The 287,227-nt window shown below is 44.7% G+C and overlaps 8 protein-coding genes across 10 annotated transcripts in view; 4 read left to right on the top strand and 4 right to left on the bottom strand.

The window, feature by feature from the left end:
- CX3CL1 (C-X3-C motif chemokine ligand 1) overlaps positions 1-9,961 on the top strand; it is a 12,980-nt gene extending 3,019 nt beyond the window's left edge. Inside the window, exons 3-4 of the mRNA XM_063313089.1 lie at positions 6,995-7,115; positions 8,192-9,961. Coding sequence (XP_063169159.1) covers positions 6,995-7,115; positions 8,192-9,395 — 1,325 coding nt within the window. The 3' untranslated portion in view covers positions 9,396-9,961. The remainder of the gene's footprint in view (positions 1-6,994; positions 7,116-8,191) is intronic.
- A 9,447-nt stretch (positions 9,962-19,408) lies between these two features.
- Positions 19,409-21,824, top strand: LOC134503920 (C-C motif chemokine 16-like). Its single transcript, XM_063312876.1, has 3 exons — positions 19,409-19,696; positions 21,120-21,240; positions 21,577-21,824. Exons 1-3 carry the CDS (start codon positions 19,630-19,632, stop codon positions 21,668-21,670), a joined length of 282 nt encoding a protein of 93 aa, XP_063168946.1. The 5' UTR covers positions 19,409-19,629; the 3' UTR covers positions 21,671-21,824.
- A 30,391-nt stretch (positions 21,825-52,215) lies between these two features.
- Positions 52,216-66,504, top strand: LOC134503819 (hemicentin-1-like). Of its 3 annotated transcripts, none has more exons than XM_063312730.1 (5): positions 52,216-52,383; positions 55,042-55,332; positions 59,842-60,021; positions 61,393-61,448; positions 66,093-66,504. In XM_063312730.1, the coding sequence occupies exons 2-5, from the start codon at positions 55,044-55,046 to the stop codon at positions 66,252-66,254; spliced, it is 687 nt and encodes a 228-aa protein (XP_063168800.1). In that variant the 5' UTR covers positions 52,216-52,383; positions 55,042-55,043; the 3' UTR covers positions 66,255-66,504. The 3 variants fall into 3 exon arrangements, with proteins under 3 accessions (XP_063168800.1, XP_063168799.1, XP_063168801.1); XM_063312729.1 differs by having other exon boundaries at positions 59,839-60,021; XM_063312731.1 differs by lacking the exons at positions 59,842-60,021; positions 61,393-61,448; positions 66,093-66,504 and adding an exon at positions 57,783-58,188.
- Positions 66,505-68,924: 2,420 nt separating this feature from the next.
- DRC7 (dynein regulatory complex subunit 7) lies at positions 68,925-109,401 on the bottom strand. Its single transcript, XM_063313088.1, has 17 exons — positions 109,259-109,401; positions 106,239-106,413; positions 103,735-103,860; positions 101,944-102,138; positions 99,036-99,194; positions 96,718-96,936; positions 94,890-95,018; positions 93,889-93,961; positions 93,081-93,209; positions 89,159-89,287; positions 87,433-87,659; positions 79,820-80,035; positions 77,491-77,601; positions 75,082-75,192; positions 73,276-73,470; positions 71,962-72,101; positions 68,925-69,129 (listed from the first exon to the last, which is right to left on the bottom strand). The coding sequence occupies exons 1-17, from the start codon at positions 109,399-109,401 to the stop codon at positions 69,036-69,038; spliced, it is 2,571 nt and encodes an 856-aa protein (XP_063169158.1). The 3' UTR covers positions 68,925-69,035.
- Positions 109,402-110,286: 885 nt separating this feature from the next.
- LOC134504072 (uromodulin-like) lies at positions 110,287-130,546 on the top strand. The gene is made up of 8 exons (XM_063313087.1): positions 110,287-110,302; positions 120,237-120,404; positions 121,661-121,866; positions 124,219-124,376; positions 127,347-127,592; positions 128,692-128,851; positions 129,346-129,481; positions 130,029-130,546. Exons 1-8 carry the CDS (start codon positions 110,287-110,289, stop codon positions 130,118-130,120), a joined length of 1,182 nt encoding a protein of 393 aa, XP_063169157.1. The 3' UTR covers positions 130,121-130,546.
- Positions 130,547-132,009: 1,463 nt separating this feature from the next.
- On the bottom strand, positions 132,010-160,724 carry LOC134504071 (adhesion G-protein coupled receptor G1-like). The gene is made up of 14 exons (XM_063313085.1): positions 160,581-160,724; positions 149,190-149,348; positions 148,927-149,050; positions 147,027-147,171; positions 146,226-146,351; positions 143,657-143,779; positions 142,304-142,349; positions 140,930-141,134; positions 137,548-137,554; positions 137,021-137,133; positions 135,841-136,109; positions 135,512-135,620; positions 134,923-135,191; positions 132,010-132,191 (listed from the first exon to the last, which is right to left on the bottom strand). Exons 2-14 carry the CDS (start codon positions 149,284-149,286, stop codon positions 132,076-132,078), a joined length of 1,749 nt encoding a protein of 582 aa, XP_063169155.1. The 5' UTR covers positions 149,287-149,348; positions 160,581-160,724; the 3' UTR covers positions 132,010-132,075.
- Positions 160,725-165,869: 5,145 nt separating this feature from the next.
- Positions 165,870-212,670, bottom strand: LOC134503824 (adhesion G-protein coupled receptor G1-like). Its single transcript, XM_063312734.1, has 14 exons — positions 212,584-212,670; positions 185,217-185,369; positions 184,167-184,595; positions 181,578-181,719; positions 178,803-178,947; positions 178,367-178,495; positions 176,783-176,905; positions 175,444-175,489; positions 173,883-173,983; positions 173,536-173,654; positions 172,898-173,166; positions 170,360-170,468; positions 169,764-170,032; positions 165,870-166,255 (listed from the first exon to the last, which is right to left on the bottom strand). Exons 2-14 carry the CDS (start codon positions 185,275-185,277, stop codon positions 166,140-166,142), a joined length of 2,058 nt encoding a protein of 685 aa, XP_063168804.1. The 5' UTR covers positions 185,278-185,369; positions 212,584-212,670; the 3' UTR covers positions 165,870-166,139.
- A 25,526-nt stretch (positions 212,671-238,196) lies between these two features.
- On the bottom strand, positions 238,197-281,294 carry ADGRG5 (adhesion G protein-coupled receptor G5). Its single transcript, XM_063313084.1, has 14 exons — positions 281,258-281,294; positions 279,861-279,900; positions 264,356-264,438; positions 261,635-261,749; positions 259,670-259,817; positions 256,934-257,071; positions 255,150-255,266; positions 252,893-252,935; positions 246,850-246,959; positions 245,811-245,932; positions 245,079-245,341; positions 242,069-242,168; positions 238,641-238,918; positions 238,197-238,530 (listed from the first exon to the last, which is right to left on the bottom strand). The coding sequence occupies exons 1-14, from the start codon at positions 281,292-281,294 to the stop codon at positions 238,445-238,447; spliced, it is 1,680 nt and encodes a 559-aa protein (XP_063169154.1). The 3' UTR covers positions 238,197-238,444.
- Between the last annotated feature and the right edge of the window lie 5,933 nt (positions 281,295-287,227).

The following is a 287,227-nucleotide window of genomic DNA, read 5'->3' as shown; positions in this document are numbered from 1 at the left end:
AGATGTTTGTCACCCCAGGGCACTTTAGGAAACTGACTGGCAGCCTGCCCAGCTGCTGGCACTGCCTGGACGTTTCCCCAAAGCAGAATCATCGCCTCTTCGCTGCAAACTCTCCCGCTGCAGCCTTGTGGATCCATCAGGCAGGATTTTGGAGCAGATCTCCCACTCTTCCTGATGAATTTCCTTCTGGTAGCAGTCTGGAAAATATGAAAGTGGTTTGCCCTGTTTTTTTTTCTGCGAAGGTTGATTGGATGCCCCCCTCCCCCCTGGTCTAGCCTGCAGTCCTGGGAAGTCTTAGTGGCTCCCCTCCATCCAAGTGGCAGCCAGGTCTGATCCTGCTAAGCTTTTGTTGGGATCCACTACAAGCGGCTAAGTGGTGGCACTTCTTAGTGGGACGTAATATTGTTAAAATATTAAGCCTCTTTGGAAGTGGACCCTTCTTCCTCCTGCAACGGCCATTGCTTGATGTTAATCTGCAAAGAAAACAGCCGGGCTCCTTCATGATTTGGGTGAAGGACCAGACCAGAAGCCACTCTTCCCCCTCAAATCTTGGCACCAGTCTGCTTGCCTGCTTCCAACTGGCAGACTTCAGAAAACTTAGCGACGAGGCCTCTCTGCATCCTCCAGGGATTTGCATTTGGGCTCCTTCTGCAGCTGCTGGGAATGGCTCGCATTCTTTCCGAGCATCGGCCCTTGAAGTTGCTCTGGGATGCAGAGAAAGCCATGCCTTTGGGGCCAAGCCACACATCTCCCCTTTGCACTGTGGTGCAACGGGTCTTGCAGACCGAGGGAAAAACAGAGAAGTCTTTTCTTCTCTTAGCCCAGTAGGAAGGCCTGGACATGCCCACATGTCTTGGTACCACCAATGGCCTGGCAGGCGAGCATCGCCTTGGACCCGGGGCAGCCTTTCTGAAGCAAGGATCTTTCACACGGGCTGGACTACCATTCTCATGCCGCCCAGGGTTGATAGGGAGCATACTTGGAGACAGCTAGAGGATGCCACCTTGGAAAAGGTTGGTTCCCAGAATGCCCAGGCAGACAGGGATAGGAATGGATTCTGGGATAGCAGCCTGGGGGGCAGGGGCAGGACACTAAAAAGGAAACACTGGATTTTTTTCGGCCTCTTCTTCAGCTACTGGCATCCTTTTTGGAGTAAGTGGAAGGCTTTGGGTGGCAGGGCAGGAATGCTGGGTTGGCTTAGCTTCCCCTCCCTTCTACGTTCAGTCCAGGAAGGACTGATTTGAGGAGGAGGGAGGAAGATGCCCATCACTTCTCTTCCCTTTTGATTGTTTAGCTACTCTCCTCCATAACAAAATATAAACTTAAAGAGATCAGCTTGTTGGCTTCCTTGGGCAGGAAATCCAGAACAGGGAAGGGAAAATGCTGAAGCAAAGCGCAGGAATGTCTATTCGAATCAAGGATGTTTTAGGTAAGGGAATGGATTTTCTCTTTCCCCACCTGCTGCCTCTTTTTGAAGTCTCACATGTCTGGTCCTGGCCTCGTGGCTAACCAAAAATGGCTTCTCTCCCCCACAGCCACTTTGTGGCCATGGAGCCACCCGCTCCCCACAGCAATCCCCATGCTAGACTCCCATGTCACCATTATCATGAGTAAAGCTAGGCCTACTTCCAGAGTGGTTAGGTGGGCTCATAATGTGGTTGGGCAACAATGGAACTGACAGTGGAAGACTAACGTTAATACCATGCAAATGGCATAGAGAAAACGGGTGTAAAATGTTCTTTCGTTGGAGTGTTTCCCCAGTTACGATGATTGAAAGGGATCACAAATACTCCGAAATTTGCTAGAAAGGCGATAAAGAAGTGGGAAATTCTGCTATCCAGTTGTAATACTCTCTGCCTATCCTTGAGTTGACCAAAGACTCTACCAGCATAAAATTTGTTGCCCCGTGGTGGATCCTTGCCTCTGTTCTCAGTCTTGGTAGCCTGTCTTCCTCTCCAGGATATATCTTGAGAGAAGGCCCTTGGGCGGTGTCAGAAGAAGGGGAAAAGAGTATTTTAATATCAGTTCGACTAAAGACAATTTAAGCAAGTGTTCTTCCAACTGGGCAACTTTAAGATGGGTGGACTTCAACTCCCAGAATTCCCCAGCCAGCCTTGGAATTCTGGGAGTTGAAGTCCACCCATCTTAAAGTTGCCAAGTTGGAAAAACACGGACCTTAGTAATAAACAAGATTCTGTATTTACCCCTATTTCTAGCAGAAAAACACCTTACTGAAGTCTGGCTAATTCTTGCTTCCTTGATCTTGCCCAGCTGCATGGAGCTTGGCATTCTGATGGAATAAGCCAACATTTCAGAAGTTGGCATGTTGGATACCTAGAGCCCTTAGCCTAACTATCTCACTAGATCAGTGTTTCTCAACCCTGGCAACTTTAAGATGGGTGGACTTCAACTCCCAGAATTCCAAGGCTGGCTGGGGAATTCTGGGAGTTGAAGTCCACCCATCTTAAAGTTGCCAGGGTTGAGAAACACTACTAAATCAAGGCAGCATAATCTGGGCTGTTTCCCCTCTCATTTGTACAACCCCCAAAAGACAACAGTGGAGATTTCCCCAGGTCTCAGGAGCAGTAAACAAACAAATGAAATAAAATAAAACCCAGAAACACTTTTTCAAGAGGTAAGACACCCAGATTACCTGATAACTGAGAAGTTGAATCTGTACTGAGCCCAGTGGCTAGAGATAGGGAGCATCTGCTCTGCAGATTGCCAGCCGTTCTTCCTTCCACCTCTGCCTTATTTAAAAATCATGTTTCCAGGGTTTCCATCAGTATATTACTTGAATTCAGTCCTGTAGACCATTTGACAGAGAGCTGGCCGGACACCGGTGGCAGTTTTCCCTTCGACAGGGATAAATCTGCAAGTCACACTGATTTTAAAGTCTCCCCAAGGATTGTGTGTATGTGACACCCCATCGGCGTGTGTGTGCGAGAGACAGAAAACGAACTGGTATGAATCACTCCTAGAGACATGCAAAAAACGTTTTTTTTCCAGTTTGTCCTGAAGGAGACAAATATCTTCCATCTGAACGTTGCCAAAGCATGCTCAAATTGCTCCCACAGAAATGAAAATATTACATCTAGGTGATTTTCACCTAGAGATGACTAATCTGGATAGCCCCAGGCATGTGTCTTTAAATAATGCTATTTATTGTAGTTTGGTGGACAAGAGCCACCGAGCAGCTGGCATGAATAGCTCAGAAGTCACTACCCTAATTGCATGGATGTGTGAAGACAAAAAGACTCTTGCTTCATAAGTCACATGACCATTCCTTCAAAATGCATCAGTGCACAAGGGCACTCAGAGCGTTAAAACAAGGCAGGATTGTGCAATTCAAGCCCATCCTGGCAAAATTGGCTGCATTTGTCACCCAGCTTGGCTCTGGATGGGCCACACTTTCAGGGTTGTTTGTCTGAAGGGGCTTTTAGCAGTGTGGGGGGTGTTTGCAACCAAGGACAGTTTTAAAGAAAAGGATCTTTACACAATCGTTCCCAAGGCTCCTTCTGGCTTTAGACGGGGAAAAATGCAACAGCCAGTTTGCATCTGGTGCTTTGTATCTAAGCCAATATCTTTCTCCCAAGTTGAACCGCAATTCCTTCATCTGGCCAGTCCATAATTTATCCCACTGGTGAACAAGGCAAGTCCCTTTTTTAAGGATACATTATCTCCAGTCTCTTGGAGAAAACAAAATGGGGGTGGGGGCAGCTTCTCTCATACCCATTCTGTTCTTGGCACTTGGTCATTTCATTGATCAGTTGCACCATCTGATTTGTATCAGAGAAACTGATCTAGTCAAATTCCTAATTCCTTTCAGTCAGTTTCCAAAACCCTAAAGGAAAACCCCATAGCTTATTTTCCCCTATTTATATAAGTAACATCTGGGGGGTGTCAAAAAAGTCAGTGGCCTCAACCAAGTGATCGAAGTCCCGCCTCACAGCTGAGCCTGGTAGCATCCTTTGGCAGGATCCTATAAAAGAAATGGATTGTACCACGTCCTGGAAGACACCCCTCAGTCCCATAGGAAGTTGCAGGTGCCTGGAAGACTTGCTGAAAACGACCCCAATGCATCATCTGGTCTCAGAGTGAAGCAGTCCTCACACTGATGCCAAACAACAACCACGAAGAAGTGAATTTAGGGGTTTCTTTAAAGCTGCAAAGATGTCTTCCCTTCGTTTGATACCCAACAGTGGACTTCGCCGGTTGGAATGTTTAAGCTGCACATCTATAAGAAAAGTCAAATATCACAAAACACCGTAAGCTTCTGGTGACTACGGAAGAGAGGAAAACAGATGTAGATAAAGAATTGTATTCTTGGAATCTCTTGCAATTTGGAGATTTGGGGAAGGTATAATAAAGCCATGGAACCTTCTCCACACTACCCAGCTGATCAAACCCAGACCCTGTAAACTGACAACTGTTCACAATCAAATTGATGCATCATTGAATGATGGGCTGTTTATTTAGAAGACTTGTTTCAGAGGGTTGGAAGCATGTAAGGTCAAGTTCACTTTCCCAGAATTTTCTCCGTGTCTCCAGCGTTTCAAAGAAATCTACAGATTTGTCTTCTGCAGTCAGGTTTCAAAACTCAAAATAGATTAAAATGTGTGCCCTAATTAACTGGACATTTTTTTAAAAAAATAGAGCTTTAACAGAACTGCCCTCAAACAGATCGGCTGTAGCAGGAGTGTCTGCAGGGTGTGGTCAAAAAAGGCAAGAGGGCCATGATGGTGTCATTGAAGCTTTGCCCATTTTTATGTGCATCTCACAAAAAAAAAGCAGGTGGAGCTTGGATCACACCATCACCAGTGCCATCCTGACTTTTTGACCACACCCTGGGGACATCCTTAGGCTGTAGTGACCAAGCCACACCCACCACTTCTACCTGGCCAGCAGGGATGGGCTACTGATGCCATGAAGGCTCAAGAGGAGGACGTTATTTATTATGTCCTCCACTGAGATCAGGACCAGACTCTTGATGGTAGGTGAACTCAAGGGCTTGGACCTCAAAAAATTGAACCATCTTCTCGCAGACGTGTTCTCAACTGTCAGCAACCAACTTGCTACTTTTCCTCTGCTGTCACTGAAACTTAGAAAGAAGTGTTTAAGTTCTCAGTTGCAGCTTTGGCTTTATCGTGCTGTAACCTTTTTACATCTAATACTCTTTTTATTACTTTATTTTACAATCTTACTATGTTATTATGACCTGTGATTACAACAATAAACTCACCCACTTACCATGAAGGTCTTCTCTGAATGTTGGGGTTCATTAGATATTTGGCGTTTTCTGGCAAAAGCAGGTGGAGAGCCTGTATTCCTAAAATGTTGAATTGCAGCCAATTAGTGTGATTTGGGTGTTACCAGAACCAAATGTAAAAAGCATTGATTGGGTTAGTGAAGGACTGGGATAAATATATTGTGGGTTCATGCCTGTGTGTTGGTCCTGGAGCAGATACTTCCATTGTTCCTGTGTAAAAGAGACCCTGTCTATCTGTAGGGCTGAGAAGATCAGCCCTGATGAAAGGTGCATCAAAAAGATGAAGGAGCTATTGCATTTGCTCAAGAGGTCTTCAGCTCTCTGATCGGGGAGCGAAGCCATTGCAAATCTATTGAGTTTTATGAATGTTTGTGCCAAATTAGAAGAGGAAGATAGTAACATCAGAGGCTTCCTGGTGCAACAGTCTATAAAGATATTGAAACATAACAAATAGTGCATAAATATATTAAGTAGTCTCTGGAGGTATTAAAGAATAACAAAAGTGGTATATCAGTCTCTTAAAAAGAACAAGTGGTGTATAATCATGATGAGCAGTCTCTAAAGATATTAAAAATAATAAAAATGGCCTATCAGTACATTGAAAATAACCAATGGCCCATAAAATCTATCAAGTCGTCTATAAAGACAATTTTTTAAAAAATAAAAAATGAGCTATAAAGATATGAAAATAACAGGAGTCCATAAATATACATAAAGTTCTAGTCTATAAACATGTTGAGAATAATACACACTCTGTAAATATATTTACAAACAAGTGGCCCATAAATATATAAAGTGGTATATACATTTATTTTTAAAATGTTCTATACATTTGCTAAAAATGAATGAAGGAGGAGGAGAAGTGGTGGTAGAGTCCATTTTTTTTCCCTTTGGGGATTCCTACTTCAGAACAGCCACCGAATTGTGGCACTTCTCTGCAGGGCTGTTGTCCCATCTGATTAAAAGCTGAAGGTTGTATCCCTGCTGGAGGAAAACCTTTTCTGGGCTCAGTGTCCTGAGCAAGTTGAAACTCTGCAAGCAGAAAAAGGTGCTCCTGATTTCAGTGGATGCTGTTGCTGATTTGTAGTAGTACCTCAGACTGAGTGGGCTACATTTGTACCATACCTGGATGGGACTGAAAGGGGGCAGTTTGTGGTGTTGTGGGAGATCCAGATTTCTCAGTCTGTTGGGTTAAATAGCAGTTAAAATACTAGGTGGCAATTGGGTTTATATTTCTGGCTAGAGCAGAGTTTCTCAGCCTTAGCAACTTTAAGATGGGTGGACTTCAGCTCCCAGAATTTAACTTTAAGATGGGTGGACTTCAACTCCCAAAATTCAACTTTAAGATGGGTGGACTTCAACTCCCAAAATTCAACTTTAAGATGGGTGGACTTCAACTTCCAGAAGCCAACTTTAGGATGGGTGGACTTCAGCTCCCAAAATTCAACTTTAAGATGGGTGGACTTCAACTTCCAGAAGTCAACTTTAGGATGGGTGGACTTCAACTCCCAGAATTCCCCAGTCAGCATCTTAAAGTTGCCAAGGTTGAGAAACACTGAGTTAGAACATATTATACAACCACTGCAATTGTTTGTATTAATTCAGATTTAAGGCCTGTGTTATTATATGAACCTAACCAATTGTGAGGTTTTAGTTTTGGAAAAAGGAAGGAGTCATTGGTGATTTTAATAAGGACTGCCATCTCGGATTGTTTCCTTGCTCCAGGAGAACCTGATGCAGCAAACACCTGTAGCACTGAATGCCTCCAGTTTATATCAAAGCCAATTCCTCTGAGTAGACTAGATAGCTACAGAAGCATCACCTGCAGAGCCAAGATTTCAGTAATGTAAGTGCCTTTTTATCATGATATGCCAGGTATTGTGTGAGGTTTTATTTTCTCTTTCCAATTCAAAGATGTGAACATGGATCCTGTTGTGATTTGTCAGAGCTTTTCCATAGAGTTCAAGAAGAAGAAATTTATCAAAGAGGTGGATTTAGATCCTTTGAAAGAATGTCTGGGTAACCTATGAACCAAGGCCCATGTATGCTGAGGCAACTGTAGGGGAGGCAGGGTCAAAAAAGTCAAGATGGTAGCCACAGCCATGCAATTGAAGCCCTGCCCCCTTTTATGTGTGTTGTGCATGCAATGCAAACTTGAAAACAGGTATGTGATCATGGTTGCCATCTTGACTTTTTGACCCTCTCCTATGGATGACTGCAGGTAGAAGCTCTCCAATTCCCATTTAGGTGCCCCCCAGACAATGGAAGTTCAGTAGCAAACTGCCAGTTTGGGTCAACACAATTTTCTGTCTTGAATCCTGTCCCATAGAATCTCCAAAGCAGAAAAGGATGTTTTAAAATGTCCAGACTGTCTTTGTTTTTAAGGTTTCACGAGAGATTAAATGAAATCGACCAATCTACTTGTTTAGTTTTGGCTTCCAGGAGCAAAAAGGGTCTCGTTTTTGGTTTGGAAGTGAGCTGAGCAAGACAAAAATGGTGTTAAACTAAATTAAAATCAGATCAATTAAATACAGTGAACACTGTTATTCAGGGATAGGACCTGTTGTGTGTGCTATTCAACCTGGCTGCACTATAATATTGTGTCTGAGTGTAAATCATACACTAATCTAGGTTAAAATGGGGTTGCATAACGTGTGGTTCTGTGTGTCAAACCCAGCCATTGTTTTCATAGGTTGTGTGAACGTGGTTCATCTGTTCATTGGAGGGTTCAATGCTTTGGGAATCCAGAAATTGTATTTTATTAATCCTGGGGCAGGAAATGGGATAGGAATATCTTTCATCAATACTTCAAAATTAAATGTGTTCTACTGAAGGTCAGTGGATTTAAACATGCTCAAATGTCCTGGATCCGGTCCCTTCAGCCTGTTCTTACTTACATTTTTTTTTTCTTCCTTTCTCCAGACTAAAAACCAAGAAGGAGAAATATTTTTGTGCCAGAGGAGATGACATCTGGGTAAAGGAAATTATGCGGCAAATAGATGCAAGGAATGCTCCTTCATCTTCCAGATATGACACCACCGCAGAAAATCTTCCTGGGGTTGGCCGACATTCAGGAGAAGCAAAGGAGGAGCTTGGTGGTCAAGCTCACCCCACCAAAACATTTAGCACAACCCCCTACAAGACAGCAACACTCCCTGTGATAACCACAGGAGGCCCCAACTCTTCTGTGGAAAAGGTCCTGGCTGGGTCGGAGACCTCAACTTACCCTACCTTGTTCACTCCTCAACCAGAAGCAGTTCCTGCAAAATCCACCCTTCAGTCTGACTCAATTGCAAATAGGGAAGTAGTGTCAGAAACCACTGAGGGGCACAAAAGATTTGGGGAACACGTCACACCACCAAGGAAAGGCTTGGAGGATTTCGCCAGAACAACCCATCTTTTGGTGTCACCTCCTACCTCCCTTGCAGGAACTGACGAAACAAGTACCAGCAGTAATGGATTTGAGACTCTCTTGAGATCTTCAGTACCTCATCCCATGAACTCTTCCATCAGCAAGCTTCTTGTGGACTTTGTTACAATAGATAAGACGGCTATTATGATACCTACCAAGCTGTCAAACTCCTCTGATCAACAGAGTTTGTTTTTAAGCAGCTTTGGCACAGACCATAAACCACAGTCAGTTGAGGGTTCTACGGTTCAGTCCTTCCCTGCCAGCTTCAGCCCACGTTCCAGTTCTGATGGAGACAACCTCAGTTCTGTTAAGTTTAGAGGTGTAATCAGTGCCAAAGGTGGAGGAAACACTACAGAAACAACTTTAGCTATTGAAACTGGTACTTTGGGGAGTACTTTTTCCAAAACTTCAGACGCTCTCCCATTTTCAGATTATGACCAGGAAACTTTTAATGAGGAAAGCACTTCAGTAACCATCACAAACACCCCGCAAGTTCCTTTCGACGTCTTTCCCTTTTTCCAATCCAAGTTACAAAATTACGTTATCCCTGTGGTTTCCATTGGGGGTGTTCTCTGTGTCATCTTAGCAATTGGTGGCTTATTATATGTTAAACGTGGCACATGTACCAGACAGTCACCTACGAGACAGGTCCAAGGCCTAATGTACTTTCCATGTGACTCTCAAACTGAGTTACACCCCATGGAAATTCTTTGACCTTTCCCTCTTTTTGTCTGGCCAGAATCCGTCCCAATTTACAGTGGGGGTGGACTGGGGTTAGTTTGATGTAGCGCAACTGGCGGGTGTCCTGTCTGGTCTCCCTCTTCTTCTCTGCCAAGGGCAAGACAGTTTGCAACTGTTGGTCAACAGGATACACTAAAACATAACAACCCAATATGAATCTTACGTTTTTGCCTATAGGGATATAGACCAAGGACAAAGTCTTCGATGTGGGAGGCAGGCCTCCATACCAAAACAAGAACTTCCATTAGAGGAAAAGAGAACTGCTTCTTCCTGGGCTGACTAAGCCAAACATGCCAATAAGTTGTTGGTACGGTTTATTGTGATTAATGCTTGGCAGTGTTGAGGCTGGCCAAAAAGGATGAGCAGAGATACACAGAAGATTGGCCCATAACATCTACCTGTCCGAGATGAAGGATGTGTCCACCTCCCGACTCTTCCCGGTCTACTAGGGAGGCTGACTGAGTGAGCGGGCAGTTGAATTTTCTTTCACTGCTGGTGATAAAAGGCCATGAACCCAGGGGTTGTACTCAGCTGCAGCAACCCCCATGCCCTGATATCTGTCTTCCTAAGTATTTGTCATTCTTGGTAGGTGCTGACTCTGCTGGTCTCTGGTTGAGCAGCAAAACTCTTTGGGACCATGACATCACCAGCTGATAGTACATCCTGCGGGTGCTCAGGGGGCCGGATTAAGTGGCCAAACTTTTCTCCTTACAAAGATCATGACATGGCTGGGAAGGAAGTGAAAGCTGTTACGTCAAAGTTGCCACTAGGAAGAACAGAACAAAACAAAACAAAAAAGGCTATTTCACTTTTCTCAAAATGCACTTTGGTATTTAAAACCCTGTGGGTCTGGGAAATCTGCTTTAAATCAGATCCGTTTCATGTTAACTTTAAAAATAATAAATCAGAACTGTTTTATATTATCTTTAAAAATAATAAAATAAATCAGAACCGTTTTATATTTTCTTTAAAAATGATAAAATAAAGACAATGAAACTTAACACAAGCAGCATATCATCTTTCACCCAGTGCGAGTCAACAGCGACCAAGAGGTTTGGTGAATTAAAAAAACATAACTGAATGGCCAGAAGATTCAGTGCAACCTGTTTATTACAGCCAGTGCCTTTACTTGTGATTCAGGAAGAGCCTTTCAACTTTAAGGTGATTTACAAGTTGGAAACAAATGCTGTATTGAACAGATGCTGTAATGAGTTCAGCTACCTGTGTTTTAGATGGCTGTCCCTCCTGGTGGATTAAGGTCTCCTGGGAGGTGACATGTGCTTGGGTCCATCCACTGGTGATTGCTGCTGTGTGGGAAGGGGTGTTTCTGCCCACCATGAAAGGTGGTTGTCTGCCCCTCCTTAAAAAGCCATCACTGGACCCAACAGAAATGTACAATTCTCTAGTTTCCAACCTTCCCTTTTTCAGCATTGATCATGCTTGTCAATGACAGTTGGCAGGCTTGGAAAGGTGATAGGGCATCTATCCTGGTCTTCCTCAATCACTCAGCAGCATTCAATAGCATTGATCGTGGTATCCTTCTGGACGAGCTTGGGATTGGGAGTGAGAGGCATGGTACTGTGGTGGTTCTCCTTTCTCCAGGGCTGATGATGGGGGGGGGGGATAGTTTGAGCCCATGACCTCTGCTTTGTGGGGTGCCTAAAGGTCTCCCCACTCTCCCCACTTCAATATCTACATGAAGCTGCTGTGTGAAATCATCTATTGATACGGGGTGCAGTATTATTAGTATGCTGATGATACCCAGTTGTACATCTCTGCCCTGGGCCAACCAGCTGATGCCGCCAAGGGTTTTTTTTTTTTGCAGTGCCTGGAGTCTGTGGAGGTTTGGTGGTGGTGGTGGATACCGGTTTCAGTCCCACCCTGTCAGGACAGAGTGGCTGTGGGTTTTCAACCTCCTCCCCCAGCTCTGGAGATTTTAACTCTGCCTGCAGGCGCACTTCCCCAGTCAAAGTTGGTGTGCAGCTTGGGGGTCCTCCTGGACTCACAGGTATGGTTCGAAGAGCAGCTGGCGGCCATGGCTGGGGGTGGGCTTTGCACAGGTTCATAGGATTACTGTAACGTGCAGTTTTTGGTGTTTCTTGTTATGCCCATATGACACCACCATGTAGAGGGCAGAGGGCATGGCCTTGAAGGACAGGAGGAGGAGCCACGACCAAGGCAACGGTCAGATAAAAGAGGGCTGAGCCCGGGCTAAGAAAGTAACTTGAGGAAACATCTCAGACAAGCCCTTCCCTAGTTCACATGAAGATAAGGTTGGGGGGAGAGCATTCAGACTTGCAAGGTTCTGTTACTATAGCTTTACAATAAAGAAAGTAGTAATAATACTAACGTACAGTACTGATGTATATGACATTGGTTTCCTAATATGACATTGGTTTCCTAGTCTGGTCTATCCTGAAGGAATGACATATTGCTCCATGGCTTCTAGTGGTTTTCTGGGTCTAATTCAAGATGCTGGTCATCACCTATAGAGCCCTCCATGCCATAGGGCCAGGCTACTTGTAGGACCACCTGTCTCCCATTGTCTCTGCTTACCCCATCAGATTTCACAGGGAGGGCTTGCTTTGGGTCCCTTCCATCAAACAGTGTCTTCTGGTTGGACCCAGAAGTTGTGTCTTTTCAGGGGCAATATCTGTGCTATGGAACAGCAACCCCCTGGAGATCCAGACGGCCTTGACCTTGTTAGCATCTTGTAAGATGTTTGGGACAGGAGATTAGGTGGCTGGTTAATGTTGTTTTTTATACGTTGAGATTATTGTTTTGACTGCGGATGTTGTGGTTTGGATTGTTAAACTGTTGTTTTAACCTTGTATACCACCCAGAGTCACCATACCAATAAAATCAATCATTGTATGTCAGTGTATCTTAAGTATGCTTCACCAAACTGGCATTCCATAGAAGGGTTGGATTACAGTTCCCAACATTCCCAGACAAGGGTTGGCTGAGCACAATGGGAGTTGTAGTGCATCAAGCCCAGCTAGAGGCAGGTTGGGGAATGCAGTTTTAATTCAAAAAGTGAGCCAGTAGTTGTAGTTTTGAAGAGGTTAAGAGAAGAGGGGCTGGGTAAATTTATTAAAATCACAATCTTATTAAGATGATCATATTTTAGTTCATTAAGCCAAGGTGAATGTTTAACTGGTGCTTACATCCTTTCTGTATCAGCCTTGATTAAACCAGGGATTTGGCACTGAAGGAAACTGATTATATTTCTTCATTTTTTAAAAATTTCAGTTTGGATGCCACTAACTTTTTAAAAATATATCACCTCAAATGGACCCCCAACTTTGTTAATATGAAACTCCCTTAGAGTTTTGTTTGGTTTTTCACTAGAAGGAAACCAATTTTTTGGCTTAAGGATCTGGAACATCTTAGGGGTGGGATGGGGTGTGCTTGTGAAAGAAGTCAAGATGGTGGCCACAGCTGCACAAAGGATTGCCCCCTTTTTTATAACCCCCCTGTTAAGCAATGAGACAGTCCTGAATAGTATTTGAATTTAGATTTAGAAAAATGAAAGCTTAGCCATTGTTTTTCCATTCCATCAGTCTTAATGGCCCTCTAGATACAAACCATTTACAGAAGCAGCTAGAACCCGGTGAGAAGGTTCCCCATCTCTAGCTTGTCTATTTTTCCTTCTGCACCCTCCATTGACCCATTTGCTTTCTCTACCCCAGTGTTTCTCAACCTTGGCAACTTGAAGAGGTGTGGACTTCAACTCCCAGAATTCCCCAGCCAGCTGCTGGCTGGGGAATTCTGGGAGTTGAAGTCCACACCTCTTCAAGTTGCCAAGGTTGAGAAACACTGCTCTAACCTCTTGTTGAAGACATTTGCTCCAACCTCTTGATGAAGACATTTGGAAAGCTTGAAACCTTCCATGCCTTGAGCAATCTTTTTTATTGGCTTGAAAGAGACATTTGGGTTTTTAAAACTCCTTATGGCCAACCCAGCTGCCTGGCTGAAGGAGTCAGGGAAAGGAAAGAGAGAACATAGTATAGCTGGAGAACCCTGGCATTAAAAACAGGACACAGCCATGCCTTGTAGCACCCTTTGCATTTTAGCACCCATTGCAGCCATCCACTGCTCACCCTTTGCTTTTCTTGAATTCTGGTCCATGTCACCTTGCTTTACTCAATATACCCAAGAGTGTCCTGGGCAGCTTCTGTCCCCACTTGTCTATGTGGATTCATTTTTACCTTCCCTCTGCCTTTATTTAATTCCTAAGAAGCTTTGTAGGATTAATGACAAAATTAAGCAGTAGTGTCAGAAGAATGGTTAAGGGCAAGTACAGGCAGTGATGGGCTTCACACCAATGATGGGGTTGGCCAGAGTAGACCATGGCCCCCTCCCCTTGGGAAGAAGAAAGTAGGAGAGGGCATTTCCTAGTTGCTGCAGGGAACTATAAATAGAGCATTGCAATGTTTTATCCATTCTATGTATGCTGTTAGGTAAAGGTAAAGGTTTCCCTTGACATTAAGTCCAGTCGAGTCCAACTCTAGGGGGCGGTGCTCATCTCCGTTTGAAAGCCGAAGAGCCGGCGTTTGTCCGAAGACACTTCCCTGGTCATGTGCCCGGCATGACTACATGGAACGCCGTTACCTGCCCGCCGAAGCGGTACCTATTAATCTACTCACATTTGCATGTTTTAGAACTGCTAGGTTGGCAGGAGATGTATGCTGTTGATTAAGGATAAATCAGCAGCAAACATAGAATGGATGTTCATAAAATATTGCAATGCTCTATGTATACTTCCCTGCAGCACTTAATTAGTTCCCTGCAGAAACTTAATTCCTGAAGAGCTTTTCCTCCTTGGAAGCAGCAAATATTCTTTTTTAAAACATGATTCTTACCAAGTCAAGCGAGAGAAGCATATATGCATTTCAGCTGGATGTGTCTTAATCTAAAATATGATATCCATTGGCGTGATGTGAAGAGGGAGAAGTGGATATACAATATAAAAACATCTATGCTATTTTAATGGCTCATCTAACTCAACAGCTGATTTTGTTTTGCTTTGTTTGCACAACATGCTTGACTTGGTTACTAAGCTGGCCATTTTGGGGTTTGGATGATAACCAGTAAGGCCTCCATGAAATCAAGCTTGGTTCCTCGTGTCTTCATGGCCATGTTCACGGACTTTTCTTGGCAACAGTGCAGAAGTCATTTGTCAGTGCCACCTTCTGAGATGTTTTTGGACTTCCCAGTTTGGCCTACAGCCTTGGAATATCCAAGTAGCCTCCCATCTGGGTGCAGACCTGATCCAATCCTGCCCAGTATCTGAGTTCAGCCAAGGTCAGCTAGATGCTACCACAAGACACAGAACCGTGAACTAGCCAAAGGTGCTGCATTTATACCACACACCAAGCCACCAAAATGAAAGGGACCAACCTTAGCATGGCAAATACAACCACTAGGTCTTACACTAACTTGCTGACAATATTTTGTGAAAAGAGGCTAGAAGTCTCCCATGCCTCTACTAAACACCCCTATCATTCCACCTAGTTATTTCTTCACCAGCTTCCACTCTGAACGTTGCCAGTCTCTCCTCCCAAATTATTTTCTTCTCTTCTTCCTTTTGGTTTTCTACTTATCAGTGGTACTGGAAAGGTTGAAGGAGGGGGCAGTCTCCAGCAAAATGCTGCCTGCACCTCCCATTCTTGTGTGTTGTTTCATAAAGGAATAAATGGATCTCCTTCCTCTTTTCTCCCATGTGTTCTTCCTGGATGAGCAGATAGTATCAGGGCATTAGTCCTTCCTCCCTCCCTCCCTTTGCCTCTGGGCCTGGGAAAGAAATGCAAATATCTCAAAAGTTTAATAACGGCAAGCAGATGAATATTTTAGTATCCGTCTAATCTGGGAAAAGGATGTTAGCCTTTTGGTTTCACAATCTAGGAAAAAGAGGTTAAAACCCATTGTAATAAATTTTGGCTTAGGCAGTTTCTAACCTTCTGTATATTATCGACAATAAATAGAATGAATTTGACTCACAATAGATCTATGCAACAACCTTTCTTGGAAGTCGTGGTGGCTCCAGGTCTGGAAGCTTTTGAAAAGAGGCTGGACAGCCATCTCTCATGAATGTTTTAATTGGTTTTCCTGAAATTGCAGAGGGTTACATGAGTTGATCCTTCTGGGGCCTTCCAACTCCCACTATTCTATAATTTTAGAGCTATTCTACCCCTTTCCTCAACATTATTTTCTCTGTATTTTCAATTCCTTTTCCACATTTCTTTTTTCTTGCCTAACTTCTCTTTGCATTTATTCAAAATATTTACTGCCGTTATTCACAGGAATAGAAACTTTAAAGCCTGTCCATCAAAAGTGTCTGACATAGCAGATGATCGAGCCATTTCATCACTATTAATTTCTAACATCTTCTAGTGTTACCCAACCACTGTGCAGTGATATTATGCTGGTTTTCATCTTATTATATTGACACAGAGAGGATAGGATGATGCTAACAAAGCCTATAAATCATTGGTGAGAAAAGGACCTCAGATCACCTGGAGCATGTTTAGCTGATTGCTGCCTACTCCTGAAGAGACCACAAGGCATTGAATCAGTTAAGGATCAGAGAAAGCTGTGCCAGTAGAAAAACCTCATCCTGATATGATCTTCCACTAATCCAAGCCAGAAGAACATCAGCCAGTGATGTCTCCGGCTCTTCTGATCTTGTTCTCTTCACTTTGCTGAAAGTGGACACATTCTGTTTTACAGAGGACATTGTGGACAGCCAGTTGGGTGTACTTGTAAGATATCGTGAGGATGTTGGGTAGAAGCGGGGAGCCCCAGCTTGAAGCTCCCAAATTGATTGGGTTCATACTACACAATAAATCTTAAATGTGGGTCAACAAGTCATCATTGCTGTGTTCCCATAATAGCATCCAAGCAAACAAACTTGTTGTAATGTACTGGGGTAGGCTTTCATGGCTGGTATCTGTTGGGCGGTATAGAGCTTCAAGGCTTGGTGAACGTAGTCTAGGCAGCAGATTTTCTGATGTTTCTCCAGCAACTGTGGCTGACATTTTCAAGATGGTCTGCTACGTGCCTTGCCTCTGAAGATGCCACCTTCAGAGCCCACCTTGTCTCTGAAGGTGCCAGCCACAGTTGCTGGCGAAATCTACTTTCTAGACCGTGGTCATCCAACCCTGAAGCACTGCCCAAACTTGTTATAGTTTAACGTTATTTCCTGGTTGACACAACCAGCAAGGGCTGGGTTTCTACAATGCAGTGAACCATAAATGCCTCAATCCCTTTTCAGCCTAGTGTTGTGTGAACCTGGCCACTACCATGGAAGGCCACTAGGTCACTGTGGGCCAGTCACTCCCTCTCCATCCAGGATTATTGCTGCTTTCCACCAGAGGCATAGAGGCACAGCAGCTCTCAAACCACTTCATTAGTCACCAGGAAGATTAAGACCACTTCACAAGTTCACCAGGAAGGCCACTCTTAATCATCCACTTGGGGATGAGCGAGGGATTTAGGAGTAAGACATCCCAAAGGCAATCCACACCTCCATGGCACAATTAACAAGCCATTCTGGTGCAAGGACAATGCAGCCACCCTGGAAGACGTATATGGGGTCCCCTCACCAACCTTTGCCCAGACTGAAGAAGCTGCTTGGACAAGCAGTGAAACATCTCAACCAAAAAGAAAGAAATCCAGTTGCCATGACTCAACCTACAGACTGCTCAGACCGATGCTTCTAGCAAAAGAAGAGATTTGTTTGTTAGGCTGAAATCCGGCCTTTCCTTCTGGAGCAAAAAGCAGGGAGCATAATGCTCCAGCCTCCCTTTTTTGAATGCTACCAGAATCCCATTGTTTATTCCTGGCAGCTGTTCATTTATTTATTAGAGTTACATCTTGACTCTCCTCAAAATATTTTATTTATTTATTTATTGTTCAATTTATATAGCTGCCCATATCACATCTGTGACCCACAAAGCTAAAACACAGAAACCGATACAAAAGGTAACCAAAATCATACAACAAAAACCGTTAAAAACAATACAGGTTGTCCCTGCTTAATGACCACAAATGGGACCAGAATTTCAGTTGCTAAGCAAAGCAGTCATTAAGTGAATTCGGCCCAATTTTATGAGCGTTTTGCAGTGGTCACATGGTTCCCCATTGATTTTGCTTGCCAGAAGCTGGCTGAAAATGGCGATCATCTGACCATGGGACGCTGCAGCACTCATAAATGCAAACCAGTTGCCAAGCACCCAAATCACAATTACATGACTGCAGGGATGCTGCGATGGTTGTAAGTGTGAGGACCGGTCGCAAGTTGGTTTTTCCAGCACCGTCATAAGTCTGAACTGTCACTAAACGAATGGTTGTTTTAAAAGGATTATCTGTAAAAACTATTAAAACCATAAAAAGCAATCTGTGAGAGTGTAATCCAACTTACTAACAATATAGCCTTTTAGCAGGTGCCCCACCATCATTAGCAGATCCCCAGGCGAGATGGCAAAGCCAAGTCTTCAGCCCCTTCCTGAAAACTGGAAGGGTTAGTCCCAGTCTAAGTTCTGGGGGAATGATGCTCAAAGAAGCACACTTCATCCTCTCATTTTTCCCCATGACAATAACCCCTTGAAGCAGACTGGGCTAAGAAAGAGTGACAGTCCCATAGGGAGTTTCTGTGGTTGAGGTGAGACTCGGATGTTCCCCAGGGAGCTTCTGTGGCTGTGGACTGGAATTGGACCTCTTTGCTCCTCATGACTACCCCACCCTGTCTCTTGGGCTGAGAAGGAAGGACTGGCCCCAGGTGCTCCAGGGAGCTTGTGTGGCTGAAGGAGGACTAGAAACTGGACCTCCCTGTTCCTAGTCCTGCACCTTCACCACTACATCACTCTGGCTCCGACCTGAACGGGGAGGACTGGCCCAAAGTCACTCTGAGAGCTTCCATGGGTGAGGATGGACGAGAACGTGGACCTCCCCCTCCCAAGACTAGCACCTTCAACCACTATACCACCCTGGCTCTCATTCCGTGAATTCTTCTCACCTGCCACCCATCCTCTTCCTTGCTTAAGTGTAAAACATGGACAACGTAGCACCTTAAACACTGACCCGGTTGTTATGACAGCATTTTATCTGAGTCACAGCCCGGCTGCACCAGAGCTAAACTTCAAGACCGATGACCTTAAATCAGTGGCTGAGTGTTTTGGAAGGTTATTCCATCCAGGAGCGGTGCTCCCAAGCTGGCCCTTAAGGTGGCCATTCTTGCACGGAAGAACTACGAAGGCAGGTTCAACCAGAAACCCCAGAACTACACTTCATCAAAAGATCCAGTACCATGGCTCTGTCTTCCACAAAGATAGGGCTGTATTACAGCATCTCAACACAGGAATATCTGTTAAACTGCTTTGTGAATGGACATGGTCATTAAGGTACATATCAACTGCTGCATCTCCTCAACTTTCTTCTTCTCTCCTCCTGCCCCATCCAACACATTTAGGAACGTATGCAAACCCACACACATCACTCCTAGTCCAACACCTTCACCCCTAAACCACCTGTCTCTGGGTCTGGGAGGAGGGACTGGACCAAAGTCCTCAGGGAGCTTCCATGACTGAGAGAGAACCTGAAGCTGCATCTCCCTGGTGTCAGTCTAGCATTGTAACCACTGCGCAAGGACGGCTCTGGGACATTAGCAACGTGGTCCCATTTTCCCCTGGGAAATGCTAAATGGCCTGGAGGACTGTCTGTCCCACTCACTCAGTGCAATCCCAGCCTCTCATCCCCAATGGCTGATCTCATGAGGGTTCAACCAATCCTCCACATGCTTTCACCAGCCTCCTCTTCTGCTGCTCTTCAAGGCATGCACCCTAACCCAAATCTTCTTCCCAAAGCTCCAGCAGATACAAAATTCTGAATTCCTGGTCTTTCCTCTGAAAGGTTATCTGGGAGATCCCAGTTTGGTTTCACTTCTTCAAACTGGTGAAATGCTACCCAGAGGCAAGGTGAATTTTCAGTCCCTTTCTTTCCTTGGAAAGAGGAAGTATGCCTTTTGCGAGTTTTCTCTGAAATGGTGGGAGGAAATATATTGGAGTATTCTTGGGATCTGGGGAGAAGTGAGGCTGTCTTAAGAAGTATATATTAACCCTACAACTTTGTGTCACGGTCACACTATCCTAGGAGGGAGAACAAGCAACAGGAGACCTTCTCCAGACGTATCTGCTAGTCACCCATCATGGCCAGCCTGAAGTTTGCTGTTCTGATCATCCTGATTTTGGCTTTCTATTATCAACCCATAGCAAGTGAGTAACCTTCATTTTCCTTTTAATAAGTTTGTTCCAAAATGTTTGTTTTCTCCTACAACATTTCTGCTTGCCTGTTGAACTGCAGAGATGGGACCATGTAGTCACAAGCAACCAAAGCTGATCTTTGAGATCTATGAAGTATTAAAGGATCCCTGTCTGGGAAAACAGGGTGTTTACAATGATGCAGAAGGGCAATTAGCAGCAGAAAAAAACAGGCCCTAGCTGATTTGCTATTTTCATTTATGTCAATAATGTGGCACCTGACTGGGGCACTTTTCAGCAGTTGAATGGGCATATCAAACTGCTTTAAAGCAGCAATTCCAGGGTTTGGTTGCCAAATTAGCAGGTGCAAATGGAGCTGAAATATAGAATTGTTTTGTCTAAGTTAGCTAAATCACAGAAAAGCACAACATGCCTGACTGTGGAAACAGAAAAGCTTGCCATTATTTTGTATTCTTTTTTTCGGGGGTGGGTGGGGAGGAATATATTTTTCTTTCTATGGACTTTGATTTCTTGTCCCTCCTTGAAAGCCTTTAGGACAGGGTTTCTCCACCAGGGTCCCGTGGCACCCGAGGGTTCTGCGAGAGGTCCCTAGGGGTTCCCTGGAGATCATTATTTATTTAAAAAATAATTTCAAATTCGGGCAACTTCACATTAAAGAGGCAACTTTCACTCTTTATTTTTAGTTTCAGAACACCGTTAGTACATATATACAGGCCCACACATGAAACGAATATAATAATTTTTTAACTCCTGGCCTACATTTGAGCCTGAGTGTGCAGGGGTTCCCTGAGGCCTGAAAAATATTTCAAGGGCTCCTCCAGGGTCAAAAAGAAAGGCTGAGGTTATGGAACTCCACAGAGTTCCTGTGAACTGCACCCTGCAATTCACCTATGTAAAATAAGCACTTGTAAACTAGGAGTTCAGGTTACCATTAGTAGAGCAGGCATGTTTTCAGTGAGGATACACAGTCAATACCCTACAATACCAGAGACAGAGATAGAGAGGGAGAGAGAGAAAGAGATGATAGAACAATACAGGTGAAATACCAAATGCTGATATTTCAGGAATATTAACAAACCTGAGTTAAAAATTAACAATCCACAGTTTTGAGACAGGAATATCTCCATTTCAAAAGCCAAAAAACAGCGACAACAAAAACTATAAAAGGAATTTAAGGCTTCTTGAAAGTTCTCTGTGTTTTCTGTTGAAAAAAAAAGGGCTAATTCAAATGAGGACAGATAGCTTGTATTGGCAATTCGCTGCTTCAAAACTGTGGAAATTTAGCTTTCCAAGAGTGTCTGATAATGAATTAGGCTACTTTCCAAATGTGAATTGTCTTTCATTCCCGATGTCTTGATAAATCCAATGGTTCTATGGCAGGAGCTCTCATTCCCTTCCTTCCTGCTTCGATCTTTAGGAGGATGTCCCAGCTGTCCGGAAGAATGTTGCTTCTCTTTAAGAGAAGGAAAACCTCTTGCCGTAAGGACCATACAAGCTTACAGAAGAACTGCTAAGAATTGCAGGTTGAATGCTGTGGTGTAAGTATCTCAACATTTCCCTCCTTTTCTTAAAGTTCAGCTGAGTAGTATCCATGCTGAGGATCCCAGTTCTGACCCTCATTTAACTGAGTCGAATCTTGCGAAACTCCTGATGCGAAGGCTGAGCAGAGCAAAGCATTGATCGGGCCTGTGCTGCGGCGGAGCCTGCTGCTGCCGTCATTCTTGATGGAGGCGTTGGATCTTGTGGGTGCCGTCACCCTCTCCCTCCATTGATGGGGGCCCTTGTGCCTTCCGGGGTCATGCGAGTTCCCACGGAAACCGGTCACCGGAACGCGCAGGGCTGAAATCAGCTTCCTTTCTGTCTTTTCCCTGCAGGCTTTCTATGAAGAGTGGCAGAGAATTGTGTGTTAGAGACCAAGATACTTGGGTGCAGCGGGTGATGAAGATGGTCCCAGAGAAAAGGAAATGATTGAAACGGAGGACCTCTCTCCTGCCAAGGGAAAGGCTGTCACTTACCTGCTTCACTGCATTGTGTCTCTTGGACTGGTGTGCTTGGGCATGTGAACATATAATTTGCAAATTTAAGCTAGGTTGAAAATAGGCTTGCTCTGCGGCCTCCTCCTCAGAGATCCTCAGGAACTCTGGCTTGCTGAACTGCTAAGGAACAGCTTCACTCTTGCTTGCCCCAGCTCTACCTGTGGTTTGTTGTTTGGTATTAAGTATACCCAACATTTGGTATGAGGCATACCAAATCCCTCCTTATCACCCTCACTGGCTTTATTGCAGTATCTGTTCCATTACAGGTAGTCCTCATTTAGCGACTGCCTCATTTAGCGACCATTCACAGTTACAACGGTGATGAAAAAGTAACTTTGCAACCAATCCTCGCTTTTATGACCTTCACCGGTCTGTAAAGCAAAGGAAAGCAAGATCATAAGCACAATGTGGTTTCACTTAGCAACTGTTTCACTTAATGACCAAGTTGCCAGTCCCAACCCTGGTTGCTAAATGAGGACTACCTGTAGTTCCATCACCAGCTATTCTGGTTCTCAAAGGCAGTGCCCAGCACTGGCCATAGGGGGGTGTCTCTTTCTTTGGGGTTACACAGGGGGTCTTCAGCTTCTCTTGAAAGAAGTCCAGGAATGCAGTTTTTCTGGTCAACAGAGTTTTCCTATTGCAGTGTTATTTAAAACTTCCTCATATTTATCGCTTGTGGAATCTTCAACGTAATTTACTTTCAGTTCTTTATTTTAAGGAAGAACAATGGGATATAAGCTATTGAGTGAAAATAAAGTTTTGGCAGCTCTTTACTTTCTCTGTGGTCGTGGTATTCCTTGGAATGAGGGAGTTCGTTTTTCTCCTGCTTCCCCCCACCACACCCTGGGAATCACAAAAAGGAGATCTTGGGTCAAAATCTTACTTCTGTCCTTAAAAAACAAACCTTGAATACATGGTTGCAGTGGTGAATTTCAAAAGAACCGCCCGGAGTTGGGATCTATAATGGGCAGCCATACAAATATTTTAAGTAAATAAATAAGCCACACAAGGGAAGCCAAGTCCTTGAAGCTGTCAAGGGATGTGAAGGCCTTTGAGGAAGAAAGGGAGGGAGGTGTGGGCACCCTTCACCCAGCAGTTAATCAACCAGCTAGCCCAAGGACTCAAAAGATGACCTTGTCCTAGGACACATCCAGGCCAGGACCGACTTCTGAAATCTTCTCCTTGGTCAACAGCTTCCCAAACCAGCAGCCACCAGAAGCACTAGGACACAGCTCTGGGCTCCCCATCCAGCTTGCTCTACACCAGTGTTTTTCAAACTTGGCAATTTAAAGATGGGTGGAGCTCAACTCCCAGAATTCCCCAGCCAGCATGCATGGAATTCTGGGCGTTGAAGTCCACCCATGTTTAAATTGCCAAGTCTGAAAATGCTGCTTTAAACTAAGACATTTTTTCTGCCCTGTTCTTCTTGAAGATGGAAAAAAATCAAACCCAAACATTTTGCCCTGGAGAGAAACTGCTCCACTGTGGCAGTTTTTTTGTTTCGATTGCCCAATTACCAGGGTTCATTTGGCAAATTTTACGACAGGTGCAGAAAAGGCCACCCTGAATGTGGAGTTCCTCCAGCCCTTCTCTCAAACCCTCTAGCCTTTTCCCATTGTTCCATCTGATTTTTTTCCTGGAGAAATTGTGTTAAGGAGGAAACATGGGTTGTTGGAAGGGTACTTTGGGCATACAAAAGCCAAAGAGAGAGAATCCATGAACTAGAAAGAATCCGTGTTTGAACAGAATGTAACCTCTATCCAGGCCGGCTCTGCAAATAATCTTGTTCTAGTGATCCTGATAGATAATGAGCTTAATGAACTCTGTGATGAATGCTCAGTCTAATGAAGCTCATCCAGTGCGTCGGAATGCACAGGTGCCAGGAAATGCAGGAGCAAGTCGGGGTGGACCAAAACAATGATGCGGTATCATCAGCATATGTATATACACAAGCACGTGGCATCTCACAGCACTAAGATTGCAGTATTTCCTCCATTAGATTTCTGTTAGACTACCTGGAGGGTTAAGGAGAACCCTGAGGCTGGATCTGCAGAGATTTCTGTGTCATGCATGGGCAAACAGGCATCCGGGAAATTCACTAACAAGGGCAGGTGGACAATGACTTTTGCCTGTTGAAGCCCCTTTCATTCTCATTGTTTCTTGGATAACTTTGTGGGGAGGATGGAAGCCTTTTTCAGAAGTTCTTGTTCATGGAATGTCAGACCATGTAAAGGAACATAGAGATGATCTTAAAGAAGGAAGAAATGAACTGCTAAGGAGGAAAAATGGCACTTGGGTCCTGAGAAAGTAGAAAGCCTGAGAAAGAAATAACTCCACTTTGTGTTGGGTATAAGAGGGACAGAAAGAGGCTTTCAAGATTCTCTTATTATACCCTACAACAATAAAGGAGCAGTTCTGGAATCCTTGCAGTGTCTGCTTCCTGACTTGGTCTACCTCAAAGGGATGACAGCCCGTCTGCAAAAGCCCTTTGCAGATCAAACTAATCTGAAGTGCTCCCCTGAACTGGCTCCCTTAACCTTTTCCTAGCCACATCTCAGTGCTGCAACCAAGAACCCTCAGACAAAATCACCTGAGAGACTCCTCAAAGGTCATCTAAACCAGAAAGTGTGAATTTAGATCTTGTGGGATCTACCTGGGCTTTACACCCATCCATGCATCCACTCTTACACAGACTTCTATACTATTCCAATCAGCTGACTCAAAAGTAGCAGGAGATTAAAAGATATAAAATAAACTTAAGACCCAAAAAGATGAAAATTGTACTCTCCAATTCCCAGCAAACACAGGACATCACTTATGTGGGAGCAATAAACAGTATTTACTTCCTTTTTCTGACACCATCTGGAAGAACCAGATCTTCCTGGTCCTCTCAACTGCTAATAGGAATTACATTGCCCTTATCTCTGGGGTTAAGCCACACCACTTTAACCCAGATTTCCACCATTTACAGCCTGATACAAAAAGACACCATTCAAGCAATTTGACAAACAGGAAGGACTGAAGATCAGGTTGCCCCGAGCACAAGTTTAGCTCAGGGCTGCGTGTGAAACTCACAAACTTTAGTCCCACATACATCAATGGCTGGTTTCTCTCCAGACATTATTTTCAACAACCCAATTTAAAGTTGGAAAGTTTTTGTGGATGTTGCAACTGGTAGGTTGTAGGTCAATTGGCAGGTAGGGAGTCAACTTATCCAGGTGACTGACACCAGGGTGAGTAAGTCTGTTTGCATCCAGAAATCAGGTTAGTCAGAAAAGGTGCTATAGACTCCTAATTTTTGGCTCTCATAGACTAACACAGCTTTCTTTCTATAATTTTAGCATCCAGGAACTAGACTTTTTTCAGTTGTGTCCAGGGTCAAAGATGTCGCCATAGAAATGTAGCATTTTAATAGAGAAATGGGGCTGGAAATTTCAGTCCCAGTTGGAGTGGATGCTTACTTTTATAGTAAATCTAATCATTAATGTAGGGCAGTGTTTCTCAACCTCAGCAACTTTAAGAGGTGTGGATTTCAAGTCCCAGAATTCCCCAGCCAGCCAGTTGAAGTCCACACCTCTCAGAGTTGCCAAGATTGAGAAACACTGTTGTGGGGTATTTTTATAGGTGCATTGTTCTGATTGGAGGATTAAAACATTAGTTTTTGTTCTTCCCCCTAAGAAAATCAGCTAAAACTTTTCAATGGTGTGAATTTAGGGAGATCAGAAGGCTGCTAAAAAGCGGCTGGGAGCTCGAGATTGCAGCCGATCACCATGATCTACCTGGAATTACATTTTCCAGACAATCTATTATATACAAATTATAGTGACACAGAGAGAAGAAGAGGCCTTGCAGGCTGACATGATGGGAATGGATGTTTTCCACGTCTGGAAGGCACCAGGTTGGGAGTCTACATTATTCTACCTGATTAATAATGTCAGGTAGAACATTAAATGCTATCGTGCATTTAATAGAAATTGGACTCAGTGTGCACACTTGGAAAATAGAAATTGGAGAAAGAAATCCTTCTTTCTCAAAGGCTGCTATCGTCCCCTGTTGTTCAGTTAGAAGAATTCACCTTTGGTTGAAAAAAATTGCTCTCCAGAGTCTTTAAACCACTGATTTTCAAACTTGGCAATTTAAAGATGTGTGGACTTCAACTCCCAGAATTCCCCAACCAGTGTGCATGGAATTCTGGGAGTTGAGGTCCACACATCTTCAAGTTGCCAAGTTTGAAAAGCACTGCTTTAAACTAAGGCATTTTTCTGCTCTGCTTCTTCTTGAAGATGGCAAGAACCAAACCCAAAAGTTTCGCTATGGAGGGAAACTGCTTCACCATGGACAGAGGAAAAAAAGAGTGACATCTTTTGTCTCCCTGGCAAAGGAGAATTCCCAAATTAATGTTTGACGCAGTAAATTGAATGGGAGGTGGTTGGACCTTGGATTTGGGAGAAATTCTAATTAAAAAGGGCAAATGAGAACACACAGATTGAAAAAGACAACCAAAACTAAGCAGTTGGAGACCCAGTAGCTGGTTTTGCGCAATATAATAGGTAAGTTTGCTTTAACCTTGGTTGTTCTTGAAATTACTATGTGTAGAAACCACCTGGCTAGTTTGTGCCAAACCATCTGCACGTGGAGGTCAAAAAAGTTAAGATGGCCACAACTGTGCAATCAAAGCCCCATTCTTTTTTTAATGGTTGCAGCCTCCATCTTGACTTTTTTGATGTCCTCCTCTGTGGACACCCTTGTTTTGGGGCTCAAGGTACTGTATGAGTGAAATATGTTGTGTGAAGGCAGGTAAAGGTGAAAGACCCCTTTTCTGCTCGCAAATTGTTCCCTAGATATTCCAGACCTTTTGCACACATTCGGGTTCCAGGCAAGCACCGAGCTGAGAATCTCTTCTCTGCTCTGGATCAGTTGGTTCCAGCATCCAAACTACATTTTCTTAATGCCAGCTTTCTGATCGAGAGAACTATGCATGCATGCCTCGAAATTAAATCGCTGTCTGTATAAAAGCAAGATAGTCACTGGGTTTAAAAAAGCATCACTTCACTGAGGAATATTAAAAGGGCTATTGTGCACAGGCAGGTCCGCAGGGGTCAAAAAAGTCAAGATGGCGGTCATAACCCTATGGTGAAAGCCCAGCTTTACTGCAAGAATGCCAGCTGAAGACCCACTTCCACCCTACAGTATTTCCTTTCCCTGGTGGGAAGAAAAAGGGGGGTGCCTAGAGGTGGGGCATTAAAATGCCAGCTTCCCTTCCTTCTCTTCCCTCCACCCTGCCCCATGTGCTATGAGAAGAGGGTAAAGAAGTGAGAGGGAAGGGCTCGCCTTGCTGCTCAGCTCCATGGCATTGCAGAACTGCTGGCTGGCAACTTGGAGGTTGCCCACGCCAGCAACCGCCCCCTCTCCTGGCCTGGAGTGAACCCCTCTTCTGCAGAAGAAGGATCAGCATCCTTTCTGCCCTTCCAGCCCAGACAGAGGAATTTCCCGCTGCTCCGCAGAACAGCCCAAAGTTGCAAGCAAATGTGGTGGGCCTTTGACCACGTCTTCCTTCCTGATTCCAGCACCTGGAGGAGGGCCATTCTGATCACCCAGCCTGATAGTATTGTCTGGGGAGGGTGGACATTGCAGTCCAACTCAGGGAGAGAAATAAAGTGAAGGGCAAGGAAGAGGCCTCAGTGAACCCTCACATCCAGTCATGCGTATCATTCCGTTTGACTCTATGGAAGATTTGCAGTTCAATGGCTGCAGAGTTACCCAATATGCTTTTTTTAAAATCCATTCAATTGTGTCCGTTTCTCAGAGACTGCCTGGACAAGTCCCTGCAGTTTTCTTGGCAAGGTTCTTCAGAAGTGGTTTGCCCTTGCCTCCTTCCTAGGGCTGAGAGAAAGTGACTGGCCCAAGGTCATCCAGCCAGCTTTCATGCCTAAGGTGGGACTAGAGCTCACAGCATCCCGGTTTCTAGCCTGGGACCTTAACCACGACACCAGACTGGCTTTCACTTTGGATTAAATCTCCCTAAAATCAGGAGTAGTCCAGGAGCAGCTTTTCAGATTAACATGTTTTATTAAAAGGCAGAAGCTTTTATGAGCTCATGCCCTCAGGTGCCTGGAGTGGCTAAAAGTAAAATAGGATTTAAATTGGGCTGTGGCTGCGGCGGGGAAAGGGAGCAGCAGACGGGGGGGTGGGGGGGGTGGTTCTGCAGAGGCAGGTTACACGGGAGACGTATGCCGAGCACATCATCAAGTTACTGCTTGAATGTATTAAAAACCCACTAACCTCAAACCGTTCGATGTTCAGCAGTCCCCTGCTCAGCTGTGCTGGACCATTTTTTTGCCCCGGAACAGTTAATCTGGGATCTGTCGTGGGCCGTCCCGGGAGGTTAAAATGCTCTGACGTTATTTTGTCCTGATTTGGAGAGGAGGAGGGAGAAGGTAACTGCAGACCCTTCGCGTCCTGGATATAAACTGTTTCAACTTCTACCATCAGGACGGTGCTACAGAGTACCATATGTCAAAACACCTAGACATCGAAACAGTTTTTTCCCTCGTGCCATTGCTCTGTGGAACTCCTAATCAATGTAGCCTGATATAATGATTGACAACGTATGGTAAGACATGACTGCTAAGATGTGACCGGTAATGCTCTGTTAAATGTGAACGTATGTTAGACAACAGATACAGTATACCGTCCCTTAATTCTCCCTTTAAATATGAGTGTGTGTTAGTTAGTAGCCATAGTATTATTTCCTTCAATTCTTTTTCTTTCTTGATTGTATAGTTTCAGTAAATAGCATTATTACTTTACTATTGTTTATTTTTGATGTTATGTAAATATATTTCCACCGAAGTCAAATTTCTTGTATGTCTAATCATACTTGGCCAATCAAGTATTCTATTCTATTCTATTCTATTCTATTCTATTCTATTCTATTCTATTCTATTCTATTCTATTCTATTCTATTCTATTCTATCCTATCCTATCCTATCCTATCCTATATCCTGATTTCAAACCTGAGATGAAGGGAGATGCAGCTCACAAAAGCTTCATAGAATTTGTAATTTGGGAAAGCTTCTACCAGACCCCTCCTGATCTGGGGCTGCCATAGACTAATGCGATTCTCCCCTCCTGCTGGAAATGCAGGGAGACCAGTGTAATCCAGAAGTGAGTTCAACATTGTTTGGAAATCAGAGAAAAACTCACAGCAATCCCCCCGCCCCCGAAAGAGCCCAAGAAGAAACAGGCCAGGGACTGACGCAGATCTCTCACACATGGCTAGGATTTCCTGTTTCTTCTTGGGCTCTTTCAGGGAGGGGCAATGTTAACTTCCACCCCCCCGAAAGACTGCCCCCACAGTCATTCAGTGACTTTTCCATCCACTGCGTGCAAAGCCTTCGAGAGGGCAGCAACATTTTGATTTGCAGAGTGTGAAGAAGAGAATGCCATTTTTTCCCCTTTCTTTTCGAAGTGCGTATTGTGGCTGAGCAGCATCGCTGGGTTTTTTTATAGTAATTTTTAAAAATTATATTGTTACTTACAAAATATATTGTTTCGATGCAGGGTATTTGTACAGTGCTGATTAAAGATTATTAACACTAAGGCAGGACTGGAACTCATGGCCTGCTGGTTTCTAATCTGGCGCCTTAACCATTACACCAAATTGGGTCTCACTACTCAACATGCTAATGTGGGTTAAAATGAGGTTGGAGAGTGGTTGGGAGAAAGCCAAGAATTGCCTTAGGGGTTGTCTGAATAAGCTGTCATGTGGTTTGTTTGTTTGTTTATTTAGTCATGTTGTACAGTCACTCATCTCAACAAGTGACTCTTAGCTGGTGAACAATATTAAATAAAAATAGCAATTGTAACCATAAATACAAAAATGCAAATACACAGCGGCCGAGGAAAAGATCACAATCGACAGTTGCTAGCACAGCCAGGAGATGGATCCCTTCAGCCGCTCGGAACCCCAGGCCTGAGCACAAAACCAGGTCTTCAGTTGTGAAAGGCCAGCAGGACCGGGGCCATCCTAATCTCTGGAGGGAGGATGTTCCATAGGATGGGTGCTACAAGTAGTCCTCACTTAGCAACCATTCGTTCAGCGACTGTTCGAAGTTGCGACAGTCCTGTTCGAAGTTCAGTGACAGTGAGTAGTACTTACGACCAGTCCTCAAAGTTCTAGACATCCCAGCACCCCTGCAGTCACGTGATAGCGATTGGGCACTGGGCAACTGGCTTGCCCTTATGACTATTGCCATGTCCCATGGTCACGTGATTGCCATTTGCGAGCTTCTCTGCCAGCTTCCCACAAGCGTAGTCAGTGGGGAAGCCCGCAGAGGATGCTGTGAGTCATTCCAGTACATCCCCACGGCCTTCCTGTGCTCGTGCCGCGCCATCCAAACTCTGGCCTTCCCAGAAGGTCCAAATGCCCAAAGTCACTCAGTCTTGCTTGGGTTGAGCCAAAGCCTGTTGTGCCCCATCCAGGCCCGCACAGGCTTCAGACTTCCAGGGACAGGAAGTCCACGGCATTGCCCCAGTGGCCTGGGGTGGAGATATAAAGCCAGGTATCATCAGCGTTCTCACGATACCTCACCCCAAAGCATCGGGCGACCTCGCCCAGCAGCCTTGTGTAGATTTCTTTGGATATCGCTCACTATAACAGCACAGCAGGTGTGTTCTTGCTCACCTGGGTTTCTGGGTGAATCCCACCGCCCTCCTGGCTTCTCCTTTCAATGCTGGATCCTCGAAAAGGGGAAAGTACGGTTCCTGCCTGTCCCTGCCATCAAGTAACTGCCTTGGCGAAGCAGCTGGAAAGTATGAGAAGATATCAGCTGTTCTTTCTTCAAACTTTGTGCCAGGTGATCTCTGACTGTAGGACATTTTTGTGATAGCTTTTTCCTAACATGGAAAACGCCACTTTCCTTTTAGTTTGGGGGAGGAGAGACAAAAGAGACCCTCTGGCATTTGAGTCAGGGAATTCAGGCAATGACTCTCATCATAAACAAGGAGCATTACCCACACTTTCGTAGCATTTTCGCCAATGCAATGTTAGAGAAAGCTAGTTTGGTCTAGTGATGGATTAGAAGCTGAGAGACTGTGAGTTCAGCCTGTAGGCCAGTCTCTCAGCCCTAGGAAGAAGGCGAGGGCCAACCACCTCCAAAAATGCTGCCAAGAAAACTGCAGGGACTTGTCCCTGTAGCCACCAAGAGTCAGGACTGACTTGATGGACCGTAACAACGGCAAGACAGCAATGCCTCCAAGGTGTGTGACATCAGCCTTCATCAGACATGACAGTTCCTTGAGGACAGCGCATCCCATCTTCCTTGAGTCTTTGCAAATATCGTTCTTGTATTATACCCAATATAAGTCCTTGCCCAACATCTTTCAGGAGACACCACTTCGGTTTCACTTCCGCTAAGAAGCTCAGGGTTTCACTCATGGGCTGGAATGGTTGGCCCTGTGTTTTTTTAAAAGAGAGAAATGAGATTGCCTTAGCGACCTTTTGTGGGTGGAATAAATGCAGAATTCCTTGGGACTTTCACCCTGAGGTTGGTGTTAGAGGGAAAAACATCACTTCAGGAGACTTTCCCCCAAGCTTTAAAAAAACAGACTGTGCTGAAGTCAGTTCTTCTAAACACCCTAAACGTCTTGATGTATGATGTGGCCTTATTTCCTCCAGAGTCCACAGCCTCCATCTGCTGATGGGCCGTCCCAAGCTTTGCATGACCTCTTGAGAGCTACTTTCCCATCTTTATTTGGGATCTGTTGTTAGTTCCCATCAGAATTTGCTATGCCTGTTGGTGCACATTTCCCCAACATGCAGATTTCAGTTCACAGCTTTGCCTACCCTGCAGCATTTGCAATTTTCCTTAAAATAAGAAAATAGTTTTTGGATGTTACTTTCATGTTGATATGTATTTTTGTGCAGACTTTTCTTCTATAGATGTTTTATTTTTTTAACTTGGTAAATGGCATTAGTAAAGGTAAAAGTTTCCCTTGACGTAAAGTCCAGTCGTGTCCGACTCTAGGGGGCGGTGCTCATCTCCGTTTCTAAGCCTTAGAGCCGGCGTTGTCATAGACACTTCCGGGTCATGTGGCCAGCATGACGACACGGAACGCCGTTACCTTCCCGCCGAAGCAGTACCTATTGATCTACTCACATTTGCATGTTTTCGAACTGCTAGGTTGGCAGGAGCTGGGACTAGCAACGGGAGCTCACCCCGCCACGCGGTTTCGAACCGCCGACCTTCCGATCGACAGCTCAGCGGTTTAACCCGCAGCACCACCGTGTCCCTTGGCAAATGGCATTACAAGTTCAGAAATGGGCTAAATTTGAGGAAATATTGAGTTTCAGTTCTATGCCATTAAAATATTGCAAAATTTGATAAATTTACTTTTGCATTAAAACTAAATGAGTTTTTTCCCTGTCCCTTAAAGCAAATGTCATTGAATTCTATGGATTATTTTTTTTTTTACTGAATATACATAAATTTAGATTTTCTATCTCCATGCCAGTACTCTACAATTATTTGATGGTAAAAGGATCTACTCTAAATTATTGAAACTGCTATGGGATTTGGTGCTTAAATTAATGAACTTTTTAGGATAACTTTTTGCATGGTGATGCAAACAGAGCCATTGACCCATTAAAGCAGCTGCATCTTTTTTCAGACTTCCATCATTGCTCTTGGGGGTCTTTTGCAGCAGCCATGTGACCCTGGAAACAGACATGGCTGCTTTAAAAAGTCCCTGGAAAGTTGATACTCCTGCATTGTTCTAAGGTACTTCTTTGGAATCAAATCTGAAGTATTGCATACCTCTATTTTATATGTAATATCCTTCTGGGAGGCACATCAAACTTGTCTGAAATGCTATTTCATGTTTGTTTATTTGCTTGTTTATTCGATTTAGGCACTGCCCAACTCCAGAATGACTCTGGGCAGTGCCTAAATTCCTCTTTACAGCAATTTCAATTTCTGATTGATGTCAGCCCTTTGAGGTAGGCCAGGTCAAAAAGCAGACATTGCAGGGATTCCAAGAATGCTTTTTATCACAGTAAGGTATAAGTATCTTGAAAGCTTGTCCAAGTTTCTCTCTCTCCTCTCTTATGCTAAACAAAATCAAGGAAGGGCCGTTTTGAGTTTCTTTTTCATGATTCCTTCAATCTCTGGACTATGTAATCTCTTTTTAAAAATATCCTTATTCTGATTGCTAATTATTTTAAAGAAGGAATGTAAACAAAAGAAATAAAACACATATAAAAAGAATAAAAGAGTAGAATGCAAATAGTGAGATAGGAATACATAAACAAGGGACCTAAAATGCCATTAAATTACAATTTTCCAATATATCATTAATATAGCATTATAAAATATGTCACATCACTTTTTGAAGAAAAAACTGAAAAATCTTATTAAGCCTTAAAGATACCTGATTAACCCAGTATAAATCCCTAACTAAAATTATAAACTACAATAATATCAATCCGTTCAGAGTCACTGGGAGTCCAGCAGCATTTAAATTTAATAAATAAATAAATAAAAATCTAATTTCCTATACCGTTGAGATATGGACTCTGTACATGGGGGGTGGGGGCGAGCCAAATTTTGGGCATGGTACAAATCCATGTATTAAATTATAGTCTAGGAATGGTTTCCAATTAGAACTGGATACTACATCAGAGTTACTTTGTAGATTATGAAATTATTCTCTGTAATTTCTTCCCCGCATTGCTCCTTAGCAGCTGGCTGTCAGGCTCTGCCTGCTACCCAGTAAAACACAGACGCTAAGGTAGGCTTTAGGTTCTGGTTTTATTAGAGTATAGAATGCATGCCTCAGGAAAAGCTGAGAGTGAGTGGAGCGCGCCGGAGCGGGATTTAAATAGCCCGCGCCGGTCAGCGCTCCACCCCTCCTTCTCCGAGTGTACCCCGAGCCCCGTTGCCGGTAGGTGAGGGGGCGAGCAGCCCCTCCTGTGCCTCGGGTGTCTCCTTAATTGTTTTTCTCCGGCCGGTGATGGGTCATTGCCGGGCGATCCGGTTCGAAAGCTTTCTGACCGCTCGGGCGTGCCTCGTGGTCGGGTGTTGTCAATTACTTCTCTTGCAACATTGTATCCCTTCCTTCGGTGCCTCCGGCAAGGATCGATACTTTGTTGCCAGCACCTGCTGCTTGCTTTTGTTAGTTGGTTGCCTTATCCCTTACTCCGCCCGGGGCTCATTTCTTTGTATTGTTATGTGAGCCGTTGTGATGTTACAAGCCTCGCAACGGTGATCATGACGCTGGCTCCTTCATTGCCCTTTCATGCCTCTCTCGCACCCATTCCTAGGCGAGCTCTGAATTCTTTCACAGCGTCAGCACAGCACATCTTCTCCAAAATATCTGTTTCTCTGTTGCTTTAGCGTAGCATTTCCAGGAGAGGGCAATTTATCCCAGAAAAACAGTGGTAAGAAATGAGATACGGGAAGAAGAGATCTTTCACTGTAGCATCAGAGGAGGTGATAAGTTACTGAAATTGTACTTGTGATGAAAGGGAACGTCATTTCTTTTTGCATCTTTTTCCTTTACTATATCTTTTTCTCTTTGTTTTTTATTTTTATTTTTCTCTGCACTTTCGATTTTTAATTTTTTTATATTTTTCTTAGTTTTTATCTTTGTAATTGTAAACTTTAATAAAAATTATTATAAAAAATCAAGAGGACAATGAGAGGGAGGTGGCTAACCTATCCCACATCTGCCCAATCCCTCCCCAACTAAAGCTGATTTTATTCTTCAGATATTCCTAATCTGTGCCTCCCCATTGCTCCAAACTTTGGCTCCCTTGTGCACGAAGCCTCTGTTTTTCTGCTCTAATCTCAGGGTGCCTCTTTCAAATTTCTCTTGGCCTGATGTCCACAGGGGTCTGTGCTTCGAACCACATGGAACAGCAGCAAATTGGCCTGTTTCAAGGCTCTCCTATTCCAATCAATCTTAAAATAGGAATGGGGAACTTCTATCTGGCCCCTGAAGCCCCCAAGATCACCTTACCCCAATTCAGCAGTGAAATGTTGATTTTGGACAGTGCAATGTATGGGGTGTGTTTTTCCTCAAGAAGATAAGAACAAAAATAGGCATGTAGCATCTCCAGTGGGATAGTAGACCTATTTGGTGGGGGCCCACCCCAACCTTCAGACCCCACCCCCAGCAGCTGACCAGGGCAGGAGGACTTGGCCACAGTAACCCGTGGCCTGATCTCCACCCAATTAGACTACTGTAATGCACTCTACTTGGGGCTGCCTTTGGAAATTGCAGTTTTTTAAATTGTTTGGTAAATTTATATTGCTGCCCATCTCACTGACTCTGGGTGGCATACAAAAAACACAAAACCAAGATAACCAATGACCAAAAACATAACAGCAAAAATAATTTAAAAACATTAAAAGCAATAAAAACAATTAAAAACTCTTTTAAAAAACCACAAGTCTTGGAACCTTTTTATTTGTCTTACATATAATCCATAATATACCAACCCATGCCTAATTTGAGCTTTATAGCAATAAAAAAGGGACAACACAGAAGCACCTATTGCTGGCCTAGCTGTCCTAACAGCCAGGAACCACACTGAGGCAAGGAGTAGGTCTCTAGTGTTTATTACTGCTACATAAGACAGAAAATCCTAACAAACTGAAGAAGTGTGGGAAAAACCCAGACAGATAAACCCCAAAGGTTAAGGCGGGTCTGTTCTGTGTCTCTTTGAATGGCTGCTCAACTCCTCAGTACTACGCATGCGTTTTCCCCCCTGGATAGGGGCCCCTTCCTGCTCACCATCAGTGCTCATGACACTAGCAAAGACCAAAAGCATTAGTCCAAAGCCGCTGGGAGTTGGGCAGCATATAAATTTAATAAATCATCATCATCAGACAGGTCAAAATTGGTCCAAAATGCAACATCCTGCATATTTTCAAGGTCCTGACACTGGGAGCTCATAACATTAATTTTGTGGACTCTGCATGTGTTTCCAGGTCCAATTTAAGGGGCTGGTTTTGACTTGTAAAGCCCTTTGTGGTTTAGTATTATGATACCACCATAAGGCAGCTGGTCTATATTGCTTATTATGGACCAGCCACCTCAGCCACCTTAAAGATGGGTGAGACGCTATCATTCTTGATGATGTCTGTTTCTGAAACTATACCAGAAATTTAAAACTGTCTTTAAAGTTGAAAGCACTGACGTTTATGACTTATGGAATGAAGAGCTGGAATATCTGATCATGGAGCATCAATGGAGTGCATGGATGGACTGTAGATTTTCTTTGCTGGTGATGTAAGACATTTTAGGGTATATTAACTCAAATGATTTGCCATGTCCAATCTGGTTCCTTTTTTGGAAACATACTGGAACATAGATAAGCAGATATCTGGGTAAATATTTTCATGTTAAATTTTGAATTATATTCCAAAATCATGACATCCGTCTGTTTTTGAGGAGGTTGGTTATACTGGGAATGGGTTACAGCCAAGAGAATGATATTGTCAGCTCCTCCCGATCAAAGGTTTCACAGAAACCCTTATCGGAGCGTCTCCCATCATTTCCTTCTCCCATGTTGCCAGATGGGAGGGGGTGTGAAGTTGGAGTGTGAAGTGGTTTATTATGGCTATGGAGCACATCAAGGACACTGGGTTGAGATACGCCAGGAATACCATCTGGATGGGAGGGGGAGTGACATGGTTTCATGGGAAAGGGGACTAACTAAGGGAATGTAGTTTTAAGTTAGGTTTGAGTGGGAAATCTTTATTCACAGCTTGCCTTCTGTACCGTTCATTATGCTTCATTAAAACAATCAAAGGAATCCCAGCCTCCTGACTGTGATTGTGTGAATGCTGAAATGATCAGGTGCTGACACTAAGCTGTGAATCCATCTTTTTGAAAACTCTTCCTGAGCTAGGAATCAGCTGAGAGTTGACGAACCCTGCCTAAACATGGAAAATCCCGGTCTAAGCAGCCATCGCCTCTACTGTCATTGGAGAGGACCGTGCTGTATGCCAAAGTGGAAGAAGAAAAAATTGAGATGGAGGAGAGCTCAGGGAGTGGAGACAGTGAGTGCGAGATGGAACCCCAACTCAACACTATGGAGCTGGCAAGTGCCCTCCATTCCCTCAATTTCATGAGAGAGCCTTAGATGCTGAGCATTATTATCAAAGAGCCACAGATGGGTCCTTCCCAGATTGGTGCCAGAGAGGAAGAGGGAAGGGCCCCTCCACCCATGGAGGCACAAGTAAGGGTGCAGAGTCCAGGGTTGCATGGGACCATTCCAGACCCCAATGGAACTCCACAAGAAATGCAGTATTTGGAGGCGAGGATGTCTACCATGGAAGTGGTGTTGCAGCAGGTATCAAGAACCCTGGGGACCATGGCATACCCCTTGGCAGAAATCTCAACTCAGCTATCCAGAGTGGCATCACCGGACCCACGAGGAAGACGGCATACCCTAACCCCAACCTGGGATTTTGAATCCCCAGTGGGGCGCCGGTGGAGTGGAGGCCACCCAGAGAACCAAGGTGACTGGGGGAAAGCTCTGCCCAGTGGGGCAATGCAGGGCGCAACCCCAAAGGACATACAAGTTGTTCGATGGAGACCCACGACAGCTGGCATTCTTCTTGACCAACGTGTCCATATACATGAAGGAATATGGGTCTTGCTTTCCCACTGAGTACAAGAAAGTGAGCCAGGTGGGCGCCAGACTCCGGGGCCTGGCTGCTGAGTGGTTTGTGCAATTGCACAATGCCATGGCCCTGGAGCTGGGCAGTCTGCGTGACTTCATGAGGGCACTGAGAGACCAGTTCAAGGACCCACTTGACAAGATGAGGGTGAAGACAGGTATCCAGCAACTTAGGCAAGGGGGAAGAACCATGGCGGAGTATGCTATGGAGTTTAAGGCTCTTGCCAGAAAAGTTATGGACTGGTTGGAAACCACTAAGTTTGACTACTTCAAAGGGGGCTTGCAGCCAGAAATCCTGAGATGGGTGCACTGCCACGGAGAACCCCCACTCTGAAGGATTGGACCTGCCTAGCAGGAGAGGTAGAGAATACCCAATACCAATTCTGTTGGCAACTCTGAGCACAAACGATGGGAAGAAATGCCGTAGCCCCAGGTCAATTTCCCTTCACCCAGCAAAAACTCTTCCGTGACAAGGATGATGGAAAAGAACAGCCAGGGAAGAGAGGTGGCTGTTTTAAATGCGGGAAGGACACCCACAGAGCAGCCAAATGCCCAGAGGCACTGAAAGGAGCAACCAAGTCAACTAAAACCCCACCGACCCGACGCAAGGCAGCAGCTGCTTCAGCACTGGCCCGAAAGGATCCAGACGTGAAGCCTCTGATTGATTCAGGTGAAGACTCTGAACAAGAGGAACTGGAGCTGGTGGGAAACGAATTTCACCTGTTCTAAATTGCACCCGCGAGCAGGTGGAAACTCCAGGGCACAACGTGCCTACTTCAGAGATAGATGACAAAGAAGACCCTTTGGTGAGTGATGATTGCCCCACCTTGCTGGTGAAAGTAGAACTAAACAACTTAAGAACCCAGCACAAAGCCAGTCTGACAGCTATGTTAGACTCGGGGTGCACAAAATTCTTGATACACCCTGTCCTAATTGATACACTGAGCCTTAAAACCAAGAGACTTAAAAATCCCATTATTTTCACTCAAATGGATGGTTCAGTTGCCCACAGGGGTCCCATGGAATTCCAGACTGAGACTTTGGCCATGAGGTTGGGGGGGCATAAAGAAACCTTGCAATTTATTGTAGCCCCTATTGCCAACTATTCTGTTATCCTGGGACTCCCATGGCTAAAGAGTAGAAAGCCACAAATTGACTGGGACTCAGGTGCTTTATTGTTTAAAAATGGGACTGGCAGCCCCTTTACTGTGCCACAACCAGGGCGGAATGTAGCCGGCACCCTCCTTGACCACACCCCTGTGGCAGAACCTGCAGCACAGCCCGACATTCCACCCGAGTATACAGACTCCCTTGATGTGTTCGATGAGAAGGAGTGTGACCAATTGCCTCCCCCCAGAAAAACTGACTGTGCCATTGAAATTGACCCAAAGGGTTCATTGAGCCTGCCAATTCACCTTTGGCAGCCCCAGTGCTCTTCCACGTGAAGAAAGATGGCTCTCTGAGACTCTGCACGGATTACCGTGGAATAAATGCCATCTCAATAAACAACCAGTACCTTCTCCCCTTAATGAAAGACATGCTATCACACCTATCGAAGGGAAAAGTGTTTACCAAACTTGCCCTCAGAGAAGCCTACTTTAGAATTTGAATTCGGGAGGGGGATGAATGGAAAACAGCATTTAACTGCCCTCTTGGTTCCTATCAGTACAAAGTCCTCCCAGTTGGGTTAGCCCTGGAGTGTTTATGCAATATATCAATGAGGTCGTCCATGAGCATTTATACAAAGGGGTCCTGGTTTACTTAGATGACATTTTAATTTATTCTGACAACTTCAAAGACCATGTTCAGCTAGTTAGAAAAGTCTTGCGCAAACTGAGAGATGCTAGACTGTACGCCAAACTCTCTAAATGCGAGTTCCATAAGTCCCAGCTGGACTATTTGGGCTATCATATTTCTTCCAAGGGGGTCAAAATGGATCCTGCTAAAGTACAAGACATCATGGGGTAGGAACCCCCTTGCACCAGGTGCCAACTTCAAAGTTTTCTCGGCTTCGCAAGTTTTTACATAAATGTTATACTCCAATTTGCTAAAATTGCTTTGCCTCTAACTGACTTGTTGAAAACTAGAGGGAGGGGGAAAACCCGGAAAGTATCCTCTGCAGGGGCTAGACTTGCCTGGACTTCTGAATGTCAGGCATCTTTTGACCATTTAAAATTTCTTTTTACTAGAGAACCCATTCTAGCCCACCCAGACCCAACTTGCCCCTTTATTGTGCAAGCAGATGCTTCTGACTCAGCTATTGGGGCAGTTTTGGTTCAAAAAGATGAAACAGGTTTCCTCCACCCCTGCACTTACCTCTCACACAAATTTTCTGACTCTGAGCGCAACTGGCCCATTTGGGAAAAAGAAGCTTTTGCTGTAAAGACTGCTCTCACACACTGGAGGCATTTGCTTGAGCGCACTCTTTATCCCTTTGAGGTTTGGACTGATCACAAAAACCTCCAAGCTTTACAACCCCCCAGGAAATTGAATGGCAAACAAATTTGTTGGGCTTAATTTTTTAGCCATTTTAATTTTAACCTCAATTTCCTTCTGGGAAAGAGGAACTTTCTTGCTGATGCACTTTCTCGCCTCCCACAGTATCACACTGCCCAAACTCAAATTGCAGACACAGTTTTCTGTCAGAAGCAGCTTGGGATGGCTTGCGTAACATGCAAACAAGCAGGAGTCGGGAAAGTGAAAGTGCTTTGTTGTTTATTCGTTCAGTCGCTTCTGACTCTTCGTGACTTCATGAACCAGCCCATGCCAGAGCTTCCTGTCGGTCGTCAACACCCCCAGCTCCCCCAGGGACGAGTCCGTCACCTCTAGAAGATCATCCATCCACCTTGCCCTTGGTCGGCCCCTCTTCCTTTTGCCCTCCACTCTCCCCAGCATCAGCATCTGCTCCAGGGTGTCCTGTCTTCTCATTGTGTGGCCAAAGTATTTCAGTTTTGCCTTTAATATCGTTCCCTCAAGTGAGCAGTCTGGCTTTATTTCCTGGAGGATGGACTGGTTTGATCTTCTTGCAGTCCAAGGCACTCTCAGAATTTTCCTCCAACACCACAGTTCAAAAGCATCGATCTTCCTTCTCTCAGCCTTCCTTATGGTCCAGCTCTCACAGCCATATGTTACTACGGGGAACACCATTGCTTTAACTATGCGGGCCTTTGTTGTCAGTGTGATGTCTCTGCTCTTAGCTATTTTATCGAGATTTGTCATTGCTCTTCTCTCAAGGATTAAGCGTCTTCTGATTTCCTGACTGCAGTCAGCATCTGCAGTGATCTTCGCACCTAGAAATACAAAGTCTTTCACTGCCTCTACGTTTTCTCCCTCTATTTGCCAGTTCTCAATCAAGCTGGTTGCCATAATCTTGGTTTTTTTGAGGTTTAGCTGCAAGCCAGTTTTTGCACTTTCTTCTTTCACCTTCATCATAAGGCTCCTCAGTTCCTCTTCGCTTTCAGCCATCAAAGTGGTATCATCTGCATATCTGAGATTGTTAATGTTTCTTCCAGCGATTTTAATTCCAGCCTTGGATTCCTCAAGGCCAGCATGTTGCATGATGTGTTCTGCATACAAGTTGAATAGGTAGGCTGAGAGGATACAGCCCTGCCGTACTCCTTTCCCAATCTTAAACCAGTCCATTGTTCCGTGGTCTGTTCTTACTGTTGCTACTTGGTCGTTATACAGATTCTTCAGGAGACATACAAGATGACTTGGTATCCCCATACCACTAAGAACTTGCCACAATTTGTTATGGTCCACACAGTCAAAGGCTTTAGAATAGTCAATCAAACAGAAATAGATGTTTTTCTGAAACTCCCTGGCTTTTTCCATTATCCAGCGGATATTGGCAATTTGGTCCCTAGTTCCTCTGCCTTTTCTAAACCCAGTTTGCGCATCTGGCAATTCTCGCTCCATGAATTGCTGAAGTCTACCTTGCAGGATCTTGAGCATTACCTTACTGGCATGTGAAATGAGTGCCACTGTTCGATAGTTTGAACATTCTTTAGTGTTCCCCCTTTTTGGTATGGGGATATAAGTTGATTTTTTCCAATCTGATGGCCATTCCTGTGTTTTCCAAATTTGCTGGCATATAGCATGCATTACCTTGACAGCATCATCTCGCAAGATTTTGAACAGTTCAGCTGGGATGCCATCATCTCCTGCTGCCTTGTTATTAGCAATGCTTCTTAAGGCCCATTCAACCTCACTCTTCAGGATGTCTGGCTCTAGCTCACTGACCACACCGTCAAAGCTATCCCCGATATTGTTATCCTTCCTATACAGGTCTTCCATATATTCTTGCCACCTTTTCTTGATCTCTTCTTCTTCTGTTAGGTCCTTGCCATCTTTGTTTTTGATCTTACCCATTTTTGCCAGGAATTTACCTCCGATGTTTCTAATTTTCTGGAAGAGGTCTCTTGTCCTTCCTATTCTATTGTCTTCTTCCACTTCTGTGCATTGCTTGTTTAAAAATAATTCCTTATCTCTTCTAGCTAACCTCTGGAATTTTGCATTTAATTGGGCATATCTCCCCCTATCACTGTTGCCTTTTGCTTTCCTTCTTTCTTGGGCTACTTTGAGGGTCTCAGCAGACAGCCATTTTGCCTTCTTGGTTTTCTCTTTCTTTCAGATGTATTTTGTTGCCGCCTCCTGAACAATGCTGCGAACTTCTGTCCATAGTTCTTCCGGGACCCTATCTACTAAGTCCAGTCCCTTAAATCTATTCTTCAGCTCCACTGCATATTCCTTAGGGATATTAGTGAGCTCATATCTAGCTGATCTGTGGGTCTTCCCTAATCTCTTTAGTCTAATCCTAAATTGTGCAAGAAGACGTTTGTGATCTGAACTACAGTCAGCTCCAGGTCTTGTTTTTACCAACTGTATAGATGTCCGCCACCTTTGGCTGCAAAGGATGTAGTCAATCTGATTTCGGTGTTGTCCATCTGGGGAAGTCCATGTATAAAGCCGTCTCTTAGGTTGCTGGAAGAGAGTGTTTGTTATGCAGAGTGAGTTGTCTTGGCAAAATTCTATCAGCCTATGTCCTGCTTTGTTTTGTTCTCCCAGGCCATGCTTACCTGTAATTCCAGGTGTCATTTGACTGCCCACCTTAGCATTCCAGTCTCCTGTGATGAAAATAACGTCTCTTTTAGGCGTGTTGTCCAGTAGGTGCTGCAGATCCTCATAGAACTGCTCTACTTCAGCTTCTTCAGCATTTGTGGTTGGGGCGTATATTTGGATCACTGTGATGTTAGATGGCTTGCCCTGAATTCGAATTGAGATCATTCTGTCGTTTTTTGGGTTGTATCCAAGCACTGCTTTAGCCACTTTACTATTAATTATGAAGGCTACTCCATTTCTTCTGTGGTCCTCTTGTCCACAGTAGTAGATCTGGTGGTCATTTGATGTGAAGTGGCCCCTTCCAGTCCATTTCAGTTCACTGACGCCCAGAATGTCTATCTTTAATCTTGACATCTCCCCAATAACCACATCCACTTTGCCCTGGCTCATAGATCTTACATTCCAGGTTCCAATGGTGAGTTGATCCTTAGAACATCGGATTCGCCGTTCACCACCGGCACCGTCGGCCGCTAGCCATCCTTTCGGCTTTGAGCTAGCTGCGTTATCACGTCTGGGGCTAGTTGAGCTCATCCTCTGTTCCTCCCCAGTAGCATTTTGACCATCTTCCGACCTGGGGGTCTCATCTTCCGATGGTATACCGACATATCTCTGGTTGTACTGATCCATTGAGTTTTCACGGCAAGAATACTGGGGTGGGTTGCCATTACCTTCCCCAGGGATCGCATTTAGTCTGACCTCTCTGTCATGACCTTCCCGTCTTGGGTGGCCCTTCACGGTTTAGCTCATGGCATCATTGAGGTGCTCAAGCTCCAGCACCACGACAAGGTAACGATCCTTTGCTGAAGAAGTGAAAGTGCAGGCTGATCTAAGAGAGGAACTGCTTCAGGTGCTCCCTAAGGATCTCTGGCTACAGTGTAACAAAGCCCAATTGACTGAAATTGACAACGTCTGGTATTGTAAGGGCAAAATCTACATGCCCGAGTCTCTTCGCCAGACAATTTTGCACCGTTCCCAGGATAGTAAATCTGCAGGTCATTTTCCACTCACAAAAACTCTTCACTTGGTGAGGCGCCAATTTTGGTGGCCCTCCCTTCGTGCTGATGTACAATCCTATGTCACATCATGCCACGTCTGTGCCCAAGCGAAGAGAAAGGGGGGGAAACCGCAAGGACTTTTACAACCCGTAGCCTCCCGCAAGGCTCCATGGAAGAAAATAGCCATGGATTTCATTGTGGATTTACCCGAGAGTAAAAACAAGACTGTGATTTGGACTGTCGTTGATTTGTTTTCCAGGCAGGCTCATTTTATACCTTGCACTAAAGTCCCAACTGCTCAGCAATTAGCCAAGCTGTTTCTCACACATTTCTCACTTTTCTATGTGCTTCAGAGGAAGCTGGAAAGGAATAATGGGGGACTGTGTTAACCTTGTTCTCCTTAGTTTTCCAACTTACCAACTTTTAGAGAAACAGTCCATAACAATGTGCAAAAAAAAAAATCTGCCAATTGCCATGCATGCTGTTGTTATTGTTATTATAATATTTTTATTCCACCTTTTTCTATATGACTCAAGGCGGCGAACATACCTGATGCTCCTAGGACAGGATTTTTCAAGCTATGTTCTTTGGAACCCTAGGGTTCCACAAGAATTGGTAGGCATGGGACACCAAGGCAGCATTTTTCAACCTTGGCAAGTTTAAGATGTGTGGACTTCAACTCCCAGAATTGCCCAGCCAGCAACAAAACATTTTTCACTTCTATCTATAACATTTTTTTTCAGCCTTCTAAATTGGGAGCAGCAATTTTTGGCAAAAAGGAAATAGATTACAGCAAGAAACAGGAACAGCAAACAGAAAAAGATAAAGTGAAAAGAAGAAGAAAAAAGGAACTAGAGACAGTGATGGGGAGTGGCAAAAGAGAAAGTGGAAGGGAGGGCTTGCTAGGTCACGTGCTTCTGCAAGGCAAGGGCAGACTGTTCCAATCCAGCAGAGGATCAACCCCGTTTGCCAAGTTCTCCCCACAACTGAACCTGACGTCCACAGCAGGCAGAAAATCTCAACCACGTGTGACAACATGAGCCTCCAGCTGGCCAGAATTGTCCTGTACTTGTCTTTCCTTTCCACTGGTAAGTCTTCTTGTACTTACGCGAGACACTGCAAAAGATCCAAGCTGGTGCTAGCAACCAGCTGGCCCATTACACAGAATGAAGATGGCAAATCAGATTTGCAGGGTTCTGGGCTATGCCATTTCAGCTTGGAGATGGGGCAGTGACTTGGCAAATGCTCTCTCCGTTTAAGGGCAGGGACAGCATAGGGGAAATGATTTTAAAAGTAAGGCAGGCCACAGTCTTGAGGATAGAGAGCGGAAGCCAACTTTAAGGGGTTAGGGTTAGGGTTGGGCAATAGGCAAACGTAGACAGGGAGCCACTGTGGTGTTTTGGTGAAGGCACCAGGTTAGAAGCCAGCAGACCATGAGTTCTGGTCCTGCCTTGGGCACGAAGCCAGTTGGGTGACCTTGTGCCAGTCCCTTTCTCTCAGCCCCAGGAAGGAGGCAAGGGCAAGCCACTTCTGAAACCTTGCCAAGAAAACTGCAGGGACAGACCTTTTCTCCAAACTGACCATCCCCAGGTTCTTCAGCCTGCCCTCATTGGACATGCCCCCAAGTCCCTATAACTGCTTTGCTGACTGCCACTGAACCTCCAACTTTCTGGAAACGTGGTACCCAGAGTGGTCCAGATCCCCTGTCATTCTTCTCCCTGGCCCAGGACATGATCTGGTAAACCAGTTGTTGGTTTTAACATAATTGAAGCAGGCTTTGCTGCTCCTAGATGGCACAAGCGAGGAATTGCCAGGGATCACCATTTTGGCGAGGCTGGCAGGAGGGAGGAGCAGTTGCTGAGGATTGCTTTTAACTCTTTTATGGCCACCACCTTTCCTTTCCAAAAATGCATCGACCCAAACTGAAATGGGTTGTCAAAGGGTTGTGTAACTGAAGATCACATTCTAGAAGTAGCAGGAATGGGCAGAACGGGTGGTAGGAGAGGGAGAGGGGGCCACAGTCATCCAGTACAATCTGCCATGATGTTCCATGCATCTTGACATCATCTTGCAAACGGCATGAATTTTGTCATGTCCAACTTAATGCCCATGAGCTACAGACCTGCAAATGCCACATGAAACACTTGAGATGGGAAACCAGAGCAGAATCGAGATGTCCTGAATGATATGGGGAAGTAGCACCGGCCACAAAGGAAGAGGAAGTTTTAAAAGAGCACAGTGAAGCATAAAATAAATAATAAAATAAAATAAAATAAAATAAAATAAAATAAAATAAAATAAAATAAAATAAAATAAAATAAAATCCTAAGACAGAGACTGAAAATGTGATGCTGCACCCCACTGTACCTAGCCAGCCTTGGCTAAGTCAGAAACCTTAGCAGGGTTGGACTCAGCTAATAATGGCAAGGAGAGCCAGTGTGGTGTAGTGGTTAAAGACACCAGGCTAGAAACTGGGAGACCATGAGTTCTAGTCCTGCCTTAGGCACAAAGCCAGCTGGGTGACCCTTGGCCAGTCCCTCTCTCTCAGCCCTGCGAAGTAGAAGGCCAGGGCCAACCACTTCCAAAATGGTTGCAAGAAAACTGCATGGACTTGTCCAGGCAGTCACCAGGAGTCAAGACTGACTTGGAGGGACCAAAAAACAACCCAAAACTGCTATCAGATTTTCTATATATTTATATCTATATCTAGAGCCAATTGTTGTGGGGAAAATAAGAGGAGGAAGGAGTATTAGGTATGTTCACTGCCTTGACTTATTTATAAAAATAATAAAGGATGGAAAAAAATAATAAAATAAAATAAATAGATCAAGTTTGGTCTAGTGGTTAAGGCTCCAGGCTAGAAACCAGGAGGCTGTGAGTTCTAGTCCTGCCTTGGGCACAAAGCCAGCTGGGTGACCTTGGGGCAGTCAATTCCTCTCAGCCCTGGGAAGGAGTCAATGGCAAACCACTTCTGAAAAACTTTGTCAAGAAAACTTCAGGGACTTGTCCAGGTGGTCCCCAGGAGTCAACACTCCCAACTTTCAGGTGTGAGTCATGGCTGACTACAGAGGTCTCTGCAAACGAGGAGATAACAACTGCTGTGAAGAACAAAGGACTGGTGAGTAGACCAGTCCTTTGAATCTTTCTGGTGAAGGAAAGAACAGGAGATCACCCACAAGTGCCCTGAGTGGCAGCTTCTTGCAAGGAGACCATAAAACAGTGGTCTTCCACAGGTCTGAGTGCCAGGAGCCAAAGGAGATGACATCTTTGCTCTCAGCAGCAGCCGAGCCTTTAATAAGGACACAAAGCAAATCAAACTCACCTTCTAATCCCTTTTGGAAATGTTCAAATTAACTACTTTATGGTTATTAGAGTCCTTCGGTGAGCATAATTTGACACCTGGTGAGTTTTACCTTCTTCAGATTTTGGAAATTTTAAACAGAGACTTAAGAATTTAAAATAATAGACAATTGGCAAAAAGCAAAAAAAAAAAGGATTTTGATTTAAGGAAGTTTTAAATGGATCAGGAGACCAGAGAGATTTGGATTATTGGTTATTTTTGCTGTAAGCTTTGAAAGACAAATATGTACTTAAATAATATATTTGTGGGAAATGACTGAAATGGAACTAAACCTATAATAGGAACTGAGGCTTGATGAAGGTTGCCAATGGACACTAGAGGAAACTAAAGGACCAAGCAGAAAAGAGTTAAATGGCTAAGCCAGCTATAACTATTTATTTAATTTTAATCCCACCTTTATTATTTTTATAAACAACTCAAGGCAGGGAACATACTTAAATACTCCTTCCTCCTCCTCTTTTCCCCACAACAACAACCCTGTGAGGTGGGTTGGGCTGAGAGAGAGGGACTGGCCCAAGGTCACCCAGCCGGCTTTCATGCCTAAGGTGGGACTCTCCATCTCCTGGTTTCGAGCCCTCTAGCCCTCTAGCCCTTATCTTAAAGAGTTTTTTGAAAACTGGACTGAGATATTAATAACTAATTTCTCAGAAAGGATACAAATTTGAATGGATAAATTAAAGAAAAACTTTAAGAAACTTTTACCTGACATAGACATTATAGAGTTTGAAGGCATGGAAGATAACAAAATTGAGATTACCAACATGGGAATACAAAAGACAAAACAAAAAAAGGATCTGAACCTGGAACAGCTGTGACAAGAAATCCTGGATGATGTCTCTTTATGTGATTTACAAATAAGCTGGTGAAAGCTTTGAATGCCAAAGATTAATGAAAGATCAAATCCTGCAATGCCATTGGAAAGATTTAAAGGTCAAGATTGTGCAGAGCAAAAAGAAGGAATATAAAGTTGGACTATTTGAACAGGAATAAACTATTTGTTTGATATTTCTGGAAACTCCTAATGGGCTTTTTGCTGAACCAGGACTGAAAAGATGATGATTTCTGGATTGCATATAGATAAACGCTAGGTTATGAGAAGTTTTTTTTTTATTTTTAACTTTTAAAAAGGGTGAAACTTCAATAAAATTATGTTTAAAAAAGGAGTCAACACATCCTTGAAGGAACCATAATAATTATAATTATTATAATAATAATGACAAACTGTCATCCACATGGTTAATGTTCTGATGTCAGCGAAATATGTTCCTTTTTTCCCAGATATTTCTGTAGTTTTGTATGCATTTTTTAATATGCATGCTCTTCACCGGAAGAGTGGATTTGTAACTCACCCATGCTATTTTTTTAATTTGTATTTTTCTGTATCGCCTTCATGTTTTAAGTAAAGCTGCTACCTCCCCAAAGCATTTTAGCCTTGGTTGGGTTAGAAATATAATAGATATATCCTGCAGACCACCCAGCAGCTGGACAGGAGATTCTATTATTATGCTGTTTATTCTTGAGCAAGAGGGGAAATGGAGCCCAGGATCTGAAACAAGATCTTTCTGGGACTGTCCCTGGAAAATTAGTCCCACTGCCATCTTGTTCAGTGTACAACAGGCCACTATCTACAGGGAACAGATGAAATGTGGTTTCAAAAACTCCATGTTTTGAGTGTTTTGAGCAATGACAACCCTTTTATAATTGTCCAGAAATAACCAGGAACAGGAAAAACCTTGAGGACCAGGAGGAAGAGCCACAACCAAGCAACAGATAAGCAATCTGGTAAACAAAATCTGATTCCAGGGCAGAAATGTAATTTGAGTAAGCATCCCAGATAGGACCCTCCCTCGTTCTCAGGAAGATAAAGGGAGCGAGCACATTCAGACTTGCAAGATTCTGTTACTGTAATAGTATTAGCATCCATAATTCTGGCGACCTGACCTGATTTACCTTGAAGGGCTGACATCAGACTTTTTAGGAGAAGTGGATTGGCTGTAGTAGAAGGCCCTTTACTCTTCAACTCCTCCATTCCCAACTATGGAGCACACTCCTTCTCTTTATCTTCTCCCTCCATCTCCAAATATTTTACTTCTGACTCCGTGTCTCAAGGTTTTCTCCTTCTGGAATTCCAAGTCCATTCTTTTAAACTCTTTATTGGCTCGGATTTCCAATTTCTTTAGCTCGAGGAAGTTGATGGGTCCCATCACAGTGCTTGGCTTGTTGGGCTACCTTTAGATGGTTGAGATACCTGTCCTGTCTTCTGGCACAATCATCTTGGATCTCACATGCTGTCCTTTGCAATAGCTTCTACTAGCTGGGTAGAAAAGATGTCCATCCCATTCCTCAATAGCACATAGGAGAGCTCTCTCCCTGTAGGGAGCCATGGAGATGACCTTGGAGAAACTATTCAGAAACTGTTACAGCCACAGCAGGTGCCAAAACATGCTTTGATCCCAGGAAACAGAGAAATTATTAGGAAGAGACTCAGACCACTCCCTTGACTCACTGGGGCATAAGAGAGAGGGAGGAAAAACAGAGACTTGCAAGATTCTGTTAATGTAACCTGTCTTAATAAAGCTTAGTTCTAATCTTCTTGTGGACTTCCTGATCTGGACAACCATGAAGGACTGACAGCCTCCTAACACTAATATAGCTATCTTGTCAAACCTGGAAGCTAAAAATTAAAAAAAAACTTGGGTGTTGTCAAGGTAGACCAGACAGGAAACATGACCAGATGAGCTAATTCTACTTTATTGTAAGGCTACATTAACAGAATCTTGCAAGTCTGTAAGTACTTCTCTCCTCCCATCCCTTTTAGCCTCAAAACTAGGGAGGGTCTCTTCTGAGCCTCTTGCCCACCCACATTCCTGCTGTGAGCTAAGCTGCCTTTTATCTGACTGTTCCCTTGGTTGTGGCTCATTGCCCTGTCTCCCAAGGTTGTTTTTTTTAATCATATGGCATAGCAGTTTTGGTATTCATGCTGCTTTTTCTTGCTGGGAAATCCTTGTGAGGTCCAGCAGCCAGATGTGTAGACTATTTAGCCATGACAAGTCACATTGCCCAGAGTGCACCACGAGGAGGCTGGTCTACATCGCACCGAGTTGGGCTGAGAGAGAGGGACTGGCCCAAGGTCACCCAGCCGGCTTTCGTGTCTCAGGCGGGACTAGAACTCACAGACTCCTGGTTTCTAGCCCAGCACCTTAACCACTAGACCAAACTGGCTCTCTATAGATGAGTGCAAGTCACTTTATTTCTCTCTTAAAAAGAATTTAGAAAAACAAGAAAAAACAGGGAAATATTTTTGGGACAGTCTAACTGTCTCACATTAGACTCCTGTCTGTATGTCATAGATACAGTATAACACGGCAGTGTCCTTTTTAAAAAACTTAGAATGAAATAAAAAATTACTCTGGGCTGTTCCCTAATGTTCACTTATTTTGCTGCTGCCACAGTGAAGTAGCAAGAGTGGGTCCATAGAATGAAAAGCTAGAGGCCTCAAACCCTCCAAGAAACCCTCTGAATCCCTCTTCATCTCCTGGGTAGTGGCTGGGGAGTTATCGCTGACACCACCTACCTTCTAAGGAGAAGCCAGCATCTGGCATCTCCCTTACTATTGCTGGAATGTGAAGGGGATTGGACCCACACAACCTTTGTGACTTAATTACAAGTAAAAGGAAAAGAAAAAAGAATTCTACAAAGCCACCTCCTGGCTGAGGCACGTGACTAGGGAAACCAGCTCTCCATGGAGAGATAAATCAATCCCACACGGGATAAATAAAATCAAACTTTATTTTTTTTTTAAAAAGGAAAAGAGAAAAGGTAAACCTTCATCCTGAAGTATTCACATGCAAAGCAGTCAGTGGTGGAGGAGAAGACATACAGAGCTGTAGAAAGTACAGAGAGTATTTTAAGTGGCTGTGTTAACATGATGTAGAGTTAATTCTGCTGCTAATCATGATTTTATATTTTTAAATTGACACATGATAGTTTTTATATCTTTGTATATCGGTTTTTAGCTTTTTTAAAATTGTTTTTGCCTGTTGTGAGCCACCCAGAGTAACTGAGATAGGACGGATGGCCATACAAATCAAAATCAAAATCAAAATCAAAATCAAAATCAAAATCAAAATCAAAATCAAAATCAAAATCAAAATCAAAATCAAAATCAAAATCAAAATCAAAATCAAAATCAAAATCAAAATCAAAGCAGCCTCCAATAAGAAAATAGTGAGGAAAATATACATTCCTGATAGACCAGGGGATGATGCTGGATGGGTCCTAGTTTAGAGGCAGATCTAATGTAAAGAGGTCTAGTTGCACAAAAGGTCTAGTTGCACAATAGTCCTCCTGAGGACTATTCTTATATAAACACAGCAATCACCAGAGTCAATAAATTAGATTCCAATATTCTCAGTCAAATTAAAAGTGATCTTATACAAACTTTCTAGAAAACATTTTTTTACTGAATGGTACCCTTTTCTTTTTCTTAGCTTTGGTTCCCAACTTCTGCCTTTGTTTTAAAAAGACAAATCATTTTTTTCTCTAGCAGAAAGGAAGAAGGTTGGGTTATACAGTACTGTGCAAAAGTTTTAGGCCAGTGTGAAAAAATGAAAGTAAGAATACTTTCAAAAATATATATTGTAGTTGTTTATGTTTATCAGTTTACCAAATGCAAAGTGAGCAAATAGAAGAGAAATCTAAATCAAATCAATATTTGGTGTGACTTTCCCTCACGCGGGTGTGTTAGCCCTGCGAGGTAGTCCAGACAAGAAGCACAACCAAGAACACTAGCTCTTCCTTTATTGTAGGTTACATTAACAGAACCTTGCAAGACTTTCTTTCTCCCCGCCTCTCCTTTTACTCTCCGGAAAACCAGGGAGGGTCCCTTCTGAAATGCTTCCCACACCCTCCCACCTTCTGTGGGCTGAGATAGCTTTTACCCACTGGTTGTCCAGCCTGCGGCTCTCCCTCCTGTCTCCCAAGGCCATTCCCACAGACCAGCAGTGAAGGTGGGTTGAGATTCAGACATATCTGGCTGCCGATGAATGTGAGGTAGGGACTTCTCTGTCATTTTTACAATAGTTCCATTTTAATCTTTCAACTTGTTAGAAATATAATAACTTATATTTCTGTTTGCTATTCAGTTTTCACAAGCTATAACCTGAGGACAAGAAAGCTACCCTTTTCCGTGATTCAGACGCCTGCTTTTCTGAATGTGATGGAGGGATCAGAGGTGACGATGAATTGCCGGGTGGAAGGCAATATTAGTGACAGGTTGTGGTATGTAGAATGGAAGAAGATGGGAGAAGAAGAAAATATTAAAAATTCAACCCGAATTGTTGTAATTGTGAATAAAAAGAAGAAATCTAGTATCTTAATTCTGAAGGCAGCCGATGTTGCTGATTCTGGAATCTATCAATGTTGTGCTGGTGACTCAAGAGACAGTAAAAATGAGAGTACAGAAGTGAAAATTTGGGGTAAATATGCCTATTTATTTATAGTGGGGAATCTTGAATTCTGTTGCTGTTGTCCATTCTGTAGAGATGTAGGAGTTTAGCCAGGTTTGGGAGTGTCTAATTCAGGGTTTCTCAACCTTGGCAACTTGAAGATGTGTGGACTTCAACTCCCAGAATTGCTGGCTGGGGAATTCTGGGAGTTGGCTGGTTGGGGAATTGCTGGCTGGGGAATTCTGGGAGTTGAAGTCTGCACATCTTCAAGTAGCCAAGGTTGAGAAACCCTGGTCTAATTAGTCTTGCAAAAGTAGCATGACCAATCTGGGCCTTGCCTGGACTCAGAAGCTGTATAGAGGAATGATCTGCAGGACATTTCAGGGCTGTAGACTGACAGTCCAGAAAAAGGCACTCACAAACCATTTATGTCCAGTTGCGAATAGGATGCTGAAGATGGTGGCCGTGACAGTGTGACACACATAAGAAGTATGCAGAGCTGTGATTGGACTGCCAGGGCCGCCATCTTGGTTTTTTTAACCATACGCTGTGGACCAAGAAAACTAGCTATGTGTATCCATGTGTATCATTGGAAGTTGCATTAGCCTCCAAGGGGTCTTGACATTTTTGTAGTTTGTTTTTTATATATATAATTTTTACTAAAGATTTTTTCAAGCAAAAGAAGACAAATCTAAAAGATAAAAAATAGAAGAAAGAATAAGAAATAAAGGGAAGGGGGGAAAGTGCATAAAACAAACAAAAAAAGGAAAGATAGAATAAAGAAGAATAACAACTAAGAGAACAAAAGTCAGGAAAATAAGTGACTTCCAACCTTTTTTGCAAGAGAAATTAACAAACCTATCATCCAACTTCCCTCCTTAATATTACAAAAATCCCATCAGCCCCTTGTTTAGTCATTTTTCAGTCGTCAAATCCATAATTCATCCTTTCACTTTTCTCTATTTTCAGCAAAAAAGTCCATAAAAGGTTTCCAGTCTTTTAAAAAGGTACTGATTGTTTTACCCCTGACCAGACATTTCTACTAGCTTTTGCATGTTTTAAATTTTTTCCATTCATTTCCCAATTTTTGGTGGATGTTCTACCAAGACATATACATTCATCTACTTGCTCTAGTTTTTCATCATTTGTCTAAGATTTGCAATTATTCACTCCAATTTCCTGGTGTGACACAACTTCCTTGATCTCTGATACATTATTTTTCAGTTCCATAGTGCATGTTGCATCATACAGTGTGTCCAGCATTTGCTGTAAAATTTTCACTTCTCATGCAACAACACAGCACTATTTGCATACAAATATCCATACACATTCCTAACCAACACGGCTCTAATGTCACCATATTTACCCATAAATACATTAAAGAATCCAAGGGGCATCACACACCCTTGCTTACTCCCTGCTCAATACTGGGGGATCAAAAAAGTCAAGATGGGAGCCACAGCCATGAAATCTAAGCCCCACCCCTTTTTCAGGCAAGGGTGGAGCCAATCACTGGGGCCATATTTTGGCCCACAAGCACAACCAAAGCTCAATTTGACCCCAGATATATTCATCCTATACTAGGCAAGCTAGGATCTCTGATCTTCAGGCTAGAGTCAACATACTGTCCTCTGCATTGCACCAGTTAGGAAGTACGCACAGCATTCTGATGTACGTCCTGCATTCACAAATAAGTAGAAATGGAGCTTATTCTCTTTTAAACTGAATGTGATGGAAGACAATAAAGGCAGAGGTGGACTCATATCATGAAAAATGTGGAATTTCTTAAGGTGGTTTGACCCCCTTTTTCCTTTCCTACAAGACCCCCAACACCCCCTGATCCCAAAAGGCCATGCATTCATGTGGTAGGTGATCTGAAATCCAACACCTCTGAAGGACACCGGGTGTTCTGGGAAAATTGTTCTGGTTCCTAGAAGCAAGTGAGCCTTTTGAATTCCACACTGTGTTCCTGCTTTGTGTGGAATGGTTGAAATGGGATGTTCAAAGGAAGTGGAAAGATTGGTTATTGTAACCTGTGCTTTTTATATTTTATTTATTTATTGTGCTTTCAAGTCAGTTTTTGACTCCTGGACAAGTCCCTGTAATTTTCTAGGCAAGATTTTGGAAGTGGTTTGCCATTGCCTCCTTCCTAGGGCTGAGAGAGAGTGACTGGCCCACGGTCACCTTACTGGCTTCGTGCCTAAGGTGGGGCTAGAACTCACAGTCTCCTGGTTTCTAGCCTGGGACCTTTAACCACTATACCAAACCGTCTCTCTAATATACTTTTTATATTAGAGAGTACTTTTTGTACTTTTTAGAAGTAGAACTTTTTTCTAAGTACTTGCATAAAAATACTGTGCTACCAGATTTAGCAGAAGACCAACTTTTCTAGTTGGTAAAAATGTTCTTAATTAATTCATCAATTATCTGTTACAGCATTTTGTGTGTGTGTATGGTGGGAGGGGTGGTGGTGGTTATAGCCGTAGAGTCCATACCTCTCCCGGTATTTCTACAATCCTGTTTCCTTTGCTCCAGCTACAAAGCAGGCCTTAAATACAAATTAAATTAAATTAAATTAAATTAAATTAAATTAAATTAAATTAAATTAAATTAAATTAAATTAAATTAAATTAAATTAAATTAAATTAAATTAAATTAAATGCAAATTATGACACATTTTTTCTGCAGAAATGCCCAACATGATGGTGAATCAGACCCCAGGACATGTCAACGAAACAGAAGGGGCAAATGTCACCATTAAGTGCCAGTTCAGGAGACCTGCCAACCTCAGCTTGATGGAGGTGAAATGGCATAAAGACGGCCAGGAAATCAGCAGCTTAAACCACTCTGTGCAATTAAGTCAGGAAGGGACTCTCATGCTGATGAATGCAAATGTGGAGGATTCAGGAAACTATGTATGCGCAGTCAGGATCAGAAATCGGACAGGATCGGGAAATGGAACACACGTTCACATCCGTGGTAAGTGGCAGGAATTTTCTGTGTGGGGGTGACATGCTGACCCATGGTTTAATGAATTAACCCAGTTGCCTGCAGTCCCACAACATTCTCATTCACAAACTGGGCTTGTAGGCTGGGTCGAAGCAATACCCTGAGCCACAAATGTGCTAGTCACATTTGAGCCTAGTGTGTTGTAGTGACCTAACTAACATCTACTTAACGGCAGAAATGCGAGTCAATATGCTGTAGGACAGATCCCAGCTTGGGGGCAGGACCTTTATGACCAAAAAGATCACCATCTGGGTTAATCCCTAGGTGGGAAACCACAAGGAAATTCTGAGCCGTTGGGGTAGATTGGAAAGTCCAAAAAAGTCATGGAGTGGCACGTACGCTTCTATCTTGCTGCCAAGAAAACAGAATGGATGTTCTTGTGAAGTCATCAGGAACAGTAATGAAGACATTTCCTTCGTCCCATCGACATTGTAGGAGGAGAGCTGTGTAAGTCTATGTGTAAGTCTGCGATAGCCAAAAATCAGGAGTCTGGCAGCACTCTTTCCAACTAGCAAATTTTATTAAAAGGTACCAGCTTTCGTGAGCTATAGCTGTGAGTCAGAAGAAGTGCTACCAGATTCCTTCTGACTATATTCCATAGGACAGCAAACTTGCATTCATGAACAAGGCCCATTTTTGAGTCTGCTCTCTGGGATCAGGCTGCTAAAAATTTGGGACCAAAAACAAGATCTTAATCTTAATCTTAATCTTAATCTTAATCTTAATCTTAATCTTAATCTTAATCTTAATCTTAATCTTAATCTTAATCTTAATCTTAATCTTAATCTTAATCTTAATCTTAATCCTCCTGGTTGCCTAAGACTTCCCAGGAGGTGAGGTGGCATTGATGAACACATCCCTGGGAGAGGGGATGTTTCTGCCAGTGCTTAAGTAGGTGGTGGTCTGCCCCTTCCTCAGAAAGCCATTACTAGACCCCACCATTCTGGACAATTTTCATCCTTGCCTTTTTAGGGAAGGTTGTTGAGAAAGTGGCTGTGCAGGTTCAGAGAAGCCTGGAGGAAGCAGATTATCTAGACCCCCTTCCAGTTGGGTTTCAGGACCAGGCTCAAAACAGCATTAATCATATTGTGGATGACCTCTGGTGGCAGCAGGATGGAGTTAGTGCATCCATCCTTGCTCTTCTTGATTTCTCAGCAGCTTTCAGTACCGTTTCTGGACTGGCTCTGGGGGTTGAGAGTGGGAGACACAGTCTTGCCCTGGTTCCCCTCCTTTCTCTGGACTGGCTCCAGCTGCTATTGATGGACAGGAGAGACTCATCCCACAACTCCTGTTTTTGGGGTGCCACAGGGCTTATCTCCCTGCTCCTATTTAACATCTGCACAAAGACACGGGGAGAGATCATTCAAAGGAATAGGATGAAGTATCAGCAATAGTCCAGCAGCTCAGTGTTCTGGATTGCTTATGTAGGGTGCTTCTTGGATGAGTCCATGTGGAAACAGTACTTTAAAGAAATAAAACTTGGAAATTGCTGCGTAGGAGACCCAAGGAATCACATCTCCTATGGCTTACCTTCCTTCCTTCCTTCCTTCCTTCCTTCCTTCCTTCCTTCCTTCCTTCCTTCCTTCCTTCCTTCCTTCCATCCATCCATCCATCCATCCATCCATCCACGTATACGGCTGCCCACCTGCCAGAGTGACCCTGAGTGGCTAACAAGACATTAAAAACAATTGTCTAAATCAGGTCAAAAATGTCAAACTAGAAACTAGAAACAGGAAACACAGAGAGAGCAATTTACTGAACATGATGGGAAGTGTTTTTGCTGAGTGGTAATTTCCCCTCAGGTAGCTTTCAAACAGCACAGGTACCAAGCATGTCCAAGCTTCAGGAGAACCAGGAAATGTCAACAATTACATAGGAAACTATGAGCTTCGCAAGAAATTGTTGCAATGTAACTTCACCTCTCAGCAGGAAATCTGTTTTCATGTTTCAGTTAGCCTGCTGTGGCTGTTCCAGGAGAAGCTGATAGGGTTAGTCTCTCAAAGACTTAGGGATGGGAAAAACTGGACACGTTGAGCTAGAAATAGTGCATCAAAGAGTGAATTTTGGTGAACCATCTGGAGCAATCCAGAAATGTAGGGACCATAACTCACAGAATCAGTCACATCTGGGGTGTAGTCCCAACTCACAGCAGAGCCCAAATGGTATAATGGCCAAGGTACTGGATGGTGACCAAGGTTGGCCATGGAATTCAATGGGTACCTTTGAGCTAATCACTCCATGTAGGCCATCTCGTGTCCCAGCGTGTTCAACTCAAATCTGCTGATGGAGGTATCTCACGAATGCAGCCTGTATCAACCCAACCTCCTACTCTGGGCTTTCTTGCCTCTTCTGGCCCTTGGCCGAGTTACACAACCAAGGTTGTTGAAACTATTGTCTCCCACACACCCACACACCCCCAGCTGCAAATCTATTGGTGATCCAGTCACCAGCTTTCATCCAGACAACAGAAGGGGAAAACCTCACAATAGACTGTAGAGTCCAGGGGAAGGAAGCCAACCGCCTCTCCAGTGTCACATGGTATAAGACTGCGTCTGATGGACAGAAGAGGTTGATGACACAGGCAACTCCTGTTCTGGAAGGCTGGGCTTCTCTGATTTTGAGGGACATCAAAAAGGAGGACTCTGGAAACTACACCTGTGAAGTTGATAGATATGGTCAGGGGAATGGCACTAGGGTGACAGTCCTTGGTAAGTAGAACCATTTCATCCCCCCCTCCCCTTCCTGTGGGAATGAGAAACAGAGCTAAAGACAGACTGGAGTTAGGAAGGAATGGTATAGAGTGATCCAAGGAAATTCTGGCTGGAGAGGGACTTTAAAGTCCAAGTGAAATATCTAGACCAGAGTTCCTCAGCCCCTTTAAGATGTGTGGACTTCCACTCCCAGGCTGAGGAATTCTGGGAATTGAGGTTCCCGCATCTCAAAGTGGCTGAAGTTGAGGAATACTGATCTAGAGCATCTTCTTCAAGTGATGTTCTTCGGGGACATTGGGGTACAATTTCTAGAATTCTGCAAACCCTGGAGGGGACTGAATTATCTGGAGGGGACTGGCTGGAGCAGGCTGATCAAGAGACACAAGATAGGTATTAAACCTTAACTCAGTTAATAGAGCACATACTGTATTCACATATTAAGCTATGCCTCAAAAGGTTCTTATGATGGATATAAAGTAGGTTAACACATTTCTGCATTGCTGCCTTTTAAACCCTAGCATCTCATTGGATGGAAGAAGCATTTTCTTCTGTTGCTTTTTTCAGCTTAGGAGAAAGCTGAAAGAGAGGGAAATCAAATGAATTAAAGAGAACTAGGAGAAGGAAGAATCCCTTTATAAAAAGAATTTATGGTACAATGTCTAGATCCATTCCCCATGCTGGCTGGGGAATCTGGGAGTTGAAGTCCATGCATCTTAAAATTGCCAAGACTGAGAAGCACTGCTTTACAAACCTGCAAAGGTCATAAATGCGAGGATTGGTCACAAAGTTACTTTTTCATCACTGTTGTAATTGTGAATAGTCGGTAATGAGGCAGTCACTAAATGAGGACTACCTGGAGTCTGAGCACAGCCCATTTCATCAGTTGACATTTCCAGATGTTGTACAAACTTACAAAATGAGTTATAGATTGTGAGACGGCAAGTAAAAACCAGTGTAAAACCCAATAATGATGTGGTCAAGGTGTGATGTATTTTGCAAATGATAAAACAAAACTTAGCCATGTTCAGAAAAATAAAATTACATTGATTAGATGGTGACAACTGTAAATAAGATAAATCCAGATGGCTTGGGAACCTGACCAGAAGGGGTCAAAATGGGTTAAACCAGTAATCAGGTCCAGCATGTTGTGTGAATGCTGCCATTACCGAACCTCAGAGTTTCTGCATTCCCCATCCCCTCAGCTTGCTGATGATGACAATGACCGGCTTCGCATACTGTCTAGTTTCTGCCTAGGATGTAATGGAAATCCACAGCTTGTGGCTTAGCATGTTTGGTGAACCCAAGTCATCGTAGATTATTCTATAAATTATTGATTATACCATAACTTCAACCAGGACTCTTTTAGATATACTAAACCAATTGACTGGAACTTATTGGACCAGATTTCATTGATTTCGCTCCAAAGTTCAATGAGAAATACTTCTGATATAGGGCTACGTCACAAATTTGCCCCTCATGGAGAACGTTGGCATGGAAACCAGAGCATGTAGTACAGTAAAAATCACAATGACCTCATGTGTGTCATGAGGTTATGGTGCAAACGATGCATGTAATTAGCATAAGATGTGGGATGGCGTGTGGGACATCATCAGTCATCACTGAAGGCTTCATGCTTTTGCTAATCAAGTCCCCTTCCAGGATGTTGAGCTTGCATTTCCAGGAGTGTCTCTGGACCAATGAATAAACAGAGCTCCTCTTCTGAGGCTGCCCATTATGACCAGCCCATTCCATTTTGCTTGTTTAGCAGGACGTGAGAAGCCATCACAGAATGCCAACATCAATGCTGACAACAGGCAACCAAGCCAGCCCCATGAAAATATCAGGAGTGGAATCGGAATCCCCGTGGGTGTTGGCGTAGCGGTGGGCACCCTCGTCTTCTTGCTGCTGCTGGGTGTCGTGGTGTGGAGGTCCAAGAGGAAAGGCAAAGGTGGGACCTTCTTCCACAGCTGTACTTTTAGGCTTTTTTGTTTTCAGAAGAAGGGGAACTAACCACAGGTCTTGTCCCATGACCCTGCATCAAGTAGGAGGAGAATCTTGTTAGTTGGTGGTGGCAAAAAAGCAGGAGGAGTCTGGTGGCCCCTTTTCCAACTAACCCATTCAGTCTTCTGCCTTTGAATAACATTTCTTAGTTGGAAAAGGGACTACCAGATGCCTTCTGCAATCCAGCAGGAAGGCTGGTCCTAGCAGAAAATCAGATGGGACAGGGGTGGATCCCATGACGTGGCTTTGCAGAACTTGTTATGGGCAGACCCCAAAACTGCTATCATCTCAAGAACGTCAGAGGGACTCAGGGCATTGGAGTGTGTGTGTGTGTGTATTTGTGTATGTGTGTGTGTGTGTGAAAACAGCATGTCAGACAGGGACTCCTTTTGGGCAGAAAGCTACACCTTTGATTGCCCACCCAAGTCAATATTTTCAGTCCTTTTCAGGATGAGTTCACCTAACGTGTGAAACCATTAATCCAAATCAGTTAAAGGTCCAACAGCTGCATTTGCACAACACATTAAGCTTTAGTGTTAGTATTTGGGGCTCATTATGTGCTCTAGCACTTTGGGGCATGCCACATGGGCATGATATCAGAATGCATGGAGAAAAGGTCTGGGGCTTGTGCTGCGATGCTGCTGACCACAGGCTGACTCCCTTTCCCCAGCTGGGCAGGAAAGCTGAGCTTCTCTGACCCATTCCGCCTTTGATTTTGTAAACTGAGAAAACAAAAGATAAAACCACGCAGGACATTAAGTGGGGCTGGTGTCATATGTAGCCAGCAACCCCCTTCTTGCAATACATAATGGCAGTCAGTTGCCAAAAAAGGGACATTTTCACAGGGCCAGGAGCAGGGCCATCTACCAGGGGAGGGGGGTCAAAAAAGTCAATATGGTGGCCACAACTGCACAACTGCAGCCACCCCCTTTTTCTACATACATCATAAAAAGAGGGCAGGGTTTCATGGTGCAGTCATGACCACCATCTTAACTTTTTTTTAATGCCCCCATGGATGCCCTTCCTTACCGAGAGGCATCCAATTTGTCTTGCTGAAAACATGCATAAGTGCATAAAGTTAGAGCATTTCCCATGTACTCTATGGGAGGGGTGTGGTTGCTTTGCCCATTAAAAAAAACAATTAAAAACTTTTCTGAAGCTCAGTGAGACATGATCTTCTTAAAAGGAAGATGTTCAGCCCCAGATTTCACAAAGGATGGCCTGTGAGGAATCCAAACAGCAGGTGTTGACTCATGGACTCCTTTAATGCCCATTTGGGAATAACTGTCTTGCGTTCCTGTTCATTTCACGCCTGTAGGAACTTCAGGAAACCCCTCAGAGGTGGATCCAGCTTTAACCAAAGAAGCCAGAAAGGTAAATCAAACGACTGCTGCATCAGGAAGACAGCCCTGGGTCTGTCCCTCCCTGCACTTGGCATTTACTTGGTGTAAACATATTTTTTAAAAATAATTTTTATTAAAAGTTTTAATAGCAATAATAAGAACTAATACAAACTAAAATAGAACAGAGAAAATGAAAAGAAAAGAGAAATAAAAGAAAAAGCTAAAAGTGCAATAAGAAAAAAAGTAGAAAAAAAGAGAAAGATGAAAGAAAGAAAGAAAGAAAGGAAGAAAGAAAGAAAGAAAGAAAGAAAGAAAGAAAGAAAGAAAAAAAGAAAGAAAGAAAGAAATGAAGTAGCTTCCGATATTGTTCACAGCAGTTATAAGTACAATTATAAGTTAACCTCTCTCTCCAAAGTTACAATCTTGATTCTCTTCTTTCTATAATCTATCCTGTCTAATCATCAAAGCCATAAATCTCATGTTCACTTTTAGGCAAAAAGTCCATAAGGGGTTTCCAGTCACCAATAAATGTAGATATTGTCCTTTCTCTAAGTCAGTTTGTCCACCTCAGCAAGTTCTGTCAATTTCACCCGCCATTCCTCCAGGGTGGATAATGCCGAATCTTTCCATCTTTGTGCATAGTAATCTCGCCCCAATAATCATATACTGCAATAATCTTCCATGGCTTTTTTCTAACTGTTTGTCCATCAATCCTAAAAGGAAAAGTTCTGGCTTCGATTGAATATTAATCTTTAAAACCCTCTGTATCAATGTGTGAATCTGAATCCAATTTTTTAAAGCTTTTTTACATGTCCATCAAGCATGATAAAATGTCTCTTCATGTTGTCCACGTTTCCATCATACATTTGAAATGCCTTTATACGTTCTAGATAACTTCTCTGGCATGATGTACCAACAATACATCATTTTATAAAAATTCTCTTTAAGATCATAACAATGTAAATTTCAGCCCTTTTAGCTGTGTATTTTCCCATTGATCCATCTGTATATTATAACCAACATTCTTAGCCCACTTTATCATACATTCTTTAACCTGCTCTTCCTTTGTTTCAAATTTTAACAAAAGTTTATACATTTTAGCAATTCCATGTTCATCATCAGTACACAATTGTATTTCAAATTCTGTCTTACTTTGCTTCATACCATAAGTCTTTTTACCCATTTTGAATCTTTTGGATAACTGTAAATGGGGAAACCAATAACAACTATATCTTTCTGCCATTCGTAGCTCTCTTGATTTACTTTTATGTTCCCCTTGATGATTTTCCAATAATTCCTGGTACGTTAACCGTCTGTCTTTGCCTGCTGTTTCTCTTCTATGGAATGCTTCTTGTGCTGAGATCCACAGAGGTGTTTTTGGGCACAGCCTGGGTTTATATCTATCCCATATTCTCAATGTGGCATGTCTAATAAAATGGTTTTTTAAATCCACATTAATTTTAACTTTATCATAGGTAAAGGTAAAGGTTTCCCTTGACGTAAAGTCCAGTCGTGTCCGACTCTAGGGGGCGGTGCTCATCTCCGTTTCAAAGCCTTGGAGCCGGCGTTGTCATAGACACTTCCGGGTCATGTGGCCAGCATGACGACTCGGAACGCCGTTACCTTCCCGCCGAAGCGGTACCAATTGATCTACTCACATTTGCATGTTTTCAAACTGCTTGGTGTGCAGAAGCTGGGACGAGCAACGGGAGCTCACCCCGCCGCGCGGTTTCGAACCGCCGACCTTCCGATCGACAGCTCAGCGGTTTAACCCGCAGCGCCACCGCGTCCCTTTATCATACCATAAGATAAAGTGGGGGACTCTTAGCACCAGGTCATCTGCAAATGCCCTTCACTTATAAGTTTCTTTTTTTAATCTTAACTTCCGCGATTCTCTCATCTTGTCTTATGTCTCTGTTCAGTATCACAGATACTAAAATGAACAAGAGTGGAGAAAACGGGCATCCTTGTCTTGTGCCTTTTTGAACCTTGCAAGATTCTGTTAGTTCTCCATTAATAATTATCTGTGCTTTCTGTGAAGTATAAATCGATCTTACCCATCTAATAAAATTATCTCCAAGATTCTTAGGTTCCAGAACTCTAAAGGAGAACATCCAATTCAAATTGTCAAAGGCCTTCTCTGCATCTAAGAAGATCGATGCAGTTTGTTTTTCACTGTGTTCCTCCAAATACTTCAGAATTTCCAAAACATTTCGAATATCTCATAATAGCCTTTTAGCTAAAAACCCACATTGATCTTCATGAATAAAGTCCTGTAAAATTACTTTCAACCTTTCAGCCAAAGTCATGGTAAACAATTTTTAGTCATTATTCCATAAAGATATTGGTCGATAATTTCTTGTTGAAGTCAGGTCTTGGACCTCTTTAGATATTATTGCTATATTAGCTCTTTCCAGCTATCGGGAACCTTTCCATTCTGTAAAATAATATTCATCATTTGTTGTAAAGGTTATAAAAGTTTATCCTCAAAACATTTGTAGTAAGAAGCCATCTGGACCAGATGCCTTTCCTGTTTTAGTCTTTTCAATAACTTCACACACTTCCCTTATTGTTATAGGTTCATTCAAAATTTGTCTCTGATTCTCTGTGATCTTCAGTAAATCCTGTTCATGCAAATATTCACTTTTTCCAAGGAAATTTCTTGACCTTTATATAAAGTAGACTAATACTGATGAAACACTTTTTGGGTACAGTATATGCATTATCTGTTACTACAGTATTTCCTTCTTGTAACTTTAGTATCACTGTCTTTTCTTTTCTTTTTCATTTCACACTTACATGCCAACTATTTCCCCAGTTTATTTGCAAATTCAAAATCTCTTTGTTTTGCATAATTCATCTTTGCATATCTTCATCATAATTCATTTCCTTCTTTCTCAGCGTTAACGCAGATAGTTGTCCCTGTAGAAGCTTAATTTGGTGGGTAATACTTGTCTTCCCTGGGCATTTTTAAAATTCTTCTTCCTTTTTTTTAATCTCACCCAAATTCACTTGTATTTTCTCTTGCCTTTTCTTTTTAAATTCACTATTACATTGTATAAAATATCCTCTTGCAAAAGCTTTCCTTGCATCCCAAACCATTCTTACTTCCGAGCATTTATTAAGATTATTCTCAAAAAATTCTTTTGACTTCTTTTTGCAATCCTCCACTGCCATTTTCTTTTGTAACAACATCTCATTCGATCTCCAGCTAAAAGAGCCATTTTTCCTTTTAAAAGTTAACGTCACTGGATTGTGGTCTAAGAAACCTTTGGTAATGTCTCTACTTTATGAACATTAATAGCCCAAGTCTTAGAAATCCAAATCATATCTATTCTTGAAAAAGAAGTATATTCTTTGAGTCACAATTTTTATATCTCCATACATCACCAGGCTCCAAATTATCCATTAAATAAAAAGTATTTGGTAGTTTGCCTTGTGTATTTTTAATAATTTTCTCAGAAGTTCTATCTTTTGTGGAAAACCTCCCCATTCCAATCTCCCAGGAAGCACCAATTTTCATATGGTGTTTACATTCTTTATAACCCTCAAAGACATTGACCTCTTGCAACATTGTGTATTAAAGGGGCAGCCTTAATATTATGCGACCACCGAACATTGGTCAGCCTTGCAAGGTAGGCCAGACAAGAAGCACACCCAGCAGTACTTGCTCTACCTTTATTGCAAGGTCACAGTAACAGAATCTTGAAAGTCTGAAAGTACATCTCCCCCCCCCCCCGACTTTACAGTCCAAGAAACTAGGGAGGGTCCCTTCTGCGACTTTTGCCACACCCCCATTCCTTCTGTGGGCTCAGCTGCCTCTTATCTGCCCATTGCCTAGTTTGAGGGTCCTCTTCCTCCTGTCTCCCAGGGTCATTCCCACATACCATTATAATATTATTGGGTTTGTTGTCCTGTTTTAGGGATAGAGGAAAGATGCCCTTTAGAATTTGTTTTGCTTCACGATGTGCAGGCAGAGCTTCAAGCACTCCGCTGTGTCCGCTATCTTGACTTTTTTTTTACCAGCTTGAGGACACCCCTGATTTGGTCAGTCCCTCACTTGCTTGATGGATTGACTTGTCTTTTGCTTCTCTTGATCTTTGCTTTGAAGGACATCCTCTTGTTTCTCAGCAGCCCAATTTTAGCATCAGCCCTATCATCTCCAAGGTCAGCCTGCACCAACCCACTGTCCTCTAGGATTGCTGGGACTACAACTCCCATAATTTCCCAGCTGTAGCCCTAGCACAACTGGAGGGAGAGACGTGTTTGCAGATAATAAAGGCTGATCCCTGGATTGGGGAAAACATTCCCTACTTAGCTCCAAGATGGTGAACATGTGTTTATGTCCCTCTGTATATTCATGCTACTGGCTGCATTCACACAATATGCAAAGCTTAACTTGTTTTAACTTTGTGTAGGATTTGGGGGGCGGTGGGAGGATGGTGAGTTACCGTAACAGGTTGACAGACCCTGTGTATCTGGGTGGTTTATGGTTCAATGCCTAATCCCAGGAAATGAGTCAATTTAGCACCCAGATTAAGCAAGGGATGTGAACCATCGCTTCTGGTTACATTTGCTGAGTCTCAGAACTCATGACGTTTTTGTTCCTGTTTAGAAGGGCTGCTGCTTTTAAGATCACAGATAAAACTCCCCTCTGCCTTTATTTTGCTAACAGCACACTTCTCTGACCAACCAAGTGAGCAATGTAACATATGCTGACCTGAGATTCCACAAAAGGGAAGTGCAACCAGATGCTGAAGTTGTGTATGCAGAAGTGAGGGGTGCAAAACGGCCTGGGCACCAAGACAGAGCAACCCAGCCTGCAGGCCTTCATTGAGAGAAGAAGGCAGAAGGGGGTATTGAGAGACAAGCTGCCTCCAGAAGTTCCTGAGATATGCCCTACCATGAAACTTTCCTCTTAAAAGGCTGTTGCCTTGACAAGTCTCCACCTGTTATCCACGAATGGAAGAATTGCAGCCTGCCTCCCCTTTCCTGCTTTGGTAAGGATGAACAATGCTGTCTTCTAAACTGAAGTCCCGATGACGCACCAGCTTGTCTTCCAAAGGCCAGCCTTCTCTTGACAGGGTGGCTGTGTGGAAGGGTTGTCCTGACTTAAGCAAAAAACCATGCTGAGACAAGAAATTAGTCTCTAGTGTTTATTAACTGCTCTAGTAGACAGAAAATCCTACCAAACTGAAGGAGCGTGAGAAACCCAGACAGATAAACCACAAAACTCAAGGAGGTTCTCTTCTGAGTTTCTTTGAAGGACAGTTCAATGCCTCTGAACTACGCACGTGTTTTCCCCCCTGGATAGGGGCCCCCTCCTGCTCACCATCCGTACTCATGACAAGGGTCTTCTCTTGAGCACCTGGAAGGTAGACTGAGTGGGCCACCAGGACACAATCTTCTCCATTAGGGGGATATGAGTTCTCTTTTCATTTCCACAAGATTCAAATTGCCCCTGATGTTGACCATTGAAAACCCTTGCAAGCCTCTGAACTTTAATAGGGCTTCCAGATGTGGGCTGCAAAAGTCCAGGAGAACAGAAGGTGGCAGAAAAGACAGCCAGAAACTCTCCTTGTCTCCATCTACAGGTCACCTGAATTTCTGCAGCCAACATCCGAGAGCCCTAATTATAACAATATGGCAAACGGACATTTCCCAGACCCAATCCGTTTCTACTAGAAATTCTCTCAAGGGATGCACCTCCTCAGAAGTCACCTGTTTGCAGATCACATGCTGGGTGTGGTTTAAGAGAGCAGGAGGTGGGGCTAGAGCAAAAGTGGGCAGGGAACCCGACCTTGCTTTTTTTTTGACACGCATTCCTCTCTGTGCCTTTTGGACACCCTCTTCTCTTCCCCCCCACCCCCCCGTGCCTTAGAACCGAGCACAGGAGATGTTGAAAAGAGAGTTGTATTTTCCAGTGGGGTTGTTTGTTTTTGCATTAAAAACAGTTTTGGAGTTGGGGGCAGCAAGGGGACGACTGGCGATATGCAACTGGATTGTTCACCGGTTGCCCTTCTCACCACTGGGTGCCCCCCACATACTGTTCCGATCATTTACATCCCAGCCCCAAATCTGCACTGCTAAAGTGGAAAAGCTGCAGATATAAGACGTTTCCCCCCCGCTTTCAAGTCAGTGGGATCATGGCAAGAACGTGGCTTCCCAGGTCAAGGAAACTCCGTGGGAAGAGCTAATTTAGAGTTACGACCATGAGGCCATTTGCCCTGTACCAGATGGCAGCAGCAGATATGCCCTGCACTGGGGGCTCCCTGGGGCTGCTTTTAACTAACATTTGCTCAGCCTCAACTCACCCCTCTGCAGTTTGGGGATAATGGTAGGGAGGAAACTTACAAGGAAAGATCGGAGCGATAAAGACTACAAAGCCCTTTGAAATGCCCTTCAAAAAACCAATATTATTCCTGTATAAACGTGAACCAGTTGCCAGGAAAAAAAAACTGGGTTAATAAAGCAATATTAATAGCGTGTGTGTGTGTTGTGTAAGCTATTAATCTGCAAATTTCACTATTAACATACGGTAGCTGAGCAATACTGAAAGCCACCCATTGGAAACACACCCCTACCTATTCCTCCATTTGAACTGGAACCGGGCAAAAGCTTATCCGAGGCTGACCCTTGTTAAAGCCAACCCTTGGGACTGGCGACACCCAGCGCGTAACATTCTCACTTATGCTCCGTTTTCAGCAAATGGCACGGGAGGTGATGGGCATGGTCCCAGAAATTGTGTTGTTTTCCTCTTCAGAATCCCCCTACAGGGCTATCTGCTGTCTGCGCATCACTGAAGTTGGCCAGGTTATTTGTGGATTTATAGTTGGGTAGTTTACTAGCAACCACACTTCCCTAATCATTCTGGCAGTTTCCTGCAATCCTTCACCTTCCTCCAGGCCGAGCTTCCCACACTAACTACAGCTTTCCCGTTAACTTGCACTCCTAGCAGGCTTTTGTTTGCTCTGGCATTCATGAATGGGTCCCATCCTGCATGTCTTCATTGACATCAGAGAAGTTCACCCAGTGGCAAGAGGAAGGGTCTCAGCCTTCAGCCAGCAAATCCAAACTTTGAAGGAAGGGAAGGGGAATACTTTGGAGGTGAACTTGACGCTCAATTTATCGATCCAAAGTCACGTGAAATCATTTAACACGGCGCCCACACAAGAAATTTTGAAAGCTTTAATGTTGGGACTTGAGAAGGGAAGAGTCAAGACGCCTTGTAGGCCAAAGCATCTTCCGATCCTGTTGAGGGCTGACAGCATGGCTTCCCACCATTGTGCGTCAGGAAACACAAAAATTGTAGCGTGGACTGTGAAAGAGATGGTTGTTGCATGTAGGGGGAGGGAGGGAGGAGGGGGAGGAGGAGACGGGGTCTCACTACGTTCCACACGTACACCTGGCTATCAAAATCCAGAGGTTTTTAAAGTGTCACTCCATCCAGAGATTCAAGAAATTAACGTTTCTTCTTTGGGGCATTCCAAAAGTTCATGGTGAGAAGCAAACAATGGCTGAAGAGAAATAAAATGCCCTTCAAGGATCTTTGGAATTGTTTCCTTAAACTCATATGGCTTTTGAGGAGCACTTCCCAGAAATGACTCAAAGAAATAAATCAAATGTAAAATTTGAGGTGTTCAGCAAGACGAGGGTCCTTGGAAAGTTTCTCTTCCAACACCATGTACCTCAGCGGGGCTTTCTCTTTGTGCCTGGGGAAGGAAGAAGAGCCATTACTGTGCCAGCGCCGCTCACTGGGTCTCACCGCCAAGGCTTTTTCATGGGTCAAGCCCTATCCAAAGGCTCGGAAGTCCTACAGGCAGCATCTAAGTAGGCAGGAGGTGCCCACTGTTGTCCCTGTCCTTGTTGAAAAGACCCCCCTTCCAAAACAAAATCCTACCAGGAAGATTCAGAGGACTGACCATGTTTATTCTGGATAGGAAGAGATTAAAGGTTAGGCATAGATGTGGTTGCCACCTTCAAAGAGGTGGGCGGCTGCCCCACAGGAGACAGAAAACAGAATGCTTTGCTGCTGCAACCAGATCCGTTTCTTGGAAACGGCAGACTTGGGGAGAAGATTAGGGTGACAGGGTTAGGATTCGAGGGCCTTGATTTGAAGAGTTGGGGCCATAGAAGGGTTTCCAGTTCCCCCCCCCCCCCATTTTTTATTCAGGTAAAGCAAGCAGCAGTTTCAGCCAAGCCTGATCAGAACAGTCAAGCGGGTTACTTGCCAGCTCCAGGCCTCAGTAACCGTTTTGAATTCTTTGGCTTGCTGGGAATTCTGGGAGTCGAGATCCACACACCTCCAAGCTGCCGAGGTTGAGGAATCCTGGCCCAAGCATAACCAACAATGGGGACCCTCTCGTGCCATGAGAAGGAAACAAATGTGATATCTGACAACACCTTAAACTTTAATCGCTCACCATGCCAAGGAAAACATTTTTTTAGCAACGCAGAGTAAAATTGAACATGGCAGATCAGGACAATTACAACAACTTCAGCTAAAGTCAAGCATGGCAGACTTGAGGGCATGACAGCTAGGGGGAAAAAACTCTGTGGGCCCCCTTCCCTTGGTGCCCTACACACAACCTTATTTTTCTTCATGGTTAATCCAGGGCTGACTTCAGATTTACTAACACATATTGGATTTTATTCAAACCAACAATCCAACTGCAACAATCCGTTTCAGCCATTTCTGCTGCCGGCTCCCCAGCCTTCCCCTTCCCAGAGATGCTGGGATGCGGATGCTGTTTAAAACTCCCCCTTCAATGCTACTTGGCATCTGATGCTGAGACCAGCCCACTTGTAACTAAATCTAAAATAGCTTCCGCTGACAGCTGCTATCAGCAAAGGGAGCACAAGCCATTTGGATTGGGGGTCTGCACGGACATGTGAAGAGCCAGAAATTACTATGATGGAGAGCAGGTTGATCACAGTTAGGAAAACCCTCTCAAGGATAGCAGTTATGCAAGTGGTGATGACCTCTGGTGTATGCGGTGGAGATTGGAGAGCAAACTGTCAGGGATGGGCAAGTTCACAAGTGGGAACTCAGCCGCCATTTTTCCCCACTACCCAAACGGTGCCAAGATCAGCCTTGTAGTTGTGCAGAAGGTTTCCTGCCCTGGGAAAGAGGCTTCTGTTTTTCTACTTTATTCTCAGAATGCTTGAGAATTTCTTTCAAATTTCTTGGTGGTGCTTTGTAGCTGGAGGGGGTAAAGGTAGAGGAGTCTGGGATTGCTGTTTTCTGATCCACATCTTTCCGTTGGCCTGGAGCATCCTTACCCTTTCCAGTCTGAAATAGCTCCTTGGAAAACACGTCTCCTAAATTTTTCCCTTGCAATCTAATGGAAGCAAGGGATGCCAGGAAATCTGCGCATCACTGGGAATTGGGTGGTGTGGTGAAGGACAGGATATTCCCAAGCAGCCCTCAGCCATCTCAGCCCTAAACCAATGCAAGAACATTATCTTCCAGTATAGAGAATTGCACCAATTCTATTTCCCTTTGGGGGGGGAAACCCCCCCCAAAGCAAATTCTTTTCCAGCAAAGTGGGTGCAAAGTGGTAGGGAAGAAAAGGAAGGAGAACTTGCATGGCACCATTAATTAGTCATCAGCTGGATGACAGAAGGAAAAAGAGGCATCTCTTGGAGGAATATTAGCAGCAGGGGACACCAATCTCCATTTAGATTACAGGAGAATGGGGAGGTGTTAACCACCACCCCTCGAGTTACCTTGCTGCTGCTAAGATCTACTAGCACAGGGGCTGCATTCATACAACGTGCTAAATACGAAGTTAACAAAACACAGTGGTTCTAGTCATATAACATATTAAACTCAAACCAAATTTAGGGTTTACATTTTATGGTTTTAATAGTTCTGGGGGGGTTTGCTGCTGTTGTTGTGAGCTGCCCAGAGTTGTGTTTCAAGATGAGCAACCATACAAATCTAAGATAAAAAATAAATAAAATAAAATAAAATAAACCATATTATGACTTAATGAGGTTTCCTGATTCACACAGCCTGAACCCACAGCCTGCTGAACCACCAGCTACCCAATGCCTTTTTAGTCTAGCAGGTTGTGTGAACACAGCCTGGGTTTTAAGTGGACGGCCAAGGGGAAAAGTTATGTACATCCCAGCTGTCCCCAACCCACTTCTGGGTGTGACCCCAGAAGCAAAGAAAGGTTGCCCAACCTCTGCTGTAGTCTGATCTAATATCTTAGATCCTTCTTTGAATAGGACCAGACTAATGGACCTTCAACAATCCTTCTCCCTGTGTAATTCAGTGAAACTAGATGAATGTCCATACTGCAGACTTCTTCTGGTGAGAACGTGGTGCTACGTTTTGCACTAACAGTGCTAGAGTTTGCAGAGGATTAGTCTAGCCTAGCCTAGCCTAGCCTAGCCTAGCCTAGCCTAGCCTAGCCTAGCCTTTCTAAAGAAGCAACAGGGTGGATCAACGCAGCCGAGAGGGACTGCGTGTTTCGGTGGCCTGGAATCCTACCCCCATCCCCACATGGCCTGGGCTTAAGTCCCATCCACAATACCTGCTGAGTCGGAGCTCCAAGATGCGAATGCGGAACATGGCATCCGAGCAGTAGTTCAAGTAGGCGTCTTCATCCTCCAAAGTCATGTTGAGTTGGTTCTGCTGGTACCACTGCTGCTTCCTCTGGAGCTCCTGAGTTTCCTAGGCAGGGAGGGAGACAACGGCAGGGTTCATACTGCAGCCGAAACCCTCAAGTCGGATGAACAAAAGACCATGGTTGTGAGCACGTGATTGGCAAAGGTTCCCAAGTAAGTCCTATTCCGGTTTAATGGAACAGTCTGGTTCAAATGGCATGCAGGCAGTGGCTGGGTCCCACAGTGGGCCCAACAGAAAACCGGCCAACCCCACTGCAGCCTGGACTAATATATGAGAGAAGATTGTGATTTGTGTCAGAGCTCACCCAGGGGAAGAAGAGTTTGGGTCTCAATTTGATGGAAACTGGATGGCTCAAATTGGACAGAGCTTGAGTTCGAGAATGCCAACAGAGGAGGAGAGGCCAGGAGACAGAGGGTCAGGGGTTAGGACAATCTAGAGTGGCCATCAAGTAGGAGGAACCAGATGCATAGGCTTGGGTCCAACTCATGCTGGTCACAATTATTCAATCTAAGGAGAAAGCTTAATAGTGTCTCACAGAATGACAATCTGAATCGTCTGATCTCCGAGTCCAGCTGATGAGGACCCGGAACAGCCTGTGCTGAGGGGATCTTCAAGCATGGCCTTGGAATCAAGGTGTCTGCAGGGCATGGTCAAAAAAATAGAGATGCAATTCACCTAAAAATAGATAGAACTTTGATCTCAGGGTCACTGCCACCATCTTGACTTTTCTGACCATAGCCTGCAGACATCCCTGCTTGGAATTGCTGTGCTAGCAGTTGAGGAGACAAGGAAATGGAACCTGACTGATGGAACCTGTGGCAGCATGAAGCTTTGGGGGAGCCCCTTGTCCTGGCCATAATCCCACAGCCCATCCAGCCCCTTCCACTGGGGAAAGCCAGTGAAGACTACCCACTCTGGTCTTAACGGTTCCAGTGGGTCCACTTTAGGAGATACACACGTGTCAGCAAAAGCCCTTGAGGAGCAGTGGGGCCCATAGAAGTAGCAAGACCCATCTAGGCAGGCCAGCTCTTGGTTTAGGCCATAGAGCAGTGTTCCTCAACCTTGGGAACTTTAAGATGTGTGGACACCAACTCCCAGAATTCCCCAGCCAGCATGGCTGGCTGGAGAATCCTGGGAGTTGAAGTCCACACATCTTAAAGTTCCCAAGGTTGAGGAACACTGCCATAGAGAGCAAGAGGTTCAAGGACTGCCTAGGTACCTTCTCAAATCGTGCTTGGATGAGGTTGGCCTTGTCAACGAGACGATGCTTGAAATCATTCAGGCAGTCTTCCTTCAGGCGCAAAGCGAGCCACTTGGTCATCTTCTCAACACCGCCCATCTGAATCAGGAAAGGCGCCAGATAGTCCAGTTCCTGCTCCACCTGCCGCTGGCGTTCCTCTTGCTGCAGGCGCTCCTGGAGAGAAAGGGGACCAACCAGTAGGCTTGCTGGGGAGCTGACAGCCCCACCAGGCAGACCAGACCAAGAAATCAATTCCACAGAAAGGCTAGAACTTATTTTGTTGAGATGGGCTATAACAACAGAACCTTGCAAGCCTGACCGTGGTGGTGGTGGTGGTGGTGGTCCTCCTCCTCCTCCTCCTCCTCCTCATAGTTCAGTGTATTAGGAAAGTGTCTGTCTAGACTGCTTCTGGAGGTTATCTTGTTGTTTTGGACTTCAAAAACTACTTCAGCTCCTTTTGCCTCGGTAACGGTTCCTGCATATCTCCATCAAGGTCATTTTCTCTACTCTCTACAGGAGCCAAGAAATTCAAGCCCCACCACAGCTTCCCCTGCTTCTGTCCTTGCATTCCAGGTGCCCAAAATTGTTAAGGAGTTGAGAGTGGGCAGGACACAGGAAATACTGTACATTTAAGCTTCGGCAGGAGAAGCATTCCTGAAAAATGGGGAAGCATGTGAAGAATTTGCCTATGTGGCTATGGAAATCATTGCTATCTAGCCCAACTGAAAGCAGCTTTCTGGCCCATGGTTAGGCGCCTTGGCGAGGGAGTGTGTGCTTGTTTATGGCTGGACGGCACAGCTGGAATCTTGAGCTGATGTTGTAGCTACTATGGTAGACTTTCCACATGTACCCAAAGACAAACCAGCAATTGTACTCATCATCCCCATAACAAGCCCCATAACAAGGAGAACTGCCAACTTCCCTTCCTTCTCTTGTTTTCCTGGGCAAATGGGTATATTCCTAAAGGAACACTCGGCTTGCAGTCCTCAATCGTGGTTTGTTTTTTTAAAAGAGTATCAGTGGGAGCCAAAATGGAGCTCAGAGATCCCATGCAAGATTTTTCTGTATTTTTAAAAACCTCAAAATAAGGTAAAGTAAATCAGTAAGGTTGAATTAAGTAAGTGGACACTGAGCAGGCAAGTGCTGGCCATGTGCCAGGGAAGGTCTTCATGGAGATATGGGGTCCCACCAGTATCAAGCTGCCAACCCATTTCAAACAATACCCTGATATTTGTGGCAATACAGCAACATTTTGGCAGCCCATTTCTTCTTTGTAATGTTAAAAAAAAAACCCTTTAACTAATTTTTAATGAATTTGTCTGTTTTTAACTTGCACGATTAAGGGTACACTGAAAACGCTCAAAACTTATGCTGCCAGAATTTGGCAACCATGCCACTGAAAAGCTATGCATCACTGGGGGTGGGGGTGAGGGTTAAAAAAGTGGTTCTGGTGGGTTTATAAGGGGAAAAGGTTTGCCTTACAAAGGCCTCTCCCTCCCATTTTCCTCTTAAAACCACCAGAAAACATGGTGAATTCAAGTTTTCGCCCCAACTTCCTGTTTCACCCAAAACTGTGGGAGGTAATTGTTGTTCTTGGACACTCAAATGTCCCTGCATCCCAGTTCTCCTGGCCTTCTCAAGAATCTTGGGGTGACTATTAAGATGCTAAGAATTCCCCTATTTAGATCCCCAATTCCTTGCTCTGTATAGTTTTGATAATTTCCAGGGACGAGGAAACGGCTCATAAATGCTGTGCATGTGGGACCAAAAGAACCCCCCGCCTACCATCACTTCACGATGTTCTTTACTTCTCTCATTCCTTTCTGTATCATAAATGCACACGCTCAACTTGCTAGCGGCTTCTTCCTCTTCTCGAACCCTCAGAATGTCCAGGACCTTTGACGGGATAGAGATGTCAGAGGTAGAATCATAGAAGGCGCCCCAAGGACCATCTCACTCAACCCTCTGCAGATGCAGGAAAACCAGTTAGAGCAGTTCTAGCCTCCTTTGCAAAACCTTGAGATATGGGGAACCCACATTCCCAAAAATGTATGTATGTATGTATGTATGTATGTATATATCTAGGTATAAAAATCCCATCTCTCCCCTAGGGGTGGCATGTGTCTTCCTCAACCTCGGGTCCTCCCCCAGAGGCCTGGGAGTTTGAGGGTTCTGCGCAGGATCTCAGCTGTTCCTAGCCCGGCACTCTTCCGGACAGAGAGCTCTGATGTGGCTCCTGGGATCGGTTGGAGCCCCTCTCCCAGCTTGGGGGTCACAGCCCCGAGTGCTCCCACCACCACTGGGACCACCTTGGCCTTCCCGTTCCACATCCTCTCCAGTTCCTCCTTCAGGCCCTGGTCCTTCTCCAGCTTCTCATACTCCTTCTTCCTGACGTTACTGTCACAGGACACCACTACATCTATCAGCACCTCTTGTCTACTACCACGATGTCTGGCTGATTGGCCAGTACCCACCTGTCCATCTGGATCTGGAAGTCCCACAGGATCTTAGTCCTGTCATTCTCCACGACCTTCTGTGGAATCTTCTGTCTGGACTTGGGGGGGGGGGTCTGGCCCATACCCTGTGCAGATGTTCCAGTACACAGTGCCAGCTACTTGGTTGTGCCATTCAATGTATACTGTTCCTGCCTGCCTCTTACACTTTGCCATTATGAGTGGCAGGATAGCATAGTGGTTAGAGTGCGGCCCTTTGATGCAGGAGACAGGTTTGAATCCTGGCTACCTTACCAGTAGGAATCCTTGGGCAAAGACCCTCTAACACTCCACCTGCCTACCTCGAATATGAGAGTGACATGAACTAAGAGTCATACCAGTTTGGATGTTGCCCAGATTAACAAGGTCCACGACAGATGTTGGGGAACCAGGACAATCTGACAATCCACCACTCTTCTGGTCCTTGTCTACTACCACAAGGTCTGGTTGACTGGCCAGGACCTGCTTGTCCGTCTGGATCTGGAAGTCCCACAGGATCTCAGTCCTGTCATTCTCCACAACCTTCTGTGGAATCTTCTGTCTGGACTTGGGGGGGGGGGGGTCTGGCCCATACCCTGTGCAGATGTTCCAGTACACAGTGCCAGCTACTTGGTTGTGCCGTTCAGATATCATGTATCAGTACATGGACGAGAGACTATATTTTATGTATGCATGTATGCATGTATGTATGTATGTATATATATGTATGTATGTATGTATGTATATACACACACACACACACACACATATATATATATACATACACACATACATGTACACACACACACACAGTATATCCCCATTCGAAGGTGTCTGATTCTCAGAGACTGCCTGGACAAGTCCCTGCAGTTTTCTTGGCAAGGTTTTTCAGAAGTGGCTTGCCCTTGCCTCCTTCCTGGGGCTGAGAGAAAATGACTGGCCCAAGGTCACCCAGCTGGCTTCGTGCCTAAGGCGGGACTAGAACTCACGGCCTCCCGGTTTCCAGCCTGGGGCCTTAACCACGACAAACCGGCTGTCTGCACACATATTATGTTTATACTGTGTTAAGATTTGCATGCTTAAAGTGCTTTTGAGAAAAAAATGCAAGTCCAGAGCAAAAAAAGTGAGTAAAGTGCCATGCTGTGCTATGTTTGCCTAGAGAAAGGGGAGAGCAGGCTGCTAAAGAATGTAAAATAAATACCTGGAAGAAGTCTCACTCACAAACAGTGCAAAGCAAGTAGCTGGAAAAACAAAGTCCTGTTCTGATCTGATAAGGCTTGGCTTACATCCAAACCACGTTTTTCTATTTTTGCTTCTGAACCAAATGAAACAATGACAACAAACACCCCCACCCCTGAAACTTATGCATTCTTGCCTGTCTCAAGTCGTATTCTGGAACATGTCCCTAGTGACATATAGCCTTAAGGAGGTTATGATGTGCCACACTTACAAGTTATTCATTCTGTTATGAATTCACAGTACATTCATTCTTCAGCAGCTCTCTCATTTTCAGTCATGTTTGGACGCTTACCCAAAGCATTTGTGAAGTCAGTGAAGAGCATGGATCCAGCAAGCTCATGTAGGCCGAGCACATGCTTAGCCGGAAGACTCTTTGCTTGGTTTCCACCCAGCATTATATGCGAACCAGACCACGGTGGCTTATCACAACGCATGACTCCCGATACCATCTCTTTAGCAACAAAGTACCTCCCCCAACAGATACCTCGATCTCGGATTCCCACACTTGGTGCCGGGACTGTTTCTCATCTTCGATTAACCGCATCATCATTTCATAGAGATGGAACAATTTCTTCTCTCTCTCCACAGGCCCTGCCTGAGAACAGATGAACCATAAAGTAGGTTTGAACCTTCAGAAACAAGTCAGCCATTTACTGATGGGCAGAGCAATTTACTCAGTCCTCCTGAGATCACTGGTTCCACTGTTTTCTCCTTCTGCATCCCTCTGTGTGTCTTTTTTTCAAAAAAAATGTTTCCATAAACAATCCCCACAGTTATATCCATTTGATCATAAAATGGGTAGTCTACATAGTAAAGGTAAAGGTTTCCCTTGACATTAAGTCCAGTCGCGTCCGACTCTAGGGGGCGGTGCTCATCTCCGTTTCAAAGCCGAAGAGCCGGCGTTTGTCCGTAGACACTTCCTCCATGGTCATGTGGCCGGCATGACTAAACGGAACGCTGTTACCTGCCCGCCGAAGCGGTACCTATTAATCTACTCACATTGGCATGTTTTCGAACTGCTAGGCTGGCAGGAGCTGGGACTAGCAAGGGGAGCTCACCCCGTCACACAGATTCAAACCGCCGACCTTCCGATCAGCAGCTCAGCAGCTCAGCGGTTTAACCCGCAGCGCCACCGCATCCCTACAGTAGTCTACATACACAGTAGTTGTTTTTATTTTATTTTATTTTTACAGGACTTATACACTGCTGCAAATGCAACCAACTCTGAGTGGCTGTGGCACCTGTTACCTTTGCAAAGCCAACAAAGCCTTGTGGTATTGGAAGCTGAGTTGTCTTCTCATCTGGAAGATAGTTTAGGAGGAAGGAAATAGCATTTTTCCTTCAGATGCAGACTGGATCAAGGACATTTCTGAGCATTTTTCAAAGTTGAAAGAGCCTCGAACATTGGCATGGGCATTAATGAAGTTTTCTGCAAGACTTCACAGACTTGGTTATGTGTTGGTCTTGCTGCCACTGCTTTACCTTAGCATGTTGTACAAACCCAGAGATTTGGTTAGCTTGGTCTGTGAACCCAGAAAATAAGTTATTACAGTAACTAGGTTATTTTGTCTGGACGTGGCCAACGTGTCCCCTTTTGCCAGTCTTCCTTTCTTTCAGCAAAAGTTATTTTCCTTAGGGATAATCTTCCAACTAATAAACCTTTCTGAGTCAAATGCCAAGGGTGGTATTTCAAAAAGTAGTACAGGGGAAAACCCAGATTTGGCTTCCTTTCCTTTCTATTTAAATTGAGTCAAATCTACAAATTGAAAGTAGCTGGTAGTTAGTAATTCTAATTACTCCACAATTATCGATTTAATTAATTTCCCCTCCTATCCCAGCACTGCCCAGAGTCCTGTGAGATTAGGACGGTTAATAAGATATAAATGGTATACATAATGTTTGCCACAACTTTGGGAAATCTTTGGTGGCTGCACTCAAGGCCGTTGGGGTCCGCAGGAAGGCTGGTGGGGCCTCTCTAAATCTGAGACATTTAGCTCAAAAACTCCCCAGTCGAAGCAGGAAATGACACTTTATTTGGTATCTGCACCGAAGGGGCTGTTTTATGATCTCTTCTATCAGGATGTGAGTTTCCCTGGCCAATTCTTGCATAGCTTGATTTATCTCAGCCTGACTCATACCCAACATCTGGGTCACGTTGGGTCAATATTGATGCAGAGGAAGAAGGCGTGTTTTAACCTACTTCTGAAGATTTTTGCAGAAAATGCAAACAGGCACAACACCCTCTCTAGGTACCTGTAAAGAAGGCAAATGGAAGGAACAATATATGGGGTTATCTGGTCATGTCTGATGGCTATGGAAGAGGTGAGTGGTTAACCACTAGATATGTAGAACCCAACACTTGCTTTACTGTTGTTTTCCTAAACAGGAAACATCAAACTCAGTGATGGCAAAGGGAAGAAACATTGATGAATTGTACATTATGGTCTATCTATACTTATCTGGCCCAGAGCCTCAAAAAGGCAATTGCATTAAATTCTGTCAACTTACTTGAATTCATTCCATTGTTTTACAATCCTGTGGTCTCCAGGGCAGGAGGTAATCACTGATGATTACTATAGTCTATCAGTCTCCAACAGTGGAACGAGGGAGCTCTAACTGAGCCACCAAGAATCCCACCGACCCACATTATCTGCTGAAGAGAATTCTGCTCCCTGGTTCTAAGTGCCTGATCATCAGCCAGAACGAAGCCTTCACTGCTTCTCTTTTTATATCCCGCAAGCGTTTATTTAAATCCCACCCCCAATGACAGTTTGGATCCACCATGACCTGCAGATGCCACCTTCTACATTCACCTGATAACTGACACACGTGTCCCGGCTCATGGCAATCTTATTTCCCTTGCTGTCCACGTTTGTATGCTTGTTAAACTCCCTCTTGGAAGGGGTGACATAATTCTGCCTGTAATGATAAGTCAAGAGGATCTTATCTTCCGCCATCAGAAAAATGCGTTCGGCCACATCTTCATCCGCTGGTTTGCTTGGGTTCCTGTGGAACCTCTCAGTGATTTTCTAGAAAGTACACAAGAGGAAGGGGAGATAAAACTAGGGTAGAATCAAACTCCTGACCATCATATTTACGGTGAGTTGGTTGGAATTGTCAAACAGTGGGTCACAGAGAGCTAGATAGTTATGCTGGTATTTTGGTACATCAGTAATTAGGTTTTATTGTCTGTATATGAGTCTTCTTGAAAATACAAGATCACTGTTTCATCAGCGATTAGTTTCAGTGGAAGGAAAGGAGCACTGGGCAGGGGTCAGAAACATCTTCTGCATGTCAAGGGAAGGAAGATGGACCAGACAGAGACTGTAAGTAGTAGACAAGTAAGAAGCTACCATGCACACAGGAGTATGCATGGAAAGCTGCTAAACAGGAATAGTGGGATGTGGAAGACAGCTGAACTCAAGCAAAGGCTGGACAGCAGGTGAAGAGCCCCAGGGGGTCTGGAGGTAAAAAAGAACGTACGGCCAGTGTGTCCATGCAAGAGGGTGAATAGGAGATGCAAGAGGGAAAATCTGCATGAAGGTGGGGAAGACGAAGGGGCCACACATATCCAGAGATGGCAAGCGAGCTTGGTGAGATGGATGGGAAAGGGTTACTCAGTCAGAGTTTTGTGTGGACCTTCAACAGGAGCAGGGAAGATGCCACTCTTCAAGGTAACCATCTCTATTGTGGGTTGAATCTGCTTAGAAGAAACTTGCATATTCACAGCAGTCCACTTAGGAACCAGAAATCTATGGCAACAACAACAACAACAACAACAACAACAGAATCCTACTGGGGGCTCCTGTCATGAGTGCCGTTGAGCTAAAGTCATCAGCGCAATGGCACACATGACAATGACAAGGAAATAGGTGAAGGGGTACAAGATAAGTAGCCATCAACCCACAACGACTAACGGCTAACAAACAATAGCTAAACGGATCACGGAGCCACCCAAGCCATCAGCGGCAATACAACGGGGATCGCCCAGCTGAAAGCAATCAGCAGAGGAATGGGAAACCTGATGATGGGCAATCCCGGAAACCCTCACCCACCGGCAGGGCAACGTATTGGACAAAGGGGGGTGACGTGACCGTGAGCGAGGGGGCGCTGACCGGCGCGGGGTATTTAAACCCCGCACCGGCGCGCTCCTGTCACTCTCAGCTTTTTTCTACCAACGCTGTACCTGCCCTGCAAATAAACCAGAGCCTGATCCGCGAACCAGTGTCTGAGTATTATTCAGAGGTAGGCAGCGCATGACATAAAGCTGAGAGTCATAAACTCAGCCTCGCCGAGCCCCACCGGACGACAACGAGCCGCGGGAGGAGTAGACGGCGAGAAGACCAGCAAGATGAGGCCGGAGCGGCGCGGGCAAGGAGGGCGAGCCGCGCGGCAAGAGACAGAGGAGGACCGACCAAGGCCAGAGGCACCGCGGACTCCCGGAGCCATGGACGCCCACCCCACCCGACCCGAGCCTCAGCTCCAACCCCAAGGGGAGATGGCGACGGAGGCAACCCGACCGCGGGAGGGAGCAGCACGACTTCCGAAACCAGCGGAGGACCCCGCGCCCCACATCGCACCCCAGCAACGGGCGTGGAGCGACAGCCCCACGGCGGTCAACACGGAGGAGGACGACGGAGACACCCATCAGACGGCGGAGGAAGCGGACCCGCGGCAGAGGGACGATGAACCCCGCCGGCAACCCACCCCCGAGGACGCGCCAACGGAACCGGCCCCAGCAGCGGCGCGGGCTGTGGACGAGGAGGCACGAGCTGAACTCGCGGCCATGCGGGCTCAACTGACGGAACTCCGGACCATGCTCCAGGCGCTTATGCCCCCCGCGCCACCCAACGACATCCCCGCACAAGCCCACACCCCGAGCGAAGCACCGAACCCACACGGGCCAGCGGAGGGTCAGCAGATGGCACAGGCGGCCGACACCATACCCCGGGAAGCGAGAGGCGGGGCCGCACAAAACGCCCGGGCCCCAAAGGACTTCCCCATCTTCTTCGATGGGACCCCCACAAAACTCTCGTTTTTCGTGACCAACGCTAGGGAGTTCATGGGGAGGCACGGACACTCCTATGACTCCGAGGCCGACAAGATCGCCGCCGTGGCGATCAAACTCCAAGACAGGGCGGCGGACTGGTACGTCCAACTGTACGAGTCCAGCTCCCCCGCCCTCGCCACCTTCCCTGCTTTCATCAATGAGATGAAAAACTACTTCGAAGACCCCCTAGCCAAAGTAAGGGCGAAAAGCGCACTCCAAAGACTTAAACAGGGCACACGGACGGTCCCTGACTACGCCCTGGAGTTCAAAGCCCTCGCGGGGAAGGTCAGCGACTGGTCCGAGACCACCCTGCTGGAAATGTTCAAAAGGGGGCTCAACCGCGACGTCCTCCAATGGGCCCTCTACCGCGACGACCCAGAAACGTTACACGGGTGGATCCACCTCGCGGGGAAAGCCGAACATGCGCACCGCACCTTCCTCATGACAACCACGGAAGACACAAACTATGCCGGGAAAAAGGTACCCGCACCACACGGGGGGATGGCCGGCCCCATATACCCAAAAAAGAAGTTCAACCGGGAGCCCTGCGGGAGGTGTGGCAAATTAGGGCACAAGACGGCGGATTGCTTCGCCAACCGACCGCCGACCAGCACGCCCAAACCCACTCCGAAAATTAGCCCCAAACCACCCAACCCGGGGCCGCCCCCTCACCGCCGAATGACCGTGGCCACAGCGACACCAGAAGAGGGCTGGGACGCTTACTGGGGGGAAGAGGACAATACAGACCCCGACCAGCCGGCGGGAAATGCTCCCCGCTTGCCCTGAGACGCGTGGCGAGGCAGGCGGTGGGACAGCAACGCGGACCACCTCAACGAAACGACGAAAGCCCCGTAATATTGGCAGCAATTCAACTCTCTGCCGGCAACGGAGCCACCACGGCCGCGGCACTAGTGGACTCGGGGTGCTCAAAAAACCTCATCCACCCCGACCTAGTCGCCAAACTCGACCTCCGCTGCTTCCCCCTCCCCACGCCGCTGGCATTCCACCAGCTGGACGGCTCTACAGCGGGAGGGAAACCAGCCACGCTACAAACCGAGCCGGTCACCCTGCAAATGGGCACTCACACCGAGCGCACATCGTTCGTAGTCACGCACATCGGACGGCCCATTGCAGTCCTGGGGATGCCATGGCTCGCGACAAACAACCCGCGGATCAACTGGGAGACCTGCACCTTCACATTCGGCGACGGCGAGTATCGAGCACCAGTTCCAGCGGGCAGAAGCAACCCCACGGTAGGACGAGCGGAGGCGACCACACAAGACAACGCCGCTACCACAGCAGACCTACCAGAACAATACGCCGACTTCTCCGAGGTCTTCGGAGAGGCAGAAGCTGACCAACTACCCCCCCACCGCAAGACGGATTGCCGGATCGACCTACTGCCCGACGTCCCCTTACCTAGACCAAAGATCTATTCGATGACCCCGAAGGAGATGGCAACCCTCCGGGAGTTCATCGATAAAAACCTAGACAGGGGATTCATAGAGCCAGCATGCTCACCGGTCGGAGCCCCCGTCTTATTCCGGGAGAAGAAAGACGGGACCCTACGGCTCTGCACCGACTACCGGGGCCTAAACGCGGCTTCCCTGTCCAACAAATACCCCTTACCCCTGGTGAAGGACATGCTCGCCCACCTGTCCACGGGCAAAGTCTTTTCCAAATTAGACCTTCGCGAGGCGTACTATCGCATCCGAATCAGGGAGGGGGACGAATGGAAGACGGCGTTTAACTGCCCCCTAGGCGCTTTCCAGTACAAGGTACTGCCCTTCGGACTCGCGGGGGCCCCTGGGGTGTTCATGCAGCTCATCAATGAGGTACTGCATGAACATCTGTTCAAAGGGGTCCTGGTCTACATCGACGACGTCCTTATTTACACAAAAACGCACGAGGAACATGTAACCCTAGTCAGGCAAGTCCTCGACAAGCTCAGAAGGGCGCAGCTCTATGCAAAGCCTACAAAGTGCGAGTTTCACAAAGAGCGCCTAGACTATCTGGGGTACCGAATCTCCGGGGACGGCATCGAAATGGACCCCGCAAAAGTTGAGGCGGTGCTAAACTGGGAGCGGCCCCGCAACAGACGGCAACTACAGAGCTTCCTCGGATTCGCAAATTTCTACAGGTCATTCGCCCGGGGGTTCGCTGAGATAGCCCTCCCCTTAACGGACCTCCTCAAAACCAAAGGGGTGGGGGACACCCGACGCGCCAAGAACCCAGGCACAGTGCTGAATTGGACTCCCGCGTGCCAGACCGCATTCAACAAGCTGAAAGCGCTGTTCACTACGGAGCCAATCCTCGCGCACCCGGACCCAGAACGGCCGTTCGTGGTCCAAGCCGACGCCTCAGACTTCTCCCTGGGAGCCATCCTGCTACAGAAAGACCCCACGGGACTCCTGAAACCATGCGCCTACCTGTCAAGGAAGTTCTCCGAGACAGAGAGGCGATGGCACGTCTGGGAGAAAGAAGCCTTCGCGGTGAAATCGGCACTAGAGACTTGGCGACACCTACTCGAGGGAGCCACCCAACCATTCGAGGTCTGGACTGACCACCGGAACCACGAGGCCCTACGAACGCCTAGACGCCTTAGCCCAAAACAGGTCCGATGGGCCCAATTCTTCAGCCGCTTTGATTTCCAGCTGAAGTTCATGCCGGGCAAGAAGAACTTCCTGGCCGACGCCCTCTCCCGACTGCCCCAAGACGAAGAGCCCGCCCCAGACACCATTGGGACGGTCCTATCCGCCTCGCAACTGGGGATGGCCGTGACCACCCGAAGCGGCGCACGGAGGCAGCTCGACTCTACGGCGCAGCCGACGGCGGGACAACCGGCGACGGAAAGAAGCCAACCGCAACTACCAGGGGGAATGCGCACGGACCTCGCCGCCGCCCTCAAAACCGACCCCTGGTTCCTGGCAAACCCCGACAAGGTAACGATGGCACAAGACCTGGCATGGGGGGAAGGCAGAATCTACGTCCCGGACTCGCAACGCCAGGCGATCTTGCATAGGTCACACGACGCCAAGCAAGCGGGACACTTTGGGTTCCTCAAGACCCTACACCTAACACGGCGTCAATTCTGGTGGCCCGCGCTCAGGCGAGACGTAAAAACCTACGTGGCGTCCTGCCCAACGTGCGCTAGGGCCAAACGGGCACCAGGCAAACCCGCGGGACTATTGCAACGGGTGGCAGAACCCTCCCGCCCATGGGAGGAAATCTCTATGGATTTTATAGTGGACCTCCCACCCAGCCAGAAGAAAACGGCCATTTGGGTGGTGAAGGACTACTTCTCAAAGCAGGCCCACTTCATCCCCTGCACGTCGGTCCCATCCTCACAACAGCTAGCCAAACTCTTCCTCATCCACGTGTACAGGCTACACAGATGTCCCGCACGTGTGGTGACCGACAGGGGCACACAGTTCACCTCCAAATTCTGGCGGGCCTTCCTGAAGCTGACGGGGACCCAACAGGCCCTATCTACGGCTTGGCACCCTCAGACGGACGGAGCCACTGAGGTTCTTAATGCCACCTTAGAGCAATTTATACGATCATATACTAACTACCACCAAGACGACTGGGCTGAACTGCTCCCGTTCGCCGAAGTCGCATACAACAACGCCGTCCACACGAGCACGGGGAAAACTCCGTTCGAAGTAGTCTCGGGGCGCGACTTCGTCCCCATACCGGAGCTACCTCAACCCCCGGAACCCCAGGTGGACGCTAGCGACTGGGGACGGAAGATCGCGGAAGCATGGCCAGTAATCACGGCGGCGCTGAAGGATGCACAGGCTGCCTACAAAGAGCAGGCCGACAAGCACCGGCGCCAACAACCGACGTTCCAGGCGGGGGATATGGCCTATCTATCCACCAAGTTCCTAAAGTCAACCCAACCCTCGAAAAAACTGGGGCCTAAGTACATCGGGCCGTTCCGAGTCACGCAAATAGTGAACCCGGTAGCAATACGCTTGGACCTGCCACACACCCTCCGGAGACTCCACCCGGTGTTCCACACCAGCCTCCTGAAACCGGCAACCACCTCCCGATGGCACCCAAGCACGCCACAGCCCGCACCGGTGATGATCGACGGGCAACACCACTTCGAGATAAGGGACATTCTCGACTCCCGCAAGCAACGAGGAACTCTACACTATCTGGTCAGGTGGAAACACTTCCCCCACCCGGAATGGGTGGCGGCGCACAACGTTAACGCGCCTGACCTGACCAGAGTATTTCACCGGGCATACCCCGACAAACCGCAACCAAGGTCAGCAAAACCAAACCCCCCCCCCCGCAGGCCCCCCCCCCGCCTCCCGTGCCCCAAGGGAAAGGGCCCCCCCCAAGCCCGCGACTTGGGTGGACCTTCCCCCCCCCGGGACTCACTCCCCCCGCCCCGGGCCCACGGGGTGGTGACAAACGTTCGCCAGCACCCTCCCCCCGCCCCCCGGCCACGGGGGAGTGGCAAGCAAGCCAACAGGGCAACCTGGGGGCAACGCCCAGGAGACACAACAAAGGCGACGCACTTTAAATAAGAAAAAGAAGGGCCCTACCTGGAGCTGAGAAGCACCCGACCAGCCACGCCTCTCCCCTCGCCGAACTGAGCCAAACAAACAGGGTGTGGCTGGAGCATGCGCACGCCAGGTCAGGACCCGAGCATGCGTACCATGGACACACCCTGGGAAGGCATGTGGTAGAGGGAGGAGCAAAGGGAGGGGCGACAACTACTCCGGCGGGAACTTTGAAAAAAAAAAAAAAAAAAATGTGGCGTTTTGACAGCTCCACGGGGAAAACCCAGAAAACCGGGGGAGAACACTATTCGAAAAGGGGGCAGTATGTCATGAGTGCCGTTGAGCTAAAGTCATCAGCGCAATGGCACACATGACAATGACAAGGAAATAGGTGAAGGGGTACAAGATAAGTAGCCATCAACCCACAACGACTAACGGCTAACAAACAATAGCTAAACGGATCACGGAGCCACCCAAGCCATCAGCGGCAATACAACGGGGATCGCCCAGCTGAAAGCAATCAGCAGAGGAATGGGAAACCTGATGATGGGCGATCCCGGAAACCCTCACCCACCGGCAGGGCAACGTATTGGACAAAGGGGGGTGACGTGACCGTGAGCGAGGGGGCGCTGACCGGCGCGGGGTATTTAAACCCCGCACCGGCGCGCTCCTGTCACTCTCAGCTTTTTTCTACCAACGCTGTACCTGCCCTGCAAATAAACCAGAGCCTGATCCGCGAACCAGTGTCTGAGTATTATTCAGAGGTAGGCAGCACATGACAGCTCCCCACCTTCTAATAGGCCCTGTCTCTGAAGGACTATGGAGCACCAACCAAATATTGCCAATGGGCTATTCTTACCAGAATTGGCCGGGCATTGGTTTCGGTGTTGGCTAGAACCTTGGCAGGTTTCTTGATTCTTTTGCCGAACTCAGCGCACCGGTAGTTCAGGAAATCTGAGCGACCTTCAAAATATTCTGCCATCTCTTGGGATGTTTCTGTGCGTTTCTGAAGACCATCCACCCGTGTCTCACTGTAGAACTCCATGGTGCGTTCTGTCTCCGGGTCCATTGTCTTGTAAATGTGTGCTGGGAAGTCAAAGAGAAGTCCTGGATGGAGTGGCCAGTTAGCGGGTGCACAGGGGATGTCAGGCAGAAAACTGAGGAGCTAGATCTCTGTCCCCTTCACTTTCTTGGGCTGCCCTAAACCAGCAACTCCAAGATAATACAGCAGGACTTCTTGAGTTAGAGCAATTCATGCCAGCATAATTCCTGGTGGCTCCAGGACTGGCACCCTGTACTTTAATGTGGCCACATGGAAGAGCCCTGGGGGTGTTATCTGTATGGTCACAGTATTTCTTGTCCTTTACAGACTGCAAAGTAGTCCACATATCATTCAATTACTGTTGGGAGTATTTTTTGTCTTAATCCGGCTTTTTACAAAACACCCCAAGGGAGCAGGCAGCCAAAGAAACAGAAATGCAGTAAAATATAGGACTGCCCTAACAACAAAAGAAGACTGTAAATACAGGTAGTCCTCATTTAGCAACCACAACTGGGACTGGCAACTAGGTCATTAAACGAAGCGGTCACTAAGTGAAAGCGCAACTATGCTTATGATCTTCCTTCTGTTTTCCTTTGCTTGACAGCAGCGTTTCTCAATCTCAGCAACTTTAAGATGTATGGACTTCAACTCCCAGAATTCCCCAGCCAGCCATGCTGGGAGTTGAAGTCCATACATCTTAAAGTTGCTGAGATTGAGAAATGCTGCTTTAGAGACCTGCGAAGGTCGTAAGTGCGAGGATTGGTCACAAAGTTACTTTTTCATCACCGTCGTAACTGCGATCGGTCGCTGTAGGAGGCAGTCACTAAACAAGGTCTACCTGTACAACAATAAAGTCAACAATTTTTTTAAAAGGCAGACAAAAGGCCTCTCTGTTAGGATCAAAACCCTTATAGTGAAGACTGAAAAAAAAAACAAAGACCACAATTTTGTTGGAGATTCCTGAATTTTGAGCAAACTGGCCTCCCTGAAGATAGCTGTTGGAAATAAAAGCTCAGCACCTCTATGGACCATTCCCAGCCCATGATGAGAAGGTAAGACATGGACTCTATGCATAGCCCCGATTCCGAAATGCTCAGGAAGAGAGGATTTCCTAATTCAACACACAACAGCTGACAGACAAGGTGGAACTCTCCACACATCACAGATGGCGATGCCTCCAATCTTTCAGCTCTGTTTACGAAGCAAAGGGAGGAAACCAGGAGAGGGAATTACGTGGCGGTCACAAGAAGGTTGCTCTGGGAGCTTTGGAGAAGCTGTGGAAACCTCTGAGACCGAAACAGGCCTTTGGCTGGCATCCAGGCGCCAGGGAAAGAGATGCGCCATGCTGCCAGCACCCAACTTTTTGGAAAGAGTAAACTAAGCATTTCGAAGATTTGGAAAGGGCACGTGTTGTCCTACCTTGCTTTTCCTAATAGCAGGGAATCAGGTTCCCACCTGGGCCCTTGGCACGTCTTGCCCAGGCTAGAGAAAGCACGCCTGTCCCCCCTTGCCAAGAGTAAAGGCCCCTCTTTGGACCGGATACCTTTCAGACCCTGGGCATGTCCAGGCAGGAACTGCTCCGCTGTGACCTTCGTCTGCTTATTCAGTTCTCTAGTGTCCAACATGTCTTCACGGTTCTTGAACCACTCCTTCACTTCAAGCACCTTGGTACCTTCGGAAGAGAGGAGAGGAGAGGGACTGCTCATGGTGGGCCCAAGAGGGATGGGCCCATCCAGAAATGAAAGACCTTGAGCAGGAATATGCTCTGGCTGGCCTTGTTCGTTCTGGCTTGGATCCTTTGCTTCTTATGCCTCTATAACCATATGTAAGCCTGGGTGGTCATATCAACAAACAGAAAAACAATTAAGTAAGAGCCAGACTGGGCTCCCAGTGTGCGTACTGGGGACCTCATGTCTTTGACAGAGGAAAAACTATCAGTGGCTGGTGCAGGGTTTATCCTCTGCCATTAACACATTAAGTATCACTTGTCTCGTTCACAGATGGGCCACGTTGACACAAACACATAACTGCTACATGTCTGTTGTTGTTTATTCGTTTGGTCGCTTCCGACTCTTCGTGACTTCATGGACCAGCCCACGCCAGAGCTTCCTGTCGGTCGTCAACACCCCCAGCTCCCCCAGGGACGAGTCCGTCACCTCTAGAATGTCATCCATCCACCTTGCCCTTGGTCGGCCCCTCTTCCTTTTGCCTTCCACTCTCCCTAGCATCAGCATCTTCTCCAGGGTGTCCTGTCTTCTCATTGTGTGGCCAAAGTATTTCAGTTTGGCCTTTAATATCGTTCCCTCAAGTGAGCAGTCTGGCTTAATTTCTTGGAGGATGGACTGGTTTGATCTTCTACATGTCTAGTGGCTGATAAACTTCATTGGTTTTAACTTACAGGGTTTTATATGACTTTGCTTTGCTCTGCCCTGAGAGTTTAAGAGAAGGTGGACTATAAATACCATTCTGATAGATTCTATATGCAGGCAGTCCTCACTTAACGACCACAATTGAGACCAGAATTTTGGTTGCTAAGCAAAGCAGTCATTAAGCAAATCCAACCCAATTTTATGTCCTCTTTTGCAGCTGTCATTAAGTGAATCATTGCAGTTGTTTAAGTGAACCAAGTGGTCATTAAGTGAATCACATGGTTCCCCATTGATTTTGCTTACCAGAAGCCAGCCAGGAAGGTCGAAAATGGTGATCACATGACCACGGGATGCTGCAATGGTCATAAATGTGAACCACTTGCAAGAACCCCAATTGTGATCATGTGACTGGGGGGACACTGCGATGGTCATAAGTGTGAGCACTGGTTGTAAGTCAGTTTTTTCAGCACCACTGTAAGTCTGAACTGTCACTACACAAGTAGTCATTAAGTGAGGACTACCTGTATGACTTCTTGCAACACCGCTGAGTGCCAGGACTTGGACAGCTACTAAAGCTACAACACTGGTATAGAGTCATCTCGAGTGCAAAGGTCCAAGAACTCAATCCTCAGTAGAGGTTTGAACCACATCAAACAATTTCTGGTTATGGATGTTTTGTGAATCTGAAATAGGATGAAAGTGGTCACATAATCCCTTGCTGGCCAATGTAAGTGATTAGGTTTAGTGTGAACTACACCCTCAAATCTTCCTCAATACTGTACAGACACAGTTCACACCCTCTCTTACTAGGTAATTCAGTGACTCAGCTGAGTGTTGTAAACCAACAGCCTGCAATGGTAAAAAGTCCATGGTGCACCTTTAGGAGAGATTCAGAACTTGCTCACAGGAGGGGCAAGTTTTGTGTGCGGGATCCTTGGTGGAGGCTTGGTGAAGCGATGTTCAGAAGGAAGGAAGGAAGGAAGGAAGGAAGGAAGGAAGGAAGGAAGGAAGGAAGGAAGGAAGGAAGGAAGGAAGGAAGGAAGGAAGGAAGGAAGGAAGGAAGGTCCTTGATCTTGATGAAAAGCAATACCGAATTTTCCACACACTGAACTGAGGTTTTGCAAACTAATTCCATGCTTATTGATTAGGCAAGGATAGTCTATGTACCTCCCTCAAGGGAGTACATTTCACTGTCAAGTTATCCCATTTGCCAGCAGAGGATTCCTTGTCTTTTCTACTGTTCCTGGGACAATATTGTTCTTCCCATCATCTTCCCAGCCCTCCACACTTGATCATGCTTCCACTGCAGCAGTGGGCATCAGTTGCTGGTAGAAAGGTGAGGTATAGGTTAAATAAGCATATACGAAAATTTGCTACCAATGGAACAGAGACGATAACATGGGCACCCATCGGTCAGTACTGTGAAATTACTGAAGTGGAGTGAAATATCATTCTGTTCTTATTCTGCTCTTTTGTAAATGCTTATGTTCTGACTTTTTTAAACCTCCTACACTTTGGGGATCAAAACAGAATTACCCCCGGTGGCTTATGCATGAGCAGAGACTACGACTGCATCCACAACTGAAGGATCGGCGACTTGGCCGGTCCACAGAACCTCTCCAGAGAAGGAGAGGATGAGGGATCACCCACTTGTGCTCCGGATGGCCGCTCCTCGTGAGGAGGCTGCAGGATAGTGGTTTCCCACGGGATTGAGAGCTGGGAGTCAAAGAGAAGACATCAAGCTCTCAACCGTGGTGAAGCCTTTAAGGACACTCACTTTCTAATCACTGCAGAATATAGCTGTTTTAAAGCTGAAAGAGATCTGCAAAGCCACAGGTTGAAAAAAATCACCTGGTGAGTTACCTTTACTCCAGAATAAAAGAAAACTAATTAATAGCTTAAAAAAATTAAAAAGTTTGAAATGAAAGACAAAAAGCTAAATAAGGATTTAATTTGAGAAAGATAAAAATGGACTGAGGGGCCCAAAAAATTTGGAACCTTTGGACTTTGCTAAAACAGTTAAATTAATAAATAGTGCCTTTGTGGGCATACCATTTTGTTTAGGCTATCAAACTAACAACAGAGATTTGAGACTTTATGACTTCAGAAATTAGACACTAGAGGGGACTAAAGATTTCTAGGCAGAAAAAGAAGAAAGTCTGCCTCTTGTTTTTGAATGGGAGAGGAAGTGTTGGATTGTACAAAATGATGGATTAATGCTGTGAAATTTGGATCATTTCAAGAGACTTTTGAAGAATGGGGACAGAGCCGTGCACTTACAATGGCAGAAATGATGTTTACCTCTATGAATGCATTATTTGCAAAAGAATAAAGGACAGTTGTCAAAGAAAATGCTTTGGAAGACCTACAGAATGAAGAGGTGAAACAGGCTTATGTAGGTTTACTGGAAAACAAAGCAATTGTGGATTACAAGATAGAGGTGGCAGTTAAAGTGGAAATACAAATGCCAAGCCAAGACAATGGCCTGGATAACAACTTCTTGATGGATTTACAAAAGAGGGTTGCTAAAGTCTGGAAGAAACTTCAGAGGTGGGAGAAGGAAATGAGGGAAGATCGAAACCTACAACTGCATTTGAATGGATCAAAGATTAAGATGGTTAGAAGCAAAAGGATGAAAATTAAAGCCAATTTGTTTGACCAGGGTTAAAACACAGTATAACTTCATAAAGCTCTGGAACCCCTTTCTGGACTTTTTGCTGACAACTGAACTGAAACGTTAATGATTTATGGATTTGCGAATGGATAAGGGATGGGGTATGGGAAGAAGAGATATATACATGTAACCTTATAAGGGGAAAAGAAATATTAAGTTTGTCTTTACTTGTGATGATGATCAGAAGTCACTTCTTTAACTATTTCTTTTTTCTCTTTCTCTCCTTTCTTTCTTTGCACTTTCTATTCTTTTTCTTTTCATTTTCTCTCTCTCTTCTGAATTTGATTTGTATTATCTTTTATTATTTTTAAAACTCTTAATAAAAATTATTAAAAACAGAGAATTATGCCCAAATACTATATCAGACTGAATGTGATCCTTGATGCCTTCTCCCAAGGATCTCTTGTTTTAAATCTACTTACAGTCTGGATCTTCATACAGTGTTAGCCGGGTGACTAGGCCATTGGCATTAAGGTATGGTGCCCATTTCTCCAACTTGGCATTCTTATATTGAATCTCTTTCTTGCCTTGAGGGCAGCGAGTCTCAAATTCTAGAGATAAGAACAGAGAGGACACTGATAACATCCAAACACAGTGAGGGTGGGAAACTGAGGTCCTCCAAATATTGATGGAATACAATTTCTTTCCTGACTATCAACCATGCTGGTCTGATGGCAATTAGAATTGGTTAACTGCAGACTGAGCTGCATTTTGGGTGCCTGATTGACTCCTGATAACTGACTGACTGGTTGGGCTGAATATCTACTTGCCAGGTTGACTACATGCATGGACTTCATATTTCATCGGCCTGAGAGGCCACGTTGAACTTACTACCTTACTATAACTGCACTTAGATCTTCCATAATCCAATCCCCCCTTTGCATCCCAAATCTTAAACCTACCTAACCTTAACCCTGATCCTTCCCTTCCCAAAACCACGAGTGTTAAAGAGCACCTTGCCTGAGAATCTAATAACTGAGCTCAGCACAATGACCTTCTTCTTCTTCTAAGCTTCTTTTCTAAGTTCTCCTTCTTAAGTTGTGGAGAAGCTGCACCTCAAAGCCTATCAGTGGTACAAGAAGCTCCTGATCCCTAGTTATGTGCTCACTGCAGTTATGGGCAGCCTGTTACAAACTGATGCCTTCTGAAACGGTTGGATCATAGTGACGGCCATTTCTTCACCAAGCTTGTCTACTGGAGACTGGTCAAGGTGGGGAAAAACAAGAATACCTTTGGGAGATACATGGATCTGTTCCACCCAAGATGCAGGCATGTCAAAACTCTTTGATTCCTCTTCTTTTATCTACCAGGATTCAAGAAATGAAGCTGTGAGAATGCTCATCACCCGAAGTCCACGTTGTCTAACTCCTGCTCTGCATTTAACAGTCTAAATTATCTTTCTGAACAGAAATCCTTGCATTATTTTTAGAAACTTTCTATCGGTCACTGGTTGGCTACCATTACAGGCATGACAGAACAAAGAGGGAAGGTGCATGTGTTTTGCCCTTGACTGAGCCACTGATGAAGCTATCAGCGCATGACTCAGTTTTACTCTACTTATATATCGCTTATATTTATTACTGTATTATTCTTATATTATATATTTTGTGAAACCACCTAGAGTCTATTTGGACGGAGGTATTGTGCAGATTTCATCAGCAAATAAATAACATTGTGGAAGAGTTGCTTTTCACATGCTCCTTAACCAAGTTAAGTGTATTATGTGAAGACAGCATTGTGATCTGATTGCATCGGCCCTCCACCCTTTAACTACTTTAACGCTTTGCATTAAGAAACCCTGACAAGTCTTGCTTCCACCCCTGTTTGAATGACATCCACGTCACCCTGCCAAAGGTCTGCAGCACTGCTGGAGCCAGCCAATGAGGCCGACCTGCTTTTCAGCCCTGTCAATATCTGGAATCCAGAAGAGAAAGCCTTCCCAGGCATTGCTCATATTTTCTGCAACAGCTGATGGGTATGGGGTGGAGTGCACACAACCCACTTCACTTCTGGATTTGCACAATACAGAGCGAGCCATGGTTTGTTCCAGGAGCTGAATTCACAAAACAGACTAAGCCACAAGAAACTAATCAAGGTTAAGGCTGAGCAAACTTAGCATGATGTGTGCAGGCTGCAATTAGTTTTGTAAGTGATCTGGATAACTAGATTGCATGAACACAGCAGCAAAACAGTTAGGATTGGGGGTCGAGATTGGTAGTCTGATCTCTTACCAAATCTTCCACATCGTCCTCACCCAGTTCCTCTTCCTCCTCCATTTCTGGCAGGGACAAGAGAGGTTTGTCGATGCTGGGAAGCATGAATTCCCAACGCACAGGATCCCCAAGATCAAACACGAGATCCTAAAGAAGTGACAGGTCCCAGTGAATTCTCTGCAAGAAATGCTTCAGCTCAAACCAACATCAGCTTGACGGCTTGGCCCAGAAGGCCGGGCTAACCCAAGTAAATCTGAGGCTGGCCACAGTTAAAAGGCAGGATTTCTGCCCTCCTCCAAAGGGTCACACAGCACATGTCCATCACACGCTGCCCAGGTTCATACAGCAACTCTGGAAAATAATGGCTGGGCTCAATGGACAAACTGACTTCTTTGATTAGAGAAAAGACAATATCTACATTTATTGGTGACTGGAAACCCCTTATGGGCTTTCTGCATAAAAATGAAAAAAAAGAGCTTGTGAGTTATGGTTTTTAATGATTAGACAGGATGGATTATAAAAAGAAGAGAATTGTGATGAAACTTTAGAGACAGAGGTTAACATATAATTGTACTTATAACTCCTGTGAAGAATATCGGAAGCTACTTCTTTGTATCTTTTTTTTTTCTATTCTTTTCTTACTTTTAGCTTTCTCTTGGATTTCTTTCTTCTTCTTTCTTCTTCCATACTAAATAGTAGTTTGTATTAGTCTTTATCTTCCTTTTAAAACCATGATTCTCTTCTTTTTGTAATCTATCCTGTCTAATCATCAAAACCATAACTCACAAGCTCTTTTTTTCATTTTTACACAAAAAGTCTTTTGTCTTGAATTTTTTTTAAAAATGTAATAAGATAAGACTTTAAAAATTGGACACTAGAGGGAACTAAAGATTATAATTAAAGGCAAAGAATACTCAAACTCAACTTACAATTAAAGAATGAAGCAAAATATTTTAACATTGGACATATTGAAAGATATTTTTGAACAATGGATCCAGAAGTTAATTTTAAGAGGGTCTGCCTCTACAGATAGACTGTTTAAAAGATGTTATGGGAGAGGAACAAGTTTTACCTGACAAGATTGAGACTGATCAGAAAATGGATTTACAAATGATAGGTTACAAGAATGATATGGAAAAAGATGCTACACTGGACATACAGAAGAAACTCGCTGATGTCTTAATAATTAAAAGGAATATACAAATAATGAACCAAGAGAGTGACCTGGATAACTTTCCTTTATTGGATTCACAAAAGAGGCTTGTTAAAATTTTGAAAAATTTTGTGAGGAGGGACAAAGAAAAAATGGAAAGAAATCAAGTTCTAGGACATTATTTGAAGGGACTAAAGATCAAGATTGTTAGAAGTAAAAGGAAAGAATATAAAGTTGGTTTATTTGATCACGGTTAAAATAGATATGTTGTTATCTCTGGTAACCCTTAATGGACTTTTGCTGACATCAGGACTGAAACAACAAGGCTTTATGGATTTTTTTATAGACGAGAGATGGGATACGAGAAGAAGAGATCATTTGTTGTAATTTAAGAGGAGGTAAAAAGTTACTACAATTGTTTATACCTGTGATGAAGGAGGAACTCACTTATTTATATATTTCTTTTCTTTTTCTTCACTATATCCTTATTTTTTTTCTTTTCCATTTCTCTTTCTCTTTTTTCCTTTTTTTCCCTGCACCTTCTACTTTTTCTTCTTACTCTTTTAGGGTTTTTTTTTAGTTTGCATTAGCTTTTACTCTTGCAATTGTAATCCTTAATAAACTTACTATTAAAGAAAAAAGAGGCTCGAGATTCCTCCGAGCAGGAAGGCGAGAGGCCAGCCAGAGTCTCACCTTGCAGGCATTCCAGCAGTCCTGCATGTTGATCCAGTAATTCCGATGGTTCCAGAGACTCTCAATGCCCAGGAAGTGGTCGTCAACGGTACTGTAGCTGTTTCCGGTAAAGGGATTAATAAAGAAACTCTCGGGCACTTCCCGCTTGCCCGAGAGGACGAGCACCCAGGCATGGACACGGAGACCGTACAGCGGGTCTGGCTGGGGCTTCTCCACTATCTGAAGCAGAGAAAAAGAGAGACGTGGATCTTCCTGCATAAGCTTCAGGCACTGGATGCTTTTAACCTAATGAAGGTCTCGCTGCTGTCTGCAAAAAGTGACAAATGAAACTTCGCACGTTGTGGCTTCTGGTATCTATGAGCAATTAACCCAGGAGAAGAGAGATGGGTGGCCTTCTCAGGTGGGACACATTGTTGCATGACCATCTCTAGTGACCTGGGCCAGTATATTAAAATTAAAATTAAATGGACAGAATCTCACGGATTCCAGCAAAATCCCATGAAACGCTGACATTTCTAATGATCTCGCGAAGTTATACAGGTAGTCCTCACTTAACAACCACAGTCGGGACCAGAATTTCAGTTGCTAAGCAAAGTGGTCATTAAGCAAATCCGACCTGATTTTACAACCTGTTTTGCAGTGGTCGCTAAGGGAATCACCGCAGGCATTAATCAAACCATGTTGTCATTAAGCAAATCACGTGGTTCCCCATTGATTTTGCTTGCCAGAAGCCAGCCAGGAAGGTTGAAAATGGCAATCGCATGGACCATGGGATGCTGTGACAGTCATAAATGCAAACCAGTTGCAAAGTGCCCAAATCATGATCACGTGGCTGGGGGATGCTGTGATGGTCATAAGTATGAGGACCAGTCATAAGTCATTTTTCCCCAACCATCACTAAATGAATGGTTGTTAAGCAAGTAATGTTCTCAACTGGACTCCTCTGAGAAGTTGCACAAAAACACCCCTTTTGATTATATAGATCAGTGTTTCTCAATCTCAGCGACATGAAGACCTGTGGACTTCAACTCCAAGAATTCAGAAAAACGTATTTAAATGCATAAAGTAAAATATATAGATTGTATTAAAAAGAAAATCAGTTATGCTCAGATACAATTTTTAAAACTTATAAGCATAACGAATATGTTATATCATAATATATTAATTATATTTTGGTAATTTATTAAGTCAGTAAGAAGACAAACTACGTTTCAGTTGGTGAAATAAAGTTCTAACTATTTTCCCATCCAAGTTTATGGGCCCCCTGAAATCTATCTGCAGATCCCCAAAGGGTCCATGGACTTCAGGTTGAGATCCCTTTTATTGGAACATGAAAACTGACCACCATAAAAGGTCACAAGGTTGACCTTTACAATTAGTTCATATCAGCTGGGGATAGATGTTACAGTCTCCAGTTACAGGGGTTAACAATAGCAATCTTTACAAAATGCTCCGTTCAACCATTATTTTTGTGATTAAACTGGAACAGTCTCCATCTCCATGCCAACAACTCTGAAGGATTACTCAGTAAATCGGTAGACTTGGTTATAAACAATTTTGCATTCTGGAAACTAAAAGGAGAATATTTTTTGGGGGGGGGAGACACCATTTCTCCTATGACAGCCTAAAATAGTTCTCTGCATGACTCTAAGGTTAATTTTGAACCTTGCGGGACAGAAAGCTGATCTCTAATGAAATCATCAGATTTAGCCATAACTTGGGTAATAATGACAAGGTCTGGCAAGATTTTGGAGTGAGATAGCAATGTCTTGCAAGATTTGGCAACCTTTTGAGAGTTCAACCTTAAAAATAAACTTAATTAAAAAAAAATTGGAGAAGCACCACACTTCTTTGATCAATGGTGTCCAGCAGCCAACCCCATGAAGCTGGGCAAGATCAAGGAAGATCAAGGCAGTTGGTGAAAACCCCGTGAATCAAGGAAGAACCCCATGAATCAAGGAACCCCATGAATCAAGGAAGATGGTGAAAACTCCATGAAGCTGGGCAAGATCAAGGAACTACACAGATTTCAGGAAGGCCTTGTTAGTGCTAATCTGGGGAAAATACAGGATCAAGGAAACTGAAAGAGGAACTTCCCACACTCATTTATAGTGATGCCATTAAGGCGGTGACTCTGAATGATGTGAAATGCTTCTAACCAGATTTCTCCTGGGCTGAGCTGCCAACAGACTCGCCTTCTATCTCTTGATCGCTTAGGACTCTCCTCCCTTCGATGCCTTTCCCAGACTTCCCACAACTCTCACATCAGCCACCCCAGCCCACCGGTCTCTTCCCACACTCCAAGCGACACAGCTTACAGCCTTCTTCTCTTCCTCCTCCTTCTGCCTCTTCTCTTCTGCAGCCTGTTCTTGAGCCTGTTGCTTGGCTTCCTGGCGCAACTCAAACTTGCTCCGCAGGTCACGTGGGGGCTTGATGGCATATTTCTTGGGCTTCTCCTGCACGGCTTCTACTGGGGCCTGTGGCCAAAAACAATCCCTCTTTCTATGCCAACCTTTGGAAGTTATCCAACCACAAATGTCTGCTTATGGTCAGGGGACAGCAGGTGAAGCCCAAATGCTATTTGATTGCACAAAAGGAAGGATGCTCCACATTCTGCTCCAGACCACCAGTTCACAGACAGTGCAGGCATTCCCAAAACAGTGGAGTCCTGGGTGGTCTCTGAGCCTTGTTGTTTTCTTGCAGACGTTTCTGAAGATGTTGCCTAGCCTGGCCATGAAATGTCTGCAAGAAAACAACAAGGCTCAGAGAGCACCCAGGACTCCACGGATCAACCCTGAGCTACAAATATTCTCTCCGACTGATTCCCAAAACACCCTGGACTTGGTTACTGAGTTGACTCAGTTTCAACATTTGCATAATATGCCAAACTATAAGGGCTGGTTTGCACACTGCAAAAAATTAACCAAGGTTAACACTAATCAAGCTTAGCACATTGTGCAAACGTATCTGCTATGCCTTGACCTGATCTGGTTAAGCATGTTGTATGCACACAGCTACAGAGATGTATAGTAGGTGAAGACATTGTTGCTGAATTGGTTTGGAGGATCAAACCTAATTCAAGTTTCCTACTGGATAAATCCATTCCGTTCCGAGATTTAGCTGAATTGGCATCAACGTGCTGAACCAAAGCTTCACCCTAAAAATTACTCAAGACATTTGGGAGTGGTCATATTAAGTGAAATATATTAACTTGGGGTTACTTATATTTAAATTTAAATTTAAATCAAATCCAGTTTTGCCCTTGCTCTGACTCCCAGGTTAATACTCCCTGTGCTTTTTTGCATATTGCTGATCAGACCAAGCATAGCTTCAGCCCCCCGAAATGATGAACTCTGCTCTCTGAGAAATCTCTCCTGCTCAGCAAAGGGACCATTTCTGTCTGTCTGTCTTTTCCAGTACTTCAACTGTCAAATTTGCTTTGTTTATTTACTTTTTTCTTTTTTCAACATGCACAAACAACATTAAGTAACATCACGATGGAGACCTTAATAATAATAATAAAAGATGTGTGGACTTCAGCTTAAGACTGAAACCCTTATTGTACAGCAAATACTTTGACGCAATCTGCATTGGGGGTTTTTTAATGTTATTTTCAATTCTGGATGAAAAAGCCAAATAATCTTATGCTTATTAACAATGACATTTTAAATCATAATTAATATTGATATACATAACATTTCTTTCTGTTTTTAATCCTCAGCGGTCTAAGTCAGTGTTTCTCAACCTTGGCAACTTTAAGCTGTGTGGACTTCAACTCCCAGAATTCCCCAGCCAGCATGCTGGGAGTTGAAGTCCACACATCTTCAAGCTGAGAAACACTGGCCTAAGTTATCTAAACATTAGAGTGTTAATAATCTTTAATCAGCTCTGTACAAATACCACGGTGTCAAAACAATATAATATATTGTAAGTTTTACAACAATATAATTTTTAAAAATTACTATAAAAAAACCCAGCGATGCTGCTCAGCCACAATACGCACTTCGAAAAGAAAGGGGAAAAAATGGCATTCTCTTCTTCACACTCTGCAAATCAAAACGTTGCTGCCCTCTTGAAGGCTTTGCACGCAGTGGATGGAAAAGTCACTGAATGACTGTGGGGGCAGTCTTTCGGGGGGGTGGAAGTTAACATTGCCCCTCCCTGAAAGAGCCCAAGAAGAAACAGGAAATCCTAGCCATGTGTGAGAGATCTGCGTCAGTCCCTGGCCTGTTTCTTCTTGGGCTCTTTCGGGGGCGGGGGGATTGCTGTGAGTTTTTCTCTGATTTCCAAACAATGTTGAACTCACTTCTGGATTACACTGGTCTCCCTGCATTTCCAGCAGGAGGGGAGAATCGCATTAGTCTATGGCAGCCCCAGATCAGGAGGGGTCTGGTAGAAGCTTTCCCAAATTACAAATTCTATGAAGCTTTTGTGAGCTGCATCTCCCTTCATCACAGGTTTGAAATCAGGATTCAGAATCAGGACAAAATAACGTCAGAGCATTTTAACCTCCCGGGACGGCCCACGACAGATCCCAGATTAACTGTTCCGGGGCAAAAAAACGGTCCAGCACAGCTGAGCAGGGGACTGCTGAACATTGAATGGTTTGACACTAGTGGGTTTTTAATACATTCAAGCAGTAACTTGATGATGTGCTCGGCATACGTCTCCCGTGTAACCTGCCTCTGCAGAACCACCCCCCCCACCCCCCCGTCTGCTGCTCCCTTTCCCCGCCGCAGCCACAGCCCAATTTAAATCCTATTTTACTTTTAGCCACTCCAGGCACCTGAGGGCATGAGCTCATAAAAGCTTCTGCCTTTTAATAAAACATGTTAATCTGAAAAGCTGCTCCTGGACTACTCCTGATTTTAGGGAGATTTAATCCAAAGTGAAAGCCAGTCTGGTGTCGTGGTTAAGGTCCCAGGCTAGAAACCGGGAGGCTGTGAGCTCTAGTCCCGCATTGGGCATGAAGCCAGCCCGGTGACCCTGGGCCAGTCATCCTCTCTCAGCCCCAGGAAGGAGGCAATGGCCAACCACTTCTGAAGAACCTTGCCAAGAAAACTGCAGGGACTTGTCCAGGCAGTCTCCGAGAATCAGGCATGATTGAACAGATTAAAAAAAAATCCAAAGTGCAAAGTCAGACTGAACTGTCCACTCATTATTCTCTCTCTCACTCACTCACTTTTGGCAGACCTGAATTAAATCCCCCTCCCGCCAGGTTCTCACCTCTTCTGGCTTCTCTAAGAGTGGGCACAACTTCTTGGATTCATCCATCAAGCAGATGTCCTTGGTGGCATAGCCATTCACGCAGTAGGCATCGTAGCCTGCCCCAATTAGCAGAGAGCACAAGAGGATGCTGAAGTCAAAACAGTTTCCCCGCTGGTACCGCAGGATGGTAGTCGGTGAATAGAGGTAGCTGGGCTAGGGAGAGAAGACGCACGCCCTTTCACCTGCTGTGATTTTTAAACTTTTTCCTGAGGTTTTAGTTCTCTGCTTCATCAGTTTTTTGCTCCTTTCACTGTGAATGTTTTGCACATCTATGCTTTAACAGATATTTCGATACACTGTTTTTACCTATGGTTTTAATTTTATTGTAAACGGAATGTTTCTAATGGAAAGGAATATGTATGGATTATGTAACCTCAGAGAAAAAGGATAAAATATACTGTAAATGTACTTATAACTGCTGTTAAGAGGGTCGGAAGCCACTTCTTTATTACTTTTTTTTCTTTTTCTTTCTTTTCTGTTTCTTTTGCTTAATTTCTTTTTCACTCTCCTGCCACTTTTCTCTATTCTTTTTCTCTTCAATTCAAAATTAGTATTGTTTTTATTCTGTTGAAAACTTATATATATATATATATATATATATATATATATATAAGTTTTCAACAGAATATACACACACACACACTATATATATATATATATATACACACACACACACACAATATACAAATACACACACACACACACTGAGTGATTGGTTGGTTGGTTATGTGCCACCAATTTGGCGTTGACCTGTAGTGGCCACATAGACTTTCTCCAAGACAATCTGTCCCCAACCTGGTCCTTTAGGTCTTCCGACGATGCCCCAACCCCACCATAACGGAGTCCGTCCACCTTGCTGTTGGTTGCCCACTTCTGTTTTCTTCCACCTTTCCTAGCATTATGGACTTCTCAAGAGAGCTTTTGGGAGTGACATTTTCCTCCCACCGCACAGTATTTCATTCATTGACAGAGAGAAGCTATATGAGGATCACAGAAAACGTGGAGAGCTACTGTTGCTTAGCAGTACCCAAGACAGTGGTCTTTAAACCAGGAAGACACCAATTCAGACCTTGTTTCTAGCAAGATCTCATTGAGGGATGTTAGGCAAGGGATAATTGTTTCAGCACCCGCCCTTCTCCTGTCCGCATTATGGGATGCTAATCTGACAATATTCAAATAATATTTTTACTAGTGCTTAGGACAGCTTTCCTCAATCTGTTACATTCCCCTTCCAAAAATATTTTTATTAGAGTTTTGCAATGCAATAAAAGTATAAAAATGAAAAGAAAAAAAAAGAATTAGAGAAAAGAAGTGAAAAAAAGGAAAGAAAACATAGAACTTGGACGTCGGCCCTTTTCTTTGTATTGAGTAATTGCCATCTTAATCTTTTCCCTCCCTCTTTAACCCTTTCTAATCCCCAAATCCATAAATCATCAGTTCTGTCATTTCTTCTTTCAGCAAAAAGTCCATAGAAGGCTTCCAGTCTTTTCAGAAAGTGTTTATCGTCTTGTCCCTGACCAAACTGGAATCCGGTACATTCCCAATGTACGTTGAACTGAGAATCCTAGAATTCCATGCTGGCCCAGAAGGGAATTCTGAGAATTGCAGCTCAACCAGCTTCATGGGTTTCAGGTGGAGGTAGGCTGCCTTAGACCATCTTTAGCAGCATATCTACATGACCTTGAGTTCTTCTTTGCATCGGCTCCCTCACAGAACACTCAGATCACCCCTAAAGGTCCTATTTCTTACCGGTGCAATTGGAGATATAAGAGGCTCCATAGTGAGATAATCAGAAACAAAACGGGCAGAGTTATCCCAGTTGTATAATTCTGAGTAGGGCAGCAGAGTTGGCCGGACAGTGGTGCTTACAAATTTCTGCAACAAAAAGCCATCGGTTTGTTTTTACAAACAAAATTAAAATATAAATAAACCAACCAGGACTCATCAGAAATATAGTCCCATATCAATAGAAGATTCCAACTTCAAAAAGTTATAGCATTTCCATATTAGGTACTAAAACATATAAATAAAGCATTCTCAGAAGACATGGTACAAAAGCCTGTGTCTCTTCATGGCTGAAAAAAAAAAAATTCCAAAATCCCAACCGAATCCTGAATTTAGACTTTGGTAAAGTTAGTGAGTTTTTTATTTAATCTTTTGCTTTTGAAAATTGATGGCATTAATCATTATTGTCTCGCAATATGGTGACATGCTTTGTTGTAATTAATTTTTTTAAAAGGATTTTTAAAAGTCTGTTTCAACTTTCTAATTTCCTATGAGTTTCTAGATCATGAGTTTCAAGTTAAAACACTCCTGTTTTTATATGTCAGTATAACATTCTAGATACTCTGCAAAATAATTAAGCTCATTTAAAAAAAACCTCATCGTATCTAAAAATTATATTTTTAAAATACATTTGCCAGCTGCTGTTTGCTACGTGCTCTCTCCAGACAAATGGATGAGCAGACTTTGCAAATGACTTGCAGAAATTCATCCCAGGAAGGCATTTGCAAACTTTCTGTTTACCATGATCAGATAATGCTAGACAGGATCTTTGCAAGCAATTTTTACACAATTATATTTTTGCAGCTGGGAAGCCACCCGCTTTGCCTACAGATAAACAGATATAACAGTTGTCCTTTCAAAGATACAACAATGCTCTGCTTAAAAAAACAAACGAAGTGAACTGTACAAATCAGGAAGTGGAGGACAAACAGTGAAGGATCGTGGTATTCATTATAACCATGCTATTTTTTTCTCTGTGGTTTTCTGAGAAAACAACCTTAGAGAGTCCCTGGAAATTTAGTTCTCTGATTGCTTCATAAAAATCCTCAGCATTTCCTCCATTTCCCTTTCTTTAAAGCCATACCTACATGGCTCCCTAGAGAAGCCTTCCTAAGGGGTAGACTTTGGCGTGCGTCAAGATGCACACGGACAATACACATACACAAAGCTGGAGTAAAAAAGGGCTGCCTTTGCAAAGACTCCTGGGAGGAGGGAGAGAGAAGGGGATTTCTCTTCCCTCCTTCCACAACCCTGATGAAATCTGGACTCCTAGCAAAGTGAGTCAGAGAGACAACATGGTCTTTGCCCACTCACTTCTTCAGCACAGTGGAATCAGGGGGTGGAATTCAGGGACCCAAAGTGGCTATCTGGGCATCCAGACCAACCCAAGAGAGGGGCCATTCATAGGTTGGATACAACTTTGAAGACCATCAGTATAACTAAGTGCCGTGCATGTGTCCACCACAGCTTCATTTGCAGTTCCCATTGAAGAGCTCTATCCTGGCTTGAATGCTTGTTTGGAATCACGGCTAAATGGTGTTGTGAGTCACTCCTTGTAGACAAGGTGATTGGTTCTCCCCCTCCCCAGCCTTGTGGTCACCTCCTTCCAACATGCCACCAACTAGAGGGGGAAACCTCCATCAATCAGGCCCCTGCGGTGGGGATGGGAAAGACCTGGTTTTGGGACTCTGCCTGGGCCTCGCTAGGTTGCTTTGCCTGTTCCTCCTTCTCAACCCATTTGGGCACCTCCCAAGTTTAAAACCATGTGGAAGAAAGAAACATGTGGGAAGAGACAAGGGCAGAAATAGCCCCAGAGAGCAGGGAGGAAGATCCCGCCAGGACTGTGCAGGTAGACACAAGTTGTAGAACAGGAGAAATGGAATACATTATCTGCTGGAGGACAACTGTTTCTCTTACAACATTGGAGGTGGTGCTGGGGGGGTGGCAACTGAAACCTTTGAAGACAAATAAGCGCAAACACGACCCTTTCTTCTTCTCCAAAGGAAATACAGTCATGGAAGTTTGTTCTCCTCTACCTTGTTAAAAGCTGGTAAACTAGCTTGTTAAAAATTGGCGTCACCGAGAGATGCGGAGGCAACCATTTTGAAAATAGTTGACTTGTGGGCAGTGGATAGTGGCCCCCTCAAAATGGGTATGCCTCCCACACACCCCAAATACCCTTCTGGTCACACCCCTGATTGGTCTCTAAGTTGATGGGTGATAAGGGCAAATGATGGGACAGAGTGGGAAGATGCTGCTTGTGCTGTGGTTAAAGTGGAAAATTGGCCATCCTAAACAGATTTAACAGTCATTTCTTCTCCTTGGAAATTATTCTGGGATTCCACACAGGTGTAACCGTCTCTAGCAGACAATTCTCAGCCTGTTCACCAAACGGCAGTTTCCAGATCCTTGGGGGACTCGCCCTCTTCCAACAGATGTTCATTTCTAGAGCCCTTGGCCCTACTTACTTCTATACCACATTCATTGACAGGGTGAAGGAAGAGGGGCTCACGGTCCGGGCAAAGGTGTGCGTACTGCCGATGAAAATTATCCGCCACTTGCAGAAGCATCTGCTCCTTGGACGTATTGATCTTGTAGGACTCTGGCAAGTTGGCTGTGTTAACCTTGCTCCAGTCAAATTCACTATGTGCAGGAAGGACAAAGAAGGAAGAGGAGAGGTGGGCTGAAAATCAATGTACCAATTCCATTTGGAGAGCAAAAACCTTCCTCCCTGCATTCATCCAACATACTACAGGGTCTAGGCCGCCTTATTCCAAAATTAGCTTGATCTTATCCCTTCTTATTGAGAGCTTTACACAGAAGTACAACCTAGCAATTTGCTGAGATTTCAGGGAATGACTTCCCAATAGGAGACTAAAAGCGAGGCTTGTTTTGTTTTGCGATAAGCTACAAGCAGAACTCTGCTTGACCACCTGCAGTTCAAGGAGCCTAATGTGCTATCCCACCACTGTGCAGTTCCACTGAAGTGTAAAACACTTTAACAAGAAGTTCCTGCGGTGTAAGATCAGAAGACTCTAGCTAAGGGTTTTTCCCTGCTATCACATTAAAACAACCTTCACTCATCCTTGAGTCAGCAGAAAACTACCAGCACGAGATTGGTCGCCCACTCAACCAACCGCTTTCCTGCCTCAGTGGCTTCTGTCCCCAGGCACCCCTGACTTCCAAGATAAACAGTGACCACGTTTCAGAGATTTCACACACCTTGAGCTGCCAGGGGTGATGTCAGAAGAAAGGGAAAGCTATTTAGCATCACTCCTGCTAAGGATGCCTTAAGGCTGTCTCACTTGTGGGAGAAAAAAGATGCTGCCACACTATAATTTGTGCCATGGTTAAGAGCACGTGGGCGACAGCAAGGCAGCTTGATCCATGCGCAAGTTTAAATTCCTGTTTCTAGTAGAGCGGCATCATTTAGCACGTCAAGAAATTTTGGAGAGAGATCATTTGTCCGTGGGCCGCATCACTGCTCCAAAGTAAACATTTTTGCAAACTTCTTGTAGCTGTGCATATAGGAAATTCCAGGCCATTTGGTAAAACTGACATTTACATATACTTTGATGCTGTCCTTAGATGTGTTGGAATAAGGCAGAAAGTGTTATTTTAACACCGATAGAGTTAAGGCTGCCTCGTTCATGGGCTGGAGATGAAAGAAATCTCATGAGGGTCTGGCAGGAAAAAAGTGTTTCAGACCATGTGTTTGTGCCATGGGTAGGTGCAGGTGACAAACAGACTTGTAAATCACATTTACAAGTAATCTTAGTTAGCTGCTAGGTCCTAAGTAAAAACAGAACATAAGTCGGCCAATAAATTTAAATAAATAAATAACATTGCAAGTTGCATGCACACGTGCCCACACACAGGAAGATTTCCTGAAATATGCATAGTGTTCTTCTTTGCAGCTGAAGCAGGAAACGGAGAGCTATTGTTTATGGGCTATGGATCTGGAACTCCCCCCTGAAATTCCACAGATGAATCAGAGGAAATTACAATTCAGAAGTCTTAACTGGAAACATTCTGGGCCTTTTTGCACGACAAGCACTCATTCTGCCCCACAGCCATTACTTTGCAGGTAATGTTCTGATGTGTCTCCCCTTTATATCCTCAAGTGTTGGTGCTGTTTTGCATGCATTTACAAAAGAAGGAAATCAAAGCATGATGAAAACAAGCCATAGCTTTGGGTGATGCACAAAGTCTGTGTCCACATTTACTCAGGTCAGGATTAAAAATCATTACTGTTTTGAACAGACTTCCCAAACGTGGTGCTCTTCAGATGCGTTGGGTTTCCAAACTCCCCCAGTCAGCCCAGAATTAGATCAGGGGAAGGTCAGCTTAGAACTTGCAACTGCCCCAGACTTTACTGGCTTCCAACTAAGGAAGGACTGCAGGAACATAGGGAAATGGAGAATAATTGAGCTTCTCCTATAAAACCACAGACTATAAGGAATGAAGCTGGTTCAGTAGAAATAGTGGTTCTCAGGTCACACAGAACAGTCAGGTCAATGCTGAGAAGGTGTCTCCCAACCTCAAGGACATTAAGAGAGCAGCCAAATTTCCATAAATTCTAAAAGGTGGAAGAAAAGGCCTAGACTTTAAATCTAAGTTTATAACGGCTTTGACTTCTGTGTACTGTATTAGGTAGAGATTTGCATGGAGATGGCCCATTCTTATCTGCAATAGAGCAACTTGTCCTGCCATGTCGTACCTGTGAGCAAGATCTGGATTCAGAGTTAAATGCCTGGAGAGTTGATATCTATTGCTATGTCTGATGTGAAGCCTGACAGGTACATAGGATTTGTTCCTAGAGAGAGTATTTCAGCATGGGCTAATTTTCAGCCAAGGCATAGTACACTTCCTGATGGATAACTGAACTGAAATTCCCGGGTTCACAGGACACACTGCACCATAAACTAACTATGGTAGACTCTCAGTTAACTGGAACTCAAGCAACTGGCACAAAAATCAAACTGGGAAAAAACCAGCACTCTCAAGCAACCAGAAAAAAAAAATCTGTCTCTCTGCTGCCATCTAGTGGGTATTGGGGTTTAATAGTAACTCTCAGGCAACCAGAAAGTACATTTATCCGGCATCTACCAATCCCCATGGGTGCCGGTTAACTGAGAGTCTACTGCATCTGGTTGGTTTTGGCCAATAAACAAGGCTAAAATGTGGCTAACCGGTTAACTAGTGCAGACAGTTTTAAGAAGGTTGGTGAGACAGGAGGTAACCACAGACACCTCCAATTTGCACAGACAGACTGTGTTTGTACAAGAGGCTCAACCAAGGCCAAGTGACCACCTTTTCACAACATGCTAATAAATTTCAACATGGATTTTCACAACGTGCTAATCAATTTCGCACTGTGAAATTTCAGCCCCTTTACGAGGCTTATGGTACAACCTACTGCGCGAACCCAGAAAAATGGGTCAGTACAGTAACTGACTTTCACGCCACAAAGTTAGAGAGTACTTACTATAGGACTTCAGGAACACGGACTTGGATCTGCGACAGCTGCTTCTCCAGGTCGTGGAGTTCGTCGGTAAGGTTTGAGGGGCTTGGCAATGCTTCCTTACCTCCCGTACTGAGAGATTCAACTCCTCCCTCACTGCCCTCCATCGTGTGGCTTCCAGCAGCACAAGTTGTCCAAAAAAGCCTGGGGGACAAGTCAGAGGAAGCAAAATGACGCATTCAGGACAAAAGGTGTCCCTGACCCTCTATAGCAGTGTTTCTCAACCTTGGCAACTTGAAGATGTGTGGACTTCAACTCCCAGAACTCCCTTGCTGGCTGGCTGGGGAATTCTGGGAGTTGCTGGCTGGGGAATTCTGGGAGTTGAAGTCCACACATCTTCAGGTTGCCAAGGTTGAGAAACACTGCTCTGTAGCAAATGCCCTGGAAAGAAAGGGTCATGGGATGGTAGAATGTGACTTCTAAGCCTTTTAGGCTCAAATGGAATGAAAAGCAGAAGATATGTGGGAAAAACGATATATATGAAAGGCAGTTGCTAACAGAGGGGTTCCAGTGGGTTCCAGGGCTGGGGAGGAACGTTCACCCTCCACTCCATGTTATTCCTAGAACTGGGCTCTGATGACTTCTTGGAAGTTCCAGCCAATCTTGCAGGATCACGAAAATCAGGGGGCTATTTCTAATGCTTTCTTGGTGCTGAGTCTCATTGGTTTTAATTTGTCTGAAATCCTCTAAGCTTTTTAGCTGCTGGATGCTCTCTTGTACTGGTCTGGACACTGAAGTTTTTAAAATTATGTGTTTTGCATAAAGACTTCTTCATGACTGTGTACTGTATTTTCATGTTTTATTTTGGAAGCTGCCTAGAGACCTTGATCCAGGAAAGGAAAGGAAAGGGTAAAGACCCCCTGCCCGTTAGACTCGATGACCAAATAGACATGCATACTGTATGTAGTTTTCTGGGCAAACTAGTATAAAACAGGCTTCCCATTTCCAGTGCTATACAGATATATTTATTTCATTCCCATCCCCACACCATCATGGTTTTTGTCCATGGTGAGTGGGGATAACAGAAAGTGCTATCCAGCATCTCACAATGGCATCAGATTGGAAAACCTGGTTTATCGCAAACATTCATTCTGCATAACCTGGGCTTGTGATTTGCAAAGTCCCTGGCATCTGCTTGCTGAATTAACCCAATTTCTGAGTTCACACACACATTGAAGCCGTGAACTAACCAAAAGGATTGAGTTCAGACAATACACCAAGCCACAGAATAACTAAATCTGGTTCAAAGTAACCCACGTTAGCATGTGGTGCAAATGGAGCACTAGATCGTTCAGGGGCTTAGCTCAATGGGATACACCAGGATCACCAAGGAATTGACTGAATATCAAAAAGGTTCTAAGATGTACTCATGGAGGGGAATGCCCCACAGTCTCTCAGTAACAGCTGTGGATGGGTCTTGAAGCTAAAATATTTTCCCAACCCAGTACAAATCAGGGTGAATAAGAATGTATGTGTGTGCCTTATCTCTGTCTCCATGCATTAACATTCTTCAGCAATGTCCTTCTCAAGCAAGAAATTCCAAGGATGTTAATAAACAGCAAAAATATAAGAAAGGGCTGGCAACTTTATATCAGGTCAATGTGCTCCCTCCAGCCCCCCAATTTTGTTCTCTTCTTCTGAGAAGATAAAGAGACACAGGCTTCAAGTACAGCCTTGATTTTGCATTATTTGTGTAAAAAATATGACAGTTATTCCGGAAGATTATGTTAAGATTAAGTTCCGTAATCTCCCCTGTGGGCATTTGTTTATCGATTAAGCCCTGCCAAGGAAAAATACCGGGGACTAAAGGACAGCAAATATTTTTTTCTGGATTTCCCCTTTCAGAGATTTAAAACTTACTAGACTGCAGGCATTCTTGGCATTATAATTATAATTTCCACTTCCTATTTTTCGGTTTGGGTTTTTTTGTTTGTTTTTTAAAAATGAAGGTCCCAGGCTTCTAGAAACTGAAATATAAGGATTCTTTCAGCTTTCTGGTGTTTTTAGTTGACAGATTAACAGTCTAAGCCATTGTTTTTCAACCTTAGCAACTTTAAGATGTGTGGACATCTTCAACTCCCAGAATTTTAGGAGTGGAAGTCCACACATTTATATTTGCCCAGGTTGAGAAACATTGGTCTAAGCTAAATGACAGGGATATGCCAGCAGGGGAAAAAAAAAACCCTTGCTTAATCTTCCCTGATGGAAAACGAGGGCAATATCATTTTCAAACCAGAACAGAACCCTCAGCTTTTGACACAGCAGGGAGTGGGAGGCATCACCTTAAAAATAAAAGTTAGGTGCAAAGAAGAGACTTCGCAGTATTTCTAGCTGGCGTTTTTTCCAAGCTTCTAAACTTTAGAAAAGTGGAAATGCACGTAAAACGTTTTAATAAAAATTATATTGAAAAAAGAAAAGATGAAATGCACACAAGGAGGTTTCCCCATACCTGTGTCTACAAAGCAATGGTTACTAAAAAAAAAAAAAAGGGTGAATTGCACCAGGACTCCCCCCCCCCAACCCTCCCTATTTATTTGACCTTAAATGTGTTTGTCCCTTTTCTAAATTCATGCCATGGATGGGTCACCCTTCCCTCCTACTGACCTCCAAGGCTGGGCAGCCTCTGCTCCTGCCTGCAAGATCTGTTGATCTCCATCTCCATGACAACCAGCTTCTGGAAGCAGAGGCTTCTGGGAGTCGTAGTCTGCTCCTTTTCCTCTGCAAACTTAAGATGCTCCAGCTGCTGAAACAGGGACATTCAGAAGCAAGAATGGGAAAAAAGGAATGACATTTCTGGATGATTTCTAAGAGAATGGCCCAGGTCTTCCTCTGCAATAGTTACCAATAAAACATACCTTGTTGTTTTGATTTTTATTGTGTTACTAGACATCTTGATATATTCTGTCATTTCAATACAATGGTATTTATATAGTATAATTAAATTCTGGATATTCTGTTATTCAGAGGCCTTGGAAGTAACAAAGAAGAAAAAAGTACACATTCTATCAATATTCTTTACAATTTAGGATCTCAGTGTTACAAGAGTTATGGGCGTTTGTTTTTTCCAATCAAAGTTAAACATAACATTAGAAAGGAGGAGGTGGAAAAAAGAACACACTGTGACATACATCAAGGTATTTGTTATATATGAAAGGTTTTGGTCTTAAGCTGAATTATTTGATGTTGAAATCCCCATTGTATTGTTACTTGGTATACTGTGTGTGTGTGTGTGTGTGTGTAAAAGAAAAAAAATAAATGGGCAAAGAAAACACACCTTTCTGAGCACTTGCTCAGCTATTTGGGAGTACAATTCTTCCTAATCAGATGTTACAGATCAAGGGGAAAAATAGCGATCTGTTTCTTACAAAGGCTGTGATGCAGTTTGCTTAAATTTGGCTCAGTGTGCTGTGGTATCTGAGCCAACCGGGGCTTATTCAATCAAACATGGTTATACAAATTAGAATTTAATATGATAGGGAAACTGTATCCCATTATTGCTGCAAAGAAAAAAACAGCATGCAGGGTACAAATATTGACAGCAATAAAAGGGTGCTCTGAATTGAACTTGACTCCTGGGGGCCCTGGGAACAGATCCATATATTTTGTTGGCAATAAAATGCCATTTGCCACTATCTTGTTCCAGGATATTTTCTTTCCAACTTCTCAGTCTAGACTACAACTCTGCATTTCCTGGTGGCCTCCCATCCAAGAAGTAACCTAATCCAACTATGATGAGCTTTTCCAGATCAGCCAAGTTTGGACAAGAAGCTGCCACCTGATCTGGGACTTTGCTGTCCTAAATAAGCAGGAAATCCTTATTTGGCATGCAAAATCTGGAAAAGCCTTCAAAGTCTGTGCTTTAGATCCTTGCAACAGCAGTACCCATTCAAATGGAAACTAATCAAATCCACTTCCATGATTTTTAATAATAATTTATTATTTATTATTCAAATTTCTATCACCGCCCATCTCCCCCCAAAAAGGAGGACTCTGGGCAGCGATTGCCTATATTTTTATAATGATTGTTTTTATAATGACTATTTTTATACATTGTTTCTTTGTTTTTGCTGTACACCACCCAGAGTCACTTCCTGTGAAATGGGCGGCTATATAAATCTGATAATTAAAATGATTGGGGCTTTAATTCTAACCCAGTTACCTGAGTATAAATCCCACTGCTTTCAAAGGATCCTCTTTCAAAGAAGACCCATCCAGGGCTGCTGGGCTTACATTTAAAGCCCAGGGCTCTTAGAGAAAATCCTTTTTCGCTAACTCTTATTTTATGTGTAACTCCCAAGCTGTATTTCTCCACTACAACAGTGAATTTCCAATATTGGCAGCTGTTTGGAGAAGAAACAGATGGGGAAAAGGACAGGAAAGGGGAATTCCAGAAGGCGTGATTTATATGGTAAATTACGGAGATGCAGTCCCATCTTCTTCACCAAAAGTGCCTGAATGCTATCCCATTTGTCTATAACTTTGAGGGCCTTTCTTTACCCATTCTTTGTTGCAGTGTGTCTCAACTTCAGCAGCTTTAAGATGCGTGGACTTCAACTCCCAGAATTCCCCAGCCAACATGCTGGCTGGGGACTTCTGGGAGTTGAAGTCCACGCATCTTAAAGTTGAAGTTGAGACACACTGCTTTACTGAATGTAGCACAGTTGTCAATAACCCATAAAAGTTGATTTGCATCACTCACTAATGGCCTTTTCTCACTGCTGGGTTGATATTCTCTCTATTCATCCTTGAGTTAGCAAAAAACTACTGGTGTGAGATTGGCTGCCCTCTTGGCTGACCACTCAAGCTGCCTCAATGGCTTCTCTTCCCAGGCACACCTGATTTCCAAGACAACGTTTCAGAGATTTCACACACCTTGAGCTGCCAGGGATAATGTCAGAAGAAACGGAAAAGAGATTTAGCACCACTCCTGCCAAGGATACCTTAAGGCCATGGGAGAAGAAAAATGTTGCCAGGCCATAGCTGTGCACATCTGCAAAGCCAGGACAGCTCAATGCAATGTGCAAATCTAAGTGTCTGTTTCTCAGAGAGTAGCACATTTTGCATGTTAAAAAAAAACATCGGAGAGAGACCATTGCTGTGTGGGCCACACCACTGCTCCAAAATAAAACATTTTTGTGAAGTTCTTGTACAGCCATGCATGTAGGGAACACCAGTGTTGACTCAAATGGATCTCTAGATGTATTAATGTATAAGGTATCACTTTTGGTTCCATTTGCACCTACTCTCCGGATTGTCATCAGTGCTAAATGCCAGTAATGGGAGTTGCCATTGTTTCATAATCCCCCAGACCTTGCAGCAATCACCGATTTTTTAAAATCGGTCTGTTTCTTTTCTCATTCATGCTCCAGCAGAGAAAGAAATGTTTGAAACTTGAAACTTAGCTGAAGATTGGGATTTTCACTTACCCTAAGAAGGTTACTCAGCTGCTGTGGCTCTTATAATTTCTTGAGGCATCCTTCTTGTCTTCTCTTTTTCCCCCCAGCTCATCATAGGCATCAGTTTTATTTACCTGTTTTCAGCAACAACAAAAAAAAGGAACAATTTCATCTAGGATTATTTCTGTCCATTAGATAGCACAGAGGGCCTGTATTAAAAACTAACTCGTGGTGATTATCTTCAAGGGTCTAGGAGGAACATCTGGAAGAATATCCCTCAAAGCAGTTTTAAAAAGACGGCAGGAGATCAAAAGTTGGGAAGAACCAAGGTTTTTCTACACCCCCAAAAGCCAGGCACCATCGAATACTACCCTGTGTCTAAACAGTTACTTATTGCCTTGGATTGCTGTTCTTAGACAGTATTTTCAGAGGCGTTAGAAGATCTTGAGCTGGCAAAAGAATAATCATTCAGGGAGCCTTGGTGGGATGGGATCAGCTGGTGTGGAGATAATATAAGGGCTGAGTAGGGGAAAGTGGAGAGTCTGTGTGATACCCCCATCACAGCTCGTGAGTTGCCAGCTGTTATGGTGAAGAGAGTAGACAGGCAGCCTGGTTGTCCTTCCTCTGAAGTTCAGAAGGGCTTACTTCCAAGTAAGTGTAACAACACATTGCATCTCTTCAAAGGCTTGGCAGGAAATGGTGTGTGTGTGTTGGGAATGGCTATTTATTGTGCTAATACCAAGTTCATCTTTTCATCTTCCTGTTTAGAGTTGTGCTTTAGTTTTGGCATTGGATTAACTTGACACCTGTTCCCCTTCAGAGAAGAGAAACAGACCTGATTCCTTTATTTGCTTGTGAGAATTACACACTTCTTTCCTGGGGTTTTGAATTCTGCGATAGCTACCTTTGCAGGATTATTCTCTGAATTTCTTCCGAATCCCAGAATCACTTGGTCTGGGTATACATCTGAGGGATTTTAATTTTTAAAAGCATCTTTTAAAACTTTAATGTTTGTGTTGTTCACTGGAGTTCAAGGAACAGGATAGCTAAAAAATCTCAGTATGTGGCGCTGAGTTAGAACAATTCCCAAAATTAGACGCCCGTCTCCTTTGAGCTAGAGAATACTTTGAAGATGGAGGCTACACTAGGAAACCATTGGTTGAAAATGCTTTTATCTCCTGCTAGATAGAATATTTTTTAAAAAAATCAGGGTTAGGGAAAGATTTTGTTCAGTTTGAACTAATTGTAGAACAAATCTGTTGAAAATGCTGTTGTCTCTTTCAGTTTTACAATGTCTTAAGGGCTATAATTAGAGCAATATGTTTCATTACATTTTTAAGGGGGTTACTTGTCGCTTTTAATTGCGTATGCCACCCTGAATCACATGTTGAGTGGATAGGTAAATAAATTGAATTAACACCAAATAATTAATAAATGTAACTCCCGGCTTGAGAATGTCTATTGCAGGGAAGGTACTTGGAGGTGAAATACACTGCAATAATCAGCTTATCCTCTGTGCTATTTGTTAATATTGATTGCCCTCGCGCAGTACACGGAACCACAAGTTGGCCTAGCAAAACTAAGCAATGAGGTTACTTTATCATTTAGTATGTTGTGTGAACCTGGAACACTGGGTTAATTGAATAACCCATACAATGTCGGAACTCAAGACATGGGGGTAGTTGTGTAACCCACAGCTCAGTCAACCTGAATAAACATTGTGCAAATACAACTGGCGATGTCTGTGTGACGCCACAAAACACAACCTACCCAAAGAGTTTGATGCACACACAAAAATGTATTTCGCTAAATGCAGTTTTCCCCTATTTCTCTTGATGATGGCTGTGTTTGCGTGACACTCTGAAATACAAACTAGCTAACTATTGTAGCTTAGCCTGTGCTGTGAATGCCAGCCATGTAGGTTGGTTATGGTTCAGTGTGTCTTGAGTATGCAGGAAACTGGGTTAACTGAATAAGCCAAGGTTCTGTTAACCATGGATGGGTTTTTGGAATACAGCTGATGAATATCAGGGCTGGCCAGATTTGAAAGAAGAGGGTGTGTCTGCATTTCTAGTAGGTGTGAATGAGCTGAGAATGTCACTAGGTCATCCTTAGCAAGGAAAGTTCTTGGCTGCACAACTATTCAAGATGAAGCAGCTGTAACCTCTACTATGCAGAATCCTGTGCTCAGAGGTGTCTGCATGGGGAGGTCAGAAAAGTCAAGATGCTGGCCAATCAAAGCCTACCCATTTTAAATGTGTTGTGTGCATGCAGCACATTAAAAAAAAAAGGGGGGGGCTTCAATCACATGGCCATGGCCACTATCTCAATTTTTTTAACCCTTATCCCATCCCTGGCTCCCTACCTGCAATTCAAGGTGGGGGCACCCTGGGCATAGGTTGATCCATCTGTTGGGAAGCAAATTTAGCCTGTGGGAAGAAATTATGAAGCTTTAAGGTAGGGCATGATGAAACTGCATCAAGATGTAGGGATGGGTGTAGAGATGAGCCAACAACTCTTTTGTCTCTGTATTCATTCCTAATCCCATCACATTTCAACCTTAATCTGCAATTTAAAAAAAAAAATCTGTTCAAACACTAATTTAATTTAATTTATTTCTTTAAAAAACATCCTGTCTCTTAAAGTGTGCCTTTTCCCCTAACATGGGCAAAATTGGAGACATAATGGTATTCAGTTATGAATCAGATTGCTTTGCTGTGAGATGCATCTAGTCAAGATCATATGTGATATCATCCCGGGATTATGAGAGATTCTTCGCCGAAAGGTTCAGATTGTGAGACTTTGTCTGAAATTGGAAGCTCAGCAGGGTTGGGCCTGTCTGGATAGAAGACCACCAAGAGAAGACTAGGGAAGCTGAAAAAAGCATGCTAGAAGAATGTAATGACAAATATTTCTATACTGTTGCCAAGAAAACACCACCAAAGTGCCCAGATCATCACCAGGAGTCCAGTTCAATTTGAGGGAGCCTTTACCTGGATCGTAAATACCTTCTTCTTCTTTCAGGAAGTGGTGATGATGTTCTGGCTCATAGTTCCAACTCTCTTCTTGCCTGTGATTGAGAACTCTGACTGTAAGTTTCTGATGCCCTTCTTGGAAAAGGCTGGTGAGAAGGAGGGTGGGTGGATCTCCAGCTGCCTTTAACTCTACCACCTTGGGTGTTAGCCCTGCAAGGTACTCCAGACAAGAGGCACAACAGGACTACCAGCTCTGTCTTTATTTTGAGGTTACATTAACAGCATCTTGCAAGACTGAAAGTCTTTCTCCCCTCCTTTCCTTTTACTCTCTGGAAAACTAGGGAGGGTCCCCTCTGAAACATTTCCCACACCCTCCCTCCTTCTGTGGGCTGAGACATCTTTTACACACCAGTTGTCCCTGTCTCTGTCTCCCAAGGTCATTCCCACGGGGGTTCTCAACCTCACCATGGGGTAGACAATTGGGAAAGCTGAAATGGATCAAAATGCTGGCAGGGGGAATCCTGGGGTGGGGGGTGGATCTCCAGCTGATCTTGTTTTATTTTGTACACTGCCGAGGAATTCGTTCAAGAGGAGGGCATTTGGAATCATTTGAAAATCAATAAAAGAAAGCTGGGATTGAGAATCAAATTGGATAGACGGAGAGTTCTGACTCTCTAGGAACCCAGACTCTCTGCTCAGGGTGGGGACCCCAAAACAAGAGCCGCCCCCAGCCATTGGTTGTCCAGCAAGCATTTGCCCACCCAGCTTAAGGTCCTTGCTAGGATCATTCCAGTGTTCCACCCCCAAATCATTTTTCATATTTTTCTCTCCTTCCCCCATTTGGGCACCCCCCCTCAAGTAGAGGTCATCTTGGTTTTGGGAACGGCAGGGAATTAGCTGCTGCCTTCTTCAATGTGACATTTATCCTCACATGTGCATGCACCTACATGCTCACAAACACACAGGCTCCATGACCCAAGTGCTTCTGGCTGTGTTCACATCACATGAAGGGATTTTGCAGAGGACAAAGAAAAAAAATTGAGAGGTAGATAAATTGATCCTGCTTTTCCTTTGCTAGCTTCTGCTGGTTTAAAGGGATTGGCTTTAGACCAGTCTTTCTCAGCCTTGGCGACTTTGAGATGGGTGGACTCCAATGCTCAGAATTCCCCAGCCAGTTGAAGTCACCAAGGTTGAGAAACACAGCCTTAGACATTTCTTTCAAACGAGAGCTTTTTCGAGAAATTCTCACAACTGGAGTGTGTTAGTTTTGCACTTTTTTAGTGAGGTCTCCAAGGGTTGTGTCTTTCCTTGCACGCTCCTTTCTGCAGCAGCATGCAGTGTCCTCAGCTGCCATCCCACCACTGCATTCCCAGGAGATCAAGGGGAAGGCATTGGAGGGGGTTTACAAAGGCTGCTTGTGATTCAGTTGCAGCTGCAAAGGAAACACTTCCCTCAAGGGCCAGTTGTCAAGATCTGATTATAAAAGGCCACAGATTTGGACTGGCTTTCCCCAAGGTTCTGCCTACATCCTGAGTAACCAGAATGGGTGCTGCAAATAGCACTGACTGTAGAGATGTGTGTCATTCTCAGGGAGAAGTGAGAAACCACAGGAGACCCACTATAGCTTGGCATGCGTCTTGGGGGCAGTGGGGGGGATAGCTCAGTGCCTGCCTGGCTGCCCTGGCAGCACCTGTGGCTTCCTCTTTTAGCTAGAGTAATTAGCCTACCTTTGAATATTCGTACTGAGCTCATTTTACTGATGAGCCTTGTTAGTACAAAGATGCATAACCTGGGCCTCCAGAAGGTCATGTAGTCTCCAACACCCTGGAGGGCAGCCTCAAAGAAATTGTCCCTCAGTTATACACCAATATTGTAAGTCTGTAAATGGCGTAAATGTTTGTCCAACAAATATATTAAATGCATGCCATCATAGGAGATTCCACAAATCCTGCCAGCTAAGAATTAGCTGTCTGTTCTCTGTGGCAGATCTAACATGACTTTGCCAACCAGGGTGGGCAGTCCATCACGGAGGCATCTATCTGGGTACCCTCCAGATCCAGTTCCAGAATTCACCAGCCAGGAAGGGCATTGCTGGGAATCTGGGGGTATAATATTTGGAGAGCTCCTCTTGTAAGCTGTACTGAGCCTTTGGGGAAAAGATGGAATGTAAATGAAATAACCAATCAAATCATCGGTGTTGTTTATAAAATCCAAACACCTTGTTGCAATTTTGCAATGGGGATAGTGTGGGGCTTCCAGGCATGGGCTGCAAAAAGCAGAGTGACCACCAGATGGCAGCAAAGCAATATAGAAAACAGTAACTCTGCTTCCATCTAGTGTTCAGATTGCGCAGCTGCGCCTGGTGCCCCAAAATTCAACGGAATGATGCATACCTAGTACAGATTTGGGGTGCACATCAAGGAGGATGCTTTTGAAAGGCTTCCAAGAATTGTTCTACCTGCTCTAAAGTGAGACCAAGGCAGTGATGAGTAACCGGTGTGGAGAACTGAGATGTTGGGGAGCAAAGAGGGAAGTATGGTTTTCTCTGCTGATGGATCCCCTCCGTTCTAGATCACCTGAAAGAGCTTCATGAACCCAGTGGAGAGGCAGCAGTGAGACTTCGGAGGACTGTGGGACCTTGCCTTCCAAACCCATGTTTCCACCAGGGAGAATGTAAGGCTGTGGGCAACAGTCCAAATTGCACTTGTAAGACTGGCTTCATGGGCCCATTCTGCAAAGGTAAGACTCATCTGCTCTGGGATGCAAAGGCCTACCACAGTGTTTCTCAACCTTGGCAAGTTTAAGACGGGTGGACCAACTCCCAGACTTCCCCAGCCAGCATGGGAGTTGAAGTCCACATATCTTAAAGTCGTTGAGGTTGAGAAACACGGCTCTAGGTGCAGATTCCTCAGTGTTCTCAGGCAAATGATGCAGGTTAGATTTCCCTTGCCACTCCAGTTTGGACTTCAGGAAGTTGGGCAAGTGACTTCTCCACATTTCTTCGGGTCTAAGCAAAATCCTCAACCATTTCTCCAGGACCGCTCTCTCAGGGACAGCGCTGCATTTTCCCCCACCCATTCTCATTTAGAAGGAAGATACTTTTCTCTTGAAATTTATTGCAAAGGAGAAGTGACCTTTGGTGAAATTCTCATAGGATCAGATAGCCAAGAGGTATATATGAAAATTAGGTCTTTCATTGCACAATGGCTTCCCCTACTTACATTCAGTCCCACGGGAAGACGGTTCTTCCTGGGCGCTGTTCAGTAGGGGTCTGTTACCAAAATGGGAGGTCCTGCCTTTGTGAAGTGACTGGAGAATTTCTCCTTCCCTTAGAGAAACTCACTCTCTCCTTTCTGACCACAAATCAGGTGGGCAACTTCAAAAGGCCCTTTTGACCTGGCAAAATAGCAACAGCATTAGAGTTCCCTGTCTGCCCTGATGCTTAACCTCCATCTGGGTTTGAGCATCATAGAAATATCCACCAATCTGCAAGGATCACATTGCAAGGACACCAAAGCTGGCTAAAATGCCCCTCCCTGGAAATCTAAATGTTTTGAAAATACAGGTAGTCTTTGTTTAATGACCACAATTGGGACTAGAATTTTGGTTGCTAAGCAAAGTGGGCACTAAGTGAATCTGCCCCTATTTTACCACCTTTTTTGCAGCATTTGTTAAGCGAACCATGTGGTTGTTAAGGGAATCATGCGGTTCCCCATTGATTTTGCTTTCCAGAAGCCATCTGGGAAGGTCAAAAATGGCAATCCCGTGACCACGGGATATTGCAATGGTCATAAATGTGTACCGGTTGCCAAGCGTCCAAATCATGATCATGTGACCAGGGGGGACACTGCAATGGTTGTAAGTGTGAGGACCAGTCACAACTTGGTTTTTTCAGCACTGTCGCAAGTCTGAACCATCCCTAAATGAATGGTTGTTAAGTGAGGACTACCTGTAGGAGTTTAGACATCACCCTGTTACTGTCTCCTCAACTCCAGATATGGAGGTGAAACTCCAGTGTGAGGAGGAGTATATGAAGATGATGGTGAGAAAGGAAGTGTTTGAGGCCCTGAAAGTCCCCTTGAGATCTGTCCATCTGATGAACAGTTCTTGCGCTGTTTCTGAGCAAGAAGAGGATGGAGAAAGCTTCTTCGGAGCCAAGTTGACAAGCGAAAACCACACGGCCTGCGGGTCAGAGATCAAGGTAAGGGAGGATTTGCAGATACGTGCAGTCTGTCCTGAGCTTCACTGCCACCAGTGAATCAGCTTCACAACTGCAGGGAGAGCAGGAAGCAGAGAGGAATTGGCAAAGTTCTTGGTCAGGAGGTTTTGAGACCTGGGTCAAACCACCTCATTCTGTCTCTCTGACAATCTGGGTTCCACCAAATGCACATAATCTTCAACCTCTGCAAATTTCCCCAAGAGCAGGCATAATAATAGTAGCATATAGTGGAAAAGGATCTTAGAGGTCATCTAGTCCAACTATCTATTCAGTGCAAGATCTGCTAGGGCGATCCTGCCAGATGATCAGCCATCCTCTGTTTGAAGACCTCCACCGAAGGGGAACTCACTACATCGTGTGGCAATCAGTTCCCCTGGCTGGCAGCTCATACCATTAATCTCCATCTGTGGTATATGCAGAGCAATAGGGTTATTGCGGGGAAAAAGTGGATTTATGGCTCATCAAAAATACCTTATGGGAATGTGTAAGTCAAAGATGAAAGTTGACCTGACTCATAAATCCAGAATTACATTAAAGAAGGAAGCAATTCTGCAAAATCTGGATTCAGAATTGGTAAGAGGGAAGAAGGATCCTGGCTTGCTTTGTACGTGTGGTTTCCATTTTGTGTGTCAGACCAGCACCATGAAGAGAGCAACAGAGGGCATACTTGACTGTGCAAAGTGGGGTTTTGAACATGTTTCTTCTATAGAGAAGCTCCACGCTGTTCTTTTGAATCTGGTAAAGCTTGGGAAAGATCAGGCTGTGGATGGTCCTTACCGGCTAAAATCCCCCTCAGGGATTTGTCTTTCTTATCTCCAGTCTCCTGAGCAAATCTTGTCAAAACAGTAGGGCTTTCCAACGCTTGAGATGGTGGCGCTGCGGGTTAAACCGCTGAGCTGCCGATCGGAAGGTCGGCAGTTCGAAACCGCGCGGCGGGGTGAGCTCCCGTTGCTCGTCCCAGCTCCTGCTCACCTAGCAGTTCGAAAACATGCAAATGTGAGTAGATCAATAGGTACCGCTTCGGCGGGAAGGTAACGGCGTTCCGAGTCGTCATGCTGGCCACATGACCCGGAAGTGTCTATGACAACGCCGGCTCCATGGCTTAGAAACGGAGATGAGCACCACCCCCTAGAGTCGGATTCGACTGGACTTTACGTCAAGGGAAACCTTTACCTCTTTAAGGCACTTCAGTGCTCACAGGAGCACAAATGTAGCACCTGTCTCTAATTCTTTAAAGCAGCTATGTATTTTTTCCACAATCCCAGGAAAAGAAGTAGCTGCTTTCAAGAGGTGCAAAGCATTGCTATGTTCAAATGCGCTCCAAACCATCTTTTCTGGATTATTTCCAAAATGCTGCCTAGCCCTACTAAGCATACAGATCCCTTCCAAAAGATAAACATGGTTGATCCTCCTAGGATGTAAAAGTTGTGAGGCTCACCTGGTCTAACCCCTTACCCGACACAGAAATCCAATACTATAGTACCCCCGACAGAAGGACACCCACCCTCTGTTTGCATCGTTCCAATGAAGCAGGGTCTACCACCTCTTGAAGCAGTTTGCAATTGCTGCTGTCCTTGTCAGGATATTTTTCCTGGTGTCCACCCAAAATCTACTTCCTCATCGTTGTGAGAGAGCCGTGATAGCTTATGGTAGCCAAAACTCAGAAGGCTATTTCAGAAGGTCCCAATTTTTAACATGTGGCAGTTCTGATAAGTTGGTTGCAATCTGTCTCACGTGTAACCTGCATCTGCACAGCCACCCCATCTCCCACTCCTTTCCCCCATCTCACCCCAATCTACATCAGTCTAGCCACTCCATGCATCTAACGAAGTTCACAAAAGCTTCTGCCTTTTGATACAATTTGTTGGAAAAGGTGCTACCAGACTCCACCAGATTCCTTGTCATTTAAACCCGTTACTTCTTCTCCTGTCTTCTGGAATAACTCTGAATAATTCTGCTCTGTCTTCTTCAGATACTTGAAGAGGCTTATCGTGTTCCCTTGCAATCTTCTCCAAGCTAAACCTTTCAGCAGTTTCAACTTCTCCTTTTAAGTCTTCCTCCAGGCCCCTTCATATCTTGGTTGCCCTCCTCTGGACCCCATCCAGTTTCTCGACATCATTCCTAAACTCTGGTGCTCAGAACTGGATGCAATACTGTAGGTGTGGTCAGTCTGACTAAGAATCCATGATAAAGAGGAACAATGAAGTATATCTACCCAGCAGTGCTCATGTGAGCTTATCCAATTTAGAAATGGCCACTGCTGGTGTTGCATTACTGCAGTCTTCACCCATATCTAATCCTGGCCCCTAATCTAGTTTCTGGTCCATTTTGCAGGTCAACGGTTCTCACCTGTCTTATGCCAACGTGATAGAATCAGACCGGGAGGATAATGGTGTGATCACCAGGAGCGCACTCATCCGCATACACTTCTCCTGCATCTATGCCTACAAGCGTGTGGTCAGCTTGCTCTACTCACTCAAGGCTATGGACACGTATGTTGTGGCTTGGGTTACTGTAAGCATTCTCTTTAGCTACCTATCTGTTGTATGGTGTTGGGATGGCTACAATAGCTGCGTCCCATTCTCTTAGCTGGCAAGCTGCATTTCAACGGATGAAGCAGTGGGCTTTGGCATCCATCTTATGTTGTACTGAGGTTAGCCAGTTGCAAAGAGCTCATGAAATAAGTGAACTCCTTGTTTTGAGATAACAGTTGCCAAAAATGCTGGGCATGGGCATGGTCTGCAGCTTGATAGTAGATCCCATGTTTTGCAGCTGAAAGTTGGTGATTCAATCTCCAACAGGTTCAGCTAGGAAAGACTCCTATCTGGAATGCTGAACAGCATGGCTTGGAATAAGATAATTTCCAATATGTTTATTATTATTATTATTATTTCAAATGTGGTGCATTCCTCATCTCCAAGGGCTGGGAAGCTGCAAAGCAGCAGAGGGTGAGCAGCCTTCCAGGGGCTGAAGGCCACATTTTGCATGTTGCTTTTCCTAGTCAAGGGACACAACCAACAAGGTTTGTGAGGCAAAATGAGCAAGGCTTTGGAATAACTTGTTTTAAAAATCTAGGGAAGCATTTACTAGTTTGGTGCCCAACATCGGGAAAAGACAGGAATTATGCTGGGCTGTAGCTCCTCTCATTCCCAGCTAGCCTGGATATTGGTTAAGTGGGCTATTGATGTTGGATACGGTTGTCACCCTGGCTGTAGTTCTGAGCCAATGTTCCTTTGAGTGCTCTAGATAGGGACGCTGCAAATGATGACTGTACTGTATGCAGAATCAAATTGTTCTGTATTAGCTTTCTCTGCTTGTGATCACCCCCTAGTGGACAGAGGCCACCTGAACTCTGCCAGAAGGGGGAACAACTGATGGAGGTTCCTGTTTATAGCTGCTCTTTTGGGCTACAGATCTCACATCGTCCCCATCTGGTGGGCTTACCATTAGATAAATTTCAATGGTAAAATGAAAACAGGCAGGGCATCCAGTGACAGAGCAAGGAGGAAGCACTGGAGGGAGATGTCCCTTTCTTCTTTTTTGCCAAAATTGGGACAAGCTGAGATGTTTCAGTGTTTTTGATCCATAGCTGAATGTAGGGTCTGAAAACAGGGTCTGAAATATGAGATAACATCTTTGAGATAATGTCTTTGGAAACCTTCGGGAGGTGCCCTGAAATGCATATCTTGGATTTTGCAGGAAGCAAAATTATTTCTCACATATTCAGGCTCAGGGAATTAACCAACACTATTGCCTTCAGACAGCTTTCACTTTTCTCTTCCTTCTTTAAGACAACAAGTCTTCAAGTTGCCTTTAAGTTTTCTCAGGGAACCTATTAATGCATCTGTTCTATTATCAGGAGGTTAGATTCAATAATGAGGTCCAAAGAGTGATGTAGGTATCATCTAGGACCTGATCAGGTGTAGACTGTGAGGTGAGTAGTGGGTGGAGTGGTAGGATAAAGGATGAAAATCATGCAACATGATTGCATGATTGTTATTCAACGTTGATTAGATTGGTTGATTGATTGATTATGTGCTATCAAGGCAGCATTGACTCTTGGTGGGGGCATAGCTGGATCTTCTCTAGGATGATCTGCCCCTTCAGGTCTTCCAGTGGCACACCTTGCTGCTGGTCATCCTTTTCTTCTCTTTGCTTCCATCATCCATCATTGATATGGGGAAGCAATTTAAGAGGAAGTTAATACAGACTGCAACAAAAGCAGACTGAAATCAGAGCATTTTTCATCAGCATTATCAGGTCACCCACATCTTCCCTCAGGATATCCCCACTTTCACTCGTCATCTCTTTTTTTTCAGTTGTAGTCTGTTCCAGAGAGAACAACCAGTGCTTCAGCTGATAATGTTCTCTTAGCCTTCTGCATGTCAGGATGGTGGCAGCCACATTCTGGTCATCACTAAATAAGTGAGGTGGTTCGATTCAGTTCAATGGGGAAGTTCAATGCTCAAGAGAGATTCATGTCCTAGCCAGGCCCACCTGCACATCTGTCACCAGGCCAAGGATTAGCCCCCTTGCCTCTTCCCAAAGGCCCTTAGCAAAAAATGGGAGAAGTCCCCACCTTAACAAGCTGGAGATAAATACAGTTCTAAAGGGAAAGCAGTCCAGTTGCAGAGATTCCTCTAACTTTATTGTATTTTTTTTTCCAATAAACTGTATGAAAGGAGGGCCTGGGAAAATCCTGGTTTCCATTATAGTTGGCTGCCAAAAGTTTGAAATGTAGCTAAAAAAGAACAGGTCCTTCTTCACTATAGCCCCCACTTCTACATTGTGCCCCCCAGGGCATGAGTGTCCACAGATTGTGGTCAAAAAAGTCAAGATGCTGGCCGTAACCGTGCTTGGATTTTATGTGCCGTGCACATATACCCTGTGAACATCCTGCCCCAGAAAGGCAAGCCTGACATGCCACTGATGTCTTTCTGGTACCAAAGAAAGATGGTCCTCTTTTGCCAGGCATCTCTATATAGTACTTTGATGTTAAGTACTTGCTCAGTACTTTGTTTTATGTAGTGTAATTTATGTTTTCTCTCTTCCTGGTGTGCTGTTATTCAGTTGTGTGCATATTCAGTTGTTTTACTTTTTTAAAACGGGATTTCAGTAACACTTAAAGTTTAAAGCCACTAAGAAGGCCTTCCAGGGAACTTGTGTTAGGAGGTGGAACAGAAAAATAATGGATAATAGTGAGAATTTAAATAATAAAATCTTCCTCTTGGGTCTCAGCAGCATACACCTGCTGGCATGCTCTGCTAGAATCTGTGGCTGCAAGAGATGTCAGAAACAGTTGGGCTTCAGCCTGAAAAGAGACAGTTGACTTAGCATGGGTAATTTAGGCGAAGAATAGCTGAGCAACTCATTCCCTCTTCACACAGATGCAACCCCATTTACGGATGGATGGATGGATGGGGGGATGGATGGATTGATGGGGGGATACCTCTGTGCCCTAGGTTTGTGCAATTTTCGGTCAAAGAAGGAGACTTCACTGTAACGATGGCCCTCTACGAGAATGCCAGCTTCGAGAAGCCTTATAGCCAGCAGCCACTGGTGCTTCTCATGACAGACACCCTCTACGTCCTCCTGCGGATCGAAGGGCAAGCCCAGGTGAAGTTCTTCTTCCTAAGTGTGGACGACTGCTGGGGCACCCCAACGAATGACCCCGAAGACAGCACAAAGCACTACCTGATCATGAAAGGGTAAGAGGCGAGGGTTGGTGGTTCTCTATGGGATGCTGGATGAAGAATCAGGGTGGTGGGTAGAGTGGCCAACCGTTTGGAGTCATGAGCACATTTTGAACCCTGAGATCTCTTTGGGGGGAGAAATATAATATATCATACACACACACGCACACTGTATATCTCCATATGTCTATATATGGGGAATAAGTGCTAGCAAAGGATGCTGATTTCCCCAAAAGCAAGTTGTCCAGGATCCTACAACTAAGCAGGGAGTGAGTCAGATGCCCAAATGCCAAATGTGTGCCTTTTCCCTTGGGGCATTTGGCCTCTGGAACAGTCTCCCCCCAATATATTATTGGCCCCAGTCCTGTTCTCTGGGGCCAGGACAATTAGAGTCCTCTCTGGAAGAGAGTAACAATTGTGGGTGCCAAGGGTTTGTTTTTATTTTAATTGAATTCTCACTTAGTTTTCACTTATTTTTGATTTAGTGTAAGCCTCCCAGAATTGCTGTGTTCAGTTGGAGTGGCCACATAAGTTTCTGAAATATACCCATATAAATCACAAAGGACAGAAAATTGGCTGCTTCCCAGAAGGCAAGTTATGAGGCTCAAAGAGATAACATTCCCAAACCACCAAAAAAGTAGCTAAAAGGGACCTGTTTTTTGATGGCCCATTCTCTGCCCAAAACTAGAGTGATCTCATAGCCGTAAAAAATCTTAGGACATTGGGCTTTTAGAACTGGGATTTTAAATTACAGCCCAACTAATTGAAAAATTTTGCTTTAAAAACTGTTGAGGTTGTGTTTTGAACCAAATGCCCGAGCAACTGCAAAGCATAGGGGAAGTGGCGTCACACACATCATGCAAATGCCATGAACGATGTGATTTGTGTCCTTTTTGCAATGATGTCATGGTGGGGGGGGGGGTATCCTCATGGGTTCTACTAGATCCCTGTGTGGGAAGACTGGCTTTGTGGGAGGGTGGTGAAGAAAGGTGTTTCAAGGAGAAGATGATGGTGTTGAACATTCCAGGGCTGAATGTTTGCATTAAAATACAAGGTCAGCCTATGTGGATGTGACTGTTCAGGAACAACTTAAGGAGGTCGTGGTCTCTTCCAGGTGCCCACATGACAAGACACTGGAGTTCCTCAATGCCATTGGAACCAGCACAGTGGCAAAGTTCAGCTTTCAGATGTTTCAGTTCAAAAACCTGTCGGAAGTGTACCTGCACTGCCAAGTCCGTCTGTGCATTCCAGCCAACCAGGAGCCATGCGCCAAGGTGAACCCGTGTGTGTTGCACATGGCTGTGGGACACGGGGCGCTTTCTCATATCTTCTTGGGGGCTTAGGATATTTATTTGCATTCCCTGACTTTGGGGACAATGTTTGAGCCCCTGTAAAGAAGGCAGAGCTTTCTGTGCCATTTTTGCATGAACAAAGAGAATGGCACAAGGAAATGAAGCAACATCATTAGGACCTGGCATTAAAAAAGTAGTTTCTGGGGAAAGTTTGTATTACAGTGGGGGCAAAAGCCAGTTTTGTTTGGAGCAAATGGTTTGTAACTCTTCCCGTCTAATAAACAAGGATAGCCCCTTGGTTTGGTCCAATCTAGCAATTTTTAGTTCATGGATTACAGTTCCTATCTCCTTGCTGGCTGGGGAGAATGGGATTTGTTGGTTTCGCAAAGAAGCTTCATTATTTATCATTAGCTCAATCGTCAGTGGGAGCTTCTGTTTTGCAGCAGACTTATGTTCCTCTTTTCGTTGGGCTACAGCAATGTCCCATCAAGCAGAGGAACAAGAGGGAGCTGGCTGACGACTACATGAAGATTGTCTCCTATGGACCCATTGTGTTTGCAACCCACTCGCACCTGGAAATCCGGAACACCCATGATCAGCCATCCTTCTGGGGTATGGAGCCATCTTCAGTTGACACCCCAGGGGAGGGGAGGGGGGCCAGTTGTGACTTCCACCTTGACTTTTTTGACCCCCACCCCCTCCAATGCCCCTGTGATGGCCGTTCTTTTGCAGCCCCTTAAGGGTTGGAAAGGATTAATCTTAAGGAGCAGCATCTCTGTCTTCCTCTCTAAAGGTTTGGGATCCAGTTTTATTTTTAAAATCCCCTGAATTATCCTGCCCAAAATATAAAATATAAGAAAAATATAGCAACATCCCCACCCATATCTCCAGTGGAACTAAAAAACCAATTTTTTAAAAGAGCAGAGGGATGCTTTCTGTTGCATAAAAGTTATAATAAATTATCTGGACCGTTCTTGGAAGCAACATTTTCATTCCCAAGCAGACTGGTATAATGTGTCCTCCCTTCCTCTGGTCTTCTTCCTTCTCCCTCCCTTCCTATTTGTCCATCTATCCCCTTCCCCTTTCTTTTCCCCCTTCTTCCCTCCCATCCATCCATCCTTTCTTTATCTTCCCTTCCCCATCCTTCTTTCCTTCCCAGGATCGCAGCTGTGGATCCCTGGTGTGATGATTGTGGTAGCCCTCATTGCAACCTTCATCTTCATTGCTGTTGCCAAAGTCATGAAGAAATGAGCAACTTCTCAACAGCAGACTTCCAAATAAATCTATAATTGCAGATCACACCAGGGCCAGTTTGCAATTGTCTCCCTTGAAAGAGGTTCCAAACGCCTGCCGTGCTGAAAGTTCTCTGCGGTTTCCTGCTAGTCCTCCTTCAGCTGAATGAAATTGGTTTCCCAGGTTCCTTTAAGTGAGAGGAGAAATTTGGAGAAATTCTCACAGGTCCAATGTGGAGTTCTTGTGCCCATTGATTGACCAAGTGGCTCAGGAATGGGTGCAAATGTCTTGTCATCTCACAAGTGATCTGCAGACTCTCTGGCTTCCAGTAGATCCCCCAGGAAAGCCCTCTTCCTAGGGGCTTTTCCAGACTGGGAAATATGAGCAGCCGGCGAGGCTCCAGGCCAATGGAAAGATGGGGATCAGAAAACAGCCACCCCAGCCATCTCCCCCCTTTCCCCTTCAGGTAAAAGCAAGTTCAAGGGCACCACTGAGAAACTGAAAGCCATTCTCAAGTATCCTGAGAATGAAGTAGAAAAACAGAGGGAAGAAAACTTGGAAGAAACTCGAAAACAAATTTCAGCACAGCATTATTTCTGATGCACAAGCTTGCTTTTTAGGACCGCTCAGTTATGTTGACCTGTGCTCCATTCACACATACGAGGGGGAATGACTACAAATATGGTGTGTTCCGGCTTCTGATCTTGCCTGCATTATTATTATTATTATTAGTAGTAGTAGTAGTAGTAGTAGTATTTCCCCCCATCCTTTGGGGTAATGAAAAGGATGTTTGCATGAAGCACAAAGCTTCTAGCATGATCTTAATTTATAAGAATGCCTCTTGGCCCCCCATTAGACCTCAAAACTGTTGAAATTGCTTGGTAGTTCAGGAGAAATAGAAGTAGTAGACAATAGCCAGGGAAGCTGGAAAAAAACAGGGATAAGCCAGAGCCACTTATTTTTTGGAAGAGTGTTTTAACCCTGGCTCCCCTTTCTATGGCCACCCTTTGGTCCAAGGCCCACAATCACACGCTCAAAGGGTGCCTGCCACCCCCAAAAGATTGCTTGCCTGCCCTACCTGAAGCCTTAAGCCCTGTGGGTTTGCAAAAGGAATCAGCTGGGGCTTCATTCAGCAGATGGGAACCTGACCTTCCAGCCTAAGTTCTATCTAAGATCTGCAGAATTTGAAAGACTTGTGACGTAGGACATGTTTAATACGTTGATTCTATAACGCTGATAAATAACTGAGGGAGCTTTAAGGTGGGATGGTCCTTCACTCTGACACCTGTTGCCTGTAAAAATTAGACAGTCTGCTCAAGCATTTAACTTTGTTAGTCTGATGAGATTTACACAGCAGGAATTCTAAGTTAGCCTTATGAAAACAGGCCGTCTCTTCCTCTAGAACGATGTTTCTCAACCTTGGCAACTTTAAGAATGGGTGGACTTCAACTCCCAGAATTCTCCAGCCAGCCATCTTAAAGTTGAATTCTGGGAGTTGAAGTCCATCCATCCGAAAGTTGCCAAGGTTGAGAAACACTGTTGTAGCATAGCTTTTTGCTAGGATTCCTATTTATGGTGTTGCATTTATTCTGTTAGCTGCCGTGGGCTGGCTTGTACCAGCAGTGTGCGGATATAAATGTGTTAAATAAAATTTGGGTCAACCCACCAGTTCTCATGAAGTTCTGCAATTCAGTTGCTTAACCACATCCTATCTTCACTTCCTTGGCTACCCTCTCTTCCTGCATTTTAATGTACTCTCATGAACTCTTTGCACCACTGGAATTATAAAAAAAATATTTACACTAGAAAAAAGAGCCCCACAAATATTCAAGGAAGAAAAGGTCTCTGCCCTCTCGTCTCTGAGCTACTCAGAGTTATGAAGTCCCACATGTCCACTCAAGTGTTTGACTGAGTTCCCATGGAGATGCTCCTACAGGTGCTCCATGCCCAAAGCCGCCTGGGCCGGGACCAGGTCAGATGCTGGTGCTGTTTGACTGTAGCCTCATGCTGTTGGAAGATGCGCACTGCATGCAAGACGACCTGCGGGACTGCAGCACTTTGGCCACGTACCAAAGGAAGATGAGGAAGCCTGCAGAAACAGGAGGAGGTCGCAGATGTTAGGCGGTCCCTGGAAGGGACTCAGGAATTGGGATGCAGGGACAGAAGTGCAGCAGGTTGAGGCCTGTTGACCAACACCCGTCTCTGCTGCTGATGGTTAATGCTGTGGAAGGACTGAAATTCAGAGGTCAAGCACATTCTTTGCATTGCTGGCAATTTCTCCATATAGAACCAAGAAGAACCTGGGTCTGAAACCTGGTCGAGAAGGTGCTCATTCACCCAGGAGTGGTTAACATTTCTATCAAGGACCACATTGCCTCTCAGTCATTGTTGCAGGATCGTATAATAGCCAGGGCTAAAGCAAGCAATGGGTGGAAACAACACAAAGTCGGTGGAGAGATACCCAAGCAATGCACGCAGCAACACACCCAATGCAGTACAAGCAATATCCAGGCCTGATGGGACCTGGAAGTAATCCAGGTGGGACACAGGATAAACCACTGAAACTGTAATTAGGGTGACCAGCTTGTCAAGAGTAAAAACTGAAAAATATAAACTTGTTTAAATACACATTTCTGAAATATTAATTCAGAACCTCAGGTACTTTCACAGACACAGTTAGGCCTACCATATCTTGTCTGCAACAATCCAGGCGACGGCTAGATGGCATCAAAGAGATTCCAAAACTTTAACTCTCTGCTGCCATCTAGTGGTCACTCAAGGTGCAAGGGGCACCAATGTGGACATTCCAATAATAGAGAATACTGGACAGTGCATATAGCTCAAGGTTGAACTGTTTTTGTCCTGTCCCCTGCAGGACAACAGCCAAGCTCAGAGAACAACAACAACCCAACATGGACATTCTTTCCCACATTGTTACTCATGGGAATCTTCTAATTTGAACCTCCTGCTGCTCACTCTACTGGAATGGGCTCCTGAAAGCCAGGACATTTTCTTGATTTGGGGAGGTGACCGTGGGCTATTGAAGGACTGTGCTATCAAACCCAGGATATCATAGAATCATAGGGTTGGAGGGGACCTTTGAGGTCTTCTAGTCCACCCCCTGCCAAGGCAGGAATCCACATACCATCTCAGACTATGGTTGTCCAATCTTTTCTTGATATCTAGTCACCCTATTTAAAACTTCCCAAAAATGATATATGGAACAAAGGAAATATTGTAAACTTAGAAATGCCCTTTTCAGAAGAAAGTGGATTCTATCATGATGAGAATCAGGTTCTTGGTTAGAGAGATATGTGGGAATTAGAAGATCAAAAAGTTGAAATCCACTTCCTTTGGTTATTTCCACAGTAGCAACATCATAGCCTTTTCCAGCCATCACTGAAATGATAGCCTTCCACCTTATTTTTATTTTGGCACAACAATATTCAGGTGACTAGAAAATGCTGTACATCAGTGATGCAGAAATTACTTACAATGCCCAGGCACGATGTTAAGTCCATAAAGCAGCTGATGATCAAAACTTAGAATCCAAAGTTGAACAACATGCAGAAACTGAGTAAGTCTTGGCCTTAAAAACTCACATCTCAGAGGGAGAAAATAACCTAAATCTTGGTTAAAAAATACAGGAGCTATGTTTGCTTAAGTGACAGCCAGCTTGGTGTAGTGGCTAAAGGCACCAGGCTAGAAACCAGGAGACTGGGTGTTCTAGTCCCGCCTTAGGCACAAAGGCCAGCTGGGTGACCCTGGGCCAGTCGCCCTCTCTCAGCCCCAGGAAGGAGGCAATGGCCAACCCCTTCTGAAGAACCTTGCCAAGAAAACAGCAGGGAGCAGTTATGTTGTAACCATAGAGGAAGAGGCAAATTTTTAATTGTACTTAAAACTGCTGTCAAGAAGATCGGAATCTACTTCTTTGTACCTGTTTTCTTTCTTTTCTATTTTTTTATTTTTTTCCTTTCTCGCACATATAAAATGCAGTACAGACAGCCAAATATAAATGGAAATAAAACAAGTATAAAATCCAAATAGCGATGAAATCTGGTTCAGTGGGGAGGGCTCTCTGGTGCCAGCCACCCCCAGGAGGAACTATTGCCGGGACCTATCCAGGCAGTCACCAGGAGTCAAGACTGATTCAAAGGCACCGAAACAAACAAAAAATGTTCGCCTAACATGCGTGGGCCATACAAATAAACTATTATTTAACAGGAATCACCCCATATCCCAAGACAATAGCTGGATTTCCACACTGAACCTCAAACCAGCCCACTTCATATGATTTAGTCTAGCATGTTGTGCAAACCCAGCCTGTGGGATAAGATAGCGACTGCTCCAAAATCACCCAATGGGAATTTGAATCTGGGCTTCGAGTCCCAGTCCAACCCCTTTGCCACTGCAGTGGTTGCATGTGGTAGGTTGGTTGGGTCCATGGCATTGGCTCTCCTTGGTCCTTTTCTACCTGGAGATGCTGGAAGTCAGCCTAAGACCTCTGCAAGCAAATCATGGGCTCTACCACCCATCATTCTAGGATCTGCTTCACCTTCACAAGCAGAAGCTCAGATCCAATTGAAAAGATGATGGCACAGGCAAACTGCAGTCCCCATATTGGGTTATGTGAAAATCCAGGGGACAAAAAAGGATAAAGGGGTATCTCAAGAGTGAGGGGAGCAGCACTAATCACTGACCTTGAAGAGAGTTGATGATGCTGAAAAGATGCATCTTAAGTTAGCAGTGACCTCCATGTCAGCTAACACGCAAGTACAGGGGGCCCCAAAGGCAGAAGAAGGGAAGCTTGACCCACTGACCTTGAAGAGAGTTGATGATGGTGAAAAGATAGACTGCCACCAACTTGAACGTCCCAGAAGTGAGCGCAAAGAAGGCCAGTCCCCACGGGATGCCCAGGACACAGCTCAGCCCCAGAAGCATCACGGCATATTCCCAGTGACGCTCTCGATGTCTCAGTTTGAGGATCTCGTACACCATCGTGGCCAGCATGATGCCGTTGAAGAAGAGCACCAGGCTTAAATAGCCCAAATTCAGGAAATTGCTGATCTCTTTTTTCGTAATCCAACAGCTGGAAAAGAAGGGGAGAAACAGAAATGTGAGTCTGTGCACTATTTAACTAGGTGGAAGCTGCACAAAAACTGGAATATGACCCTCAAATAGGCTGAGAGGTTTTCTTTAAATTGACGCCTCCCCGCAAAACAGGGATTTCCAGGACACCCTGGTGCCTTTCACGTATGTGATGCATCACACCCTCTTTGTGGCCCATGCTCATCCCCATAGGCTGGATCTCAGCCTCTGCCGCCCAGCGGTGGACAGCTGTTAATCCTCAACGCAACTTTCTGAATGGGCAGTGGGGGGCGCTCTTGTCCTATCCCCCCAAGAACTTACATGGTTGCATTGGTATAATTATCAGCAGACTCATAGACCTTAACAGAGAAAGGGCCGTAGTACGACTGATTGATCACAAAAATTAGACACACAGTGAACATGGGAAGACCTGCAAGAGGAGAACAGCCTGAGTTAATGCCACAGCTCTTCACCATCCAGCCCCTGTTCACTCAACTCCACAGCAATTGTTAAAAGATAAGTTTAAAAAAAATACAAGCTAGTAAAAAAGAAGAAAAAACATTAGATAAAGTATAATAGTTCCAGAGTAAGAGGTAGTGGAAGAGACAGATCCAAAACAAGGATGCAGAAAAAAAATTTCTATCACTCACCCCAGCCCACCAGGGAGAGCTTGAGACGAAAGTATTTGAGGTAGGAATTGAAGACTTCGATCACCAGCCGGTAGAGACTGTAGCCCTCAATGGCCATCCAGGTCAAGCACGCTAGCACGCCAAAGTGCAGAAACATGCCACCAACTTTGCAAGCCATGTCATCTCCGGTAGGAACCAAGTAAGCCGCGATGAGGAAGCTCACGTCAAGGAGCAAGATGGCCCAGAGGAGATTCATGTGGATGTAGACAATGTGTTCTCCCTCCTTTTGCCTGCAAGGAAGAAGAGCACCATACTTCTCTTTCTTGTTTGCATGAGGCCTCCAGGTGTTTTGATACTCAACATCTTATTCCTTAAAGGGCGGTTGCATCACCTGCTGCTCTTCAGATATTCCGTGCTGCAGTTCTCACAGTCAACTGCTATTCACTGTCCTAGCCGGGGCTCATGGAAAGAGAAGTCCAAAACAGCTCCAGCTCTACCCTTCTAGAAAATATGTATCAAATGCACACAGACTCCCACCCTCTACTGACTGCATCCTATGGTGTCCCCTTCCACAGGGATGGCAGACAAATGTCCCACTCATATGGCAGACTCCCATGAGCTCTACGTTCCAAGAAAGGTCCGTCTGGGAAATCCTGCAATCGTCTTCCACAGTCTTGCTTTGGTAGTTCATCTCCAAGCTCAGTTTGTGAAACTCCATGGGGGAGGGGTCATCACTTAGAGAAATAACAAGGTTCATAAAATCCTACCTCAGTTCCCACATTTAAAGTTTGGTGTTTACTGGGAACAGCCCGTAAATGGTAAGTTTCACTTGTGGGTAGATCATTACACGATTCAGAGGCACGTATGTGACTCAGAACTGGAAAAATTATTTTTCCTGATGCATGCTGAGATGTACATCCATCCTAACAGGTATGCCTTACCATAAGATGGCAATGGGTATTATTCTCAGGTCTTCTGGCTGTTTTTCTTATGGCCAACACGCCTGAAAGTGCCATCCCACTGCTAATTTTTCCTACTTCTTTCCCTCCCTGCACATGATCTCTCAGGGTTCTTCTTCACTGAGATCCACTGCATGTCTTCCCTTGCTCCTCCTTCAGAACTACTCTCTGAATTCCTTCCGAAACTTCTGAACCCTCCTCCCTCCAGAATCCCCTTAGAGCAAAATATTAACATATCCTACCTCAAGCAAAGGAAGAAGATGGTGACAAGTGAAGCCAGAGCGGAAATGGTGCAACCAACATGAGTGACAGTGTTCAGGGTTTTATAGTGGATCTTGTCTATATTTGAGGGCACCTGTGGAAGGGAAGGAGGGAAGGAAAGGATCTAAGACGTGTAAAAAGGTACAAGAGACCTTTCAGCGGCTCTACTTCAGGGCTGAAGGAATCATGTTCTTCTGCGTGTTGTTGGACCACAGGTAGAAGAATTGGCAGAGGGCAATGAGGCCCTCAAGTCCAACTTCCTGTTCAGGGGACAAATCCCTGATGGATGACTGTCTATCTTCCTCCTTTACACATCCAGTGAAGGGGAACTTGCCATCTCCCTGGTTAATTGGTTCTACAACCAAACTGTTCTTACCATTGCCACGCTTTTTCTATGATCCAGCTATAATCAGCAACTGAGGTCCATGATTCTGTGGGCTGTGCTGTTGGTGACAGAGATCAGATCTTCACCTTCCCTCTGTCCTTCAAGGCCATCCTTTATACTCACTACATCACTTGAAGGACATAGAATGCTAATCAACAGTGCCATGTTAAAGTAGAGGTACCAATGGGATGTCCCATTTTCATTCATGATTTGGACAAAGGAGTAGAAGGAAGGCTCTTGCCAATGACATAAGGTTGGATGGGATAACTAATAAAAGACAAGAATTAAAATTAAAAATGATCTTGCATGACATGCTGTCAGGTGTATGAAGGGTGGAATGATATGGTTCCTCAGTTATCTTTGTGTGTGCACATTCAAGTCAGTTTTGGATTCCTGGTGACTGTCTGGACTAGTCCCTTGCAGTTTTCTTGGCAAATTATCTTTACTCAAGGCTAAACAGGTCCCTTCTCTTAATCTCTCTTTTAGGATTGGTTTTCCGGTCCCCAAATTGTGCCTGACTTAGAACCTGTTTCAGTTTGTCTGAATCCCTTTTAAAGTGTGGTTCTCAGAATTGGGCCTAATATTTGAGGTGGACCAATGAAGAATGTAGTGAAATTATTCCTTCCCACATTTTTAAAATTATGTATCTACCGATGTAACCTAAAATTGCATATTTAGCAGTCATGTCAGACTGCTGAGTCTTATTTAGAATGTGATTTGCCACAAGTCCAAGATCTTTTTCATATGCATTATTACCACGCCAGGTATCCTTCCTCCTATGCCGGTATATTAAATTTCTTCTTCCCCAATGATAAACTTTGCATTTTTCTTCATTAAATTTCATTTTGTTATTTTCTGCCCATTTCACTAACCCAGGAAGATCATTTTTGATTTTAATTCTTGTCTTTTATTAGTTATCCCATCCAACCTTATGTCATTGGCAAGTCAGATGAGCCTTCCTTCTACTCCTTTGTCCAAATCATGAATGAAAATGGGACACCCCACTGGTACCTCTACTTTAACATGGCACTGTTGATTAGCATTCTAGCATTCTTGAAAGTGATGTAGTGAGTATAAAGGATGGCCTTGAAGGACAGAGGGAAGATCCGTTACCAAGACAACTAGCAAATAAACATGGCTTGAGCCCGGACCAAGAAAGTGGTTTATGAAAACACCTCAGTGCCCCCCCACCAATTCACATGAAGATAAAAAAAGAAGGAAGGAAAGTACATTCAGACTTGCAAAATCCTATTACTAGAGTTTTTCTAATAAAAGTAGCTTTAGGCCTGCACATCAGTTTCTTAGTCGGGTGTACCTTTTAGGGCTGACCTGAAAGACATGGCATCCAAGCCAGACTTCACTAGCTAATTAGAATGTCATGGAGCATTTCATAAGAGTTTTGCTGAAGTCAAGTTATATTATGTAAACAGCAATCCCACAATCTATTAAGGAAGTTACCTGATCAAAACAATGAGATAAGGTTAGTCTGGAAAGACTTGCTTTTAAAAATCTAAGCTGACTCCTGAAAATAACCGCATTTTTTCCAGGGTGCTTACAGATCAATGGAGGAGGGTGCTGCAGAATATGGTTTCCAGCAAGGACTAGATTCCCCCTTGATATATGATCCCATCTCCTAGGTAGCTGCATCTCACTACAGGACATTTGATTCTACTGTAGGAAAACAGTCCACTGGACTTTTGTCTACTTTCTATAGCAGAGACAGGACTTCAGTCCACACATATAATATAAGAGAGGGAAGGAAAACTTTTTCAGCAAAATGGTGTAGAGCTCGCTTATCTCTCCCTTACTTTGACGTTTATCAAATGTCCTTCTGGCTTGTCATTCTGAAACCGGGGATCGACTTACTTCCTCTCATGGACCTTCACAGTTCATCCAACGTACCATTTCCTTTTTAACTTTTCCCTAAATTTTCTGTGCAACCACATAATTCTGTGCGGGAGTGGGATGGAGGGAGTGCATCCACCCTGGCTCTCTTGGATCTCTCAGCGGCTTTCGATACCATTGACCGTGGTATCCTTTTGGGGCAGCTCAGGGAGTTGGGGGTGGGCGGCGTAGTTCTGCGCTGGTTCACCTCCTTCCTCCAGGGCCGGTCCCAGTCAGTGGTGATAGGAGAGGAGAGATCCAACCCTCGACCCCTCCATTGTGGGGTGTCGCAGGGTTCGGTTCTCTCTCCTCTCCTATTTAACATCTACATGAAACCGCTGGGTGAGATCATCCATCACCATGGGATGAGGTATGCCGATGATACTCAGCTATACATCTCCATCCCGGGTGAGGTAAGTGATGCAGTGACTGCCCTTTCCAGGTGCCTGGGGGCTGTTGGGGTCTTGATGGGGAACAACAGGCTTCAGCTGAACCCTGGCAAGACGGAGTGGCTCCTAGGAATTTGCCATCTTTAGTTCTGGATGGGGTGGCACTGCCCCATTCGGAACCAATGCGGAACCTGGGGGTCCTCTTGGACTCGCGACTCCTGCTTGAAGAGCAGGTGGAAGTTGCAGCCAGGAGGGCCTTTGCGCAACTTTGTGTTGTGCGCCAGTTACGACCCTTCCTGGACCGAGATGCCCTCCGAACAGTCACTCATGCTCTTGTCATCTCCCACATAGACTACTGCAATGCGCTCTACATGGGGCTACCCTTGAAGAGTATCCGGAACCTTCAGCTGGTCCAGAATGCAGCTACATGAACAGTCATCGGTGCTGCAAAATCAGCCCATGTGACACCACTGTTACGTGAGCTGCATTGGGTACCAGTTTGCTTCTGGGTCCAATTCAAAGTGTTGGTTATGACCTTTAAAGCCCTACATGGCATGGGCCCAGAGTACCTGAGGGACCATCTCATCCCCATAATGACCCACCCCACTCGGTCAGGCAGAGAGGGCATGCTACGGACCCCATCAGCAAAGGAATTTCATCTAGTGGGGTCCAGGAGGTGGGCCTTCTCGGCAGTGGTACCCGCCCTTTGGAATATCTTGCCCCCGGAGTTGAGATGGGTCTCCTCGCTCCCGGACTTCAGGAAGAAATTGAAAGCCTGGTTCTGCCGCCTTGCTTGGGATGGGGAGGGTAACAGCTCCACCTGGAGGTGGTTGGCGCCATGGCACCCCTTATTGATTATGGTTCCACCTCCACTTGGATTTTATATTTATTTTCTTATTTATATTTTTAACTATAACTTAGGTGGATGTTTTTACCTCTATTTTATTGTAAACCACCCAGAGTCCCCCGTTGGGGGAGATGGGCGGTGATATAAATAAAATTAAATAAATAAATAAATAAATAAATAATCTTGATCTTCTTTTCCCATTAGCTTCCCCTTCCATGGAATTTATCATTGCTCTGGGTTCATTAAAGTCCACTTCCTTGAAATCCAAGTATGCATTTGTTTACTTTCAGCTTAAGTAAATATCAAGAATTCCACTGTTACGTAGTCAATTTTTTTCGGTTAGGATCAAGGTCACTGATCTCCTTGTGCCTTCTTACACCTTCACCACTGGCCAGTCTGTCTGAGCTTCTGGGAGTTGGTGGTCCCAGAAATCATCTTTTGTCCCCATGTGCTCTGCAGGATGCTGATGCGGGGACTGGGACTCACCATGAGCACCGCAAAGAAGGTGAGATGGTCACAAAGGCAGGTCGTCTCATTTTCTCCACGTACCACTTCACAGCCTGATGTGTCCCACTTGCCAGGGTAGCCAGCTAAGATCAAAAGGAGAGACTACTTTAGAGATGATTATCTTGAAGGAGAGGGAATGAAAGAGCCCACAAACCACTGAGGGGGGGATTCTTTTGGTGTTACTAATAGAAGCACAGTGAGGAGTGGTAGTTTTAGGTATATTGTCCCTCTGCCCCACGCTGACAGGGCAAGAAGGCAAGAAGGACCAAGAAGGTAAGCCATACTCCTTTCTAGATCAGTGTCATTCCACTTCTACTGTAAAGGTGAAGTGGGGCAGCAGTCAAGAAACAGCTCCAGTCCACAGGCACCCCACCCCATTTCCTTCAGAAACTGTGCCCAGACAAGGATTTTGGATAGTTTCAAGAAGACAAAAAAGAAATCAGGACTAATGGGGCACATCAGCATAGCTCTCCTTAGATGACTGGAGAGGGTAAGGACTCTTTGAGTTCATGTTTCCTTCCCACCAGCCCAGCTTCTGATGTCCTAGGATGCAGCTTCCAGAATTCCCAACCAGCAAAGACACGCTGTGTCACCCACAGAGTAGCCCTGTGGGTGAAGTTCAAATTTCCCGTGGTGACTTTGAGCCCAATCTCTCAGCCCAACCAACTTCACAGGGTTCTTGTCCTGGAGGTAACATGTGGATAGATTCCTAGCTTTGCTCCTTAAACTTCCAGAAGAAAGAGATGATAGAAACAGAAGGAAGATAAGAAGAATGTATTAATAAAAGAGGGAGGATGACTCTGGACCTTGACTCATCCTTCTTCCCAGACTTCTTTCCCCTTCAGACATATCTCTGGTTTGGATACAGCTGGAACATTGGTTCTTCCTAATGCAGCCTCTATGGAAGAGGCTCCCTGTTGGATATCTGCCTGAGTCACTGTCCTCGACTTGCTGCTTTCATGGCCAGAACCATGACTCACACCGAAACTCTCAGGGCTAGACAGCCCTGGAGTTATTCTGGACATTGAAAAACTACACTTTCCAGACATAAAGATGGGCTCCCATGTTACCAGAAAGAAAAGTCAACTTAGTCAATTAGCATTTTGGAAAGCAGAGATTGGCCTCTTTAGTTCCTAATCTTTGTAAAGTTGCATTTTGCCCAAATGAACAACTGCAAGAAAGTCTGAAGCAGAAGCGCAGAGCTTCCTTCCAAATCTTCCCCATCATGCCCCCAACTTCCTTGGACACTTACGCTTGGCGCCCATAACCCAGAACACACACATGGGAGTCAAATTCCTCTGAAATAAAATCAAAATTCAAATAGTGAATATGATGCATGGCGTTTTTGAAACACATAAAGTACAGGGCAATATCATAACTGATATATAGTTTTTGCCTCTTTTGCTGTACATGTGGTTTGTGTGAGTCACTGAGAAGATTCCAATCTTCTGTCAAAGCTGTGGATTGGATGGACCCAGGACCTGCCCTCCACCCATCATTCAGGTGACAGAACATTATACCAGCATGAGATCTGTTGTCCCATTGCCAATCCTTCTCTTGTCTCAACTGCTTCTTTTCCAGTCCCTGCCTGTTCCCTGCCTCCCTCCAAGATTCTGGGCAGCAAAGCCCAAACAGATTTGATGCTGCTGTTGGATGGAGAGATTTTATTTATTTAGAGAGCTCGTTTATATCCCACATGCTCCCAGCCAGCAGGCCAACCTACAGCAGTATGTTTAAAGTAGAACATAACAACAATCCAAACCAAAATAAAATGATATCCCAAACATCACGACACTACCTAAAACTGTAAACAAAGCTCGCTACATCAGGCCAATCAAAGCAACAAATATACCAAAGAACAAGCATAATGTTAAGGCATCATCATCCCCCATCCCGGACTATTAGATTGGTCCCAACCCTACTGGCTTTCCACAAGGTCTTAAAGATGCAATTCTACCAATGGGCCTGGGGACCCAGATGTGTGGTAGAGCCCATGCAGTGGCTGTGTTAATTGTTGTTGGGTTTTGTATCTTGGCTGCCGATTGTGGTTATATGGTTTTTATATGGTTTCCAGTTTTTTTTATATAGTTTTTAACAGTTGTTAGCTGTCCAGAGTCATAAATTTGAGATGGGTGGCCAGATAAATTGAAATAATCCATCAAGTATCACTCCATGACCCTGGAATCTCTTTCTCCAATCCTTCTTATTAGAGGATTGGTCAGCCAGCAATAAAATACCTCCACACACAACCAGAAACATTTCAGTTAATTGTCCATGATTTGGGGCTGAGCAACCTTCACCAAACCCCATCAGGAGGCACAAGAGGAGGGTTAATATATTAATATGCATATTAATATTATTATGCATATTAACTCTGTTACCGTTTTCCAGACTGAAGGTGCTGAATAATAATTCTCATATCCCAGATTGAAGAAGGCTGCTGTGCCAGCTCACACATAATTTAAGTAAGAAAACCACAATGTATGACTTGGCATATCCCGTATCACAAGGATGAAGAAACCTATGAAGAATCTTGATACAGGCCTTCATTGCACTGCAAGCAAGCCAGGATCAGGGTGATGGGAAGAAGAGATTTCAGACCTACCTGAAGGTTGTGATGCCAAAGGGTTATTGATACCCGTTCGTTTGGAGTCAACCCACGGACTGACGTGTTCCTTACTGAGATGCCAATCACTTTTCCACCAAGGATTGGGTTAGAATCATTATCCTGCCAGAAACAATGCTTAGATGAGATAGATAGACGATAGAGATACAGTAAATAGAGAAGATAGATGATAATTAGATAGATGATAGATAGATTGATAGGTGATAGATAGGTGATAAATAGATGATAGATGATAGATAAATATAAAAGAGATAGACAATAGATGGTAGATAATACAAAAGATCAATGCTAGATACAGATAGATGATAGATATACCCATGAAGATGCCTTGGACTGAGTCAAATGGACATGGATATGCTGACAAGCGGACCCTGCCATAGCGCGGGAATAACTCTAGGAAGGAGGAGGAGGAGGAGGAGGAGGAGATATAGAGATAGATGATAGATGATAGATAAATATAAAAGAGAGAAGACATAGGTGATAGACAGATAGATAGACAGAGCCACAACTGGGGGGGGGCAAGTGGGGCATGTGCCCCAGGCGCCGCACTGGGGGGGGGCGCCAAAATGAGAACTGGGGGGGTGCCCAAATGGGCGTGGAATCCATGTTTGCCCCGGGTGACACAGACCCTAGTTGCGGGCCTGCAGACAGACAGACAGACAGACAGACAGATAGATAGATGTAGGTAGGTAGGTAGGTAGGTAGGTATAGAGACCATCTCTCTCTCTTTCCCTTCCTGTGATGTATCTGTTCTTTGACGCAGGTAATCTAAATCCACAAACGTTTGTTTTCTTAACGGTATGAGCTTCCCCGTTCTTTTGCTGCTTTGCCACAACACGCACAAAATGTTACTGTAGTGGAATGCAGGGATAACCCTGGCAGAGATATGCAGGAGTTGTTAAGAGAAAATAAGAGACAGCTTAGGGGAAAACTTGAGGGGAAAAACTCAAAATAGCCCCACCTTGGTTCTGTTGAGTAGAAGAAGGGCAGAGGGAAACTCTGGCAGGCTTACAAGGTTCTGTTTTTCTAACCCACAACAGTAAACGAACGTTCCTGGAATCCTTGCAGTGTCCGTTTCCTGACTTGGCCTGCCTCTAAGGCAGTGTTTCTGAACCTTGGCAACTTGAAGATGGGTGCTGGCTGGGGAATTCTGGGAGTTGAAGTCCACCCATCTTCAAGTTGCCAAGGTTCAGAAACACTGCTCTAAGGGCTGACAGTTATTAGCCTAGAAATCATGCACAGATCATTCCCTGCTTGGTTTTAAGAGCCTGGGTCTGTACTGATATATGCATATTTGGTCCAGATACGGCAGTAGCATTTGTCATGGTGGTGGCATTCGGTATGGGGGGAGAGCAGAGGAAGGAGGGAAGGAAGGAAGGAAGGAAGGAAGGAAGGAAGGAAGGAAGGCAGGCAGGCAGGCAGGCAGGCAGGCAGGCAGGCAGGCAGGCAGGCAGGCAGGCAGGCACTGGAAAGGTGGTCCACACAGAGGAGAGAGAGGGCCCCAACTCTGAGGTGAATTATATTACTCCACATTAGAGATTTGGGAATTAATTTATTCATTTTAAGAAGAGGCTGGACAGCCCTAACTCTCATGGAAGGTTTAATTGGTCATCCTGCATATTATGGAGAGTTGGACTTGATCAGCATTTCCCTATCTGGGTCACTTCAAGATCTGTAGACTTCAACTCCCAGAATTCTTAGCAATAGCCACATTGGCTGGGAATTCCAGGAGCTGAAATCCACTCACCTTGAAAGTTGCCTAGGTTGGGAGACACTGAATTAGATGATCTTTGTGGCCTCTTAAAACTCTTCAATTCTATCATTCTATGGTATTATCTAATTTTGTATTTTTGAATGAACGCAAAAAAATAAATGAATAAGCGTTTTCATCCCAAGTTCATCATTATCAGAATTTTGCAATGCCATTTGCCAATGATATTTTTAAAAAGTGCGTTAGGAAATAAAAGTCTGTACAAAAATGAATGCATTAATGAAAATAATGCACAAAATGGAGAATAATCTGTTTGCAGAAACTGTGTACTGTACACTTGGTAAAACTGCAGCCAAAAATGCATGATTGGGGAAATCTACGGTGCAACTTTTTTTTTTAAAGTAATTTCTACTTTGAAAAGTGAAAAGGGAGTTCCTAAAAGAAAAAAACCCTGAACTTCTTATCTAGAAAAATTAGAAACGGAGATTGAGATTCAAATTGACTAAAATTGACAGATTTACTATTCCCACTATCCTCACTCTGCATTCTTTTGGGGTGGGGGAAAGAAAATGGACAAAACACCAAAAAGCAAACAGAAAGTAGTGTTGGTGTTTACTATTTATATGACAAGATCATTGTTTTCCTGGAAGCCTATAATGCATGCAGGTTGGTGGTAGATTTTTATTAAAACCACATTGATGCATCTGATACACTTCCTTTTAAAACCTCCGACTAACTATGGTAGGCTCCAGAGTTTGGATGTGACGGTCTTTAACTTTGCTGAGAGATCAGGACTGGGCGGTGGGGTGGGGGGTAAGCATTTCTGCATGCCGTTACCTTGAAGAGCACCGGACTTGTAGCTGCCAACATCACAACTCGTCCCTCCTGGTCAACCCGATGCTGTTTGGATTTTGCTAAGACTGTTTTTGACAGAGTCACTTGGAACTTACGGACTTCTTCATCCTGTAAAATAGAAAAAGAGGGTCCATAACAGGCTATGATTGGAAAGGAAGAAAAACAGCTGCTTTTTAAAGGGAAGGCTGGGACCCTTCCTTTCCCATTGGGGTCTCCTTAATACCAGTGGGGTGGAAATTTGGTTTGCATCTACTGGTTCTGGCAACCAGACCTAAGCTGCTATCTGTAATTTTCCAAATCTCATGACATTCTTCTCAGCTCAAAGTTATATACACATAAGTGTACTTATTGGGGAAATGAATGCATAAAATAGGTTAGGTAAAATGTATTTATTTATAATATTTATAAACCACCTCACTCCAAAGGGTACAAAATAGGTATGCTAAGAGGAATAATCCAGGATATGGGTGTGGGTTTTCTTGCAGATTTACGTTGTAAAAAATCACAATGGCATTGGAACCGGGAAAGTGGCAATGGAGTGAATTGGAACTTGATAGATTTACCATCTCAACTTTCCAGGAGGAGAACCACATTAGTGAGTAGTAGCAAAAAATCAGGAGTCCAGTAGCATCTTCTGCAAGTAACAAATTGTACTAAAAGACATCAGTTTCCATGAGCTGCAGTTCATGAAAACTTCTGCCTTTGACTGTAATAAAATGTGTTAGTCAGAAAAGGGGGTACCAGACTCCACCTGATGTTTTTGCATCTCAGCTCTTTACTCACCTCCACTTCTACTTCAATGGGCAGACTTTCAGGTGTCTGGGATGAAATTTTGTGCACATTTGCTTGTATCTTTTTTCTCTTAAAGCTCTTGTAATGTTCTTCAAACTGCATGTTTACCAAAGTTGACTCCAAATGTTGGAGGTATCTATTGAAAAAAGGGGAACTGGATGGGTCTAGGCAACAGTTCTACAGGTGCTGACTTCTATCAAAGAGGCAGGCTGCCATTTCACTGGCTTTTCTTAGTCCAACAGGCAGCATCATTTGCAGCAAATCACAATGATGTTAGAAGGACAACACATGCACAGTACAGGCAGTCCTTGTTTAGCAACTGCCTCATTTAGTGACTGCTGAGTTAACGATGGTGATGAAAAAGTAACTTTGCGACCAATCCTCACATTTATGACCTTTGCAGGTCTGTAAAACAAAGGAAAGCTGAAATATATCTATCTATCTATCCATCTATCATCTATCTATCTGATATACCTAAATATCAATTGCATTTGACTGTACCACAAGAAAATGGTGGCAACTGCATCTCACTTGATGCTAAATGGACCTTTCAAGAACTAAATGCCTATGAATCAAGCCGGCAACTATTCAGGAAATATCCTGCAACTGTTATAATAGGCCACACTCTTGACTTCCAAATGTAGTTGGGTTGATGTACTGTGTTAATGTACTGGGTTTGTTTCACATATTGGTGATTGAAGAGGGAACAGTGGCCAGTTGCTTCCAGTAGGCAAAACCATAATTTAAAAACCACAGTGGCTGGTTCACACATCTCACTAACCCTAAACCACATTCCCAAGGAGGGAATTGGATGCATGAGCATCCAAAGGGGGAAGGAACAACAGAATGTGCAGGATGATAGCATTATACAAATGCTCTGACTTAGCATTTGCACCAGGTTTCAGGGCAGAGCTGTGCAATGGCAGCATTTGCATGTTGGCCCAGGTAATCCTTGTTTAGTGACCACAATTGGGACTAGCAACTTGGCTGTTAAGTGAAGTGATCGCTAAGTGAAACCACCTATCTCTATCTCTATCTATCCATCCATCTCTCTCTCTCTCTCTCTCTCTCTCTCTCATCTATCTATCTCCAGGTCCTGGCTGGGCCCAGACAAAACTGCTCATGTTCTGGAAAGGGGCTCAATCAGGCAATTCGGGGTAAAAAACTAAGGATTAGGGAAACTAAGAATAAAAAAAGCAACAGAGGAGGTAGAGGAAAGTGCATTAAGGCTCTTGGTGAAAGCCAAAGGAAAATTAGCATTTTGTATTATTTTGGTGTATTGCACATCATCCTGGGAACACCTGGCTGGGAAGAGCAGCAGGCAAATTTTAAAAGCAAACACATAATAAAGGGAAACAGAGACCAAGGGAGAAAGGATGAGTCAGCCTGTTGGCAAAGTTCAGAGGAGGGGGAAAATCGGAGCCCAGATGCCAGGCAGGCCACAGAGGAGGTGAGCACCCAGGCAGAGGTGGTTCGAAGCATCAGTGCTGTGCTCAAACCCAACAGAGGTGGAACTGCCTAAGCCTGAAAGGAAGTGGAGCAAGCTTTGCGCTGGTCCTTTCCAGGCTGGAGAAGATGGAGACGGAGTAGATGCTCTGGTCCATAAAGCAGTGTTTCTCAACATTGGCAACTTTAAGGTATGTGGACTTCAACTCCCATGGCTGGCTGGGGAATTCTGGGAGTTGAAGTCCACATATCTTCAAGTTGCCAAGGTTCAGAAACACTGTCTTAGAGACTCAGCTAGGTTCTAATCCAGCAAATGCTGAAGGCCATGAAGAAATAAATGTCAAGCAGCGTTCTGTTTTGTAGCTGCAAAGCAGCGGGGAGGAATCAAAGGCCCAGCTCTCTTTTCCTCCCCAATACAGACACACATTCGCCCACATATACTCACAAAAATGGATCCTCACGTGTGAAACTTCTACCCTGCCGAGTTTCTAACTGCATCAGTTTTGATTCTATCTTCCTAATTTCTTCTTCCATGTCACTTGTTCCATTTGGGTTTCCTTTTCCCCAAGCTATTGTGTAAAGCAAGAAAGAAAATAAAACAGAACGGCCTTGATGGCCAGGAATCCCTCTTGAGAAGCATCTAGCAATTTATCTTAGAAGGGAAGGTGAGATATTGCGCTCCATGTGAACACAGAGGTTTAACCTTACCTGGAAGCTGGAAAAGGAGAAGGAGGAGGTAAAAGGGCATCCTGGGAGCCCTGGTTTTAATTCGTGGGATCCAGCAGAGGCTTGATGTTGTAATCATGGTCTGATACAAGCCAAGTTTCTTTGCACAGCCTCTAACAGCTTGGGTCTCCTTCGGTGCACCTGGAAGAGTGCACAATTCTGGAAGTTGAAACCTCATCACTGTTTTTCTATACTGTACTGTATTTCCTAAGCTACCAAGAGTGAGTTGATCCTGGAATTGGTTCCCCATTTTTAAAGTGGGCCCCTGATCAATATAGGGTACAAACCAAACTTAAGCCCCTCGTTCCTCCCCACTGATTTCTGTGGAAGAGACATCAGCAGCAGCTCCAGGTTGGAAATAGTATAATGGTGGTGGGTCCTTAATATATAGAAAGAAAGTTGGTCCCCGTATCTGGATTAGCATCTTTCTATAGCAGGGTTTCTCAACCAGGGTTCTGTGGCACCCTAGGGTTCCACTAGAAGTCACTAGGGGTTCCCTGGGAGATCATGAATTATTTAAAACTCGGGCAATTTAAAATTATTTCAAATTTGGGCAACTTCACATTCAAGGGGCAAGATTCCTTTTTTATTTTTAGTTTAAGAACACTGTGAATGCATCTCTACAGGCCTATACATGAAACAAATATAATAATTTTGGAACTTCTGGCTATATTCGAGCCTGAATGGGCAGGGGTTCTCCGAGGCCTGGAGAATATTTCAAGGGTTCCTCCAGAGTCAAAAGCTTGAGAAAGGCTGTTCTATAGTGATTTTCAGTCCCCCGCCCCCCAGGATTATTTTAAAAATAATCAATAAGGAGAGTTGGAGCCAACAAAGTCATCACAATAAGGTTAGGAAGAACAAGGCAATACAATGCATGGAGGGCAGTTATTGTTAATCTGCATGGCTATGACCCCTAGTCAATGTGCGCATATGGATTTTAGTGGCCTGGCTGGGAGTCAAAGCCCACACATTTTAAAGTTGCTGAAGTTGGGAAACACTGATCTATGGAAAGCTAAGCAAAGCTTGTTTTATGTAGCGTCCCCCCAAAATGACATTTTCCATTCATCTTCCAGGGCAGTCCAATCACCGGCCACAATTCAAAGGGTGGAACTGTTTTCTGGCCAGTAAGGCGGTTTGTAAGATTCCCCCTCCTTTGCCAGCCCAGCACAGTGAAACTGGCGCTAGCAATCCCAACGCACCCTTGTTCTTTTCCACTGGAAGGCACTGGCAAAAAAGGGGTGGACATTCATCCCATTCTTTATCTCTGATGGAGAAGCAAAGGCTCTGTGGCTTAATTGTTCAAATATATCTTGATCTCTGCTGCCGTACTGTATGTAGGTTAACCTGACTTGCTTGTTAACAAAATAAGCTTGAGGTCAAGAAAGAAAGAAAAAACCCACTTTTTTTTTAAGAAAGCAAGTAAGCAAAATAAAATATTGAGGCATTCAGACTGTGGTAAAACATTGACGCAAACTATGTGTTACTTTTTAAAACCTCAAATGTGAAAGAGTGATTTCCCCATTTTCGGTCTGAATCAATTATGCAAAGCGTGCGTAGAATTACCATCCAGATGGTCCAGATGAAGATCTGCGCTGTCTGAGCAAGGCTAGCAGAGTGGAAAGAGCTGCCCTCATCATTTTTACCCCTCTTTCTCTCATCCCACACTTGCGCAAGGCTCACCACAACAAAATCATTCTAAAGGCATTCAAGGAAATTAAGATCAAAACCAAACAGGGGCAGCAAAATAGAGCAGTGGAAAATTCAGAAGTAAAGACGATTTGACAAGTAAACAGGTGAAAAGAGATGGAATGCATGATAACCGTGCAAGATTTGTTTCACTGACAGGCATATAAGCAAAGCAGGAAGGGACGGGGACTGCTGTCCTTACAACACAAGTCTTAGAATGTCTTAGAGAACTGCCAAGATGGGACATTTTCATCTTGTTTCCTTTGGGACATTTGATGTTTATATATGTAGAAGTACTTTGATTTTTGTTTTAACCTAATTTAAGGATATGAACGTCACTTAGAGTGGTCAGGGACCGAAGCAACCTATAACCGCGGTAAGCCTACAGCCCTGAGATTTTCTAATCAAATCCAACCCTGATTAACTTTTTCAAGCCCAGCCAAGGTCGGCTATACGCAGCAACCTCTTGTGCCAGAAGAACAAAACCAACTCTTTGCATTCAGTCTATATCTTTTCTTGGCTGCAGAAAGAAATGAATATTGTGCTCCACCACTTTTTTTAAGAACGACTAATTCACACATAACATTAATTAGATCGCAAAGATCTGAATAGACCCAGCCCAAAAAGAGGGAGGATATAAAGAGATTTAAACCACTTGCATTTCTCTTTCATTTGTGATATATATAGTACACACACACACCCACAAAGATGAATGAAATAAATAATTGTAGGAAATTAAAAAAAAAAATCAACCCAGATTCTTTGACGATTAAAACAGAAGAAGGGAGCCATGATGTAACCTCAGAGAGAGAGGATAAAATATAAATGTATCTATAACTGCGGTAAAGATTGGAAACATCTTCCTTCCTCCCTTCTTTTTCCTTCCTTCCTTCCTTCCTTCTTTCTTTCTTTCTTTCTTTCTTCCTTCCTTCCTTCCTTCCTTCCTTCCTTCCTTTCTTTCTTTCTTTCTTTCTTTCTTTCTTTCTTTCTTTCTTTCTTTCTTTCTTCTCTGTTCTCTGTCCTTTTATTTCTTTCTTATTTACTCATCATTTTTCTTCGCTTCCCCTTTTTTCCCTAAATTTGTACTTCTTTTATTCTGTAAAACAATTCTTTAATAAAAATTAACTGAAAAAAAATCAACCCAGATTCAAATTGTCTAAAAATGAAATTCCCTTGAAAATAAAGCCCAACGCCTCTAACAATGAGCACCACGTATCAATTTATCACATCCTGGAACTGCTTTTCCTGGCCGAGAACCCTCCAAATTCCCAAAAATTGGCCAAGGACACTCCTGGGGGAAAGGGATTAAAAACCCAAGAGAGCAGCTGTCACCATGATGTATGACAGAAGCCCTGCCCCTTTGTTACATGTGTCACAGGGCTCAATCACATGGGTGTGGCTGCCATCTTGACTTTTTTGGCTCCCTTCCCAGGATGCCCCTGCCTTTGGCCACATTGGCAAAGAAATCTGGAATTTAGGGTCCCAATAGTTGAAAAAGAAGACTATTCTGGAGTTTGAAGTCTCCAGGTAAATTTCAAGGCAGAATCCTAGAACAGCTTAAGTTTGACCCTGCCTTTCTGATCTTCCACAAAACTCCCAGAATAAAGATCCCTGAAGGCTGTGAAACAGAATTCACCAATGCTGCTTGATGGAAGTTTCCCACTGGTTGTACTGGTTTTATTTCAGAAAATGAACCCTCCATTTTAGCGATCAATACTGAGCTAATTTGGGGAAGCAGGGTGCCTTCAAGTTAGTTTTGACTCCTGATGTCTGCCTGGACAAGTCCCTGCAGTTTTCTTGGCAAGATTTCAGAAGTGGCTTGCCATTGCCTGCTTCCTAGGGCTGAGAGAGAGGGACTGGCCCAAGGTCACCCAGCTGGCTTTGTGTCTAAGGCAGGACCAGAACTCACGGTCTCCCGGTTTCTAGCCTGGTGCCTTTAACCACTGCACCAAACTGGATCTCTGTGGGGTAATATACCAGCGGTAAACCATCTTACATCAGTCTTCTCCAACATAATATCCAGTGCAAATTTAATGTTTTTCTTCCATAGAAAGAGAAACTGAACAATGTCCCACCACCATGATACCACTTATTTGGGCAAATGTTCTACCCTCCCACCCAACACAAAAGACCATCCAGAAGATCAAAGTCGTAACAGCTTTTTGGAACAAAACAGGGATGAGGCCAGTCTTACAGGTGGAGGCAAGCTACTCCAGAGGGAGGGGGCCCCTGTCCAGAAGGCTCAGTCTCAGGGTCCCTGAAGATGACCCTCCCCATTCTTGATCTCACTGGCCTGAGAGACTCTACTTGGAGCAGGTGATCTTACAAATGCCCAGCATCTTGAATTGTACCTGGAAGCTGACCAGCAACCAGTGCAGCTCCTGGAGCAGAGGGGTAACCATACCAAGCCCACTACTATCAGGCCACTGCACAGCTGCCCATTCCAAACAGTCTTCAAGGTCAGCCCCACGATGAGGGAATTGCAGTAGTCCAAATGCAAAATGACAAGAGCATGAGTGACTGTCAGCAAAGACTCCCAGTTTAGGAATGGCCACAACTGGCACATAAGTTGAAGCTATGCAAGGGCCGCCTTGGCCACGGTTTCCACCCACTCTTCCATTCCCCATCCCCGCCCAATAGCACACCGCCAAAGGAATCCATGCCTCCTTCACGTATTCTCAGCTTCCTCAGAAGATCAGCTGTCATAATACATGGGCAGAACCAGCAAGTGAAGGCACTACAAGTTTTTTTATGGCATTTTTTGCAAAGAGCTAATCAAAACGAAAGTTATCTATTCAGTCACAAGGACAACATGAACTCGATGTGTGAAGTATGGCATGCTCCCTCCTGAAACAAAAATAGTATATTCAAAAGAGGACGTGGCTGGCATCTCTTCCTCCAACTATAAATGGCCTGAATGAGGTCATAGCAGAAGACATGGGAAACAGCAACCTCATCATGAAATTGCCTAATCTAGTTTTTTTTTTAAACTGTTCTAGGGATCCCTGCAGTTCCATGAGAACTTGATGGGGGTTGGTCAGAGAGGTGGGCTAAAAAAAAACCACTCTGAGTCCCACAATGCAAATTGACTCTCGGATGTGAATGAGTACCTTGGTTGATGGGACAAGGGTCTTCTCCCATGTTTAATGAGTGTTGGCATTAATTTAATCCCCCATTACATCAACCCGTCCCACCCAATCATGCAGGGAGGGCATGCTACGGACCCCGTCTGCAAGAGAATTCCATCTGGCGGGGTCCAGGAGGCAGGCCTTCTCTGCAATAGCACCTGCCCTTTGGAATATCCTTCCCCCGGAAGTGAGGTTAGCCCCCTCCCTCCTGGACTTTAGCTGAAGACCTGGTTTTGCCACCATGCTTGGAGTGGGGAAAGGAATAGCCATTCTTGGGGGCGGCTGGTTCCCTAGTCCTGTCAGGGAACGGCCTTACTGGCTTATGAGCTGAATTAGATCTGCCGTTACTTGGATTTCATTGCATTTTACATTGATTGATTATTGATATTATTTATGATTTTATTGAATTTTAAATAGTTTTTATTGTGAACCGCCCAGGGTTCCTCGTGTGGGGGAGATGGGCCGTGATAAAAATCTGATAGATAGATAGATAAATAAATAAATTTTGAAAATGGGAAACCCCAATCTAGATGTGAAGGGGAACAAAGAGGAGAGAAAGGGGAAGAGATGTATTGGATGACAAGTTTGAGAAGGAAAGCACCCTGTGAACTTAGGAGGAACATTTATGTCCTTTGGGCCAGCAAGTTCTCCCACAGAAGCCGGGGTGTCCATACCAAATTTTCTAGGGCACTCTCAGCCCTACGTGGCAGACCAGGTCAGGAAACAGACTCTACAAGAAGACTAGAACTATGATTGATGGAGATAGGCAATGTTGACAGGACCTTGCAAGTCTGGTGGTGCTTCCCCTCCCCTCCCTCTTACACCCCAGGGAGTCAGGGGGTGGGGGGAGCCAGCTCAAGTCTTTTTCTAATACTTCCCCCACCCCCACCTGGGCTTAACTCATGCACCTTCTGTTGTCCTAACAGCTTCTGGGTATCTTCTCCAAGGGCATCTCCCTGGCTGCCTACAGGCACAGTGGAAAAATTTGTCAGCTGATATTTAAAAGCCCCACCCTCACCCTCACCCCTCCAGGGTGCTCCTGATAACCCATCACTCATGCCTTGATGGGAATGCTTTTTAAACTAACCGGTTCCATGTGCTGAAACCGCTTGAAAACACTTGGCTTAACCCAAGCCTGTACAGCCACAGATAAAAACACATTCTTCTTTCAGCTTCCATTCTCACAAAGGACTTAATCTGTTTTGCTTACTCCACACAATAAAATAAGCCACAAGATAACCAAATTAGGTGGATTGGCACAACACACTAAGCTATTCGAAACCTTTGTTGTTTATTCGTTCAGTCGCTTCCGACTCTTCGTGACTTCATGGACCAGCCCACGGCAGAGCTTCCTGTCAGTCGTCAACACCCCCAGCTCCCCCAGGGATGAGTCCGTCACCTCTAGAATATCATCCATCCACCTTGCCCTTGGTCGGCCCCTCTTCCTTTTGCCCTCCACTCTCCCTAGCATCAGCATCTTCTCCAGGCTGTCCTGTCTTCTCATTATGTGGCCAAAGTATTTCAGTTTTGCCTTTAATATCATTCCCTCAAGTGAGCAACCTAGCCAAGGTTAATGCTGAACAAGAGCAGGACGTTGTGGAAATGCCACTGCCTCTCTCCAAGATTCCAGCAGGATAAAGCAGTAGAGAGCAGAGCTTTGCTATTTCATGCATGGAAGGAGACAAGGCAGGATTATGCTTCTCTGCCACCTTCTTCATACTTGTTAGTTTCAACCACTTCCCCACCACCATCAAAGTAAGAGGTGGTTGCCCAGCAGATAATGTATTCCATTTCTCCTGTTCTACAGCTTGTGTCTACCTGCACAATCCTGGCAGGATCTTCCTCCCTGCTCTCTGGGGCTATTTCTGCCCTCATCTCTTCCCACGTGTTTCTTTTTCCATGTGGTTTCAAACTTGGGAGGTGCCCAAATGGGTTGAGAAGGAGGAACAGGCAAAGCAACCTAGTGAGGCCCAGGCAGAGTCCCGAAATCCAACCCTCCCCATTCCCATGGCAGGGGCCTGGTGGATGGAGGTTCCCCCCCCATATCTGTTGATGTGCTGAAGGGGGGCAGCCCAAAGCCAGAAGAAAACCTGATCACCTTGTTATCAACAGCACATACACCAGGCGAGACAACTCCATTTATCAGTGACTCAGAACAGGTGCAATAGAAGCGGGTTAAGGATTGGGAATGTGGACAGCACCTGTTATACTGGAATAGTTTTGTATCAGCTCAGGAGGGTAGATGGCTCCTGAGCTCAGTAATGGGGAAAGGCCCAAAGCCTCCCTGCTGGTTTCATCATCGCCTCCATCTGTGGAGAAGGCTGAGCAGGGTGGATACAGGGTTTGATCCTCTGGTTTTAACGTGGGAAGTAGGTGGATAAGCTTTATCAGCTCTGCCCTCCTGCTCGGGTCCCACTCTTCCTCCAGAATCTTCTTACAAGGGCAGATGGTAAGAGTAACTTGGATTTTCCCTGCTGCTCTTTCTCAGTCTGCTTTGCTTTTTTCCCCCTTGATCCTCTATTTTCTCCCACCCCCTTCTCTTTTATGTTTTTCGTTCTTGAACTCTGTCTTTCTCCCTTTCTGAACTTTGCTAGAGTTTGTTAGTTTCTGTATTCAACCGAACTCCTCCAGCTTTTTCAGTTCCTCTTTCGTTCCCTGTTTGCTCTTTCTCACAAACACAGACCATTTTCTTTTAAATACTCCAGTTTCTTTTCTCCCTGGTGCCTTATTTGCCTCTACCTTGTTCCCTTCTGATGAGTGTCTCACAAAACCTTCATGCTGAGCAGGGTCCTTGAGGCTATCAAATCCAACCCCCTGCTCAGTGCAACCAGAATCTACCTTCCTGTAACTTAAATCCATGATTCCATCTTCTGCATCGTGGGAGAAGAGAGAACAGGCCAGGTAGGTCCACAGGGGGTAGTCAAAAAGCTCCACCTGTTTTTATGTGCAGTGATGCTTCAATCGCAGCATTCTGGCTGCCATTTTGACTTTTTTGACTGTACCCTGTGGACACACCTGGAACAGACCTTGACCTGCTGTATCACCTCCTTTCAGGTCTTAGAACAGGACTACCCAATCCCCTGGCTAGACCACCTTGTGTGGACCTTTTGAGCAGGTAGAAGAGACCACTTGCTGTCTTACCAACACCAGTTCAGGCTGTTTTTGTTTGTTTATTCGTTTAGTCGCTTCCAACTCTTCGTGACTTCATGGACCAGCCCACGCCAGAGCTTCCTGTCGGTGGTTCAGGCTGAGCCAAGGCAAAGACGTAATGCATTGGGGCATGGCCACAATGTTTTCTATTTGAAGAGGTCCCATTGGGGCCCTTCCCACCAAATCTTCCCTTCTTGGCCTCCCCACAACTCTTGGGCACGCTAGATAGTGGTGCTGAGGATTTATGGAAGATCAAGGGTGGAAGATGCCCAAGGCAAAGGAGACAACCTAGAGGACAGGGCAGAGGCTGGCATTCAGTGGCCATTGCTTCAGTCTGGGGGAGCCTGAAAGGCCTGATCATTCCATTGAGAGAGCAGTTCCAGAGGACTCCACGCTCTCAGCCCCACCCTCTCCAGCCATGGGTTTTCCCCTGTGGAGCCTCTCCAGCTGTGGATGTGAGCATCTTTCTGTCCAGCCTTCCAGGGCTGGGAAGCTGAGGAGCATCTCAGAAGGCATCTGGGGACATGGGGCAAGGAGAGGGCCTGAGTGTTGGCTGGCTGGCCCAACCTTGCCTGAAGAGCACCAAGGATGACAACAAGACCTCCCTACTGCAGTGAAAACATGAGTTGATCAGGACCGTCCTGAAAGGTCAGGTTTCAAGAGGAAGACCACTTTCGCTGGGCAAAAGCAAGGTCTTCTACCAGCCGCTGACCAACTGCTCCCCCCTCCCCAGTCCTCAGCAGGCAGAAGAGGTGGGTTCCATGCCTGGGGTTTGAGACACCCAACCAAGGAAGGTGGGCAAAGCAGAACCTTTTCTTTCTGAGAATATGGAGGGGGGGCTGCCTGGCACACTCCTGGGCCACTGAGCCTCTGGAAGCCCTAAAAATGTCTGTCAGGTCTGGCAACCACCATCCCACCCCCTTTTCCTCTGAGTTGGAGCAGAGTCAGTCTCTCCCTTCAAGAATAGGTCATCTAAGCACCCTCTCCCCTGCTACACCCAGCTTTCTTTTTTTCTTTTTAATTTTTCAATTTTAGTTGGATTCCGTAAAGGCTCATGCCAATTCTGACTGCTCAGCTAGAAGCTGCCCTGAACCAAACACTCACCCTTTTTGGAAAAAAACAGCCACGAAGTTAACTTTGCAGCCTTCTGCCACAATTTCATTTTCAGTCCCCTGCTAACAGCACAATCATTCAAACAGGGCTTCTTAGCATCTTAAATAACATCCTTAAAAAAAAACAGCTCTCCTACAAATCAGTTGCCAGGCCCTTTGGCAGCTGCCTAAACCAGAAGAAATTTCTCTTCCAAGCATGATTCTCACAGACTTCTCAGGATTAGTTGAGAAGAAAGAGATGGAGCCACAAGAATTCCAGTAACTGAACTATTTTAAATTTACAGCCAATTAATTGATGTGTACATTAGGATAGAGACTGGTTTACTTTCTTTCTAACATCCTTTCTGTGATCTGGTGAGGAGGCAGAACTTACATAACAGTCCATCTGGAAACCAAGTATTCCATCAGTTAAGAAATTAAAACCTTGGAAAATGAAGGGCAGAAGAGAATGGGTTTAAATCTCCTGTCTCAGATGAACTGCATCCTAAGGTACTTAAGGAAATGGATGAAGGTCTGGCCAAACCCTCATGTCTTATCTCTGAGAAACCCTGGAGAACCAGGGAAATGTTGGATGGCTAGAGAACAAACATCCCTATCTCCATCCAGAGGGAAAGGAAGATTCAGCAAACAACAGGCCAGTCAGTCTGACTTCAATATTCAGGAAGATTTCAGAGCAGGCGTAAAGAGCTCAGTGTATAAGAATTTTGAAAATGCAATGATTACTAGAAATCAGCATAGATTTGTCCAGAACAAATAAGCCAAACTAACTCTGTCTCAGTTTTTTCAACCATCAGCTTCCTTAATAGATAGAGGGAAAGCTAGCGATATAATATACCTTGACTTCAGCAAAATATTGGATAAACCACCCCCAGGACATGTTGATTAGCAACCTGGTGTGGGCTGCATGGAATGACAATTAAGGGGATACACAGCTGGCTCAAAAATCATACTCAAAGGGTGTGCATGAATGGTACCTCATCAAAGTGGAGACATGCACTGTGGAGATGCCACAAGGATCAGTCCTGAGACCTCTTCTGTTCAAGAGTTTTATTAAGTATTTGGGTGAAGTGACAGAAAGAATGCTTATCAAATGTTCAGGTGACACAAATGTTCAGAGGCGGGGGCGGGGGGTGAGAATAGCTAATATCCTAAAAGACAGAAATCGCATTCAGGACCATCTGGATATATTAATGCAGGGGTATCCTTGGGGTGGGTGGCAAAAAGTCAAGGTGGCAGCCACAAGCATGTGATTGAAGCTCACCCCCTTTAGTGCGATGCATGCAGTGTGGGGATTCAGTCACATAGTTGAGGCCACCATCCTGACTTTTTTACACACACACCCCTCCACAGACACCCCAGGGCTAGTGACATGGGTTAAAAGGAACCAAATGAAATTTAGCACTCGGCTGCAGAGCTGTTTGCTTAGATATCAGCTCTCCAATGCACAACTACAGAATGAGAAATACACAGCAAGTATGCCTCAGAAACCTTGCCGGTTGCACACAGGATGTGAGCCAACCAGCCAAGTGGTGAGGCTCGGAAGGAAGCAGGGGCCCTTTTCGGCGGCATCCCTGGCAATGCCATTTCCCAATCACGGTTCCCTTCTGCTCTGATTTGGTCAGGCCCCCTCCATCTCAAAACGGAGCTCCAGATCTCCACTCCCCGCCTTCAGGAGAGAAATGAGGGCCACGAAGAGGATCGGGAGGGAGGCCAGCAAACGTAGCCCTGGGAGGGGAGGCTGAAGGGAACTGGCCCGGCTCAGCCTTGAGAAAAGACGGTCCAGGAGGTCAAGACCTGTCCCCTCGCAGCTCGGGACTGGAGTCCTGGATTTACCTTCCAGGAAGCAACTTCCAAGTAGGTTTTAGGGAAGCCCTTCCTAAGAGCTTTGGCAGCGGGACCAACGGCCCAAAGAAGCGATGGGCGACCCAAGCGGAGGCTGGCCAGGCATCTGTCAAGGATGCTTCAGCCGGATTCCTGCACGGAGCGGGGCGGGGGGGGGGGACCAACTCCAGGATGCCAAGGCCTGGCATGACCTCTTCCATCACCTGACTGGGGGCGAGGGGACCTGAACCCAGTGGGTCCGGACAGCCCCGAATTGGAGGGCGCCCCGAATCCCGCGAGGCAACCCGGCCGCTTGCAAGAGAGGAGGGCAGGGAAGCGGCTCCGGGCGCCTTGGATTCGCCCAGGCCACCGCCTGGGGCTCAACTCAGACCCCCTCAGGTCACCCTCCAAGGCAGCCGCGTCTTCGGAGCGTCCAGGTGGACGCGGAGATCGCCGCTGTTCCCGCAACCTCTCACCTGCCGCCTCGGAGACTCCTCGCCCGGTCCGCGGCGCCTTCCTCTGCTGCGGCTTCCTCTCCTCCGGCGCCGCGAAGAACACAAGCCAGGATCCGAGCAGGGTTTGGCCACCGCCGGCCGAAGCGGGGCTTTTCTTTTGTCGCCCACGTGAGGACGGTCAGCAGGAGGCGCTCTCGGAGGCGTGGGAAGGGCGGCCCCTCGCATCCCCCCTCCCGCCCCCGGAGACGAATCCGGCTCTCAGTGGCAGGAGCTACGCTGGGTGAGAGCCTAGCAGAAGCTGATCGGGCGGGCGCGGAAAAGAGCACCCAAGATGCCCGCCTTGGAATCGGAGACTCCGAAAGTTTGCGGGTACCAACTGCGCCCACAGTCGCAATCAGCAGACGCTAAACCAGTGTTTCTCAGCCTTGGCAACTGGAAGATGGGTGGACTTCCTCAGACAGTTTTGCTGAGTTGCCGAGGTTGAGAAACACTGCACTAGACGTTGTTCTTTCAACCTGCGCTTTGTTTTGCAGCTAATCTTCTGTCTGCAACCTGCCTGCCTCCCTTCCCACTTGTGGCTTGTGCAAGTATAAAAATTAAACAACGTTTTCTTTCCCCTGGGAAGAGACAGCTTGGCATCTCTCCCACCCTGCCACGCTCACCCTGGCAGCTTTTAAAATTGACGTGCAACCTGACTCAGACAGAACCTACCGCTAACCCTTTCCAGCAGTTGCAGCCCCTTCTAGGGAGTTTCAGAAGTTAAGTGAAAGGGTCAGTTGGATTCCCCAGCTCGCATCAGCTGGCAGGCCGTGCCTGGGCTCCAAAGCTAAGCAGGGGCTGGCCTGTTTAGGTTTGGGATGGGAGACCACCATGGAATCCCAGGGCTGGAGGCTAGGGGGAAAAGTCATAAAATATCCCAGAATGTGGCAGTGCCAAACTCTTTCTCTAGCGTTGGCAGGATTATTACATGCCCAGAAAATTAGACAGACGCAGAATCGAGGTCTGCCTGAAGAAGGTGTTTCCTTTGGGTCAACAATGGACAAGTTTCCCCAGCAGATGCCACGAAACCAAAAGCTGAAAATGCTCCAGTGTGGACACCGCTTAAAACAGGAGTCCTGCCTGACCACATTAATGCTTCATTTAGCCCAGCATAATATATAGGGTTGGATTTTCTATAATCAAAGCAGGAGGGAAACCTGTGAGTTTTTCAGAGCAAACGGTGTCAGGAGCGGGAGGGAGATGGGAGGATCATTTCCATCAACCCACTCATGAGACCTTCCCACTGCCTTCTTGTGACTTCAGTGGGTGACCTTCAGGCCATCCTACATTTTGAACTATGGGCTTGGTGGCCACCACCCGGGCTATTGCAGCCCCGAGATGTCCAACTGCTCCTGATCCTTTCTGAGGACCAAGTGGAGGAACAAAAGTGGACTTTCCTTTTCTGCTCCCTCGGTTTTTTTGATGATGGGGCTGTCTTCTCAAATCCAAGTCTGCAAAATAGAATAAACCGGCTTATCTAGGCCAGTGTTTCTCAACCTTGGCAGCTTGAAGATGGGCGGACTTCAACTCTCAGAGCTGGCTGGGGAATTCTGGGAGTTGAAGTCCACCCATCTTCAGGCTGCCAAGGTTAAGAAACACTCATCTAGGCAAACAACAGCTCCCCCTTACCATTAACTAGTTAACTACTATCAGCTTAAAAGCTAAATTTAAATAGGTCATGTGTGTGTGTGTGTGTGTGTGTGTTTGTGTGTATTCTTGCTCTTACACACCCAGAGTTTAGTTTCTACTGTGGTTCTGATATTGATGTTCCTTCCTCCAGTTTTAAAACCACAGTCCTCTTCTTCTAATCCAGCTTCCCTTAATATATATTCAGGATGTAAATTGAATAAATAAGTGGGGAGGCTATACCCTGGTCGCACTCCTTTGCCAACCTGGAGCGCGTCTGTTTTGCCACGTTCTGTTGGTACTGTGGCTTCCTGACCTGTTATAAGTTTCTCATGAGGACAAGGAGATGTTGAAACAAGTGAAAATGGGGATGTGTAAGAGTGGGCTTCTGCCCATTTGTTAGATGGAAATGAGAGTTGGGCACGGCTGGAAAACAGAGCAAGTTCAGTGCCGTGGGAATGAGAGAGTTAAGAATGTATGTATGTATGTATTTATTATTTATTAAATTTATATCACCGCCCATCTCTGCCAATGGGGGACTCAGGTGTAAATTGCAGGTGTAAAGCAAGAACAGGTAAGGGCAAGAGTGAGTAAAGGGGCTGAATAAATGTGGAGTGAATACGCAAATGCCTGACTGGTTGTGTTGGGGTGGTTTGATGATATCGAAAAAGATTGCAAAACAAATACATTCAAGGGCTGAACGAATGGGCTGGAAGGAGAAGGAAGGGGAAGATTGAGAACGCTGCAGTTGGGTGGACTTCATGAGATCCTCAAAACGAAAGAGGTGTGAGAAGTTTATAGAACAAAGGCCAGGTAGGAAAATGTGGATGGATGTGGTGGTTGGCAAGGACCGGAAAGGTGGAGGGCGTGAAGAATGGTGAAAAGTAGATTTAGCTGTATTTTCTTATCTGATGCCTTTAATTTCTTTGGCTTCCTATGGCTTACTTCACATCTGTGTTTTACCTAACTTTGCACACCCTAAAAGGAAAAAGTGTGATGGATATGTATAGATGCAGATGTTGTGTGTACAGGAGTTCCAAGAACATTTGCAAAGTCTCTTATTTTATATCTATTCCACATCCTGTGGAAGTGGTTAGAATGATCAGCGTGAGAGTCACACTGGTTGAGTTGGGCGTCCTTTTAAATCTCCTAACTAACTAACTAACTAACTAACTAAATTACATTGATGATCACCTGCAAGCATCGTCAGATTATGCAAAGCAGCCAGCCTCCAAAATATCAGAAATGGAAGGATCAAAAAGTGGGTTCCCAGACTAATTTAGGTAAAAGGGAGCATTATGGAACAAGTCTGTTGCAAGTTGGGCAGGTGGGGGTGTCCTCATCTTCAAATACTAGAAGTTTCAGGAGCAGTTCATTCACAGCAGGGACAGCAACTTCTCCATTGCCAAATACCACATCTTTTTTGTTGTTTTTGTTTTTTTCCCACTTGAGAAATACAGTCAGCAGCTTTGGGAAACTGGTTTAAACTTTGGAGCAAATTTATTCCAGTTTAGCACCTTACAGTTTAAGCCAGCTTGGAAGTTCTCTCATTCCTGCTCCCAATAATGGGACAGGCATGACTGTAGTCTAAATTAGAATTGGTTTATCTTGGGATGCTCCTGATAACAACAGGTCTAACTATCTTGTCCAATGGCAGCTAATTTATACTGGGATAGTCTTTTAGCGCCCTCTAGAGGATGGATCACATCTGCCAGCTGTCCAAACTGCCCTTATTTATAGCTGCTCTTTGCTTGATCCGGTTTCCAATTGGGGAGTTTCCCATCTGATCGAACCCATCTGCTGGGACTGCCAGAGAAGCAAACGGGTTGCAATGCAGCTGCATGAGAAGCAACCTGGTAAAGCTTTCAAGGTGGCTGTGCCACCTTGTCCAGAGCAGGGTTTCTCAACCTTGGCAACTTTAAAATGTGTGGACTTCGACTCCCAGGATTCCGCAGCCAGGCTGGGAAATGCTGGCTGGGGAATTCTGGGAGTTGAAGTCCACACATCTGAAAGTGGCCAAGGTTGAGAAACCCTGGTCCAGAGGATGCAAATGCATCGACTGAGCGGGTGGTTTGTTCAACATACACAGCAAAATCCTCTTTTGAATTCAGTATTCACCTCTGCTGTATATCAGCCTTTCTGGTTGACCTTGGAAGCTAAGTAGGGTCAGCTTGGGTTAGTATCTGCATGGGAGTCTTAGCAGAGCTGTAGGCTAGACTAGGGACTTGGGAAAGCATCTCAGAAGAAAACAGCAACAACCCATTTTTCTAACTCTGCTTTAAAAAGCATGTGTGTGTGTGTATACAATCACCATCAGGAGTCAAGCACAATCTGGGACTTCCAGGGAATCCATGGTGGACTGAAGACAGGTCCTTGTGGAGCTGACAACCACGGTGGAAAGAGGAGCCAGTGAATGGATCGGTCACCGGCTCCTCAGCAGGATCCAGGAGCAGAATTGACCACAAGTGCTCCAGACAGCTGCTCCTCACAATGAGATTGTAAAACAGTGGTCTCTGGAAGGTTTTAGAGCTCTGGGAGCTGAGGAGAAGTCATCTCACCTAAGCTGCAGCTCAGCACCTTCAAAAGGACACTGGGTTCACATACCTCCTTTCTTAACCACTTTTATACAGGGTTCATACAGCCACGATTCTGAGTCAGCCTCACTAAAACTAGTTTTCTCACACTCTAAGACAGCTATAAACAAAGAATCTTGTTGATCTGTAGGTCTGTAGTATGTTCTACCCCTAAAAGACACTCTTACACATTGGTGGTTTAGGAGAAAGCCATGCAGGGAACCAAGGGCATCCAACAGATGGAAGCTGCTCATTTCACCTCTTGCACATTGCCACAGAAGAACAAGAGGTAGTTCTGTGTCCCAAGTACACATCTGACGAAACATCCAGATAGGGAGGCTGACTGGTTGGGGCAAAGCACAACTTGCCCACGGGAAGAAGATGGGGGCTGAGGAATTCCAGCTATTGCAGGTTGTAAGCCAAGACTTGTGGCTTAGTAACCTGATCAGCCGTGGTTTATTCAATCAACTGCTAAATGAATTGTGGCTTAGCATAATGTATTTGCATGCCATGAGCCTTCTGCAGGCCTTCCGGAGCATGTATGAAACCCAAAGGCAGACACTGCCGTTGTTTTGCATTGTTGCCCAAGACACAACTCTTGAATGTTTAAAGCAGGAAGGGCATCTGTGGGCTTCTCTTGTATCAACATTCCTTAGGCAAACCTCAACAGGGTGAAGCACCGGCGATGCCAAGGTTCAGGGGAATGGCAAACTACATTACCTCACTTTCTACTGTACTTTCTCATACTTAAGAGTCCCTTGTAGGTTGGTGGCATAATTATTTTTCTCCTTAAGTCAGCTTTCAAAGGGAACTGAACAACTATTGTTCTTGGGAACTCTCTGCTCCAAAAGAAAATTGCTTCGTTGTTTTTAGAACTGGCCCCAGAAGGAAAGGGGAAGGGCAGAGGGTGGGAACTTTGCTTTAACATGCTGGACATGGGGGTTGCCAACAACAGGGTAGGCCAAGGTTAGTCCTGTGCCACCTACAGCCCTGAACTGCCAGCCTGGCACAGAAGACACAGGCAGCTGTTTGCTTGAGCTATACTTTGTCCAGATGTAACCAAGAAAGCATCTGCGCTAATAAAATGTTTCTTTAATAAACATATCTTAAATTTCAATGTACTCTCATAAACTCTTTACACCATAGGAATTTAAAAAATATTTACACTAGAAAAAGGAGTCATACAAATGTGGAAGGAAGAAAAGGTCTCTGCCCTGTCATCGCTGTGCTACTCAGTTATGAAGTCACACATGGCCACCCAAAAAATGTTTGATTGAGTTCCCACGGAGATGCTCCTGCAAATGGCTTGTCCACGCCCAAAGCCGCCTGGGCCGGGACCAGATCAGATGCTGGTGCTGTTTGACTGTAGCCTCATGCTGTTGGAAGATGCGCACTGCATGGAAGACGACCTGCGGGACTGCAGCACTTTGGCCACGTACCAAAGGAAGATGAGGAAGCCTGCAGAAACAGGAGGAGGTCGCAGATGTTAGGCGGTCCCTGGAAGGGACTCAGGAATTGGGATGCAGGGACAGAAGTGCAGCATAATGGGAAGTAGGAATAACCTTGAGGAACAGGAGGAAGAGCCGCAGCCAAGACAATGGTCAGATAAAAGAAATCTGAGTCTGGGGCAGAAATGTAAATTGAAAAAGCGTCCCAGACAGGACCCTCCCTAGTTCTCATGAAGATATAGGGAGGGAGGGGGGGAAGTGTAATCACACTTGCAAGATTCTTTTACTGTAACTTTATCATAGAAGTTGCATTAGCATTCATAACTTTGGTCTGTCTTAAAGGGCTGACATGTAGAGGAGTTTTGTCAGCCTTCCCAGGTAGACCAGACGGGAAACACAACCAGATGAGCTAATTCTACTTTACTGTAAAGCTACATTAACAGAATCTTGCAAGTCTGAAAGTACAATTCTCCCACCGCCCCCTTACAGCCCAAGAACTTAGGGAGGGTCCCTCCTGAGCCTCTTGCTCCACCCACTCTGCAACGGTGGGCTCAGCTCCCTCTTATCTGACCATTCCCGAGGCAGTGTCTCTTTGCTCCGTCTCCCAAGGTCATTCCCACATATCCTTACAGGTTGAGGCCTTTTCACCATCAGATCTCTCTGCTGCTGATGGTCAGTGGTGTGGAAGGACTGAAATTCAGAGGTCAAGCACATTCTTTGTATTGCTGGCAGCTTCACCATATAGAGCCAAGAAGAACCTGGCTTTGAAACCTGGTTGAGAAAGTGCTCATCCAGGAGAGGTGAACCTTTCTACCAAGGACCACGTTTCCTCTGGCTAATCTCTTTAGGGTTTCAGCATGGGCAGGGCTGAAGCATGCCATGGGTAGACCTTAAGTGAAAAGCAAGTGGAGACTCCTGTCCTATTTCTGACACCCCCTTCGCCCATCTTCTATCTTCATTATCTTTTCAGCTCTCCTGCAGCAAGGAAGGAAGGGGCACAGTGCTTCTCTCAACAGCTGAGGGTCTCTTGCCAAGAGCTGGGGGCTGCACGTGGACCACCTCAGCAATAGAAGACCTTGAGACTCAGTAGACTTGTTCTAAGATCACTTAGGGTACAGAAAAAAAATGAAGTTATGACATATGGGTTTGATGATCAGAAAAAATAGTAAATGATAGAAAAAATGAAAGTTACGTTGTAATGCTAGGAGAGGAATTCAACTTAATTTTGTACCTATAACTGTTGTAAAAGAAAATCGGAAATCACTTCTTTATATTTCTTTTTTCTTTCTTTTTTTCTGCACTTTTGGCTTTCTCTCTGTCTCTCTCTCTCTCTCTCTCTCTTTCTTTCCTCTTTTCCTTTTCTTCATCTTAAATATTAGTTTCTGTTAGTTTTTCTTTTTTGCTTAAAAATGGTAGTCCTCGACTTATGACCACAATTGGGACTGGAACTTCCATTGCTAAGCAAGGCAGTTAAACGAGTCACACCCAATTTTACAACCTTTTCTGGCAAATCACCACAGTCATTAAGCGAATCACCCCAGTCGTTAAGCGAATCCAACTTCATCCATTGACTTTGCTTGTTGGAAGGTTGCAAATGTGATCCCGGAATACTGCAACCATCATAAATGCGAGCTGGGTGCAAAGTGCGGTAAGTGCGAGGACCTCTTATAAGTCACTTTTTTCAGAGCCATCATAACTTCGAACAGTCACTAACGAAATGGTTGTAAGTCGAGGACTACCTCTAAAGTTATTACAAAAAAAAAAAGTAAAGGTATGTTTCTAAAGAGTTCATGTTCTTCCTTGTGCAGCTTCCTGTTCAGGGAAACCGACAAGGAAACCTCAGTCTAATTTCAGACTTCTACTCAAGGAAGCAACAGGGCACTTCCAGATGACCCTTTCATACCTCCTGAACCTGATCCATTTTCTTCTGCAGATCCATCTCTTCACTTTCTTGCAACTCTTTTCACTTGCCCATGCAAGGCAAGGTGGGGACGCTGGCCAGAGTTTATTAACAACAGAGCGGCCGTTAGCAAAGAGGGCAGCTGCCTCGAAAGGCAAGTTCCCCATTCACAGAAACAAGGGCGATGTAGCAAGGGTCTTCCGCAGCTCCAAGGCTCTGGTCGTGATGGCATTTGATTGCCAGGAGTATCATCTCACACCACAAGAATTGCACGTTTGCCTAGGAACCTCCTAAGATCAACTGCTGGTGATTGGACAGTTGTAGAACTAAACAGGTATGAATCCTTTGCTTCAGTGGCTTAGTCCAACCTGACTGCTACAGGTTTCACTTCATCATCCATTCCAGTATGAGCAAAAGGATTTCTCATTTGGTTTCAGATATCCAGACAGGACATGTTGGGGTCCCACTTTTTATGCATTTTCTTGCCTGCCATGAACATGCCTTTTAAAAGCATTTGCCTCTTCTGTCCCCTGTCCGTTTTGCAGCTAAGTGCAGGGCAGGTTCAAGAATGTAACCCTTTCTTCATTAGTATCCTTTTATTTATTTTATTTTATTAATAAATTTGTATAGCTGCCCCTCTCAACGAGTGACTCTGGGTGGCAAACAATGTCAAATAAAAACAAAAACAATTACAGCGTAAATACAAAAACTGCAATGCGGAGCAGCCGAGGAAAACATCCCAGTCATTTGGAGGAACTGTTCCAAATGGACATAACTTGATTTAATGACCAGCCTGGTATTTATTTCAAGGATTTTATATATCACTCTGCAATTACATTCCCAGGGCAGTTTCAAAAAGAGCCAAGGAAATGAAAAGTAAGGAGAACAATAATAATAAACAATATAAGAGCAACATTAAAAACAGTGATTGTGTTAATTTTGTACATAAAATTCTCTTAAGATAACAAAACGGGGATTTCTCTGGTGCTCAAAAGACAGCATTGTAAGGATCAGGTGAGCCTCTTTAGGGAGAAGTTTCCCTAACTACAAAGGGGCTATTAAATGGTCCTATCTCTTGCTACCAGACATCCAATCTCATAAAGCAGGGCCTACTTCTAGCATCAGTCTATACTGGCCCACCTTGAATAATATCTTAAAAAATCTTCCCTGAAAACATTCAACCCAGCTTTAGTCCTTTTAAAACAAAGTCTGCAGAACTTTGTTGCTAATAGTTGGAATGCACTGCTCCTTCTGAAGGCAAAAGTTTAAAAAGTTTGCATCCTCAAGGATGTAATTGCATAAATATTGAGGATGCCATGGATATCAACTCTTACTCTGTCAATGGAGCCTCCTTCATGGAAGAAAGCATCTAATGTGACATGCCTAAGCTGGCCATTAAAAAATAAGAAAAAGAAACAGGGCAGAGATTGGATGTGCCACTTTAGATGTGCAAGTGCAAACCTACATGTCCATCTATCCACCAGCTGCAAGATCAACTCGCCTACAAATTAGATGATGCTGAAAAGATGCATCTTAAGTTAGGAGTGACCTCCATGTCAGCTAACACGCAAGTACAGGGGGCCCCAAAGGCAGAAGAAGGGAAGCTTGACCCACTGACCTTGAAGAGAGTTGATGATGGTGAAAAGATAGACTGCCACCAACTTGAACGTCCCAGAAGTGAACGCAAAGAAGGCCAGTCCCCATGGGATGCCCAGGACACAGCTCAGCCCCAGAAGCATCACGGCATATTCCCAGTGACGCTCTCGATATCTCAGTTTGAGAATCTCGTACACCATCGTGGCCAGCATGATGCCGTTGAAGAAGAGCACCAGGCTTAAATAGCCCAAATTCAGGAAATTGCTGATCTCTTTTTTCGTAATCCAACAGCTGGAAAAGAAGGGGAGAAACAGAAATGTGAGTCTGTGCACTATTTAACTAGGTGGAAGGTGCACAAAAACTGAAATATGACCCTCAAATAGGCTGAGAGGTTTTCTTTAAATTGACGCCTCCCCGCAAAACAGGGATTTCCAGGACACCCTGGTGCCTTTCACGTATGTGATGCATCACACCCTCTTTGTGGCCCATGCTCATCCCCATAGGTTGGATCTCAGCCTCTGCCGCCCAGCGGTGGACAGCCGTTAATCCTCAAGGAGAAATGCAACTTTCTGAGTGGGCAGTGGGGGGCGCTCTTGTCCTATTCCCCCAAGAACTTACATGGTTGCATTGGTATAATTATCAGCAGACTCATAGACCTTAACAGAGAAAGGGCCGTAGTACGACTGATTGATCACAAAAATTAGACACACAGTGAACATGGGAAGACCTGCAAGAGGAGAACAGCCTGAGTTAATGCTTCTGCCATACTTCTGCATATTGCTCACCTAAAAAGTTTTACATTTTTCATTTATTTAAAATATTCCTATACTGTCCAGTATATATTTTCCTCTTAGGCTGTTCAGACATGAGACATCTGAATGAGGAAATACCAAATTTAAAAGGGAAACAAGGAATCTAAAACTAAATTAAAACAGCAAAGAGAAATTTGTAGGAGAATCTGAGAATAATGGAGGACAGCATAGGAGGAGAACCATTACTCTAGCAAAGGATCTAGTCTGATAGCAGCTTTTCTGATGAACAAGTTTGATTAAAAAGGCTTTTCATTAAAAAAAAGATTAATAAAATGATGCCTTGTAATAAAATTTGTTCATCAGAAAAGCACTATTCCTTCTAACAGTAATGGAAGAGACCGAAGAGGCATGGCTTTTTTTTTTTAAGAATATTAAATCCAAGTAAAAAAAATGCCTAACAGATTACAGGGCAGGGAGGGCAACTTCTTGAGGTCTTTTCAGAAGCAGAAGGACAACGAAATACCACTCTAGTCCTTGGCTCAGTTTCTGAGAGCATTGCTTGCAAACATTTCCAGAGATGCCTAGGAATGGCTCACAAATGAAATGGGAACAGTTCCAAATGGAAAGAAATTGACTTCCTTCTTAACAGAATGTAGACAAACTGTCTTCAGACCAATACCTGAACCAAAATGTGGTTATCATTCCAAATTTGTAGTTCTCCAAATTTTGCAATTCCAGTAGCCAATTAAAGGTCGATATATGGGGAAAGTTTGCATTAAAAAACCTTTATATCAGAAATAAAGGTTTTGAAAAGGAAAGTATAGACAATAAACAACGTTGTAAATAAAGCAGGTGTACATTGCCAAGTAAAGCTTTAGGGAGAATATTACATCGGTAGCATGTGGTCAAACTTGGCTGATCTTGCAAAAAGCTAAACTGAGTCAGCTGAGTTAACACTTGATTAGGAGATGATCAGGGAATCCCAGAGCTATAAACTAGACTGGGAAGTTGGAAAAGCATTTTTAATGTATATCTCTAATTTTTTTAACTAAACAATATTTAATCTGAAAGAAAAAGATTTTAAAAAATTAAAAGAAAATGCAAACTAAGAAGGAAAAAAAATAAAAATATGTATCTTATATTTTATGCTTATCAAGAATTCGTTTACTAATGAATTCACTACTATAAGATGAACAATGTAAGATATTATTGCAAGATCTCATTGAATCTCTGCTGTAGTAATACATATTGCTGCATCCTCTGATTAGTAGAAAATACTGCCTTTTCCAAAACAGAGAGATCTCACATTTCCGACAACCATTCCTTGACACCTGGAATAACATCACTTTTCCAATTTCTTAATATAATTCTTTTAGCCACCCCCATGATCGATACAACCATACTTCCTGATGACCAGTCAGATTCCAAAGCTTTGGTATATAATTCAACATTACGTTAACATCTTTAACATTTAAAGATTTTTCTACAAATCTGCTAATACACATTAATGCGCTGTCCTAAAAAGATACTAAATGATCACATGACCATATCATAGGGATCAGTGAGTCCTCAATTTTTTTACACCTCCAGCACTTAAAAAGAAAAAAACTTTTAAATTAAAAAAAAATCTTAGAAGAAACCACTGGCAATCAGTTTCTGTATTGTTGCCAAGAAAATGGGATGAATCGATTAATATCCATTCATCATCAGGAGTCCATTCCACCAGAGACCATCTTTACCTTTAAGAAAAACTTTCCAGTTAATGAACTGAATGTGACAGATTGACAAAAATTAGAAACAGAGAAACCCAAACTTGCCCAGGGATATCTCCAATGTCTTCATGCCCAGAAATTAATGTTGTGTTAGAGAAAAGAAGCAAAAAAACCCTTTCTGCATATTAAAAATTAAAGTATCATAAAACAACCTTTTTCTACCTGTGGTTTCCACCTGCTTTGTTAGTGTGGTTTTCTATTTTCAGGGAGTTTTTCCTTATTTTCTTATCTTTAATCTGAAATGATATGGGCCTTTCTATCCCAGGATTTTGCCTCCCTCTTCTGTCCCTATTGCTTTTCTTTTTATTTTCAGGCAGGGATTTTTATGTTTTTATTTTTCCTAAGCAAGGGGAAGCAATTAAATATAATACCCTCCTTTTGCAGCCTGACATGGTATGGTCCTTTCTTCCACCTTGTTCTTCTGTGTGTTGGCTATGAGAAACCAGCTCATCTAAAGCCACTTCCTGTGTTTGGCAGCAGAAGCAAGTCTGAACCAAGGCTTTGCATCAATCTTTCACAGCAATGCCCACCTTCTTCCTCTCACTGTCTCCTTTTTTTTTCTCAAGAACTGGTCATGAGCTCTGAGGTTCTAGCTTACTAGAGATTTGTTCTCCAGAACTTCTGCCACTCACCCCAGCCCACCAGGCAGAGCCTGAACAGGAAATGTTTGACACAGGAATTGAAGACTTCAATCACCAGCCGGTAGAGACTGTAGCCCTCAATGGCCATCCAGGTCAAGCACGCCAGCACGCCAAAGTGCAGAAACATGCCACCAGCTTTGCAAGCCGTGTCACCTCCGGCAGGAGCCAGGGGAACCGCGATGAGGAAGCTCATGTCAAGGAGAAAGATGGCCCAGAGGAGATTCATGTGCACATAGACAATGTGGTTTCTCTGCTTTTTCCTGTGAAGAAGAAAGAGCATCATACTTCTCTTGTCTCTTTGCTTGAGGCTCCAAGCTGCAGTCATGAAAAGTCCCAGAACCCTGTTGCAGGAAAGGCTTTGATCCCTTATTCCTTAGTTACGTAACCTGCAACCTTCCAGATGTTCTGCGTGCAGTTCTCACAGTCCATTGCTGTTGGCTGTGCTTGTTGGGGCACGTGGAAACTGAAGTCCAAAAGTCGGGACAGCAATAGGTCACTGACCTCTACCCTCATCTCAGAAAACATATATCCTTCAAATGCACACAAACTCCCACCCTCCACAGACTGCTGTCCATGGTGTCCCCTTCCCACTCCTATGCCAGATGAATATCCCATTCAACCCAACCTACTTTGAACAAAGGAAAAAGAAGATGGTGAAGAATGAAGCTAGAGCTGAAATGATGCAACCAACATAAGTGACAATAGTCAGGTATTCATAGTGAGTGTGGTCTATATCTGGAGAGGACACCTGTAGAATAAAGGAAGGAAATTGTTTAGAAAGGGTTAGGGGTAAGAAAAGAACAGGGAGATCTTTCAGTGACTTTACAGATGAGCTCAGGACTCAGGTCCTCCAGACTGACAAATTACAACTCAATCAGTGACCAAGTTCCTTGGGATCACCAGGAGTTGTAGTTCTGCAACATCTGGAAGGGGCACCTTTTTTTTCCAAAAAGCTCTGCAGGATGCTGATACTCACCATGAGCACCGCAAAGAAGGTGAGATGGTCACAAAGACAGGTCGTTTGATGTTCCTCTTGTACCACTTCACAGCCTGATGTGTTCCACTTGCGGTGGCTGGCTAAGACCAAAAGGAGTGTTCATTTTACAAATGATTCTCTTGAAGGACAGGGAATAGAGAAACCCACAAATCTCAGAGTAATAGCAAGGGGGGAGACCAAAATTTTAAGGCCAATATCTTAAAATTTCTATCTCAGGCTGATATAAGAAGGTATAATTTGGAGATGTTGCATTAAACTGAAGCCAGAGAAACCCAATTTCTCCAGAAGAAGAAATTCTTCAGCTGTTTCTCAAGGGCAGGATTTCTCTTTAGTGGTGAAGTAGGACCAATCCTAGAAAACACACGCAGGAAGGAGCTCCCTTCTGGTCCTGCCTTCAGCCTTCAGTGGTTCTAGGCTGCCAGCAGGAGGATCATCCAATGAATGAAAGGCCAGTTGTCCACACTCTTTCCATATTCCACCTCCACCAAGTAAAATAACACCTAAAAGAAGTTCTCTGGAATACCTAAAATGGATTTCCATTCATCAGAACAAAAGAGAAGGGGTAGGAGATGCTGCCCATCTGTGATGGTGAACCACTCAATCCTTGATTCCCTATGGAACTGTTATCCTACTTCCAGACAGGGTTCTCACAACATGCTTAACCAGGTATCAACCCAAGATCTAGCAGTCGCATTTGCACAAAGTTTGGTTCATTTTAGCTTGTGTTAAGTTTTGGGGTGGTTTAGTGTGTTGGATGAAGCTATAATACTGTGTTAGTTTAGGGTTCCATGGGTTGTTTTACGTGCTTGTTAACTTTAGTGCTGTAAACATAAGTAGCTGTAAATTTTGTCTCCATCTTAAATATGTCTCAAAATCCTCTAGACAGCTGACCCAAGATTACAGCTTAGCCAAAGAAAGAAAAATCCCTCTCAAAACAGCAAAATTTGTATAGTAGAGGCTCCCTGTTGGATATCTGCCTGAGTCACTGTCCTCGACTTGCTGCTTTCATGGCCGGAACCATGACTCACCAAAACTCTCAGGGCTGGACTGCCATGGAGAATTCTGACTCACTGAAAAGCTACGCTTTCCGGGAATAAAGATGGGCCTCCTACAATATGGTATCAGAAAGAAAAGTCTATTTAATCACTTAGCAATACGGAAAGCAGAAATCGGCGCCTTTTTTGTGTGTGCCTTTGAGTCAGTGTTGATTCACAGTGACTGCCTGCAGTTTTATTGGCAAGATTTCAGAAGTGGCTTGCCATTGCCTCCTTCATAGGGCTGAGAGAGAATGACTGGCCCAGGGCCACCCAGTGGCTTCATGCCTCGGGCAGGACTAGGACTCATGGTCTCCCGGTTTCTGATCTGGTGCCTCTACCGCTTCACCAACTTGGCTCTCCAGAGATTGGCCTATTTAGTTCCTGATCTTTGTAACCAGAGCTGCATTTTTCAGAAACAAACGAATGCAGAAATCACTGAAGGAGACGCACAGAGCTTCCTTCCAAATCTTAACCTTCACGCCTCAACTTTCTTGGACACTTACTGTTGGAGCCCATATCCCAGAACACACACGTGGGAGTCAGATTCCTCTGAAATAAAACCAAAATTCAAACTGTGAATACAGCAAATGGCATTCTTTAAAAAAATCCCCAGGGAAATGTGATTATTTACCTCTTTCTTGCTAGGGAGCCCTATCTGTCTAAAATAACCGCTCCGTTCCCTTCCACAGCTATCTCACAGTGGTGACCCTGGGTGGTTTATAACATTTAAAAACAATACAGTAACACGATATAAAACATACACAGCAGCCAAGGAGCCAAACCAATCTAAACAAATAATAACTGTATCAACATCTCTAATTAACACGCCAAACCACCATGCCCAGGACCCACCCACATCTTAAGAACTTTCCAAAAAGCCATTCAAGTTATTTTTGCCTGCAGATGAAAAATCCCATAACGCTTTGTTCTTTCCTTGTCCAAGAAAGTATAATACTGAATTAAAAATTAAGATGGATATCCTTTATGATTCTCAAAGCCATAATTTACACTCTGCTACTTCATTCTGCCTAGTCATAAACATCTGTCCAAATTATTCACTACCCCAAAGGTATGTGCATGCTTGGGAGTTCAGGCACCCTTTTCAATCTGTGCTTTGAAAACAAAAATAACTTTTTCAATCTTCAGAAATTACAGCGGTGGAACAAAAGATTGAAAGAAATCAAAGCATATGGAGAAAAGGAGAGATAGAAATTGGTTATTTGTGATTACAAAGCAAAATTTTACATTCCTCTGTCCTAGTGGCCAGTTGATTGCTGCTTAGAAAAATCTTCTGCTTGTAACCACACATTTGCGTGCTATTTCTTGAGGAGTGATGCATTTTTTAAAAATTTTGAGCTGTATTACTTATAAATGTACAAGGGAAGCAGTTTTTCAAGGGTTCACTGAATTTAATGAACAGTCTTTCAATTTGCATTGTGTTGTGAACAAAGTTCTAGAATATACTTGGGGGGGGGGGAATATGCTAAATATCAGGTGCAATTCCCCAGCACACCACTGCGTAGGAAATGCTTGTTGAATGTGTTGGGCAACCAGTCCCATATATCAGATTAAGAAGAGAAGAATCCCTGCTTGATAGAAATAAATCGCTCACAGCATAGTCCTGGCCTATTTATATTTCAAAGTTCATCACCGCCCATCTCACTCAGGAGCGACTCTGGCCTAATCCATCTCACCACTGAATTCACAGGAGCTTGCTGGTTCCATCTTCATACGAGATTCATTCACAGCCTTTCAAGGCAGCCCGTGAAAAATCTTGATGCAGATCTGTTTCGCCCCACCAGTGAGCATCAGGGAGGTGGGAAGAAGAGATTTCAGACGTACCTGAAGGAGGTGGTGCCAAAAGGTGACAGATATCCGCTGTTCCTTGGGCAGCCCGTGGACTGGCGTGTTCCCCACTGAGATGCCAATCACATTTCCACCCAGGAGTGAGTGGGAACCATTATCCTGCCAGAAATAAAGTTTGATACCTATACATACAATTGTAATAATTACACATCTTGGCATTAGTTCAGGGCACATCAAACGTTTGATGTGTTCTGCAAAGACTTTTTCTCATAGGCACTTTGTCAGAATCCACGGGCAGCGTGATCTGCACTTTCTTCCCAAGCACTAAGCAACCACACGGTCTGTTGTTCAGGAGACAGCTGCTTGACACCGCAAGGGTGTAATTTTGCCTCTTGTAATCTGCAGTGTGGTTGGCCTACTTGATCCTCACATGTCTGTCTTTCCAACAGCAATAACTGTCATTACTGCTTTTTGTTTTGATCTTTGTTTTGTTTTATTCTTTGTTCTTTCTTTGTCCTACAGTATATGATGGGGAAAAAATAAAGGCAAACTTTTTTTAAAAAAATAATTAATCGGTCAGTTCTTTTATGGCTGAGGATGCTGAACCCAATTATTATTCAGTTTATTTTGCAAAATCAGAAAATACAGTAGGTCACTTTAATAGCCAGAGCTGTCCTGTTGCCAAGAAAACTACAACAAATTCACCAGGAGTTGAGCTCAACTTGAAGAAGACTTTACCTTTTGAGCAAACAAATCTCAAACTTGGGTTCTTGCACAGCTGTCAACTTCACCAAAAAAAAAAAAATCTTTCTTTGCTGATGCAAGTGAAAAAGCTGCTCAGTTTTATAGAATATGTGAGGTTTCTATCTGACATGAAAAAAAAGAACATCATACAACCCAAAGCAAACAAATTCCAGCAAGCACTGATAATGTTTCAATTTCGGCGCAGATTCTGAAACCTAGTGAGGAAATGTGTATTTTCTCTGGTTTTAGACTGAGACCTGTATGCAGATTTTTTAACGCAGCTGTTCACTTCTATTTGATGCACGAAAAGATGAGCTTGACTTGAAGGAACCTTAAACTTTAAAGCAGGCAGGGGGGAGATTTAAATATCTGCTCTGAACTTCCTTTGAATATCTGGTACTCTTGGCGCAACCACTCAGACAAAATACAGGTAGTCCTTACTTAATGACCACAATTGGGATTTGAATTTTGGTTGCTAAGCGAAGAGGTCATTAAGCAAATCCAACCCAATTTTACGACCTTTTTTGCAGTGGTCTTTAAGCGAGTCACCTGGGTCCCCACTGATTTTGCTCGCCAGAAGCTGTCCAGGAAGGTTGAAAATGGTGATCACATGACCACAGGACGTCGCAATGGTCATAAATGCGAACCAGTTGCCAAGCACCCAAATCATGATCACATGACCGGGGGGGATGCTGCAACAGTCGTAAGAGTAAAGACAGGTCATAATTCAGTTTTAGCACTGTCGTAAGTCTGAACCATGACTTAATGAATGGTCATTAAGTGAGGACTACCTATAAGTTAGTTTCCAAAGTTTCACAGAATTCTTTGTTTTTTAAATATGCAGACTGATCAGTATCAAGGGGACCAAACCATTACCTGGAAGAGGATCTCACTTGTGGCAGACAATACCACAACCTTCATCTTCCCACTCTTGGACCCATCTCTGGATTTCTCAAAGACTTTTTTTGGCAGAGTAACTCGAAATTTGCGGACTACTTTGTCCTCCTGCAGAAAGAGAATGGGCACCAAAAGGGAAGTTGGAATCTTTATTTATAGAGCAGAGAATTTATACCAGTCCCCAACCCACATAGACTTCTTGATTAGAGATGCAGGAGAGGCATTTAAAAAACATTTAAAAGGCACAGATGGCAGATAATAAATAACCCCAGAAACGCATACAGGTTTTCTTGCAGACTTCTTTTTTTAATTCCCAAGCTGATGACCAAATGGGACAGAACAAAATTGCAAGTGGAAAAGGGAAAATGGAGTGAACTGGAACTTGACAGACGAACCATTTCAACTCTCGACTCACCTTCAGGGTAATCCCAATGGGCAGATTTTCAGGAAATTGGAGTGGAACTTTGTGGACATTTGCATGCACTGTTGTCCCCTCAAAAGTCTTCTGGTCTCCCTGGAACTCCACTTCTCCCAGCTTTGATTCCAAATGCTGCAGGTACCTGTTGAGGATGGGAGGGCTGGATGAAGCTGGAAATACTTTGCTCCAAGCCCTTATTCCACAGATCCCCAGTTGCCACTTCTCTGGCCTTTACTAGCCCACCAGTGGCCAAATTCAACCACTACACTAGACCATAATTTGTCTGGGCTAACTGAAAAGTATGGACGCAGCCGTTGTGATCCATCAACCATTAGCTTCATGCGTGAATCTGGCCAACATTGCTTCAACCATCCATGACTAAGACGAACCATAACTAAACATGATGTGTAAATCACAGCATGTTTGGTCCTCAAGATTGTGCAAGAACTTTCTCTCAAGAGTCTCTGAATGTTGCCATCCAACAGCCAGAAGATACTCTCCAAATATCTGTGTATTTGATTCATATTTAGCTTCAGTCCCCACAGCTGAGCAAATCTGCCCATGCGGTGAAGAGGAAGCAGGAACCATTTTATATGTACTGCTACACCGTAAATTTTATAGGGATATCAGGTCAATTTACATTTTGCCCCTAACAGAAAAACTCCCTGGGTATCCAGATAATTTCTGCGTGAACTATCTACTTCAGGATTTAAAACCTTACATAACTTGTACAGTTGCCAAATTCTGTGTTGCTGCAGTGAAAATAAGACAAATCCAGACAAAGAAATAACTCCCTATTTTAAAAAGTACGTTTAAATTTGAAATATTTTAATAGATAAATTGTCAGGGGATATATATCCTTACTTTCATTTTATAATTTCTTACCCTATAATTTGTAATGTTTTAGGCTCACCCCATAAGGTAACGAATGTATTAATACAGTAATGGCAGAGTGAATGCTGTATCATTATGTGATATATTTTGTTAGTTCGTAGTTTATTATTGTATTTCTTGATTGTACTTTTTTCTTTTGAATTTTGCTGGTCGTTGACCAAATAAATATATATCTGTATTTAGCTCCTATTTCAAACCTACTTTTGGTACCAAGTAGGATGAGATTTCTGTATTTGCTTTGCAATATAGACAAATAAAATTTACATGCAAGATTATAGGAAGCTGCTTTAATAGCAGACCAGACTTCCTGACCACCTCATATACGGTAATACTGTCTCCTCTGATGAACAGTGACACACCAGAGTTTCAGATACTGGTCTTTCCCATCACCTGCAACTAGACATCTACAGGGTATATTAAGGACCAGTTCTTCTGCACATGACCTTCTACCACTCAGAGATGGTCTCTTCTGCTCAATTTTCTAAGCAGCAGGCAAAGATCAGCCTCACTGCAGTTTGCTGATGTTTTATAGCAGAGTTTCTCAAACTTGGCAACTTTAAGATGTATGGGCTTCAACTCCCAGAATTCCCCAGCCAGCCATGCTGGCTGGGGAATTCTGGGAGTTGAAGTCCACATGTCCTAAAGTTGCCAAGTTTGAGAAACACTTCTCTATAGTGATAAAGATCAAAGGACTGCTTCTTCCCAAGATTTATTCACTTATTTTCTTTTTACAGTGTTTCAGCATAAGAAGCTTACAAGCAATATAAATAATGGCAAATAAACATGCAATAAATTTACATTAAAAACAAACACACCTTCACGCCATTGCACAATACAAATAATTTTTCAACAATATAGCAAGGCCAGAGTTTCCTTTCAAAATAAACATGTAAAAAAAAAAAGGAAGGAGTACCAGCAGGCATTAGTGATTTGCTATCCTGTGGTCTCCATCCAGCATTGGAGGTGGAGGTGAGGACAGACATGAAGACAGCACTGCAAAGGAGGTTTTTATTCCAGGGTGTATTGCAGCTATGGAGCACCAATGATGACGATTACGTGCCATCAAGTTGAGGTCAACTCTTAGCAACCACGTAGATAGATTTTCTCCATGACGATCTGTCCCTAACCTGGTCTTTCAAGTCTTCCAAGGGTGCCCCCATCACCACTGTAACCGAGTCCCTCCACCTTGCTGCTGGTCAACCTCTTCTGCTCTTTCCTTCCACCTTTCCCAGGTTGGAATTTTAGTGGGGTTCTAGAAGTAGGACCTCCAAGCCTCCCACTTCACCATGAATTTGACTTGACTGGAATCAGCACCTCCCCTTTCTTGCCACCTTCAGTGACCAATGATCAAGAGGAAAGCTGATGTGTGGAGGGTATCTATTTATGGAAGGGGGGAATCCAGATCCATGTTACCCAATTTCAAGAACTAGGTTAGATGGCGTAAATTAAGTTTACTGGAATCCTTTGAAGAGGTGATGGACGGCATCAGTGGAGTTGGGTTTTGTGAGGCAGGGTTCCTTTGAACAAATTTAAGGAACTGCACTGGTTTTGGTAAGGACTGCACTTCGCCATTCCTCCAACACAGTCATCCTGTGTCCAACATTTTGTGTCCAACACAGTCATTTTGTGTCTCGCTACACACCCACACACACACACACCATTTCCAGATGGTATTGAGAATGCCTTCTAAATGCTAAGTAGGTCCTAATCCCAAATGATGGAGGATTCCAGGTCTCAGGACATGTACAAGACGCGTGGCTTATGCATAGTGCACCTCCGACTACCCTACTCCATCCCACTCCATTTTGCAGCCAATAAACAGTGCCCACTTTATTAATACAAATGAATGAGGATGCCGATTGGCTGACAAATACTCACTGAAATGGATCTTCCGAAACCACATTCTTGCCGCTGCTAGGACGTGTTTCCAAGCTCTTTAGTTTCTCCTCCGTTTCTCTCATCTCTTTTTCCACATCACTGATTTGGACCAGCTTTCTCATCCGGTCCCTTTTTCCAGAATCTATGGGGCAAAGCAAGCCAGCAAAGTAAAATAAAAGGGCCCCGCTGATTGGCCGTTCCCTCTCAGTGGGATTTGAACTGCAGCTTTCTGATGCCACGCTCATCCCGTGAAAGGGTAGAAAATGGCGTTGGCTGGGGAAAAAATCAACATCCTGAAGACTGTAGCTTTTGTTTTAAAAAACAGCTGTTTCAAGCTCTCATGGTTGCAAAGACACCTGGGGACTTCTGGGAAGGCACTGAAGGGGAGAGGGTTTCGGTGTCTGATAAAATATTTGACTATTATTGGGGCAGAATGAATTGTGTGAATGTATGAGATTTTGTACCATTTTTTTTATATTTTTTTTATCCCGCCTTTATTATTTTTATAAATAACTCAAGGCGGGGAGCATACCCAATACTCCCTCCTCCTCCTGTTTTCCCCACAACAGCAACCCTGTGAGGTGGGTTGGGCTGAGAGAGAGGGGCTGGCCCAAAGTCACCCAGCTGTCCTTCATGCCTAAGGCGGGACTAGAACTCTCATACCACGCCTGATTGGCTCTTGGGCTGAGAGAGAGGGACTGGCCCAAGGGCACCCAGCTGTCCTTCATGCCTAAGGCGGGACTAGAACTCTCATACCACGCCTGATTGGCTCTTGGGCTGAGAGAGAGGGACTGGCCCAAGGGCACCCAGCTGTCCTTCATGCCTAAGGCGGGACTAGAACTCTCATACCACGCCTGATTGGCTCTTGGGCTGAGAGAGAGGGACTGGCCCAAGGGCACCCAGCCAGCTTTTGTGCCTAAGGCAGGACTAGAACTCACAAATTTTGATAATTTGTTCAAATCAGCTCCTCCAGATATACAGAATAGATGGGGGTGGGGGGGCTAGGCAGTTAATTATTATTTTTATTATTTTTAATATCGTGAGCCACCCAGAGTGATTTGTGTGAGATGGGTAGCCATATAAATCCAGCAAGCCAGCAAGCAATCTCCGGGAGCTGCGTTCACACAACATACTGTGCACAACCAATTAAACTGGGTCGTTTTTACCCCTGATTGTTTTTCCACAGCCAAGTCTATTGTGCAGATTGTATCTTCCTTTGGTGCCCCTGCCCCCTGCAGCACCCACCGCCCCATCTGTCTCCCAGGAAATACCTTCCCTTCCTTCTATCAGCTTCTCTGGGATCTTTCACCATTCAAGGATTGACCAAGACGTACGCATTCCCCCTGAGCATGCACCCCGGACTTCCGCCCTCCCACACCGAGCCCAGCGATGGCTCCCCATAGGTAGTCTTGGCCAACGAGGAAGGAGCCACCCCATTGGGTACGTGATCCAGCGGTGCCCCAGGGGGAGGTCAGGGGGTCAAGGAGGGGCAGAATGACAAGACCAGCGTCACGATGCGGCTCTTCCAGGGACAGAGCGTGCGATGTCACCGCACGATGCCACTTGCGCCATTTTGACAAAAGCAGGCTGAGCCTGCAGACCCCTGGGCCTAGGGAGTCCTGGAGGAGGGGAGCCTAAAATGCCAAGATCATGGAAGGACCCATTCTTTTTCTTCTGACTCACACCGAAGCCCTGAAAATACTGCATTCTTTTAATCAATAAGACGCAATGAGGTGCTGTGCTTAGGCAAGACCCCCCCTGCATTTTCAAAGAAGGTGTGGCACTGCCACTTATTTATTACGCCAGCTTTAATCGATCTGAGCAGCCCCTAAGCAGCAACGCACATGTACCTGATAATGCAATACTCAAAATAGTCAACCTAGAAACAATGAAATTCGGTAACACTCATAAAAGCCTTCATAATCGGGAATGTGTCTGATCAAATCCCTGCCCCTTTGTACATGTCGCGCACATGTACAAAGGGGCAGGGATTTGATCAGACACATTCCCGACTGCCATCTTGACTTTTCTGACCCCCACACTATGGATGCTCCAGACTCACTTATTCACTGTACATGTAGTGCTCACTTAACAACCACAAGTGGGACCTGAATTTTGGGGGCCAAGCAAAGCGGTCATTAAGTGAATCTGACCCAATTTCATGACCCTTTTTGTGGCAGTTGTTAAGCAAATCACCGCAGGTGTTAAGCGAACCACGTGGTCATTAAGCAAATCATGTGGTTCCCCATTGATTTTGCTTGCCAGAAGCTAGCCAGGAAGGTCGAAAATGGCAATCACATGACCGTGGGACACTGTGATGGTCATAAATGTGAATTGGCTGCCAAGTGCCCAAATCGTGATCATGTGACTGTGGAGGATGCTGCAATGGTCATAAGTGTGAGGACCAGTCGTACAGTAAGTTGGTTTTTCCAGCACCGTCTTAAGCCGAACCATCACTAAACAAATGGTTGTTAAGTGAGGACTACCTGTATTTATTTAGCATGAAACAGTGAATTGAAATTTTATTTTGCTCTTCCGCTGGCCCTTGGCTTGAAATACATGGTCCACCCCTGCTTGGATGCGACTCACCAAAGAAGAACGTGTATCCAGCCGAGCTTGAAAGGGACGTATTGTGGGTGCCGTTGTTGAAGGCGTAGGACACATTATGAAGTACACTGGCTCCAGTTTTGTTCTCCTTCCCGGTGACATTCGGAGAGGGGAAGGAATACCGAGCTTGATTACTCAGGGTGTAATTCTGAGTAGTTCCATAGGCAAGGCTGAAAAGATGAGCATCCTGAAACCAGTAAACGCAGAAGCGATAATTCCCAAAACGTTTCGGCAACACCCAGGACCGCTGAGGCCCCGGTGGGAATGGGGCACTTATATTAAGTCCATCGGCACCATTGGCAATAGATATGAAGTCCTTCTGGAATTCATAACGGACGTGGCCTTCAACTGTTTGCCTTCGGTCAGCACAGAAGCGGAAGTCTTCCTTGTAGCTGATGACCCCATGCGCACCTAGACCACACAACAATATCACACACACCCCAAAAAAGAAAAGCATAGCATTAGGGTCTGGATGAACACCCTAAGACAGTGTTTCTTAACCTTTGCAACTTTAAGATGGGCGGACTTCAAAGTCCACCCATCTTAAAGTTGCAAAAGTTGAGAAACACTGCCTTAAGATCTAAAAGTCTTTGCACTTAATGCTATGAAAACAGAGGTCCGCTCGTTCCCGAAAAGCAGAAAAAAATACTTAAGGAAATTCTATACAAGGCATTTATTAGGCTATCAATTTGTCACATGAATTTCATTTTGGAGACAGAGAAACAGATGTCCTCTTTCTCTTTTTTAGCCCCCCCTCTCCAAAATCCAACTAAGGAGGGAAAGATAGAGATTGCGCAAGACTGTTGGGAGAGAAACCCTCCTAGGTATTTTCCCACAATTCGTTCTGTTCCTTCACCCACCACCAGCACAGTGCATTCACCATACATGATGGGACTTGTAGTCCAAGGTAACTGGGAGTTACCAGGTTGGGCAAGAGGGCTGTTTATCATGGTAAGTTCACCACAGAAGAGAAGGGGTAAGATTCTGATTCTCCATGAATGGAGAACACTAAGTTAGGAGTTTTTATGTTACCTTGGAGCTGGAAAAAGAAAGGAAGAAGGTAGAAGAGCATCCTGGGAACTCTGATCTTCATTTGTGGGACCTAGCAGAGGCTTGATGTTGCAACTGTGGTCTTCTACAGGACACTTTTCTTGAAGACGTGGCTCTTCTGGAAGCATCTGCACCCTGGAATTAAAATTCCATCATGGTGTTTCAGCAAAAGAATTGCCAAAAGTGGTGGATCTGTAAATTATTTCCATGGTTTTTAACTGGGTCCCTTATGAGTTTATAGTTCAAGCCCATTCCTGCCCACTGATTGTGAGGACTCTTGAGCTGTTCCACTTGGGGTTGGAGTAGAAGACCTTCAAGGTCCCTTCAACCCATGGATTCTATGATTTTCATGCAAGAAACTTCAGAGGCAACAGGGACATGCTATAAAATGAAGATCTGTGTTTCATATACAGAGACTTCACATGCATTTTATTGACTTGAATCTACTTAGCACATGTCTACACTGACGTCTTGTTAAGTAGCTTCCACAATCGGCACAAAACAGCTTAGTAATCACAGCTACAGACAAACCACTGTAACAACAGGAATTAAGAAGCCACATGGTAAGTTCAGATAACTTCAAAGTTATTCTGTATCTGCATCACACAGGCCTACATAGAATGCAAGAGCAGAATTTAATTTCAAAGTCAGTCTGACATTAGAACACACCCACCTTGGGGAGAAGAAGACTTTGATATGGGGAAACTGAAGCATTCAATATCATCTTCACAAAAGGACCGACAATCTTTGGTAGATGGGAGGGGGTGGTCACATTTAGTAGGCAAAAACTACAGTGCTAATGCAAGGCAGGAAACGGTCCTGAATGGGACTGGAAATTTTTTTTTAGGAGGCACATTACGTCTATTTTAGCGTTTTATGTATTTTTCATTTCATTTCCAAATAGCCTGAAACATACCACTGATTTTCAAAACCTGTCTTGATGATGACAACCCTCCCTTTTTGCCCATCACTTATGCTACTATAGCTACCCTAATATTTCATTTTAGCCTAGAACTTGATTAGGTAAGGTTACATTTCCCAAACGTTTGATTCACGACTTTTCTTTTTTTCTGGATTAAAATTTGAAGCGCATTTCAAAACAAAATAATATATTCCAGGCAACTTTCAAGTAAGGCTCCTCAGCTGCTGTTAGTTGCAGCACAGACTAAATCAGTGTTTCACAACCTTAGCAGCTTGAAGGTGTGTGGACTTCAACTCCCAGAATTCCCCAGCCAGTCCACACATCTTCAAGTTGCCAAGGTTGAGAAACACTGGACTAAATTGTAGCCAACAGTCCCAACAAACCAGCATTCCCTTCCTCTCAGTGGTGTCACCACTGTTGACAAAAAGGGGTGAACATCCATGTTTGATTTCCCCACCCCACCCCTAAGAAGCAAGGAGTTTTGTGGCTTAATTGTTCAGGCATATTTTGATCCCTGGTGCTGTGCATGAATCTGCCTCACTTGCATCAAAATGAGCTTGAGGTCCACCCCCGCCCCCCAAAAAACCTCTCCTTGGTTTTTTTTGGCAAGGAAGCAAGCAATATAAAATATTCAGCACCCAGCATCTGACGTGTGGCAAGAGATTGATGCAAACCACCGGCTTCTTTTCAACAGCTCAAAAGCCCGAGAATGTCTTCCCCGTTTGCTGCCTGGATCAGTCACACAAAGCGTGCACAGAATGACCACCCTGGTCCAGAGGAAGATCTGCGCGGTCTGGGCAAAATCAGGGGAGGACATCATTTCCGAGCACTGCTATTCATCTTTCTCTCCTTTCACGGCCACCCAAGGAAGCTTACTGCCAAGCACAATGAAATCTTTCTCAAGCAGCCCAATTTATAGCCAATAAAAAACTAACCAGGACAAAAACAGCAGCCGAACAGAAGTCATGGGCAAACTGGGTTTCATTTCTTATGGAAGAGAGAGAGAAGGAGAAGGAGAAGAAGGGGAAGTGGGAGAGGGGGAGAGGAGGGGAGGAGGGGGGGGGAGGAAGTAGTAGTAGTAGTAGGGATTCCCCAGCCCTGAAATGAGGTGTTCCACTCCACGATTTTTCATATATCTTGATGGGACAAGCTGTGCATTCCTCCCGACCCACAATTCCCTTTGCTATGCAGGGAAGCAGCAGTACCTACGGTGTCTTGGTCCCACTGCCACGCAGGGTCCTATATACCTCTCCACCCATGAAACCCTGTGGATCTGTTTCACTACACCTCCCATCAACCTCCCAGTTCTCCAGGCTTTGGCTTTGTCCCCAGGAGAGCTCATTGCAACTATGCTAAGAGGCAAAAACTGTTTCCTTCTTAAAACATTCCCAGCTTTCAGTGGGAAAGAAACCCCAGGAATGTGTGGGAGAAAGAGAGATAACCGGCAGTTCACACCTCTCAAGGTTTTGATATTTATTTCTGGGCATCTAACTGCCAAACTGTTTCTCCTTCAGCAGAACGGCATGGTCTGTTTGCCTAAATGCAGTTTTTCAGCCTTTAAGAAAAGAAGAAAGCAGGAAGCCATACAAACACCCAAAGGCAATATTTCTGAATCACTGGAAACGATTAGAATCAAGGCATAAACAGAATCCAATGGTGGATTTAGAACAGTTGGGATAAAAGCAATAGGGAATTAATTAGATTTACTGGAAGATACTTCAATCAGAGCAGACTTCCCATTTTGACCCAACCTATCGCAGTTTATAGCTTGAATCGGTGCTTCATGTTGTGTTGACCATGGTTCTTGAGATTTAGCCTTGCTCCGAGCTCTGGTTTTAGCTTCTCAGAGGAATATATTCAATTATTCATATTTAACCAACGGCCTACCGGAAAATTAAAATTTCTTAGACATTTTTAGATCCTTTGTTTACTTATCTGTGTGTTACTTTTTAAATTTCTTCATGCTTTTCTAATCTGTATTGTTCACATGTCTTCTCTAAAAGGTTTAATTAAAGGAAGGCAGAGAAGAAAGCACACCAGAAGCAAGTCAGAGGTGGGATTAGGATGGGGAGATCCTGGCAGGTTCAAGTTTGTCCTCAAGTGATTTGGGGCCCCTCAGAATCTCCTAGTCCCACCTACCTTGCAGGGCTATTTTTGCTGTAGGGATAAAATAAGGGTAGACCCCTATGAATTCTGCCTTAAACTGCCAGAGGTGCTATATAAAGTAATATTGTTGTTCTGATGATGATGATGATGATGATGATGATGATCCCATATCCTTCCCTTAGGAAACATAAGGTGACTAATAGTAATAATAAGAAATGCAATAATGTATTATTTGAAAAAAAATGAAATAAAGCACAGACGCTTGCCCTATGCAGCCTTAGTCTACGGCGGGCAGGAAGGTGTTAAGAAATGTATGTATGTATGTATGTATGTATGTATGTATGTATGTATATCAGTTCCTTCAGCTGTCAGAGCAAAGTTTGTCATGGGAGACTTCAGAGTTGTCTCCTCCTCAAAGTCAAATATTTCCACACACCTAATCAAAACCAAAGCCTTTGCTCAATGTCGTGGGAAATGTGAAGTTTCGGTTTGAGGTGGGAGAGGTATAACATGCCTCCCCAAAGCAAATCAAGTATACCAGCTATCAAATAGTGTGAGAAAATGTTTCGCGGAGAAGCACGTGGGTCCCAGAGTGGGGAGGTGGAGGTGGGGGTGTTTTCTGCCACAAGCCGGACCCTCTTCTAGGTCATGACATGGAGAAAAGGGTTGGAGCCCTTGAAAGACAAAGAGCTTGGCAGAATTTTGGAAAGTGCTTTGTTTCCCTGGAGTAGTTGGGCTGAGAGTACCAAATGAATCCATGCAAGTCAAAAACAGCAGCTCTGCTCCCAAACAAAACTTCACCTGCTGGTGGCTTTTTCCTGTATCTCTCCCTTTCAGGTCCAGAGACAGGACTTGTTAGAAAAGGAAGAAAGGAAAGAAGCACAGCCAGGAACGACCAGCACCAAGGTATCTTCCAAAGAAAAGGACAATCAGAATGGAAATGGCAGCTAAGGAGAAGAGGAGACAAGCAGAAATCAAAGGATGGGTAGTATAAGCAAGCTCTTCTTTTCAGAGGACACACTGCATTTCAGCTACAAAGCTACAAAAAAGTCCTAGAAAGAGCCAATGCAGAGATTCAAGCAGAGTTCCTCCTCACAGTCCAAAGGTCCTTAGAAGGGCATGACTTAGAGCAGGGTTCCTCAGCCGTGGAGGGAGGCTGAAGTCCGCACAGCTTAGAGTTGCCAAGGTTGAGGAACCCTGACTTAGAGATCTGAGCAGTATAAAATCTTGTCTTGGCCTGCCATTTCCCCCATGGCTCCTGGAGGTAGCAGATCTTAATAGGACTTCTCCACCCAACCAAGAAGAGTCCACAGCTGAGGCAGGACAGTCCCAATAATGGAGCAACAGGGCTTTGCAACCTTTCAAAACTTCAGAGGTTTGAGTCCCTGGCCGCCTGGTGTCCCCGTGAAACTACTAAACTGGGAAGTTCTTCCTGCCATGGAACAGGAATATATGTAACTTCAAGCCATTATTCTTGCACAGCAGGTGCATCCACAGGAGGGGTCAAAAAAAGTCACGATGGTGTCTGCGACAATGCAACTGAAGCTCTGCCTCTTTTTAATGGGTGTCACAGTGCACTAAAAACAGGGTGGGGCTTCGATTTCATGGTCACGGCTACCATCTTTACCTTTTTCACCTTCCCTCTGGATGCCCCTGTTGCAGAGAACAGCCTTTGGACTTCTTTTGGAGACCCCTTCAAGAGGGGAGACATGAGAGCAGTCTTCCAATATTCAAAGGGCGGCCACAGGGAAGAGGGCGCCGGTTTATTCTCCACGGCACCCGAGGGCAGGACAAGAAGCAATGGGTGGAAGTTCTTCAGAGGGAGATCCAACCTGGAAACAAGGAGGAATTTCCTGACAGTGAGATCTATTATGCGGTGGAACAGCTGGCCTCCCGGAGTGGTGGGTGCTCCATCACTGGAGGTTTTCAAGAAAAGACTGGACAGTCATTTGTCCAAGATGGTATGAGGATTCTTGCCTTGGGCAGGGGTTGGACTAGGAGACCTCCAAAGTCCCTTCCAACTCTATGATTCTATGATATGATTCTATGATTCCATGATACTTAAAAAATACTATCATACTTTTCCCAACAGCTAACCCTGACTCATTCATTCAGCTTCTTCTCTTAAGACTTACTTTCCAGCTCCCTGATCATCTTCATTGCCCTTCTCTGTATCTGCTCCAGTTTGTTTGAACTTTGCTTAAAATGGGGTGTCTAGAACCAGACTCAAAATTCCAGTTGGAGTCTCAACAACATACAATACGGAGAAGGAGCTGGCCTTCCAGTGATGCAGGCAATTGTGTTGCCCCAACTGCTGCCTTTTTTTGATCACCCACAATCAGCTGCTGATGATAAAACTGGATTACACAAAGCCAGTTTACTATGGCTGTTTCACATACGGGGCATTCGTCTTTTGCACAAGAGCTTATCAGCTTATGGACCAGATGTATTTCAGCCCACTTTGGGCTACCACATGACAAGTTTTGAAACCTGAAGGCTGAAAGGAAATTTGCTTTGGAGTTTTGAATTTTTTTTTAAGTCCACTTCCTTTCCACTAATGTTATTATCTCCAAAGTCAGTTTTGTACAAGAAAAATTATACCACGATGACTAAATGGAAAACTGTGGTTGGGGTAGGAAATACTAAAAGCAGGATGATATACTTGGGCAACCTTCGAGGAGGAGAAACCAAACAGAAAATTATAGGAGGGAAGTAGACAAAATATGGTAGCCCCAATAGCTCCTTTGGGGCCCATACAGATTATCTGTTCCGCCTGACTTCTAAAAAACCTGTTTTATTTTAAAAGCTTAAATAGGAAGCTGGCTGACCACAGAACAAAGCACCAGCCTCTAGCATTGTATTTACTTAGAGCAGTGTTTCTCAACCTTAGCAACTTTAAGATGTGTGGACGTCAACTTCCAGAATCCCCCAGCCAGCAGAGCTGGCTGGGGAATTCTGGGAGTTGACGTCCACACATCTTCAAGCTGCCAAGGATGAGAAACATTGATTTAGCATATTGCCTCTGGCCCCCCAGTAAGACCCCCGTAAGACAGAGAAGCAGCAATCTGGGAGGCTAGTCCATCTTTTGATAAAGAAATTTGGTGACTGGTCACATCCATCCCAGAAGCCATTTTGAGAATGGGCCACTCTCCCACAGCACCCGTCTTGCCAATGTGCCCATCACATACTCTAAAGAATCCGAATGCACCTACGGCCCCACTGTCGGAGAAGTTAAGAGAATTCAGAAAAATGAAGCTTACATTTCCAAGCGTTCACATCCATGACATTACACCTTGGTAATTTAAAGTCATCACTCATACACTTAGCATTTTTGAAAATGTAGCCTTAATTACTGTTACATACAGTACATCCTGTAAAAATAGACCACAAGGAATCTCCTAAATCAAATTTACACTGCGACAAAATCATCAGCACATAGCCACGGCCTTTAGAAAGCTGCTGAGCCAAGATTTTACAGTTCTTGAAAAAGTGCATAAATATCAAAGGAGCAGAGCTGAAAGACATCAAGAGAACCCAGTTAAATTTCACTGTTATCTTAGGCAGGGATTACTAGCCAGGACAACCCATGCCACGGAAGGGTGTGCAAATGTGGTGTTCTCCAGAACTCTGCATGTACCAGGTGGAGGCTGAGGGAAGAAACTGAGAATCCAAAAAGTCTGAACATTTTCAGTTTATACTCTGCTCCAAGAGGAAGACAGCAGGCTGAACTAGCGATTCAACATTAACTGCTCCAGTGGCGTTACTGGGGCCAAACTGAAGCTCAGTGGTAAAGCTTTATATGGAAAAGGTTCAGTCCTGAGCACTTCCAGGTTGGAAAAATCTGGGAAATATCTCACAGTCTAATTCCTAAGACAGTAGGCTACCATCAGGACTGCAGAACTTCGTAGTTCCACTAGATTGCAGCAAAGAGAATTTTTTTTAAAAAAACCTAACTCATTGTTGACATCTAATGGTCACACAGAAATCTGCAGCTCAGATCTGGAAGCCTGTTAGAGAGAATGCCAGCCTGGACCTGGAGGGGGAGACCATGACTTCTAGTTCTGCCTTAAGCATGAACCCAGCTGGGGGACCTTGGGCCAGTGACTCACTCTTAGCCCTGGGAAGGAGGCCATGGCCCACCACTTCCAAAAATCTTGCCACGAAAACTGCAGGGACTCGGTGTACACGTATCAAGTCTGGGAAAATCAGCTCTGATTCAATTTAAATTGGAGGCTTGAGATTCAAAGCAGAAAAGCAATTCAATTCCAGTTCCTTCCAGATTCAAGGTTAAATCTGAGAAACGATTTGTTCCATAGGCTATAAATGGGAAATACAAAAATGCCTGCAGCTGCTTCATTTCTTGGCAGAAAGGAATGAAAATACCAGGGATGGTAGACTGTTTAGACGACATTAATCTCACTATGTTTCAACATGATATCTTCAAGGGTTTCATCCTAATAAATATTTGAAATATTTGCCCACTCCTCCTTTAAGACACAGATAGCAGGGATAAGAAGCTATAAGATATAGCTTAGAAGACATAAGATAGCAGGGATAAGAACGGATAGTTAGCGGCAAAAAGCAGCTTTGGAATTATCCAGCCAAAACCGTAGGTTGTGCTGCACAACTGCTGAAGGGTTCTTTCTCAATCTGAAAATTAAAATGGAAGCTGGCTTTAAAAAGCAAGCTCTTACTTTTCCTCTACTGCCCCTGATCCCTGGGCTTGCTGTGGTACCAGGAAGGCTAGCCTAGATGGGGGAGGGGGCAAGGCTGGCCTCCCCCAGGAAGGGCCTTCGAGGAGTGCCCAGTGTCAGCTGCATGAGACCATCACTGGTGGTTGGGGGCTTAAGACTCTCTCTCTGCCTTTTAGTTTTCCTCTTTTATCTTCTTCTATCTTGTATTGTTTTTTGTATTTTTATAATGTTTTTAATGACCATTTTATCTGTAAGCCACCCAGAGGCACTGATATAGTGAGATGGGTGGTGTATACGTTTAATAAACAAATAAATAAATGAAATAAACCACAGCTTGCTGGCATTACTCCGTATTCCTTAGTTAGCAGAGGCAGCTCAGTTGGATCCCATGCCATAGAGAAACTGGCATTCATAATCTTACCACCCCATTCTTTTTTTCTTTTTTAAGTAAAGTGTTAGTCCGGCACTCACTTGCTCAGCCTGGCATTCACTTCCTCATTGGCAAGAGATTTCAACCTGCTCTGATTAAGGACAATTTAAAAGTTTGCTTCCAGGTGCAATTCAAGGTGCTGGTTTTGACTTTTAAAGCCCTATATGGCCTGGAGCCAGTTATCTGAAGGACCGCCTTCCCCATTTACTTCTACCTGTCCCATCAGGTCCAGCAGGAGAGGCACACTGTAGGTCCCGTCTGCAAAGGAGTTCCATTGACGGGACCCAGGAGAGGAGCCTTCTCTGCTGTGGCCCCCACCCTCTGGAACATCGTTCCCCCTGAGGTGAGGTTAGCCCCAACCCTTATGGCCTTTCGGAAAGCCCTCAAAACATGGGTTTTTTCATCAGGCCTGGGGGTCCCCTGGCAGCATGTTGGTTGCACTATGCATGACATCTTAATTATTCCTCTCACAACCTTGGCCTTAATAATTAATGTAATTGGTTCAGTTGGTTTTATGTGTAAATTGTTGGTTTTATTGTACACCACCCAGAGCCACCTTAATTAATTAAAAGGCTCAGTCTGCAAGTCAAAGCCAGCCTGATGTGGTGGTGAAGGTGCTGGACTAGAAACCAGGAGACCTTGACTTCTAGTCCTGCCTTAAGCACAAAGGCAGCTGGGGGACCTTGGGTCAGTCCCTCTCTCTCAGTCCTAGGAAGGAGGCCATGGCAAAGCACGTCCAAAAACCTTGCCACGAAAACTGCAGGGACTCATCCATGTAGTCACCAGGAGACAAGACTGACTCAGATAAGTGTGGTGGTGTAGTGGTGAAGATGTTTGACTAGAAGCCAGGAGGCTGTAAGTTTTAGTCCTCCCTTACCCAGGGAAGCTCCTGGAAGGGTGGGACTTAGAGCCATCCCTCCCCCTTGACCCAGCCTACCTCACAGGGTTGTTGCTGGATTTGGACTGCATTCTGCCCCTCCCCACAAACCATGGGTGACTTTGGGCAGGGACCACTACAGAGGAGGCCCGCTGCCGAGGTCCCGCCAGGTGACAACCTTTAACGAAAGGGACCTGGAGCGTGCCCACCCTGTCAGACCTAGTGGAGCAGGCAGATACCCCAAGGGAGAGGCGGTCCTGCAAGTATCCTGGCCCTGTGCTATTTCAGGCTTTAAAGGTGATAACCAACACCTTGAATTGCACATGGGAAACACTGGAAGCTAGTCTGGCTCCTGCAGCAGAGGTGTAACATTGGAAAGCCACCAGGCGCTCAAAACTGTGTGTGTTGCTGCATTCTGGGCCAACTGCAGTCTTCAACTGTCCTTCAAGGGCAGCCCCACAGAGAATCCATTGCAGTAATCCAACTGGGAAGCGATCACGGCATGAGTGACTGTGAACACCGCCCAGAGTCACATTTGTGAGATGGGCAGCTGCTAATCTCACAAATGTGACTCTGGGCGGTGTTCACAGTCACTCATGCCCTGATCGCTTCCCAGTTGGATTACTGCAATGGATTCTCTGTGGGGCTGCCCTTGAAGGATATTGCAGGACATGTGAAGGACACGTGAGATGGGCAGCTATATGGATTTGCTGAGAGGCAGTTTGGGCTAGCGGTTAAGATGCTGGGCTAGAAACCAGGAGACTGCGAGTTCTAGTCCTGCCTCAGGCCTGAAAGCTGGCTGGGTGGCCTTGGGTCAGTCCCTCTCTCTCAGCCCAACTCGGTGCAATGCAGACTAGCCTCCTCGTGGTGCACCCCGGGCAACATGACTTGTCACGGCTAAATAGTCTACACATCTGGCTGCTGGACCTCCCAAGGGTTTCCCAGCAAGAAAACAGCAGCATGAACACCGAACTGCTATGCCATACTATGTATGTATGTATGAATGTATATGACAGATGACAGATGATAGAGGGAGGATGGATGGATGGATGGATGGATGAGAGAGAGAGAAAGAGAGAGAAAGCCTCCCAGTTCAGGAATGGGTGCAATTGGCGCACAAGATGAATCTGTGTGGAAGACCCCAGAGCCACGGCTGCCAACTGCTCTTCATCAAACCCTGTGAAGCTCTGCACCACGCAGCCACACAAATTGTGAAAATAACGCCCCCCAATCCATTCCTATTTGGGAAAATCATTTGCAACAAACTGCAAGAAAAATGCCTATGTCTGAACAAAAGGTGCCCCACAGGACATACACATTTTAGGTGAACTTTGAGAGAACAATTGAGGTTGAGGTTCCACAAATTGAACCTGACGGATATTCAAAAATGGGAAATTAAGAGAAACTGAAGTTGATGGAGTCAGCCATTCCTAACAGGTCTGTGCAACCTGTTTCAGGCTGAATGTTAACATTTAATCTTTGAAAAGCATATTGGGGGCAACAGTCCAAAAAAATGGGAAGGGCCAAAAAGCAAAAACAAAAAAAAGCAGGCAGGATCAGGACAATAACTAAAAATGGAATGAATTTAACTTCGATGCTATTAAATGAATCGGATAAGAGTATAATTATTTCCAAGTTATTTAAATGATTTCTTTTCTCATTCTGATGCATTAAAAATTATAGCTTGGTGTCAAACTTCAGAAGATTTGGGGCTGCAGGTATGGTGCTCTTGTTGTATAGACAATGTGCCCCTCAAAAGCCTTAGATGGCAGACATCTGATATGGCAGGTTTTCATTAGTATCCAAGATATGGGTGGAGCACAAGTTCGATCATAGTTTCAAGTGGTGCTGTTGACAATGTACAGGAGGGTGTGGTATCCTCCCGATGTTTTGGACTCCAAGACCTATCTGCCCAAACAAGTGACAAGGGTTTGTGCAGTTCTCTCACAAAACATCTAAGGAGACCCACTTGCTTGTCTCTATGTCAGACCACACTACAATGTTTTTCAGAAGAATACATGGTCCCTCCTACAGTAGAAGAGCCATCTATGGACAATGGCGGTGCATACTAAGATGTTCAAGAGAGATGGGGAAATTTGAGTCCTACAATATCTAGCTGGAATTAACTTTAGTTATGCTTCCAAACTTTCCTTCTGCTTTATCGTTATGATAGAAAACCAAACAAGGAGAGGTAGAGGAGGAGTAAAGGGGAAGACAAGACAGAAGCAGAGGAGGAAAAGATGGAGAAGAGAGAAATGGAGGAGGAAGAAGGAGGAACAGGAGGGAAAGAGGAAGAAGAAAGGAAGGAAAAGAAGAGAAGGAAAAGAAGATGATTCAGATGATTCCACACACTGAAGCAAATTTCCCCTTTCCTACCACATCCTTCACCACCTCCACCTTGGGCTGCTTCCTCCAAACGGTTGTTCATCTTCTCCAAATAGTTCTCTCCTGCTGAGCTCAGCCACACAGACTCACCCTTAATCCCCTGTGCAGGCCTGCTCTTCCAAATAAGGGCCAAACATTTTTGTGCTGAAACGAGAACAGACTGGGTCCTCTTAGCTCTGCAGAGAACAGATAGGAGACCCAATTGCCCAGCAAATGAGAAGACCATCAGAGGAGGAGGACTCTATGTTAGCCCTTGCAAACTGTGTTCTGGCATTGATGAAAGTAAGTTGAGTTAACGATGGGTGGGAAGTTGCTTCCCTGCCCAAACCAAGTTGACCCACTTCCCATGCACCAATTTCCCATACAGACTTCCCACTTCTCCCAAACGGAGCCCCCAAGGATGTATTTCGAAGAGTGGGTGGGGAAGCCAAGCTGGGCCAGGCGACAAAGCCCTGTGGCAGGAGAGACAAAAAAAGGGACAGCATTATCCCTAGGGCAGGAGAGGAAGCCTTCTGCTCAGAGATGAAGCCGATGAGGAGGAGAAATCTGGGTAGGCTGACCATATGTCCCGTTTTGAACGGAACAGTCCCGTTTTTTTAACATTTCCAGTCCGTCCCGTCGTTTTAATATAAATGTCCATTTTGTCCTGTTTTCTTAAAAACCTTACTTAAAAATGTGAAAGTTCCCACGAACCTGTCAGAAGGTAGTCTGACTTTGAGTGGAAGGAGGGGGAGCTCAGCAGAAATGGTGGGGGAAAAGCCGCAGAGCTCAACCTGGCGGGAAACCTAAAAAGGAAAAAACAGGATCAGCTGATAGGTGGTGATCAAAGGGTGAGCAGATTGACTCCTGCCTTGAAAGGGCGGGAAGAAAAGAACGTAAAAGCACGGCCAGAGGAGGAATGGCTTGTCGGGGACAACCGTTCACTAGACTCTCCAGCCCAGCCTTGCCTCTCGCAAACGAAGGAATCCGAAGATTCCCAGCCCGAGAAAACCGGAGAAGTTCCTGCCTGCCGATCCAGCCCGTCGCCCAGCCCTGCCCCGTTCTGCCATCCCAATGTCCCGTTTTTGTCTCAAGGAAATATGCTCAGCCTAAGTCTGGGGGCACAGTCAAGTGAAACAGACAAAAGAACGGGAGGGATCACAACCATGTGTTATAAGCCATGATGACGCGTGTGCATCATTCTGTCACTTGTGGGCTGGCATCACAACATGCATGTGGTCAGTTACCTCCTTTGCACCCCTGGATGTAGGAGGATCTGTAGGAGAGGCAAGTGACATCATCTGGTTCACAACATAATCACAAAAATGTCATGTCATTTGGGCAATGCTGTCATTGGTTTATTTAGATTTTTAAAATTTATTTTATTTAGAACATTTATAGGGCCACCCATCTGAAACACATAATTCTGAGCAGCTAACAACCAATTTACAAAAAACAACATAAAAAGACCCCCATAACTAAAGAAATTTAAAATAATCCAACACAAAGAAAACGGAGGCACCATAGAACAATTCACAGAACAGGCGTATGAAGATTGGGCTCCCTTAACTTCCTGGCCCGAATGCAGCGTTTCTCAATCTCAGCAACTTTAAGATGTGTGGACTTTCATTCCCAGAATTCCCCAGACAGCATTGCAGGAATACTAGGAATGGAAGCCCACACATCCTAAAAGTTGACTAGGGAATTCTGGGAGTCTCCATGCATGCTGTCTGGGGAATTCTGGGAGTTGAAGTCCACGCTGCCCTAACGTCTGGTGAAAAAGCCTGTTCTTAATTGCCTTCTGAAAGGTCAAGCGGGTTGGGGCCCTCCGAATCCCACAGAGGAGGCCGTTCCATAGGGCAGGCACCGCAATAAAGAAGGCATGCCTTCTCAGTCCCACAAGATGCTGGCACGTGTGGTATCTCTGTGGCATCTACAGGGCATCTATGCCACCAAGCTCAAGCTCTTCCCCAAAGTTGGGAACAGGCCATTTCACATAGCTACAATAAAATAAATGCACCATCAAGGAGAGCAGCTAGATTTGCCTAACATCTGAACATGCTGATTTGTGTGCTGAGATAACAAATTTCAACCATGCAACTGTCATTTAAACCGAAATTACAGTGGACTCAGGACTCAGGACTCAATTACAGTGGCCATGAGAGCACCACTGAGACTCCTGAAAGACCAGGTTAGGGATAGATTGTCATGGAGAAAATCTATCTGGGTGGCCACTAGGCGTCAAAAACAACTTGATGGCACATAAGCAAGCAAGCAAGGGATGGGACCGACTGGAACAGCCCAGGGTCTCTGGCTTGGTCTGGATCTCAGATGCTGATGCCCATGGGACGGGGGGTGGGGTGGGGGACACACATAAAATAGGATCCGGGCTTGGTCAGCAGGTGACATCTTGACCTTTTTGACACACACACACACACACACACAAACACCAGCCTGCAGATGCCCCTGATCTGAGTTTGGGTAACTGTGGACTGGCAATTTCCAGCATGTCTTCTGCACTTGCATTGTCTTTATTTGAGATTCTCCTGACACCAGACTTGATCTAAACCCATCCTTCTCACAGCTGACCATCTACCCAGTGGGATCTTCCGATGACCGAGCTGGTAGGTCTCCACAGCAACAGAACTGGGCTCTGGCCCAACGAGAAGAGGAGGGAAGTCCACATCAAATAGATAGGAAACTCTCTTGAATCCATGTCTCGCTTTCCTGGCCACAGTGACGCCCTGGTGTCCCCAAGCCGCTTCTTAGCAGCTTGGACCGGGCCGGGCCCTATTGCTGCCGGTTTCCTTTGCAGTCAAGCCCTGATGCCAGACCCTTCTTATTTCTAGGCGCCTGGCCCATTCTTCAAAACTGAGCAACTCTCTAAGCCAATGAGCCTCCCACCACCCTCAGTGCAGCCGCGGCGCATGGACGCGCAGAGCTTGGCGCGAGGAGCCGCCTTATCTCAGACGGTCAGGCTGGGTGGACCTTCCTCTTCACAGAGGCTGCAGGGCCCAGATCACTGATTTCCGACGGCCCCGTGTCCCAGAATGGAGGTTTCTCCTTCTTTGTGGCGGAACAAAGAGCTTTATCTCCAGCCCAGGCTGTTCCAAGCAGGCCTCCTTGGGGTATAGTTAGAACACTCTTTCCAGCAGCACAAGATCCGTCATTCGGCCTGGCCGCTGCGAGAACAATAGGACGTAAAAAGTCCCCGCTTAGTCAGATGGAGAGGCAGGACACCGGGTGTCCCCAGGAGAGGGGCGGGGAACGTTTGTGCAAATGGAGCTCTTCCTCCCCGCGCACTTCCTGCCTCCTCTGCTCCTGTTCCACTTTTATCAGCCAGACAACTACCTGGGAAAGATGAATGACATCACAGGCGCTGGACAGTAGGCGCTGGACGCCACCAAAAGGTGACGGAAGCAACAATTCAAGGTGAGTCACGAAATCCCGGCAGCCCACATGACAAGCCATCACTCAGCGTTTTCTCTTCCAGCCAAACTGCCTCTCCCTTAAACCCTTTAGTGGACGCCCTTCCCGAAACGTGTGTATTTGACTGCCATGCCGATAATCCCCATCCACCCCCAACAGGACACAGAAGATGTGCCCGCAGAATTAGGATTCAAGTATTCTGTCAGGGTCAGGCCTCCAGCTTTGTTACTCCAACAGAGCAATTACGACCTGCTTCTCAACCTTGGCCACTTTAAGAGGAGTGGACTTCAACTCCCAGAATCCCCCAGCCAGCTCTGGGAGTTGAAGTCCACCCCTCTTAAAGCGGCCAAGGTTGAGAAACATTCATCTAAAGACCAGCTGGGGATTATGAGAGATGTAATCCTGCTCTTTTAGAGGACTCCAGATCGATGAAAGCTGATCATGAGTGGGGATGCCCTAACAATTTGGAGCCAAGCAAAAGCAGGACACTTCAGTAAAATTTAATCAGGTTTGAAGCTCGACATCGTTCACAAAATAAATGAAGCGCCTGCTTGTAATCCATGGATTTATGAATTTCCCCTTTCCTTCACATTAAAAAACACATTTGGCAGCCACCTTTGGGAGCCAGTGACAGCCCCAACTCTCCTGTTCCCTGTCCCAGGTGCTCAGGGAAATGTCTTGAGGAAAGGAAACCACAAGATCCTTCAAAAGACAAGACATTTTGCACCGAGCTAAACCCGCTTCCTTTCCTAGAATGCTTTCATCTGAGTCAGACCATTTGGACCACTCAACCGTCACTCAGAATCAAGCGTCAGCTCAGGGCCGCAACTGGGGGGGGGGGCAACCAGGGCATGTGCCCCAGGCACCGTGCTGGGGGGGCGCCAAAATGAGCGCTGGGGCGGCGCCAAAATGGGGGCGGAATCCATGTTTGACCTGGGTGACACAGACCCTAGTTGCAGCCCTGCATCAGCTATCCAAACTTTTCGCAGAAGTTTCCCTTCCCTGTTAACAAGACCTTTACCTTATTCCTGGGATGCTTGAGATTTCCTTAATTTGTTCTGATGGTGACTGGTGTCTACAGGGGAAGAGCAAGGAGGTGGGCAGGCTGGCAAAAGCAGCACTGCAGCATCACAGCAAAAGCCCCACCCCTTTTCTATGGGCACCACATCCTATGCCTGCCTCAAAGGGGCAGTGCTTGTAGCCCAACGCCCCAGCCTTCTATCACTGTCATTCTGCCATTGCCAGCCTTACCAGGGAGAGCAGACAAGGATCTCTCCAAACAGATCCTCCCAAAGTACAGCTGCGGCAGAAAACTGTTTTTAAAACGGAAGGTTCCCAGCTGCAACTTCAAATGGAGGAAACTTGGTAGGAGCAAAGAGGCTCGGCTGTCCATCATACTTTTAGTTCTCCATCACCTTCTGTTTCAGCTACAGGTTGGCCAAAAACGCTCTTCAGAACTTTGCAGCCAAGCATGAATCCATAGTCTCATGACAAGGATCAACCCCAAAGGAAAGCTACAGTACAAGGCGCAGGGCTGCACACCAGACCTCGTGCTCCATGCCAAGCATTCCACCTCCCAAATTATTTCTGCTGCAGAAGAACCGTGGAGGGGGACCTCCTCCTGCTTCATCCGCTTAAGCTGGCCATCCGTCTTCCCTCCGCAAAGCAGCATCCAAGATTAACCTTGGAAGGCACCTGCCTCCTTTGGGGTCAGGAGCTGTTCGGCCCCTCAGTGGGAAAATGACTTGAGGCCACCCTTCTCTCAGAAGCTCCTGATCTGACTGGGGTTACAGGGGTCAAGAACTCCTGCCACCGGACAGCTGCTCTCTTTCAGACAGCTGGGAAGGGGACAACTGGGTCTTAAACACAGCTTCTGAAGCAGGTGTAATCCAAAGGAGAATCTGTTAGCCAGGAATGACTCAGCCTCTGGTGAACCGTCTGGCTCAGAAGAGAAGCAAAAGATGATCTGAGCATGGACACGGGACACGCTTGGGGTAGGAGAGGCGTGCCTCCTCCCCTGTGCAACCTTTTTTGCAAAATATCTTCTCCTCTGCTTCCCAGTTCCCCGGCGGTTGTTCACAGCAATGCTGCTTTTCAGAGGTTGCCCCTCCCTTCAGATCATTCGGTTACGATCCGGATCGCCACCAGATATGTAACATTTGGAGCCCCAGCCTGCCTGGTGCAAGAGCCCAGCACAGCCCGTCAGTGCAAATGTCGAAGAATGAAAAGTATATATTATGAGTGGCAGGGGACAGAAGGTGCTGGCTGATCAAGTGTCAGTGTGACACGTAATCCATTCTGTCCTGGCTTGGCTGCAAATCCCAGTAAACCCAAAGAGAAGGGGGAAACTGCTTCCGGGGAACGCTTGTGAAGATGTGAAGATGCGCTTGCGTTTTGCAAACATGAAGTCATCTTTTGCACAACCCTCACATGTGGTGTAGCATGTTGTGCAATCCCGGCCCACGCTGTTTTGTTCTGTTGCAACGTATGGGTAAATTGACAGAATGGATTAATTCAGGAACTGCATTAAGTGCGATGTGCAGACCTAGTGACAGAATCAGGCTGAACCTTCACAACTGCGCTTGCAGACTTGTGCATTACTCCAAGCTAGCTCTCTTCTTTCAAGGCCAGGGCCAGCTCAACCACCGCCATCAAACTTGTCCTGCACAGTGGCCAACAGGACTCTTACCTTGTCACAGAGCAGCTACTGGACCTGCTACGATGAAGGGATCCAGATTTCAGGAAAGGAAAACCCAGACTCTGTGTATGGACACACACATTCCCTAGTATTGCCTTCTTCAAGCACTTAAGCATCAAACCTCTGGTGGGCAGAACTCGGCGCGCTTTCCCCATTCTGGTTTAACAAAGCGTGAAATCTGGCTGCTTTTTGAAGACCAGCCCAGCAGGTGGTACTTCTCCTGCCTCAACAGGCCTGCAGAAAATTGTCTCCTTTGCTGAAGTCTGACCCAACTTACCCTTTGGCATCTCTGCCCCGCCCCCGCCCCCTGTGCTTTTGGCCTCAGCTTCTCTCTTGGTCATGAGAGAGACAAAAACTGCGGAAACAGCAGACACAAGGACGCCACTGTGTTTAACTTCCCCGCGGGAGAGTGCGCTCGGTACCTCTGGCAGGCGCAGAAACACCCAGGCATTGCTCTGCTTCCCTGGCCAGCGAAAGAGCTCTGTGCCAAGCACCCTCTCCTCTGCCACAGATATTTGCTATGAGCAACTGGACAAGGGGCATGCTGTTGCAAGTCTAAGCTCACAAGGAGGCTAAAAAGTGAAGGCTCCTGACTCTGAAAGCATCAGATCCTAACGCACATTAACACAAGCCTGGGTTTCCTAAGCGGTAGCTGTATTAATTCTTTGCAGCAAGAGCAACAAGGAACTGGGTAGCCCCATCACAGCTGATGGTTCTCCAGATTCTACGGAAGACCTTTGATATCTATATAAAATCAATCAATATTTTATTACGGTCACAGACCAGAATTACAAATAAAATACAAATTTATACAAATACAGATAAAAATGCATTAAAATAAAAGGAAACAAAACATAATAGTATTAACAGTGGGATTATCCGTGGGCAATCAAAGTCTGCCTAATTTTATAGACAGTATAACAAAATGTAGCCATGTTCAAAGAAACTGAATCATACTGATCAGATAGCAACAACTGTACATAAAAATAGATCAGAATTTCCCGGGTATTTTATCAATAAGGGAGTTATAAAATGGGTCCATGAGTCCTTATAGAAGGTACAGGATAGCAGGACATGAGCTGTAATTTCAACAGCCCCTTGTCCACAGGGGCACAATCACAGCTCATGTGGAACCTTTTTATATCAGCCCTCCGAAACTGCAACGTGCTAGAGTTAATGACCTTTGGAATTTTTTTTAACCTATATTAAAAAATGCATCTTCTCACCCTAATTTCTTCCCTTATCCTCCCCTTGAGGGCTAACATGTTTACTCCTAGATAAGCATTCAGGAATGCATGAATGGCCTCGTGACCCATGAAGCCCTTTGAGAATCCAATTCTTAATTTTTACGATGCCCATCGTGGTCATTGGAGCACAGGTTATTTGCATCCATAAAAGCAGGGATAATATTGACCCCGGAATCTGGCTCTCCACAGAAGTATACTGAAGTTGTAGTGTTTTGCCTCTGTTGGTTACATCACAGTTTGCCCCAGACTAGGTCCCCACCCCCCAAGTCCCCCACCCCCACTGGAGAACCACTGCATCCTTCCCAGTCATCAGCACTGGGTTGGGAAAGGCAGAGATTTCAACCTGAAGCATCTGCTCTCATTCTAGCCTGGCCCAGCCGTACCCAGCGCCGAAACAGCAGAAGCACATGGGTTTCATTCACCTCTAAAACGAAATTGAAGACAGACTTCAGTTCTATTTTGCCAAAGGTTGACTTCCAAAAGTAGAACAACTACCTGCTTAAGAAGCCTCTTCTTCTCCCCCGTTTCTGTGAGTCATAAGTAGCTGGAGAGAAAGGAAGGAAGGAAAGGTCAGAACACAGAGACCCAGCCACATCCTGCAAGTAAATAATTATCCCATCTTGGAACCAAAGGCACGATGCAAGTCATATTAGATGCCAAGCAAAAGCTTTGGGTGGCGGGAGACAGGTAGCAGAGGCAAAGTTGTGGAGAGAAAGGAAGATGATCTTGACGGAGATATGCAAGAACTGTTACCTAGGCAAAAGGGGCTGAAACATTTTTTAAGTCCAGAAAAACGAGGTGACATTCAGAAGTGACTCAGACACCTCCCTAATGCACATAGGTATAAGGAGGAGGAGGAGGTGCAGCACAATCAGACTCGCAAGGTCCTATTATTATGAAAGGCAAAAGGTCCCTGTGCAAGCACCAAGTCATGTCTGACCCTTTGGGGGGATGCCGCTTTCGCGACGTTTTCTTGGCAGACTATAGAGCGGGGTGGTTTGCCACTGCCTTCCCCAGCCGTCACCTTCCCCAGCAAGCTGGGTGCTCCTTTCACCGACCTCGGAAGGACGGAAGGCTGAGTCGGCCTGGGCCAGCTAACCAAGAGAGAATCCAGCTTCCGCCGGGATCAAACTTGGGTCGTGGGGAGTTTCGGTTGCAATACTGCTGCCTACCACTCTGCGCCACACGAGGCTACTATAATTATTATTATAGTCCATTTATTATATATTTATATTTATATATATATATATATATATCCATTTATGATTTGTAATATATTATAATATGTATTTATATTTATATCTATAATATATTATAAATATAGTCCATTTATAATAGATGGGCTATTATTATAGCCCATCTCAATTAAAATAGTTTTAGCTTTCCTGTGGAGTTGATTCCATGGCCTAGTGGGGCTGACATCAATCTTGCAAGTCCAACTATGTTGTACCTCCTCCTCCTCCTCCTCCGAGTTCAGTGAATTAGGGAGGTGTCTGTCTGAGCCGCTTCTGAATATCTGCCTGTTGTGGACTTAAAACATGCTTTACCACTTGGCAACGCAGCTTCCGTACCTCCACCAAGGCCACCTTCCTTACGCTCTGCAAAAGGATCCAGCCGGAAGCCTCTTCAGAAGACGGGTCCCTTGATTCAGCAGGACGTTCTATTCCCAACCCTCCCAGAGTACCTTGTTGATGCTGAGTGGCTGCAGCAACCGCAACTTGCCACCCAGCAGTGGGTGGCTGCGAATTTTCCAAGCCGCAGTCCCAGAGGGGGGCTGGTGAGGGAGGGAAAGAAGGCTGCTCTCCTGTGCTCAGGGTGGCATTTCTTGCCAACACCCCCTCCCCCTTCAGACCCAGACACGCAACTCCTTGGGAATGGCAATGTCTTTTCAGCTTAAGCAACCTTTGTGACTTCCTTCCTGGGCATTCTCATCAGACTGCAGTGAATTAATTCTTTGTTTGGGGCTGACTAATCTCTCCCCTGCCTACCTCCCAGGGAGACAAAGCAGCGCTTTCAGCTGCCAAGGCCAGCAAGCCAATCCCACTCACGGCACAGAAGCTACTGAGGAAATCCTTCCACCTTTCCCTTTTTCTTTTTTCTTTTGCCCTCCGCCCCCCCCCCCTTGGTCTCTTCATTATCAGCCCCCTTCTTCAATGCCATCTCTGGCCTATTTTTTCCCCCTTCCTTCCACTTTGGCTTAAAACTCAAAGGCGGCAAACCACTTGCATTCGGGGGGGGGGGGAACCCCATGTAGTATAATTGTCCACCAACTTGAGCATTGGGCCCTATCCAGCAAGATGAAGTTCAGTGGTGAGAAATGTGAGGTCCTGCACTTAGGCAGGAAAAACCAGATGCACAGGTACAAGATGGGCAGTGCCCATGAGAGGATCTGGGTGTCCTGGCAGACCACCTCCTAAGTATGAGCCTGCAGGGTGCCGCAGCTGCCAAAACAGCCGACGCAGTCTTGGGCTGCATCAACAGAAGGATCCTATCAAGATCACGGGGATGGTACCGCTCTATCCCGCACTGGTGAGGCCACACTTGGAATACTGCATCCAGTTCTGGTCACCACAAAGCAAGAAAGATGCTGAGGCCCTAGAAAGAGTGCAGAGAAGAGCAGCAAAGATGATGGGGGGCCTGGAGGCTACATCCTATGAAGGACGGCTAAAGGAACCGGGAATGTTTAGCTTAACGAAGAGAAGTCGGAGGGGAGACACGAGAGCAGTCTTCCCATACTGGAAGGGCAGCCACAGGGAAGAGGGTGCCGGTTTATTCTCCACGGCACCCGAGGGCAGGACAAGAGCAACGGGTGGAAGCTCGTCAGAGGGAGGTCCGCTCTGGAAACAAGGAGGAATTTCCTGGCAGTGAGAACTATTAAGCGGTGGAACAGCTGGCCTCCCAGAGTGGTGGGTGCTCCATCGCTGGAGGTTTTCAAGAAAAGATTGGACAACCATTTGTCCAGGATGGTATGAGGACTCCCGCCTTGGGCAGGGGTTGGACTAGAAGACCTCCAAAGTCCCTTCCAGCACTAGGATTCTATCATTCTATGAAATGAGAAGAGAGGGATCGGTGGCAATGAGACAATGTGGGCATGTTATTGGAAACATGGCAAAGTCAGAAATCCACAGTTAGGAAAACCAGCCGGGTGACCTTGGGCCAGTCACACTCTCTCAGCCTAGCTCACCTCACAGGGTTGTTGTTGTGTGAAAAATAGGAGGAGGGGTACTTTTTAATTTTTTAATTTTTCCCACCTTTATTATTTTTATAAATAACTCAAGGCAGCAAACAAACTTGAGTTATTTATAAAAATAATAAAGGAGGGAAAAATTTAAAATAATAAAATAAAAATAAAAATAATTCAAGGGAGGAAGAAGTCCTAGTGAGCAACCTGCTTGGTCATATTGCTCTTCAAAAGCATTTCAGAGTTTCTGGACGCCCCGAAGCTTGCAGCAGGCTGACTCACAGGCCACTCCTGCTCACGGATCGGGCGAGCCAGCTTCCAAGACTGGCTAAGGGAGAAGTAAATCACACTTTCCTCCAGAAGAGGGGCAGTAAAACTCCACCAAGGGGCTGAAAGTGCAGAGGAAAAGCACAAAGCAGAACTCGGAGCCCAGCCCAGACGGGCTGGTGCCCTTTGCGTCTGAGAAAGAGCAGGACGATTTCTCTTTAAAATAAAATCGGATCATCTTTATGTCCTTGGCAAGGCGGCAGGAGAGCGAGAGGTAACCGGTCTCTGCTGTCTGTTAAGCATCCTGCGATTCCCTGGAACAAGGAGACCTCGTACAAGGGAAGCCATATTCGTCATCAGGAAGCTGGGAGCACCTTTTCCAACGAACAAAAAAGCTTTTGCTTTTGCCCTGCAATGAAACTGCTCCATCGGAAAAGGTGCTCCCAGATTCTTGATTTTTTGGGAGAAGGAGCCTGTCCCTGAAGCAAAGTTCACTTGCTAAACCAGAAGTTCAGGAGCTTTCTTTGCAGCGCCGCGTGGGAGCAGGGATGATCTCATGTCGTAGTTTCAGCCAGGCGAAGCAGGTGGCACTTCCTTGACCACTTTCAGCTGTTCAAACCAGGCAAGGCTCTCCAGCCGGCAACACACGCTGCAGGCCGAGGATGGCAACGGAAGAGGAAGCCTAGAGATGCTGGCCGGGGGCCAGATTCGTCTATCCCCCTTCCTGCTCACCTTTCAGGTTGCCACGACTGAGAAACACTGACCAAATGAACTAGATCTGGTAGGGGGAAAAGCAGAATTTCTCAGCTCGGCCAGCTTGCTCAACCAGTAGAGATCACACACTCCTGATTCTTCAAAGTCTTTTAAGTGCTCTGTCTGTGTTTTGAATGAAAAACCTGACTGGGCTAAAGCACGCCAGTGGGGGACAGAAGGTGTCCTTCCCTCCCACCCATCTCCTCTTCAGGAAAAGCTGGAGGAGAGCAATCCCTCAAAAGGCAACATCACAGACTCTTCTAGGAACAGCTTCACAGGTCTGCAAACCCCCACATTCCCTCTAAGGCTGCACTTTAGGGCAGATACGGTTTAGACCTCCAACGTGTTAAACACACCCACACTTCTGAATGGTTCATGATCTTGCTTGGCAGGGTTTGGCAACCCAGCGCCTCTTTCTTCTGCAGAACCTGTAGAATTTCTGTAGAAATCCGGCGTCCCACCGTTTCAAGTCAGGAAACACACCAAAACAGTGGCGTAAGCCCTCACGTGAAACTTAGCATGGTTTAAAAGGAGGTAGGTGGGAATGCAAACTTTCAACAGACCATTAAAAAGTTCCCAAATTTCAACATCGCCCCTGTACATTGCATAGGTCCACCCTCCATTGCCCCACTCATCATTACTCTGTCCCCTGCAGCCTCAGTCCTCCCAAACTGTTAAGAGCAGCCTCTGGCCATTGACCATTCCTGCCTGCCCATCACTTGTGAACCTTCCATTGACTTAATTAATACAGATTAATCAGCTTAATATGCAGGTTGGACTTTCTTTTTGGCTGCGGTCCAGCTCCTTTTGTTTTCCCCAAAGCTACCAACTGCAGCTGGATAGGCCAACTCTCTGCTGTTTCTAGGTTCAAAAGGATTCTACTTTCTGGCACCAGTTTCCAGGGTTTTGGTCACACTTGGATGCCACCTTCACTTTTTGACACACACACACACACACACACACAAATACATGTGCGTGCCAGCCATTGGAGAACAACTGCACAAGAAGTGGTCTTCCCAAAGGCACTGGGACTAGACAGGCTTTTAGTCTGCTCTAGCAAGCATCTTCCTACGTTCTGTATTTCAGCATCTTCTGCCGATATCGGTCCCTCTACCACAAATTAAACTGAGTTCAGTTGGACTCCAGTGGTTTGTCAGCGTGCCTAGGGGCCACCTGAAGGAAGAATTTCCAGAGAAATTGTCTGGACAATTTCTTTGACTTTTTCCAAGAGGGCAAACAAGAAATTCTCCTGCAGTTTTGCAAGGACCACAGGACTCCCCCATAACTGTCACATAAGGACTGAAAAAGCCACTCCAGAAGGAAGCCCCCTCTGCCCTCTTTGCTGGGGACTGAACAGAGGGATGGGAAGCCAAGGAGGCTGCAGAGAAGGAAAGACTATCCCTCCTTCACATTATTATTATTATTATTATTATTATTATTATTATTATTATTATTATTATTATTATTATTATTAAGTGCAATACTTCAGCCCTGGGAAGTACTCCAAAAACTCCTTCTCCTTCAAAAGATGTTTCTAAAGCAAACTGTTTTTCATCTAAATCAGTGTTTCTCAACCTTGGCAGCTTTAAGATGGGTGGACTTCAACTCCCAGAATTCTGGGAGTTGAAGTCCACCCATCTTAAAGTTGCCAAGGTTGAGAAACACTGACCAAATGAACTAGATCTATCTGGTAGGGGGGGAAAGCAGAATTTCTCAGCTCTGCCAGCTTGCTCAACCAGTAGAGATCACACACTCCTGATTCTCCGAAGAGTCTTTTAAGCTCTGTGTGTGTGTTTTGAATGAAAAAGTGGCTGAGCTCAAGCCAAGCAGTCACACAGATGGAGGGCTGCTTAACCCCTTCCTCTCCAGCGTGAAAGACGTGCAACAGCTTTGGGCCGTTCACTTTCTCGCCTGCTGTGCAAACCAGCTGTTTGCTCACCTCTGCCCTCTCTTGGTTCCTGCCTGGCAATGAGCACAATCCTTGGCAAGCAGGCCTGATCAGGAGCACCACTGGAATTCTGGGGTCACTCCCTTGAAGGCCACTTCAGAATAACATTGGAGGCAGAATATGAATATTGATAAACGACAAATCCAGGCTGAGGACCTTGGCTGTGAACCCAAAGAGGGGGCACCAAAGGAGGTGGTCACTTATCAAAACAGCCCCAAATCTCTTCAGTTATCCTCATTCGATTTCCACTGCTGACATCCCAGATCAGCTTCCCTCTTGCTGGACTGGCCTCTTCCAACTCAGAGACCTCCAGCTGGGATCATCACAGTCTTGGGCCAAAATTCTCAGAGCTTCAAACCAGCCAAACAGACCTTTTAAAACGTCCTGCCTAAAATTGCAGTTGAGGTTCTAGAGCTGTTTCATCAGCATAAGATTCTGGGTCCTAGCCAGCTGTGCCTGTTATGTCTGTAACCACTGAACACACTCAGTTTTCACTCACCTCAGTGGTCCCACACCCAGTTTATTTTCCCCTGTGCCTGCTTGTGGCTTGATCACATCATTTCGTCAACTTAAAGACTTAATAGTAATTTAATAATAATAATAATTTATTAAACTCGTATGCCGCTGGATTCATGACGACTCTGGGTGGCTCAGAGATTTGCATTCAAGAGGGGAGTTGGCTGGAAGGCCGGTTTGTCATAATTTCACGAATGTTTGACAAAATATGTTGTCATTGGAAGTCTTTTGAAATTTGACAAACGTTTGACAAATATGATAATGTTTGTCATCATTGTGGCCCATATTTCACATGCAACGTAATCTCCACGAACCTTCAGTGGTCTGCTGCCCACACTTCCATAAAACAGCTTTTACACAAACTTCTAAGAGTAGAGGAATTCAATTTGGTTGTGACTGGTCCCAATAAAAAGGACAGGAGAAGCTGCAAAAACACCTTTTTGCCCCAAATGATTTCTCCCAGCAAGCATCATCTGTTATGTTATGATGCTTCACTAGGAAAATAAACAGAAAACTGGGATGGGAGATAAAGTAAATCCTCTCCTTACCCACCTATACTATCATTTAATTACTTCCCCACTCCACTTACAAAATTAGCAGTAACTAATTCTCAGTCAAGGTCAGATATCACCACATCTAATTTGGATTTTAATATTTTCTTCTGTGGTAGCATTCATGTGTGTGTGACCGTGAAAGCTGAAAGTCCCAAATGATATAAATGCCTGAAATCTTCTAGATACTCAAAGGAATGCAGATAGTGACCTGAATGTGACTGTCAATTTAAAACTAATGTATGTCTGCAAAATGGGGAGATAGGTATGAATTTCTGGATCTCAAAAATTCATTTAAGATGGCCAGGTGTCACAAGCCATAAATGCCACTGTTGAGCCAAGCTGGTACATACAACCTGCATTTAATGCTGCAGATGAGACACATTAGAGAACGGGAGAAAATGGTTTTTCTCCAGATGCTCCAAGGACAGCCTTTGCTAAATTCCACGTGTGCTGACAAGGATCTCCCAGAATTCCCAGGCAGTGTGGAATTGTGGGAATTGTAGTTCCAGCACATCTGGAGGAAATCAGGTGAGGAGCATCCCCCATAAGTATCTCAGAACCTTCACCACCTTCTTCCCCGAGCGACATAAAAGGGCAAAAAGCTGGTTAGCCGATTCCAGAAGACAGTAAAATTTTGGCAGACCTCAGCTGCAAAATGAGCCAAGTGGGAATTCTAGTCCTTGCCAGCGCTTATGAACTTTTCAAATCTGGGCAGAGGAAACTGTGGAAGGCGGGGGGGGGGGGCGGGGAGGCGGGAGGGGGATCCTGCTACTGTTGCAAAACCCCAGGAGTAGACTTTCACCCCCACGCAAATCGAGAGCATTTCTGAACGACAACAACAGAAACCCAACGCAAAGATCGTCCCTACAAGCATCCCGATTGGAACAGCGAGTTGTTTCTTTTTTCCTTTTCCGACCAGCCCCCCGCGAAGGTGGGGCTCGGGTCTGCCTAGTATTCGCCCCGCCTTCACCGGTTGAACGGGCAGCCCGGTCCGAGCCGGCGGGCGAGGACGGCGAGGTCAGCGGCACCAGGCAAAGCCCGGGAGGAGCCCCGAGGCGGCGGCGCTCTTGCAGGCACCTGCCGGGAGTCTGAGCTGCCGCCGCCCGCGCCCATCGCCCATCGCCCATCGCCAGGCTGGGGCGACCGGGGGGCTGGCAGTCCGCCGCCGCCGGAGCGGGGCTGGAGGGCGGCGGGGAGCGCATCCGCGGGGCGCGCAATCCGGCCCCTGCGCCAGGGGAGGAAGCGGCTCGGGTCCCGTAGGTCCCCCCCCGCCCGGGGGTCTCCACGACCGTCCCGCCTCGGCTCCGGAGCCCCCTCCCCATTCCGACGCGGGGGCACCCGGAGCGGAGGGAGCGCCCCTTACCTGCGGCCGGAGAAGCTCCCCGTGCGCAGGGAGGGTCCGCTCCGGCCAAACGCGCGTCGCCTCCTCCCCGGCTGGCGCTCGGCTCTGCTCGGGCGGCGGCGCTCCCCGTTTCTCGCCCGCCCGGTTGGGCGAGGCGAGGCGAGGCGAGGCGAAGCGGGGGCGGAGCCGGGGGCGGGGGCGGGCGGTTGCTTCCCCCCCCCTTCTTCATTTTGCTTTTTCCCTGCGCCAGGCGGGGGCTCCTGCCCCGCTGCTTACTGTATTGGGCGCGCTGGTTGCGCCAGACGAAGGGGCGACGCTGCTCCCGAGCGTGTGCAGAGCGCCCGGGTCGGGTAGCGTTAGGGTGCGGCGGCTCCGGACGGCCGCGAGTCCTTCCTCTGCCCGGGAGGAGCCGCGGTGCGAACCCCGCAGCCCGACGAAGAGATTTCAGGACAGAGCGCGGGGTGACCACGTTCTCCCCAAAGCCAGGTGGGGGTGCATGGGCCTCTGGTCATGTGCAGAGTGCCCTTCTCTCGGAGGACAGAAGGCATCCTGTGAGGAAGGGTGGTCTTCCTGAACCCCCGTTTCTTGGCTTGAGCATCGCCAAGGCATTTCGTCCCCAGAACGGATGAGCCCGAATTGGGCTCCACCGGGCCAAATCACCTGCTCTGCGGGAAAGGCAAAGGAAGACGCAAAAAGGTTGTGCCACGGAGTCGAACCACCCCCTCCCCAGCTGTGTCCTCCAGATGTGTTGTGGGCTGCAACCCTCCTCGCCCCCGCCCCCTGGCGGATACATCTAGAAGGCACACCGTTGGGGGAGGTTGAAAGAAGAAATCCCGATCATTTGAGCCAGTTTGGTCTAGTGGTTAAGGTGCTGGGCTAGAAACCAGGGGACTGGGAGTTCTAGTCCCACCTTAGGCACAGCCAACTGGGTGACCTTGGGCCAGTCCCTCTCTCTCAGCCCAAGAGCCAATCAGGTGTGGTAGGAGAGTTCTAGTCCTGCCTTAGGCACAAAAGCCAGCTGGGTGACCTTGGGCCAGCTACTCTCTCTCAGCCCAACTCACCTCACAGGGTTGCTGTTGTGGGGAAAATAGGAGGAGGAAGGAGTATTAGGTATGTTTGCCACCTTGAGTTATTTATAAAAATAATAATGGCGGGATAGAAATAAAATAAATAAATTTAAAATTTAAAATAAAATAAATAAATTTGTGTGCCCATTTTTCCATCATGTATGCCAAGGAAAGCTGTGTGAATCAGGAGAGTGAAAATAGAACACAGGATGGTTAATTATCAAACCACAACCTGCCAATTATTCCACCCAACCTCTGCCAACTTTAGTTAACTCTCGCTGTTTTGTCAGCTCACTCGGTGTTTTGCTGACACACCAACTTATCTGGGTGAGCTGCATCCGAGTTGCCAGTTGTCCTTGCTCCACTCTCTTTTGTGCCGTATGGGTACAGCGACCATATTTTCTTGAGAAAAATAAAGGACAATCCTGAAAAGGGAAAATCTGAAAAATGTTCATCAGGACAAAAAAATTAATTATTTATGTTTATAGCTTTGCTTTACAAAGGAAAATTCAGGAGCAAAACCAAGAAAAACACTACAAAATGCATATTCTAATAAAAAATACCTAAAATCAAACAGTCGATGCAAATGTATTTTAAAAAGACAGTTCAGTTTCCCTATTTTTCACATGCATGTGAAAGGCTGTGCATTAAGTGGAACCTTCTGTAAGGTAAAAGTTAAATGACCAAAACAAAGGGCAAAAGCGGGTTTTTGGGAAATAAGTAAATAAATAAAGACAAAATAAATAAATCTAAAGGACAAAAGGGAGTTTTTGAAAAATAAATAACTCTAAAGGACAGCTTTCTGAAATAAAGGACTGTCCTTTATAATAAAGGATGTATGATCACTGTACCAATGGGTGACAAGGCCCTGGGGTAGCCTATGATACTCTGCCAGTGAGATGACAGCCAAGAGGATGCCCCCTGACCCCCCCACCCCCGTTTTCCCTGTATGGACCAGCATTTAAAAGTGGCAGTGACATCACACCCAGGAAGGATACATGTCTAGTCCAGAACAGGCTCCATGACACAGCACAACACAATCAGCTGTGTCCTCTAAAACAGTGTTTCCCAACCTTGGCAGCTTGAAGATGGGTGGACTTCAACTCCCAGAATTCCCCAGCCAGCAAGGCTGGCTGGGGAATTCTGGGAGTTGAAGTCCACCCATCTTCAAGCTGCCAAGGTTGAGAAACTGCACAGAAGAGTGTTTGTGGGGTTTAATGTCACAGCCCCAGAATCTTTCCCCAAGGCAGACACCGCCTTCTGCCAAATGATTGTGCCAACGCTGCATAGCATTTTCCAGATTTTCGCCGGCCAACTGCTAAACACAGTTTGAAAAATGCACGAGATGGAATGGGAGGAAGAACGAAGAAATAAGCTCGTGACTCAGTTACAGGACAAGACCATTCAGGGCTCTTCCAGATTAAGCCAAATTACAATGGGGGTGGGGGGCTGGGAATCAAGTGACGAAAACCAAGCGAAGGATTAAGAAGGACAAAGAAATCACAGAAGGGGGCAAATTGCACATCAACCCCTGAACCCACTTTCTGGCAGACCTCTTTCAAACCGAACAGTTGGTATCGAGCTGCCATTGCTAAAATTGGCTTCTTGCCGTTTTTACATGAAAAACACATGAAAACTGTAGAGTGAATCCAGAAGAGGCTTATTATTGTAACGTTGGAAGTGCACCCTGGAAACATTCCTCAAGCCCAGAAAAAAAAAATGGAAAATCCCTGTTGGCCTCCGTTCCCCACCCTGCTTGTATGAAAATGTGGTGGCCCTTGGCAAACTGGCTCCACACCTGGTACACAGCTGCTTGCATTGCCACAGTGACATCTGGGCTGGATCTGTTTACAGGCTTCCTCAGCATACCTGCAGATCCCCGTCTTTTCAGGAACCACGCAGCCCCTGCCTCTAACCGTTTTTGGAGGTTTGCAGTGAGATTTCCCTTGCATGGCATCACAGGTGCTGAGACGTCTATTATATGTTTGTTCATCCCCCAAAACAAAATGGCGTAAGTGCATCAAGTGATGTCATCTTCATTTAATAAACCTACCATGTTTCCCCCTGCTTTGTGCATCTTTTTTTTTTTTTAAGTACAGATAACCTGGAGACTCTAAAATAGTTCGGCACGCCCTGCAGCGACTTCAAAAAGTTGCTAGCAAATTTTTATGGGACATAAGGAGCAGGGGAGAGATTAAATACACGACTGAAGAAAACTCATAAGTGTATTAACTCTTAATTCAGTCAAATTAAATGAAAGCCAGTGTGGGGTAGCAGTTAAGATGTTGGCCTGGGACTGAGGATATCCAGGTTCAAGTTCATTCACAGTCCTGGAAACTCAGGGTTGTGGTTGTGGGAATAAAAATGAAGGGAGATTCTCATCTAAACAGCCTTGAATTCCTGGATGGAAAACTTAGAAAGAAAGAAATCGAAGAAATGAAATAAAATTTAATCCTGGACTATCCATCAATTTTTGACCCTCATTCCAGAAAAGTTTTTTAGATATACAGTAAATCCCTTTAATTGTGATAAACCATTAAGCCATAAGGCTTCTGATTTCATTTAAAAAAAAGTTTCTAGTCCCTGTAGTACCTAATGCAGGGTTTCTCAACCGGGGTTCCGCAAGAGGTCACTAAGGGTTCCCTGGGAGATCACCATTTATTTAAAAAAATATTTCATATTTGGGCAACTTCACATTAAAGAGGCAAGTTTCATTCTTTTATTTTTAGTTTAAGGACACTGTTAATGCATATAGACAGGCCTGCACCTGAAACGAATATAATAATTTTGTAACTTCTGGCCTATAGTTGAGCCTGAGTGTGCAGGGGTTTCCCGAGGCCTGAAAAATATATCAAGGGTTCCTCCGGAATCAAAAAGTTGAGAAAGGCTAATCTAATGGAACAACATGTGCTGATTTATTCTGCCCAGTGCCTGTCTTCCTTCCACCTCTTGTAATGAAATCACAATTTGCAACTGAGGCTAAACATAAAGATAATATTTATCTAGCTATGACTGGGAAAATAGCATCACCAAGCCAAAACAAGAGGTTGTAGCAAAGACAGAAGTCAATGCTCTTTCATTTTCCTTCCCCTCGAAAATCCCCGTCTTGATCAATATTCCTTAAAATTCTTTTCCTGCCCTGCAAGTATTTTATTTTATTTTATTTTATTTTATTTTATTTTATTTTATTTTATTTATTTTATTATTTCATTCATTCAGTTTAGGCACACCTGATTCCAAATGGACTCTGGGCGATGTACAATTATATGCATCTTATGTTTGAAAAATACCGAGTAACCGAGTAGTGTTGTTATCTAACCTACGGTGGGATGGATTTTGTTTCTTTAGATCAGTGTTTCTCAACCGTGGCAACTTGAAGACTCCAACTCCCAGAATTCTAGAAACAAGGAACATTTAGACTTGCAAGATTCTGTTACTGTAAACCTATAAGAGTAGTTTTAGTATTCATAACTTTGGTTTCATAGTCTGCCTCAAAGGGCTGACAGATAGATTGATGACAGATAGATATAGAATCCCAAGAGTCAACACCAACACAGTTAACCAATCCATCAACAAAATCACTAGAAGAGAGGAGGGAGGCAGAAAAAATATTTTAGGCTTCAGTTGAATTCATACTTCCCAAGACTATCTCACTGAATGCAGCTTGACTTCTTTCTAAGTAAATATGCCTGCGAGAATGTTGTAAGGCTCTCACTTGCTTTGCAATCATGGTCATGAGGATGGCATTTGGCAAATAAAAGAACAGGCACCATCACTCTCCTTTACAGGTAAGGTAAAGGTAAAGGTTTCCCTCGACGTAAAGTCCAGTCGTGTCCGACTCTAGGGGGCGGTGCTCATCTCCGTTTCTAAGCCTTGGAGCCGGCATTGTCATAGACACTTCCGGGTCATGTGGCCAGCATGACGACTCGGAACGCCGTTACCTTCCCGCCAAAGCAGTACCTATTGATCTACTCACATTTGCATGTTTTCGAACTGCTAGGTTGGCAGGAGCTGGGACTAGCAACGGGAGCTCACCCCGCCACGCAGTTTCGAACCACCGACCTTCCGATCGACAGCTCAGCGGTTTAACCCGCAGCGCCACCGCGTCCCCCCCTTTACAGGTAGTCCTTACTTAATGACCATTCGTTTAGTGATGGTTCAGACTTACAACGGTGCTGAAAAATACAACTTACAACCAGGGCTCACACTTACGATCGTCACAGCGTCCCTGCTGTCATGTGATCACGATTGGAGCACTTGGCAACCAGTTCTCATTTATGACTGTTGCAGCATCCCGTGGTCATGCGATTGCCATTTTCAACCCTCCTGGCCGGCTTCTGGCAAGCAAAATCAATGGGGAACTGCGTGATTTGCTTAACGACCACATGGTTTGCTTAATGGTCATGGTGATTCGCTTAATGACCACTGCAAAAAAGGTCATAAAATTGGGTTGGATTCACTTAAAGACCACTTTGCTTAGCAACTGAAATTCCGGTCTTAATTGTGTTCATTAAACAAGGACTACCTGTATACACTGTCACTGTCCTTAGGCGGCAAAGCTAGTTAATTTCTGGCTAACCAAGGGGCAGGATGAACAGCTGTGAATGCCGTTCTGCAGTTGGGACACTGGAACACTTGAAGCTGGTTGTTTCCAATCAGTGGGAGCCCTTGCCACATCACGGCTCCTGGCACTTAGTTCTCCCACTTCCCTGATGGAGATAAGGAGCTGTGGCACGTGCTTACCAGCCTTTTGAAATGGAAAGGGGCAGGGGGATCCATGGGGAGGTCAAAAAAGTCAAGACATGGCTGCAAATGGGTGATCAAAGCCTTGACATGTGTCAAAAAGGTGTGGGGCTCTGATCATCCAATCACAGCCATCGTCTTGACTTTTTTGACCCTCACCCTGTGGACACCGCTTGAAAGGTGGGGTGATTCTGCGAACACCAACTCCACAAAGTCTTTTTTTTTTTCTTTTTTAAAATCATGGCTAAATTCTCCGCCTTATTTGTAAAAATAATAAAGGCGGGATAGAAAATAAATGAACAAACAAACAAAGTTTGGATTCAGAGAGGAAGGGAGGATGCTGGTTGGCTGCTGATTTTTGCATACCTTGATAGGTCAGCTGGTCAGGACACAATCAGTTCCTTGTGTTGCAAGATCGGCAAATGTACCAATCGCCACAGGGCACAGTGGATCAGTTTTTGAGTGTTGGGATGAGGATGGGGGGGAACACTGGCGGTGTGGACAAACCCTCCAATGGCATTTGAAAACAATTGGCAAGCATCTTTGTTTTGGTGGATTCAGAAAGGCAGAGAACAAGAAGCAAAAATCACTGCCTTGTCCCAAACTGCTCTGGGGCCTTGGGCAAAAAACCGAAATGAAACAAAAAAACCTTTCTGCACCCCCCTTCCATAAAGAAGAGAAAGAAGGAAAGAAAGAAAGCAGCTTGTCACTTTGCACTAGAGAGAGAAATGGGATACTAACAGAATCTTATCAGTTTCCCCCTGCTTGCTATGCCTGGGCTACTGAAAGGGGAGCTGCAAAGCCAGCCAGCTACCATTCCTCTTACAAAAGTCTTTCTTTAGATTGATCTGCAACCAGTATTTTTCAACCTCGGCAACTTTAAGACTTCAGCACCCAGAATTCCAGCATGCTGGCTGGGGAATTCTGGGAGCTGAAGTCCACCCATCTTAAAGTCACTGAGGTTGAAAAACACTGCTATATACAGCCCACCTTCCTTTTCATAAGCTCTTGGTTTGGCCAGCCCTGAGGCTTGATCCACATTTACACCAGTTCCATTAATTAATTAATTAAATGCACCGCCTATCTTCTGACTCTTCTGCGTTCATGGTGGCTTACCGCAATTAAAAATTCCAGTGATAAAGCCCAAGAATAAAATACAGGTGATTAAAATCAAGACAAATTTAAAAGCACTATCACCGAACCCCGAATGCCATTCAACTAACAGATGCTAGATGAAAGACATTTTCTTTCGCCATTTTCCTAAATATTTCTGGGGTGGGGGAGTCAAACATGCCCTTTTAGGAAGATCATGCGGTAGCTTGGGAGTTATGCAGCAGAAGTCCCTTTCCCATATCTTAGATAAGCAATATTCTAGTATCTTAAGCTGGTACCTTAGAGCGCTCCTCCAACGGATGGACTGTATTAGACCCTCCTGCCACTTGGATTTTATTTTTATTTTTATATTCATCTATTAAGGCTAATTATATATTTATATATTGTATTTATATGTTATGCTGGTTGTTTTAATTGACTATTTCATTGTAAACTGCCCAGAGTCCCTCCGGTGGGAGGAGATCGGCGGAGACAAATTTAACAAATAAATAAATCTTCCAAACAGCCTTTCCTGATGATCTGAGTGGCAGAGGGGCACAAAATTCAGGATGGCAGCCATGACCATGTAATCAAACTCCTGCTTCTTCGCATGCATGCTGCCTGTAAAAACAGGGCGGGGCTTCAATTGTACAGTCAGGAGGGTCATCCTGACTTTGTTTTACCTCCCTGGGGAGGCCCTTGAGTCTGCATCAATGGGAGTTGCAGTTGTAATACGTCAGGAGGGGACTGCATTGGAAAAGGCTGGACAATCATGTTTGTTCCCATGGGAAACAAAACCAGCTGTGATTGGATTTCCCCAGGCAAAATTTGAAAAGCCATGCCCATTGACAGAATGGGATAGCTGACAGAAAGCAACTGTACACACTCACTCACATGCATGCAGAAATAAACAGAGTTGAAATGGCGCATGAGCATGGCTAATTCAGCTACCTTTGAACAGATGGCCTTGTGTGAAAACAGAGTGACGAATGCAGCATGACATTGCCTTTCATGTCTGCTATGCACACAATTGGATCTTTGTGCCTCTGATCATGATGTTCAAGACTCACACTCCCACGCCAGTAGATCAAGGGATCCAACCAGGCCAAGAAAGACCATCAGTGGAGAGTTGCATCTTTGCTGTTGCTGGCACAAATTGGGAGATCCCCTTATAACATCGTTTAACTTGAAACAAGTGGGAGATGTCAGCTAAGAATTCTTTTCTGCAGCTCTAAGGCTCTCAGGACTCCATGCAAAGAACAATGCTGGGATGACTGTGGTTGACCCAGGGTTTGTAGAAGACACTTAACCAAATCAGTCACGTTCTCAGCTGCTTGCTTGGGGTGCGTGAAGAGCCCTTAACACATTTGCTAATCTGGTGTCCTCCATATCTGGAAGGCTGAGGAGGTCTATGGCGCATCCTTAAATAGGAATGAACATCTGAATACCCTTGAAATTCTTCATTGTAACACAATCACTTGCAAGCTTCAGCCCATATAGAATTTTCCAACTAAAAGTTCTCGATGCATTTAAAAATAGAGCACATTAAAATCAGATTAAAACTCGTCACAGGAGCATGAGTGCATATCTGCTGGTATTCATGCTCCTGTGACTAGTTTTAATCTGATTTTAATGTGTTCTATTTTCACACGCATCAAGAACTTTTGCATGAGAGCATGCACATGCACAAACTTACTTAAGAAAATGAAGCTATACTAAAAGTTAGATAAAATAAAAACATTTCAACAGCCTTCCAAAGGTCAACCACAGATGAAACTCTTGAAAAGGAATTCTGGCCCATTATTCTCCTATCAGAGATGTTGATCAGGATTTTGTTCACCCATCCTTTGCCATCCTCACTGCTAATCCTTCTCCTGCCTTGATTGACTCTGTTCCCAGATACTGCAGTCTCAGTTAAATGGATGACAAGGCTGAACAAGTCTTAGAGAACTTGTGACTGCTGTTGAAGGTGTTGGAATAAGAGGTGAAATATTATTTTAACATGGGTGACTTAACTTCTCATCTCATTCATGGGCCGGGAGCAAGATGATGAAGGGAGCATCAGGGCATCAGACTCACTTTTATAGTGAGATGGGTGGTATATAAATTTAATAATAATAAAAATAAAAGATCAGGGAAACCCAGAAAAGAGAAAAGGTCAAAAGAACATGTTTATGCCTTACTGGTTGGTGCCAGTAAGGAAAGGCCCTCAGCAAATTCTCCTTGAGGATGAGCTGGAGACTGGAGCTGGTGGCTGAGAAGGGCAGAAGCCATGTTGTGAGCTTGGTTTGAAACATCAGGCAGCAGACCTCACCTGGAAGACTTATGTCAGCCCTACAGGGCACACCAGACCAAGAAATCATGGAAGACTAAAAACTAGTTTTATTGAGATTGGCTCTAGTAACATAACCTTGCAGGTCTGATCTGTACTCCCCCTCATCTCTCTTTTATAACCATGTGAATTAGGGAGGTGTCTGTCTGAAACATCTGCGCACACTTTCTACAAGTCCCAGGCTTAATCTGTGCTTTCCTTCCATCTCGTTGATAATGGTTCGCCCCTCGCTCCCTCAAGGCCATCCTCTTTACACTCTACAAAAGGGTTTCTCAACCTTGGTGACTGACAGATGTGTGGACTTCAACTTCCACTGCTCTACAATGTCTGACCAGAGCAAACTAGAACCAAAAGCCCTTGAACCAAAATAATCCACACCAAGTTAGATGCACCAAGAGACGACAGAGAAAAAGACTCTGTGTATCACTTAGCATTGATGGTGAAAACTGGCTAGGATGGCATTTAAGAGAATCTGGCCAAAGGAAATATGGCAGATGGTCCGTATGGCCTGGGGAATGTTCACTGAGGCTCCTGTTCCCTTCAGGAGCACCTTCTCCAGGTAGAATCTGCCCACCCAGCAAGGTTGCAGGGAGAGGAGGCAATAGAGGCTCCATCCAGAGACATCAGAGTTGGAGAATGGCATTCTCAGGGGAACCACTTGCCCCAGAAGTCAGGCTAGCCCCCCCCCCTTTCATGCTTTAAGGTAAAGGTAAAGGTTTCCCTTGACGTAAAGTCCAGTCGTGTCCGACTCTAGGGGGCGGTGCTCATCTCCGTTTCTAAGCCTTGGAGCCGGCGTTGTCCCTAAGGACCCGTCCGTGGTCATGTGGCCAGCATGACTCACGGAACGCCGTTACCTTCCCGCCGAAGCGGTACCAATTAATCTACTCACATTTGCATGTTTTCGAACTGCTTGGTGTGCAGGAGCTGGGACGAGCAACGGGAGCTCACCCCGCCGCGCGGTTTCGAACCACCGACCTTCCGATCGGCAGCTCAGCGGTTTAACCCGCAGCTTTAAGAAGCTGGTAAAAACAGTCTTCTTCCATAGGATGTTTGGTGAGAAACATTTTGTAGCAGGACAGGAGTGAAAACTGCTTTTGGGCTAATACCAGATTGAGTTTATGGACGTTTTAATGTGTGGATAGCAACCTGCCTCGAGTCATGCCATTGGGTGGCCTACAAAGATTTGTAAAGAAATAATATTACCAGTCTGGTGTAGTGGTTAAGGCATCAGGCTAGAAACCAGGAGACCATGAATTCTAGTCCCGCCTTGGGCACAAAGCCAGATGGGTGACCTTGGGCCAGTCACTCTCTCTCAGCCCTAGGAAGGAGGCAATGGCAAGCCACTTCTGAAAAACCTTGCCAAGAAAGCTGCAGCGACTTGTCCAGGCAGTCTTGGAGAATCAGACACAATTTAATGGATTAAAAAAAATCTAATACTAGGATGCAGTCTCATACCATTATTTGAAAAATCCCACTCAAATTACTTTTAGAAATAATCCCTTAGTATGCATGTTGATGCTATCCTTTCAGGTGGGGATCTTTAGTGGAAAGGTGCATCCTATACCTCTGTCACAGCCTAGTGCCCAAAGGCAGGAAAGATTAAAATGATCATAGCTGAGACAGCATTCCTTGGATTTGAGATCTTTTGCACATCTACAGCAAAGAGTTCTCTAAAACTACACCTATGTCAGTTGGGTAGTGCAACAGAATAATCCCCTGAAAGATTCTAACATTCTCCACTCATTGTTTCTGATTGCAGAGGTGATATACCCACTGTGGTTCACAAAGTTATAGTGATTATTTTGATTCCTTTTCCCAATGCATCCAAAGTTGCTAGAATCAGTAGCTTCACTGATCAACAAATTGTTCCCAAAAGTTTAGCATCTAGCCTTGATGATCAAACCCACACTCAGGGGTATTTTGCAGCAGGGGCTCCAAAAAATCAATATGGCAGCCATGATCATCTCAGGCATGGCCACCATCTTGACTTTTTGACCCCACCCCCCAAAGATATCTCTGCTCACAGTATACGTGAGGCAAAACTGGAACAAAATAAGGAAAGTAATTTATCAAATAGGAATAGGTAACTTGAGCTATTCACTATTTCATTTATGGAATTTTAATTGTCCTTCGTTCATATCCCTCCTTTCTTTTCCTGCTATACTTTCTTCCATCAGTTTTGTTGCAGGGAAAATCTGTTTCAGAAAAAAAGGCAAAAACACCACCAGATGGGTTTTGGTAAGCAACGCTAGGAACTTTCCATCCAGAAGAATCCAGAACTAGCTTATAGGATAAGTTCATAAACCACGGTTTTCCTGCCTTTGAAAAAGGAGATATCAGAATCAAGCAGATACAGTAGAGAGAATGGAAATGGCTTTTCATGTCTAAGTACTATATTTTGGCTGAGAAGATTATGTTTTGAAAAGTTGTAGAAAAGGAAGTAGAATGTTTGAGATGCATCCTTCATTATTTATCCTAAACATCATGTGAGGTGTCATTGAATTTTACATTTGGGCTATATGAATGCCAGAAATATTTCCTTCAACTGGCATTTAATTTCAAAATCAGATATTGTAAACCAGATATTCTGTAATGCAAACTGCAGCTGAATTCTCTTGTTCTCATCTGTTGGTACTATGAACGTAGGATAGAGAGAAAGTTGTTCCTTACGTATACAGATTTATTTATTTGTTCGTTTGTTTATTATTCAGATTTAGCCACCGCCCATCTCCCCCAAAAGAGGGCTCAGATTGAAACAGAAGGCGATTCCTTGGCAGATCTTAAGAGGTGTTAAACAACATTCCTCGAAAATTATGTCTGCCTGCCGTTGTATTATGAGAGCTGTAGCAAGCAAAAACACGTCAACATTTAGGAAAGAAATCATGGGAGATCTGTACACCTATGGTTTAATGGGAGAAAATATTTAGAGCTGAAAAATTCATTGTGAGAATGTTAAAAAATATGACAAATATACTGGTTCTCCTAAAAGATGCTTTCAGTAAAATAAAATGCAAACCAGTCATATTAGCAGATCATACCTCAGGCATTTAAATAAAATTCTGGACAAGAATTGATTTTATGGAAAGTGCTCGCTGGTTGATTACTAAAACTTAGATGCAGCTGAAATGTGCAAATTACACTCACAGTGACTTTTATCTGCACAATGGGTTCCCCAAACCACCATCTCCACTATCTCTCTATCAGGATTATTTTTATTCATTTATTCATTTATTTACCCAATTTGTCCCCGCCTATCTCCTCCCTTCGGGGGACTCGATGGTATTATATTAATACCATCGGTTATCTTCAAGCATCATCTGAGTATGCAAAGCTCTAAATCACAAAAACCAGAAAGATAAAGGGAACTTGGGTCTCAGGAGTATATTTAGATGAAACAATCATGGGCCGGTCCCTCCACGTTCCAGATGGAAGAAGGAACAGCGCCAGAAGCCCTTTCATATTTAATAATAGTTCTTATTGTCTCTATTTTCAATGGAACTCTCAGGCCAAATTAAATAAAGCTTTCACTGGTTCTGCTTTGTTTTGTTTATATACTTAGCAGCATAAAATTAACACTTTTTTTTAGAATTCTCGAAGTGGTTTATGGAGGAAAACAACTGTCTTTTAAAAAAAATCACAGGCACAAGCACACACAGAAAGATTTTATGAGTAGGATTTTGTTTTAGAAATCTTCTCCTCGAAGTTGGTGGTATAAGGCACTTGTACTTGCTTCTAAAGGGCAAAAATTAAACTCTTGTGAATAAGCACTTTGTGATACTGGGGCTATCTCCAAGACAGATATTCCTTGTGGATGACAATCAAATATTTATCAAAGGCAAATTGGACAAATTCAAAATATGGTTTACACCTCATCTAAAATGCCTGCCTGCCTGCCTGCCTGCCTGCCTGCCTGCCTGCCTGCCTGCCTGCCTGCCATCCATCCATCCATCCATCCATCCATCCATCCATCCATCCATCCATCTTCTGGGTCTGATCCAGTCTAGTTTTTGTAGTACTCTGTCAGGAGTTACTTCATCACCAAACCTTCTTCCATAAATGGCATCTCTCTGAACTTAAATTTTCTTCACAGTGAAACATATGGGTTATAACAGTTCTGTGTTACCAACTTAAAAGAACCAAGCCAGGAAAGAAGTCCTCAGCAAGCATAACTCCTTCAGTCTGAAGTGGAAATAAAATTATGTAAGTCTCAAAGAATCCAGAAGAACGTCTTCCAAGCTTCAGGGCAACTGTGGCTGCTCCAGAACCTTTGCACCTCTTGGTGGGACATCTATCTGGGTGTCATGTTCACTGTTTCAATGTGCATTGTACATTGTAACGTTTCACGTGCCATGGTGCTGACGCGCGTTTCTGTTGGGAGGGAGCTGCTGTGAAACCTTGTGCCAAGCTCTGTATGTGAAATGAGTACAATGGAATGTGTTTGGGTTATGTGCTCTGTTCAAGGCCTTTTCCCGCAGACCATCAGAGGCCATTAGGAGCACCTGGGATTGTGAGCCTGGGAAGATTCTATGGGGAGAGGGATCTCATTTGCACCGAGGGGTTTTTAGTTTGCTTTTGGCGTGCTTTTTCCATTCTCAGCTTTCTTTGTGATCCTGCACACTATTCTTTAATAAATCAGATATCTTTGTGAATCTGCTTATGAGTCTGATGGTGTTTTAGAGTAGGCATTCATTACATAAAGCTGAGAATCCAAAAAGTTATACCGTTAGCTCCTACCAAGAAAAGTTATTGTGAGGGAAAATAGTTAACAATGGCTGAGTCCAAGCTCACGACTGGGGGACTTGAGGAAACGACTGGCTTGATGGCCAAGTCAACGGTTAAGAGCAGAGAACTGAGCCTCACCCTCAGGTTTCCAGCAGGATTCAAGTTCCAGCCCTGCGGTGGAGGAATTCGATGATGGGAGAGAACCAGAGCAGCCGTCACCCAACAAATCGCCCGCAGAGTTGATCACCTGGGATGCAGTGGGAGAATTGCATCGGTTCCCGCTGACCCCAGACGTAGAGTTTACCACGGTGTCAATGGAGAGACAGCCTAACACGCGAGGGAGGGAGGAATCTCAAACCCCTGAAAGGCTAAGAGTGGTAGAGGCCAAATTAGAATCGATGGAGTACATGCTAAAAAACCTGTCTCTGTCATTGGGGGGGGGGGGCAGCCGAGGCACGAAGGAGATTCCAGCTCCGCGCAATCATCCCCCATCCCCCCACCCGGACCGCCGGCGGAGCGGGGCCGGAGACGGCGCCGGGATGAATCTCCACCCCGCAGAGTTCAACCACCAGTGCCCCCACCCCGTGGAGGGAGGAATACGGTAACCTGGGGCCCAACCACTCAAGCAGCAGCTGATTCAGCTCCAACAGGAGCGGGGGTGAAAGACTTTTCCATTAAGTTTGATGGGGATCCAACCAAGTTATCTTTCTTCCTCACTAACACTAAAAGTTACATGAGGCAGTTTGGACCCTGCTTCCCTTCTGAAGAGGCTAAAATAACGGCCATTGCCACCAAGTTGAAGGGACGAGCGGCTGACTGGTATGTTCAGTTAAGTGAGGCTGACTCCCCTGAGCTTCAGCACTTTGGAGACTTCATGGGGGCGTTAAAGCTGCATTTTGAGGATCCTCTAGCCAAGGCAAGGGCTAAAAAGGCGCTGAAGGATCTTACCCAGGGCCAACTGTCTGTAGCTGATTACGCCCTGGAATTTAGCGCTTTAGCTGGGAAAATCCCCGACTGGCCGCAGTCAACCTTAATAGAACGGTTTAAAGAGGGGCTCAACCGGGATGTCCTGCGGTGGGCGTTGGGTAGAGACGACCCAGAGACATTGCACGAATGGATCTGGCTGGCTGGCAAGGCTGAGCACGCCCAGCATACCTTCATGCAAACCAAACGACCTGAAAAACAACCAGCCACCACGAGGGGACCCCGGAGTGCTGCGACTGCTGCCCAGCCAGGCTATAGAGCCTGGGAAGAGGAGAGAGATGGCGCTATGCGAGGGGTCAGTGTCTCCGATGCAGAAAGGAAGGGCATTGAGCAGCTGATTGCCCAAAAGCCAAGGCTGGAGACCGAGTGGGCAAGCTGCCGGCCAAATCACCACCCCCCTCGCGGCGGATGACAGCAGCCAAGGGGGCAGCCGACGCTGAAGAAGTACTCTACTTCTTGGGAGAGGCTGAAGACGACTCTAAGGAGCCGGCGGGAAACGCCAGCCACCTGCCATGAAGGGCGCCTGCGGGCAGGTGGAGGGGGATGGGCGCGAGGATGCTATGGTGAGTGCTGACTGTCCCACTTTAGCAGTGAAAGTGAAATTGGGCTCCCGCTCAAAGACTACAGAGGTCTGGGCTTTAGTTGACTCTGGGTGTTCCAGGTGTCTAATTCACCCTGATCTGGTGGCTGCTTTGGACCTGCCTAGCTTCCCCCTCCAGCAGCCTTTGATCTTCACACAGTTGGATGGTTCAACGGTGGGGGTGGGGGGCGGCAACCCATTTCACTGGAACTGTTGCAATGCAAATGGGCAGCCACCGTGAGACTTTGAAATTCGTTGTAACACCTGTTGGCAATCCCTTGGTAATTCTGGGGATCCCCTGGTTGACCTATCGAAGCCCGTATATAAACTGGGAACACAGAACTCTGACTTTTGAAGATGGGTTTTACCAAGCCCCTACAGCGGAGAGAGCTTCACATGCAGGGGTTGGAAGGGCTGCGATTGCCACGCCGCACCCTAGCTTGGCACATTTAGAAGACTTGCCCGATCAATACCAAGACTTTGCAGACGTCTTTGGGGAAATGGAAGCAGATCAGCTACCCCCGCCCCCCTCGTAAAACTGACTGTGCAATAGAGTTGGTTCCCAACGCTCAATTGCCCAAGCCGAAAATTCATTACACTGGGGAGAAGTAGGGAGCCCAACTTCATTTTCTCAATGCTGTGATGTCAGGACAGCTGCTTTGAAGCTGCCACAGAAAGAGTAGCAAGTTAGCACAATATATGCTGTATTCTGCATGTCTCTGAAGTACATTCCAAGATTTTAAAAATATGTAAAGCATTCAGTGCACAGATCCTGTTTTCCAACTTCTTAAACCAATGAAAGGAATAAAAAGCAAGGGATAATTTGCAATGCAGGTTTCTTATGTTGTCCCCAGCCTTTGGCATGTCGACCCAATGGGCATAAGGTGGAATCCAAAGGCGCTGTGGCTTCTGCAGTTGTGGCATGGTCAACCTGTTGTTTAGATGTCTGCAATGAACAGGGGATGTCCCTTCCTGTAGTCATTCTGGCCCTAAAAATCACTTCAGCCCCTTTTGCCTATGCAATGGTTCCTGCATATCTCCCTCAAGGTCATCTTCTTGGCTCTCCACACCATCTTTGCTTCCACCCCCATCTACATACACGACCATTGGTGCTTTAAGCTTTTCACCTCTCTGTCTTTTTGTGGATCTGATTAACTTTTCCCCCTCCCTGCCTTTACTTTCCAGAGAACTAGGGAGAGTGCCTTCTGAGACGCTTTTTCCCCCTCCACCTCTTCTGTGGGCTGAGATACCTCTTATCAGAAAGTTGTCTAGGTCCCAGTCAAAGCGAATATTAGTAGCTCAGGGTTGAACTGTGGAGTCCTTGGGGCCCTCTGAGCCTTGTTGCTTTCTTGCAGGAACTATGAATTCAGTCAATGAACCAAGCAGCGAACAACAGCCCAATCAAGGAACCCCCAGGGAGAGAACAGCACCCCCACCAACACAAGCAGGGCAAGCCACGGTATATAAACAGAGAGCAAGGCCCACTCCCTCTTCGCACTGAAGATGTTGCCTAGTCGGGCCATGAAACGTCTGCAAGAAAACAACAGGGCTCAGAGAGCACCCAGGACTCCACAGTTGTCTAGGTTGCAGCTCTTCCTCCTGTCTCCCACAGTTGCTCTCACAGCCCATGCCCATTACATCACCTAAATAATACCCTCCCCACCCCCCATTTCATTCATTCAGAACGTTGCACATTTTCCCCCAAACTCATCCCTGGTTCTTCCATTATCCCCAGTCACTGGAACATACCATGCAGCTGTCAGGAACATACAGAGTCTTATTTCCATGCACATCCACACATCCTAGACGGCCCCAGTTCAAACAGTCTGATGTACATTTTAGCCCTTTCAGACCTAATGAGCTCTACACCTTCACTACATAGGGATGCAGATAGGGGGTGGGTGGGAACACGTAACAAAATGTGACAGCCCAATGCAAACCACATGACTTATGTAAAAGAGCAGTGCTTGCACTGTGGCATCATGACCATGGGGGGTGGGGGGGCAATGCAGTTAGTAGTAGTTGCCTACCTTTACCTCCATCCATAGATCCATACATTCATCAATTCCACTCCCCAAGACCAGACCATCTTCTTTCCATTGAGTTATCTACTCCCTCTTCCTCCCTTTTCACAAACATACAATGTAACGTTCTTTCTTTCTTTCTTTCTTTCTTTCTTTCTTTCTTTCTTTCATTCATTCATTCATTCATTTCATGTGTTGGTTAATTCATGCTCTTTTCCTTTTAAGGTAAAGGCTTCCCTTGACGTAAAGTCCAGTCGTGTCCGACTCTAGGGGGCGGTGCTCATCTCCGTTTCTAAGCCTTGGAGCCGGCGTCGTCATAGACACATGGTCATGTGGCCAGCATGACGACTCGGAACGCCGTTACCTTCCCGCCGAAGCGGTACCTATTAATCTACTCACATTTGCATGTTTTCGAACTGCTAGGTGAGCAGGAGCTGGGACGAGCAACGGGAGCTCACCCCGCCGCGCGGTTTCGAACCGCCGACCTTCCGATCGACAGCTCAGCGGTTTAACCCGCAGCGCCACCGCATCCTTTTCCTTTTACTTGTCTTCTAATCCCAAATCACAGTCTTCCATACAATATAGTAATCAACAGATAGACCCATAAATGTTGACCTCAGTTGCCCATCATGGCTTTGGTCAATTGAGGCCTTCACATAATGCTTTTTAGGAAGAGCGGAAATTGAATCCAGTACTGGCCAGCTGGGTGCATTTCGGCAGTGTGCCATAAGCACAACCAAGCCTGCTCACAGTATCCTAGGCAAGCTAATGGCCAACCACTTCTGAAAAACTTTGCCAAGAAAACTGCAGGGACTTCTCCAGGCAATCTCCAGGGGTCAAGACTGACTTGAAGACGCCCCCCAAAAAAATCAATAATCTACAGATTGTCTTGCAAACCAGCCTAAGAAGTACAACCATTGTTGCCCTTTTATTGTAATGTTATAAATCTTAATACATTATATTATTTCAATGCAGATTTCAATGCAGTCGCATTCATGTAGTCCTCGCTTAGTGACAGTAATTGGGACTGGCAATTTCATCACTAAGCAACATGGTTGTAAAGCATGACATCACATGACCGAGCTGATTAGCACCGGCAGTTCCGGCACTTCCAGTTGCCATCATTAAGTGAATCCCATGTGGTCATAAAGCGCAACATCACACAGTTTCCATTTGCAATCTCCTGCCGCCTTCCCCATTGACTTTGCTTGTGGGAAACCGGCAGGGAAGGTCGCAAATGGCGCTCACGTGACTGCGGGGACGCTGCAACCGTCCTAATTGCGAGCCAGCCACCAAGCACCCAAAGCGCAATCACGTGACTGTGGGGACGTGGCAACAGCTGCATCTTCGAGGACCGATCACAAGTCTCCTTTTTCAGCACCATCGTAACTCTGAATGGTTGCTGAACCCAGTGAAACAGAAAGGCTGAGGGTAATACAGAATCTGTTCTCAAGTTTCCAATTCTCTCTCTCTTTTTTTTTTTTGCCAGACTAGACCCAAGTCTATGGTCTAGCAAACTGACTTCTTGATTGTGGGACGTAATAAAAATATACCTTCGTTATCCTGTTAACAAGGTTTGGAGACTATGATTGAATTCTCCTTAGAGTTGTCCAGTGGGTTTTCAAGAACTTAAAGAGCACGACCCAGTTCTGCAGCTATTGTGCAACAGAAGATATTTTTGGCCTGTCAGCTGTTTCGTTTGTGTGTATGCAACCACTCCTGAGGTTTCTTTGAGGAACTCTGACCCCTCCCAGTCTGAGGCCCTGCGCTGAGCAAACAGCGTGCCTGAGAATAAAGGAGCCATCAAAGATGTTGTGCGCGGCCTCATTGCTTTGTCTGCGATTCCGTTCTCCTAGCAACCATTTGCAAGGCTGATGTTACGCTGGCCGATGCTCGACCTAAACTTCAGATGAACATGACACAGTGTTATTCATATAACATACTAGGCCCAAACAAATACAGGCAGTCCTCACTTAACAACCATTCATTTAGCAATGGTTTGGACTTATGACAGTGCTGAAAAAACTGACTTGTGGCTAGTCCTCACACTTAAGACCTTGCAGCATCCCCTCAGCCACATGATCATGATTTGGGCACTTGGCAACTGGTATTACAGCGTCCCGTGGTCCTGTGATCACCATTTTTGATCTTCTTAGGCCAGCTTCTGGCAAGCAAAATCAATGGGGAACCATGTGATTCGCTTAACGACCATGTGGTTTGCTTAACACCTGCAATGATTTGCTTAATGACCACTGCAAAAACAGTCATAAAATCGGGTTGGATTCACTTAATGACTGCTTTGCTTAGCAACTGAAACTCCGGTCCCAATTGTGGTTGTTAAGTGAGGACTACCTGTAACCACATTATGGGGTAACGTGAGGGCTCATTCATTCAACCTGGGAAGACAGTGGCTGCGTTCCTACAATGTGTTGAACCCTAAACTCAGGTTAACATGGCAGAATCCCTTTCTTCACAGAAGATGCTGAGGCAAACCAGTCAGATTAAGGTTCATCATGATAGCCTGGCTCATCCAGTGAACTAAGACAAGGGCAGCATTTTCACAGCATGCAGAAACACAAGTGACTAAATCGCTAAGAAATGGATTGCACCTAGTATGAGAGGACGTGAATCACAGAATCACAGTTCTGGGTCTTCTCTCTCTCTCTCTCTCTCTCTCTCTCTTTCTCTCTCTCTCTCTCTCTTTCTCTCTCTCTCTTTCTCTCTCTCTCTCTCTTTCTCTCTCTCTCTTTCTCTCTCTCTCTCTCTTTCTCTCTCTCTCTCTCTTTCTCTTTCTCTCTCTCTCTCTCTCTCTCTTTCTCTTTCTCTCTCTCTTTCTCTCTCTCTCTCTCTTTCTCTCTCTCTCTCTCTTTCTCTCTCTCTCATGATATCCCATTTAAATAATACGATATACCCACATCATACCGTATCCTCTTATAATATGAGAAAGAGAGATCTGAAACGTTATTGATTTAACCCATTGATTTAAATTCATTTGGATTAAATCAGTTACCCTGCAGATAAATGCCTGAACCTCTCCTTTTATACCCCTACTGCATTTATGATATTCTCTTCCTTGAACCACCATCAGTGTGATGGTTCTTTAAAGGCTCATATTTTTATTCCAAGCTTCCATGGGCTTCAGTCCCTCTGATCGGCTGTACAAGGGTTTCCTCCTGACTTGGAATGGCACCAAACTGTAAGCACACTCCACCTAGGTGTTTTGCACGCAGCCCTTAAGCTGACTAGTGAATTGAGCCATGGCCTGAGTTCGAGTCGGGGTTGCACGGGGCCCTACAGAAACTGGGGTGAAAACTCACCAAATGCCGTGCGTTGTTCCGATGCTGCTGTGAGGAGAGCGGTGCCATGTGATTCGAATGAAGCAACCCAACTTTTAGTTCACATCTGTTCACCCACTTGCTGATAATTACCTTCTTACTTTTCTATCCTCCTCCACGTGGCATCTCACGTCTGATCTTGTAAAACCCCTGGATTTCTATCTCCATGTTACATCGTCGTCTGCCTTTTTTCTCACTACGCCTATACAATTTCCTTCCAGTCTGATCTCTGCCTACCTTTCTGACTTTCATTCCTGTTCCCCGCATTTTTTCTTTCCTCCTTCATGTCTCTTTCAATCTGTATCTTGTTTGAATCAAATATAAACAATTCTCACATTTACAAACAACATTTTTAAAACCCGCTAGGTTTTAAAAACGCAAGTTTTGTGCATAAATTTATCTCTTCCCACTTCACACTCAACAAAGCGCAGGGCCCTGCACAGAATCCTGTCCCATGTTTTTTCTCACAGCCACCCCACAGAGTAGAATCAGCAGTGAGAGATGCAGGAGATTCAAAAGGCTGAGAGAAAGTGACAGGGTTGTGCAAAGGGGACAGGTCTCCATGTCCTTCATTGGTGAATCTCCTGCGTCTTCTCACTGCTGATTCCATCTTTTCTTCTTTCTCCACGAATGATATCAGTGGAAAAGACAAGAACTCCACCGGGCCTTTCCACAGCAGGTAGCATCAGGAAGCAGCCTGGTTTTGTTGAGTTTCCTACTCCAACACTCCAATCTAGCTTTTCCCCGGTTTGGTCCGTTCCAAAAGTTGGACCAAATCCCACAATCCTATACCCCAAGGGATTATGAGAGTTGTCTGAATGAGTTAGTTGTCTGAGTTAGTTATTGTTGATGTTATTTCAGCCAAGGTTGGCTGTTCCTTCTGGTCCAGAGATGGGTCTTCCCTGATGGCAGTTTGTGGCTGGCTTATGCTAGGCAAAAACAGTGTCCAGTTCAGTGTGTGTCGTTCAGTCTTATCTGTTAGCAGGTTATCTGACTCATTCCATGCAGGGCTGTCCAAAAAGCCAAGACAAAGCCTTAGTGCCCCTTCAAAGCCTTTTATATGTGCGTTAGATGCAAAAAAGGAGAGACTCGATCACATGGTTAAACGTGATCCAGACTTTTTTGACCTCCATCCCACAGGCATCCCTGGGACCATCCCATTAAGGCAGACAGTTGTTTATGATTCTCTATATTGTGGGAAGCCAGAAAATGTGCCAGTTTAGTAAGCAAGTTACGTGTATTGTGTGAACCTAGGCTCACTAATAAGAAGTTGGCAATGGTTCCCAACACTCATTCTGAAACTGCTTGGTGAGGTTCATAGTCATGAACTTGGCTGAACTCTCTCAGACCCTGCACAGCATAGCTGCATAAGAACTATTATTGCGCACTAAGATGAGGCCATTTCCCAGTTCATTACCCACTGTCAATGGGGGGGGGGATTCCTTCTTGCACTATTGTGATTTACTTCCAGCCCTTCTTTCTCCCACCATTCCCACAGTTTAATGGCCACTTTGCCCTGCACTTTTCACCCTAGAAGCTGGGCGATTGTTGGTTGTTGACATTACTGACATCTCTGCCCTGAGAATCATTGGCTCTCAACTTCACTCCCACGCAGCTGATGTGTGGATGCCAGAGACAATGGCCTTCTTTTATAACAGTGACAGGAATCTATGCCATTGCTCAACACTTGAGGATCACTCACATTCACACTCCTTCTGTTTATACAGGAGTGTCCACAGGTCAGAAGAGGAAGATGGCAGCCACACTGGTGTGACTGGAGCATTTTTCCATGTGAGGTTATGCTTAAGAATGTTGGAAAAGACTGTGGACAGCCAAGAAAACAAACCAATGGATTATCAAAGAAGCCAACCCAGAGGTTTCACTCAAGGCACAAATGTGCAGGCTCAAATTATCCTACTTTGAGGATAATTTGGAGGGCCTGGGAGGCGTTTCTGAAAGGACCCTCCCTAATTTTCCAGAGAGTAAAAGAAAAGGAGGGGAGAAAGACTTTCAGCCTTGCAAGATTCTGTTCATGTAACTTTACAATAAGGACAGAGCTAAAACCCACCTGGTTGTGCTTCTTGTTTGGACTACCTCAAAGGGCTAAAAAAATGAGAAATCCATCCAGTTCCCATTTGAATGGTCTAATGATCTAATCTCGCTTTTTAAGACTCAAAAAGGTGGGCTTAAACATAGGCCCCTGTCTGAAAAGATGTCTGCTTCTGGGTGTGGAACAGAGAAAAGGAACAGTAGAAGCATTGAATTGCCACCATGGTTGAACAGATGGAAAGCTTGGCTGGATGAGGCCAAAGGCTAATCCTGTCGATCATTCTGTTCTATCCTGTCCTCCTTGGTCTGTTTTGGCCTGTTTCTAATTTTGTTCTGTTCATTTTATTTGTACTGACAACAGTGAAGGAAGCCTTGGAGTGGTTATGTCAATAATCACAAGTAATAGCTTCTTCGAAAGGTTCTCAAAATACTTTACCCAAGATGTGGTACCACAACATTTGCATGCTGTTGCTTCTATTTGTTTTTATGTTAGATTGTCTTGTCCCCAAAAGCTATGCCATGTCAAATCTATTTAACACCTGCAAGGAAGACCAGCAGTAAATCCCATGGATCACCAAATAGACTGGGACAGCGACAGACGAAAGAAAAATCTCAGAAAACTGCACTTGGGAACCCCTTTTATGCTGTTGCCAAGATGACGTGGCCGTGGCTTGGATGTCATCAGGAGGTGACCTGAACTGAAAGAAGACTTTACTTTTTACTTTTACCAGTAGAGTAAATTTTACTACAGTACTGAATCTGGATACAGCCACATTCTCCTATCAATGGTCATTTTTTCCCCCAGGAAATCCTACAGATGCTCCTCAATATATCATGATATTTGAATGGGAAGAAACAGGTGTTTCAAGACATTTTCCCAAAGTGTCTTTTGTGGCTTGTCTTTTGATGCCATCTAGTGGTACTTTTCTCCCATTCATTCCTTTCTGAGGCTTTATTCTTAACAGAAGCTAATACTTTCTTTAGGTTTTGGCCTATAGGTAGTCCTCGCTTAACAACCACAATTGGGACCGGAATTTTGGTGACTAAGTGATGCAGTCGTTAAGCCAATCTGACCTGACTTTACAAACTTTTTTTGTGGCAGCCATTAAGTGAACCACATGGTCATTAAGTGAATCACACAGTTTCCCATTGATTTTGCTTGTTGGAAGCTGGCTGGAAGGTCGAAAATAGTGATCACATGACTACAGAACGCTGCCACAGTTGTAAATGTGAACCGGTTGCCAAGCACCCGAATCGTGATCACGTGACTGCAGGGACGCTGTGGTGGTCATAAGTGCGAGAACCAGTCATAAGTTTGTTTTTTCAGTGCCATCATAAGTCTGAACCATCACTAAATGAATGGTCATTAAGCAAGGGCCACCTGTATCAAGGTGGAGTCTAAGAAGGGGCTGGATGTGACCTGTCCTACATTCCAAGGTGATTGGAGAGACTGCAAATATACTAACCCCCACCTAACCTAACCAAGTTTAAAACTAATCAAGCTTACTCTGTTGTGTATTTGAAATGCGAGGTTCAATTTTTAACTGAACTAGTTGAGGGTGCCATGGGTTAGTACCGCCTCTGCAGCATCAGTCACAGGCCACTTTGAGCAACCTTCTTGGGCCATGAGTTAATAGTTCCCGTTGTTGTCCTGTGGATGCTGGACATCCCTTTGAGGTCTCCGATCAGCCAGTATGCAAAGCAAAGATAGAATGCAAATGGCCTCCAGCAAAGATCCGCTTATGCTTTTAAATGGTTTCCCCTTTTAGCCATGTCAGTTGGTCAACAAAAAGGTGGATGGATGCTAGTCAGAATGATATAATTCAGCACGCACTCCAGGGGATTACAGAATGCTAAGACTACTTATTATAGGGTTACAGTAACAGAAACTTGCAAGTCTCCCCCCTCCCTGCCTTTATCCTAAAGAGAATGAGGGAGGGTCCCTTCTGAGACGCTTTCTCAAATTACATCTCTGCCCTGGACTCAGGTGTCTCTTATCTGACCGTTATCTTGGTTGTGGCTCTTCCTCCTGCTCCTCAAGGTTATTCTCACAGGCCTTTACAACATGTGGTAATTTTGCTTAATGGTTAATCCAGGGCTATCCTGGGGCGACTTTGGGCCAGTCACAGAGTCTTGGGATCATAGGGTTGGAAGGGACTTTGGAGGTTGTAATGGTATGTGGGAATGACCTTGAAGGATGAGGGGAAGAGATGCTGCCTAGGGAACGATCATATAAAGGAGGGAGGAGCCTGCAGCTGCTTAATGGTCAGAGGAAGAAACTTAGGAAGGACCTGCCCTAATTGATCAGGCCATAAGAAGAGACGGCGGGAGATTTGTACTTTCAATCTTGCAAGGTTGATGTCAGCCCTCCCAGGTAATCCAGACAGGAAACACGACCAAGTGAGCTAATTCTACTTTATTGTAAGGCTACCTTAACAGAATCCTGCAAGCCTGAAAGTACAAATCTCCTGCCATCTCCAAGCAAAGAAACCTGAATTTGCAAACAAGCCAGGGAAATGGCTGGCATATAAATTATGAAAAGAAGAAGAGCAGCCTAGCATTTCTCATCTGCTTTCTGGTTTGCCATACAACAGCAGTGTTCATACCAGTTGGGTGGCCAAGGCTGTACTTTGGAGCAGAGGCAGAAGCCACAGGGCCTGATTCTGCCTCGCTGTTGGTGCAAGGGCTGGGCCCCTCAGAATTAGCCTTGTCTGGTGCCTCAAACATGTTCCTTCAACGCCTTTTAGTGGGACTTGCCCTTGCGCAGCACTTCCTTGGTCTTTCTGTGCCATGAAGACAAAACATGCTTCCTTCCAGGCCCAGTGGAGGGGGAAGAAGAGTGTCTCCGAATGCATGGCGTGGGGCAGCAGTGCCCAGATGTCTTCTTGGAATCTGGATGCAGTCCTCAAGACATTCTTTGGCCCAGTCGTTCCACAAACCGGGTGACGTTGCAGTTATTGAGAGGAGCGAGAAAATCCAGTCGAGAGTCTTGATGGCGAACGACACCGTAAAAAGCAATACCAGAGACAAATTATGGCTCCTGTAAGAAAAGGCGACAGAAAAGAAGCAGAACATTTTGCATACTGGAATGTACTGGGGGGTGGGGGGGTGGGAGGAGTAGGAGCTCAGCAATCCGTAGTTCTTGCAAACCTTGGAGTGTGTTGAAGATCGTAAACAGGAAGATCTGTGGAACTAAGAAGACCCCGAAGGACATGAAGGCCAATGTCCAGGTTGCCCCCAGGAGGCAGGTCACCCCAAGAACTGTTCCCACGTCTTTGCAAGGATGTTCCTCATGCCGATGAAGAGGGTGGGCTCTGAGCTGTCTCAGCTTCTGCACCACCATCATCAAGATAATCATGTTGAAGAATATGGCAACACCAAAGTAAGCAAAGGTGACGAGGTGCAAGGTGGAGGAGGTGATCCAGCACCTGGAGGAGAAGAAAACGCAGTGAGATACTTCTGGGATGATCCTTCATGTTTCCATGAGATAAAACGTTGTGCAAGAAGAATCCAGCGTCAACCCTTTCCACGGATGGGAGCATTCAGGTTCACACAACATTTTTAATCTAGTTACTGAATTAACTGGAGTTTGCCTCACACACCAAAGAGGCCAAGTCTGAACAACACATTAAGTCACACACACACAAAGCAAAAAAATCTAACCAAGATGAACACCAGCCAAGTTTACCATGTTGTGTGCATGCAGCTCCTAAGTCTTTAGTTGAGTCGGCTTAGTGCACTGTGTGAACACAACCTGGTTTTCAACTTTTGAGAAAGCTTTAAAGGAGCAAGCGCTTATTCTTTCTGGTATCTGCTCATTACAGGATAAAAGCAGAAAGATGTGATGATAAGGAGAGCTCTGCTAGATCGGATGGAAGGCCTTTCAGGGGCAGCATTCAACTTCCATAATGCACAACCAGGTATTTGGGTATGACAAGGGCAGAAAACCCACGGTTATGGAACTACAACCCCCAGTGTTCTTCACTACTGCCGTGTTGACAGAGAGCTCCTGGAAGTTGTAGGTCAACCTTCTGAGGGCCACAGGTTCCCCACTCTAGGTCTACAGCAGGGCTCCTCAACCTTGGCAACTCTAAGCTGTGCAGACTTCAACTCCCAGAATTCCCCAGCCAACTCCAATTCTGGGAGTTGAAGTCCACACAGCTTAGAGTTGCCAAGGTTGAGGAGCCCTGGTCTACAGGAAGCCCATAAGCAGACCACGAGAACAACAGCATTCTTTTCCTTGTGTTCCTTACTAATGGGATTGAGCAGTTTCTTTGCTTTTGATCCAGGAAATAACAGAGCCTTTAGACATGGGTAGTAGCCACTGATAGCCTTGTTCTCCCCAATCCATGTCTCCTTGTCTCTTCCAGGCATCCCATAGAATGTTTTTGACACAAAGACCAGATTTCGTGACCTTGAGCTAGAACACCCACTTGCTTCATCAACTATACAGGAATGCAACCCTCGTGTAAGGGACAGAGACTTTGTGCTGTCACCCCTGAAACAATTTGCAGCTCCACTCAGCCTCCCCGGTAAGTACCCATAGTTCCCTAACCAAGTGCCTGTGGAGAAAACCAGTCTTCAAGGCTCTCTGGAGGACAAGCAGAGGTGAGGCTCTATGGACCTTGCGGGGGATGCTGTTCCACAGGCATGTCTCCTAGGTCCCACAAGATGATGTTGCTTAATAGCAGGAGCCAAAGCAGGTCAACTCAGTTGGATCTTACCAAGTAGGCAGACACAGTGGGAGTCACTAATACCCAGTTTCTATGCCATTTGGCGCTTTATAGAGGACAACCAGCCCCTTGAATTGTACCTAGAAGCCCACTGGTTACCAGGGCAGCTTGTGAGGCAGAAGTGTTACACAAGTGTACTGAAGCACACCTATAACACTGCCCCATTCTAAATCATCTATAATTTCCAAGTAGTCTTCAAGGGCAGCCCCATGTAAAGCACATGTCAGTAATCCACATGTGAGATGATAAGGCATGAGTGACTGTGATTAGGGCCTCCCCATCCAGGAAAGGGCAGAATTGGCGCACCAGATAAATCTGTGCAAAGGCTCTCCTGACCACCGCGTCTCCCTGAATTGAGCACTAGTTCTGTCTGGGGAAGTGCAGAGCTCCCACCTGTTTCTCCCCATCCATGGCTGTGTTTACACCACGCAATGAATTAACCCATTTTTTTTTAAATCTCCACAATCACCGAATCATAGAATGATAGAATGGAAGGTTGAAAGGGAGCTTTGAGATCATTTAGCCCAACCCTTGCCCAGTAGAGTGACCCACTAGCATTTCCAGACTCTTTTTAAAGACCTCCAGCAAAGGAGAGCTTGCCATCTCCACTGCTAAACAGCTCTGACATTAGGAAATTTCTCCTGTTCAGTAAAGACCTCCTTCCTTGTTCTTCCTTGTAATGTTACTCCATAGGTTGGCTTTGTATAGAGCAATAAGCTAAGAAAAATGGTTAACCACAACAAATTTGATACGTTATGTGATGCACTCTAGGTCTTTTACTGAGTTGGTTAAGTGTGCATTGTGAAACCAGCCCCTGGTCAAGAGTGTCCAGACCAGGTTACTCAACCAGGGTTCCGTGGACCCCTAGGGTTCCGTAAGAGGTCCCTAGGGGTTCCCTGGGAGATCATGATTTATTTAAAAACTTATTTCAAATTCAGGCAACTTCATATTGAAGAGGTAAGTTTCATTCTTTATTTTGAGCTTAAGAACACTGTTAGTGCATAGATACAGGCCTACCCATGAAACGAATATAATAATTTTGTAATTTCTGGCCTCTCTTTGAGCCTGAATGTGCAGGGGTTCCCCAAGGCCTGAAAAATATTTCAAGGGTTCCTCCAGGGTCAAAAAGTTGGGAAATGCTGGTCTAGACTCACACTCAAGGATCAGGTACTGTATTAGGCGGAAGGAATAATCTTGAGGAACAGGAGGAAGAGCTGCAACCAAAAGAATAGTGAGATAAAAGAAATCTGAGTCCGGGCCAGAACTGTAACCTGAGAAAGCTTCTCAGACAAGACCCTCCCTAATTCCCACAAAGATAAAGAGAGGGAGGGGGAAAGAGTATTCAGACTTGCAAGATTGTTACAATAGCTCCATAATAAAAGTAGTGTTAGCCTCCAAGACTTTGGTTTCCTAGTCCGGTCTACCCTCAAAGGCTGACCAGTATTCAGTCTAGGAGATGCATGGACCAGAAACCTTGGGTGTGAAGAATCTTTCACCAACCTTGCACCCTTGCTGGAAGCAAAAAAATTTTAGTTCTGGTAGCTGGAAATCCTAGGGGTTGCTAAGGGGCTCCATGTTGTGAAAGGAGACTGTAAAGAGACACCTCCAAACATGTTGTGCTAACGGTGAAGAGGTAGATTTCCTGTTACCTATTTCAACTCCCTCTCCCTTTTTTGCCTCTTCCCTCTGGTCTAGATTTAGACTGTACATTTCTTGTCCCTGCCCCCCTCCCCTCCTGTTTATGATGCTTATTAAGGAAGGCACAGGCGCCGGGGCAGCAATTTAATATATAATATTTGCCAGTCAAAACCATACATTTGAAGCAACTGCTTTCCTGCTACTCACATGGAACGGTTCTTGTACTGAGAGCTGGTTCTGATGGGATGGGGACCATAAATATCATGCTTGCTAAGGAAGCTGATCAGGATTATGAAAACAGGGGACCCTGCAGAATGACAGAAGAGATCATGATAGACTCCAAAATGAGAGTTTAGCAGGCAGGTGCAATGTTTCTTCAAAGCAATTACACAGAGAAGCCTCAATCCCCACCCTGAAGGCCCTACATTTTGGAGGTGGCACCATCTTCTTGCAGGCTTTGGTCCATAAGGACAAATGGTGAGAGCCCAGATGAGTGACAGGGTGTGTGAACTGTGTCTGTCTTTCACCCAGCCTGGGGTAGTTAAATGAGTCCCTGTGTTTAAAAGACAAAAGGAATCTTCCTCTCTCTCTCTAACCAGAAAGAATCTGGCCACACCTTTTCCAACTAAGACATTTTATTAAAGGACATCAACTTTCATGAGCTACAGCCCACCGTCAGATATAACAGAGGGACTAAACTGATGTAGAACTTAAATCGGGGTGCGATGGGGAGGGGAGGGAAGGGAAGACAGAGGATGGGTTGGTGATGCAGACGCAGGTTACTTATGAGAGAGAATATAACTACCTTTTCAATTATAACTGTAATGTGTTAAAAAAACCCATTTGTTTGTTGAGTCCTTCTGGGAGAAGGAGAAGGGGAAGGGGAATTGGTTACATCCATCATGGTAGCCATTTTAAAGGAAAGCTTATAACATTCTCTATTTCAAATGTGCCCATTGGCTGAAAATGGCTGAGGAACCCTGCCCTAACTGCAGGGCCGCAACTAGGAGGGGGGCAAGTGGGGCATGTGCCCCGGGCGCCACACTGGGGGGGTGCCAAAATGAGCGCTGGAGGGGCACCAAAATGGGCGTGGAATCCATGTTTGCCCCAGGTGACACAGACCCTAGTTGCGGCCCTGCCTAACTGAAGTCTGAGTTCCTGCCTGGATTGTTCAACCATCTGCACAACCAGTATAGTTTAAGTGCTAATAACCACCGCACCCCACCCCATTTTAGACTTGTTTTGATTTTTTACTTCCCAGACAGGGTTTTCCAGTGTAGCTAAGATAGTATGAGGGGTGATCCAGAGCACTCAGACTCTAAGTCTGGCCAACCGATGCCTCTGATGCTCTTTCAGTGGAAGAGAAGTGGCCCAGACAGGTTACACCAGAAAAGTGCTACATTATGAAGTGAGCAACTTGATGGCTTCTTGCAGGACGCCCATCTAAATGTTTCTTCCCCTTCTTGAAATAAAGTGAGAAGGAAATAATTTCTCAATTAACCCGTATGCAGAGGCAATGCGCCTCCAGGAAACCCCATTCCCCTCTTGAGTTTCTGCATTCTGACTAGCTGCAGAATCCGCACTGTCTTCAAAGGCTGTCCTGTGAAGAGTGCTTGCGTTCATCCAACTTTGCTGATACTATAACCCAGTTGAATGCAGGACTACCCAACCTCTGCTTGAGCCATGTTCCACTTGCCATCTTAACAAGGTTTTTCCCCTTGGAAATCGCCCTGTAACCTTCCCCAGCCTGGTGCCCTCCAAGTACAGGACAAAATTCCCTAATTCCTAGCCAGCTTGGAGAAGACTGCCCTGTAAGAACTCAGGTTGCACTCCAAACATATGGAGCAGTCACAATTCTGTTATGGCTGGGAGATTCCAGCTGAATTTGCAGCCATTATCTAAACCGGAAAGCAGGAATGCAGAGAATGTAAACAAGCAACTGTCTTCAAAGGATGGGCAAGGATGGGTGAGAAAAGCAAGCACAAGACTTGTTTTCATAGAGGGCAGCACTGTGAAAGAGGGTGAAGGACTGAAGTATGACTGGATATAAATTCTGTAACATCTCCCCTGCCCACTCAGATAGTCTGATATGGCAACTGCACCTTGCATACAATGAAGACATAAGTCCTGGGTGAGTAACAGAAAGTCATATCAGAATAATCAGACCACAGGATTTTCATGGCCTGGTCTGGCTGGCAATCCAGGAAGGTCTTCTCCAGCCATGCCAAAGCCCTTTGAGTTGAAGAATCTAAGAACTTAATATGGAAACTCACATGAGAAGCATGGGTGGGTGGGTAGGGAGATTGTACCAAAGGAATGGGGAGCAAGATGAGAAAGAGGAGTGCTTTATTTTTGACCTATCAGGTTTTCCTGGCTTCAGACTGGGAAACATTGCTTCATCCAAGCTGCCTAGTCATACATTACGATCTTCACCAGAAGTGAACGCCTCATCAGCTGAGATGCAGTAAGTCAGCAACAAGCAAAGAAAGGGAACCAGAAGAGGTTCTTCGCCTGGGAAGAACTGAATCCTAGGGAGACTTTTTTGCCTACTACCTTCTGTAATTACTTTTATTTGATTTTATTTATATCATGCCTTTCTGCTCTGGCGAGCATCCAAGGCAGGGAGGAGATAGAGCTCTGTTGCAAAGAGAACCATGGCACGCACAGAACCCTTCAATCAACATTAAGCAACCCTGCTAATGGTGCTTCCTCTTGCTCTTTAGAGCAGTGCTTCCCAATTCTGGCAACTTTATGATGTGTGGACTTCAACTCCCAAAATTCCCCAGCCAGCATGCCAGCTGGGGAATTCTGGGAGTTGAAGTCCACACATCTTAAATGTGCCAGGGTTAGGAAGCACTGCTTTAGAGAGTAAGAAGCTGCATCCAAAGGAAGACTAGATCAGTTGCCATCTTTCAAGCCAACCTACTCTACAGGGTTCTTGTTATGGGAAAACTGGAGGAGGACATGCTGTGTACACTACCTTGTGCTCCTGAAGGATAGGAAAGACATAAATCAAATTTTTGTCGTTGTTACTCATGCCTTCCTTCCACTACTCAGACGAAAAAAATATGTCTTGCTCCCACTGGAGAAGTCCAGTGCAAGGAATTTTTCAACAAGCTGCACAAGCTATGTTCCTTGTTTTAGAAAGTGAGCAAGCGACCAGGGGATTCATTCACTATGATGTGTCCTCCGATACAGTCAGCATACTAATCCTTACCCCACCCCACAGCACACAGCTTCAGGAGGTAACGGCTGATGTACGCGTTGTAGACTTTGATCACCAGCATGTAAAGGTGGAAGCCCTCGATGGCCGTCCAGGTCAAACTACACAGCAAGGAGTAGTGGAGGAAGGCAGCAATGGTGCTGCACAGCCATGGGAGTGCCACGAAGAGCTTGCTGCTTGGGAATGACACGTTGAGAAGGAGAAGGGCCCCCAGAAGATTGATGTGGATCTTTGTTGTGGAATCATGATAGATTTTCCTGCAAGGAGAAAGGGGAAGAAGATAAATTGGCGTAATGGTATGTGGGAAAGACCTTGGGAGACGGGGCGAAGAGATGCTGCCTAGGGAATGGTCAGATAAGAGAGGACGTAGCCCACTGCTGCATAATGGGTGGAGCAAGAGACTCAGAAGGGACCCTCCCCAGTTTCTCAGGCTGTAAAGGAGACGGGGTGTGCAGAGCTGTACTTTCAGACTTGCAAGAGTCTGTTAATGTGGCCTCACAATAAAGTAGAACTACCTCATCTGGTCCTGTTTCCTGTCTGGTCTGCCTGGGAAGGCTGGCATCAATCTTGCAAGTGTTAAAGTACAAATCTCCCGCCGTCTCCTGGGTAGCTAACAAGAAATTAAAACCAGAAAACAACGGTTCCTTGTTTCTCTGTGTCTCACTTTATTACTATGTCTGGGATAGCCTTTCTCTGACACTGACCCTGAAAGAATTCTGTGGTTACCTGGAGAAGATGTAGGAGAAGATGGTGATCACACAAGCTGAAGCTGAGATTCCGCAGCCAATGTCACTGAGATAGGTTAAAGGGGGCAGTAACTTTTCATCCAGAGTGCCTGAGGAGAGTTGCTGAATAAGGAGAGAAAGAAGGAAAGGCAGAACCAATTACTATGCAATGTATGTGTATTTCTTGTGTGGGTAATAACTCCTGCCAACTGGACGCCTGCTGCTGCAACCTCCATTATCCCCAGTCAGCACAGGCCACACTAGCTGAGATTGCTGGGAATCACAATCCTACACATCTTCTGGATGGTATCCAGTTGAGGAACATGGTCACCAGAGAAGGATTCACCACCTTCAACAATGTGTTAATGCACCAAGTGGCATGAGATTGCAGCAGATACTGCACAGGGTGGGCAACGTGGTTCTCAAGTGCACCAGTGCACACCAGATGTTGCACTTGGGCCTACCAGGCTCTTTGCTCAATTGAATATTTAAAAAAAAACCTTTTAATTTAAGTTACTTAGGATGTTGACCTACTACAAAGCAAAGCAGCAACCTGTAGCATCATAATGAGTTCTAGGAGTGTCTGAGGTTCCACAAAGCTCTCTGGAATGGAAGAGAACATCCTGACCATTAGTTCCCCTTCTGTGGCTATGCCTATGCACCCATCACCCATCAAAAATTTCCAAATTCTAGAGCTGCTCTACCCCAGAAATTGCCTCCTCTTATCTTAGATTGTTACTCTCAAGGAGGCAAATGACATGACTGAGCAAACTGCAGACAGAAATAACATCTCAGCAGCCTTCCCTTGGGATTCAGTTTTATGCTAAATAAAACTAGAACTGGGCATGATCCACCCCAGTATTTTAAGTGAGATTACAAAACAGCTGCCAAAGGACCACAGGGAAAAAGTCTGTGGTTCTCTGGTCAGGAGAATGTCATTTCTACGGAGGAGCCCTCAACAGAGCCAAGGTTCCCTTTGAAGCACTCCAGCTTCCCAGAACACCTTCTCAAAAAGGAGACCTGCAGGGCCACAGCCTTACCAGAAGGACAGCAAAATAGGTGAGATGGCTGCATTTGCAGAGGACAACGCCGTCCTGGCTGATGTTGGTTTCACAGCCTTCTGGTCTCCATTTCCCCAGGTTGTCCTCTCCTGCAGAAGAACAACCACCCTGCTCAGAAAAACAGCTACAGCTGCCTCTTCAGAAAAAACAGCATGAAGTCTCCATTTGCACAACGCTAGGCTCAGCTTATATTCTTATATTCTTGTATGCCTCCTGAAGAATCTGTATAACGACCAAGTAGCAACAGTAAGAACAGACCACGGAACAACGGACTGGTTTAAGATTGGGAAAGGAGTACGGCAGGGCTGTATACTCTCACCCTACCTATTCAACTTGTATGCGGAACACATCATGCGACAAGCTGGCCTTGAGGAATCCAAGGCTGGAGTTAAAATCTCTGGACGAAACATTAACAATCTCAGATATGCAGATGATACCACTTTGATGGCTGAAAGCGAAGAGGAACTGAGGAGCCTTGTGATGAAGGTGAAAGAAGAAAGTACAAAAGCTGGTTTGCAGCTAAACCTCAAAAAAACCAAGATTATGGCAACCAGCTTGATTGATAACTGGCAAATAGAGGGAGAAAATGTAGAAGCAGTGAAAGACTTTGTATTCCTAGGTGCAAAGATTACTGCAGATGCTTACTGCAGTCAGGAAATCAGAAGACGCTTAATCCTTGGGAGAAGAGCAATGACAAATCTCGATAAAATAGTTAAGAGCAGAGACATCACACTGACAACAAAGGTCCGCATAGTTAAAGCAATGGTGTTCCCCGTAGTAACATATGGCTGCGAGAGCTGGACCATAAGGAAGGCTGAGAGAAGGAAGATGGATGCTTTTGAGCTGTGGTGTTGGAGGAAAATTCTGAGAGTGCCTTGGACTGCAAGAAGATCAAACCAGTCCATCCTCCAGGAAATAAAGCCAGACTGCTCACTTGAGGGAATGGTATTAAAGGCAATGAATAAACAACAAAGGCTCAGCTAACGTGGTGAATTGGGCAGTCTGTGGTTCAACATGTTGTCAGATCATAGTCTTAGCATATGAACCAGGCCCTCACATCAAGACAGACTTGGGTATATTTCTTTGGCCTAACATTTTTGATAAGCCCAGCTATTGTGTTTTCTTAATCCAAATTTAAGGCTAAGCTTATTGTATCAACCCAGCTTAAGTGTCACACAGGACAGGATGCCATTCACATTTATTTTGCAAAATAAGTAACAGAAACAGGAAGTTTGGTCCAGGAAGAACATATGACATGGGGAGGGGGCCAGAGTCTTCGCTGACTATCTACAGTCTCAACTGGGATCATAGTGTTTGCTCTCTGCTTTGGTTCATCTGTGGTTTGAAAGCAATCTGCAAGCAGGGGGGGCCTTGCTTCAGGGTGGAAATCCGGGAGGAAATAAGATGCCCTCCTGGAGGGGCTTTCCTTTAAGTTTCAGAAGTCCCAGTGTGAGAAATACTCCAGATGTTTTGTTATTGGCTCTGGGGGCGAAGCAGCCATTCTGTGAGGGTGCCCATAATATTCTTGCAAAATTCCAGATGGGTCCACTGGCCCAAACACTTCGGGGACCTCTAGCTGATATGCTGGTTTGTTCATCTGCAAGCCACAGGCAGGGGAATTTGCTTTCATTTTATTACATTGACCACAAGTTTTAAAGCAAAACTTCCACCTGCAAGTTTACTGTCTAAAAGATACTGTAAAATGCAAAATGTGTTGAAAATCAACAGTATAGCTGTTTATCTGGTTTGCTTTAAGGATTTGATTGATGTTATTCCCTTTTAAAGATATGGAATTACTGTTTTGAATTGTCTTTCTTGTCTGGGTTTATTAAGATAGGGATTATTAAAATTGTTCTACTATTAGGTAAGATAGCAGACAACTGATGTGCTTTTTAATTTGATTCTTATTATAGTAGACAGAAATATATAGAATAGTGGTAGGAAGGGAATAGTTAAATATGTTTTATCTTTTGGAGGGGAGAAAGAGGTTTAGGAGCTTTATATGAACTTTTTTTTCCTTATTTTAACAAAAGGGGGAGCAGTAACTGTACTTAGTGATTTTTATTATGTGTTAAAGTGGAATGACTTATAGAAATAATGTTGTGTTTTGGTTTAATATAGAGTAAGAGATTGATTACGGAAATTTTTGTATATCCTTGCTGTTAAAAGTCAGAAAATTTTTTCTCCTGTGTTTCCACACTTTTTTATTTATTTTTTCTTTCTTTGTCGTTTTTTGGTTTTTGAAGCTTTTATTCTTCTCCTGAAACCTAGTAAAATTTACTATTAAAAAAAAGAAAATCAACAGTTTGTTGTTTGTTGTTTATTCGTTCAGTCGCTTCCAACTCTTTGTGACTTCATGGACCAGCCCATGCCGGAGCTTCCTGTCGGTCATCACCACCCCCAACAAACCCAGGGACGAGTCCGTCACCTCTAGAATGTCATCCGTCCATCTTGCCCTTGGTCGGCCCCTCTTCCTTTTGCCCTCCACTCTCCCTAGCATCAGCATCTGCTCCAGGGTGTCCTGTCTTCTCATTACGTGGCCAAAGTATTTCAGTTTTGCCTTTCATATCATTCCCTCAAGTGAGCAGTCTGGCTTTATTTCCTGAGGGATGGACTGGTTTGATCTTCTTGCAGTCCAAGGCACTCTCAGAATTTTCCTCCAACACCACAGTTCAAAAGCATCGATCTTCCTTCTCTCAGCCTTCCTTACGGTCCAGCTCTCGCAGCCATATGTTACTATGGGAAACATCATTGCTTTAACTATGCGGACCTTTGTTGTCAGTGTGATGTCTCTGCTCTTAACTATTTTATCGAGATTTGTCATTGCTCTTCTCCCAAGGATTAAGCGTCTTCTGATTTCCTGACTGCAGTCAGCATCTGCAGTAATCTTCGCACCCAGAAATACAAAGTCTTTCACTGCTTCTACATTTTCTCCCTCTGTTTGCCAGTTATCCATCAAGCTGGTTGCCATAATCTTGGTTTTTTTGAGGTTTAGCTGCAAGCCAGCTTTTGCACTTTCTTCTTTCACCTTCATCATAAGGCTCCTCAGTTCCTCTTCGCTTTCAGCCATCAAAGTGGTATCATCTGCATATCTGAGATAGTTAATGTTTCGTCCAGAGATTTTAACTCCAGCCTTGGATTCCTCAAGCCCAGCATGTCGCATGATGTGTTCTGCGTACAAGTTGAATAGGTAGGCTGAGAGGATACAGCCCTGCCATACTCCTTTCCCAATCTTAAACCAGTCCGTTGTTCCGTGGTCTGTTCTTACTGTTGCTACTTGGTCGTTATACAGAGTCTTCAGGAAGCATACAAGATGACTTGGTATCCCCATACCGCTAAGAACTTGCCACAATTTGTTATGGTCCACACAGTCAAAGGCTTTAGAATAGTCAATCAAACAGAAATAGATGTTTTTCTGAAACTCCCTGGCTTTTTCCATTATCCAGCGGATATTGGCAATTTGGTCCCTAGTTCCTCTGCCTTTTCTAAACCCAGCTTGTACATCTGGCAATTCTTGCTCCATGAATTGCTGAAGTCTACCTTGCAGGATCTTGAGCATTACCTTACTGGCATGTGAAATGAGTGCCACTGTTCGATAGTTTGAACATTCTTTAGTGTTTCCCTTTTTTGGTATGGGGATATAAGTTGATTTTTTCCAGTCTGATGGCCATTCTTGTGTTTTCCAAATTTGCTGGCATATAGCGTGCATTACCTTGACAGCATCATCTTGCAAGATTTTGAACAGTTCAGCTGGGATGCCGTCGTCTCCTGCTGCCTTGTTATTAGCAATGCTTCTTAAGGCCCATTCAACCTCACACTGTATATTCTTGCCACCTTTTCTTGATCTCTTCTTCTTCTGTTAGGTCCTTGCCATCTTTGTTTTTGATCATACCCATTTTGGCCTGGAATTTACCTCCGATGGTTCTAATTTTCTGGAAGAGGTCTCTTGTCCTTCCTATTCTATTGTCTTCTTCCACTTCTGTGCATTGCTTGTTCAAAATAATTCCTTATCTCTTCTGGCTAACCTCTGGAATTTTGCATTTAATTGGGCATATCTCCCCCTGTCACTGTTGCCTTTTGCTTTCCTTCTTTCTTGGGCTACTTCTAGTGTCTCAGCAGACAGCCATTTTGCCTTCTTGGTTTTCTCTTTCTTTGGGATGTATTTTGTTGCCGCCTTCTGAACAATGTTGTGAACTTCTGTCCATAGTTCTTCCAGGACCCTATCTACTAAGTCCAGTCCCTTAAATCTATTCTTCAGCTCCACTGCATATTCCTTAGGAATATTAGTGAGCTCATATCTAGCTGATCTGTGGGTCTTCCCTAATCTCTTTAGTCTGATCCTAAATTGTGGAAGAAGAAGTTCATGATCTGAACTACAGTCAGCTCCAGGCCTTGTTTTTACCGACTGTATAGATGTCCGCCACCTTTGGCTGCAAAGGATGTAGTCAATCTGATTTCGGTGTTGTCCATCTGGTGAAGTCCATGTATAAAGCCATCTCTTAGGTTGTTGGAAGAGAGTGTTTGTTATGCAGAGTGAGTTGTCTTGGCAAAATTCTATCAGCCTATGTCCTGCTTCGTTTTGTTCTCCCAGGCCATGCTTACCTGTAATTCCAGGTGTCATTTGACTGCCCACCTTAGCATTCCAGTCTCCCGTGATGAAAATAACATCTCTTTTAGGCGTGTTGTCCAGTAGGTGCTGCAGATCCTCGTAGAACTGCTCTACTTCAGCTTCTTCAGCAACCGTGGTTGGGGCGTATATTTGGATCACCGTGATGTTAGATGGCTTGCCCTGAATTCGAATTGAGATCATTCTATTGTTTTTTGGATTGTATCCAAGCACTGCTTTTGCCACTTTACTATTAATTATGAAGGCTACTCCATTTCTTCTGTGGTCCTCTTGTCCGCAGTAGTAGATCTGGTGGTCATTTGATGTGAAGTGGCCCATTCCAGTCCATTTCAGTTCACTGTCACCCAAAATGTCTATCTCTAATCTTGACATCTCCCCAATAACCACATCCACTTTGCCCTGGCTCATAGATCTTACATTCCAGGTTCCAATGGTGTGTTGATCCTTCAAACATCGGATTCGCCGTTTATCACCAGCACCGTCGGCCACTAGCCATCCTTTCGGCTTTGAGCTAGCTGCGTCATCACGTCTGGGGCTAGTTGAACTCATCCTCCGTTCCTCCCCAGTAGCATTTTGACCACCTTCCGACCTGAGGGTCTCATCTTCCGATGGTATACCGACATATCTCTGGTTGTACTGATCCATTGAGTTTTCACGGCAAGAATACTGGGGTGGGTTGCCATTACCTTCCCCGGGGATCGCATTTAGTCTGACCTCTCTGTCACGACCTTCCCGTCTTGGGTGGCCCTTCATGGTTTAGCTCATGGCATCATTGAGGTGCTCAAGCTCCAGCACCACGACAAGGTAACAATCCTTTGCTGAAGAAATCAACAGTATAACTATAAAATTACAAAGATCAGCAAGCATGAGATAGATCTATGTATCTATCTATCTAAAAGAGATCTCTGTGTTTTTTCTGTTCCCCAGACACGGAAACGCACACCACACATACCAATCTGACACTGTAAGGGGAGAGCCATGTTAGTCTATGCTAGCCTAAAATCAGGAGGAGTCTGTTCACACCTTTAGTAACAATGTATGTCAAAAGGCACCCCCTTTTGCAAGTTACAACTCACCTCATCATGGAAGCTCACTCCATACATCTGACAGAGTAAGCTGCACCTCACAAAAATGTACGTATGCCTTTTTAATAAAATATGTCAGTCGGCAAAGGTGAAATCAGACTCCTTCGCGTCAGTTGATCCTAATAAAGATATTACCAAACTATGAATTCAAAGTTCTGAGTAGGCTTCTGGGTTGTCCAACGTTCAGTCATCAGACTTCATGTTATGCTGAGTGAGGGTAGAAATAGGCATAGGAGAGGTGGAATGGTGCCATTATAATAGAAAAAAGAAGGTGGGAAAGGAAGACAGAAATAAAGCATGTTGATGTTACCTGTTCCTTCCACCCAAAATACACAGGTCACATTGGAATTATTCTGGTTGAGAGAGAAAACGAGAAACGTTGATGCAGTTTTATTGATTGATTTATATTGCGAATTTCCTCACTGCCCATCTCACTTGAAGAGCGACTCTGGGCGGTTTACAATAAAACTAGAAAAAATAAATGCAGATTAAGATACAATAAGAACAGTACTTCTTAAATATAAACGTAAAACGTAAAACGTAAAACGTAAAAAGTAAAATCCAAGATGGAGATATTAAAAGTTCTTAATTTAAATGTATAAACTCACGGGAGCCTCTTTAATTGCTGCTATAGAGATTGGGCAGAGCTGATTCAATGGATGAGGACCTGTAGCGACACTCCTTGTTCTACCATCATCGCTCAAGTTCTAGCCTGGGACGTTTCAACCATGCTTGGGACACCTGTTCCCTGTGGGTTTTACTGAAACAGGGATTTTTAGATATTTCATTCTCAGGACACGTTTTAGACAACTCCCCAAAAGAACCTGTGAAGCTTTTGCAGAACATTGTTGATCTAGCAGTGCAGTTGATGACGACGGTGACTTTTGGAAACAGTCTCCTGAAATATCTGGAATCCACTGACTATTTCCAAACTTTGGAGCTCAGGATGACTGTTGTGATCTAAGTCCTTTTTGAGGAAAAAATAGAATCTAGATCAGTGTTTTTCAACCTTGGCGACCTCAAGATGTGTGGACTTCAACTCCCAGAATTCCCCAGCCAGCCTTGCTGGCTGGGGAATTCTGGGAGTTGAAGTCCACACATCTTGAAGTCGCCAAGGTTGAAAAACACTGATCTAGAGTCTCAGCCTACAGATGAACTGCTAGAGTTAGGAGAAAAGCCCAGGAAAAACTGCAAATAAAGTTTTTCTGCTTCTGCTGGGATCTTCTGGTGGAATTATATGACTTATCTAGTCTATTGTCTTTCTGCTATCAGCCACAGCTTTACTTTCCAGAGAAGCCTCCTCCTTCATTTCCCCCAACAACTCTCCACTTCCCATCTCTGATCCTCTAGCATGGCCCTCTCACCAAGGATCGTCTGACTCTCTTGGACTGACCCCAGAGAGGAGGTGGCAAAGCAGGCCAATGTTTGCAACACCACAGAATTATTTGCTCCAGCAGGATTACCCTAGTTATACCCTGAAGACTAGGGCTCTCCTCTCTTTAGATTCTTCTTGTCTTTGACAAGGTGGATAACTTAAAAGGATGGGCTCAGACGGAAGTTTAGCATCAGCCATGGCTGCAGCAGTGGTAAAAAAAGCCAGGGTGGCAGTTGTGCCAGCACAATCGAAGCCCAAGTCTTTTGCATGTGTGTGACGTTGCAGGTGGGTGGGATTTCAATCTTGCTGCCCCCACTACCACCTTGACTTTTTTCATCACCCTCATAGGTGCTGCTGCTTAGCATGTTTTTGTTTCCCAAGAGTTTTTGCCTGCTCCATCCTTTGTGAAACTGTTGGAGGTAGATATGAATCTACAGTCTCAACTGGAAGATCATGGGTACCTCCAATGTTTTGGGCTCAGAAGTCTTCTCCTACCTATCAACACCTTCCCCAAACAGCTTAATGGCTGGAGGACATACAGGTAGTCCTCGCTTAACAACAGTAATTGGGGCCATAATTTCCATTGCCAAGCAGCACAGTCGTGAAGCATGATGTCACGGGACCATGCCACTTAGCAACGGCAGTTCCAGCAGTCCCCTGCTGCTGTTGTTAAGCAAATCACTGTGGGTCATTAAGTGAGGGCCTCACGTGACCATGACGTCCAACTTCCTGCCAGCTTCCCCATTGACTTTGCTTGTGGGAAGCCAGCAGGGAAGGTCGCGTTGCAATCACATGACTGTGGGATGCTGTGGCAGTTGGAAATGCAGGCTGGTTGCCAAGCACCCTGATCACAATCATGTGACTGCGGGGGCGCCGCAACGGCCAGAACTTTGAGGACCAGCTGTAAGTAGCACTTGTTCAGCGCCATCATAAGTTTGAATGGTGGCTAAACAAGTGGTCATTAATCGAGGACTCTCTGTATCATACAGTACATTGATTCATCAACTGCATAAATCCTGAGCTTGTGACTGGTCAAAATACTGGGTTTTGTGATTGGATTAGGCCTGATGCAATGGTGAGGTCTCCTTGAACAGGCCCCCAACACCTGCTCTTTCTGGAGCAGCTGGATCTCATTCTACCAGAGTGCCAAGAGCTATTAGGGGATGACGTCCATGGCAGCGTCACTACTCACCAATGCATGACTGTACCAAAACTTGATTTCCACAGGTTGAGTGAGGTTTGTGACACTCATGTTCCCAAGAGTGGCCCCTAAGATGTCATTGTTCAGCAAGGTGCTGTTTTTTCTATCCTGCAAGACAAGGAGCAGAGATGCACCAGGCTAAATTAAAATGGGAAGGGGTAATTTAGGGTTCAGTGTATTGTGGGTTCCGGGCTTTGATTTAGCATGTTGGGTGAACCAAGCCATCTCCTTAAGCCTGTTGGAGGTCTCAGCAAATCAGCATGCCTCATTAGCATGTGAGTGAGTCCGCTCTAGGATTGCAATTCCACGTGCTTCTTGAAGAAGCTGTTCGTTGTCCCTCCCACACGCTTTGGCAGCCCTCTCCATCTGGGACCCAACATGGGCCTTGACTCAGGAGGTTTTCCCCTTTCTGCACACAGCCTTCAGCAGCAATGAGGGCTGAGGGTAAATTAATTTTAGGGAACAGAAAGAAGAACCAGTATAATCAACTTTTCTACTGAGATGGATGTAACTGAGCCAAATAAATCAGTAAGACTCTTTTTACTTACTTTTGAACCTACTTTGTCTAAGCTTGTAATTCTTTATGCTTGGGAGGGCTAAGTGTGTAAGATCAGTAACCTGTATTTCTCTAAGGTGCTCATTAAAGCAATTTAAGATAATATTCTTTTTCTGTGCACAGCTTCTCCACTCTGTTAAGCTCTGCTCCATTCAGTGGTCCTAGTTGTCCACTAATGGCTTCAAAGCCACGGTTTGTTTGGGTGCAGCATGCTATATAAACAGGACAACTGTGTTTTGCTAACCCATGTAGGGTTTAGAATATTGTATAAGCAAGTTCAACCAAAAGGTTTCTAGCTGAGTAAGGGTCTGGATTCTGTTATCCTATCTGATACTCGAATTAAGAGTAGAGCACCGGTTTTGGCCACCGAGCCAAATCAATTCTAGACAAGGGGCTGCTGACTACACTTCACAGCAGGCAGGACCAACCCAAAGAAGATGGAAATTCACTCCATTGTGGTTGGGGACCCAGTACAGGGACCCAGCCTCTGATTCACCTTCCCAGAGTCATCCTGTATGCGCACTCTCTCTCTCTGTTACACACCTTCTCCCATTTAATTACTAAAACTGGGAGATCTCACTGCAGGAGATAGAGAAAAGTCCTGGGTGAGAATTCCAGGCATTTAAGTGCAAGGTTTCTGGAGAGAAGCAGACTAGGAAAGCTGCATCATGTTATACTCGAGTTTTCTGCAAAACTCTTCTAAGTCTTTTAAAAAATTACTGACTGGCTCGATCTGATTGCACTCCATTCCGTATATTGATGGCTTTTGCATGCCACTCCTTCTGTGGTGGTAGAGCTCAGAGATGGAAGCAGTATGCCCACCATGGAGTCCATCTTTTCTACAAATTAACTCATGTTCCTTCTGTGCATGTGGCTGTGAATTTGGTTTGGCTGTAATGTCCTCCTCAGCAGCATAAACAGCTGTTGAAATCCTTCTTCAAAGCTATCTCCATACGCCTCTTCAACAATGTTATTATGTTATTATTATTACAATAATTTAATAATGTTCATGCATTGTTAAGGAGGAAGCTCTTTCTGTATTCTCAAGAGCATCATCAACCTTCTGCTCCTGCATGTCTAAAGCCAAAATGGGGCTAGGAAGCTGCCACCTGGATTCCTTCTGTCTCCAAACACCAGAAACTTCTGGATCACTGGTGATTGACGCTCTATGGCCAATTCCCACCTCCACGTCTTCAAAAAAGTTGCAGCAATGGCTTACCTGAAAGAGGCAAGAAGCTTTCAGATAAATGCAGGTAAGCCTCATCTCCTTTGCAGGGCTGCTTTGGGCCCTCTCCACAAGTGTTTTTGGAAAATACATGGAATGTCGGCTCCGATTTGTCCCTGAAGCATTGTGCTCCTGGAGTACAGCATGAAACAGGCATTTGTACAGATTATTATCACTTCAGAGACAAATTGAGCAAGTTGGCATGGTCAAAGAATATGAAGAACCACCATATACAAATGTGAGCCAGCCCTCTTCTCTTGCCTATAGATTCATTTCTGAATGTCAGCCTGGCTGAAGAATTGGGATTCGCTGCCCCATCATACCTGGCAAAGTGGGAAATTCTGCTTTTTGCCTTTTTTCCAGGATCACAACCCTTGGACAGTTTGCTTTCTTTAGCCTGGCTGGAAGGGAACTCACTGGGGTGCAGGACTATTTAGTCAGATGAGAAAGCCAGAGGTTCTTCCCTGGGGAAGCTTCACAGGGTGTCCTCACTGAGATCAGGAAGAGCACACAATCTTCCTTGAACACTGTCTTGTCCATCTTCTCCATGGCAAAGGCAGGAGTGGGCAAGTTTTGACTGAGGCCTCAGTCCATGGGCGACAGCAAGCCCCTGGAGGTTGAGACTCCTGCATTTTTTGCAAGGTAACACCACAGGGAGAGAGAGACATGGCAGGTTGCTACAGCACAACTGTAGTGCAAGCGGGGAAGGATCTAGAAAGGACAATCCAGTATTTGGTAACAGAAGTCTTTGCAAAGCAGAAAATCCCAGGTTCTGCACCTGGTATCTCCAGGTAAAAAGGGATCAAATGGCAAGTAGTTGGGAAGATCTCTGATTAAAATCCTGAAGAACTCTGTGCTAGATAAAAAGGGAGGTGTAGATGCCCTCCAGCGTGGCTTTGTCTATTTAGGAAGGGGTGAACAACCTTCTTCTTGCAGATTGCCTGACTTCTGCAAGACTAATGCACAGTACTGGAGGCTGCATCATTATGTCAACTATGGGCAAGACTGAAGCAAGAAGTGGGTGGGACAGGTCTAAGTTTCAGTGGACCATCATCACAAGAGACAAGATGCTTAATCTGGTTACGCAGGGGCATCCAAACAGGGCATCAAAATGGGCCATACGGCAGGCAGAGCATGCTGGAGGTCACATCACAACACTCCATCCATCATCTTGACAATATTGAGCCCTCACCCTGAGGACACCGCTGGGCTGATGGAATTAACCCATTTACTGTGTGTGCACAGCCGACTGAATCCTAAAACAAGCAGGCTGGGTTTGCATAACAAGCTAAACAAAAGATCAGGCCAGGTTTAACACCACCTAAGTTTAGACATTTATGCGAATACAGAAATTAGGTATTTCTCTGATCTGGTTGCAGGTATTACTTAGAGACAGCCACTCTTTCCTTTTTGCCCCAGTCCTTCTTTTTCAAAAAAAGGCAGATCACTTTTGGTACAGACTTGAACCAATTACTTGAACAAACTTTTTAGAATTGATTGGGCAAGACCACCTGACATTACTGCTTTTGTCAGAAATGTATGAAGTTCCTTACCAAGGAAGAAACGCTCTTCTGGACAAACTTTGCAGACTAAGGTCTTACATAATCAGGATGTTAGAGCTTACATTCACATCTACATTAGAAACATCAAAAGGATGCTTTGCACAGGAAGCAGTTGCACAACAGAAGAAGCAAGAAGCGAGACAGGGTTTAACTGTCCCGTAGCTTTGATGTTCGTCTACCAAAACCCGCAAATGGCTCTTTCCCCTTCCCACCCCCAATTCACAAGACTGAAAACGCTGTGTAAACATGTTTGGAACTCCATGACTGGATAAGGCTGAAATGGGGTTGAGTAGTTGTGGATCAGCTCAGGGAGCCAGCCACCATCTTAGGATGCTCTGGGGGACCTTGTTAATCACATTAATGATAATATTCTTTGTAGGGGTGCCGTAGCATGCTATTTGAACACAGCAACTGTGGGTTTCCAGGGCAGGATTTAGCATTTTGTGTGAACCCAGGCTGTCTGTGTGAACAAAGTGTTGGAAGTCCTGGCAAATCCAGCTTGCCTCATTAGCATATGGATGATTGCTCTAGGATGCAAATTTTCCATGCTATTGGGGAAGCTGTTTGTTGCCACTCCCACTTCCTCTCTCTCTCTTCCTCCTTCTTCCACCCAGGGAGAAGCAAACATGCTGCTCTGCTCTCCGGTCATCAGGGCCATGTGCTCAGGCCTTGGTGAAGGATTCTGTCCGTTTCCTCCACGCACCCCTTGGCAGCGAGTAGGGCTGAGGGTTTAGGGCAAACTAAGTATTTAGAAAGAACAGAAGAACAAAGGAACTTCTTCTTTTCCACCAAGATGGATGTAACGGAACCAACAATAAAGTCAGTAAGAATTATTTTACTTATCTTAACCTAATCCATCTAACGTATGATTCTTTATGCTTGGGAGGGCTGAGTGTGTAAGATCAATAACCTGTGTTCCTCTGGCATGCTCATTGAAGCTATTTTAAGATAATATTATTTTTCTGTGGACAGCTTCTCAGCTGTGTTAAGCTCTGCTCCATTTCATTGGTTCTAGCAGGCTGCTAAATTGGGTTCACAAAGAACAGGGTGATACAGAGGAGAAGAACAGTATATGGGGGAGCATTAAGCATCCTTCCTCCTCCCCCTTCTCCACTCCAACATGGATCAAATAACCAGGCAGACAGTGAGGAGAAGGAAAAACACTTACTATTAAGGGCTTACTCTTGATAGTCAACCCTTTGAATTCAGTGGGGTTTATCCTGAATATTAACGTTTGAACATCAGGATGAACAGTAGTGAGATTCTCACTCAGGAAATGGACTTTCATCAAGGTTTCCTCCAAATTTTTAATGACTCTATCGGAGAAGACAGAAAGAAAGCACAGGCCTTGATATATTCTGGGGCAACTCAACAGTCAGTCTTCATATTAAATAATTTGTACAGTTAGTAGAGCGACATAAACCCTGAGGATCCAGCTGACAAGCAATGTGTCATCAACTAGAAAGAGTAGTAGACATCTCTTTTATTTCATTGCTCTACAGGATCCTCCCCTTTTCCCAGATCCAAATTTGAAAATACTATGCACAAGGATGGAGAAATCCGACTACTTCAATCCCTCTCAATTTTTCAGTTTTGTGAATCTTTCTTTTTTTCCATTTGTAAATTCAGTTCCATTCTCATGCTAAAGTAGCATAAGACTTTTTTTAAAGACAGCTTTAAAAGTTGTATCTGTTTTATCCACATTTCTCCATTTTTCACTGGTTATTTCACCTAACACCCTCGATTTTTGCAAATTTGTTTCCCCTATTATAATATATTATGTACATTGTTTTTTTATAGATAAATGCATTTTGATATAAGCTTGCCCTTTTTATCAATTGGTAAGATTCACTGGAAAATCCAAAGAAGTGATAATTTCAAAAGGTAGCTGTATTTCAAATCATATGTTGTTCGAAAGTATGCAATTAATTCCATGTACATTTATATGCAAACTAAACTAACTTCTCCTGCATCCTTAACTATGGAAGGAGACATAATTTAAAAATTATCCTTTTCTTTCTTCCCAAAAGAAAGTATGTTTTGGCTATTTTGTTTATGCACTAACTAGATAGTTGTCTCCTCTGTGTAAATTAAGTTTCTTCTATGGTTTCCATTAAAAAATGCTTTCTAGAACATCTAAATTCCATCGCATATATCCCCAAAAGTCCTTCTTTCCCTCTAATAAACATATAGATATTATACATTCATACATTCAGATACATTCAGATTTTGATAGCCTGACTAAAACTCAGGAACTGGAAATCTGATATATTTGGAATACGTGGTAGGGAAAGCTGCGCTGAGCCTAAGGTGAAACTGAATGTAGGGATAGACATAAATGCTGGCTCCTACAATATCAGACTGGTTAAACTGCAAGTGGCCTTCCACAATTGGAGACCGGAGTTTATGTCAGCTCCACCTGGATATGCCAGCAATTCAGCACCTTTTATGTGCAAAGCAGAGCTAAAACCCTTTTTCCTAAAGCAAGGATCTGCAATTACTCTGAGGAGCACATGCACCTCAGCCCTAAAGTAAAATAAAGCAAGAGCCATCATCTCAAAGGTGTTCATTAGCAAGAGGTTCAGATAGAAGATACTCAATGGTGAAATAAAAAACTAGAATCATAGAATCACAGGGAGTTGGACTAGAAGACCTCCAACTCTATGATTCTAAGATTCTACCAAAGAATCACAGAATCACAGACTCACAGAATCATAGAATCAAAGAGTTGAAAGGGACCTTGGAGGTCTTCTAGTCCTGCCCAAGGAAGAAGTCCTCAAACCATCCTGGACAAATTGTTGGACATCTTTTCTTGAAAACGTCCAGAGATGAGATACCTTGAATAACTTGAATACCTGAATAACTTATACATTCATTATTTTAAAATACAAAATAGCCCAGAGAACCATGATCTCAACCCAAACCTATATAGGAAATGGGCCAGTTTTTCCCTATTCTGGGAACTGTGAAAATAAAAGGCCTCTTTTTCAGGATCCCCCACTTCCCCACCAAAATTATACAACTGAAGATTTTTCAGGTGGCTTCCGTGAAGCTACTGTTATAGAGACAGGTCAAAAGGCAGACTTCCTTCCCCTACCTTTATAACGTAAAAATGCAAATAATAAGAACTTACTTCTTTCTCCCAAAAGAAGTGCATCCTGATTTTAGGTACCGTTCAAAGTTCTTCATAGCTGTTTCCACAACCTTTTTTCCCTTTTCCTGAATCAGATGTGAGTCCTGGATGGCTGCTTCCATGTTGGGACAGCCAGGAATGTGGGAAAGAAGTAGGAAAGGAGAAAAAGGGGTCCCCATTAGCATCATCACATCAGCATGGAAAACAGAGATTCGGAAAATCTGGGCAGGAATGGAAATGGTGGTGGTGATCTTCAAGAGAGATTAAAGGCCTTCAGAGCTGAGTTCACCCTCCGTGTGACGCTTCCTCAAGTGGGCATCTTCCAGATGCATTGGGAGTGCGGTTTGCAGAAGCCCTTGCTTGGCTGAAGATTATGGGAACTGCAGTCCAACTACTTGGGAGCAACAGGAGCTTCATTGTGTTTTTTCTGCTACTAGATCTCTCCCAAGGGAATAAAGGGGCACCAGGATTTTCTAATGTGCCTTAATACACTCAGGTGAGTTCAGAAAGTGCCTGCTGGGTCCCATCTCTAAGCTGATTAAAGGGTAGAATATAGAAGGGAATACTGAGTAATCTTACCTATGTATTATTTGGGGAGCTGAACAAGAAACCCTAATAAATAGAGGAATATCAAATATGCCAGAAGTTTATCGAAGACTGAGACTTCCAGGCACCTGAGAGTTGGGCAGTGAATTATTTATTTGGTGTGATTAATATCTGCCTTTGCATCCAGCAAATGGAATATTCAAGGCACAGAATAATATACATCTAAAAAGATTCCAGCGAAACTCAACTCCTATTTCCTTGGCAACAACATGGCAGTGATTTCCCTTTTTCTTCTTCCCAGATGATTATTTGATTTCTCAGCCTATCCCATAACCCTGGGATTTTCTGGCAAACTCTCATCCAAGTCCTAAATAGGCCTGACCCTGCTTAGCGTCTCTGAAATTAGGCAAGACCAGATGGGTGTGACCAGCTGCTACCATGAAAAAAAAATGCAGTATAAACATTCAGAAATACCCTAAAAAAAAGATTTTTAAAAAATAAAGGATTAGCACAACAAAATGAAAACACATTAAAACATTATACAACAAATTGTATATAAATGTGGCTAAAAGCAGATGCCAGAATGTAAAAAGCTGTGCTTGGAAAGCTACAAGGAATTAATGCAGGTTTTTCAACACAGCCTTAACATGTACATTCATGAAAAATCATGAAGGTTTAGGCCAGGCCCATCTCCAGGGGATCAAGAAGTCAAGATAGTATCCGAGATGACATCATTTATTTTATTTTATTTTTTAAAATATTTTATTGGGGAACTATAACAACCAGAAGGTATGATGAAGTAAAACCAAAAATATATAACAGTGCTACTAAAATCAGAAGAGAATATAGAGAATAGTGATAAAATGAGTGACATTTGAAGAAACTAAAAATATATCCATAAAGTGTTAATATATAACTAGCTCAATCTTTTAACATATTATTAAATCTAGCCTTATAGACCATCTATGGCTCCATCTTCTCAGTCTGGTACAATATATTTCAGTACAATAATATTTATATAATATACTTAGATTCTTAACATTCTTAATATTAATATTCTATCATTCAGAGTATTGAACAGGGATAAGAGAAAGAAAAAGTAGATATTCTATCAATAACGGGAGAGCATTAGTTGGCTCTGCCAACTAGCATGGGGATCCCATCGCTGTATGCAGCCCTGGGGGTGGTTGGTGGGTTGAGTAGGCTCTCTCCATCTTTTTAACTTTATTTTTTTGTAAGATTTTTTATTCTCTTTTTTTTACTTGTAAGCCACCCACTTATACAATGAGATGGGCGGCATATAAATTTAATGAATAAATAAATGATGACTAAATAAAATTAATTTCATCATTGAAGCCTGCCCTTTTGTACACATATCTGAAGTCTACACATGTATAAAACTGGTGGGGCTTTGATCACATGGTCACAGGCACCATCTTGACTTTTGTGACACACACACACACAGACAGACACACAGACACACACCACACAAACCCCACTGTGGACAGCCCTGTTTCACCACTTGGCTGATTGCTCCAACGGCTGATTGCTTCAACCAAAACCAAGCTACAGGTAGTCTTCACTTAACAATCAATTGTTTAGTGATGGTTCAAACTTACAATGATGCTGAAAAAAACGGCTTGTGAGCGGTCCTCACACAACCATGGCAGTGTCCCTGCAGTCACGTGATCACGATTTGGGTGCTTGGCAACTGGTTCGCATTTACGGCCGTCAGTGTCCCATGGTCACATGACCGCCATTTTCAACCTTCCCAGCTGGTTTCTGGCAAGCAAAATCAATGGGGAACCACGTAATTCACCTAATGACCACTTGGTCTGCTTAACGACCACCGCAAAAAAGGTCATAAAATCGCATCTTATTTGCTTAATGGTTGCTTTGCTTAGCAACCAAAATTCTGGTCCCAATTGCAGTCGTTAAGCAAGGACTACCTGTACAGGTGCTTTCCTAATCATAAAAGATAAAATACTTATTTCCTCTGGAGATGAGAATTGTATTGGGCGTGGGGCAGGAAGAGAAGGATCAGAATTAGGAATGTAGAGATTACTAAATCAAACCATGCATTTAACTAGCCATCACGGAAGCATGCTCAGCACAATCCCTGCAAGGGAACCAGCACCCCAACGCCTTCTTCTTAGCCCACCAAGGTGTCTTTACCTGATGCAGAGTTCATAAAAACCAAGCAGGCAAAAAAACCAAGGTACACTGGGGAATCCATTACTGCAGCACACTCCAAAGGGCTGTGAAAAAGAACAAGAACCAAGATAAACAGGTTAGGGCCATGTTTCTGGCTCGGAACGCTGATAGAGCATTGACTGATTTGAGTTTAGTATAGCCACCCAGCCCCAGTGGACTTCACATAACACGTAGTCCCCGCAGCTCAGCATGTACATTCAGTGGGAGGATCAGTAAGGAAAGTGCATCTGCAGAGGAGGTCAAAATAGTCAAGATGGCATCCACAACCTTGCAGTCAAGGCCTCGACCCTTTTTGACATGCATTCTAGACTCCCGAAGTTCAGCCCAAAGAAATAAGCCATATTTTGCTCATCTGTACAGCCCAAAATCCATAAAAACAGATAAAACATAAAACCACACAGACAGCACAGACTAAAATGATCTTAAAAACAACACAAATCAAACAAAACAGGCCCCCCCCAAATACAATTATACATTCATACGTTAACCCCTCTTCAGCAAAGGATCGTTACCTTGTCGTGGTGCTGGAGCTTGAGCACCTCAATGATGCCGTGAGCTAAACCGTGAAGGGCCACCCAAGACGGGAAGGTCATGACAGAGAGGTCAGACTAAATGCGATCCCTGGGGAAGGCAATGGCAACCCACCCCAGTATTCTTGCCGTGAAAACTCAATGGATCAGTACAACCAGAGATATGTCGGTATACCATCGGAAGATGAGACCCCCAGGTCGGAAGGTGGTCAAAATGCTACTGGGGAGGAACAGAGGATGAGCTCAACTAGCCCCAGACGTGATAACGCAGCTAGCTCAAAGCCGAAAGGATGGCTAGCGGCCGACGGTGCTGGTGGTGAACGGCGAATCCGATGTTCTAAGGATCAACACACCATTGGAACCTGGAATGTAAGATCTATGAGCCAGGGCAAATTGGATGTGGTTATTGGTGAGATGTCAAGATTAAAGATAGACATTTTGGGCGTCAGTGAACTGAAATGGACTGGAATGGGCCACTTCACATCAGATGACCACCAGATCTACTACTGTGGACAAGAGGACCACAGAAGAAATGGAGTAGCCTTCATAATTAATAGTAAAGTGGCTAAAGCAGTGCTTGGATACAATCCAAAAAACGATAGAATGATCTCAATTCGAACTCAGGGCAAGCCATCTAACATCACAGTGATCCAAATATATGCCCCAACCACAGATGCTGAAGAAGCTGAAGTAGAGCAGTTCTATGAGGATCTGCAGCACCTACTGGACAACACACCCAAAAGAGATGTTATTTTCATCACGGGAGACTGGAACGCTAAGGTGGGCAGTCAAATGACACCTGGAATTACAGGTAAGCATGGCCTGGGAGAACAAAACGAAGCAGGACACAGGCTGATAGAATTTTGCCAAGACAACTCACTCTGCATAACAAACACTCTCTTCCAACAACCTAAGAGACGGCTTTATACATGGACTTCCCCAGATGGACAACACCGAAATCAGATTGACTACATCCTTTGCAGCCAAAGGTGGCAGACATCTATACAGTCGGTAAAAACAAGACCTGGAGCTGACTGTAGTTCAAATCACGAACTTCTTATTGCACAATTTAGGATCAGACTAAAGAGATTAGGGAAGACTCACAGATCAGCTAGATATGAGCTCACTAATATCCCTAAGGAATATGCAGTGGAGGTGAAGAATAGATTTAAGGGACTGGACTTAGTAGATAGAGTCCCGGAAGAACTCTGGACAGAAGTTCGCAACATTGTTCAGGAGGCGGCAACAAAATACATCCCAAAGAAAGAGAAAACCAAGAAGGCAAAATGGCTGTCTGCTGAGACACTAGAAGTAGCCCAAGAAAGAAGGAAAGCAAAAGGCAACAGTGACAGGGGGAGATATGCCCAATTAAATGCAAAATTCCAGAGGTTAGCCAGAAGAGATAAGGAATTATTTTTAAACAAGCAATGCGCGGAAGTGGAAGAAGACAATAGAATAGGAAGGACAAGAGACCTCTTCCAGAAAATTAGAACCATCGGAGGTAAATTCCAGGCCAAAATGGGTATGATCAAAAACAAAGATGGCAAGGACGTAACAGAAGAAGAAGAGATCAAGAAAAGATGGCAAGAATATACGGAAGACCTGTATAGGAAGGATAACAATATCAGGGATAGCTTTGACGGTGTGGTCAGTGAGCTAGAGCCAGATATCCTGAAGAGTGAGGTTGAGTGGGCCTTAAGAAGCATTGCTAATAACAAGGCAGCAGGAGACGACGGCATCCCAGCTGAACTGTTCAAAATCTTGCAAGATGATGCTGTCAAGGTAATGCATGCTATATGCCAGCAAATTTGGAAAACACAAGAATGGCCATCAGATTGGAAAAAATCAACTTATATCCCCATACCAAAAAAGGGGAACACTAAAGAATGTTCAAACTATCGAACAGTGGCACTCATTTCACATGCCAGTAAGGTAATGCTCAAGATCCTGCAAGGTAGACTTCAGCAGTTCATGGAGCGAGAATTGCCAGATGCACAAGCTGGGTTTAGAAAAGGCAGAGGAACTAGAGACCAAATTGCCAATATCCGCTGGATAATGGAAAAAGCCAGGGAGTTTCAGAAAAACATCTATTTCTGTTTTATTGACTATTCTAAAGCCTTTGACTGTGTGGACCATAACAAATTGTGGCAAGTTCTTAGCGGTATGGGGATACCAAGTCATCTTGTCTGCCTCCTGAAGAATCTGTATAACGACCAAGTAGCAACAGTAAGAACAGACCACGGAACAACGGACTGGTTTAAGATTGGGAAAGGAGTACGGCAGGGCTGTCTACTCTCACCCTACCTATTCAACTTGTACGCAGAACACATCATGTGACATGCTGGCCTTGAGGAATCCAAGGCTGGAGTTAAAATCGCTGGAAGAAACATTAACCATCTCAGATATGCAGATGATACCACTTTGATGGCTGAAAGCGAAGAGGAACTGAGGAGCCTTATGATGAAGGTGAAAGAAGAAAGTGCAAAAGCTGGCTTGCAGCTAAACCTCAAAAAAACCAAGATTATGGCAACCAGCTTGATGGATAACTGGCAAACAGAGGGAGAAAATGTAGAAGCAGTGAAAGACTTTGTATTTCTAGGTGCGAAGATTACTGCAGATGCTGACTGCAGTCAGGAAATCAGAAGACGCTTAATCCTTGGGAGAAGAGCAATGACAAATCTCGATAAAATAGTTAAGAGCAGAGACATCACACTGACAACAAAGGTCCGCATAGTTAAAGCAATGGTGTTCCCCATAGTGACATATGGCTGCGAGAGCTGGACCATAAGGAAGGCTGAGAGAAGGAAGATCGATGCTTTTGAACTGTGGTGTTGGAGGGAAATTCTGAGAGTGCCTTGGACTGCAAGAAGATCAAACCAGTCCATCCTCCAGGAGATAAAGCCAGACTGCTCACTTGAGGGAATGATATGAAAGGCAAAACTGAAATACTTTGGCCACATAATGAGAAGACAGGACACCCTGGAGCAGATGCTGATGCTGGGGAGAGTGGAGGGCAAAAGGAAGAGGGGCCGACCACAGGCAAGGTGGATGGATGATATTCTAGAGGGGACGGACTTGTCCCTGGGGGAGCTGGGGGTGTTGACGACCGACAGGAAGCTCTTGCGTGGGCTGGTCCATGAAGTCATGAAGAGTTGGAAGTGACTAAACGAATAAAAAACAACAACACATTAACCCCAGGCCTGCCTGGGACCAAAGGCAGATTTTAAGAGTTTTCTGGTACCCCAGGAGAGCAGGTGCTGTCTATATCTCTGGGGGGAGGTTGTTCCAGAGGGTGGGGTGGGCAGAGAAGGTCCCCTTCCTCGGTCCCACAAGATGACAGCCTTTAAAGAAGGGACCTGGAGTGCACCCACACTGCCAGGATGTACCGGGTAGGAAGAAACGATTTCCTTCCTGCTGCAGACACAGGATATGCAAATGATCTGAGCATCTTTATTTGCTGTTAGAAATGCTCTTTGTAGATTTGCCTCCTAAAATCAATTTAAGCTTAAACTCAGGTTAGCAAGTCACAACTGCTGTGTTCACATAACCTGTTTTCTCTGCAGCTTAACATGTAAATTCAGTGGGAGAATCCATTGAGAAAGAACGTTTAGCCCAAGTGCATCTGTAGGGCAAAAAGGTCAAGGTGCCATCCACACCCATACAGTCAAAGCCCCACCCTTTTTGGACATGCATTCTAGACTCCCAAGGTTAAACCCAAAGAAATAAGCCATATTCTGCTTATTGATACCTTATTTGTAATAATTGTTGTTGTTTATTCATTCAGTTGCTTCCGACTCTTCGTGACTTCATGGACCAGCCCACGCCAGAGCTTCCTGTCGGTCGTCACCACCCCCAGCTCCCCCAGGGACGGGTCCGTCCCCTCTAGAATGTCATCCATCCACCTTGCCCGTGGTCGGCCACTCTTCCTTTTGCCTTCCACTCTCCCTAGCATCAGCATCTTCTCCAGGGTGTCCTGTCTTCTCATTATGTGGCCAAAGTACTTCAGTTTTGCCTTTATATTTGTAATAATAAAAATTATTATTTTTAAAATAACTATAAATAATGCTTATTGATGCTCTGATTCAGCAAGACTGCTGGGGCCTCACAGGATGGTCTGCTTCTTGGATGCCTCACCCTATCTCTTTACTGGCTTGAGGAGGACTCGAGACTAGCTATGACAGTGTCATCCAGAGATGCTGGACTACAACACCCATCACCTCAGCTCTTTTGGGAAGACAGTGATGGGGTTTGTAGTCCACACACTTCAGGGAGAAACGGGTTGGGGCCAGCTGGAATAACCAGTATGGCCTGTTAGGTGGATTCACAGCTAATGGAAGACCAGTTGCATTTCTTGTATGATTTTAGGTTGATGTTTCAAACTTTATGTCACATTAAGCTGGAGTAATGACATTTTTGGAATTCCCCAACTTTCACTGAGATGCAGCATAAACACAGCAAAGAAGAGGGCTTCCAGCTTCCTGTTTTTGAGATGCTACAAAGCATCTTTGCTCGAAAGCTGAAGTCCTTTCCCCTTCTTCTTTTGTTTGTGATCTTGCTTACTCTACAAAAGCTCAGATATTGACACCAGCCTTCCCAACTGGAGCTCCTAAACCAATCTGTAGAACAGCTGATTTAACCTTGCTGCCTTCCAAGTGTCCGGGGATTACAGTTCCCAGGCTTTCCAACAGGCACAGAGATGGTTTCTTTATTCCTAAGAAACTGATGTTGACCTGTGGAGGAGCACACAGTGCACCTGAGCATCTAGCCTGCTCTTCTGCCCTCAACAAAAGGAGTTTGCTCTACCAGGGTTTGACGTAGCTCTTTTTAACAACCCAAAGGCCTCATAATTGTCTTAGAAGACCGTCCCATTTCTTTGGTCCTGTTGCTCCATTTGCTGGTCAGATAGATTTTGTGGGGTATTGACCCAGGATGAGAATAAAATCCTCCTTTTAGGGGGAGATGGGCAGTGATAGAAATGTGAATAATAAATAAATAAATAGTTCCTGAAGACAAGAATTTCAGTATTAAAGAAGATGGCACCAACCTCTAACAATACAGGTAATCATCGCTTAACAACCTTTTGTCTGGTGATGGTTCAGACTTAGAACAGTGCTGAAAAAAACGACTTGTGACTGGTCCTCATACTTACAAACATTGCAATGCCCCTACAGTCACATGATCACAATTTGTGCCCTTTGCAACCAGTTCGCATTTATGACCATCACAGCATCCCGTGGTCACATGATCACCATTTTCAACCTTCCCAGCTGGCTCTAACAAGCAAAATCAATGGGGAACCATGTGATTTGCTTAATGACCACATGGTTTGCTTAATGACCATGTTGATTCACTTAACAACCACCACAAAAAGGTCATAAAATTGGGCCAGATTCACTTAATGACCGCTTTGCTTAGCAACTGAAATTCTGGTCCCAACTGTGGTCGTTAAGCGAGAACTACCTGCATGGCACAATCATGTTCCCTGGCCCTTGGCCCTTGCCAAACTCCAAGACTTGACTTTTTTGCTTTCATTTTCATTGTCCACTGAAGTCAGTGAAGGTTCCTTTTTTTTTTTTGTATGAATGAATAACTTTATTGATTAGTCAAATGACCATATCAGATAGTTGGGCATCAGCCACTATAAGATACAAAATATACAATATGATACCATAAAGCAGCTAAAATACAGTAAAATTAGCTAAAATATATAATGGTGAGGTAAAATACAGTAGGGTAAAATAGAGATAAAATTGTAAGATAAAAATGCAAGATATAATAAAATGAGTAATAAAATACAGAAACAATGTGAGTTTAAATGAATTCGTCACCTTTACATGCCACCCCAGTGTGTTCTATGAACTGCGTTCTCAGTTGGACAGCCCTAACTATAAACTTAACAGTTCTACTGACCACATACGTATTTGTGCCCTGGAGGAAGTAACGTAGTCGTTTGTTACGGTCCCAGTATGTGGTTCTGTCAGTTATGTCTGAAGGAACTGAGCCCTTGCTGGGGCATGTAGTTGGCAGTTAAATAGGGCATGTGCAAAATAGTATATTTTAGGGTTTGCTGGCTGGGGAATTCTGGGAGTTGAAGTCCGCACAGCTTAGAGTGGGCAAGGTTGAGGAACCCTGCTCTATACCCACTACAATGGGTTTGCCCAGCACCTGAACCAGAGCAAAGCCCTGCCACAGCATTCCCACAGCTTGGTCTGAACATGGGTTGAGATGTTATGGGACCAGGTCTTGTTCTGATTAGTCATATTAACTCCCACAACTTGGTCTGAATGAAAAGCCTTCCCCCACTGCTGAGTCGAAGGCTCTCACAAATCCTTCAGCTGACCCAAAACACTACTGAGGGGAATTGGCTGATCCTTCTCCTGTCTTGGGTGTCCTGGACATGGCCAGTCTCCTGATTCCCCTCCAGGGTTTGATACCTCTTGAAAGGCACCACAATAAAGCTACTATTTATATTTAGTTTATCTATTGATAATTTATTGATATTTAGCTCTGGATAACCTGTTTTATATATATATTTAGTTCTGCAAACCTGCTTCCCTCGTGGGCTGGGGACAAGCTGAAGGCAACATTATGAGTTTCAACCTTCACTGCTATCAACCTTCACTACGTTACAGCTGTTATATTTTTAGTCCTAGCAGCAATTTTGATTCCAACACATAGTTTAGAGAGAGATTGTGTTCATAGTTGACACTGTCGGAGGAGAGCTATCAGTATCAGTGTTACTCACTGGTAGCAAAAAAATCACAGGTCTGGTAACACCTTTTCTGACTCACAAATTTCATTAAAAGGCATAAGCCGCAGCTCACAAAATTTGTTCCTTTTCATAAAACGTGTTAGTTGTAAAAGATGCAACCAGACTCCTGACTTCATGTCCATACTCTGGAGCTAGCAATGCTAGGTTTTAGTTATTTTCTACGTTTTACAGCTTAGCTCACTTCTGTCCAGCTGTGGCTTTCTTTTTGTTTTAGGTGTCATTTTACAGATATATTAATATTTACAACACATTATTTTATATTTTACTGTGCATCTTCTTTCTTCTATATAGTCCTAGCACTAATATTTAATAATAGGAGGCCTGTGTGACAGTCACACTAATACTTTAGTCATTGTTTATATTTTATAGACAACTAGATGGATAAAGTTATTGATTATAAAGTTTACAGTTTTGTTATCTTAAGCTAGTCTATGACCAGAATAAAGTGTTTTTAGTTCAGGGATATGCCAGAAATAAGATGCTGGAAGGTTTTTACTGTGGTTAAGTGCAATTGGAACACAGTATCAATCTGATTATCAATTACAATCAATCAATCAATCATCTTACTAACAGGAATCCTGCTGCAAAGATCATTTAGAAATCAGGATGGTGTGTACTAATTTATATGCTCAGTTTCCCTTTTCTTCTACTGACAAACCTAATACTGTAACTGCACATATATACAGTAAGTGACACGTATTTTGTGAGCTTTTGTGTTTGATAGGGGGGGTTTTTTGGTTCATATCATAATTTTTTAAGTTTTTAAAGCCTAAGCCTATAAGCACCATTCCCCAAATCTAGAAGAGACTCAACTGTCTGTATGCAAATATCCATCCGTGTAGCAAGTGGTGGATCACTTCCTATGCTATAAAAAGTACAACCACATCCTTTGCATCATGAATCACTCCCTGAAATTTCCTTTGGCATTTTCTTTTTTAAACCATAAAGAAGCAGAGAGAGACTGAGAGACAGAAGGAAAGATACATTTCAAACAATTAAATATAAAGGAGAGCTGCAGAAAAACCTGAGCTTAGAAACCTTCCTGAATCTGATGCTTTCCAGATGTGTTGGAATACAACTCCCATCTTCCCCAGAGCAGCAGGACCAACAGCAACAGGCAGGGATGGCATCATGAGTTTTTCAGGCCCTGTTCAAGAGTTGTCACTGGAGGCCCCCACAGAATCCTGTTTGTTATAACCTCTCAGGCTAATACATCGGACGTGATTCTAAATTTTCTTATCCTGTGATAGAGCTTCTTTCTTTGTGCTCATTTTCAATTTATTCTAATTGATTAATTAATATTAGACTTTATTCTGTTGGGAGCTTAATCTACTATTTTTTATTTGTACTTTTTTCCTTAGATGTATGATTACGATAAGGTGCCAGCTCTTAACGACCACATGGATTTTCTCCAGGACAATCTGTCTCCAACTTGGCCCTTCAGATCTTCCAGTAGTGGATTCAGCACCATTGTAAGGGAGTTCATCCACCTTGCTGGTGGTTTTCCTCTTCTTCACCTTTCTTCCACCTCTCCCAGCTTTATGGATTTCTCCATAAACTGTTCAAAGTACTGTATGATCATTTGAGCCTCATCGTTGGAGCCTCAAGGGAGAACTCTGGGTCGATCTGTTCGATGATCCATTTGTTTGTTTTCTTAGCTCTCTATGGCCTTCTCAGGAGTCTTCTCCAACACCCAAGCTCAAAAAGATCCATACGCTTCCTATCCTGCTTCTTCAAAGCCCAACTCTGCTTCCATAGAGTGCCACAAGGAAGACCACTGTCTTCACTATTCTAATCTTTGTGGGTATATAGTAGGCACATCCTAGCATCAGAGTATCTTCTGCAAAACTTTCATTGCTGCTCTACCAGATGCTAGTTTGTGGCAACTATCAAAAATACTGCTGCTTATGCCACCATAACTACTTCATAATGGACTCCTATTTTCTCTTCCTGCTATCATTCTACTTTCACACTCATTTATTTCACTTCTTTTCTTCTTTTCCATGTCCATTTTTTCCCAAGATCCACTCTTGGCACTACCAAAAAACGGGCTGTCCCACATTTAGAATCTCTCATCATCTTTCATCACAAATAACCAAATCGATCATGTTTTTATTTAGATTTATTCCTTTGATATGTGTACGTATGAGTAGATTTATATTTAAAGCCAGATAGTTGAAACCAACTTTTTTTTTTTTATATAATAATTTTTTATTAAAGTTTAAAAATACAAAGATAAAAAATGAATACAAACTAAGAAAAATGCAAAAAATAAAAAGTGCAGAGAGAAGAAAAGGGGGATAGGGGAAAAAATATAAAGAAAAGGAAAAAGATATATAAGGAATGACTTCCCCCTTCATCAAGACAAGTACAAACAATTTCAGTAACTTATCACTTTCTCTAACGTTTCAACCAAAAATCTCTCCATCCCATATCTCATCTTTATCTATTATCAAATAATAAAGCCTCATCGTTCAATCTCAACCAGCAAAGTCCATTAAGAATTACCATAAATAAATAAACAAGCAAACAACCTTTAAACAAGTAAATCACTTTCATATTCCTTTCCTTTGCTCAGGAACTTACCATTTCCTCTAAAGATGCAACCAAAAATCTCTTCTTCCCATATCTTTTCTCCTATCTATGAACAAATCTTTAAAGTCTCGTCATTCAAATCTAATCAAGAAAAAATTCATTAAGAGCTACCGGAAACAACATACTGAAGATCTCGATGTTCAAATAATGTCCCACAAACTAATTTCTTATTTTCTCTTCGTCTCCTCTCAGAAACTCCTTCACAAGTTAAACACTCCCCTTCCATTTTAACACCATAGCTTATCACCTTCTCTAAAAAATACCAAAAAAAAATATCTCTTCTTCCCATATCTTATCAACAAGTCTTTAAAGCATCATCATTCAGTCCTGGTCAAGAAAAACCCATTAAAAGCTACTAGCAAAAATCATATATATTTTAACCTTGATCAAATAAGCCAACTTTATAATCCTTCTTTTTGCTTTTAAAAGTCTTGATGTTTTTTTCCTTTTAAGTAGTGCCCCAAAAGCTTTCTTTTCATTCTCTTTTTTATCTTTTCTCAGGAACTCCTTCATAAATATAACACATCCCTTTTGTAAGTCCAAAGTAAGAAAGTTGTCCAAGTTACTCTTCTGATTTATTATTTGTATGTCCCTTTTAGCTATTGAAACATCAACCAATTTTATTTGTAAGTCCTGTGTAACATCTTTGTCAATATCATTTTTAAATCAGTATCCAAAACAGCCTGATTCTCAGTTGTATCCTCTAAAAGAGGAGTCTTTTAAACCCATTTTTATAGTAGCAGACAATCTTAAGAGAAAGTTCCGAGTACCTTGTTGCCAAATATCCTTGAATTCTTCCAGAGTTAAAATACTTTTTCTTCATTCTGTATTAGTGGGTCTTCTCCTTTAATTATAACCTTTAGTTGCTTCTGGTTGCCTCTAGTAACCAGCCTCCTCTTATCAAGTTTTTCTTTAATCCACAACATTTTCCCATGGAAAGATTTCTTACCCTTAGATTCAAAATCTTCATATATTTTAATAGGATTTTAAACAGACCACAGGAAGGATTCTTATAATTAGTTGCAGAATCTTATTTCCAGTCAATCTGGCCCCTTAGTCCATTTATGATTTTCCAAAATCAATGTTCTAATCACCCTTTTGCTGCTTATTTCCAAATAATTTTTTTTCTTTAAGTTCTTAAACTTACACGGAGCTTCTTTCGCTGAGGAGTGAAGGAGAATCACCCATTGTAATGAAACTTATCCTTCTGAAGGTTCTTAGTATCCAAAAAGCAATTTACAAGCCATTTCCAGAAGCGATTAAGAGAGGAAGTGGGCGAACCCAGTGTCCCTCTGAAGGTGCCAAATGCCAGCTTGGGCAAAACTGACTATCCCAGTTCCCAGAGCTGTAAAACCCACTGGAGACCGCTGTTTTATGGTCTCATTGCAGGGGCCACCTATATGGAGCACTGTGGGTGATCCCAGGACCTCCCCTTTATCCAGAGAGGAATTTCAAGGCACCGACCCATTCGTCAGCTCCTCGTTCTACTGCTAAATGCAAAGCCATCTTCAGTCCGCCATGGCTTCCCCGGAAGTCTCAAAACAAACTTTTTTCTAAGCAAATATTCTCCAGGCACTGTTCTCACTCATTCTTGGAGTACCTAAAGGCCCACTCTCTTTTTCTGTATTAGCTTTCCATTCCCACCCATCCATGCATGTCATTTTTCCTCCCCAGATCACATTCATTCAGAATACCGTACATTTTTCCCCAACGTCATCCCGTTACCACCATTCACTGGAGGATAATGTGTCACTATCACCAACCCATAGATTCTTCTTTCATATTCACCCATAATTTTATTTATTTATTTATTTAAATGTATCGGCCGCCCAACTCCAGTGGACTGTGGGCAGCACACAAAACTAAAAAAGGCATAAAAACAGCTGAGATGATAATAATAATCCAGATGACCCCATTTTTTTCCTGACATTTAGCTCTTCCAGACATGATTAAACCTGTATCTTTACTTTCCTGCATGTATTAACCAACCCTAGTCTGATAGATCAGACCACTTTCATTTATATCTATTATTTCCTTTCCCTTCCTCTTAGTTTCACAGACGTACAACCTATCTATTTTTCATATGTTCATTCATGATCTTTACTGTTTGCTCCTCTTTCACTCCAAGCTGCAATCTTCCATATGCCGTGGTGGTCACCAGATCAGCCTAGAGCAGCCTTTCTCAGCCCTGGCTGGCTGGAGAATTCTGGGAGTTGAAGTCCACACATCTCAAAGTTCCCAAGGCTGAGAAACACCGGCCTAGAGATACTGCTCTCCACCACTTACCATGGTTTTGCTCAACCAAGTCTTTCATATAAAGCCTTCTAGGAGCAGAGAGAAATTTAGACTAAGTGACCAACCTTAGTTGTACCTGTAGCTAGTATACCACAACTACAACCGAAACCTAGTTTTGCCTCATGCGTGCTCACACGCTGCTACACAATTCAGGATTTCTAACCTGAGCTATCAATGCTTGGAAGCCAAGATACTGTTGCCTGCAACCTGCTAACTAGAAGTTATATGCAATATATTGACACCTATACACAACATCTCTTTGTTGGCTTTCAAGGGGCCTATGCCACTTGCAGCTAACCCTGGCACAAACATGCTCTGGCAATATAGTTGTCCCTATCTTGTCCCCAACCCATGAGTAAGGCAAGCTTAAGTCATCCTTAACTGTACCAAGGTACTGTACTTTAATCTGATACTGTCCAAAGGGACCCTCAAGAGGTATAAAATCTGTTAGTCGCTCCTCACTTGGAGGGACATCAGGGGACTGCAGGGACAGGGAACTGGAAAGCTGGAGACAGCCATTCCAAGGCCAGATAAGGCCATAGCAACATTTCTCTCTGACACCAACAAAGTTTTGTCTTTGACATCAGCTATTGTGCCAAGAATCCATTAATTCCAAAGGGCCAGAAGAACATTCAGTATCTCAAATTTTAACCTTTGGAAATACAGCGGTCATTTATATCTTGGCACCAACACTGGGAAATCAACGGCTGCGTATGGCTTCCTTCATCTCTACAAGGAATTATGTCTACAACCGAGAGGGTAAAATATCAGTGCATTTGTAACTGCTGTCAAAAAGATCAGAACATCTTTTCCTTTTAGGACTAATGGATACACAGTTAGAAAAAAGCCACGGAAGGTTATTTCACTATATGATTACTGCGGCAAGATTTTTATATGCATAAAGATGGAAAGATTCAACACAACCCACCATGGAGGAATGGCTGGTGAAGTTGACAGATTTTGTTGAGATGGATAAATTGACTTCTTTGATTAGAGAAAAGACACTTTCTACATCTACTGGTGACTGGGAACCTCTTATGGACTTTTTGCATAAAATGAAAAAAATGAACTTGTGATTTATGGCTTTGATGATTAGACAGCACAAATTATAGAAAGAAGAGAGTTATTGCATAACTTTAGAGAGAGAGGTTAAAATATAATTGTACTTATAATTGCTGTGAAGAATATTGGAAGCCACTGCTTTCTATTTTGTTTCCGTCTTTTCTATTTTTCTTCATTTTTTTTCTTACTCTGCTTTCTGTTCCTTTTTCTTCCTTACTTTATATTAGTTTGTATTAGTTTTTATCATCTTTTTTAAAAGGTTCGATAAAAATCATATATATATAAAAAGATCAGAAGCCGCTTCTTTATAATCTTTTTTCTTCTTTTCTTTCTTTTCCATTTCTTTTCATTTTCTATTTTCTTTCTTACTTATTCACTATTTTTTATTTTGTTTCTTTTCTAATATTCGTATTGTTTTTATCTTGTTAAAAATTTATTCAGTTAAAAATTACGTTAAAAAAAAAAGGAATTACATCTACAAGCAATTTTCAACCACGTCAAGACAAGGAGTCCAGCCGTGGAGCACAGGAGAGCTGATACTTACTACTGTACCAAGTCCAGGTCAGGAATCCAGATAGGAAGAGAGGCAAAGGAGGAAGGATGGGGATTAGCAATGCAATACAATACAACCAACAGGGTTGACAAGCTGGGTTCACACAACATGCTAAGCCCAAACCAAAGGAATTGCATTATGGTGTAAACCAAGAGAACCCCACCACATGCTTTGCTTTCGGGCAAAAATTCTCTGACATCCAGTTAGCACAGGTGCTGACCGTACTGGCTGAGGATGATGGGGATCTCAGTCGAACACATCTGGCCAGCTTGTGATCGGAGAAAACTGCCTTGGATGTTATTTTAATACATGAAAGAACATCCACTACCCAGACACATTGTACTTCAGATAATAAAACATAAAAAATCTATGATGCACCTCTGGGCACATGGAGAAATGTTAAATTGATCATTGCCTTTCCTATCTCACCCTTTTCTTCGGGGGCGCCACTCAGCACAGCACCCGTGGACCCACAATCAGTCACCATATTCAAGACCTGTTTGCTATTCCCAGTCTTTTTAGTGTTAAAATCCATGACCATACTTGCATTACTGTTTGTACAAGCAACACTCAACTTACCCCTACCCAGAAGAGAAGGAAGGACATTTATTAGGACGTGGCGTCAGCAGGACTTGGAGTCAATCCTGGTCTGGTTAGGCCTCAATCAAGCACTTTGGTAAGGAAGTCTTCAGATGCATCCTGATTCTCCCATGTTAGTTCTACTCAGCTTCTTTGAGGACTGCCCATACTGTTAATCTCAACAAGCACCAGCCCGCTTCCTGACTCACAGAGTCAGCAGGAAAAGGAAGTGCAAACAGTCAACATCTGCAGGGCAGCCAGCAGGCATAACCTGCACAACTCAAATCTCCCCTTTGCAGGGCAACCCTTCCCACTCCAGGTCCCCCCAATTGTATTCAGGGTGCCACTCCCAACATTCCTTGCTCCAGCCCCCATTCTGAACTCCTGTATATGCTAATTTCATATACTTGTAAATGTACTGTGCCCCCTTCCCCAAAATACACAGACGAATAAAGGGAATGGTGTACGATATATCAAAGTGCAAGGATGCACAGTTTAAGACCTGAGGGCCACAGGGGCCTCATGAGGTGGGTCCCAGAGATTTGCAAACACTGCCAAATTATATTACTAAAAATGAGATGCAATCTTATTAACTGCCCATCAATTACCCTTAATTAGCCTTGAATGTAAATTAAATTATTTTTACTTCTTGTCCTGTCCATTTCGTTGATTCATCCCTAATGTTTGAAGCACAGTCCCAAAACACCACTCAAAATCTGAATGTGGCCCTCAGCCCTGTGTTAGCAAAGCTCTACTTCCCTGGAAACAGAAGATCTCCCGCAGCTTGCCATTTTGGAGTTTTGGGAATCCACTCTTATGATCCTCTCCCTGAGCATGGATACCAACTCAAACCATGTTCAGCTTGAAGGCCCGACGTTCCCACCAGCTGTTGACACAAGTCACTCCACTGGGTGAGTTGCAAACTATTTGCTCAACATTCTAAGCTTAGTTTGCTTATGCTGTTGTTGAGTATCCTGTGCGAATCCAGCCTGTGTGACTGGTTTGGAGTACAGACGAATGTGCAAACCTAGGAAATGGGTTAATCTGGTAACCGGTGGGTCATGGGAACACTTAACCCACTTTAAAACCACGTTGGACTTGTATTTCAGAGCATGGAGTTCTGTCCACAAAGGAGACAGAGTTAGAACCAAGGATTTGTAAACACCTAAATAATCATACCCAACACCATTCTACTTTAATGTAATGATGTTGGGCATTGGCAACAAGTCATGCTGCTCAACACTGGCATCAATTTTAGGGGGCAAACTGCACCCCTGTATTAACAAAATCAATTGAAGAGCCATCTCAGGGTGGGGGAAAACACAGACAAGCCTTAGGGGCTGTGCAGGACTCCCCCCCCCCCCACCCGTGATACAGAGAATTATACATATTTGCATTTAAGTGGACAATATTTTCTATATAACCCAAACACAGATGTTTCCATTTAAAAGGAACAACTAGTTTGGAGTGATGCCCAGATTAGTTTTGGACACGGGGCTGTGGGAGAACCGGTCAGAACTGTAGAAGACATCGATTGAATTAAAAGTCCGGAATTAAGACAAAGCAAAGGCAAAAACAGTTCGTTGGGTAATTTGGTGGGTCACGGCGGAGGGCTGGATCCCTCACGGCTGATGCTCAACCGGCTCTCATGACTTGCTTGGAATTTGGTGAGTTGCAAGAAACCAGCTCTTGTTTTGGCCTGTTGTTCCAAACCAGGGGTATCCACACAGTGTGGTCAAAAACGGGCATCACGTACACCACTGTGGCCACCTTGAGTTTTTGGACCACACCCTTTGGACACCCCTGTTTCAAACAAACCTATGTTAAGCCATAACAGGGTTTGTGTGTTTTATTCTTTGACCAGTTGTGTGTGTTGATTTGTCGGGCAGGGGGCAGGTGTCAAAGTGACAGGCGCATGCTTGACTCAGGCCAACACTGCCAGTTCTTCCAATCCCAAAATGATTTGCCACCCAACTGTATCTCAGGAGCTGCATTAAATATTTCTTGGCTGAAGGAGAACCACAGATTCCTTTTTCCTTGACTTTTGTGGTACAAAAGTTTTGTGTATCACCTGATTCCCAATGACTCTGGGAGGTTCACAGGATAAAGACACAGAAAAAAATAAATAAATAAAGCAACACAATAGTAAAACCAAGGAACAAAAGATGGCAAAAGATAGACATAAATAAAAATAGACACATTGCCAGCTAGGCAGTTTTAACTCTGCAGGAATAGTTGAATACTCAGCAGGTAACCATGTTACGATAAGATGAATCAGCTAGAGCTTAGAAAACCAACAGTAGGTTTCTAGGTTTGTTCATTTCTCAGAGTCTCCAGTAAACAAGCAGTCTTTCTGGAGTGGTCTTATCAGGGGGATCCATACCGTGGGTCAAAAAAGTCAAGAGGGCAATGGTGTGATGGAAGCTCTGCCTGTTTTTTGTCTGTTGCAGACACCATCTTGACTTTTTTGACCTCACCCTGCAGACACTCCTGGATCTCATCCAACACCCTCATCGTCTCTGAGATCAAGAGCACAAGAGATACAGTTGACCAGCCTGCTAGCCATCTCCTAACCAGGTCCAAATAGGCTTAGTCTTTTCAAGGTCAGCCAAGTCTGGCAAGAGGCTGCCACCTGCTGGAAGTTGTGTGCATAAAACAGTTACAGGTAGTCCTTGTTTAGTGACAGTTGGGACCAACAACTCAGTCATTAAGCAATCACCAAACGTGACCTCTCTTCAGCTTTCCTTTGCTTTACAGCAGGGTTTCTCAATCTCAGCAACTTTTAAGATGCTGGCTGGGGAATTCTGGGAGTTGAAGTCCACACATCTTAAACTTGCTAAGTTGAGAAACATAGCATTCTAAGCTTTATGCATTTAGATGAAGGTATTGGATTATTTTATCGTACCCCACTTGGTAAAGACCCTAATGAGAAGCAGAATAAATAAATAAAAATAAATTCTATATGCATAAAATAATAAAAATGACTTTATGAAGTCAACTCAATGCGTTGTTAGGAAATATGTCCCTCGGCCTCTTCCCTCCTTGCAAATCTAAATGTCAGCTGGGGGTGGCAGAGGGCTTTTTGGAGGAGATGGCAGGACAGGGGCACCCCCACCCTCGTTTATCTACTGGCAAGTATGTGTTTTGTGGCTGTGTTTTATGCATGGATCATCTTCTCCCCCATAGCTGCAATGTACTTATTCTCCTAACTCTGGCCATGCAACATGGAGAACTGCAAAACATTTCAAAAGTGCAAAAATGCAATGCCCCTCAACTAGATCCCTGATCTAGTCGATGATCTGGCTTAGAGTTTCTCAACCTTGGCAACTTTAAGATGCATGGACTTCAAGTCCCAGAATTCCCCAGCCAACTTTAATAGGTGTAGACTTCAACTCTCAGAATTCCCCAGCCAGCATGTAGGTATGTTTAGCTGCCCTGGTGCGTTCAACAACTCTGCCCACCCCCACGGTTAGGGCACAGGCTAAAGAGCAGCCCCAACTCCACTTCCCAAGTCTGCGCGGGGAGTTTGCGGTGCAACGCAGGTGCCAGGCCTCCTCCTCCTGATTTGTTTATTCGTTTAGTCGCTTCCGACTCTTCGTGACTTCATGGACCAGCCCACGCCAGAGCTTCCTGTCGGTCGTCAACACCCCCAGCTCCCCCAGGGACGAGTCCGTCACCTCTAGAATATCATCCATCCACCTTGCCCGTGGTCAGCCCCTCTTCCTTTTGCCCTCCACTCTCCCTAGCATCAGCATCTTCTCCAGGGTGTCCTGTCTTCTCATTATGTGGCCAAGTATTTCAGTTTTGCCTTTAATATCATTCCCTCAAGTGAGCAGTCTGGCTTTATTTCCTGGAGGATGGACTGGTTTGATCTTCTGGCAGTCCAAGGCACTCTCAGAATTTTCCTCCAACACCACAGTTCCAAAGCATCGATCTTCCTTCTCGCAGCCTTCCTTATGGTCCAGCTCTCGCAGCCATATGTTACTACGGGGAACACCATTGCTTTAACTATGCGGACCTTTGTTGTCAGTGTGATGTCTCTGCTCTTGACTATTTTATTGAGATTTGTCATTGCTCTTCTCCCAAGGATTAAGCCTCTTCTGATTTCCTGACTGCAGTCAGCATCTGCAGTAATCTTCGCACCCAGAAATACAAAGTCTTTCACTGCTTCTACATTTTCTCCCTCTGTTTGCCAGTTATCCATCAAGCTGGTTGCCATAATCTTGGTTTTTTTGAGGTTTAGCTGCAAGCCAGCTTTTGCACTTTCTTCTTTCACCTTCATCATAAGGCTCCTCAGTTCCTCTTCGTTTTCAGCCATCAAAGTGGTATCATCTGCATATCTGAGATTGTTAATGTTTCTTCCAGTGATTTTAACTCCAGCCTTGGATTCCTCAAGCCCAGCATGTCACGTGATGTGTTCTGCGTACAAGTTGAATAGGTAGGCTGAGAGGATACAGCCCTGCCGTACTCCTTTCCCAATCTTAAACCAGTCCGTTGTTCCGTGGTCTGTTCTTACTGTTGCTACTTGGTCGTTATACAGAGTCTTCAGGAGGCATACAAGATGACTTGGTATCCCCATACCGCTAAGAACTTGCCACAATTTGTTATGGTCCACACAGTCAAAGGCTTTAGAATAGTCAATAAAACAGAAATTGATGTTTTTCTGAAACTCCCTGGCTTTTTCCATTATCCAGCGGATACTGGCAATTTGGTCCCTAGTTCCTCTGCCTTTTCTAAACCCAGCTTGTACATCTGGCAATTCTCACTCCATGAATTGCTGAAGTCTACCTTGCAGGATCTTGAGCATTAGCTTACTGGCATGGGAAATGAGTGCCACTGTTCGATAGTTTGAACATTCTTTAGTGTTTCCCTTTTTTGGTATGGGGATATAAGTTGATTTTTTCCAGTCTGATGGCCATTCTTGTGTTTTCCAAATTTGCTGGCATATAGCGTGCATTACCTTGACAGCATCATCTTGCAAGATTTTGAACAGTTCAGCTGGGATGCCGTCGTCTCCTGCTGCCTTGTTATTAGCAATGCTTCTTAAGGCCCATTCAACCTCACCCTTCAGGATGTCTGGCTCTAGCTCACTGACCACACCGTCAAAGCTATCCCCGATATTGTTATCCTTCCTATACAGGTCTTCTGTATATTCTTGCCACCTTTTCTTGATCTCTTCTTCTTCTGTTAGGTCCTTGCCATCTTTGTTTTTGATCATACCCATTTTGGCCTGGAATTTACCTCCGATGGTTCTAATTTTCTGGAAGAGGTCTCTTGTCCTTCCTATTCTATTGTCTTCTTCCACTTGCACGCATTGCTTGTTTAAAAATAATTCCTTATCTCTTCTGGCTAACCTCTGGAATTTTGCATTTAATTGGGCATATCTCCCTCTATCACTGTTGCCTTTTGCTTTCCTTCTTTCTTGGGCTACTTCTAGTGTCTCAGCAGACAGCCACTTTGCCTTCTTGGTTTTCTCTTTCTTTGGGATGTATTTTGTTGCCGCCTCCTGAACAATGTTGCGAACTTCTGTCCAGAGTTCTTCCGGGACCCTATCTACTAAGTCCAGTCCCTTAAATCTATTCTTCACCTCCACTGCATATTTCTCAGGGATATTAGTGAGCTCATATCTAGCTGATCTGTGGGTCTTCCCTAATCTCTTTAGTCTGATCCTAAATTGTGCAAGAAGAAGTTTGTGATCTGAACTACAGTCAGCTCCAGGTCTTGTTTTTACCGACTGTATAGATGTCCGCCACCTTTGGCTGCAAAGGATGTAGTCAATCTGATTTCGGTGTTGTCCATCTGGGGAAGTCCATGTATAAAGCCTCCTCCTGATCCATTTCTCAATTTCCCTGAAGCCAGCAGGGCAGCCAGTTAGCAAGGGCTGCCCCCCTGTTTACTGGCTGTACTTTGATCTGAGACGAAGGGAGGTGGCTCTGCCTGCCTGCCCGTCCGCCCCCTCCGTAGCTCACACTCCAGTCCAGGTGGAAAGACCGCCTCTGCCCTGGGGCACATTCAGCCAACCGCCAGGAGCAGCGTGGGTGCAACACCGCTCCCCCCGCCCACCTTTCTGGCAGATAAGATTGGCCCCCACCAGAACCAGAACTCTCAGTCTCCCAGTTTCTAGCCCCTTGCCTTAACCACTAGACCAGTAAATCAAGCATGTGTGTAACTCTCCATAGGGGCTAAAATGTCAGATTAATACGGAGAAGACCTCAACCCAACCCCCTCTATCAGCATGAGGCATTCTGGGTGATTTCATGCCAGTCCCTATTTCTCAGCCTAGGCCTACCTCACAAAGCTGTTGAGAGGATAAAGCAGAGGTGGGGAAAGAGAACCACACACACTTTTTGATCTGTGGAGGATAGATGGGATATAAATGTACTGATTTTCTTTTCCATCAGGAGAAATCAGAGGTATCCAGCATGCAGCCATTAATACTGATGCTCCATTGATTGATTGGGTTTATAAACCTCTAGGATAGCCCAATCTTGCAAGATGATGCTGTCAAGGTAATGCATGCTATATGCCAGCAAATTTGGAAAACACAAGAATGGCCATCAGACTGGAAAAAATCAACTTATATCCCCATACCAAAAAAGGGAAACACTAAAGAATGTTCAAACTATCGAACAGTGGCACTCATTTCACATGCCAGTAAGGTAATGCTCAAGATCCTGCAAGGTAGACTTCAGCAATTCATGGAGCGAGAATTGCCAGATATACAAGCTGGGTTTAGGAAAGGCAGAGGAACTAGAGACCAAATTGCCAATATCCGCTGGATAATGGAAAAAGCCAGGGAGTTTCAGAAAAACATCTATTTCTGTTTGATTGACTATTCTAAAGCCTTTGACTGTGTGGACCATAACAAATTGTGGCAAGTTCTTAGCGGTATGGGGATACCAAGTCATCTTGTCTGCCTCCTGAAGAATCTGTATAACGACCAAGTAGCAACAGTAAGAACAGACCACGGAACAACGGACTGGTTTAAGATTGGGAAAGGAGTACGGCAGGGCTGTATACTCTCACCCTACCTATTCAACTTGTACGCAGAACACATCATGCGACATGCTGGGCTTGAGGAATCCAAGGCTGGAGTTAAAATCGCTGGAAGAAACATTAACAATCTCAGATATGCAGATGATACCACTTTGATGGCTGAAAGCGAAGAGGAACTGAGGAGCCTTATGATGAAGGTGAAAGAAGAAAGTGCAAAAGCTGGCTTGCAGCTAAACCTCAAAAAAACCAAGATTATGGCAACCAGCTTGATTGATAACTGGCAAATAGAGGGAGAAAATGTAGAAGCAGTGAAAGACTTTGTATTTCTGGGTGCGAAGATTACTGCAGATGCTGACTGCAGTCAGGAAATCAGAAGACGCTTAATCCTTGGGAGAAGAGCAATGACAAATCTCGATAAAACAGTTAAGAGCAGAGACATCACACTGACAACAAAGGTCCGCATAGTTAAAGCAATGGTGTTCCCCGTAGTAACATATGGCTGCGAGAGCTGGACCATAAGGAAGGCTGAGAGAAGGAAGATCGATGCTTTGGAACTGTGGTGTTGGAGGAAAATTCTGAGAGTTCCTTGGACTGCAAGAAGATCCAACCAGTCCATCCTCCAGGAAATCAAGCCAGACTGCTCACTTGAGGGAATGATATTAAAGACAAAACTGAAATACTTTGGCCACACAATGAGAAGACAGGACTCCCTGGAGAAGATGCTGATGCTAGGGAGAGTGGAGGGTGAAAGGAAGAGGGGCCGACCACGGGCAAGGTGGATGGATGACATTCTGGAGGTGACGGACTCGTCCCTGGGGGAGCTGGGGTTGTTGACAACCGACAGGTAGCTCTGGCGTGGGCTGGTCCATGAAGTCACGAAGAGTCAGAAGCGACTGAATGAATAAACAACAGGACAGCCCAAACTAATTGTGGACTGTGTCCAAGTAACACATTTAATTTGGGTATTCAGCCGGTGCTAGGTCACTGACCGCTAAGTCAACCACGTGGGCTGGATTCACAAAACACACCGAAAAACAAGCCGAGCCGGCTGGGCCAACGGTCCTGAAACCATGCTGGCCCCGCTGAGCAAACAGAGCCGCGACGTCCCGAAGCTCCGCGGATTCCAGAGTGAAACTTCCCCGCCACGTCCCCAGCCCAAGGCCGGGATCCTGGCAGGGGATTACGAGGCTGGGGTCGATGCATCTGGAGGCCCCAAGGAGGGACGAGCGACCCCCGGGCCAGTAGCGGGGAGCCAGCGGCGCCCGCGGCCCCTTCCCACGTCCAGCCGCCGGGCGACCCAGCGCGGCCCCCCTCGCCGCCCTCCCTCCGCCCCCTACCTGCCCCCGGAGAGGCGACGAGCGACCCCCGCCCTCCGTCCCGGCCGCTGCCAGGGGGAGGAGACTCCCGCCCTCCCGCTCCGCTCGCGCCGACCGCGGCAGCCCCGTCCGCTC

Source organism: Candoia aspera, chromosome 11 (assembly GCF_035149785.1).
Source record: "Candoia aspera isolate rCanAsp1 chromosome 11, rCanAsp1.hap2, whole genome shotgun sequence".
In the NCBI taxonomy this organism is placed as follows: Eukaryota; Metazoa; Chordata; class Lepidosauria; order Squamata; family Boidae; genus Candoia; species Candoia aspera.
Note: the sequence above shows the minus strand (reverse complement) of the source record. Positions and strands in the feature narration are given on the sequence as shown.

What these genes read in the sequence shown, in the direction of transcription:
- LOC134503920 (XM_063312876.1), top strand. Translation starts at nt 19,630, where the DNA reads ATGGCCAGCCTGAAGTTTGCTGTTCTGATCATCCTGATTTTGGCTTTC. An exon ending in CTATTATCAACCCATAGCAA is followed by an intron (nt 19,697 to 21,119) that starts GTGAGTAACCTT and finishes TTCGATCTTTAG; the next exon opens with GAGGATGTCCCAGCTGTCCG. An exon ending in TGCAGGTTGAATGCTGTGGT is followed by an intron (nt 21,241 to 21,576) that starts GTAAGTATCTCA and finishes TTTTCCCTGCAG; the next exon opens with GCTTTCTATGAAGAGTGGCA.
- LOC134503819 (XM_063312729.1), top strand. Translation starts at nt 55,044, where the DNA reads ATGCCCAACATGATGGTGAATCAGACCCCAGGACATGTCAACGAAACA. An exon ending in GTCCAAGAGGAAAGGCAAAG is followed by an intron (nt 60,022 to 61,392) that starts GTGGGACCTTCT and finishes TCACGCCTGTAG; the next exon opens with GAACTTCAGGAAACCCCTCA. An exon ending in TAACCAAAGAAGCCAGAAAG is followed by an intron (nt 61,449 to 66,092) that starts GTAAATCAAACG and finishes TTTTGCTAACAG; the next exon opens with CACACTTCTCTGACCAACCA.
- DRC7 (XM_063313088.1), bottom strand. Translation starts at nt 109,401, where the DNA reads ATGGAGGGCAGTGAGGGAGGAGTTGAATCTCTCAGTACGGGAGGTAAG. An exon ending in ACATGCCCAGGGTCTGAAAG is followed by an intron (nt 87,660 to 89,158) that starts GTATCCGGTCCA and finishes TTGACTTCCCAG; the next exon opens with CACACATTTACAAGACAATG. An exon ending in ACACGTGTGTCAGTTATCAG is followed by an intron (nt 77,602 to 79,819) that starts GTGAATGTAGAA and finishes ATCTGTTCTCAG; the next exon opens with GCAGGGCCTGTGGAGAGAGA.
- LOC134504072 (XM_063313087.1), top strand. An exon ending in CCTGCGGGTCAGAGATCAAG is followed by an intron (nt 121,867 to 124,218) that starts GTAAGGGAGGAT and finishes TCCATTTTGCAG; the next exon opens with GTCAACGGTTCTCACCTGTC. An exon ending in CACTACCTGATCATGAAAGG is followed by an intron (nt 127,593 to 128,691) that starts GTAAGAGGCGAG and finishes GGTCTCTTCCAG; the next exon opens with GTGCCCACATGACAAGACAC.
- LOC134504071 (XM_063313085.1), bottom strand. Translation starts at nt 149,286, where the DNA reads ATGATTACAACATCAAGCCTCTGCTGGATCCCACGAATTAAAACCAGG. An exon ending in AATTATACCAATGCAACCAT is followed by an intron (nt 135,192 to 135,511) that starts GTAAGTTCTTGG and finishes CTTCTTTTCCAG; the next exon opens with CTGTTGGATTACGAAAAAAG. An exon ending in CATCATCAACTCTCTTCAAG is followed by an intron (nt 132,192 to 134,922) that starts GTCAGTGGGTCA and finishes CTGTTTCTGCAG; the next exon opens with GCTTCCTCATCTTCCTTTGG.
- LOC134503824 (XM_063312734.1), bottom strand. Translation starts at nt 185,277, where the DNA reads ATGAAGATCAGAGTTCCCAGGATGCTCTTCTACCTTCTTCCTTTCTTT. An exon ending in GTTTCGGAAGATCCATTTCA is followed by an intron (nt 178,948 to 181,577) that starts GTGAGTATTTGT and finishes CATCCTCAACAG; the next exon opens with GTACCTGCAGCATTTGGAAT. An exon ending in CCTTCTTTGCGGTGCTCATG is followed by an intron (nt 173,655 to 173,882) that starts GTGAGTATCAGC and finishes TTTATTCTACAG; the next exon opens with GTGTCCTCTCCAGATATAGA.
- ADGRG5 (XM_063313084.1), bottom strand. Translation starts at nt 281,294, where the DNA reads ATGAGGGTGTTGGATGAGATCCAGGAGTGTCTGCAGG. An exon ending in TTCTCCTACATCTTCTCCAG is followed by an intron (nt 245,342 to 245,810) that starts GTAACCACAGAA and finishes TTCTCCTTGCAG; the next exon opens with GAAAATCTATCATGATTCCA. An exon ending in CAGTACAAGAACCGTTCCAT is followed by an intron (nt 238,919 to 242,068) that starts GTGAGTAGCAGG and finishes CTTCTCCTCCAG; the next exon opens with GTGCTGGATCACCTCCTCCA.